At 44.9% G+C, this 270,537-nt stretch overlaps 1 protein-coding gene and 1 long non-coding RNA gene across 6 annotated transcripts; both read right to left on the bottom strand.

Annotated features, from left to right (window-relative positions):
- Window positions 1-51,261: 51,261 nt before the first annotated feature.
- On the bottom strand, window positions 51,262-259,047 carry KANK1 (KN motif and ankyrin repeat domains 1). 5 transcript variants are annotated; one of them, XM_055309578.1, is made up of 13 exons: window positions 258,987-259,047; window positions 190,190-190,317; window positions 113,869-113,988; window positions 80,590-83,232; window positions 65,518-65,715; window positions 64,764-64,872; window positions 63,438-63,680; window positions 62,023-62,110; window positions 58,315-58,534; window positions 55,595-55,737; window positions 54,954-55,154; window positions 52,925-53,023; window positions 51,262-52,324 (listed from the first exon to the last, which is right to left on the bottom strand). In XM_055309578.1, the coding sequence occupies exons 3-13, from the start codon at window positions 113,903-113,905 to the stop codon at window positions 52,262-52,264; spliced, it is 4,044 nt and encodes a 1,347-aa protein (XP_055165553.1). In that variant the 5' UTR covers window positions 113,906-113,988; window positions 190,190-190,317; window positions 258,987-259,047; the 3' UTR covers window positions 51,262-52,261. The 5 variants fall into 5 exon arrangements, with proteins under 5 accessions (XP_055165553.1, XP_055165552.1, XP_055165554.1 ...); XM_055309577.1 differs by lacking the exon at window positions 258,987-259,047 and adding an exon at window positions 222,351-222,408; XM_055309579.1 differs by lacking the exons at window positions 63,438-63,680; window positions 258,987-259,047 and adding an exon at window positions 222,351-222,410.
- A 5,040-nt stretch (window positions 259,048-264,087) lies between these two features.
- Window positions 264,088-267,187, bottom strand: LOC129500541 (uncharacterized). The gene is made up of 3 exons (XR_008662565.1): window positions 267,036-267,187; window positions 266,301-266,548; window positions 264,088-265,160 (listed from the first exon to the last, which is right to left on the bottom strand). It is a non-coding gene; the product is annotated as an uncharacterized LOC129500541 (long non-coding RNA).
- Window positions 267,188-270,537: the final 3,350 nt, after the last annotated feature.

Here is a 270,537-nt window from a genome sequence, read left to right as displayed (position 1 = left end):
GCTTTTAACATAGGTCCTGTCATTATCTCCACATTATAAATGAGGAATCTGAGGTGCATAGAGGTTAAGTGGCTTTGTGCAATCTACAAACAAGTAGCATATGAGGAGGTGGACCCGGGCTCACATTCTTGACCACGTTAAGAAAGGTCCAGCTGCTCACTTGTTGTCTCTCAGATACTGGCAGGGGGAACAAGTGGGTAGTGGGAACAGAGAGGTGGGGTGTTTCTGGGGTCCCAGGCTTATCTAGGACAAGTGTGCTACAAAAATTAATAAAATGAAACTTTATTTAAAGTGGAGATGGGGGAGGGGAGCCTGGGTGGCTCCGTGGTTGATCCTGGGGTCCTGGGATGGAGTCCCAAATCAGGCTCCCCACAGGGGCCTGCTTCTCCCTCTGTGGCTTTCATGAATAAATAAATAAAATCTTTAAAATAAAATAAATAAAATGGAGTTGAGGGAGTGCCTGGGTGACCCAGTCGGTTGAGCATCAGCTCTTGATATTGGCTCAGGTGATAATCTCAGGGTCATGAGATTGAGCCCCACATCAGACTTAGGATGCTCTCTCTCCCTCTCCCTCTGCCTCTCCCCCGTGCATGCTCTCTCTCACTCTCGCTCTAAAATAAATAGACATTTAAAAAAATAAAAATAAATTAAATTAAATATAGTTGGGAAGCCAGAAGGGAGAGCCCTGGTGCCCTACCACTTGGAGATCCCAATAGGAGGAGACAGTACCTTGCATTCCCAGCAGGAAGAAGCCCATACTTGATTAGTCCAGCAACAAGGAAGAACATTTTCTTCTTACCCAGGAACAGCCCAGCCAATGAGAGGCGTCACAACTCGGCCAATGAGGAGCCACGATGCTTGGAACTGCGAGTTTACACCAAAGGGCCTTCTGTTTATAATAGCCCGCTCCCTCGGTAGAAAGGTATTCCTTGATCTCAGACTTGCTTTACTGTTTTCCTTTCCCTCAGTTTGTGTGTGCCCTGTTGTAATTCCCTACCATTCCTAGATAAACTGCTTTTTGCTGGTAAAGTAACTGACAGTTTATTTTATTTATTTATTTTAAGATTTTGTTTATTAATCATAGAGACACAAAGAGAGAGAGGCAGAGACACAGGCAGAGGGAGAAGCCGGCTTCATGCAGGGAGCCCGATGCAGCACTCGATTCCGGGTCTGCAGGATCACACCCCAGGCTGCAGGCGGCGCTTAACCGCTGCACCACCGGGCTGCCCCTGACAGTTTATTTTTAAGGTGGGGGCTGTGAACAGTGACAGAAACTTAATTAAATTAGGGTTATTTGCACTGAGATCCCCTGAAGCCACAGCAAACAAAACAAAGGGGCAGGTAATTAACAGTTATGTGTGATGCAGACTAAAAAATGCTGTAGAAAATCAGAGGGGAAAGGAGGGGGAGATTCCGGACCATCAAGGAGTTATGACTGATGGCAGGGCAGCTGGCTTTGAGCTGGCCTTTTGGACACTCGGAAACAAGGATCATGAAGTCTACAAGGGTCTTTTCCATGTTTTTGTTTGGTCTTGTTCACCGCTGTCTCTCCACCACCTAGCCCAGGCCCTGGGATGCCCTAGGGGCTTATTAGTGTTTGTTGAATGAATGAGTGGATTTTATTTTATTTTTATTTAAAGATTTTATTTATTTATTCATGAGAGACAGAGAGAGAGAGAGAGAGAGACAGGCAGAGGGAGAAGCAGGCTCCACGCAGGGAGCCCGATGTGGGACTCGATCCCCAGACTCCAGGATCACGCCCTGGGCCAAAGGCAGGCACTAAACTGCTGAGCCACCCAAGGATCCCTGGATTTTAAAATAGGCATGTATTTTTGAATAGGTAATACAGCCTCATGGTTCAAAAGTTAAGAGATTCAAATAGCTGGAGAATGAGGGGCGCTTGGGTGACTAAGTTGTGTAAGTGTCTGATTCTTAATTTTGGGTCAAGTCAGGATTTCAGGATTGTGGGATCGAGCCGCACCTGGGGCTCCATACTAGGCAGGGAATTTGCTTGGGATTCTTTCTCTGTCTCCCTCTGCCCCTCCCCCTCACTTGCTCTCTCTAATAAATTAATGAATTTTTTATTTTTATTTTTTTTTAAGATTTTATTTATTTATTCATGACAGACACAGAGAAAGAGAGAGAGGCAGAGACACAGGCAGAGGGAGAAGCAGGCTCCATGCAGGGAGCCTGATGTGGGACTCGATCCTGGATCTCCAGGATCACACCCCAGGCCGAAGGTGGCGCCAAACCGCTGGGCCATCAGGGCTGCCCAATGAATTTTTTTAAAAAGAGCTGGAGAATGAAGTTCCTTCCTGCCACTGTCCCCAGTTACTCAATTCCCACCACACAAACAACTAGGTTTTAAACTTTTTGAGATTTCCTGTTGCTACTGTGTATGTATACAAGCAAATGCTTTGGGTGTATGTTTTTATTCTCTACTCCCTCTGCCCCACACATTTTTTTGTGCGTGTGGTAGCATAGTTTACACACTATTCTGCATATGGCTTTTGTTCACTATATGTATGTGTGTGTACATATATGTATATATGATTTATGTATTTATTTATTCATAAGAGAAAAGAGAGAGGCAGAGACACAGGCAGAGGGAGAAGCAGGCTCCCTGTGGGGAGTCCGATGTGAGACTGATCCCAGGACCTGATCATGACCTGAGCTGAAGGCAGATGCTCAACCACTGAGCCACCCAGGTGCCCCTATGGTTTTTTTTTTTTTTTTAAGTTTATTTTTAGTAATTTCTACACCCATTGTGGGACTCAAATTCAGAACCTTGAGATCAAGAGTCACATGCTGTTCTGACTGAGCCAGCCAGGCTCTCCTTGCTGTGTATCTTTTTTTTTTTTTTTTAAGGTTTTATTTATTTGAGAGAAAAAGGGAGAGAGCACAGGTGGGAAGGGGCAGAGAGAGGGGCAGAAGCAGGGTCTGACTCAGGAAGCCAGAGTCAGATCTCGATCCCAGGACCGTGAGATCATGACCTGAGCCAAAGGCAGACGCTTAACCACCTGAGCTACCCAGGTGCCCCTCACTGTATATATCTTGAGATTACTCCCTGGCCGTATGTTTTAAGGCTGTGTCCACTGTGTTGACTGCCGTACCTTATCAGTCCTCTTCCTGGACATGTCTGCCTTTTTCTTTCTTTCCTCCAGAGAAGGCCCAGCAAGGATGAATGTGTGGTATGGAGTGAGGAAAGCTTGGAATAGAGAAGTAAGATGTTTTAAGAGCTCAATGATTGGGGGGCTCAGGGTGTGATCCTGGGGTCCTGGGATCGAGTCCCACATCGGGATCCCTGCGTGGAGCCTGCTTCTCCCTCTGCCTATGTCTCTGCCTCTCTCTCTGTGCGTCTCTCATGAATAAATAAATAAAATCTTTAAAAAACAGCAACAACAAAAAAAGAGTACAAAGATCATCACCTTCCTAGATCGGCTGCACGTCGCCCACCACCGTGGTTGTGAAATCCCACCCTCAGCATCTGACAGCTCCAGGGGTGGTGACCTGGTCAAGTGAGAGGCGACAGGCTTCTGGGGGGACAAACCGGAATTCCTGTCCACATTCTGCTCCTTACGACTCGCATTCCCCTGGAGAAGTGACTAAATTCCTCCGCCTTCCATCTGAATTGGGGATAGTCACATCTCAGGCTCTGGAGCTTAAATGAAACAAGAAAACGAGGTGCGTGGGACGAAGGAGGGACCCAGTTCTGGCCATTTCTTTGTGCTGCTGTGCGGTGACCCTCCGGATTCTCTTCCTCACGTCCCCTTCGCCCCTTCATTCCACCTCCCTTGCCGAGAACAACTGGATGATCTGGAAATCTCCAACGTGGCTGAAGCTTGAAAACATTATGCTAAGTAACAGATGCCGGTCACAAAGGACCACATATTGTATGATTCCGTTGACATGGAACGTGCAGAATAGGCAGATCGATGGGTTGATGGTTTTTTGGGGCTGGGGGCAAATGGGGCATGACTGCTAGGGTGCAGGGTTTCTTTTTGGGGGAAGTGATGAAAAATGTTTTTTTTTAAGTTTTTTTTAAAATTTTTTATTTATTTATGATAGTCACAGATAGAGAGAGAGAGAGAGAGAGAGAGAGAGAGAGAGGCAGAGACATAGAGGGAGAAGCAGGCTCCATGTACCGGGAGCCCGATGTGGGATTCGATCCCGGGTCTCCAGGATCGCGCCCTGGGCCAAAGGCAGGCACTAAACCGCTGCGCCACCCAGGGATCCCTGAAAAATGTTTTAAACTTGATGAGGGTGCACAATGTCAGTGTGCCAAAACCCAGTGGGTTAACTGTACACTTTCAATGGACAGATTTTATGACTTGTGAACTATACTGCAATAAACGTGTTATTTAGGGACACCTGGGTGGCTCAGTAGTTAAATGTCTTCCTTTGGCTAAGTTCTTGATCCTGGGTCTTGGGATCGAGCCTCACATCTGGCTCCCCGCAGGGAGACTGCATCTCCCTCTGCCTGTGTCTCTGCCTGTGTGTGTCTATCCTGAATAAATAAAATCTTAAAAAATAAAATAAATGTGTTATTTAAAAATGCCCTGGAGGCATAGAAAGAATCAGGAGCAGCAGAGAGAAAGGGCTGAGCTACAGGTGCAGGTTCAGAGCAGTGATAAACACCAAGGGCTAAACTCTAGTACTGGCTCAGCCTCCAGCTGCTGGATGACCTTGGAAAAGCCCCCTCACCTCTCTGTGCTTTGTTTGCCTCCAGAAATAATAAAATGAAATAAAAAGATAGAGGTAGGAACTTAATGACCTAGGGTCTCTTTGCCACCTGAACGTCTGCAATTTGCCTCCTGCCTGGGGTGGCGGGAAGGGAGGAGAAAAGCCAGAGATACTGGCTGGGCCTCTTCCCTCCTCTCTCAGCCCTGCTCGGCACCCTGCCCTCCCCTTGAACCCTAGGTCTTTGTTCAGCTTCCCTCAACCCTGGAAGTCCATGCAAGCAGGGGAGAGAGTGAGGGCTGGGTCAGGTCAGGGTCATGAGGAGGCCCGGGCAGGAGCCACACTCGCAGATACGATTCTACTTGCTGGTAGAGATTATGGACCTTGGGAAAGAAGGAACTTGAGCAAACGAATGCAGAGAGCTAAGGCAAGCTCTCTAGGCAGAGAAATGGCTTTCCATCTATCATCAGGACAACATGGCCATCGTTAAGGTTAATTAGCATCTTTAATATATGAGCATGCCCTCTACCAGGTCAGGTGTGTGCATTTCAAAAAAAAAAAAATTGTGGTGGCAGGATCCCTGGGTGGCTCAGGGGTTTGGCACCTGTCTTTGGTTCGGGGCGTGATTCTGGAGTCCCGGAATCAAGTCCCACGTCGGGCTCCCTGCATGGAGCCTGCTTCTCCCTCTGCCTGTGTCTCTGCCTCTCTCTCCCTCTCTCTGTGTATCTCATGAATAAATAAATAAAATCTTTTTAAAAAATTGTGGTGGCATTTACATGAAACGTTAACCATTTTGTTGTGTGCAGTTCAGTGGCACAAAGTGCATTCACACCATTGCACAACCATTCCCCCCATCCATCTCCATTTTAAAAATTTTATATTGAAATAGAGCAAAAACAAAGTGCAAGAATCCTAAGGTTCCTGTCCATGAATGTTTACATTGTATATACCCAGGTAACCGCCATCCAGATGGAGATGCTCAGGCCTTAGCTACCTCTTGACCCCTCCCATCAATTATATTCTGTTTTTGCTGAATTTAACTCTTTGGAGGGAAGAAAAGTTCCTCTGCAAACAACTTAGGTGGTTTCGCAAATTGCATAGTCAGTATCTCCATGTTTCTTTCCTGAAGGGTTCAAGTCCCAGTGAACCCGGACAGGAAGGCCCTGTGCTAGGTCAGTGAACAAGTTGCTCTCCAGGAAGGCTTGCTCGCCCTCAGCCAGCTGGAATCCTGCGAGGCGCATCCAGGGGCCAGCCAGTTCAGGGAATGAGAAGTTCTCACTGGAATGTGCTCTCTCACTGCAGATGGAACAGAGGTGATATAGCTCGTTCTGCTAAACAGAATGCAGAGATTTTCTTCCCGCTGCAGGTAACTTGTTGGGTGAGGTGTCCAAACCTATGACCCATCAGCAACATTAGAATGTCTTCTTGGGGGCACCTGGGTGGCTCAGCAGTTGAGCATCTGCCTTGGGCTCAGGTCGTGATCCCGGGGTCCTGGGATCGAGTCCCTCATCGGGCTCCCCGCAGGGAGCCTGCTTCTCTCTCTGCCTGTGTCTCTAGCTCTGTGTGTCTCTCATGAATAAATTTTTTTAAAAGTCTTTAAAAAAATGTCTGCTGGTTCTGCAACTGCCTTAAAAGTAGCATAGCCCACTTTACCATTTTTTAAAATTTTTTTAAAAGTCTTTAAAAAAATGTCTGCTGGTTCTGCAACTGCCTTAAAAGTAGCATAGCCCACTTTACCATTTTGTAGCAGAAGCTGAAAGCTAAGGTTAGCACCAGCCTATGATTTTTTTCCTCCAGATTTTAAAGTTTAATTTTTTATGGTGATGCAATTGGCAGGAACATTCATTGTAGGTGTGTGCCATAAAGGTTCCAGGTTTGTATATACTACAAAATGATCACTCTGATATGTTTAGTTAATGTCCATCACCCGCACACACAGCTACACATTTTTTATTGTGATGGAAACTGAAGATCTACTCTCCTAACAACTTTCAAATATACAATACGGTGTTTTTAACTGTAGTCACCATGCTGCACATTACATCCCCAGGATTTATTCATTTTATACCTGGAAGTTTGTACCTCTGCCCACCTTCAGTGGGCATTTTTGGATTTAGTGAAACCGAGGCTGCTTGCAGGTGAAGGAAGAAGCAGAGAAGGTAGGGAATAACTCATTGGGCTAAGAAAGCAGCCCGTAGGAAACTAGGGAATACAGATGAGGAAAGAAGCTTGAAGGGCCAATCGTTGGAGGATCAAATCAATCCCAGAGAGAGAAAGAGATCACACAGCTCTGGTCAAGGAATCTGGAAGAAGGCAAAAACAAACCCCTGCCCATCTTCACCTCTAACTTTCTTACCTGCAAGCTGGCTCTGTGTGTTGTTTTACCTTTGCCAGAAGCGCTGGGAGAGCTGGTGTGTTTTACTCACCACTGTCTCTCCGGAGCCTAACATGGGGGCCTGGCATGTGGTAAACCATCAAGAAACAGTGAACAAAGGAGAAAGAACCAGCTGGGATGGCCCATTTCTTTTTTTTTTTTTTAAAGATTTATTTATTTATTCATTCATGATAGACACAGAGAGAGTCAGAGACACAGACAGAGGGAGAAGCAGGCTCCATGCCGGCAGCCAACGCGGGACTCAATCCTGGGACTCCAGGATGGTGCCCTGGGCCAAAGACAGGCACTAAACCGCTGAGCCACTCAGGCATCCCTGGATGGCCCATTTCTAAATGGAGAAAACAGCCAAGGCAGGGATAGTGGAGGCAAGGAGGAAGGGTCACCAGGGAAACTGTCCCCTGTTAAGAGTGAGCTGGACTGCTGTGGGCTTCCCAGGGTAAGCACAGGTACACGGGGCAAGAAGGAGATGACCTTAGGGGATTTTTTTTTTTTTAAAGATGGGGGAAAAATCGCACTTATGTGTGACAAGGCATGATAACTGGACTCACGCGGTGATTGCTTCACACTATATACTGAACCATTATGTTGTACACCTGAAGCTAATAGAATGTTACCTGCCAATGCTCTCTCAGTAAAAATAAATAGGAGCAAGGGAAGTAAATACTTAGAATGAATGAGGCAGAAGTGCCCTGGGAAGATGAAGAAAAAGCCTTTGCTTTAAATCGATGGGAGGGGGCAGCTGGGTGGCTCAATCTGTTGAGCTTCCGACTCCTGATTCCCACAGGGGGAGGGGTGACCTCAGCCGTGTGTGGGGCTCTGCGTGGAGTCTGCTTGAGATTCTCTCCCTCTGCCCCCGCCCCCGCACTCCATCTCTAAATAAATAAACAAAACCTTTAAACCAAAGGGAGTAGGACAAAAGAAAAATCTAAGAAAAATAAAGGGAAAGCAAGGCATATATTTAAAATTTTTAGCCTTCTTGGCAGAAGCGGGGAGCAAATGGAACCATACCCACAAGTGCTGAATTTCTTTGACGAATCAAAACCATGGAGATAGGGTTTTTAAAGTGAATGCTGTAAGCTTTTCCAGCTATAGGACAATGGATGTGATTTGGTTTTCCTAAAAGTAAATTTGGAGTTTTAGAATTTATTAAGCTTTTCTGTGTGACTTAATACATGATCAATCTGGAGGCATATTCTACAATTATTTTTGTTAATATTTTATTTATTTATTTGAGAGAGAGATAGAACAAGCAGTGGAGAGGGGCAGAGGAAAAGGAAGAAGCAGACTCCCTGCTGAGCAGAAACCCCGATGCAGGGTCTCAACCCCAGGACCCTGGGATCATGACCTGAGCCAAAGGCATAGGCTTAACTAACTGGGCCACCCAGGCACCCCTGTTCTACAGTTATTTAAAAATATTGTTGCTCTTCTAGGTATTTACCCCAAAGACACAAATGTGGTGATCCAAATGGGCACCCTTACCCCAATGTTCATAGTGGCAATGTCCACCATAGCCAAACTATGGAAAGAGCTTAGATGTCCATTGACAGGTGAATGGATAAAAAAGATGTGGTGTATGTGTGTGTGTGTGTATTACAATGGAATGTTACTCAACCATAAAAAAAAAGTCTTACCATTTGCAATGACATAGAACTAGAGGGTATTATGCTAAGTGAAATAAATTAGAGAAAGACAATTATATGATTTCACTCACATGTATAATTTAAGAAACAAAACAGAGAAGCATACGGGAAGGGAGGGAAAAATAAAACAAGACACATTCAAAGAGGGAAACAAACCATAAGAGACTTTTAACCATAGGAAACAAACTGAGGGTCGCTGGAGGGGAGGTGCATGGGGGGATTGGGTAATTGGGTGACGAGCATTAAGGAGGGTACGTGGTGTGATGAGCACTGGGTGTTCTATGCCACGGAAGAATCACTGAACTCTACCTCTGAAACTAATAATACATTCTACGTTGGGATGCCTGGGTGGCTCAGGGTGTGATTCCGGGGTCCTGGGATTGAGTCCCCGTCTGCTTTTCCCTCTGCCTATGTCTCTGCCTCTCTCTGTGTCTCTCATGAATAAATAAATAAAATATTTTTTAAAAAACCACACACACTCACAACTTAAAAATTTCCATTAATTGTTTTTTTTAACACAACTTTATTGGGGTATAATTTATAAGCCATGCAATTCACCTGTTTCCAGTGTACCACTGAGAGATTTCAAGTAAATGTGCAAGTGCTGCACTGATCATCGCAGTCCAATTTTAGAACATTTCATCACATCGAAGAAACCCCCTGTGTCCATTTGCAGTCACTCAGCCCGAGGAGCCACTAATCTACCTCTGTCTCCACAGATTTGACTTTCCTGGACAGGTCATAAACAGAATCGCATAATATGTGGCCTTTTTTATTCTGACTTTTATTGAATGCAATTACTTTTGTGGCTTATCCACACTGAATAGTATTCCACTGTTTGGAACACCACTGTATTCATACATCCGGAACATTTTGTTTATTTATTAACCAGTCAGCGGTAAACATGTGGGTTTCTTTTTTAATATTGTGAATGATCCTACAATAAACATTTACATACAAGTATTTTAAATGCATATATTTTCATTATCTCAGCTAGACCTTAGGAGTGGAATAGCTAGGTTACATGACAATTTTATATTTAACTTTTTAAAGAAAATGTCAAATTGTTTCCCAGAGGGGATCCCTGGGTGGCTCAGCGGTTTGGCGTCTGTCTTTGGCCCAGGGCACGATCCTGGGGTCCTGGGATCAAGTCCCGTGTTGGGCTCCCATTGTGGAGCCTGCTTCTCCTTCTGCCTGTGTCTCTGCCCCTCTCTCTCTCTCTTTCTCTATCATAAATAAATAAAATCTTTAAAAAAAAATTGTTTCCCAGAGTGGCTATCCTGTTTTACCTTCCCATCAGCAATGTATGAGGGGTCCAGTTTCTCTACATCTTCTCCAAAACTTAACGATTTCTGGATTTGTTATTATAACAATCCTAGTGGGTATAAAATGTATCTCATTGTGATTTTAAATTTCCATTTTCTTGCTGACAATAATGTTACACATTTTCGTATGTGCTTATTGATTATTACCATCTTTGGTGAAATAATTATTCAAATAATTTTCTCATTTTTTAATGGGGTTATTTGTCTTATTCAGTTTGAAGAATTCTTGCTCTAGGACACCCAGCTGGCTCAGTTAGTAGAGCATGTGACTCTAGATCTCAGGGTTGTGGGTTTGAGCCCCACGTTGGGAATAGAACCTGTTAAAAATAAATAATAATAATTATTATTCTGGATACAAGTCCTGTATGAAACACATGATTTGAAAATATTTTCTCCCAGTCTGCAATTTGTCTTTTCATTTTCTTAGTGGTGCCTTTGGGAGTGTAAAACTTTTGACCTTTGGCCGAGTCCGATCTATCAATTTTTTTCTTTAATGTCTTTTTTTTTTAATTTTTATTTTTATTTTAATTTATGATAGTCACAGAGACAGAGAGGCAGAGGGAGAAGCAGGCTCCATGTATCGGGAGCCCGACGTGGGATTCGATCCTGGGTCTCCAGGATCCCGCCCTGGGCCAAAGGCAGGCGCCAAGCCGCTGCGCCACCCAGGGATCCTCTTTAATGTCTTATGTTTTTGAGTGCCGTAGCTAAGAACTCTTCATCTAGCTCAAAGGAAGACCTGGTTTGTCCCGTTGTAGGATACGTTGCTTGCAAATAGGAGGTGACATTTCTAGGTATTGACGTGATTTTAGAACTCACTTCCTGAATACTTCTTGAGGTAAATATTTGAGTTCATGTCTGATGAGGAATGGTTTTTTACCTTCTTTGTTTTTGACCTTGGGCGATTTCCCTTATTTTCTGGTCAGCTGTGGATTTATAGGTATCTATAATATTTTATCCAAAATCTGTAAGTCTTTCATTGTGGGAAGTTGTTCCAATATCTGTCCTGCCTTTTATTTTTTTCTATTTTCATTTTTTTGGAAATGGGAGCCAGCCAAGAACTATGTTTTTATCCGCCTTCACATTTTCCTCAATATCCAACCCAGTACCATACAGAGGCTGGATGCTCCATTATAAATGATGGTCACAGGAGTGTCCATGCTATGGTCAAGAGAAAATATACCATCACACGAAAATAGGTTTGGGTGTCATCTTTTTTTTTTGGGGGGGGGTATCATCTTTTAATTTTGAACTGGTACAAATCCATTCTCCCAAGGGAGGTGACACATGGTGGGAGTTTTAGTGGAGAGTAGTAGGGGAGATGTGATGGAAGTGGGAGTGGTGGGATTCAAAAACATGGAGAGCCTCTCAGGAAAGCCACACCCAGGCAGGCTCCTGGGGGGACCCAGATAAGTGATGGGCGTGTCCAGAGACAGGTCACTGCCGGTCAAGGTCACTGTTGTTCACTAGAGGGACTTCTGCTAACCCCGTCCAACTTTTATGAATTTTTGTACCAAGGGCAGTTTCTTGAGTGTCATTTTTCCTCTGAGCAAGTCTCTGAAGATTTGTTAGGAAGATTAAGTGAGGCAAGAGCAGAAGTTAAGCTTTCTTTTCTAGCTTTTGTGGTTTTGTTCTAAGGATCAAGGGTCCTTCTGAGGAAAGTAGGGAGGAAAAATAAATCCCTGCTATTTCCTTTAGGTTTTGGAGAAGAGAATCTTAGAAGGGACAGGACAGGCATGTTTTTTCACTTTTACTATTTGTTGAACACCTCCCAAGTGCCAGGCTCTGTGCTGTGAACACAGCAGATGAAGAACGGGCTCCCTGGAACTTCTGTTCCAGGAGTGGAGACTGATGTTTTCCCAAGAATCACAGAAATAGATGTCTGTGTACAGACTGTGAGGAGGGTTATAAATGAATCCGCTAAAGGGTGCAGGGACAGATTGCAATCAGAGGGCTGATGCAGATGGGAGATCTAGGAGGGTTTCTTGGAGGTGGTGATTCTGTGCAGAAGATGAGCCCTAGAGGTCAGGTTGATGTGTGCAGAGGAAGGAACAGCTGGAGGAGCAGTGTGTGTACAGTTTCTCACTAGCGATAACCTCTTTGCAGAAGATACTGGGGCTTTTGCTTCATCATAATGAGACCTGACATTTGGTGGTACTTCCTAGCTTCCCGAGTGTTCTCCCAGAGCGGGACATGCTGGCATCATCACCACCTTCTTTTTAAACTTTTTAAAATGTTTTATTTTATTTATTTAATTTATTTATTCATGAGAGACACAGAGAGAGAGAGGCAGAGACACAGGCAGAGGGAGAAGCAGGCTCCCTGCGGGAAGCCTGATGAGGGACTCGATCCTATGACCCCAGGATCATGCCCTGAGCCAAAGGCAGCCGTTCAACCGCTGAGCCACCCAGGTGCCCCCATAATCACTACTTTCATGATGAAGGAGCCAAGGCTGTGCGTTGTTCTGTTCCCTGCCCAGGTCACACACTGAAGTTAGGATGGAGCTGGGGGCTGTGCTTTGGTAGTTTAAGTGCCTCATGTTGGAAAGGAAACTTTGAAAGGTCCCCAGACACAAGTGGTTTTATTTCAGGCAGCAGTCTGGCAGCTCATTTGACGCTCACCAGAAATAACTAGCCGTTTCTCGAAATAAATGGCATTTTGAATAGGACAGAGGCCTAGGAGGAAGAGGCCCTGGTTGTAGATTTAACTGTAAGTCATCATCATAAATATAACTTGTTTCATCAGGCCTGTAATAAGGTTCCTCTGGGCAGAATGAGCTAGGATGCAGCTGTGGCGGGTGTGGGTTTGAGTAATGGGTGGGAGCACCAGGCTACTGACAACACCACACATTTCTATGGAAATTACTTTTAATATTGAGTTACTACAACTTAATGGCCACGTTTTTCTAAAGACTGGCTAAATCAAAGAACACAAACTCCTTTCATCACTCATAAAATTAGAGATGGAACAGCAGAAAGGGTCAAATCCAACCCCAGTCAATGAAAAACACGGTGTCGTGCCTTTCCTTTCATTGCTAGAGATGTTTAAATATGTGCCACAAAAGGGCCAAAGGTACTGTTCCTCACCTTTGTTCATGTTCATGTTCTTTGTTCATGTTCATGATCACCCCCAAAAGAAAATACTTTAAGTTAATAAAATTATTATTTATTTATTTATTAATTATTTATTTATTTTTAAATTCTTTATTTTTTTTGAGATTTTATTTATTTATTCACGAGAGACACAGAGAGAAAGATAGAGGCAGAGACACAGGCAGAGGAAGAAGCAGGCTCCATGCAGGAGCCCGATGTGGGACTCGATCCCTGGTCTCCAGGATCACGCTCTGGACTGAAGGCGGCGCTAAACCGTTGAGCCACCAGGGCCGCCCTATTATTTATTTTTTTAAAAAAATATTTTATTTATTTGAGAGAGAGAGAGCACAAGCAGGGGGAGCACTGGGCAGAGGGAGAAGCAGACTCCCCGCTGAGCAGGGAGCCCCGTGTGGAGCTCCATACCAGGACCCTGAGATCATGACCTGAGCTGAAGCCAGACAGCCAACCGACTGAGCCACCCAGGTGCCTCTGATTTAATAAATTTAAATTAATTAAGCTTAAATAAGTTCAGTTCTATAATGTGAAATCCATAATGTGTAATTTAATTTCTTCCTGGTGAGAGAAATTAAATAAATACCGAGGAATGAGATTTTTGTCAGAGTTTTGCTTTGGAGGAACACAAGTCTTTGTACCATCTTGGAATTTTTTTGTTCCCCAAGAAATCAATCTTTACCCCTCCCCCTGTTGAGAATTCATGACCTAAAGGACAAGCATGGGAAGAAGACACAAACTGTAGAGCTACAACATCCTGTGGTCTTTAAAGGAAAACACGACATGGAATTCAAATGGTCATTGTGCTGGTTAATATTACGTGTCAACCAGGCCAGGCTACGGTGCTCACGTGTTTGGTTAAACACTTGTGTTGGGATCTCTGAGTGGCTCAGCGGGTTTAGCGCCTGCTTTCAGCCCAGGGCATGATCCTGGAGTCCTGGGATCCAGTCCCACATCGGGCTCCCTGCATGGAGCCTGCTTCTCCCTCTGCCTCTCTTGCTCTCTCTCTGTGTCTCTCGTAAATAAGTAAATAAAATCTTTAAAAAAAAAAAAAAACACTTGTGTTGATGTTGCTGGGAAAGTATTTTGTAGGTGTAATTAATATTTACAATCAGTTGACTTTAGTCCTTATTGTGGGTGGGTCTCATCCAATCAGTTGAGGGCCGTAAGAGCAAATACAGTTTTCCCTAAAAAGAAATTCTTCCCAACAGCTTCAACATAGCAATCCTGTGTAGGCATCCAGCCTGCTGGCCGGCCCTACAGATTTCTGACTCATGACCTCCACAGTAGTGTTAGCTACTTCCTTAAGGTAAATCTACTTCCCTCTCTTTTCATAGAGACATCTAGTTGTCATCTATCTAGCTATCATCTATATATCATCTATTCATCTAATCTGTCATCATCTATCTATCATCTATCATCTATCTGTAATTTTGGTTTCAAAGGAAGAAAATAAAATTGAGTTCCTCTTATGTGATCACCATTCCACTCTCACTGGACCCTCCTAACAAAGCTGTGATGTATGTATAATCACCTCCATCTCATAGATGAGAAAACTGAGACACACAAAGTTGACATAAACCTGCCTAAGGCCATGTCACTATGAATTGCCAGAACAAGATGTGAATCCAGGACTTCCTGACTTCCGAGCTCCCTGCTTTCCCTCCGAGGCCATCCCTTGCTCCCTGATCGCCAGGTAAATGGTTTCCCCTAAGCTTCCCACGGCACCGGGAGCAGGAAAGACTTTCCTAGTGGGGCCTGTAGCTGCTACTTGCACAGAACGCTTGGCCGCAGCGGGAAGTGTTGGCTTGTAGTATCGGTCTTCTGTGCATAAGAACTGTAGCAAGCACCCACTGTTGCTGTTCACCTTTTCCTACCCCGGTGGCGTGCTCTTCCCACTCTCTTGGGGCTGTTTCTTGTTGCAGCAGTTGCTTGTCCTGCACAGGGACAGGCAGCAGTCTGATGCACAGTTTCGGGTGTGAAGCTTCCTAGTGTTGGCCTTTTTTTTTTTTAATTTTTTAAAAATATTTTAATTATTTATTCATGAGAGCCACAGAGAGAAAGGCAGAGACACAGGCAGAGGGAGAAGCAGGCTCCATGCAGGGAGCCTGACGTGGGACTTGATCCCGGGACTCCAGGATCACGCCCTGGGCTGAAGGCGGCGCTAAACTGCTGAGCCACCTGGGCTGCCCACATTGGCCTTTAGACAAAGGACATGGGGAGACACAAAACCTGAACCCCCAGGACCGAATGGTGGCTTGAGCAGGTGGGCAGAATTTGAGCAGGTGGGGGACATGGAGGAGGGATGTTCAGGGTACCGACAGGAGGGGTTGGCACCCTCAGGGGGGAATGGAGAACCGAGTGAAAGCACAGTTAGCGGGGGTGCGAGGACAGGGCAATCCATCTGGGACGGTACAGCGGGAGCTGTCACCCCCTTGTCCCCAAGGGCCAAGGGCCGGGGCAGGAATAGTCGGGGCCCCCCGGGATGCCGAAGGCTTGGGGAGGGCCAGGCCCACCAGCACTCATGGGAGGGCCCAACTCTGCCTCAGATGGGGCTTAGCTGAGGGTGAGCCCTGAGCAAGCTCTCGCAGAAGACTTGATTGTCTGAAGAAGTGGGACTCACGTCCAGGGAGCATCCGTTCACATTCCTAGGCCTCTAAGGAAGGAAAGAAGGAAGGAAGTCCGATTGGGGGATTAAAGAGATTAGAGGATTTGTAGATGCTCAGAGGACAAGAAAAAACCCCGCCCTGAAACTGGGGCACGTCTAAGCAGTGCAGCCGAAATCCAGCAGGTGGCATAAACAGGCTGCTCATTTGGAGGGACTTCCATTCGTCATAGTCTATCTTGAGATTTGGGGAGTTTGTTTTTTCTTTTCCGTCCCTCCCTCCCCGCTTACATACAGAACAGAGAAAATCCTTATCAAAAGACCCACTGAACAGGGGCTCCCTGGGTGGCTCAGCAGTTTGGTGTCTGCCTTTGGCCCAGGGCGGGAGTCCCGGGATCGAGTCCTGAGTCAGGCTCCCGGTACTGCGCCTGCTTCTCCTTCTGCCTGTGTCTCCGCCTCTCTCTCTTCCTGTGTCTATCATGAATAAAAAAAAAAAATAAAAAATACAATTAAAAAAAAAGACCCATTGAACAATCCAAATACATCATTTTTCCCCCCTTTTCTCTTCTCTCTTAGCGTTTTCTGGTCAAGATTCATGGTTTCCAGACATTTCTATGTCCATCTTCCAGCTATTTTACCAAATACATACTGCCCATTTCATCAATACAGAGATTAGAAGTTTTGTATGATCTTTATTTAGCCACGTTAGATTATTTTTTAAAAATTTTTTTTTATTTATTTATGATAGGCACACAGTGAGAGAGAGAGAGAGAGAGGCAGAGACATAGGCAGAGGGAGAAGCAGGCTCCATGCACCAGGAGCCCGATGTGGGATCCCAAACTAGAATACTTTTGAGTGATTTAATGTGATCAATTTCTCTTTGAGTTAGGTCTGGTTTCCAAAAATAGATGTAAATGTTCTTACTTTCTTTGGGCTCTTTGGAATTGGTTGAGAACTCCATAGAACAGATTATGGGAACCAATTATGAATTTATCATAGTTTGGAATACGCAATAGAACTGTGCTTTTTATGTTTATGGGGGCATTTTGGAGGGTAAATAATTTCTTTTTTTCTTTTTCCATTGTAATACAGAATAATACTACAGAAAACATAAAAAATATAGAAAAGAAGGAAAAAATCACCCTTAATTACAGTACCTTTGTAGAAAGTGCTGGCAATTTGATGTACTGCCTTCCTTTTTCTTATGCATATTTTCATTTGTTCATAGAACAAATGTTACCTGACCAACTTTTATTCTGGGATCTGGGGATCTAATAGTAAATGATAAGCAGATCTCCTGATATCATAAACAAGAAAACCAGTACATGAATAAGTGAAATGAGGATAACTTTAGCTCTTTGCCAGAACTTTGGAGAAAATCAGACAAGGTGATAAGGAAACATAAGGTCTCTTCTTTGGACTAGGTACTCAAGGAAAGCCTCCCAAGGAGGTGATGCTGAGTCATACCTTGCTTTGAGGAAGAAGCTAGCATGTAAGGAGAGAGAAAAGAACATTCCAGGCAGCTAGAAGAGCATGTGGAAAGGCCCTGTGGTGCACACACACTGGATGTGTGTAACAACCATAAGAGTATAGTGTGGCTCTAGCATAGTGTGGAACCAAGACAGGTAGAGAAGATGTCAAAGAGCTAGGCAGGGGGGCCAGATCATGTAGGCCTGGGTGAGTGCATGGGATTTCATTCTGTAATCATTGTATATACATTTGTAAAAACTCATTTATCACTGTGATTTTTCCCTGAGACATTTAAAAAACATTTTTTTTTTTTTTTTTTTAGAGAGCGAGCATGTGCGCGTGGGGAGGTGGGGAGAGGGGCAGAGGGAGATGGAAAGAGAGGATTCTAAGCAGGCTCCATGCTCAATGCAGAGCACGACACAGGGCTTGATCCCATGACGCTGGGATCACAACCTGAGCCCAGATCAAGAGTTGGACCTTTGGCGGAATGAGCCACCCAGGTGCCCCATTCCTGGGACATTATTAATATACTTTTCCTTATGCCATTGCCTAGACTTCAAAACCATCATTTAAAAGCAAGACACAAAATTCCACCAAGTAGATCTTTATTAATTAACTTTGCCATTTTGCCTAGGAAAGTCATATTCTTCTAGCAAATATCCCTGTGTGGCAATATATGCTTAATCAGAAGATTACCTCCTTTTAAACAAGTTCCTTCACCATTATTGTTTCTAGCTGTTATTGATTTGGATGTTATTGCACTAGACCTTCTTGCTTCTCTTAAGAAAGTTCTTTTGTAGCTGGAGCATTTGGCTTCTTTACATTATAATGAAGTAAAGGAGAAGCAGAGTTAGATAATTCTGTCAAATTTAAGACCAAGCACAGAATGAGAGAGCAAAGTAAGAATTTCATAGCGATCAAGTCTTTCCGCTTCTCCCCTTCAGAGATCCTATCTCCCTATGAAAGGCTAGGATCAGGAACGGTATTGTCTGAGGCAGGAAAAATAACATTTCTGAAGCTAGTGAGCTTTGATCTGCACTTCTGTGCTCTGCATCGGAAGCCAAGGAAATCTAGCAGAGCTTTGCTTCAGAATAGAAGGAAGGAGTACACAGTGGTTTCTCCAGTTTGCCCGTGTTCTGTTAGGTGATTAGAACAAGGCTGCTCCAGACTTGCTGGTATTTTCACGGTTCTGGGAACATGATTGTTTTAGAGAACAATTTTATCAAGGAGCTCACTCTGTGGTTTTTAGCAATGGACGATGCAAGCATTTGCACCCTGTGAGAGACCTGAGTGCCCTGTGCATTTATGGTTAACTTGATTTTGTTGTTATTTCTGATGGTGATGGTGCCCCAGGCTGCGTAGCCGACTTGGTAGGAGTGCCAAAGACCCTGTGCATGTGTCCGATGGAGGCAAAATCCTTTGGATACCTGGGGGTCACTCACCAAATACTGGGTGCATGACACTGGCAGGACAAGGGTCTGCTTGTCTTACTTAGCAGCTGCTAACACCTACTTTAAAACATTTGGATCTTCTTTTATTATCTGACCATAAGCCTCCTGTAAAACTGTATCTGTGTTCCATTGTCTATCCAAGTTATAAATTCCCTCCTGGGCTGTTTGGGCTTAGATTTTGAATACTGGAAAAATTTTAAAGCTTATCTCAAACTCCTCATTTTTACAGATAAGGAAACAGAATTCAGAGAGATTATAGGACTCACCCAAGGTCATTTAGCTAGTTAATATTTAGAGGTTGTGTGTGTGAGTGTGCTTTTTAAAGAAATCCAACACTATTTTCTTTACTTCTAAATCAGCTTTGTCCCAAACAAAGACCAGGTTCATACTGGCAGATTTCACTGAGCCACTCAATCATTTTTCCTGGAAATAAAGCAAAGATATCTGTTGGGAGTGGAACTGGGTCCCTCAAGAACTCATGTGCTGGGGCACCTGGGTGGCTCAGTGGTTAAGCATCTGCCTTTGGCTCAGGTCATGACCCTGGAGTCCTGGGATCGAGTCCCACATCGGGCTCCCTGCATGGAGTCTGCTTCTCCCTCTGCCTGTGTCTCTGCCTCTCTCTCTCTGTGTCTCTCATGAATAGATAAATAAAATCTAAAAACAAAATAAAAACAAAAACCTTATGTATTGAATTCCTAACGTCTTTCAAAAGTTCAAATTCAAAACTTGGCCTGCTTTGGAAGTGGGGTCAGAGCAGGTGTAATTAGTCAAGTTGAGAAAAAGTGGAGCTGGAGCAGGCTGGGCCCTTAATCCAGTAAGACTGGTATGGTCATCACTGGGGGAGATCCAGACACAGACATACTCTTAGGGTGAAGGCTGCGTGAAGATGAAGGCAGAGGTCACGTTGATGAGTCTACAAAATGTGAAGATACCCCCGCAGAACACCAGAAGCTAAGGGAGAGGCCCAGGACGGATCCCTCCCTCATGGCCTCAGGAAGAACCCACCCTGCCTCTGTGTGTCCTCTCTTGATTTTGAACTTCCAGTCTCCGCAACCGTGAGACAGAAAGTCTCTGTTGCTGAAGCACCCTACTTTGCCGTCTTTTTGTTTGCAGCCTGGCGTGCTAATCCAATACCCACAGCTGCTGGTTATCTCATGAATTAGGGAGTCCAAAAATAATGTGACTTTGCTTTCGGGGAAACTTGTAAGACCCTCATTGAGTCCTCAAATACCTAATATTAATATAATGTTGTTGGAGGAAGCTGGGGACTGAATTTCAGCATCCTGGCTAATTCTTTGGATTTTTATAGGTTTTTGCATGTTCTAACCTGATTTCTATATAATACAGCACATGATAACGACTTTAAATTTTGTTCCCTTCCTTTCCTGGGAGCCCTTCCCTTGTATTTCGGGAAGAACCATAGTCTTGTTCAATTAAAATCTTTCTCTCCTGGGGCGCCTGGGTGGTTCAGGGGTTGAGCGTCTGCCTTGGGCTCAGGGTATGATTCTGGGGTCCTGGGATTGGGTCCCGCATGGGGCTCCCTGTAGGGAGCCTGCTTCTCCCTCTGCCTGTGTCTCTGCCTCTGTCTCTTGTGAATAAATAAATAAAATCTTTTAAAAAATAATTCTCTCCTAAGTTGTCATTTCCTTTAGCAAGTCCCCAACATGTCATTGCATAATCGTGTGCAGTGGCATAACAGAGGGAGATAACACGTGGACAGCAAGTGAGATGTTTCTCTCCTTTTTAGCTCTACTCACACCTGGACCAAGGACAGCATAGAACCCTGCTATGGTTCCCCAAAAGTCCTGCCAGGAGGTGACCCCAGGGGACCCCGATGCTTGGCTGGTATGACCAAATCTCTCTTAGGAGGACTCAACGTGAAAGTACAAAGTCTCAGCACAAAAGCAAGTACGGTATAACCTTTCGAAGCCTTTGTCCTATTAGAGACTATTTACCTGAGTTGGCAGGTAAAATTATGGCCAGGAGGTGAAACTATGGAGTGCAGCAAATGAAAGAATTAGTGCACTGTTCAAATTAGATTTGTCGATCAAGCAGGGAAACCTTTGCCCGCCGGGGCTGCTGAGGGCGGTCTCCCCGGTCTCCGGCCAAGGACGCCCCCACGGCCACAGAGGAGAGGATTTTTAGCACATTTCAGGGGGGCCCTTCCAGCATCCACCTGCACGCTCTGCCCTGGCACTAGCTCAGGAAGGGGTGGATTCCGGGTGGCCTCTGCCTCGAAAGCCCTCCCAGCCACCCCCTCCCACCCGGCCCTCCACCCATTTCCTCACCTTTGGGGGTTTTGCTTTGTTTCTTGGTTGTGTGTGTGTGTGTGTGTGTGTGTGTGTGTGTTTCCTGCTTGGCTCTGATAATGATTCTGCTTATCAGACCACCTCTGGTTGGGGTCCCTGGAATGCTTTTGCTTTTTCAGAAAGCAAGGAAATTACCAAGAATTATCAAAAGGCAAGTCAGAACCGTGGCATTTAGAGAACAACCATATTACTCTGCCTCGCCTGGCCTTTGGAGAGGGGAAAACAATTGAACCAGTGGCTTTGAATACTGAGCCGCTTTGCATGACTCATTAAACTGCCATTTTGAACACTTTTGCCTCGTGCTATAAGAATGACAGACTCCTAGACCAATCTATATGTTTAAATTCTTTTATATCTGGAAAGCCTCGTGGTACAAGTGCCTTCAGACGTGAGCACAAGCATCAATTGAAATACAAGACAGTCATAATAGACCTAAATTTGATAAGTCATTTGAGCGTGACCCAGGCAGCCGGGCCTCTTAAATCAGGACACACACAACTAATTGCTACTCTTTTATTTATTATCTTTAATCCCTCATTGGATACAGTTGACTTGCTACTTCCTGGGATGAGGCCACAGCAAAAGCGGTGGAGGGGTGTGGAGGGGACACTGGGGGGATGAATAATTTTAAAATTACGAACTGATTTCTTTGTTACAAACCAGGGCTCAGGCAATGTCAATTCCAGACATGTCCTTTACCCAGTGCAGCACCCTCTGAACTTGGGAAGGGCATTCATTTTTCCTTCCTTCTACCTCTGAGGAGGGGCAGAAAGCCAGGCAAGTCTAGATCCTGGAAGCCACTGGTGTCTTTCTGGCCCTCACCAAGGAATTAGCATACTTTCCCGGGATCTCCTTCTTGACACCCCAAAGGCTCACTCACACCTATATTATATTGAAAACAGGAAGCCTCTCTCCTGAGTGAACTTGCCCCTTCTACAGCTCTCTTCTAACCCACCTTCAACTTGGTTTATTCATTCCCGGTAATTTGATCAAGGCCTGCTCCTCTCAGGAGATAAGATTTTGCACCTTGAACTGTCCGATGTTTGTTTGTTTGTTTGTTTGTTTTTTTAAAGATTTATTTATTTATTCATGAGAGACAGAGAGAGAGACAGAGAGAGAGAGAGAGAGAGGCAGAGTCATAGGCAGAGGGAGAAGCAGGCTCTTCACAGGAGCCTGATGTGGGACTCGATCCTGGATTCCTGGATCGCGATCTGAGCCAAAGGCAGCTGCTCATCCGCTGAGCCACCCAGACGTCCATGTCAGATGGTTTTGAGTTGACTTAGCCTAATCAATCACCAGGATTTGATTTCCCACGCGTGGGAAAACCACTTTCCTTCCTGCTTATTTAATAGCATCCGCTTTTTCAGATGGTGTCTGAAATTCTACTGTTAGGGATGTCATCCTTTGTCTCTGTTCCCTGGTAAAACATATATTTTCGTGGGAAGCCTAACACTTCAAGCATTAGCAATCTTTTACTGTTGAGCCTGAATAAGTTCACAGACTCCCTATTTTGAGAGGAAGCCAAGTAAGGGAGAAAGGAGGGAAGTGAAAAGATAGGACGGCAGTGGTGGGGGAAGGACCACACACAGTGGGGAGATGAAGAGAATAGACAAACAACCCCTAACCTCCACTTTGGGGCTGCGAGGGCACTGATGTTAGGAGAAAAGGATTGGCAGTATTTGATACATTTATGTATTCCAAGATCCTTCTTTATTAAAAAAAAAAACCTGTTTATTCCTGATTATAAGGCATTGGTGCTTATCATAAAAAAACCTCATAAGATAGTTAAAAATAGGGATGCCTGGGTGGCTCAGCGGTTGAGCATCTGCCTTGGCTCAGGGAGTGATCCTGGGGTCCTGGGATCGAGTCCTGCATTGGGCTCCCCTAAGGGAGCCTGCTTCTCCTCTGCCTGTGTCTCTGCCTCTCTCTGTGTGTCTCTCATAAACAAATAAAATCTTTAAAAAAAAGATATGTAAAAATATAAAAATGCTCATGATCTCACAGTCTGGACATATCTAATGCTTTGCTGCAATTTTATGTGATCAATATCGTATTTTGTGTAAAGTTGTCTTTATTCCGTCTCTCTCGATTAACATTATGTTGTATTTATCTTCCCACGGTGGTTTTTCCTGCTACATAATATTCCATTGTTGATTTAACTAGTTCCCTAACACTCTTTGCTATTAAATAGGACAACAGCCAACACGTACAAAGCTTTCTCAGTCCTTTTCCAAATGGCTTACATGGGTTAACTGACCACACCTTCACAAGGGCCCAATGAGAGGTACAAGTATTATTCATATTTTAGAAACGAGGAAATGGGTACAGAGAGAGGTATCTTGTCCAAAGTCACATGCCAGCAGGGAAAGCGGAGAGTCAGGATTCAAACCCTGCTGCTTGGCCTCCAGGGCCTGGGTTCTTAGTATTTCTGCACAAGTGTGATTATATCCTTAGGTTGCCCAGAGATAAGAGCTTCCAGGTCGGGGTTTCAAGAGCATGTTCAAGGCTCTTGAAACACTGCTCAATTGCTTTCTGCAAAATTCACTCGTTTGGCAATGAGTTTCTTTTTTTCCTTTCCTTTTTTGATGTCTAAAAACAAAAGTGAAAGACAAAACCACCTGTGTTGCCTTCACTGAATGGCTCTATTTACATCTTGCCTCCCCATCCCGGGCGGGCTGCAGGAGGAGAGACAGAAAACAAAGGTTTGTCTGCGCAGGAGACCTCAAGTCCTTGAATTATGGCAGTTTCGGGCATTTCTGAAAGCACATTAAGATCGGGCGCATCCTGAGCCTTTGAGTTGCCTTGGAAATGAGGCGAATTATCAGTGTGCCTCCCTGTGGGCTGCTTTTCCAACCGCAGGCTGGGCTGGGGAGTCAATGACCGGAGTCCTCCAGCGCTCTATCTCCGGGGTACAGAGTGTGCGCTGGGCCTCGGGCATCCGAATGGCCTGGGGGGCTGGGCCTGCCGGAGCCCCAGCTAGGAGGCCCTGACTTTCACAGGGTTAGTGGCTTGTCTGCAAGCTTGATGGTTTTTTTTTTTTTAAAGATTTTTAAATTTTATTTATTCATGAGAGACACAAATAGAGAGGCAGAGACACAGGCAGAGGGAGAAGCAGGCTCCCCACAGGGAACCCATTGCCGGACTCCGATCCTGGGATCCTGGCATCTGACCCTGAGCCAAAGGCAGACCCTCAACAGTGGAGCTACCCGGGCGTCCCATAGGCTTGATGCTTTTGATAGAAAACGTTTTTAAATGTTTCTGTACAAGACTGGTTAGATAAATTATGGAATATCCGTTTAGTGGCATGGTGTGTACGAGGGAATCAGTATGTACTAACAGGGAAAGACGCCCAGAGCATGTAGTTAAGTAGAGAAAGAAAAAGAACAAATCACAGAATTGTACCCATCATTCATTCTCATTAAAGGGTATGCATAGAAAAAAAAAAACTTCCAGAAACTGAGATGTGAAGGGATTAGGATCTTCTATTTCTTATTTTTTTTTAAGATTTTATTTATTTATTCATGAGAGACACACAGAGAGGCAGAGACATAGGCAGAGGGAGAAGCAGGTTTCCTGCAGGGAGCCCGATACAAGACTCGATCCCAGGACCCCGGGATCATGCCCTGAGCTGAAGGCAAATGCCCAACCACTGAGCCACCCAGGGATCCCTATTTTTTATCTTATGTTTGTATTCATTGAATCCAAGTGAACATTCTCGAATCCAGTGAACATCCATTATTATTATTGTTGTTGTTATTTAGAGACAGAGCATGCATTAGTGAGAATAGGTGAGAGGGAGAGAGAGGGCTTTTTTTTTTTTTTGGAGAGAGAGAGAGAGACTCTTAAGCAGGCTCCATACTCAGGAGCTGGATGCACCTCTCTATCTCATGCCCTGAGATCATGACCTGAACCAAAATCAAGAGTCAGATGCTCAACAGACTGAGCTACCCAGGCACCCAAACATCTATTATTTTTAAAACTAAGTTAAAACCAATAGAGAATTGGCAGTGAGGTAGAGTACCTGGGGCATAATAATTTAAAATACACAAACATACAAACTCACATTTACAAATAGGGATAATTTATAAAGAAGAAAACGAGATCTAGTACAATCAACACAAATCTAGTACTATCAATGCACAAGTACTTATTGAGCTGGTATTTGGGTCATGGGAGTGTGTTTCCTCTCGCTGCATTTCCTTTTTTTTTTTTTTTAATTTTTATTTATTTAGGATAGTCACAGAGAGAGAGAGAGGCAGAGACACAGGCAGAGGAGAAGCAGGCTCCATGCACCGGGAGCCCGATGTGGGATTCGATCCCGGGTCTCCAGGATCGCGCCCTGGGCCAAAGGCAGGCGCCAAACCGCTGCGCCACCCAGGGATCCCTCTCGCTGCATTTCCTAAATGTTTGCTAATGTAATTGTATAACTACTCTATAATATTTATATGCTTTAAATGTAGTTGTAATGAAAGAAGAGTGAAATTGCATTAAAAGTAAACCAAAAAGGCAACTCTGCACAGGGAGAGTGTACAGGAGCAGCATGAGTGAAGCCTGGGGTCCAGATTCCTGGGTCTCCCCCAGGCTTGCTGTGTGACCTGGGGCAAGTCACTTGGCCTCTCTGGGCTTTGGATTGTTTATCTAGCCTGGGGGGGTTCTTAATCCTGACTGCGCATCAGAATCACCTGAGGAGCTCTAAGAACCAGCCCTGGCTTCTTTGGGGTGGGGCCTGGGTAGGCCCCCAGGTGATGTCGGTGGGCACATAAGGTGAGAACACCCATCAGCCTGAGTTCAGGGCAGGTCAGTTCACTGTTACCCCGAAGCCTCTTGACCCAGACCCAGAAGCGATTAGTGAGCATTTAAATAAATAAATAAATAAATAAATAAATAAATAAATAAATAAATAAATGTGATGTTTAATGTAGCTCTTGGAGAAGCAAAAGTTTGAAAGACACAATTTGGCTGGATCACCTCTTGGTTTTGAAAAGTGGTTGCTCTTTGCTCATAATAACCACTTTCTGTTGGGATTTTCACTCAGCATTTGGGTGTAAAGAGTATGCATTTTTAAAGCTGTCCAAATGCCTATTTATGCAGCAGACCATAACTCCTCTCTGGATAGGCTGCTATGCTTTATCAAATAAATGATACACATTTAAAAAACTGTCTGAAGGGGCATTTACCTGAGGGACTGTTATTGTGTTAGGATTTTTTTTTTGAGCCCTTATGGTTCATTGGGTAAATAATAACTTTTAACCAATTTTTAAATAGACGTGTCTAGCAAGATGCCATTTAATCAATCTTATCCATTCTCATACCCTTCAAAGGGGGCTCTTTTAGGCTGTTTTTATTTTAAATTTTACATTAAGATACTTTACCAAAAAATAAAAAATAAAAAGGATCAGATCTTTAAAAATGGAGCATAAAAGCAGCACCTGGGATCTGACATTTTTTCCCCCCTTTGGGTTCTTAGAACTTTATTTTTTCTTCTGTGGGGCTACTTCAGTTTCTGTCCTGAACAAATCCTCATAAAACCCTCTAAAAAATTCAAGACATGTTTGCCTTTGAGGCAACAGGTCCTAACCCTGTCCTTCAGTGAGCATTCCTGATTTGATTACTTTTGGACAAAGTGGGGAGTTTGGGACCGTTCCAGAACAAGGGGGAGTTATTTAGATATGACAGTGGATGGGAGGATGGGGTTTGTGTCAGCATGAGTCATGGCACTTCTGAAAGCAACAGAGTCAGGGAATGGAGAACTGATCTGAAAACCCCAGTGGAGGACAGCCCGGTGGCTCAGCGGTTTAGCGCCACCTTTAGCTGGGCATGATCCTGGGGACCTGGAATCGAGTCCCACATCGGGCTCCCTGCATGGAGCCTACTTCTCCCTCTGCCTGTGTCTCTGCCTCTCTCTCTCTCTCTCTCTCTCTCTCAGTCTCTGTGTGTCTCTCATGAATAAATAAAATCTATAAAAAATATTAAAAAAAATGAAGACCCCAATGGAGGTGACGGGAGGCATGGGTAGAGAATTACAAGAATGTTTAGGGCATCGGTACAGAAGCCCAACAACCTCATATGAATCACGGTTCTTAGTTGCAAGACAACAGAAGTCACTCAAGCTAGTTCACAGCAAAAGGGGTTCCCTAAAATGTATTAACTGATGCACAAGAACCCTAGGAAGGCCACACCGTCTTTGATACACATGGGAAAGTATACAAAAGAATAGTGCAGCCACCGATAGTGCACCCAGGAGAAATGGGGAATGAGATCTCAAAATAGAAGGTTTTTTTTTTTCTTTTCTCTCTTGGTTAATTCCCTTTTCAAGTACATTCTTTTGAAAATGTGCACATCGATAGACCATCTCTCTGTTTCGTAGTTTTGTATTTCTTTTTTTGTTCTTATTTTTTTAATTGGAGTTCAATTTGCCAACATAGAGCATAACACCCAGTGCTCATCCCATCAAGTGCCCCCCGCCAGTGCCCGTCACCCAGTCACCCCCACCCCCCACCCACCTCCCTTTCTACCACCCCTTGTTCGTTTCCCAGAGTCAGGAGTCTCTCATGCTCTGTCTCCCTCTCTGATATTTCCGTAGTTTTGTATTTCAAAAAGCAAAATAAACATAAAAGCAAACTATGTCCAGACCTAAATGCTCTGCACAGAGGTGGTCCGGGGCCTCTGTGGAGTTCACCTGCAATTCACTCAACTTCTCAGCACCGTTACTGTCCTTTGTCCAGTAGGGATGATGAGGGTCAGCCTCCTGGCATTTTTTTAAAAATATATTTTATTTATCCATTCATGAGAGACACAGACAGAGAGGCAAAGACACAGGCAGAAGGAGAAACAGGCTCCCTGCAGGGAGCCAGATGCAGAACTCGATCCCAGGACCCCGGGATCACACTCTGAGCCGAAAGCAAACGCTCAACCGCTGAGCCACCCAGGTGTCCCATAGCCTCCTGGGATTTTTGCAGCAATTAAATGAGCTACTACGTGTTAAATTATATAAAGCCTGGCCCAGGGCAAGTGCTCAGCTGTGAGGACCTCCTACCAGAAAGCCGGCTACCATTCTGGGCTCTGCTAAGATCTTTAACTTTAAGAGTACGAAGACCTTTTCTCTTCGAATTCCATGGCAGAAGCCAAGGCACCTGCCCAAAGGATCGGCCAGGGTAGCCTTCAGTGCTGCTTTTCTGGGTTGAGGTGGTGGCTGGCTGGCTCACCTACTTTGCCTCATTCCTTTGGGATCCTTGGTAACTACAGAGCCATCACCACTGTCTTAAGTCATCATAACACCTTCCTCCCCTCAACCTCTCCCACTCCAGCAGAATGGCTTTAAACTTGCAAATCCTGGGGTACCCGGGTGACTTAGTTAATTGAGCATCTGACTCTTGATTTGGGCTCAGGTCATGATCTCAGGGTTGTGACATCCAGCCCTACATCGGGCTCTGTGCCCTGCAGGGAATGTGCCGGAGATTCTCTCCCTCTCTCTCCCCCTCTGCTCCTCCTCCTGAGTGTGCACGCTCACTCTCTCTCTCAAATAAATAAATAAATCTTTAAAAAATTGCAAGTCCCAGGGTTGGGCGATTTAAAAAAAATACACAAGATAAAATAGAAGAACAAATTCCCATAAAACCCTCTAAAAATATTTCTGTTACACGTCTGGATTAAATAATCTATTATACATGAGTGCTCGCCTGTGGATCCTTCCCACAGGCCTCTTCCTCCAGAAAAAGCTAATTCGTGGGAGATTGGAGTTAGTGAGCTCGTGGCACCAACCACATGCCATGGAAGATACAAAGTCTAACCTTCGTGTCTTGCCCAAGAACGCACTTCACTGGTGATGTGATTGCTCTATAATCTCCACGCAGGTTCTGGGGGGTCAGCGATGGGCTGGAGACCCCAATGCTGAGCAGATAAGTGACCCAGAGCCTCCAGGCCACCAGATCTCAGCAGGTCGCCAGTCATGGGGGCCCGAGCGGTGGCCCTCCTCCCATTTTGTGCCAATACTTGTCCCCTTTCTCTTAATATTCTCTCCCATTTGCTCCAGAGCTTTATTGTATCAATGAGCTATTTTTACCCACTTTTTCTTTTCTTCTTTTTTTTTGAGTGCTTTAACTTAAACCTTTATTTGTAGTTGTTTCCTCCTCCTCTCCTCCTTCTCCTCCTCCTCCTCCTCTTCTTCTTCTTCTTCTTCTTCTTCTTCTTCTTCTTCTTCTTCTTCTTCTTCTTCTTCTTCTTCTTCTTCTTCTTCTTCTCTCTCTCCTCCTCCTCCTCCTCCTCCTCCTCCTCCTCCTCCTCCTCCTCCTCCTCCTCCTTCTTCTTCTTCTTCTTCTTCTTCTTCTTCTTCTTCTTCTTCTTCTTCTTCTTCTTCTTTTCCTCCTCCTCCTCCTCCTCCTTCTTCTCTCCTCCTTCTCCTTCTTCTTCTTCTTCTTCTTCTTCTTCTTCTTCTTCTTCTTCTTCTTCTTCTTCTTCTTCTCTCTCCTCTCCTCTTCTCTTCTTCTTCTTCTTCTTCTTCTTCTTCTTCTTCTTCTTCTTCTTCTTCTTCTTCTTCCTTCTCTTCTTCTTCTTCTTCTTCCTTTTTTCTTCTTTCTTCTTCTTCTTCTTCTTCTCTTCTTCTTCTTCTTCTTCTTCTTCCTTCTTCCTTCTTTCTTCTTTCTTCTGTTGAAGTTTCCCATATGCTGACTCACAGACCAACTTTTTTGGGAGACAGGTATAACCAGTGAAAATAAAAGGCAAAAATGTACACTCATCATTCAGCCCCTCCCGGCTACAAGGGGCTTGAGAGTGCATCCTTGCTGTGCACCCAGAATGGGAGAAAATTGGAATGCCTAGTGAATGCCACCAAAGGCCACCGCACTCTACCCACCAGCCGCCCAGCATTCAGCCTCCCTTCCTGCTGTGCACAGGATATTCTCATCCCTTTCTCATGGCCCTGGGAACCCAAGCGTCCTATCCAGTGTCAGTATCCAGTTCAAAATCTGGGATCTCACGACAGCCTGTACTTTAGTGATTGAGATGCAGTCTCATCCACTTGGGGGGGGGGCTAGCATACTGGGCTACCTGGGACCCCCCCCACCTGCCGACCCCACATGCAGCAGTGGCTTCAGGATAGGATTCATACACTCACCACTCCTTTGCAGAAGGAGAATGGGGAGCTGCACAGCATCCCTGGTGCAAGGCCTGATGCAGATGGAGGGTATGCAGACACTCCTCTGCCTCTGCAGGGAATTCTCTTTTTCGAAAGGACCCTGCCTGATTCAGCTCCCAGGGGTCATTTCCCCATCTGTGCCACCCATGGCCTGTGGCTCTGCTTGGCTTTTTGGTCACTGTCCTAAATGTCATTTGAATAGGACACGAGCAGAGGACACCCTTGGGGACGAGGAGGGGCAGCTTTCTCAGCCTTCTTGCTGCCCAAAGGTTGCTGAGGAACCAAGGGTCATTTACAAATCTCAAGCAGTCGGGGATCCCTGCTCAGTGGTTCAGTACCTGCCTTCGGCCCGGGGCATGATCCTGGAGTCCCGGGATCGAGTCCTGCGTTGGGACTGCATGGAGCCTCCTTCTTCCTCTGCCTGTGTCTCTGCCTCTCTCTCTCTCTCTCTCTCTCTCTCTTTCACTCTCTCTCTGTCTATCATGAATAAATAAATAGATAATCTTAAAAAAAATAAAAATCTCAAGCAGTCACAGTTTTAGGAGAGGCTGGTGGTTAAAAATATATATATATATTATCACCACAAGGGGATCCCTGGGTGGCGCAGCGGTTTAGCGCCTGCCTTTGGCCCAGGGCGCGATCCTGGAGACCGGGATCGAATCCCACATCGGGCTCCCGGTGCATGGAGCCTGCTTCTCCCTCTGCCTATGTCTCTGTCTCTCTCTCTCTCTCTCTCTCTCTCTGTGACTATCATAAATAAAAACAAAACAAACAAAACAAAACAAAAACGCAGTCAACTTCTTACCTGAGTCTAGTCAGCCTCTTGTGGAGGAAGCCCTACCTATGGATCTTTCTAGACATACCTGTTAGATCTGCATTAGTTATTGGTCTTCGTGCCTCCACGTCTCTGTGGGCACTTGAGCTTATCAGGTTCAGGGGGAAAGACTCATCTTCATCTCTCTCTTCAGCCATGGAAACCAGCAGCGTTCCAGAAGGTGGTTGTCCCCCTGGTGGGGTCCAGAGGAAGGCCAGTAGTAACACGGAGCAGAGCCCCTGGCTGATCCTTGATGAAAATGTAGTAGACATGAGAGATGAACATGTTGTGGGTTAAGCCACTTTTTTTTCTTTAAATTAAGAAATCTTTGAAAATTATGGTAAAATTCATACAACATGAAATTTACCATCTTAATCATTTTTAAGTGCACAGTTCAAGAGAGTTAAGTACATTTGCATTGCTGTGCACTGGTCTCCAGCACTCTTTTCGTCTTGTAAAAACTGAAAATCTGTACCTGTTAAACCAGATACCTCAGCACCTGCCCCCAACCCCTGGAAATCACCATTTTACTTCATGCACCTAGGAATTGGACTATTCTAAGTTCCTCATCTCAGCAGGATCATGCAGTATTTTTGTCTCTTTGTGACTGGTTTAATTTTGTTTATTTATTTATTCATGAGAGAGAGAGAGAGAGAGAGAGAGAGAGAGAGGCATACACAGGCAGAAGGAGAAGCAGGCTCCATGCAGGGAGCCTGAAGTGGGACTCGATCACAGAACCCTGAGATCATGACCCGAGCCAAAGGCGGACGCTCAACCGCTGAGCCACCCAGGCGTCCCAATGACTGTTTTAATTTTACTTGGCATAATGTCCTCAAGGTTCATCCGTGTTGTGTAGGTTATAGAATTTTCTTTCTTGCTTTCTTTTTAAAAGACTATTTATTTATTTATATATTTGAGAGCGAGAGGGAGAGAACATGAGCAGGGAGCAGGGCAGAGGGAGAGAGGGAAGCAGACTCCTCACTAAGCCGGGAACCCAACATGGGGCTCGATCCCAGGACCCTGAGATCATGACCTGAGCCAAAGGCAGATGCTTCACTGACTGAGCCCCCAGGCACCCCAGAATTTTCTTTCTTTTTAAGGCTGAGTAATATCCCATTGCAGGTATATATTATACTTTGTTTATCCATTCATCCACCAATAGACACATGGGTTGCTCCTCCCTCTGGCTATTGAGAATAATGCTGCCATGTGTGTGATTGTGCAAATATCTCCTTGAGACCCTGCTCTCAATTCTTTTGTGTATCCAGAAGGAGTCACTACAATTTTTCTGTTTTTTGTTTGTGTAGCGTAAGTGATCCTATCCTGTGCAGGACCCATGGATACCTGAAGATGGATTGCACTTGTATTGCCTTTTTTTTTTTTTTTAAAGGATGGGCTACATATTCTTCCTGAGTTACCCAAACTGACCTCCCCCTTGGGGGCACCTGACTCAGTCCCCAGAGAGGAGGCTTGGAGCCCCCCAAACACATACCCTCCAGTCAATCAGACCCTCCTGCCTCTGCAGAGTTCTCTTCCTCCCTCCTACTTCAGCCTTCATGCTTCATCCTTCCAGCCAAATGATTATTAACATTTATGTTTTTATCTCTAGCGCCTGGCAATGTGGTTGAAATATAACTACAATTTCTCCCTTACTATCAAGGATTTTCTGGGGCACCAGGGATGTAAATCTTAAATGAGGGTTGTTCTGGGCTCCAGGGGCATAAATATTAAAGAGGACACACTCGGTGCTGCACAGCTCCCCGGGCCCAGCCAGATGCCGCTCTCCCCGGAGGGTGACTGTGTGGACCACCTCCCTGGGCCTCCTGGCCTCTGGCGTCGGTTCGGCCGATCGGGAGCCCCGGTAGAGACTGGAGGGCGGGACGGGAGTGAGGCTGGGGTCTCCATTCCCCTGGACTGTCCTTTCCTGGCCCCGAGGGCTGCTCATGTCCCTCAAGGAGGCTCTTATCCACATGACTCTCCCCTCGTGGCTCTGCTGGCTCTGGTACCGTGGCATCCTCTGTGGTTTCCCCTTCTGCCAGCCTTTATCTTGCCAAATTGTCCCTTATGAAGTCCCTGGGGAGCATCCCAGTTTGGCAGTGGCACCTGTTTCCTACTGAGACCCTGACTGGGCCACGGCTCTGTCCTATGAGAAGACGACAGAGAGTCAGCAGTAATGCAACCTATGTCGTGATGCCAACGCTGACACAAGAAGCCGCAGGTGTTGTAGTGGGTGGGTGAGAGGCAGCGTTTAAATCAAACTGCATCTGCTGTCCCCAGAGCAAGAAGTCTGATTTGGGTATCTTAGAATTCAGTCGCTCACTACTACCACGTTCATAGCAGTGTACAAATCTAGAACAGATTCAGATTTTAAGACACTTATCATTTTGATAAAGAAAATAAAACAAGGGGCACCCGGGTGGCTCAATCGGTGAAGCATCTGCCTTTGGCTCAGGTCATGATCCTGGGGTCCTGGGTCCTGGGTCCTGCTCAGAGGGGAGTCTGCTTCTCCTCCTCTCTCTGCTCCTCCTCCCCACCCTCCCCACTGCTCACGTGCTCTCTCAAATAAATAAATCAAATCTTAAAAAAAAATCCCACAGTTTCTTCTAGAGGCTGCCCTTTGGGGCTATGGTGCTGTGTTGGAAGAAAACCTCAACTAGGATGTGGAGAACTTGGGTTCTGGCTTAGAACCCATTATTTTTGTAACATCGACTGAGAAATCTCATTTCTCTGGGTTTCCATTTTTGTATATTTGAAGAGGGATAAAAATGATACTTCCATCAGTTGATTCTTTAGAGGCAGATATAAGTCAATCCACCTCCATCTGGCTTTCTAGAGGTTCATTGTTCAGCATCTAGCAACTTTAGCCTAGACTTTCTTACCTATCACAGCAGTTTCCCTGTAAGACCTGACTTGGTTTCAGAAGGGGTCTTCCCACCTACATCCTGCTGCCACTGCTGCCTGGACCAGAGTCTTTTTTTTTTTTTTTTAATTTTTTTTTTAAATTTATATTTATTTATTTATTTATGATAGTCACAGAGAGAGAGAGAGAGGCGCAGAGACATAGGCAGAGGGAGAAGCAGGCTCCATGCACCGGGAGCCCGATGTGGGATTCGATCCCGGGTCTCCAGGATCACGCCCCGGGCCAAAGGCAGGCGCCAAACCGCTGCGCCACCCAGGGATCCCTGGACCAGAGTCTTTTGTGGTGCAGGGAACACCGCCCAGGATGTCAAACCAGTTCGCAGGGACCAGCTCCTTCCTGGTTTCCCTTTACTCTCTCAGCAGCAGGGATGGATGCAAACCCAGTGAGGCCAATCAGTTTCTTCTCTTTAGAGATTTGGAAGTGGGACTCCACGAGCTGGATTGATGGACTGACCTTCTCCCCAGGTTCGCTCAGTGAGCTGTTCTACTCATTCTTTCATTTGTTCAGGAAGCATTAACTGTTGTAGTGACTTGTGGGCACTTTAGGTTACTTCGATCTTTACAACGACTTCACAACATCACACCCATGTGGCTTTCTAGAGGTTCCATGGCGACAAGTCTGAAGGCAGGCATTCTTATTATCACCTGCGTGCTACGGGTGTAGACCCAGAAGTCTCAAAAAGGGAAAGTAACTTGCTCAGAGTCTCAGGTGTAAAGGAGGAAACCAAGAGGGAGTCTTGGGCTTGATTCTAGGGTTCCTGCACATTCCCCTGCTGGAGTGTCATGACGCTAGTTCTCCCATGACACGGGGGCGGGCTCGGTCTGCTGCTGGGTGCCCACTGCTGGTGCTGGTCCTGGGGCTGGTGCTGGTGCTGTGCTGGAGCTGGTGGTGTGCTGGTGCTGGTGCAGAGGGAGAACTCCGCCTTTCTCGGACCCGGCGGTGCTGAGGATGGTGCAGTATCCAGATGTAGACACAAGGTGGCAGAGATCCCCAGGACACACAGCTCCCTTGGCCTGGGCCCCTTATGGTTCTGGTTTCTAGATTCCTGCTTTTTACATTAAGAAAATGATATGTACAACTCTTCAGTACAGATGTAAACTATAATGTGTCATGATTTACTACAAGAAATGGAGAATTGCAGAGGGAGAAACAAATATGGAGAGAAAAAACCAACAGTAGTGACAGTTATCAGCAAAGATTCACTTAAAACTGCCTTTTTGGGGACACCTGGGGGGCTCACTGGTTGAGCGGCTACTTTTGGCTCAGGGCATGATCCCACTCCCGGGATGGAGTCCCCCATCGGGCTCCCTGCATGGAGCCTGCTTCTCCCTCTGCCTGTGTCTCTGCCGCTCTCTCAGTGTCTCTCATGAATAAATAAATTTAAACAAAATTAAAAAAAAATTTTTTTTTAGTATGGTTGTTTAGATGTCACAGTGCAAGAATTTATTATTAAGTGATATTTCAATTCCTTTTTTTTTTAATAGAAGGCAAGTGCATGTATGTCAGTGCAGAACCTGACACAGGGCTGGATTTCACAAACCTTGAGATCATGACCTGAGCCCAAATCAGGAGTCTGTCGCTTAACTGACTGAGCCATCCAGGTGCCCCTTAATTCCCACCTAATTTTTGGAAAAAATCATAGACCACTTTAAATTCTCTTTTCCTTATTTTTACTAAAAGGAAGAGTATCTTTCTTCTAATTATGGACCAGGCAGGGCATATAATCTCATTTTATAGGAAAGAAGTCTACTCACATGGTGTTTTAGTTTAGTCTTACAGTGTTTTTGAATGTTAGTACTGAGACTCGTAATCAGGTGTTTCTACGATGGCAGGCGAAAATAGACCCATTGCTCCCTATTGCCCACAGAGTGAGTGAGGTTAGGGCAAGAGGCAGATCTCGTGTCGTTGACCTAGGGAGCCCTCTTTGGACCTCACCTTTCTTGATATGAAGCACAGTATGTTAGGTGCCCTACAAGAGGAAAGAATTTTAGCCTTTTTTCCAAAGAGCATAGAACACACTTTCAGAGATGAAGACTCTCCCACTTTAGCCATAACCACGGTCTGAAGCATTCTTCTCTGTGTGCCATCATTACTGGTCATGGAAGCTTCACTAGTGACAAGATACAGCCAGAAAAGCAGGTTCCAAGAGTCCGGTCTATGAGAAATGAGGGACGACAGCTACCAGCCAGAGAACAGAAGCAAGGACTCTGTGACGCTGAACTCCCTTCATGCCCTGGAACAGAGCTGGGAAGGGAGGCCTGGGTTTCCCTTATAAAACTGGATTCATGTCTATGTTGGCCGCCTTCCCTCTAGATGAATGGATATAGAAGGGGTGCACTGTTTTGGTCCACCCTGATTGTCTACCGATGGATCTGCTGGTACGGAAAAGGCCACCCTTTACCACCCTGGTTGGGGCCATGCTTCTCCGCATGGCACAGACACATTTACTTGGTGAGGAGACCAGTGTTTGAGGCCCAGAAATGAGAAAACCTAAGGAGCCTCAGTGCTTTGTTGAACACACCAGGGGGAGAGTGTGAGTAACTTAATTTTATTAAAGTGGGTGACCTGTGTCTCTCTCTCTCTCTCTTTTTTTAAAGATTTTATTTATTTATTTATTCATGAGAGAGAGAGAGAGAGAGAGAGAGAGAGGCAGAGTCACAGGCAGAGGAAGAAGCAGGCTCCATGCGGGGAGCCCGACGTGGGACTCGATACCGGGTCTCCAGGATCACGCCCTGGGCTGAAGGTGGCGCTAAACCACTGAGCCACCCAGGCTGCCTTTTTTTTTTTTTTTTTTTTTAATGATTTTATTTATTTGTGACCTGTGTCTCTAAGGTCACAGGGACCCATGTGGTGATTGGGTTTAGCATAGTTGGAGGCTCTGGGAGGCGTGTGATGGGTTGAGTCCAAATTATGGAAGGCCAGGCTGAGGAAGACATGAAGGAACTACTGAGGGCCTCGAAACAGGGAATAGTGTAAGCTACTGAAGATGGACAAGCTGGTGGTGCAGAGACCACTTCCTGCGCTCTCCTTGCAATCCAGGAGTGAGGTGCCCTGGAGAAGGGGACAGACCCAGAGGCTGCTAAGGAAGCAGGAGCAGGGAGCTTGGTGACAACCCAGCTCAGAGGATTGGGTGAGGTGCTGCCTGGGAAGTGCTTAGTACAGGATCAGGCCATGGGAGAGAACTGGCCGACATGGGCTGCTACCCCATGGTAGCAGGGGTGGGTGGGTAGTGACAGGGGATGGGAGCCTGGAACGCAGCGTCACAACCCAGGGGAGGGTGGAACCAGACCGTCCAACACTGGGAGGGCACAGGAGTGCATGAGGGCCCCTTCCTCCTCACGCCCCACAGAGGACCCACATACAGGTTCCTCAGGCATGTCTTCTCACCACCCAGTGGCCTTCTTTCCTTTCTGCCCACCATCAGCGCAGCCTGCTGGGGACCATCCTGTGTTTGAACAGGGAAGGTCCACAGAGCAAATGTCTGCCCATCAGTCCAGCTACTGTCTGTGCTCATGGGGAGCACGGAGGACACTGTGTGTGAGCATCTGGGTGCCCTAGGGAGGAACACCAGTGACTGCAACTTGAAATGAAGAGCTACCCGACCTCAAGGAACAATGAAATGCCCCTACCCTCGGCAAAATCTGCTGGCCCTGCTGGAGTGCTTGGGGGGGTTGACCAGATGACCTTATGTGATTCCTCATCACTTGCTTCTCTGGGCATAAGAGGCTCAGTGTAAAGCAGCTATGGAGTCTCCCTGGCTTTCCTTCCAGAAGCTTCTCTCTTCCTGACCAAGTCACGTGACCTGAATGTGACCCGGGCAGGCCAGTGGGGGTGCTTGTGTGGCTCTTCTGGGGTTTGTGCGGCCCTGGCAGAGTGCTGTACTCTGCACGGCTTTCCTACGCCCACAGAGTCTGTCCTGCCCTAGCTCTGGACCCAGTCATCTGGCCTCAAGGGTGCCCACCCACAAAGACTTCTGGGTGAGAGGGGGTATCACAGAACCCCAGAGGATAGTCCTGGAGCTGCAACCTCTTCTCCTTGACTGTATCACCCAGATTTCTCTGGTATCTTTACTGCTCACAAAGAAGACATTGGCTAACGCTGGTCGAGGGGGTGTGGGGGGTGGTGTGGGCCAAGGTTGAAGAGAACAAATTCAAAATGGCTCGATACACACAACAGCAGAGCGTGTGTGCCCTCGCTTGCTGTTTCAACGATCTGCGCCACAAAGGCAAGGCTGGAAGCCAGCAAACTGGTGGCTTTCGAAGGGCACCTTGCAGACGTCTTATCACAGCTACTGCCTGTTGCTCTGTGGCAAGTGAATAAGTCCTGTCCTTACTGACGGATCAGTAAGTCCTTAGACTTGCGGCTGAAACCACCCACCACCTGGGGTGCTCAGCTGGCCGCACTGCAAGGACACACTGTTCCCCGCAGCTCAGACCTTCTAATAATACATTTTCTCGGCACTGCCCGTAAATAAGCGTCCCTGCTTGTTTTGCTGGAGACAGCGGGCTTGTCTCCTGTATTCTCCCTCCTTAGGGTGGGGGTGAGTCCCTCATCACTTGCCTTTCCACGCAGAACAGACTTGGAGAAAGCACCTGTGCTTTGGCCTTTTGTTCTAGAAAGTTCTCTCTTCCTAGTTAACAAGTCATATGACCTAAGTAGAACTGGGACATGGTTGTTGGAAGGGGTCTGCAGATCCCTGGCCCAGCCCCAATGACAGTGACTGTTGTAGGCTGGCGCCCGAGACTCAGACATATAGAATCTGAGTCATTGTACTTGGAATAGCAAAAGCATCCCTGGAATGAGACTTCTGTCTCATTCTTTAGCTGAGCAGAGTCTAGAATAATTTAGGGAACAATTTTGGGCCTGAAGGGTTTACATTTGCCGTGTAGTTCCTAGGTCATCTGGCTGGGGCAGGAGACTGTCCCATGAAACCCATGCAGAGTTCGAGGCCACAGACATTGGCTGCGAAAAAGGCAGGTGTGACTCAGCTTGTAGTCTTTCCCCTGGAATAAATTTGTCTTCCTGGGTTAACCTCAGACAAAGGGCAGCCTGATTGATTTCCTCTCTGGAATTCGAGTCTCTAACACTAGAAATGTAAACCCAGGGATCCCTGGGTGGCTCAGCGGTTTAGCGCCTGCCTTTGGCCCAGGGCGTGATCCTGGAGACCCGGGATTGAATCCCACGTCGGGCTCCTGGTGCATGGAGCCTGCTTCTCCCTCTACCTCTCTCTCTCTCTGTGTGACTATCATAGATTCAAAAAAAAAAAAAAAAAGAAAGAAACAGAAATGAGATTAATAATTGCCAATCTGGGGGTCCCTGGGTGGCTCAGCAGTTTGCACCTGCCTGCCGGGAGCCTGCTTCTCCCTCTCCTCTGTCTCTGCCTCTCTCTCTCTCTCTCTCTCTCTCTCTCTGTCTCTATCATAAATAAATAAAAATTAATCTTTAAAAAAAAAGAAATGTCTTCCTCAATTTCTTTCAGAAGTGTTCTGTAGTTTTTAGGGTATATTTTGAGAACCATTTGAATGGTAAATGGTTCTCCAACCTTTTATTTTCAGGTTGTAGGTGTCCTTCTGTCTAAAATGAGTCTCTTGTAGACAGCAAATCAGAAAAGACCCCAAACAGCCAGGGGAATTTTAAAAAAAGAAAACCATATCTGGGGGCATCACAATGCCAGATTTCAGGTTGTACTACAAAGCTGTGTTCATCAAGACAGTGTGGTACTGGCACAAAAACAGACACATAGATCAATGGAACAGAACAGAGAACCCAGAAGTGGACCCTGAACTTTATGCTCAACTAATATACGATAAAGGAGGAAAGACGATCCACTAGAAGAAAGACAGTCTCTTCAATAAATGGTGCTGGGAAAATTGGACATCCACATGCAGAAGAATGAAACTGGACCACTCTCTTGCACCATACACAAAGATAAACTCAAAATAGATGAAAGATCTAAATGTGAGACAAGATTCCATCAAAATCCCAGAGGAGAACTCAGGCAACACCCTTTTTGAACTTGGCCACAGTAACCGGAGAAGGACAAACAGTGTATGTTCTCATTCATTTGGGGAATATGAATAATAGTGAAAGGGAATATAAGGGAAGGGAGAAGAAATGTGTGAGAAATATCAGAAAGGGAGACAGAACATAAAGACTCCTAACTCTGGGAAATGAACTAGGGGTGGTGGAGGGGGAGGAGGGCGGGGGGTGGGGGCGAATGGGTGACGGGCACTGAGGGGTACACTTGACGGGATGAGCACTGGGTGTTATTCTGTATGTTGGTAAATTGAACACCAATAAAAATTAATTTATTAAAAAAAAATAAATAAAAATAAAGTAGGCATTCTAGCCAGCAAAAAAAAAAAAAAAAAAAAAAAAAGAAATGTAAACCCACTGGATGTCCTGCTTTGGTGAAGAACGTGTTTCTTTCTGCCAGACAGGCAGCATCTTGGAGTTAAGTGCGGGGATTCCGGAGCTGGGCTCCTGGGCGGCCCAGCTCTGGCACTTAATAGCTGCGTGAGGTTGGGCAAGTTACTTAACCCCTCTGCTTCTGTTTCTCTCTCTGTAAAAAGGGGAAAGTAATGGTATCCATTTAGCTGACAGGTTTGTGGTGAGGCGAAAATGAGTTAACATGGATAAAGCATCAGAACAGTGCCTGGTATACAGTTAGGTGCTATATAAGGGATTGTTATTTTTTGCTATATGTAAATGCAAAATAAGGCAGAATGTGCAATAAAGGGGTGTCAGGCTGGTAGCTTGGTGTAGTGACCATTTGGGCCCAGGAGGCAGGAGACGTGGATGCTCTAATCAGGCTTCCCATTAAGTAATGGGTGACTTGAAGCCACGCAAAAATTTAGTTGCTTCATTTTTTTTTAAGATTTACTATTATTTTTTTATGCTAAGTGAAAGAAACCAGACATGACCAGATGCGTGATTTCACTTATGTGAAGCATCCAGAATTCACAGGAAGTAGAACTGGGGCTACCCAAGGCGAGCGGGAGTGGGACGAGCTACTGCTTGATGGCCAGTTTCTTGCGGGTGAGGAGTTTCGGAGATGGACGGTGCCCACGGTTATTCAACAGTGTGCATGTACTTAATGCCGCTGAGTTACACACTCAAAAAGTGGCAAACTGCATATTATGTGTCTTTTACCAAAATGAAAAAAAAATCAAACATCAGAAGTGAAAATAAGAGAGGGAGAGACAAGCTTTGAAAGACAAAGGTACTTGCCATAAACTTTGAACTTTTATAGTCCACGAGGCCGTAACTAGGGGTTGCCAGTGGGAAAAATGAGGTGGTGACATTAGCCCAAAAGCCCTGTCCAGCCCCAGCCTGCCGCCAGGTTAACTCCCTTTCGGCACCTTCATGCCCTCTGCTTCCTTCAGGACACCCACCTGGACAGATGTTCACAGCCCCTGTGCCTCTGCCCGCTGAGCTCTCCTACCCACCCCAGGCTCCACCTGCCAACCTTCCTCAGGTGCCAGCTGCACCCCAGCTTGCTTTTACTTGTGTGTGGCCATTTGTCAACTACATCGTGATCCCCTGGGTGGGGAGGTCTGGTCTCCACTTTCTGTTGCCCCCTCCCCCCATGCCCCAGCCCAGGCCCGGACTTAGAATGAGTTGCAACAGGCGCTTGAGAGGCTTCCTCCCTGCTTCCCTGATGAGGAGCTACAACACTGGCCCGGCTGCATCACATGCTGGACTTGGGTTTTGCAAACTTCGTAGACTTCTGCTCTGCCCACTGCGACCAAGACATCCTACCTTGGGACCCAGAAGGTACACGCGTTCATGTACGTGCACACACACGGATGCAGTTCCATGAACTATTACTAACCGTTGCTATACGTAGTACAATCTCAAACTCTGGATTTATTGGATTTTTAAAAAATGATTGTAGTGACGCTGCTTTGGCAAGCCTGACTTTCTGCTGGGAAAGCACACTCAGTAGGAGAGTGTGCATGGGTGCGTCCACCACTGGCCACTAAGGGGAGCTGACAGGTCAGGATGCGCGGGGATCAGAGTGACCGGTTGGTGGCTTAGAGGAAATCAGAGAGGAAGTCTTCGCGCTGCTGGGACCTCAGGAAGCCCACGCAGGCTCCCACACCCCTTCATGCCAGCGGAGCCCATTCCGATTGAAGTTGATTTAGCTGAAGGAGCTTTAACTGGTTCACCTTTTCTTGGGGGGTAGCCGTTTAACTGTGTTGTGTGCCAGGGGTTGGATTTTTGGCTCAGTGTCCTGACCCTCTTCCTCCTGCAGGACAGAACTCCACTTCTGATTACACAACTGCCCTTGAGATGTGTGACCGCCACCTTGCCTTGAACAGCCTCATGGGGCAGGTTCTGAACCATCCTCGGGGCCTGGTACCCTCCTCCCCACCACAGCAAACGAGGCCACTTCTGCTGTCCAACCTGGTTGTGGGGAAAGTGGGGCCCCTAGAGGGGAATGGAGGTGAGAGATCCTGGCTGTGGTGATCCTGGGACCCATGGTGTCTGAAGAAGGCATCCCCATGAGCCCCCAGGCCACCGGCTGCGCCAGCCTTCCTCTGCAAGGGCCAGAAGGCCACCCCGTGACTGAGCGTTTACATAGGTCTCCTTGTCTTACTAGCTCTGCTAGTTCTCCCACAAACATGTTTCTTGTGCGTGACCAGAGTGATGATGCAGTCAGCTTGACCTTAACAGTGGAACCTGGGAACACAGGCTTCCATATTTTGAGGAGATTCAGTAAACAGTTTATATCCAGAGCAGTCAGAAAGGTTATGCTGTCCTTAGGCAGTGAGGGATAGCTTTCTTTTTGTTTTTTTTTTTTAAAGATGTATTTGTTTGAAAGAGAGAGAGTGAGAGAGCAAGCATGCAAGCAGAGGAAGGGGCAGAGTGAGAGGCTGAGAGAATCGCATTTGAAACCAGCTCCCAAACTCTTAGGACAAGTCGTGTCTTCCAGCTGCTTTTGGGCTGCCACTCTCTGCCCACTGCTGCCAGTTCACAGTCACTGGCCGCCCCGTGGCAGGTGAGTCTTGTTTGGGGCTCCCCTGCGGCGGTGCTCATGGTAGTGATGACGGCAGAAACTTTCCACGAGGTGCCTACTGTGGAAAAGCTCTGCAAACACCAGTTAGCCTCAAGGAGGGACCAGATTTACCATCTCCACCCTTTCCCACAGGTATTTACGGAGGGTAATAGAAGCACGTCTATTTAGCAACACCCAAATCCTGGCCAGAACCACGCAGGGGAAGGATCTTACAGTGAAAAATGTATTGCATTTCATGGCTCTGCCTCCTTCACTCAGTCAGAAGTCAAACATTCTGACTTGTGAAACTGCAGTTCTCACTAAGGAGGCCTGACCTGTGTCCAACTCTCCTTGAATCTGGGCTGTGACTCGTTTGGGCCAAGACCATGTCCAGGACCTGGTGGGGTGTCAGCACTGGATCTAAGGCTGGGGAAGCTGTTGTCCACTTGCTCTTCTTGCATCTTTGTCATGGCTTCGACAGCATTCTCGGGCTATTCAGCTGGAGGGTACGAGTCGCAGTGCTGCACACCTCAGCCACCTGAGCAAAGCAGCTTCAATCAGCTGACAGCCCAAAGCACGACTGGCCAAGGTCAGCAGAGCCGGAGGTGAGTGGGCTGCTCAGACATGTGAGCAATAACTGCTCCTGGCTGTAGGCCGCTGAGGCTTCGAAGGCTGTGTGTTACATACAGCTTCATTGTGGCTACAGACAACCGACATGTCCACTGATAAGTCAGATGATGATGCACCCTCTGAAGAACTAGTAGCAGCAGCTTTCACCTTCAAATAAAATGGGTCCCTACAGATGGCTCTTCACTTGCACTACCTCGAGCTGAAGACCTTTCACTGGCCTTCAATTCTACAGATGTGATCCTGGAGACCCAGGATCGAGTCCCACGTCGGGCTCCCTGCCTGGAGCCCTGCTTCTCCCTCTACCTGTGTCTCTGCCTCTCTCTCTCGGTGTCTCTCATGAATAAAAAAAAAAAAAAATCTAAAAAAAAAAAAAAAAAAAAAAGAAACCACAGCATGAGTACATCAAGAAGTAAATGTCATTCTTTATTAGGCTTCAGGTCAATGGAGATGGGAGAAGCAAAGCCAAGAAAAGTGATGCCTCCCCGTATTTGCACAACTTCAGATAGTAGGGGACAGACCTACATCTACCCAGACGGGGTGGCTGTTTGCAGCAAGAGATGTTCTTCATGTTGGCTTCTGGATAAAACTCGTCTTCACGTAGAGGTCAGCGTTATGTACAGATCATTGAAAGGGAAACCCTGTAAGACTTACTGGTAAGCAGTGGTGGTGTTTGGCTTTCCTAATTTCAATGTGGATCAGAAGCACAGATAAGAGTCTGGCAAGACAAATTCATGAACCCAAGTCCGTTGTTCTAGCCATCACAGCCTCACTGGCCTCCTGAGCTGGAGTCTCCAAACTCTTAATACATAGAAACAAATAAATAAAAGTATTCTGTCCTACTGTTTGAAATATTATGCGGACCAGAAAACACTGCAGGGTTTATATGATCAACACCAAGCTTCTGGCTATTTGGTTATATATTTGGTCATGTACCCTGACGATGATTGAATGCGGCATAGGAAGGAACTTCATTAATGTTCTTTGGTCAGCCAAGGCCTGCCATCAATCAGTGTCAGCAGGTGCACTTCCTGAAAGTGAGTCTTGTCCCTGAGATTAATTGACAGATGGGGGAGGATATAAACAAGTTGCCTATTTCCCTGTGAAACACTAATTTTTCCTTTTTTTTATAAAGATTTTATTTATTTATTCATGAGAGACACACAGGCAGAGGGAGAAGCAGGCTCCCTGCAGGGAGCCCGATACAGGACTCAATCCCACGACCCTGGGATCACGCCGGCCAAAGGCAGATGCTCAACCACTGAGCCACCCGGGTTGCCCCTCCCCTCCCTCTTCTTACTCATCTCTGACCCCAGAACTGTGGACATGCCCTATTTGTGCCTTTGGGTGGGGAAATCCCAAGTTGGTTTCTGGTCCCGTGGGTCCCAATGGCTTTCCTTCACAGATGTCCCTGTCTCTCAGACACTGGCATGAGCGCCCAGAATGACCGCCGCCCTGGCTCTGCAAAGGGAAGCCACTGTGCCTGTGCCCGATGCAGGACAGGAAGAGAAACAGGAATTTAGGGGCAGCAGCTGGGAGCACATCAACACAGCCCACCCTCTCCTTAGTGTCTCACTGGGGTTTCGGGAAGAGACGGTGATTTTTTAAGAGGATTTATGATGGGGTGCAGCCAACACAGAGGGAAACTCAGTGTGATCACATAAAGATTTCTTTCTTCCCAAGTATAAATGTGTGCCTCATTTTTCTTGCAAGACTGCTGTGATTCCAGTCAAGGCCCCTGGCTGGGTTCTAAAGCCCCATTCTGGATGAACACAGGATTTATGAACACTTGACATGTTCTACAAACTCTAGAAAGAAAGAAGGGCCAGAGGCAACAGCGCTTTTGTACGATTTTATTTTTTTTAAAAGATTTTATTTATTTATTCATGAAAGACACAGAGAGAGAGAGGCAGAGATGCAGGCAGAGGGAGAGGCAGCCTCCAGGCAGGGAGCCCGATGTGGGACTCGATCCTGAGACCGCGGATTACGCCCTGAGCTGGGGGCAGGCACTCAGCCGCTGAGCCACCCAGGCATCCCCGATTTGATTTTTAAACCAAGAAGCCAACGGTGTACAGCTCACAGGCTCACAGTGAAGTCTTGGTCGCTGGAAATTACAAACAAAGCCCACAGAGATTACTGAATACAGACCTCTGGGATGCCCATCCAACAGGCACCTGTGGTTGAGATAAGAGCATTTCCTTTTAATATTCCTCCCCTGTGGGACGCCTGGGTGGCTCAGTGGTTGAGCGTTTGCCTTTGGCTCAGGTCATGATCAGGTCCTGGGTTCGAGTTCTGCATCAGGCTCCGCACAGGGAGCCTGCTTCTCCCTCTGCCTATGTCCCTGTGTCTCTCTCTCTCTCTCTGTCTCTCATGAATAAATAAATAAATCTTAAAAAAAATACTCTTCTCCCATGAGCAGTATTCTTAATGTGAGGTCTCCAGACCAGCAGCATTGGCATCGCAGGGGAACTTGTTTCCAATGCTCGTTCTCAGGCCTTCTCTGGGATCTACTGAATCAGAAACTCTGGGCTGGGGCCCAGCAGCCTGTGCTGTCACAAGCCCTCCTCGGGACTCTCATGTGTACTCTAGTCTGAGAACTACACGTTCATGAGATACCATCAGCCCCACCAGGTACACAGGAAATGGCTTTCCTTCCCAGAGACTAGTCGTGGTGCCCTGAGGCGTCTAGGTAACAGGCTCCCTTCTCCCCTGAGCAGCGAGGACGGTAGCTACTGGCACGTTCCAGCCTCGGGAAAATAAGGAAAAGCGTTCACTGCTTTTCTGTGTTCTTGACTGAGCACACAAAGCCGGAGTCCCTGCTGCCCATAAAGTATCTGCCAAGCCATTTGGGTACAGCAGCACCCACTTCCCAAAACCAATTTCTTTTTTTTTTTAAATTAAGATTTATTTATTTATTATTACTTATTTATTATACATTTATTTTTTATTGGTGTTCAATTTGCCAACATATAGAATAACACTCAGTGCTCATCCCGTCAAGTGCCCACCTCAGTGCCCGTCAAAACCAATTTCTTTATCAGTGAAGAAAGCCTACACCACACTGGTGACACCCCCTGCTGGCGGGGGGCACGCTCTACTCTGCGAAGTCGCCAGGGGACCGGGGGAGGAAGGGGGAGCTGAGTCCATCTCAACACTCGCTTCCATGAACACCATGGCTGGAGAAGGGGACACGATGGCACGCTGACTTTTCAAGCTCCTGCCTACAATGGACACATCACTCTCACTAATGATCTGCTGCCAACGCAATCACATGCCGAAGCCTAACTTCAAAAGTAGGCAGGTAGTACCCAGAAAAAGCTCCGGGATATCTGGAAACAGACCAAATGATTACTATCCAAGGTTATGAGTGGGTCACAGCACCCCTTGGGTACACAGCTGGGTATTAACATTAAAGAAACGGTGGGACCAAGTTGTTTCTAATTTTATGTTCACTCTCATTTTATTCCTGCTCACTTTTTTTTTTCGTTTAAACTCTATGCCCAATGTGGGGATCAAACTCATGACCCAGAGATTGAGAAGATTGAGAGTTACGTGCTCTACCAACTGAGCCAGCCAGGCACTTCTGTTCCTGTTCAGCTTCAAATCTACAAAATCTATAACCTCTCCACCTAAGAGCTTTTTTGATCAAATATTTTCAAATTTAGGGGCACCTGGGTGGCTCAGTTGGTTAGACATCTGCCTTTGACTTGGGTCATATGATCCCAGGGTTCTGGGATTGAGCCCCCCATCGGGCTCTCTGCTCAGAAAGGGGTCTGTTTCTCCCTCTGCCCCTCCCTTGCTCTTGTTCTCTCCCTCAAATAGATAAAATCTAAAACTTTTTCAAATTATTTTTTTTGTGTGTGTAAGCGGGGGGAGGGGCAGAGAGAGGAAAAGAAAATCTTAAGCAGGTCCCATGTCCAGTGCAGAGCTGGACCTGGGGCTCAATCTCATGACCCTGAGATTGCTACTTGAGCAGAAATCAAGAATCAGATGCTTAACCCACTGAGCCACTCAGGGGCCCCTAAAATTTTTTTAAATTAAAAAGAAAATGAAGTTCATATACACGCAGAAAAGTGCACAAATTTTGAGGATACAGTCTGTTGAATGACCACAAAGGCAATGTAAAGAGTATAGCTACCTCAAGGGTACAAAGCAAACCATTCTAGGGGCTCACCAGCTCCTCGCAGGTTCCCCCCACTAGTGTCCCCCCCCAGTACTAATAGTCTCCTGACTCTCAGTGCTGCCCCCCAATCACTTTTACACTCATTTGTTCAACTAGTACTGGTCAGCCAGGCACTAGAACTTCTCTGTCCTGGCAGGTGGTGTTCTAGACCCAAGCACGAAAGCTGAACTTGGGGAGCTTCCTTCTGGAAGACTGGGTGTTCTGGGGGTGGTGGTGGTGACATCTCTTAAATAGGATTGAGGGACCCAGTCTAATTAGTGACTATTGTCTCTACTACCTGTTTAAGCACATCCTTTCATAGTGGAGCGGATGGATCACAGCCAGAATTTCTCTGCTGCCTGACACACGAGAAATCAATGGCCCACCCAGCTGGCACTTGGTGTTGAGCTGTCTGACAACCCTGCCCATCTGCGCTCAGGGCTCCTCCTCATCCCATACAGCCTCACCCTTTCAGGTAGTTCTAGGGCTGGGCAAACTGGATCTTTCTGGGTTGGGGGTGGTGAACATGTATAAAACTTGTTTTTGGCTGCAATACAAGACTGGCATTTGGTCTTCAGAGTATTTCTTATGTAACTTCCATTACCCGAAAACGAGGGATGTAGTTCCCACCCATTCCCGTGCCTATTAAATCATCAAAGATCTTAACAAAAAGGCAGTGGGGGCAGCTGGTTTTCTAAAATGCCAGCTCCTCCGCCAAATGTCCTCAAAATCGGACATATCCGTACCAGCACGCACCCATAGAACGTGGTATTTTGCTTTCTAGCTTCTCTGCAAAAATCCTTGCAGGGATTCAGGCCAGGAACCTCGGGGACCCCACGGCAAGTGTTGGATTCCACCCTTCAGGCTTGCAAAGCACACTGCGACTTCCCGACTTCCCGATTCCACTCCCTGGGAAAGCGCCAGTGAGTTTGGCGGGGAGGGAGTGTGAGTGTGTGCAGTCCTAGAACACCGTGGCCAACGGCTCAGCCACATCCTTTTGTGGTAATAATCTCCAGCAAAATGGACTGTAAATATATTTCTATAATCGGCTGGCTTCTAAATTACAGCCACGCTGAGTAACAACAGAGTAAACATATGATTAGTAATTTCCTTATGGCAGAGGATAGTCTGGCTAAGGCCCAGGGCCTAAAAAGAATTTTCTCCCAGTAGAAAAGAAAACAGAACACTCTATTCCAAAGCCAACACAACGGGTCACGGCCTTCTTCCTGCGCAGAAATGGTCCTGCTCCTCCAGGAAGAGGGGAAAGCAAAGATGCATGTAAGAAAGACCGCCGAGCCGTCTGGCTGCTCAGTCGCAGCCCCTCACGTCCTGGGCCACCCCTCCTCCACCGCGGCAGCCGCGGCTCCTGGCCTTCTAGAAAGGACTGCTCCAGCATTGCAGAGGTGCCACCAAACACAGAGAAACACCAGGCAGGGGCAATGCTGGCTCCTTATACAGCAAAGATCAAAGATGAGGCATCATGTTTCTGGTTTTGTTCTAGCTCTCTCCATCCCGTCTAACTTGGCTGGAAGAGAACCATGGTAGTGCCTCCTAACTCAAGAGTAAAACCATTCTCAGTGTGCACCCAAGGCCACCCTGAGAAACACCTGGGATGCTGTTCCTTGGGGTGGGGCCCACAATTGGCCCCCCATAGCTCTTATAATCGGTTCTTATGCATGCAGTGAAGGCAAAAGTTCTTACAAAAGCATCATGAAAATCAAATGCACGCTGCTTGCAGCAGGCTCCCTGCAGCCAAGAACCCATTAGGATGGGATCCTATCTGTGAGCGTTAGCACCTGTCTGCGGTATTTAATGCCACAAAGTCGGGGGTGAGACTGTCCCCCTTAGACTGCAGGCTATTTACCGGCAAGAGTCCAACACTTGGTTTATCTGGGGGACCCATCTAGACAGCACGCTCCTGGTAACTCACTCCAGCAGCAACGCACCCCCCAGCCCTGCCAACCCCTGCACAGGGTTTACATTCTTTAAGTCACAACAGAGGCAGGACGAGTTGTGTTTCACTTTCTTAATGTTAAAAATCTCAAAGTTCCCACTGCTTTATTCCTTTTGTCTGGGGGAGGATGCCGGCCTTCAGCTTCTAAATCTGCAGGGCGAGGCTGCCTGAAAAAAGAGGCTGCCACTTAAAGGCTTTGGCTTCTCCTTGCGTCAACCAGAAATCCACCTCAAGAGTCTCCAGGCCTACGCTGGCCGCACTTGGGGAGCCTTGGCCAAGTGGCCTGCCTCAAATCCCTTTATGGACACGCACCTCCAGAAACTGCAGCGAAACCAATGGGGGCGATTCAACCTAGGTTTATATAATGTGCCAAGATCCCAAGATAAAAAGCCTTCTAAGTGCCCAGAGTAGACAAGGCAGAGTAGACAAGGCATAAGCTGGCATATCCAGAAGCTAGATATGGATTGAAAGAGACCTCACTCCACGATAAAACAATCGCTCACTCTGTTACTGCAAAATTTAGTCTATGGCATCTGAAATGCAGCACAGGGATGTAGGATTCATTTTCTCGTGCACGGACAACATGAACGACTTCCTTTCTCACACAGAACAACACCCTCAAGACCTCAAACCACCTGAGATACAGCCCTGCCTACTCAAAAGGGACGTCATGCCATTTAAGGGGCAGGAAACCCAGACCTACTTTTCTTTAAACACAAACGCTCTTCTGCTTTAATTTATCATGTTATTTCAGGTCTGAAGGAGCCTCAGTAACGATGTGAATTGAAATTTAGCCCCAATCCTGTAGCTAGCGGATCTGTCCTGGGATGGACAAAGGTGCTCATGCCCCCAGGTAGCTGCAACCTCACTTTCATGGTCCAGGTCCAGCGCCCTTTCTGCCCCAGACACCCCAGCATGGGCCCCGGGTGGGGGGCATCTCTTACCGTCCCAAGTAGGCCTCAACTCCTAGCGCCACTTTTCCCAGCTCCTCTGAGTTCTTCCTCTAAAGGACGCATTCCTCCCAGCCCGTGAAACAGGCTTTCCAGGACAGACACCGTGGGGCACACCTGCTGGAAAAAAATCTGTCCTCTGTTCTCTTTCCTGAGCTCAGAAGTGGACGAACAGATGAGAGGAAAGAAAGGTGTGAGAAAAGCCTCCGTGATATTTCCCCCGGGGCACCTGGTTCTCACAAACAGCCTGGGTTAAAATTCACCACCTGTGCCCGGGCCCAAACATCTCATCTACATTTCAGCCTTCATACTTCTTCATTTTTTGTTTGAATTAATTAATTTTTTTACACTTCTTTATAACGGGATGGACTCAGCGCCCTTTAACTTTGTAAAAAAGACTGCAAGCCAGCAGCTGCACCCAAAACGAGGTGCAGAGGCCAGTGTTCCGCACCCGAGAACAGCTAACTTGCCTCCCCTCGGAGATTACCTGTCTGATGAGCTGCTTGCCAAATACGGTCTCACGCTTCTGATGTGCGATGGGCAACTGGGCAAGGGGCAGAGCTGTGTGTACAGGGTGGTGCTCTCGGGAGGGGTCCCCTCTCGGCCGAGGGCAAGGGCAGCTGGCCAGCGCTCCCCGCCCGCACCCTCCGCCGGCCTGCGTGCTGCCACCACCAGAAGTCAATGGGGCCAGGCAGGCCGCTGTCGGAGATGAAGGAGGCACAGGTGGAAGGGCTTAATGAAATTTTATTTCGAAAATATGGCAAGAGTCTAAGGCACTTCAAACATTTAAATACACGTAAGACCAAAGTAAATGTGGCTTAGTAGAAAGGAATCCATAAATACGCAGAGAACTACACTAGGTTTCCCCAGAGGCAAATACAGAGCCGGTTCCTCTAACACCATCCAACCTTTGCCATCAGACACGGATTTGGGCGATGATTAATAAAAAACACGGTAACGTAACACGTAGTACTTCATGTCTCAGTGACTATGGAATATAAAAGTCGAAAATACTGCTGTCATTTCATATAGATACCTTTCATATAAAAAGTCATGTAATACAGCCACCTAGATCAACCCCACTGAAAAGATTTCCTTTCATAAGTTTTCTGCTTTTTAGAGAGTCCCGCTTTTTGAGTTTTAAACCAGAAATCTCCCAGACCAGGCCCCAGGTGCTGAAGATCGGTCACCTCCACTGCCAAGTAATTACTTTAGAAGAGTAAATACACACACACACGTCAACAAAACCATCCTGGAATGGACTTTTCAGAGAACTTTCCAATGGAAAATTTATATTTACATCAAGTAAATATAAATACTCGTGGAACATTTTTAAATTTTAAAAACGCCGAGCCGGTGAGAAGTGGACACTTCCTGGCGGGGGCCAGGGGAGGAGGGAAGGAGGAGACGGTGCCCGCTCAGGTCAGGTTACGACATCCTACGACTGTACATAACGGAGCAGAGACTCCACAGCAACAGAGCCGGGGGGCGGGGGGCAGTAAGCACACCCAAGGCAGAGGGAAGATGGCCAGGAGGGAGGCGGTGGGGGCCGGGGGCAAGCTCCTGCTGCCTCAGCCTCCGCTGTGCAGCTCCAGGCCTCAGCCCTCCCATTCTGTTTGCTGGTGAGCTCAGGCACGATACATATACATTCAGTATCTGTCACCCCAACAGGAACATTTAGCAGCTTAATGGTGGCATGTAAATGGACGGTTATTTGTGTATCATCAGTCAAAGGAACTTCGGTGGGTGGGAGCAGGAGATGTCTTCCTTCCAAGCCTTGGGGTGCCCTAGAGACCAGGAGAGGGGGGAAAAAAAGAATGCGGGGTCAGCACATTACCTCAGGCAGTGTCCTCTGTGACCTAGGAACTCTGTCCACCACAGCTGACAGCCACCCAGGAGCCAGAGCGAGGACAGCTGGAAGGTGGGATAGAGACCCACTGGCAGTGGCCACGCTGGAGCCGGCTGGGCTCAGCAGGCGCCACATCCGACTGTCCTGGGAGGTCAAGGTCCTGCAAAGTGCAGACTCTTGGACCACAGGTCGCTGGTCACTGTCTGCCTTAGGAGAAAGCCCAGGAAAGGAGCAATATGTACTCATGGGCACACGATGTGCCATTTGGGTTCATTGTGTTCATAAACCCTTCACACGAGGGCTTTGGAGTATCTATCTCCTGGGGATAAGCAGAGGCCCAGCCCGTGCTGCGCTAACCTTTAGCACTCCCAGCCATCTGGGTATGGCAAAAATCGTGAACTCTTAAGTTCTAGGCTAAAACTTCCACTTTCAGAGTTGTCAGAAACCCCATGTCTCCTGTCAGCTCCCTGAAGGAGGGGGGACCACCCACCCGGCGGGCTCCAGCCCGTTCCCTAATGCCCCAAAGCGCAACACTGACCGGAGATGGAGCCTTGGCGAAGTTGACGTGGGCGTACAGAAGAACCGCGATGTCCTTGTGTCCAGCCTCCAGGGCTATGGAGAGTGCGGTGCTGCCATCCTTAAATGGAAAAGAACAAGCCAGGGTGGGTTTTTCAAATTTCCAGATAGCCGACAGGTGGCCCAACCAATACTCTCTAAGATCCATAAAATTTTTCATCCGCGGTTTGTGTCACAGAAGCCAGCGTGTAGGGGCAAGCCCTGTGCACCCCCAACAAATGCAGGCGGCCCTCAAGGCCCTTACCCACCTGCTCTTCCCACCAGCTGTGGGGAGCAGGAGAAGATGGGGGCAGAAACCAAAGTTTCTTTTTTTTCCTGTCTTTACAGCAAGCAGGTAATACCCCAGTGTACGTCTGGACAGCCTGCAGTTTGCCAAAGGTCTCTCAACTGTGCCCTTGGGGCAGGAACCGGCCCTCCAGCCCTAAGCACACCCATCTAACACTGCAAATAATATCTACGCATAAGCACGATGCCTGCCGCCTTGCAGAAACACATCACGTGGAAATAGGAGGGGAAACACTACACAGGGGGAAGTCAGAGCTTCCGGTGAAATAAATGCGTGGCTTCCATTAACATGCAGGCCTTCAGGCGCGTGTAGAGGAGGGCAAGGCAAAAAGCCAGCACCATTTACTTTCTGTCTGGTCTTCTGGTCACTGGCAGCAGGAAGCAATTCTTGTCCTTACAGTCCTTCCCGCCTACCTGCAATTCTCGGGGCTACTTGTCCTGGGAAGGCCAGCTGCAAGGCCTCCTCTTCCGTGAAGGGTGAGGACACAGACAATTAGCTGAGGGGACTAGCATTTCTGGAAGCCACTGTGGCTCTACCTACTTGTTACGTGTTGTTACTTACATCTACAGGCTGTTCTTTGCTGAGAGAGAGGGAAAAGCCAACAAACAAAAATCAAGAGACGTGAAACACAAAGTCCTCCTGAGGAGAGGTGAGCTGGAAGTGCTCCTCCGTTCCAGAGGATGACGGGAAAGGTGCCTGGAACCAGCGCAGCTTGCTCACTGCTGGGGATGCATTGGCCACCGTGCAAGCCTACCACCAGCCTCCCTGTCCTCGGTGCCAGTAAATGGCTGCTCTGGTTTGCACTTCCTGCTGGTTTGGGCCCAAGGGAATGTGACGTTTAGTGCAAAAAGGAGTATTTTCCTTCTAACTTTTCTACATGTTTGGAGCTGGAGGAAGCTCTGGGCGAAACCCGTGCTCCACTGAGATACACTTCCCAAAAGAACCAACCCAGCCTGACCTCTGCGACTTCTGCACTCTGAACCCTGTCACCACCCAAATGCTAGTTTCTGTGCCTTCACCTACAGATACTCCTCCCCTTTGGCCCGAAGCAGCAGATCCCCTTACAGTGTTTTCCAGGCAAGGGGTTATCTGGAACAGGGACAGCGTGGGAACCGGGAGACCAGATGGGGGCTATGATGATGGAAAAGCCAGACAGGAGTGGAGAGATGTGTTCAAAGGAGCCTGATGGTCTGCAGGGCTGAGCTGACGAGATGCTCAGGCCATTCACTCCAATGGGCCCCAGGGAAGGGCACGGCTGTCTTCATTTCGGGCGTGGGAGAGTGCTTCACTGCGCTAACCACTGGCTCTAGTCATCCAGGAACTTGGCCTGGAACAACCAGCAACCCAGATTTCCAGACGCTTTGGGGACCTAGTCCTCTCTTCTTCATGGACCTGTGAGTTGCCTACGCTAAACCTACTCTGTGCCATAAATCTGTGCATTCCCCTTCCACGTGCTGGTGCTCGGACGCACCCGTCACCCCCTTCCTGTAATGACTGTGGGGGAGGCCTGACCGTCCTGCCTTTGGCTCTAGCTAACGGAAATGCGAGCTTGTCCAGAGGAAATGCTGCCAAGCTGGGCTGGGAAGGGAGGCAGCCCGGACCACCCCACGAAATCCCCAGCGAGCATCTTGGAGGAAGGGCTCTTCTCCCTCCACCAAGGGGCCCTGGGGGGCAGACCCAGCGGAGGCCGCGGAGGCTCACTCACATTGTCCTCCAGATGGCCATTGCAGCCCGGCTGAGCCAGCAGCAGCTTGACGATCTCCACGTGGCCGTGCTCGCTGGCGCACATGAGCGCAGTGGAGCCCTCATCGTCCTGGATGTTGACGTCAGCCCCGCAGGCCAGCAGCCCCTTCACCATGTCGATCCGCCCGTGACTGACGGCCAGCATGAGGGCCGTCTGTCCTGCCTGTGGGGAGGGTTGGAGGGGGGTGCATCAGCAGCTTATATGGGGGCTGGGGTCATGGGGGCAGGAGGTGGTAGGGGGACAGCGTGATGATAGATGGAACAGAGCAGGCCAGGAGTTAACCTGGGGCTGGGTGGTGGTGGGCACGAGAAAGAGTTTCTAATTCTGAGCTCCCAGCTATGCAAGATCATAAAGTGACAAGTCAGTTTCCCTCCTGTCACTCGAGGATCTGTCTCATTATAACAAGGAGCCGGAAAGTTCAGAGGTGCTTAAAAGTCCAGCTGGGGACACATATGGACCAGGGCCACTCCGTGCCTGGTGTGCAGACACAACAGGGAGACAGTGAGGATGCAGCCATCACTGGGTAGCCGGTGGGGCTCCCGGGCCCTCAGATGCGGTCAGGGCCAGGTGTGCGCGTGGACTCAGGCAGCAGGTGCGCTCACCTGGCTGGCTTTGGCGTTCACGTCACCACAGCCGAAGAGTTCCTCCACAACATGCATGTCCTTCTGTGCTTCCACGGCAGCAAGGGCTGCCAACATGATGGGGGTGTACCCCGCCTTGTTCTGGTGATCCACGTTACACACGTCTGCAAAGACACGAGGCTCGTTGGGGAGAAGCCGCCTGGCGGCATCCCTTCTCCCGACTGACCAAAGGAATGGGGTTCATTGGAAGAGGCCAGTTGAAAGGGCTCCAAGGGCTCCAAGTCCCAGGGTGACTCAGAAGGAACTGAGAGAGATGTTTTCATACTAAAGGAAAAAAAAGGTTTTCCTGTATCCTGTGAGGCCAGAAGTTGACGTGAGAGTAAGCCTTCACGGCACCTCTTGTTCATAACTGGTGGCTGAACGGCAACAGCCCAGAGGGGGTCTGAGGGGTTTGTTCTCAGGATGGTTGCTTTGAAGAGCCCATGGTAATGGGATGTGGACATTCCTGTGTTTAGGGCATCGTGGTTTTGGAACGAAGGCCGCAGGGAGAGCTACGAATAGCAAGGATTTGTAAAGGCTTGTGTAGGGAACAGACTATGGCATCACCCACTCAGAAATCACTACTCATTCTGAGACCCAGAGTTCCCTCCTCTGACTTGCTGGGGGCCCTTGAAAGCTGAATTCCAATCCCATGACACCTAGAGCTTAGCTGTTTAGGAACTGTGGTCTGAGGGCAGACGACAGAGGCCAGCGACCAACAGACACACTGAACCAGACATTTTCTGTCTCTGTAATTCTTAAGGAGGCGTTGGGGTCTAAATAATCCTGTTTAAATTCCTTTAGCACTTTCTAAAAAAGTGGAAAAGAATGGGGAGTGCAGGGAGGAAGCTTTCCTGTGTGACCAAATATAGTTAGAATTGCTCAGGATGCCTCCATCACAAGGAGGCAAGAAGGTACCATGAAAACTTCCCCTGAACTAAAAACAAAACAAAACAAAACAAAAAAACCCAAAAGCCCCAGCATAGTAGGGACACGACGGCATTTACACACAAGTGCATGCCTTTTATTGTAGAATAGGAGAAAGAAAAAGCTGTGTGATGGAGGAGCATATGGGCAGATGAGCTCTCTGAGGCTCCTCCTTATCTGTGATGTTTGGTCCTTGACAGATGCTGTGGGCACCTGTGTTCTATGCAACCCCAGTCTCACTTCTAATGGGGAACAGTACAGGGTCCGGTTATATCCAGCCAGGTGAGTAAGCAAAGCTATCCCATGGTGGAGCTAAAATCATTTAATTTACCAAAAAACATCTTGTCCACACACATTTTTCAAGGGTAGATCACACAGTTACTTGCAAGAGCAATCTGAAATCTTGTTTTTTGGCTTTTCTGGATATTATCCACTTCTCTGTTTAAACAACAACGTGGGCTGACAGTACCAGCAGCTCTGTTTATAGTCTGGGAAGTCTAAAGGGAAGGAGGCTTGGAATTCCTCTAGGATGGAAGCAATTTTAGTCTCATGTAGCCCCATCTGTTGGGAATGAAGCAAACTTAGAAGGGGAGATAAATGTGCTTGGTGACTTCCCTGCATGAATCTGATTTCCCTGAAATGGAGTAGAAGAAATTAGAGAAAGTTGGATCAAGAAGTGGTATGGGGGGATTGGACAATTTTATTGCATAAGCTAAATCAAATGTTCACACTGTGTTCTCACTAATTAGATCGAGGTAGCATAAAAATTCTCTATCAGTCACATACTAGAAGTAAAAACACATATTTCCAAAAATAAATCAGAGGGACTTGGGGACTGTATGTATCACTGGCTGGCTACTGTATTTGAACAAAAAGTTGAGAGCTCACTACCTTCCAAGGAGACCCTTCTATGGGGCACACCCTCGCTTCGGGTCTACAACACGCAGTGGCTGGATTCTGGGATGGGATGTTCCAATTAGAAACAAGAAGTTTCGGGATCCCTGGGTGGCGCAGCGGTTTGGCGCCTGCCTTTGGCCCAGGGTCCGATCCTGGAGACCCGGGATCGAATCCCACGTCAGGCTCCCGGTGCATGGAGCCTGCTTCTTTCTCCCTCTCCCTCTGCCTGTGTCTCTGCCTCTCTCTCTCTCTCTCTCTCTCTGTGTGTGACTATCATAAAATAAAAAAAAAAAAAGAAAAGAAACAAGAAGTTTCACTGTTCTCATTCCTGTGGCTCAGATACAAGAAGAGCACTTTCCTCACTCTGTGCTGAGTCCCCAGTAATGGCATATTTTGGTGGCAATGGTCACGATTCTACTACAATCCATGCAACGGCTTTGCACGGCCCCCATCTGGGCTAACGGCACACTGCCCGCTGCAGAGTGGTGGGCCGGGGTCGTGGAGCGAGGACAGAAAGAGCAGCCCGCCAACACTGAAGCCGTGACTCTGGTCGTGTGAGCAGAGATCTGTCCCACGAGCGTGCACCTGCCCAGCCTGCGTGATGCAGCTCAGGAGGGGCCCCGAGTCCTCATCGCCGGGGATACACCTCGCCCGACTGCAGCTGGACAGCTGCAAGACGATCCCCCAAACCTCCTCCCAAAACGGGCCTGGAATCTGTGTCACCAGCTCTGTGGCGAGGTCAAGCCTGCCCCCCGTCCCCCAAAAGACTCAGGAAGGCTCTTCTTGCCACATCCTGTGGGAGAGCAACAGAGAGGGCCCCGGGGAGCGGAGCCACCAGCCTCTCGGAGGCGACTCCCGACCCGGGCCGGCCCACGCACCGGCGTCCAGGAGCAGCTTCACGATCTCGAAGTTGGAGTGGGACACGCTGTAGTGCAGGGCCGTGTTGCCGTTGCCATCGGCCATGTTGATGATGTAGCGGAGCACGTCCGGGGAAATGGCCTCAAAGGCGGCTATGTAGTCGCCCACCATGGCCGGGCTGGCCGACTTCTGGCTGGACACGCGGAACCACTCGTGCTGCAGGGTGTTCAGACAGAAGCGCTGCCAAAGACACCGCCAAGCGGCCGTTAGTCCTTCTATTTATAGACCTTCCCGGGACCCAGCCGAAAGCCCGAGAAGCGAGGCCTTTTATAGTCAGAGTGTGTGCAGTTAGAATTGGCTGTCAAAGGACAGCTAAGGAAACCCAGGGCCCCGAGAGGGCCTCAGACTCCAAACTGGAGCGTCCCTCCTAATTTTCAACCACAGACATGATCTAACTCTCTAGAAGAGGCCATATGGCACCGTTCAGGGGCTCTACCAGCCATGGTCAAATGCCGGCTCTGCTACTTTGTGAGCTGTACTCTCCTGGGGAAGATACTTACTCTCTGCCTCAGTTTACTCATCTGCAAAATGGGGGCAATAAAAATACCTTCTCCCCACAGGGCTTAGGATGGGGACAAAGAGGCAATACACATTAAAAAAAAAAAGAAAAAAAAAAACTTAGGCCTGGTTCCACTGATTACTGAGCCATTAATATTATGTAATTATGCTGGCCCTGCACATGATTTTCAGAATAATCAGGACAGAAAAAACGACTTCACTCGCACTTAATTCTGCTGCCTTCTTCCTATGCAGACCACCCTCAATTCCTTCCACATCCCTGCAGCGCTGGGCTGAAAGGCGGGCAGTACGTAGCCAGCCCAATTCTCACTCCAACCCCAAATACAAATGTTCAACCATGCAAAGGGATTAAAAAAAACGGTTCAAGACAAATTACATCTCCCATTTAGGAGTCTTCTGTATCTGATCATGAGCCCTGCATGCCCTTGCTTAGGCTGTGGACACATGAACATGGGGCTTATTTCATGAGCAATCAAGTCAAACCTGGGGCCACATGAAGTTCAATGCAGGTTGTGCATGGCCAGGGCTGGTGATGGGAAGAGCTATAATGCTCTGTCCATGAGCCCTCTTTTACACGAGTCTACCGTTCATTTGTGCTTGGCTTTTTAAAAGAAAGATGGAAAGCCTGTGTCAACAGCACCAGAACCCAGAAAGTCCCCCCTCTACAGAAAAGTTGGAGCTGGAATTGTACTGGCTTCCACATCTTTATCGTCCTGCCACTAACGATTCAGTTTCAGCCCATTCAATCATATTTTATGTCACTTGGTGAAAAGGGTCTTGGGAGGGAAAAAATTTCATCTAACGTTTTCTTTTCTTCTGCTCACATATTCAGATTTCCATTTCTGTGGAGTCCGTCCTTACATGGGAAGAAGGGAACTTGTGTCATCTGGGTGTTGAATTCTGTTCTGCTCTATATGTGGGTGGCTGTCCTGTGGTTATTGGCCACAGGATATGGCCAATATGGTTATTGGCTCTGGCCACTGTGATCATTCATTTGTCTACCACTTTCCATGGCACAATTCCTTAAGCACTTTTTCACCAAAACAGTTCAACTTATCCAAAAAGGTACTGACCACAGTGTTCACTGTTAATATACTTGGCAACCTGGGGCCAGAGAAATGGAAAAGTTCCTCCCTGAAGACCACATAACCCCGTATTTGGAGAACGGTAAAAGAAAAAATATATTGCAGCTATAATACCTAAGGTCTAGAAGAACCTGTTCTAAGTTCACATTAAATCTCGTGGGAAATATTAACACTGCTGTGACATTTCATGGTTTTGCTACCTGTGACCAAGGCATAGACAGAAATCTACTTTATACTGATGAAGTTCAACATGTACTTCTGTGTCTGCCCTCGCCCCAGGCTAGGGATTTTATGTAGTGTCTTCTTCTGTAAACATCACCACCATGTTCCTCTCTCAGCACACTGACTCAATGTCAAGACACAGCTGGCTCCGAGAAACTTAAGTTTCTACAGCAATATAAACAAATATGAGAAGAAACCATAATTTTAAAGAAGGATGTCATATGATAAGGTAATATGACACAGGATAAATAAAACAGGGACAAGTATTCGAGAGGTATGTTCTTGCCCCAGTACTAACTAGTTGCTAGTTAACGAACTCTTGACAAAACCCATAACCTTTAGGGTCTCAGTTAAAGCAGAACAGGGACGCCTGGGTGGCTCAGCAGTTGGGCGGCTGCCTTCGGCCCAGGGCGTGATCCTGGAGACCCAGGATCGAGTCCCACATTGGCTCCCTGTGTGGACCCTGCTTCTCCCTCTGTCTATGTCTCTGCTTGCCTCTCTCTCTGTGTCTCTCCTGAATAAATAAATTTTAAAAAATCTTAAAAAATAAAGCAGAACAGACCAGAACAGCGTGGCCTCACAGGCAGGTATGCTCATGTACCTCTCACACCCAGGACAGCTGTCCCAGTTCTTTCTTGTAGACTGTGTGTTGTCCATGAGGAAAACTGTGCCTTTATGGGATGAGGGAATCCCTGAAGTCCCTTCTAGTTCTAACATTTCCTAAAAAATATTTTATTTATTTCATTCATTCATATCATTCATTCATTCATTCATTCATGAGAGACACACAGAGAGAGGCAGAGACACAGGCAGAAGGAGAAGCAGGCTCTCCGAGGGGAGCCTGATGCAGGACTCGATCCCAGGACCGTGGGATCACGACCTGAGCCAAAGGCAGATGCTCAACCCAGGTGGCCCTAGTTCTAACATTTTTGTTTCATGGCTTTATAATCTGGTGAGACTCATAAATCGATTTTCTCACTAGCTGCTGATTTGTGTTATATGCCATAAAACTTCACGTTGATAAAATGTACAGATTCAAATGCCAATTCTATGTAATGTAACATGAGCATCTACGTCTTCTGAATGCACCGAGGAGAACTGCCAACCAGAGGGCTGGTCTGACCTGTAAGAGAAGCTGCACCTCAAGACTTTCACCAACACACAAGGGAGGGACATACTTGGCAATGGTGTCAGATTCACCATCTGCCACAGAAATGCTCCTGTGTCCTGTGCCTGTGTCCTGTGTACTCCCGAAGCAGCCACGGGCTTCTCTGCCGTGTGCTTCCGAGTCTGTCAAACCGGGCAAAGAGGACAAGTGCGGTGACTCCTAAGTTTAAAAATAGTGGCCGCCTGCATTCCACATGAGAACATAATATGCACTTGCATAATTGAAAGGAATGCTGACCTCGGCCCAGAGAGGTTGCTTTTAAGAAACTGTATGCTAACTTAAAAAAATAGAAAAAAAAAAAAAAGAAAATTCGGTGACTCTTCTCCTTGGATCACAAGGCTCTGTGAGTGGAAGCAGAACACGTAGAGAGCTGACCACTGAGTATGATTAGCCCTCCCTCCCAGAGGCTTCATGCCGGAGCAAAGCACAGCTTGGGGTGGGGGGGATGTCTGATGTTGGGCCCGAGGGAGATGTTCACAGTGTGAGGAGGGCAGCATGATACTTGCTCCACTTACACGAGCTAGAAGTATCTTGGTGGGGGAGGGGTGGAGGGGGTGGGGGGTTGGAAGCATGGGGGTGCCAAGAGTTCAGGGGCAGGCGAGAGACACCCTTACATTGCCATCTGCTCTGGCACTTTGCACAGACTGGGGACAAGGTCTGATGGGCCAACTCACCATATCTTTGCTGGTCAAAGCTTTGGGGTCATTTATGTTATTTTTCAGTAAGTGGCACGCAGACAACATCTTTTCACTTAATTCATACCTATAAGGGGACAAGATAAAAGAAAGAGTGTTCACGATTGGTCATCAAAGGAAAAGGCATTTGTTTTTCAAACCCTAGAACCCTTTCAAAGGCAAGAGGCCCCACGGTGTGTGGTGCTTGCTTAGAGGTCACACAGGCATCCCAAGGACTTCCAGAGCTCATCAGGCCTTTCCCTTAAGGGCAGCTTTCAGCTTTACCTGTTTGGCCTTTTTGATGTTATGGGATAACACCTGGAGGAACCTTTTCTTCTAAGTTCTTAAAAATATTTTTACCCTTAAGGTGTTGACGAGGTCAGAATGACCACGTATCCAACTATGCTGACCCAGCAAACCACACATCTGAGCTTAGAGAGTGTTTAGCCCCCCATGAAAATATGAACTTACGAATCGGATGACATGTGGTATATCAATCATAGCTCAACAAAACTGTTTAAGAAAAAAACCCTAGATGACAAGATTCTAAGCCATGTGAAAATACTTGGAAATATGAGCTAGAAACACTTACCTTGTGTTAATGCAGTTACACTTTCATTTGCAAGATTAGATAGAAATTTTCTGAAATGTTCTATTTATACTTCACACAGCGAAAAACCATCTTAAAATTTCCATCTGTTCTAGTCTCTGTTTTATAAGCATCGGTTCCACGTTTGCTAGCAGTCTTTAAAGTGTGCTACACCCCTAGGTACATGTTTCAGCCAACCAGAGTGTTTATTTGGTATCTCAGCTGCTTGTTTAGGAGACTCCCAAACCCATTCTTGGGGTGTTCCCTTTCACTCAAGGAGCCACAAGATGCAGACATGTGACTGATTATACCATGTCTGCAGTGAACGTGATCTTTGGCTGAGGCCAAAAAATGCACTCCTCTCACACACAGCGATCCCATAGTAATAGTAATGACATCTGTATCGAGACAAATGGCTGATGATAAAATCTGAAACCTGAAAGAAATGCGCCGGCCACACAATATTCTAACATGCCTTCAAGTCTAAGCGGGATTGTTCAAACACTGGAGACCATCGTGGCACAGGACAGTTCTGTGGGCGGTGGCTCTGCACGTTAAAATGAGCTAACACACAAATGTAAAGGCAACAAAGGTGACAGCTTGATTAGGCCCTTCTCTTTGGGAAATCTCAGAGTTACCTCCCTCTGCACCTGTATTTATCAGCATCGCGACACGACGGTCGTGCCTCTGCGTACGTACCCTCCTTTGGGGATGGGAGAGACCCAACCTGTAGTTACGGCTGCAAAATCTCCGAATCGGCTAATTCTCTCGCCAAAGGACATTGAAAAGTGGGAAGGGTTAGGGAGGGAAGGGAAGGGTACCACACCTCTCTCTGATTTCCACCTTCTCAGGTTCACATTCTGGAACCTGCATCTCATCTTCCGCCCCGGCGGACTTGAAACCTTCCATATTAACTGCATGCTGCCCTTCTGCCACTCCCCGGGTGTCTTCCTCCTCCTCTTCCTCCTCCTCTTCCTCAGGAGGAAACTCAATGACATCACACTCGTCATCTGACTCGGAGGAAGAGCTTTCATCCGAGCTGGAATCATCACTTGAAGTTGTCTCATACCTAGGTGGCAATTGGGAGTTCAGGAGATGCAAGGTGCGCCCAGAAAGACCCCGGGACAGAAATTCTTACGCAGGGAAAGCCGCTAACAGACTCCAGACATTTGACCGGTGGCTTTAGACTCTGCATTTAGAAGTTCAAAGGAAGGTCTATTTAAAAATCTGGTGGCTTTGAATGGGTTCTGACCTGAAAGGGGTAACATGTGTTGCCAATTGGTATCATTATACTACTTGCAGGAAAAAAGAAATACATATATATAGCATGTCTGGCTTAGTGCAGGTCAAAGGAAACTTACTTCACGAAAGCCAAGTCTGCAGTGGTTCATTTTTTCTGTTCCACTCCCCGTAAACCTCCTGGGCCACACTACCCAATTAAGCTTCAAAGATTCAGATTTAGGCCCCATGAAGTTAAATCTCAATCGTACGCTTTGCTATCAACGTTATCTCAACTAACTGCATCACTGCTTTCCTGTCCAGGCCGAGGCCGTGTCCAGATTAACAGATTAGCTGCTCTGATTCAACTGCAGGAGGGCAAACAGGCTTAACTATTTATGTGGCCCAATGAGAAGGAACAGACAGCCAATCAAACATTCTGGTTAGAAGGTAAACCACTGACGGCACAGCCAGATTATGGGTCAGGGGACAGGACCTACAATTTTGTACGTAGGCATGGAGAGCGAAGCCAAAGAACCCATTTTGAAGGAGTGGATGCCCGTCACCGGCCCGTGGAGAGATGCTCTCGCCTCTTTCTGTTGGTTTCTGAGTCTGACACGGGTAAGACCAAGCTGTCCAACACCGCAGGACACCTGCTGCCTGCGGCTTTTGTTGAAGACTACCATTTTCAGACCAGAGGCGGGAAGATGCCAACTGCTCAGCGTCACCAGGTGTCCTTTCAAGAGTGGCATATCCTTAGAGACAGCATGGAGAGGAGAAGGGAGAAGCCCAGTGCACCTTTCTGAGAGGCTCATCCGTCACCAAGATGTGGCTGCAGCCCATCCCGGGCCCCTCTGAGTGGGACGTGAGAAGACAGGAGGCCCAGGAGACAGACAGAGCACATACAGACCGCTGGTGGGCCATCTTTCCTTACCCTCCATTAATGCCGACAAACTGGAGATTCTTCTTCGCTCCATTTGAATCTCGGTTGCCATCCTTCTTCTTCATGATAGACTTGAGTGTGTTTTCACTATTTGTACATACTGTGAAAAGGGGAATCAAGCGGAGCAAAATGAACACAATTCACACCCATTCAAGTTAAGGGAGCAAGAAATCTTTTTTTCCTCACATTCACTTTTTTTTCTCATTCACGTAAATCTAGATAGATCATGGCACGTGCATATGAGAAATGTGCCCAGAATCCACTGGAAAGATGTATGCATGTAAAGAAAATAATCTGCAGTTCTTTAAATGGGAAAAACCCCCCACCATTAGTACTTCTAGACAGAACAAAAGCAGTGACAACTAGTGTTTATATCAGGCTCCACTGTTTTTAAAGTGAAGTCGTATCTCATTGAGGCCTCAAAGACCACGAAGGCACTAAAATAGGGATTATAATTGTTCTTTTCCTCCAGCTGAGATAATCTGGGGAAAAATTACGCCTGCCAGACGGCGAAGGAGTGAAATGCTATTTAAAATATTTCACAACTTACAAAATCTGAGGAGTTTACTTCAGGGGACGGCCCACTCCCTTCTGTAGCCATCTTTTTAAAAGCTATTCTAAGCCAACCTTTCTAACACTTCTCAGGTTAATGGCTCTTCCAGGTCCATCTATGAGGCACTTGGCCATGGACTGCAGCACCGGTCCCGGGATCCCCAAGCCGAGAAGGGCTGAGGGGGGAAGTTACCATAGAGGCTGGCGGCGATCTGGTCGTCCGTCAGGTTCACAGGGGACAGCGCGCTCTCCTGAGGGGGGAAGGCGTCCTGGCCGTCCAGGGGTCTCCCTTCCGTGGGCCCCACCGCCTGCTCGTGCCGCGACGCCTGACTGCTGAATGGAGCTCCTGCCGGAAGGCCTCCGCACCTACAGGTGTGTTCCAAACTACTGCCTGTCAGGAAGGAAGGTGCAGAAGCATGTGACGGAGGACCAAACAAAACGGGCTAAACAAATTTTTAAAAAATATTTTTGCAACTCCTCATTTTCTCAAGTGCTTTTCTATTTTCTTTTTTTAAATTTATTTTTAAGATTTTATTTATTTATTCATGAGAGACAGAGAGAGAGAGAGGCAGAGACACACACAGGCAGAGGGAGAAGCAGGCTCCCCTCGGGGAACCCGATGCAGGATTTGAACCCAGGACCCCAGGATCATGACCTGAGCCTAAGGGAGATGCTCAACCACCGAGCCAGCCAGGTGCCCTCTCCCTGTTTTCTTTTTTGCATATAGGGCAGTCCTATGGAAGCCACCCAAACCCCACCCCAAGGCCTTCCTGACCCTTACCCTTCCCTTTGTCTCCACATCCGGGTCTGCCCAGGCCTGTCCGTCCACTCCCTCTCTTCTCTCTGCGCCTGGTGCCCCCGCCCAGCCTGGGGAGGACCCTCAGCGTGGGATCCCGATGGCCCTCTTCTTCTACCACAGCCTCTCAAACACACAGCTGCAGAGTGATACCCCAGCCCCACAAATCCCAGTGCAATCCAGCTCCAACAAACTTGTGCAAAGCTGAAAAACATTGCTTTCTGCTCAGGAAATGCCACCCACACTACTTGGCCACATATTCTGGACCATCCACAAGCTGGCTCATCTCGTTACCTCTCCACCTTTATTTCCCACTACACCTGGGGTCCCCCTGGTGGGCAGGACTGCCTTTCTCCCCAGGAATGGGATGCTGAGGGTGGGGGTCCTTCACCTTCCTGACAGCACATCTCGGCGTTTGCTGCTCTACTGGGAACACTTCTTGCTCCCCACCTTCGTGGGGTCAAGCCCTCCATCACCCTCTCTTCTGAGCCTTCCCCAACCTAACTAAAAATGGCTTTCCTTCCCCTGCCTCTCCCAGGCCAGCTCTCAGACCCTCTTAGAGGATCTGGAAGACAAAGTGCTAGAGGACTCATGGGACTGCCTGAGACGCCCTTCTGTCTGTAGGATTGTGAGGGCACAAAACCATCCGAATCAACTTTCTCTTCTCACATCTACTAGAAGACTTTTGTGTATTTTGGGTACTTAGTACTTGTTCCCTGACTAAAGCAGAAGAATCAGATTAGTTAAGTGCATATAATTAATGTCGTAAGAATATCACGATATTTTCAATGTGGCAGACACGGAAAGATTTTTACAATATATGGCATGAGAAAAGCAGGTAATAAGATTCTACATAAGTGATCCTATTAAAAAATATAAAAAAGTTATCTGGAAGCTATGGAGATTTTAACTTGTCCCTGTATTTGACATTTTTTATTTTTTATTCATGAGAGACACACAGAGAGAGGCAGAGACATACGCAGAGGGAGAAGCAGGCTCCCTGGGGGAGCCTGTGCGGGACTTGATCCCAGGACCCCAGGATCTTGACCTGAGCCGAAGGCAGATGCTCAACCACTGGGCCAACCAGGTGTCCTGACATTTTTTTTAGAGCAAATAATAACTGTGTTCAAAATCATTTAAAAAAATCATTTTAAAAACAAAGAAAATCCTTTGACTAGCAATTTGCTTCTAGGAATTTTATCTTAAAGACATACAAAAAGATACAAAAGGATTTTCATTGTCTCCATGAGTAAAACAGTGGAAAGAGGGAGATATCACAGAATGTCAACAAGAAACTGGTGAAATAAGCTCTGGCACATTTATATAAATAAATTCTATGCAGCCAAGAAAAATGTTGATGTAGGTGGACATTTTTAGCACAGAAAGAAAAGCATAATGTGTGAGTTTTAAAAACAGGTTATTAAATTGCTTGGGGCAAATAAACCTATTTTGGCGAAATTCTATTTACATGTATATATATTAGAAAAAGTCTGGAAGGACACACAGCAAACCTGTTTAACTCTGCTTTTCTAAGGCTAAAGAATTCTAGATTGTTACAATTTTTTTCTTGTGTTGATTTCCTAAAGTATGCATTATAAATCTGTTATTAATACAAATAAATTTAAACCTACCCACAATGTCATATGGTAACAATATGATCATAATTCTTTTTTTAATGCTCTGAAATTGCTTAGCTCCTCAGAAGAAAAGAAATTTAAGTACTGATTGTATTTTGAGGCAATTAGGAAAAAAGGAACCACCATAGATTCTACAACTGTTCTCTTCAAACTCTACTGTTATGAATGGTCTGGGATATTTGCTAAAATGCAGATTCCTAAGCACCTGCTGCCATAAGACCATTCTGTACATCTCTGATGAGCCCCCAGGGGTGGGCGTTTCTGACATCCCCACCGACCTGTCCACAAGAGACTCTGATGCACGCGGCCCACTTTGGAAAGTACTAGTTAAAAACAATGACCCTCTGATTTAAAAAAGATGTGGAGGGAGGCAAAACCGTTCATAGTAAGACATTAGAAATCACCTAAATTGTTTTTTTTTTAAAGATTTTATTTATTTATTCATGAGAGACACAGAGCAAGAGAGAGGCAGAGACACAGGCAGAGGGAAGCAGGCTCCATGCAGGGAGCCTGACTTGGGACTCGATCCCAGGTCTCCAGGATAACAACCCGGGCCGAGGGCGGTGCCAAACCGCCGAGCCACCCAGGCTACCCATGTTTTTAAAAAAGATTTTATTCATTTATTCACAAGAAACACAGAAGGAGAGGCAGAGATATAGGCAGAGGGAGAAGCAGGTTCCCTGTGGGGAGCCCGATGTGGGACTTGATCCCAGGACCCGGGGATCACACCCTGAGCCAAAGGCAGATGCTCAACCACTAAGCCACCCAGGTAACCTGAGATCACCTGAATTTTAATTCATATATCCAAGCTAAGAATTCTGAACCCCAGAGAAGTGCACTGACTTCGCAGCTAGACCAGAAGCCACATTTCCTAATATGTGAGCGGGTACTGTGTCTGAGAATCAGTAGCACAAGTGGCCTTGTCCAGCTCTGTAGGCAAGGGGCCTCCCAGGTGACCCCACAAATCCACCTCCCTCCCTCGGCACACACCTGCAACACTGAATGGAGCCCTCCAGATAATATTTAGTGCTCCTGTGACCTGATGTGCTCCCCCAACAGCAAAAACAAACCTCTGAGAGTCCCTATGACTTACTCTGAGCAAAGTAAACAAAGCAGAGCATCTGCCTCTGTTCCTCCGTTCTCCAGCCCCACTCATCAATGTGGCAAAGTTACCTCCCCAAGGGCTCAGCAGTACAAATCCCCACGTACCAGCACACTTTTCCTGGAGAGACACTCTTGCTGAGCACGTTCCTATTCAAAAACCAGCGAGGACTTTTAAAATGCAAATACACCAACAGTTTTTTATTATTTTTGAAACCAGAGACATACAAAAGCAGACACCAGTATAACGAATCCCCGCGTGCCCATCATGGGCTTCAACAGCCATCAGCACTCTCCCTGGCCCCAGCCAGCCGCCTCCACCCACTCACACGGGAGTGCTGTGAACAAGAACTAGAGGGCAATGGCTCCATCCATAATTATTTTAGCATGTATTTCTCAAACAAAGAGCTCTTAAAAAATAATTATAGTGCAAAAAAAAAATCCTAATTTTTTTTTTAAAGATTACTGCATATTTGGTCAGTATTCAAATTTCTCCAAGGTCTCAGAAAAACTTTTGTCAGATATTGGAATCGGGATCCTTGTCACAGATTTCCACTGGTTGCTCTGGGTTTTAAGCTTTTGGATCTATAGATTTCTTTTTTCTTTTCCTTTTTAAAAATTTTTAAAAATATTTTATTTATTTGAGAAAGAGTGAGCTTGAGAGAGCATAAGCAGGGAGAGAGGCAGAGGGAGAGGGAGAAGCAGACTCCTCGCTGAGCAGGGAGCCCGATGTGGGGCTCGATCCCAGGACCCCTGAGATCATGACCTGAGTGGAAGGCAGATGCTTACTTAACCGACTAAGCTGCCTATGCAACCCTCTTTTTAAATTTTAAATACAGCTTTCACAAGATATTTATAAGTTTGAGGTATAATTTATATACAAGAAAATGCACAACTGTGGAATTGATGAGTTTTGGAAATGCATATACCTATGTAACCACCTTCTTCATTAAGATACAGAACATTTGGGACACCTGGGTGGCTCAGCAGTTAAGTGCCTGCCTTCAGCTCAGGGCGTGATCCTGGAGCCCTGGGATAGAGTCCCACATTGGGCTCCCCTCAGGGAGCCTATTTCTCCCTCTGCCTGTGTCTCTGCCTCTCTGTCTCTAATAAATAAATAAAATCTTAAAATTAAAAAAGATACAGAACATTGCTAACAACTCGGTAAATTCACACTGCCCCTGAGAGTCTGCCCACCTGAGGCACTGCTCCTCCTCACCAGGGCTTAGTTGTGGACTTCTTAAAGTTCTCCCATGTAGGGTCAAACCCTGAAGTGGTCATGAAGGGTCCTTCATAATGAATGCACTGCTTCCCCTCACCTGTGGGAGCTCTAATCATCAACTGTTCCTACCCTCTACGGCTTCACAGTGCTCATGTGACTTCATCACTCTCACCTGTGCCCTTGTTTTCTAGAATGTTCTGCAGGCCTGGAATTTCAGCAAACGTCACCACATGACCTTTAACTGTAATCTTTTCAAGGCTTGCCCCAATTCTACTTCCTCTATAGCCTTTCTTGGATGGTGCTGGTCCACAGGGCTCTCTTTCTCCTTCCATGTCCTGTAGCACTTAATCATCCAGGCAAAAGCAAGCCCGCCCTCTGTTTTATTGGCTTCGAGGGCATCTCCTCCAGAAGAACGTAAGCTCTGGGGGCGCCTGGGTGGCTCAGATGGTTCAGCGGCTCAGGTCAAGATCTCAGTGTCCTGGGATTGAGTCCTGCATCGGGGGGGTGGGAGTGGGACTGGGGATGGGGGTGAGTGTGGGGTCTCTGCTCAGTGGGGAGCCTGCTTTTCCCTCTACTCCTGCTCTCTCTTGCTATCTCTTTGTCTCTCAAATAAATAAAATCTTAAAAAAAAAAAAAAAAAAGAACATAAGCTCCTGGAGTCCCTTGTGCTAAGGTCTTACTTAGTTGGCTGCCTCTTCAGTGCTGAGGAATGGAAAGCCTTCCATAAGTGCCTATGTAATTTGATGCAACGTCACCAGGGTTCTGTTGAGACTAACTAGCAAGTCAAAGAACAATGTTAAACATTAAACTAGTCCTCATTCACTGGGTCCAAAGGGAATGTGGCACTTTTATTGCCAGAAAATATTTTTCAGATGGGGCTGAAACTCTAGTTGCTCTCGAATGGCCCATAAACTGTCTGAACTTGATAAGGACCCATCAAAGTTAGGACACATCAGTGACACATGCACAGCACAAGACTGGCAGATGATTGTTGTGTTCACTTCAAACACAGGAAAACCACAAGAAAACCAAAATAAAGAGGTCAACCACAAAATCCCAATGGTCTCGACCCTGGCTGTACTTTAGGATCAACAAGCCTGGGGGGTAGGGCTCTTCGAAATACAGATATGATGGACTCTCTCTGTAGGCGGGCCCAAGGGTTAGTACGCAAAAAGCTCAAGTCATTCTAAGGTGCAGCCAGAATTGGGGACCCCTGAATTAAATTAAGGAATATAAAACCTCCTGAGGGGCACCTGGCTGGCTCAGTCAGCAGTACAGCATGCAACTCTTGATCTCAAGGTCATGAGTTTGAGCCCCATGTTGAGCCCAGAGCTTACTTAATTAAAACAAACAAACTTGACTGCTGAAAAGCAGAGTTTAGACTTCCCTTTGGTTTCAATCCATCAACTTGGACCATATTAATTCTTAGGAATTACTGGAGTTTAGTTAATAGGCCTGGATCAGTAAGGGTAGAAATCTAAGACTACTAGTAAATGCTATCCCAAACGACATGGGTAAAACAGGAGTAGCCACAGAATACCTGCAGAATTCCAGCACTCTGGGCCTAGATGCTCCAAGCTCAGTCACTGCTAGGGAGCCCGGGAACAGGGGAGTGGGGACAGCGGCGCTTTGGTCTTATAACTTATCATGACCATAAATGCCAATAAAGTATGGACCTCATTTTACAAGTTGACCAGATTAGTGATAACTAAAAGAGAGTGAGTCACAGGAATCTCTGGAAAATAAGAGCACCTGGAAGCATTCGTTCTAATTCTAAAGTACACTGTAGCATTTAATATATGGATAATTATACTAGCTAAGGCAAACTATAATGAAAAATAAGTCACTTTGTCAAAGTGAAAACTTTGTGTACGTTCCTGACTTGAAAACATTTGGAATGCAACATTTAGAAATGTTAAAAGCAAACTATTTCTGTTTTTTAAAGATTTTATTTATTCAGGAGAGACAGAGAGAGAGAGAGAGAGAGAGAGAGAGAGAGAAAGGCAGAGACATAGGCAGAGGAAGAAGCGGCAGAGAAGAAGTCCTGATGTGGGACTCGATCCCAGGACCCTGGGATCATGACCTGAGCCAAAGGCAGATGCTCGACCACTAAGCCACCCAGGTGTCCCCAAAAGCAAACAATTTTTATAAGAAAAAGCCTTCAATGGAAAATAGAACTGGAAGTGTTTTTTAACAAGATCATCCTCTCCAGTTTCCTCTGTGACGCTTCTCCATCTAGAATTTGTATTAGTTCTTGGAATACAACAATGTGTATCTATACTTGTTGGAAAATGGATTTTAAAAAATGGCTTTTAAAAATTGCTCTGTTCACATATTCCAACTCTTCTTTCATGCCAACCCATACTTTTATTTCTTTTTTCAAGATTTTACTTGAACACTTGTCCTTTGTTACAAAATAGCTAAAAAAATAAAAGAGCCACACACCTTTATTCCCTTCCAGAAATAGCTTGGATTCATAAAACTACCATTACTGGCTGACACAGGAGGCCACTGGGCAACCAAATTTGGTAGAAAAGGAAAAAGTATGAATTTTCATCTTGTGCAGACAGAATTTATTCGAGAGTGAGCAAAAGAGAAAATGAGCACAAATGGGGATAGGGGCAGAGGGAGCAGCAGACTCTCCAATAAGCAGGGATCCCAACGTGGAGCTTGATCCCAGGACCCTGAGATCATGACCTGAGTCAAAGGCAGACACTTCACTGAGCCACTCCAGTGCCCCCCCAGCCAAGTGCTTCCTGAAAGCGCAACTACGAACACTGTGGCCAGCTAACTAAAGACATTTTTTTAAAAAAAGATTTTATTTATTTATGAGACACAGAGAGGAAGAGGCAGAGACACAGGCAAAGGGAGAAGTAGGCTCTATGCAGGGAGCCCGATGCAGGACTCAATCCCGTGTCTCCAGGATCACGTCCTGGGCCGAAGGCAGGTGCTAAACTGCTGAGCCACCCAGGGATCCCCTAAACACATATTTTGTCAAAACTGCAGCTTGACACTCTGGTCTGATTTTTAAGGAACATGTAGCTGGTTTGTCAAGAAGTAGACCTGAAATTTTGGATTCATTATGGCGGCCAAGCAATCACTTAGGTATTTTCCCCAAGTAAAAATAAGAATTCAAAGGAATCTGAACACATCTAGTTTTTCCAAAAAGAAAATTTCCAAAAAGAAAACGGCTTGAGCACAAATTCATGCTTTTCAGCCCACATACTGGCTTGGGGAACAGATAGGAGAGATTATTCAGGAAAGATCACCTGCTTCTTTGGTACGTACCACCTGTGGGAGAAGGTATGCCTTTGATGGAGGGCAATCGTATTCGACTCAAGGCTCAACATTCAGAAAACTCCCCAAAAGGCCAAGGGATGTGGCCACCAACACAGTCAACTTGAACGGGAGAGTTTCAAGGGTGAGAGCTGCAGTTTAATAATTTCTAGGGCCATTTTAATCTTTTCCTGGGAACATTCCAGGCAGCTGTCATGAATGTATCTAAAAGTGGGTACTTAGAAATTAAAATGCTAGAGTGAAGAATCAGGTTCTCCTGCACCACAACCCCACCTACATTTAATGACATATCATCCCAAGACGTGACCCAAAAAAGCCACACAGACAGGCTGCATTAACTAAAGTTAAGCATGGGTGTGCTTCCAAATACAGGTAAGAACTTCATCTCCTCCCTAGACCTCAGGGGGCCTGGCTGCAGCTGAACTCTTGGAGCACTTTCTATTTGCACATTATTTGGTGGCTAACACATGCTGCCACAGGTTATCGTTCATATTTCTGGTATACATGTCTTGGCTTGGATTGGTCTAACTGGATTGCAAGTTCTTCAAAGCACAGACCATGTAAGATCTTTGTTGCAGTACCACACTTTGCACAGAGCTGACAGTGAATGCGTAGCTATCAACTGATCTGAACAGAGAAGGGGACAGAGCAAAGTGTACATATCTTTACTGAGGGGCACGTGGGTCAATCCGTTAAGTGTCATGTTAGACTCTTGGTTCAGCTCAAGTCATGATCTCAGGGTCTTGAGATCAAGCTCTGTGTCTGGCTTGGCGCTCAGCCCAGAATCTGCTAGTCCCTTTCTCTCTGCTCCTGCTCTCTCTCTCATAAATAAATCTTAAAAAAAAAAATCTTTACTGAGATATGAATGACTAGCTACTTGGAGGAGGAATAAACAGTTGTGGCCCCTGTCCAATATCAACAAATTCACTATGTCCTTTATGACGGCACATCCAAGAACTCACTTCAGCTCTTAAAAACGATCCATCTCTATGCTTTAGCCAGAAACGAACGGTATGCTCTAGGATTCAGGATATTTGTCAAAGTAAACTTGCATCTCTTTCCAGAGTTGCACGTCCATGTCACCAATATCCATTTAAACCAATAAAGCAGGGCAGCCCTGGTGGCACAGCAGTTTGGCACCTCCTGCAGCCTGGGGTGTGATCCTGGAGACCCGGGATCGAGTCCCACATCGGGCTCCCTGCATGGAGCCTGCTTCTTCCTCTGCCTGTGTCTCTGCCTTTCTCTCTCTCTCTGAATAAATAAATAAATCTTAAAAAAATTATTAAACCAATAAAGCATCGGTTTTTAAGAGCAAGATTTTCTTTTTTTAAAAAGATTTTATTTATTCATGAGAGACACACACAGAGAGAGAGAGAGAGGCAGAGACACAGGCAGAGGGAGAAGCAGGCTCCATGCAGGGAGCCCGACGTGGGATTCGATCCCGAGTCTCCAGGATCATGCCCTGGGCTGAAGGCGGTGCTAAACCACTGAGCCACCCAGGCTGCCCAAGAGTAAGATTTTCAAACATGTGTCCACTGATGATTCACAAAGGTGGTGGACAGATTTTAAACCCTTGCAAAAGATTTTCCTTTGGGCGGGGGCACATTTCCCCAAGGTTTGTCCCAGATGTCCCACCCAGATCAGCAATTTCAATTTTTCAGTGTCAGCTACCTCTTTTGAGAATCTGGTGAAAATTATTCTATGTCTTCACAAAAATTGTTAGCACAAAACCGTTCATGAAGCAATGGCCCCCAGATTAAGAGGCCTTGCTCTAAGGTGGTTTATTCCAACAATTTGCCCTGTAACAGGGCCTGGGTGTGCCTACCAGGTAGTGGTGATGGTGGAGGGTGTGGGAGGGGAGGCAGAAAACCCATGAATTTTAGAAAAAAAAAACTTCTTAGATGAATCTTATGGGCAGCCTAGTAAAGAGCTACTTTTGGAGAATAATTCTGCTGAAAGGGCTCCCAGCAAGAAACGGGGAATCCAAACTTCTCATGACACAGGAGGACACGGGACCCCCGACTCGTTCTCTTTCCACCAACATTGCAAGTTCCTGAGCAGCTACTTCTGGGTCAGCAGGCCCTCCCCTCCATCACACAAGATTTCAGAAGCATTTTGTTTGGATTATAGCATGCTCTTGCAGCATGTATTTAAAAAAAATTGTAATGAAAAAACCTTCAAGTCCTAGGACAAGTAAATGGTATATTATTTAAGCTGAGAGAAAACTCACTAGAAAGAATGTTTCTAAAATGACTTTATTTTTCTGATTCTGCTTTGGCTCAGATCTCTGTCTACCAAATCACTTTCACAGTTATAGGAAGGACTTCAAGTTCATTCTATCTATCTATCTATCTATCTATCTATCTATCTATCTATCTACAAACCCAAGATAACTGAGAGTGCAAATATGGAAGCTGATCTAAAAAGCAGTTCTGAGTATAAGACATTAATTTTCTATAAATTGTGGCAGTTAAGTTACATTGTTACAGATAGTTTTGTTTGCATTTGTTCAGAGAGAGTTATGTAGTTTTAGGATAAGTGAAAGTCATTCATTTAGGATTTTTCTCTCTCCAGAGGGAAAAAGGAAAAAAAGAAAGAAAGAAATATTAATTTAGTAATTTACTCCTCAAACCAAAACAATCCAACTGATTTACAGGAAGAATAAACATTTTTTCCTAAGGTTTGTATGAGAATAGAAACTTATTTCCTTTCAACTTTTTTTTTTAAAAATATTTTATTTATTCATTCATGAGAGACAGAGAAAGAGAGAGAGAGAGAGAGAGAGAGAGAGAGAGAGAGAGAGGCAGAGACACAGGCAGAGGGAGAAGCAGGCTCCATGCAGGGAGCCCGACTCGGGACTCGATCCCAGGTCTCCAGGGTCATGCCCTGGGCTGAAGGTGGTGCTAAACCACTGAGCCACCTGGGCTGCACGCCCCCTCAACTTTGTAATTCCATAAAAGAAAATATTAAGTACAGGAAACTCATACCACGAGGAATCAAGAAGTGCTCTATGGATATATGCACCTTGATGTTTACTGCAGCATTATCAGCAATAGCCAAATCATAGAAGTGGCCCAAGGGTCCCTTGACTGATGAATGGATAAAGATGTGATATTAGAATATTATTTAGCCATAAAAAAGAATGACATCTTGCCATTTGCATGATGGAGCTAGAGAGTATAATGCTAAGTGAAATCAGTCTCAGAAACACAAATAGTGTATGATTTCACTCACATGTGGAATTTAAGAAACAAACGAACAAAGAAAATAAGAGACAGACTAAATACAGAAACCCGATGGCTATGGGGCAAGGGAGGATGGGTGAAATATTTGAAGGAAATTAAAAATACACTAAGTACTGAATAATTATAGAACTGTTGAATCACTATAGTGTGCACCTGAAATAAATATAACATTGTATGTTAATGATCCTGGAATTCAAATTTTAAAAAAGATATATTTTGGAAAAAAAGTAGAGAGCATCTTTGGTCATGTGAAAAATACATAGAAAGAATATGTATGATTCAACTTATGTTAAAAAGAGATTACATCCCTAAAATAGAGCCACATGCACACACACGTATACACCAAACACACAAGAGGTTACCCCAAGAGACCATGAGGGAGGCTTTCACTCTTTATGCTCTTCTGAACCATTAAATTGTTACAAGCACATAATCCAGTTACAATTTTAGGAAACTGAATCGGAGTGCTAGGCATTACAGTGCTACAACAAAAAACCTCTTTTGCCCATGAAAAAGGGACACTTCTTAGGGTGCTCAAGTGGCTCAGTTGGTTAAGTTTCCAACTTTTTTTCTAAAAGTACGTTGCATGCTAGGCACGCAGGACTTGAACTCAGGACCCTGAGATCAAGACCTGAGCTGAGATCAAAAGTCAGAGGCTTTGTCAACTGAGCCACACCCCAAGAGTGAAGCCTACTTTAAAAAAAATTTAAAAAGGCAATGCCCCTAAACCTCCAACCTAGAAAAATTAAGGAAAAGTCTCTGGATTGGGCACAAATACAAGTAATTCAATGTAAGCTTTGTTTCTAGCTTTTATACAGACTCTGACTCAGAACTGAAAATTTACTTACTTTGTGTTTTCCCATTTTTACCAATATTTTTCTTTATCTTGATAAAACTATTAGTGGGGGAGGCATAATAAATTGAGGGGGAAAGGTGACAGCCAGAATTATGAAGATAAACATTTAGATTAAAAACAAAAGACCATCTGTCCAATCTTTGGCAATTTGTTCTATATCTACATTTCCATTTCTGGAAGTACTAAAAACAGTAACAGCAATGACAACCAGCATTTCTTGAGCATCTACGCTCTGTACTGCAGACTATTACAAATGCTTTACTCATAATGACTCATTAAATCTTTACTTCCACCCTAGGAAGGAACAAAGACAACTTGTCCTACTGGCAGAGAGAGAATCTGAACCCAGAATGTCTGGCTTCAGAGCCCAAACCTAACTTTTAAAAACACCAGGTTCCCGAAAGTGATCATTTATATGCTCTTCTGTGACGTTAAACTCCAATTCCACATCGTTTCATTTGGGGAAGAATATGTTCATGGTCTATGTGCCTTTTGGAGTGTATTCTAGACTGTGGGAACAATATTCCATATTGTACGGAGCCACCAGTAAGCCCCAGTGCATTGTGACACACCTTCATTCTTCCCAGCTTCCAAGTGTTGAAAATCTCTACTAGATCGAGCTGCTTTAATGTTCGGTCCATATAACCACCACCAAGTAATCAAAGTTTAATGCTCTGGGTGAAGGCCCAAACCTAACTCCTTCATCATGAGAACTTTAGAATACAGGGGCGCCTGGGTGGCTCAGCCGGTGAAATGTTTGCCTTTGGCTCAGGTCATAATCTAGGGTCCTGGGGATCGAGCCTTGCATTGGTGGTGGTGGTGGGGGAGGGATCCCTGCTTAGCAGGGAGTCTGCTTCTCCCTCTAACCCATCCTCTGCATGTGCTCCCTCTCAAATAAATAAAACCATTTTTTAAAAAACTTAGAATACAAATGTGAATTGCAGAAATACTTCAAAATCATTCTTGTGTGCTCCGAGAGGAAGCTGCCACCACGACCAAATAAATGCTATTAAAAATATTTATGCAGGTCTCATAGATTTTAGCGGATTAATTAGATGTTCCTTTGCAGCATCAGATCGAAACAGCAATGTCTGGAACATCAGTGTGCCTGGAAACGGACCACAAGGTACTGCGATGCAGCCAGACGAAACCCGCTCCCTGTTCCTGATGCTCAGGGTGTCGGGCCGATGACGGCAAGGGTACAGCTAAATATTTTTGGTAGGAATGTGAAACAGAAACCCCAGTTTGGGGAGGAGGGAGGAAGCCGGCAGGAAAACGTTCTTCTAGTGGCTGATGCACTGTACCATCTGTGTCTGAGGATATTTAAGAGTTTTATTTTGACTTCATATCTGACATCATGATTTTTAAAAAGAAGTGGAAACAGATATGTTATTAGTTACTCAGGACTCTGCCTCAGTCCACATGTCATTGCAACCCTATTTATCCTAAAAATGACCCCTCTGTATGTGTGAGTGTGTGTGTGTATTTAAAGATTTTATTTATTCATGAGAGACATAGAGAGAGAGAGAGAGAGACTCAGGCAGAGGGAGAAGCAGGTTCCACAACCCCTCTGTGTATTTACTGGACTTGATTCTTTAAAAGGCAACCCCCCCCCCCAACACACACACATCAGCTCACTCATTTTTTTCATCTACGATAAGCTATCGGCTCTACAGCATGTCTACTAAAAACTAGTAACGATTCAGGTGTGGAAGTAGAAACCTGGGAAGATAGAAGAATAATCAATTTTGGTCTATTTTCACCATTACCTTTTTGACTGTAAATGGAAAGAGGGAATTTAACATTTTAGTTAGGGGTTTGGTAACCAGCCTATAGACTACACCTTTTCACATCAAATTTAATTCGGTATGCACTATACAAATCATGTGAACCACTGACATTCATTTTACCTGAGGCATTTGGTCAGAGTGGAGAATGTGTTTCTGGTAGCTTCCCAAACCTCAACAATAGTTTGGTTGTCAACAAAAGAAGCCACAGGCAACGCGCTATGAGCACCACCACCAATGACTACGAGGGCCTATCCTGAGCTCCCTGCATGTCAGTGCCCTTCGAATTCCCATTTTACAAAAGGAGTGTAGAAAAGGGGGGCTTTCCCCTCTCCAGGCCATGCTGGTTTGAGAGAGCTGGAGAGCCAGAAACAGAGCCCTGCCCTAGGATGACATGATGACCACTTAGGGACACATCATGCATAGGGAAGTCATTTTAACGAGGCCAGTGGGGAAATACTATATGCCGTAAAATCTTTCAGGGTAATTTCTCAATTAGTTTCAGTTTAAAGAAAAGGGTGGGGTGGGGGGTGAGCCCGAATCCCAATGTGTAAAGGAAGAGAGACAAAAATGTTAAGCACCTATCAAAATGAACCGTGGGAAAGGCCCCCTTCTCTGGCTCTGGAGGTCCTCATCAGAGAAGCCTTTCTGGACCACCCCATCTCTCCAGAAGCCCCCACCCTGACCATCACCACTCACCCTCCCTATAACCGGAGTTCTTTTCTTCATGGCACGTGTTACCTCCTGACATATTTCAGGTCTACTGTTCACTGCCCGTGCCTTCACTGGAATGTGAGCCCCGTGAGGACAGAAGCCTAGGCCTTATGCCTGGAACACGGCAGGAAGACAATCAGTGTTTGCTAAATTAACACATGAATTAATGGAATACCTCCCCCTTCGTCAAAGCCTTAATTAAGAATGTTTTATGCCAGAATTTTTTAGTGATCAAGTACTGGTAACTATGGTAACAAACGCAGTGGGACTTTCCCAGGCTGTCCTGGGCAAAATGAGCAAGGACCTAACGAGAAGACGTTGTAGCAAACCAGCAGGCCGGCCAACCCAAGCGTGTGCTTTTCTGCTCCTGGCCACTGTCCTCAGCCAGAGCCCAGCGACACCATCAGACAATGGGAATCAGCAGAGCTGCTTACAGGTTTCGATCCTTGGTGTTCACTCTACGCACTACCATTCTGAAGCTTCCTCCAGGGTTCCAAAAACATGGTTCCAGCAGGTAAAAAAAAAACAAAAACAAGCAAAAAACCCTACCTCCTGGAAGTACATTATCCCCACCTCTCCTCACGCCCAGGTCCCTGGGAACGCCACCTACCTGTGACTTTACCCAGACTCATTTTGGGGAAGTCAGGGTTCCTCAGTTCCTCCGTACTCGCAGACTTCATGACAGAGTTGATTGAGGACAGGGTGCTAATGAGCTGTGAGTTCAGAGAGCCAATCTGCGAGTGCGGCTCCCCAAAGGCCTCTGCCAGCTCACTGTAGTTCTCTGCCAGCAGCGTCTGCTGCTCTGCCAGCAACTTCTGGACGCGCTCAATGTAGTGATCCAAGCCGGTCATCATTCCAGGAGGAGCCTGGGGCTGGGGGCTCTCCATGAACTCGCCAACAGGTTCATCCCCAACACCTACGCTCCTCCTGCTGGCTGCCAACCCCAAGGTCAACTGGGGAGGACCACAAGCTATGGTCCTCATCTTGAGACCAACCAGATAGTTGTCGTTAATATTTATCTGCCCCACGCCCGACTCTTTGGTCTTCACAGCCGATGGCCTGTCAAACCCAGCACTGCCAGAGAGCACTGTTCCAACCCCAACGGACCGCATCTTGGCGGAGGAGTTGACATCCTTAACCCGGCCTTCTCCTATAGCCACCGTCCGCGTCTCCACCATCTGGGTGCTGGTCTGCTTGTCCAAAGTGCTGACGGAAGTGTTGGTGCAAGATTCCACAAGGGTGGCCACCTCAGTGTTGGTGGCCTGGTTCACCTGTCCCAGGACCGTGCTGGTGTGCTGGCTTGCGGTCTGAGGCACTGCCATGACAGCAGCGTCTACCTGGCTTATAGCCTCTGTGTTCACGCTGCGGGAGGTACACTCCTTGGGGGGACAAACCGTCACGTCAACAGAACAGTCTCCGCAACCAATGGACCGCACTTCTTTGAGATTCAGGTTGGTCTTGAGGAGCGAGAGGTCATTCACAGACTCCTCTGTGTTGCTCCCTGTCTCACAGACGCTGGTTTCCACGCCCACGCTCTTGTCACACATCTCCACGGATCGGCTGGTGCACTGGTCACGGACGTCCACACGTTCCTTAACGATCCAGCAATTCATGGGCAGCTCGGGCCCAGCGAGCCTACTCTCCCGGCTGGGCTGGCAGGAGATGCCCACGCTGTGTGTCTGCACCGAGGTCCCGACACACGCGTCCACCACGTCCAGGTGATGGCCTGCCATCTGGTCCCTCGTGGGCACCACGGCCTCCACCATCTTGTCGCCAACCAGCGGCTGGGCCATCACGGCCTTGTCCACCTTCTTCCTCGATCCGGCGGCCTGCAGCTCTTGCTTCAGTTTAGTCATCTCGCGGTCATGCGTGGTTTCCTTAAGTTGAACTTCCAGGCGGTAGATCTTTTCCTTCAAGGCTTCGATGGTCTGCTGCTGTAGCTCTATTTCTTTGTCGGCCTCGGTGGTCACTCCCAGCATGGCTTCAGTCACGCTGATGGCACAACTCCTCATCTCGGTGGCCGTCCCCACAGCGGCGTCCCGCCGGGACCCGGAGGCCCTGCGGTACACGACCACGCTGTCCATGGTGTCGTCGGTGCCCACAGCCACGGACCGGCCCTCGGGGGCGGGCTGGCAGCCGCTGTCCTGGATCTTCCGCTCCAGGGCCTGCATGTCGGCCGCCAGCTGCCGGAACTCCCGGATGCTCTGCGCGCTCTGCTCCACGCTCTCCATCTCCTCCTCCTCGTAGTCGATGTACAGTTCACCGCCGCCGCGCCGGGCCCTGGAGAGCTGTTCCAGCTGGGACGCGTTCCCGGCGCTGTAGGACCGCTTCCTCACACCACAGGCGTCGTTCTGGGCTGTGGCTCTCTGGTTTTTCAGCTGTGAGGCCAACTGTCTTTTCTCCTCTTGCAGGACAGAGATCTTCACCTGGAGCACGGGGATGGTGCGCACCTGCTCCTCGAGTTCCTTCAGGCGTTTCAGGGCCACGGCCATCTGCTCGCGGATGTGCTGCAGGTGCATGGGGCTCACGTTGGTCACGGGAGTGGAGATCCCTGAGCTCAGGGGGCTGTGGCGGATGGAGCTCCCCATGGAGGAGGTGGTGGCAGTAGCTGGGACATAGCCCCCATAATCCCCGTTGCCTTGGTATCCATTCTGAAGTTGGTGCATGGCAGGATTGTGGTTTCCGGAACCCAGAAAGGAGGACAACGAGCTCGTAGAGCCCATGCCTCCAAAACTGGCCAGCCTGGGCCTTCGGAACTCACCCGGCGCCACCTGCATGGTGACTCTCTCCTGTTCCAGTCTTCTCCGGGTCTCCATCAGTGTCTTGGTGACATGAAGGTTGTGCTTTGGGAGCTGTGGGGAGGGTGGTGGCAGCTGTCGACTTTCTGGGATGGTGAGAAAAGTGGGTGAGGTCTCCAGGGGGGCAGGCGGCCTTGGGACTGGAGTCGACGTCACTTGGCTTCTGGCTAGGAGGAAGTGGGGGCACTGCTTGTTGTCATCACTGTTGGAGGATGAGAGGGATTCAGTAGAAGTCCACACACCTTGCTGACTGGCCGTGGCCCGGCTTTCCGGGCATGGCACAGATGGCTTCCGCCTCTTCGGGATGTTCAGTTTTTTGATGGTGTTTCCTTTCTGTATGTCATCCACGTACTTGAGGAAATCCAAGTCTAGTTGATAACCATAGGGGGTCTCCACAAAATAAGGATCTTTCTGTTCCTTGTCATGATCTCCGTTGAGAACATCCTCTGCTTTTCCTAGGAGAGCGAGAAGAGAAGATTATAATTCCATGTGAGACGCTCAATGATTAAAAACTACTCTCTGTGTATGCTGCAGCGTGGCAAGCTAGCATGCTTTAAGAGTTGACGGACTTCTTTCTCTTCTAATCCTGGATCTACACTCTAACAGCTGGGTGAGTAAGTTAATAAAGCCCTTGGAACTTCAGTTTCTCCCTGAGTAAAAATGGCAATACAAGTATTTACCTCATAAGGTTGTTACAAGAATATAATGAGACAGTGGTTTTTAAAGAGCCAAGCGTGTATGAAGTCCTTACTAAACACTTTCTTTTTGAAAAGAATGCACTGAAAAGACTTGAAAGCATTTCAAGTAGATCATTTCTTTTGTTGTGTACAGTCCACTGAAGGAGAGAGAGCAGTCCTTAAGACGCCTATTTTAGAAAGTGAATTCTGAGGTACAAAGAAGTGAAAAGTCACGATAACGGACCAAATCGGTGCAGATCCAGGAAGCCTGGGATGTAAGTTCTTACAGCATTGCTCTTTTGCAGACTTTCTAAATAGCAAGTGCACCCCTGTACTTGAACACCTCCACAAGAGTATGATTTGCTCTGACCGCCCCCCCCCCTTCCTTGCTGAGAGATCCGGGACACAGGACAGTGAGTGATGAAGTCTAGCAGCACGGGTGCAAGAACACAGTCGGAGGGCAGACCTCAATTCTATTTAGTGTCTTCCCCTTTAAAACCACCACCGCCACCAAAACCCTGCCCCAACCAGAGAAAAAGTTTCCTCCTCTTTGTCTTCTTTGGGATAAAACATTCGCTATCCCAAGAATACCTCGTTTTGTATCTGTAGCACATCCAAGCAGATGCAAGAGAGAATGAAAATAAAAGCAAACCTATATGCCAAACACTGGATCATGTGGCATTCAGTAAATGCTACTTCTGGCTAAACTAAACATTTAGAAGAGGAAACGCAAGAACTTTTCAGGGCACAGACCTTGCTCCTGACCTGAGCTGTGCATTTCAAACTGAAAAGTGAGGCCGTTTTTGTTTGTTTAAATTGCAGGATTAAGTAATGTGTTTCCCTAGAGTCCTAATAACAAGCTCTGCATTTTTTGAGTTACGGAAAGGACCCAAAAGCAAGGAATGAAAATGCAAGCCATTTGTACCCCTGTTCCTACCCTGGGGGTAAAAACCCACCCGACTGCTGTCAAGCAATTTGGGTTGCCTGCCTGCCTGCCTGCCTGCTCTTCCCAGTCCAAATACTGCTGAGCATTTACACCTGATGGTGTGAATGCCCGAATGCTCTGAGCAAACCTTTCGCCTCCTATTCACCCTCTTTCCCCTGAAACGTTGGAAAGAAAAATACAAAAAAGACTGCCAGGTAGCAGAGTAAAAAAGGTGGTGTGTTCTTCGTGTCCTGATTTAAAACAATAATAAACTGTTCTTGCCGATCGCGTTTAGGCACTTGATTTTATTTCTGAAACGTGGAAAGAGAATTCTATTTGAACGAGGTGCTCAGCCTCAATCACTTTCTAACCTAAGTAAGGGTGAGCTGACCACGAGCAGGCACCCGGACACTTGGGGCTCATGCTAACGCAGCACGTCTTCCCTTCCTTATTTCTTTCCTTTTTAACTCCACATGGACAACACGTTCACTCAAAATATGCAGCCGGACCTGTTTCCAGGGCTGTCTGAAATTCCACAAGCAAAGAGAAGCTGCCGGCTCGGGTGTCAAGCAAAAAGCAGGCATATCTGGGACGCCTGGGTGGCTCAGTGGTTGAGGGTCTGCCTTTGGCTCAGGGTGTGACCCTCGGGGCCTGGGATCCAGTCGCATATGGATCCCCGCAGGGAGCCTGCTTCTCCCTCTGCCTGTGTCTCAGCCTCTCTCTGTCTCTCATGAACAAATAAATAAAATGTTAAAAAAGAAAGGCAGGCAGATCTGACCCACGGAGCCGGCCATTGGCGATTCTAAAATTGAGCCAAGGCTCCTGCAGCCCACAGAGGCGAGGTGGGGGTGAGGGTGAGGGGTGATGATGGGGGGGGGCCGGCTCAGTCCAGAGACCAGGCCCGCGTGCACCCACCCCCTCGGCTCACCTCTGCGCTCCTCTCCCTGCTGGGCCTACAACCCCCTCCGGGGCGCACACCGCCCCCCTCCGGGGCACACACCCTCCCTCCCCGGGCACACGCCCCTCCGGAACGCACACCTCCCACCCAGGGCGCACTCCCCCTCCTGGGCCCACACACTCCTGCTGGGTGCAACCCCCCCCTCCCGGGCGCACAGCCCCCTCCGGGACCCACACCTCCCTGCTGGGTGCACCCTCCCCTCCTGGGCGTACACCTCCCTGCTGGGCGCACACCCCTCAGGGCGCACCCCCTCCCTCCCGGGTGCAAACACCCCTGCTGGGTGTACCCCCCCACCCCGGGCACACCCCCCCCTAGGGCGCACATCCCCCCTCCGGGCACACACCTCCCTGCTGCGCGCAACACCCCCAGGGCGCCCTCCCCCTCCCGGGCGCACACCTCCCTGCTGGGGGCACCCCCCCGGATGCACCCCCTTCCTCCCGGGCGCACCCCCCCAGGGCGCACCCCCTTCCTCCCGGGCGCACCCCCCCGGGCGCACCCCCTTCCTCCCGGGCGCACCCCCTTCCTCCCGGGCGCACCCCCTTTCCTCCCGGGCGCACTCCCCCCTCCCGGGCGCACACCTCCCTGCTGGGCGCACCCCCTTCCTCCCGGGCGCACCCCCTTCCTCCCGGGCGCACCCCCTTCCTCCCGGGCGCACCCCTTTCCTCCCGGGCGCACTCCCCCCTCCCGGGCGCACACCTCCCTGCTGGGCGCACCCCCTCCTCCCGGGCGCACCCCCTTCCTCCCGGGCGCACTCCCCCCTCCCGGGCGCACACCTCCCTGCTGGGCGCACCCCCTCCTCCCGGGCGCACCCCCTTCCTCCCGGGCGCACCCCCTTCCTCCCGGGCGCACTCCCCCCTCCCGGGCGCACACCTCCCTGCTGGGCGCACCCCCTTCCTCCCGGGCGCCCGTGCGCGCCGCTCCCCGCCGGCCTGACCGCCGCCCGGAGCTCACCTACCCGGCGCCCGCTGCGCACCGCTCCCCGCCGGCCGCGCACCCCTCCCCGGGCGCCCGCTGCGCTCCCTACCGGCCCCGCCCGCTCCCCGCTCGCTCCCCGCCTCCGGGCCGCCCGCCCCTCACCGGCTGGCTCGCCGCGCGCCGCGGCCCCCGCTCGGACGCCCTCCGTGGGTCTCCACCGGTGAAGGGAGGTCCGACATCCGTGCGCGCTGCGCGGGGCCGCGGGCCGGCCCTCCCCGGGGAAGTCGCCTCCGGCTCCGGGACGCCACCCGCGGCTCTCCTACTGAGCGGAAACCGCGATCGGGGAAACGGCGCGGCCTCCGTGCGGGTGGTTGCGGACGGACCAAAGAAGCCGGCGACTTAAGGCCTGCGCGCAGAGGCTCGGCGTGGCGGCACCGGCCCCCCGCGGGAGAGCGCGGCGGCGGGCTGCGAGCTCCGCAGCGCGGGGGCCACCCAGGCAAGCGCCAGGCGCGGGCGGCGCCACGGTCCGCGCGGCTGCCCCCGGGGCCCCGCAGTCCCGCAGGTCGGCGGCGCGCGCCTTCTGGCCCCTGGCCATGGGCCAGTGACGCCAGTTCTCTCCCCACTGAGCCTCGGCCCCTGATGGAAAGGTCTTCAACCAACCTCACCTGTTCCCAGTTACAACAGTAGTCCACTCTCATATATGTAAAAAAAAAAAAAAAAAAAAAAGAAAAATCACCTACAGGCCATTGAAAGAAGGAAACATGTCACTCCTGTCTCCCCACTTAGTGGCAATATCAATATTTTGGTAAACTCCAAGATTTTTCTGTGTATTTCTTAACATGGTTATCGCACCCATGTTTCAGTAGAAAAGGTTAACTTGTTTTTATCTATTTCTCTTCAAAATGCCTTCTTTAAAAAAAGAAACAGATTGTATTTATTTATTCACGAGAGATACAGAGAGAGGGGCAGAGACACCGGCAAAGGGAGAAGCAGGCTCCCTGCGGGGATCCCAGGACCCCTCATCATGACCTGAGCCAAAGGCAGACACTCAACCACTGAGCCACCCCAGCATTCCTTCAAAATGCTTTTTTAAGATGTACCGATTGAATGTCAGGATTTAGAACACAACAGAACGCATCACATTTTTTCAGTGGAACTTAACAGGCCGGCCCATCTCTGGTTATTTCTTTAGTTCACAAAAAGGCATAGGTCATGCTGAATTATCCCACAAAATGAACTCTGGACTTGTATATCTGGAAATCAGGAAAGGTTAGAATTTAACCATGCTAAGCTGGATTATTTCCTAATGCTGCTTACGGCAGACGATCCTAAGGACTTACAACCCAAGTTTTAGCCTCCAGCAACCCGTGTTTCTCGTGGTGTCATTTTTACAATCAACTGTCCAGCGCATGTTGGGCAATTAAAGACATCCAGGGTCATTCTTTACCTCTTGCTTTCTAGTGTATCTTCACATACAGGAACACATACATGGCACTTATTAGGGGCCTGAGTGATTTCCCAATTTCTCCCCATATGTATGTCTTGTCTCTCTGTGCTTGCCTAAGTACCTGGAGAGCAACAGATTTAATTTTTTTGACAAATTTAATTTTTAAGATCTCCTTCACTGCTCCCCCTTTCCAACCACGCACATCAGTTAATAAGAGGTGGGGAACAGAGGAAACGTGTAAACATGTTTACTGAAGGGACAATGGAACATAGGTTGTGTATAAACAATTTTTAAGAACATCTTAATACTCTGTAGGCAGAAATTGCTCTGCATTAGTGTTTAAGACAATTCTCACACGAAGCTGCTTCAGTGGTTTTATCTTTAGGTTGTAGAATCCTAGAAGGTTTTTATATTATTTTTTATATTTTATGAATTTTTGACATGTAGTTATTTGTCTTTTAGAAAAATATTTATAAGAAGTTACTAGAAAACAAGAGAAAATGTATTGAAATAAACTCCAAGACAATTCATTTAGGAGGGGGATGAACAGGACAGCCATGGCAGACAGCCAGATGTTTCTCAGTACGTGTTATCTCATCTTTGAAACTAATAGGACCCCTGGTCTAGTTGGGCATATATAAAGACTACATTTCCCTAGTCTATTTTATTGTTAGTATGGCCCATATGCAGAAACCTCATAAAACAACCCCCTGGAACCTCCCTTAGAAAAGACAGGGATAGTTCTTAGGCCTCCTTTCTTCCTTGTTACTTCGTTCATCTTGCCGCCTGGAATGCAGATGTGATGACTCGAACATTTGCTGCTTTACTGGACCTTAAGTTCATACACAGAGATGGCAGAACAATGTGCTAGAAAAAATCTGGGTCTCTAAGAGCTTTGATGATCAGAGTTATTATACTATCTCTGGAAAGCCACCTCTATAGTTCTCTGTCAAAGAGATATAAACTTCTCTTTCGTTAAGCTATTTTATGTGTTGGATCTCTGTTCCTTGGAGCTACTCTGAATTCTAATGGATATAGCAATCTCTCCCCTGTGTCTCCCCTCCTGCACAAAAAATTAAGACCACATCTTGAAAAGAAGAAAAATGTTAAACGATGAACTAGGGAGATGTTACAATAAAACATTTTATTAGAGAAATTTTTATTAGTTCAAGAATAATCAGGAAAGAATAAAAACAGCAGTTTAAAAAAAATCTCTAAGTGGGTTATAAAGAGATTCTTAACTGCCTGAAACCTTTTTTTTGGGGGGGGAGGACTAACAAGGTTATGCCTGTTTATATATAGCCAAAGCTCACTAGCTGTGTCTGCAAATGGAATCCTGAAAGTAACAGCTTCCAACCAAATATTCTGGAATCAGAGGGCCGTCCCCTGGGGTTTACAAGAATTTTCTAAATGTCTGGAAATCCAGTGGTGGAGACTGCTCCTGGCACCACCTCTGCCTTCATTATATAGTATTTATTAAAAGCTTAATTGGGTGCAGAAAATGGCCCTATTCAGTGGAAAGAGTAGGAGGAAGGATTATAAGAAATAAAAGGAGGTATAGTCTAGCTGGGATATAAACGCCAAACATCCTAAACACTAATTGAGATCAGCTACAAAGGCATATTATCAACAAGAACAATATGATCGTATGTGAATAATTAATCAAAACAGAATGGAGTTAACCAAGAGCTGACTTTTTTTTTATAAAGATTTTATTTATTTATTCATGAGAATACACAGAGAGGAGAGAGAGAGAGAGGCAGAGACACAGGCAGAAGGAGAAGCAGGCTCCATGCAGGGAGCCTGACGTGGGACTCGATCCCGGGTCTCCAGGATCACACCCTGAGCTGCAGGCGGCTAAACCGCTGAGCCACCGGGGCTGCCCAAGAGCTGAGTTTTTAAGATAAGGCAAGCAATGACACAGTAAAAGGAAAGAGGGGGTGGACGGCCAAGAGCCAGGGCAGAGAGGGCTGGTACAGCCTGGGAACATATGAGTTCAGTAGAGAGGGGGATGGCTGGGTATGAGAGAGGCCACCAGACTCAGGTCCCAGACTTGGGGCATCATGTCCACTTAGAGTTCCCCTTAGGTGAATACCCAGCCCCATGCTAGAGGTTAAAAAAGCATCAATGAAGACTGGCTTGACAGTGTGTGCGGATTAGATCAAGGTAGGCAAAGAGATTAAATTCAAGGGGACCAATTAGAATGTTATAATCCTCAATTGTGAAATGAGGATGAACCAAATAAAAAATTTCTTCATTCAACTTTTAATTAATATTCATGAAGAAAAACAATCTTAGTAATAATATCCATCCATCCATCCATCCATCCATCCAATCCATCTATTGTCACTTACTATTTATCAGGCACTGTTCACACAGTGTGAACAAGAGTTGAGGTCCCCACTTTCACAAGGCTCACAGTCTAGTGGGGAGTGGGGTATATAGGAATAAAACCCCAATAAAGTACAAAGTAGAAATGAAGCAAAGAGGTAGAATCACTAGCATTTCTATTGTTGCGTCAAGATAAGCAGATGGGTCACCCCACGTGGGTACATGGCTTCCTGGGTTGACATCATCTTTGAGCTGACATACTTCCTAAACACAAATGGTCCCTGAGTCCCTCTCTTCCCTCTCTCATGACGCGCTTTGTACGGTCTGCAATTTGGAGTAACCAAACACCAAATGAGACACTAACTAGAGACAATGTCCCAAGTCCAGACCGAAATTAGAGACAACGTCCCAAGTCCAGACCAAATTCCCCTGTGTTCAGAGAGAAGCTGAAATCAACAAACTGATGGTAATTCTACTTTTTTAGATATTTACCACCTATAAAACTTAGCACTCCATGAGAGAGGCCCAATTTATGGCCTCAAGAAAAATTTAAAATCTCCTTGTAGTTCTATCTGCATTAGCAAGGTGTAATGGAGATATGGAGATCTCAAAAATAACCTTTTTGAGAGAGAGAGAAGGAGAGAATCTCAAGCAGGCTCCATGCTCAGTCCCATGTGGGACTCGATCTTGTGCCCCTGAGATCACAACCTGAGCTGAAATCGAGTCAGCTGCTCAACCGACTGAGCCACCCAGGTTCCCAACTTCATCTCTGCTTTTAAGCAAGCTGTATGCCCAATGTGTTGGGTTGAACTCAAGACCCTGAGATCAAGAGTCACACGCTCTACTGACCCAGCAAGCCAGATGCCCCCAAAATAATTTCTTTTAGATGAACAAAAAGTATTATATGATCTTACTTTCCAAACAATATTTGGTTTGAGCAGACAAAAAAATATATTCATCGGGAGCTGGGAGATTAGACTAGATGTAGTAAACTAGTCACAGTATTAACCTAGTAGTGGTGGTTCTCAAATGGGGTGGCGGGGGGGGTGATTTTTGCCTCCCTATGGGCCATATGGTAATGTCTGGACACATTTTTTTTTTCTGGACACATTTTTGGTTATCACCACTGGAAGGGTAGTGCTACTGGCATATCGTGAGTGGAGGCCAGGGCTGCTGCTGAACATCGTACAGGGCACAGGACAGTCCCACCCTCCTTGACAAAGGTTGATCCAGTCCGGGATGTCAGTAGTGTTGAGGTGGAGATGGCCTATGCTAAGGACACTGAGCAGAGTAAAAACTTCCCACAGGGCGACTGAGAATGTGGGCCATAGAAGTCACAGTTTGAAGACCCCCACTTCTCAGTGGGACCGTAACATCATGTTCCAGTGACAGGGTGAAAAATGCCACTTGTAAGAAAACACAAAAATCCTTTTCTACACATTCTACCACAGTGAGCCATTCTTTCTCGCCGCCCCCCCCCTTTTTTTTTATTTTATTTATTTGAGAGAGAGAGAGAGAGCAAGCATGAGCAGGGGGAGGGAAAGAGGGAGGAGCAGACTCCCCACTGAGCAGGGAGCCCAACGCAAGGCTCGATCCCAGGACCCCAGGATCATGACCTGAACCTAAAGCAGACGCTCAACCCCCTGAGTCACCCAGGTGCCCCTGAGCTATTCTTTAACATGAGCAAATATTAAAGGTTTCTGATCGAATATGTCCTGGTAGATTTTTAAACGGACAAGGCTTTTGCTATTATTACTTCATCTATTAGGATACAATGACTTCTCTGTTCTGGTTTCCCTGTTGCACACTCTAGGCCCAACTACTGACTGACTGACTGTACCATGAAAAATACTTACACCCATGTGCCTCAACTTCCACACTTGGTGTGTTTGTCTTCACCAGATACTCTGCTGAAAACCGAAGAACTCTGCTAATTCCCGTAACCTGCGCTGTCTCCACTCCCACGAAGCACTGAGGCTTTGCCCCAAGAGCTGAGTCAGTCCCTGAGAAGCACATAATTATCATGGATTCCCATATTTAAAAGCAGCTGAGTTGCAAGCATCCTGTTGTTGGAAGCAGTCAGAAAGGTTCCGCATTAGCTAGGGCTGAGAGGTGGGAAAGAAAACCAGCAGGATGAAAGAGGGAGGGGGGAAGAGGGGAGAGAAAGAGAGAGAAGTGCTCACAAAGTTAATTACTCAAAGTACAATAGCAACTGAGTTATTAGCAAATCCACTTTTCTGGGCTCGCACCAGTGGCAATGAGGAAACAGTAAAGTGGACTAGATCCTTCTGGACAGGTTTCACAGGAAAGTTCTCCTGATGACATTGTCAGCACTAACACTTTCAGCCCCAAGGACCTTCCCTGTTACCAAGTTTCCAAGCAACACCATCTGGTGGAGAACGCACAAGAAAAAGGAGCACGATGTGAGTGTCCCTCATTCTGCTTTTTTTTTTTTAAGATTTTATTTATTTACTCATGAGGGACACACAGAGAGAGGCAGAGACACAGGCAGAGGGAGAAGCAGGCTCCATGCAGGGAGCCTGATGCGGGACTCGATCCTGTGTCTCCAGGATCAGGCCCTGGGCTTCCAGGATCAGGCCCTGGGCTGAAGGCGGGTGGGCTAAACCGCTGAGCCACCCAGGCTGCCCCTAATTCTGCTTTAAAATAACAAAAGACAGATGAGATTTCCTCCTGTTCTTTCACTTACCAAAGAGTTACTTTTGAACCTGTTCTTTGTCCCTCCCAGTTAACAAACCCATCCATCCGTTCATGCACATCAGGAGCACCTACTAGGTGTCAGAGCCTGTTCTGTCAAGCCTGGATTCCTGTTCCCACGAACGTACCTGATGCCACCTGGATGTCGCCAGGTTGCACCGGTTTTACCCAGCTACCCACGGAAAGCTACGAGAGGAAAGAGAGCAAAGGTGCAAGCCAGAAGGGCGTGGGAAATGCCAGGCCAACTGAGCGGTCACACGCAGCCTAAGTACGATTTTATGGGCTTGGCCTGTTCACGGGGCTGGGCTGTACTGTGGTCTTGTTTCTTATCTCTGTAACTCTTTTTAACTTCTTTTGGATTCTCCCTCTAAATGTTTACGTTTCCTCTCACGGCTGATCCCATCTCTGCTTTTTTAACCTTTGCCCACAGACATTAACCCACACCCCATCTCCGCATCTTCTGCTGTCTGCCATTATCACCCCCTCTTCATGATGGCTCCAGAATCCCACACCCATAAAGGGCCTGTTGATCTAGGGAAGGTGCAATGAGTAGGCCACAAGAAGGATTTGGTCCTCTCACTCAGTAAATATTTATTAAGTACCTACTGTGCGTGCCAAATCCTGCTGGGAGCTACTAAGCCACTCAGATGTAGAACCTGTCTGGGAGAACCTGCAAAGTACAGGGGGAGACACCCGGGGGCTGCAGAAATGAAGGGCCAGTGGTGAGGAGCACCATGAAAGTCAAGTACAAGGGAGCATGCTGGACAGAGCGGTGGGGGCTGTGGGGGCCAGAGGTGGGGGGCCTCCAGGGTGCTCCGCTGTATTTGAGGAGTGCACTGGGCACCGTGCGGGGTGTGAGCTTGCACGGGAGAAGAGGACAGGAGAAGCTCTAGCTAAAGAAACTTTCACATGACAAACCTGCCAGTTTTAGAGACTGAAAGGAGGGCTCTGCCCCAAGAGAGGCAGAGAGGGGGCTGCGCCCCAGCCATGCAGAGCCGGGGAGACAGGTTTTTGGCTCTGAAGCGCACTGGGAAGGTATTGAAAGGTTCCAAGCAAGGGAACAAAATGACCAGATTTGCATTTTCTTTTCTTTTCTTTTCTTTTTTTTTTAAGATTTTATTTCTTTATTTGAGAGAGAGAGAGAGAGAGAGCAAGAGAGACAGAGTGAGCACGAACTTGGGGATGGGCAAAGGGAGAGGGAGAAACAGACTCCTTGCCGAGCAGGGAGCCGGATGTGGCGCTTGATCCCAGGACTCTGAGATCAGGACCTGAGCCAAAGGCAGATGCTTAACTGACTGAGCCCCCCAGGTGCTCCCCAGATTTGCATTATAAGAAGACTGCTCTGGCTAGATGCTGGGGTATGGATTAAAATTCCCTTTAGCATTCTCTAGTAGGTTTCCACTGATTGCTCCAAGCCCCCATGAATTTTTCTCCCAGTATCACAAATTCCTTTGCATGGAGTGAGTTTCAAAAACAATTGGATAAGTGCTAGCCATAGTGTTAAAACCACCAGAACTTAGAATTTGCATTTTGGGACGACCTGTGGCCTACTGAGAAGACTTGACAACCCTCAGCTGCTCTGGGCTGGGCTGGAGACCAGGACGGGCTCTCGGGACTCATGCTCTGGGGCTCTATCCATGACCTCATTACACTGTTAAAAAAGAAAATATTTTTCTTTAAACCAGTGGATGACTCACCACAGAGAAAAATGATAGGATTTCCTTTACTGAAGGTCATTAAAACATGATAAATCTAATCTGGGAGGGACACGTGTGGCATGGACGAGGGTCTGAGTTGGTGCTCTGAGATGCAGAGTACAAATGGGCTCGGTGCTTCAAACTCTAGGATGGGAACTGCAGGGACCGAACATGTTTGTGAAGCAAAAACACTGCCCCTGACAGCCAGCAAGCATCTCTGCACAAGACGGAAAGACAGGCAGCACGTTACTGCCACCCCTAGCGCTCCCTCCCACCCCATCCCATACTTGACCCACACCTGCCCAGGGACTGATTCAGCTAAGGGCAGAGGCTAAAGATAGAGGGTGGAGTCTGGAAGAACCTAAGCAGTACACGCTAAAAATCCAAGACTTCCACTCCCTAAACTGATCTCTGAGCAGCTCAATTTCAGGCCAGGTTGTCCCTAGCATCACCTGTCATAGTCTGTCTCTATGACAAGGATCTCTCTGCAGGTAGCCGGCACGGCATGAGGCACACACAACATCGAGAACTCAGAGAACACACACTTGCCCATTAGTTATTCTCGAACATCAGCACACATCAGATCAGCTATTTAAAGACAGTGTCAGGACACCGGGGTGGCTCAGTTGGTGAAGCGTCCGACTCTTGATTTTGGCTCAGGTAATGATCTCACGGTTGTGAGATCAAGCCCCACATGGGCTCCACGCAGTGAGTGAAGACTGCTCAAGATTTCTCCCTCTCCCCCATTGCCACTTGCTCTTGTGCTTTCTCTTAAAAAAAAAAAATACAGTGTCCATCTGGCTCAGAAACTTTCGCGTTCTCACTGTCCCAATCTGGGAAAATTTCGGCATCAAAATGTTATGATTACTGATACAGTAGATTACAACCTGGCAAATAAAACAGGGACCTCTGAGCCCATGATGTTATAATAAATAAATACACTAGATGCCAACTACTGAATAAAGGAATTATGAAAACAGAAAATCATCACATAACAACCGTTATAATAGCGGCTGGTTTGGGGGGTGTTTGAGTGGCTCAGTGGTGGAGCGTCTGCCTTCAGCCCAGGGTTTGATCCTGGAATTCCAGGATCAAGTCCCACTCCGGGCTCCCCACAGGGAACCTGCTTCTCCCTCTGCCTATATCTCTGCCTCTCTCTCTGTGTCTCTCATGAATAAATAAATAAAATCTTTAAAACAAACAAACAAACAAAAAAAACAGTGGCTGATTTGGGAAGGAATCATCATCACTGGATCCTAAAGCCGATGAGCAGAGACTTTCTCCCGACGACCCGGGTACTGCTGTGGCGTCACAACACCTTCCCATAAAGTACTGATCAATCACAAAGGGAAAAATGGGGGCTCTGTAGTGCAGGAAGCTGACAGACAAGCAGGTGGACCAGGTGGTCAAGGCTAACATCACGCCCCCTCACAGCAAGCTCTGAGAAGAGCACAGCATCGTTTCTGTGGTGTTCCTACCTAGAAGGAATGGTGAGTCTGGAAATCTTGATGGATCCTACCTGAAAGGCATCCTATAGAATAGAAGGGCCCTCCTCAAAACCATCAAGGTCAAAGCTCCTGGGAGGCTCAGTCCGCTAAGCATCTGACTCATGGTTTCAGCTCAGGTCATGATCTCAGGCCATGAGATCGAGCCTGGTGTTGGGCTCTGAGCTCAGTGGGGAATCTGCTTGAAATTCTCTCTCTCTCCCTCTCCCTCTGCCTGCCCCCCCCAACTCACTCTCTTGCACACTGTCTCTAAAATAAATAAGTAAATCTTAAAAAAAAAAAAACCCAACCCAACTATCAATGTCATGCAAGAAAGGTCAAGATCTGTTCTCTAAAGAGACATGGCCCAGGCAGGCCTCCACACACACGAAGCGAGACGAAACAAATGTCCTGAAATTTTAACCACTGGGGGATCTGAATCTGGGTGAAGGAGGTATGAGAATTTCTTTACATTTTTGTTGTTTGAAATTATTTCTTAATAAATTGTATCCATATACACATAGGTAGAGAGAATGAGAGATAGAGGTGATGGTAAGCTTCCTTTGCTTGCGCCATCAATGTCTTTAGGGGAGGAGAGCGGGGAGCCACTCCCCAGGAGCACTGCCAACCCTCTGGGTTGCTCCTATATGCAAATAATAAGGCAGCCTTTTTTTTTTTTTTTTTTTTTTTTAATCTTTATCAGGGCCTGGTGCCTCTGCTCTTCTGAATTACATACACTTTGAGGAATTTGACATTTGTTTGAGGTATCCCTGGAAACGGGAAGACCTTCTTCATTATTAATGTTGTAGATGGATATGCCAGGAGCCCCATCAGAGAGAATAAAGTCTACACGCTCCTTTCTGTGGTGCTGGAAGTCTTCGACAATTCTGCCCCAATCTGGCAGCTTCCATTTTCCTTCCCACCCAGAACCTCAGCCTACGGAACAACTTTCTAGCCCATCCACCTTCACTCATTCTATTCCTTCCACCTGCACTGCCCTTCCTGTCTGTCAGAATTAGCTGCACGGCACTGTCCTGGCCCAACCCAAACAGCCCATCCTTTGTCAAAAGCTTCACTTATCCCCAGCCTGCTCTGTCCTGTGAAGAACTGGTCACACTCTTCCCTCGGGTCTCAAACACTTTCCCTACATATCCTGATCAGCAGGCACATGTAGGTCCTTTCCCCACCAAACGGATGGTGTCTGGGGCGTAGGGGAGGGTGCGGGAACGAAATAGAATTCCTTTTTCCATCCCCAAGTGCTTGGCACATGGTACACTCAGTATGTGTTGAAATGAAAAACTGCATCAAGGCATCTACAGATTAGTAAGGGATGGCGGAGGAAGAGATGTCATGATGAAGAACAGGCATTCTGGGGCTGGGCTGCCTGGGTTTGAATTTTGGGCCTGCCACTTTCCAGCTGCTGTTGGCAAGTCAGATCCTATTTCAGCTGCATAATTGTGAAAATAACAGACCTGCTTCACAGCGTTGTTGTGGACTGCTTCGATGGATGCCTGCAGTCTGTTATTATTACTTACTATGACTGGATCACCCTCTGTTGTTTGGTGAGGTGGCCCAGATGATCCCAAATGCCTTCCCGCTATCCTGATGCTTCTCTCCCACTCCATGAAGCTAGGGATTGAGGTGTTTAGAAAATGAGTCTGCTGAAACTTTGAGGTCTACACTGGACTGTGCTTCTGGGAGTGAATGGAGGAGATGCTGACCAGGCCCCGCAGGGGTCATGCTTGTGTGCAGGGTGCACGGAACACAGAGAGCAGGTGTTGGGTAGGGGCAGATGAAGGCCTGGTCCAGCATCAGCCATGCAGGAAGGAGGTAAGATAAAACAAAAGCAGAAGTAGAGGAACATCCCTAACCTTTAAGAACCAATTATGGCCAAATTAAAACATTCTCTTCTCATAATAAGGAGACACAAATCCACATTAATTTTTCTGGCGCAAAACCACTGAGCCACCCAGGCTGCCCGCACTAATTTTTCTGAACAATCTCATGCTCTCAGCTCTACTGAAGTCCTAAGAGGAAAGCACTCTTAAACATACTGTGCAGACGTGGGCTTTGGAACCCACAGAGCAGGGGCACCTGAGAGGCTCAGTAGTTGAGCAGCTGCCTTCGGCTCCAGGTTATGATCTCGGGGTCCTGGAATCGAGTCCCGCATCAGGCTCCCCACAGGAAGCCTGCTTCTCCCTCTGCCTATGTCTCTGCCTCTCTCTCTGTGTCTCTCATGAATAAATAAATAAAATCTTAAAAAGAAAAAATAAAAGAACCATAGAGCACATCCCCATGGGAGTCTAGGTTGGCTTGCCTGAATTGGGGAAGGTGTAATTTTCATAAAGCAAGGAACAGGAGCTATAAATATTTCCCAGGTCACAGACAAGCCACAGGCAGCAGGGACCTGAAACAGCACAGGGCAGTGTGCTGCATGTGTAAAATCAGAGGGTTGGTGGGATGCTGTAACTCCTGGAAGTTTCTCTGACTATACTTCCATGGAATGTCGCAGGGCTGCGCACTACGTGATGCAGCGGAGAAAGCAGGGCATTGCACCAGGTGTCAGACCAGATGAGCACAGGCAGACCCTGGTGGTCTCATTCTCCACGCATTTCACTCTGTAGCATCCTTCCAGATGCATCACCACAACTGGCCCAGCCTAACCACCCCCAGATGCAGCTTCCTTTTGCCGTCGTCGGCTCAGGGCATGCCGGAAGAGTCCAGAAGCCGGGCTGCAGGTGAGCAGCTGGAGGGAAGCAAGTGGAAAGGGAGCGGAAGGGCTATGTCTTCATCAAAGGCACTCTGTGTTCAGGAGGCACATGACACACAGGGGCCTTGAGGCTGACACAACAGCCTTCTTCTCCAGCGCCAACTCTCAGACACAGCCACTCTCTGTCCCAAATCTGTCTGGAAGTAGCTACGGGCACTTTGGGACCTGCCTTTTACCCCTACCCCCCCCCCCCGCCCTCCCCAGGCAGTGCTTTCTCATGTTCACTCTCTCATCTGAAGAGACACTGCCGAAATACAGCCTGAATCTGTCCTGCATGCACAGAAGAAGAGAGCTAGCCTGGGGCCTACAGGCTGTTTTCCAAACTTTCTTCAAAAATAACAGGTTGCTCTAAGTGTAAATAGGAAATGTGGCAGTTCCAAGGAGAAGTCTGTGGAAAGCAGAGGAGAGGCACAAGCTGGGACAGTGAGGCAGAAAGGGCTTTTCTAACAAAGCAGCACAGGAGGGTTTTTTTGGGGGGTGGGGTAGGGTGGGATGGGAGAGAACTGAAGTAATTGTATGAATCACAGCCTGTATTTTGTTTTATGGTGTTTATATAAGAACAAGAAGTCAGCTTTAAGGCACACAGAACAGTTCCCCATGAGAAAAACAGAGCTGAAGACAAATGACCAAAAATGGATTTAGACACACACACACACACACACACACACACACACACACACACACAAAAGGGGGACATTGTGGAATTTAAAGAAACCATAAACACAAACCTTAGCATATACGTACAACATTTCACTCGCGCGACAACAACATCTCTATGTTGAAGCCAGAGCTCGAGCTGAAATGATCAGTGGACCAAAAAGTCAAGTGCTGAGTTATCCTCTCCAGCTTGTAATCAAAGCAAACACTTTATAACACACAGAGCTAGAGCTCATACTTCACCAGCACCCCTGCTCCCCAAACTTCTCGCTCGCTTTTTTTTTTTTTTTTTTTTTGCTTCTTTTGGCCTTGCTTACTCACCTCCCCAGAAACAAAGTCACTGTGATTTTCAGCCAGCAGGAAGCCAAGTCTCCAGCATACTTCCCTCATCATTAAACGGACTACACACAGCAGCAGGCAGAGAGCCCAGGAGCTGCCGCAGAGAATTTATTTATACCCATTTGGAATTTCCTGACCAACTAACAGCCTCCTGGCTGCAGGGTCTAATTCCAGCACTCCAGGCGTCAGAGAGACAGCAAAACCTACCAACCAACAGAATCGCCAGCAAGGACCTTAACAGCAACAAATAAAGAGGTGAAGACAGATCTCTCCCAGACCCCTTCTGATTTTTCCAGCACCCTATCCTCATTTTCTTTAGACACTTGAAATGCTGACCTACAAATACAGTTGCAAACCTGCCAATTCTAGGAAGGACTGAGGAAAGCGATAAAAGCTTTTTGCTTTCTCCCCTAACTTTATTCCCTCCCCCAAAGCCTCCAGGGTTGAGAAAGGCTCCCTGTTATAATCCGAGCAACAGCTCAGCAGCCTGTCTGCTTCGGGTGTGATTCAGTCCTACACTGAGCCCAGACTGGGCGAGAGGCGAGGGGTTCCTCTGCTTGCTCTAGTCTTCTTTAATGCATCGTGTGATTTGAAGGCTAAAAACACTTCTGGTTGTAAGCCACAGACCCGAGCTTGCTTGCTGCTTGTATGTATGTATGTATGTATGTATGTATGTATGTATGTATTTATTTATTTCAAATTCTCTGACACATTTTTGTCCAAATTCGATCACATGACTTTCAAGGACGCAGACTCAGGCCCCAGACAAGTGCATTCTGTTTTAGGATAACATCTTTCAGCAGCATGTGGTTTATATGTTTTAAAACATTAAGAATGATATGTTGCTCTAATGGTTTAAATACATCATCTAAAAAAGAAAGGAAGGAAGGAAAAAGAAACAGAAACAGTACTTTAAAGCACACTGTCTACTTGGCCTAAGAACACTGGATAAAAGCGACTTTAGAGGAACAAGATTTACTGAGCTCTGTCTATGGGGCAAACAAGCAAAACCCGTTCTAAACAATAAAACAGAGATTAACAAAGATTAGGGAAGACTCTCAATCGCCTGCTTTGTGAAATTCAAAAAGGGTACAGCTATGTGTGTGGAGAGAGGCAAAATTTTATAAGAATCCGCTGAATTAACCTTGTTTGACTGGTTCATTTTAGTGGCTGTACACACGGACCTCACTCCATTTACCTTCTGATTCCATTCTCCTGGTCCAGGTCTGGTGGACGGATGGTTATCTTTGGGACACACATTGTCCTGTGTGAAGCTACAAAGACTAAACTTTTTTTTTTTTTTTAAGATTTAATCTATTCATGAGAGACACACAGAGAGAGGCAGAGTCATAGGCAGAGGGAGAAGCAGGCTCCCTGCAGGGAGCCCGATGTGGGACTCGATCCCAGGACCCCGGGATCATGCCCTGAGTCGAAGGTAGATGCTCAACCACTGAGCCACCCGGATGCCCCCAAATTTACTTATTTTAAAAAGCATATAGTTTGATGAGTTTTAGTAAATGTATAGTTGTGGCATCCATCCCCACAAACCAGTTTTAGAAAAAGCTCATCATCCTAAAAATCCCCTAATGCTTGTTTTATCATTTGCTTTTCACCAAGAAAGTAAGTTTTTTCTCTGTACTTATAAGAAAACTCTGGTATTACTCAGTCATGTGATTATATTCCAAACTAGGGATTATTATCCAAAGACTTGTTCTTAAGAACTAAATGGAAGAATGCATCTGAACCTAGTTATTTCTCAATCCTGCAAAAGAGATTACTGCTGAACTTTTATTTCATAAACATTGTGTTCTGGTAAGGACACAGCTTATTCTAGAAAAAGAAAAAAAAAAGAATATAGATTCTTCCCCAAACAGCTGAAGGTAATTGTTTTGTATGTGTGCTTCCATTATTAAGGAGAGGTCTAGCAGAGAAAGTCATAGTATACAAATGACTATCTAGCTCTTTACGAAGGATGACAAAAGTCTAGAAGGAAGAAAAATTGAAGATAGGGGCTCTTTCTGCCTGGAAAGCACCAGTCACACAGGCTCTCACGGTAGGGAGAAAGACACACCTGCCTGCCTTTGCTCTCTTTATTTACGTACAAAAGCAGCATCCAAATGAGAGGTGGGAGGACTGGGTGGGTCCAATTGGGTGCAAAGTATCCGGGAAGGGTGAATCCCAGTGAGAGGGGGGAAATGGGCCAGAGGAAGCCTCCTGGGTCACCTGGCTGGCGCAGAGCTCTGAGGCTGCAGGAAGCATACCTGAGCCTGCAGCTCTGGCTCCTGCTTAACAGGATGACTGCAGCAAGACTTGTCTCGGGACGCCTGGGTGGCTCAGCGGTTGAGCACCTGCCTTAGGCCCAGGGCGTTATCCTGGAGTCCCAGGATCAAGTCCCACACTGGACTCCCCTCAGGGAGCCTGCTTCTCTCTCTGCCTGTGTCTCTACCTCTCTCTGTCTCATGAATAAATAAATAAAACCTTAAAAAAAAAAAAAGACTTGTCCTCTTGGAGGTCCTGACCCCTTGTCTAGAAAGAAAACGGACATGCAGTGAGGTAGTGAGGGTGACAGCGAGTTACATTATGGACACCTTAAAATGTACATTTCCCGACCTGGCCTCAATGTGTGGTCCTCTTCTCTGGGTTAGTGAGTGCTAGCACCCCTCTACCTCCCCAAAAGGGCACCCTGTAGCTGGGCTCTGAGGCTTGGGGCCACCGTTTGCCCCCATCTATCTCGATCACCCCCAGCATGCATGCAGTTCTTCTGGCCCACGCTGTGCTGGGCGCTTCAGACCAATGTGAACTCATCTCCCCATCCTGAGCGAAGTGTGATTACTGGCATTTTACTGAGGATGTTTCTGTGGCCACTGCTGCGTGAAGGCTACCTGGCACTGAAGGGCTGCATCCGAGGTATGCTCTCCCCCCCCTTCACCCTTGGAGGGCAGAGAAAGGTGGGGGTGGGGTGGGGAGGAGAATGAATGTGTTTTTGCTTGGATTGTTCCTTCTTTTTCTACTGCATTTCCCCTGATCTTCTCAGACAAAATCCTCCTCCTCTGCACAGACCAGCTAAGTATCAGCTCTGTCCGAAGTTGTCTCTTAGCCTTCCAGCCACCTCTTCCATCCAGGCTCTCAGAACAGCTCGTTCATCCCTCTGTTCCAATTGGTACCCACATCTCACATCCGGACAAACTTAGAGGAGCTTTGTCCTCTTCATCTCAATGAGCACTGTGTGTCCCCCCTCCCCTGCACCTCCCTGCACTGCAGGTGCCCCGGGCCTGGCAGTCAATTCAATTCCTCCCAGAGGAGCCAAACTCTGCGTGTTATTCTTTTCCTTTTAAAGAGATGTACAGGGATGCCTGGGTGGCTCAGTGGTTGAGCATCTGCCTTTGGCTCTGGTGGTGATCCCGGGGTCCTGGGATCGAGTCCTACATCAGGCTCCCTGCAGGGAGCCTGCTTCTCCCTCTGCCTGTTGTCTCTGCCTCTCTCTATGTTTGTGTCTCTCATGAATAAATACATCCTTTTTTTTTTTAAAGACACAGACTGAAATCAGGATGTTCTGTTATCACTCCCAGGGAAGGCCTGGGTTATGTCTGCAATATTTTAGCCTCCCACCCTCATTCCCTGGATCTGTAAAGAATCCAAATACTTCATTGTGCTACTTCCCTCCTGGGCCCTCAGGCTGGTGAAGGGTGTGACACCAAAGCTGGTGTCTAAGGGAACCCCAGGGAGGGGCAGCAGTGTGGGCAGGGCTCCCATCCACATCCCCAGTAGCTCCTTCTCCACCCAACCTCCACCACAGCCCAAAGGGCTGACAGGGCTCCAAGGGGATTACAGGACAGGTCCAGCAAGGGCTTCTAGCTCTTTCTTGTCCTGGTAGGTGTGTACAGTGTTGGGTTTCAGAAGAGGACTCCTCCTTTACACGCCTGGATTGGAAGGATCTGCTTTTTCTAAAATGTAAGGGGAGATTTTCCAAGCAGAGGCCACAGTCAATGAGAGGAGGGTGTGCCCAGCAGGGGTGTGAGGTTCTGGCCAGGGGCGTGAAATGATGATGAGGACACTGTGGGTGACTGGCATATCAGAAAAATCGCCAGGAAGAAATCCTCTGCCTTCGTTATACCTTACTCAACAAGGCGCATTTCCTTGAGCACATTTAAGTCTTAACACCAGAGTCACACCAAATCTCTACACATCAGCCTTTCTTTACAGCCTGGGGTGCCCCAGGATTATTACTTTCATCAAATTTGGACAAGAGACCACCTCAATATATTTTCACCTGTGTCTTGAAATTGGCATTTAAAAAGCCTGTGACAAAATGGATTGAGGCATGAAATAAGGGGATTAAAACTTCAAATTAGATGACCACAAAGACTATAAATGCTGCAAACAATAAAGGTCTATTTAATATTTATTTGTTTACAGATGATAATAATTATAATTTATTAATTATAATTTATTTAATAATTATTTACTTAATGAAATAACCGTTTATTTCCTCCCATCTAAGAGGGCACCTAGATCTGTTAAGAGACCTTCCCAGGAGAACTGTGGGAAAGAACGCAGCCAGACCAACCGGCCATACTCCCAACCTTTGAGGCCACCAACTCGGTTTCTCATCCACAGTTCCAACAGCCCGCCAAACCTGACCAGGTAACCAGCCTGGGGCAAAAAGAACTTAGTAGAGCTCCAGCTGCTCCCCCGGGCTGGGTCACTAAAGAGAAAGTGGTCATGGGAGCTAGAAAGAACCTTCCAAATGGCCTGTGACAATCGTCTTCCCTAGACAACCACATTATGCCTGGTCACCTCTCCCCGGGACCCAAGGCACTTAACAGACAATGGCATCTGAAGCCTGCCTCAGAGCATGTGATGGAGAGAAAGCAGATGTGAAGGTGAGGTAAGAGGAGGAAGCCTGGCAGTGAGCGTGTGCCACGGTTTGAAAGCCACCTGTTCATCCAGGGGAATAAGCAGGTGTACAGGCTGGGAGAAAGACGCATGGGGAGCAACAACATGAGATGGGCAAATGGCAGGGCTCAGTTCAATCGCTTAGATTCTCAGGCAGACCCTGTGCCCCCGTCTTGCTCTGGATCGGAGGCCGAGCTTCACGCCAGCACAAAGTAGGCGTGCTGCAAATACGTGCTGGCTAAACGTGGAGGCTGCTGACTCTACGCTGAGTACCGAGCAAGCCACAGTGGGCACACCGAGGGGCAGATGATGTGACTCTTGCCTCCTGAGACCTCAAACGCTTACAGACTGGTGAGGCGCGTGACTGTACCTCTGCATTAAAATACACAGCTCTCCAGGAAGAAAGAAGAGGAAGGGGTGAAGTCCCCTTGGGAGTACCTGAGAACTCGTGTTGGGACAGGTGAGAGAGGAAGCAGATCTTGAAGGATAAGAAGGGCTTACAGTAGCAGGTATGGGAAAGACATCCAGGCCGAGAGAGCAGTGCTTGGAGCAAGCCCCTCGGAAGGGAGCAGGATAGGTGGGCTGGGAACCAGCAGTGGGGATAGTGCAGAAGGCCCCATTTGCTCCAGGACTCTCTGCCCCGAGCTGGTCTCCTGCTGCCTGGAGCCCTGGAGGGCTGGGGAGGCCCACCGTGATTTTTGCAGGCACCAGGGCTGAAGAAACAGAAATAGATCATGGGTTCTGTCCAAATAAGGCCAAAAACAAAAGCCCAGAGTTAAGAGGAGTGAACAGAGATTAAAGTTTGTGAAAGCCAAAAATGTTTGGAGAGACAAAAAAAAAAAAACAAAAAAAAAAACACAAAAAACCCAGAAGAATACAAAGTTCAATGATCCTTAATCTTGCCAGCCATCCTTAACCAAAGTCATAATGAAGTGACAGGAAAAGACAGACCAACCTTCATAGGACCTTGGGGTTGGTCCCTGTCACAAAGAAAAGGGAAACAGTTGCCCTTCTGCTAAATACATTTTTTTAAAGATTTTATTTATTTATTCATGACAGACACACAGAGAGGCAGAGACACAGACAGAGGGAGAAGCAGGCTCCCTGTGGGGAGCCTGATGTGAGACTTGATCCTAGAACCCTGGGATTATGCCCTGAGCCAAAGACAGACGCTCAACCACTGAGCCACCCAGGGCCCCTGCCAAATATATTTCTGTGCAGTCATTTAAAAGTGAGCTCCTGAATGAATGAATGAATGAATGAATGAATGAACTCACTGCACTAAAGTCTTTTTACTGAGTTTTGTATCTTTCTGGTCATTCCAGAACTACATCCTGATTTCATTCAATCCAGCACTATTTGGAAAGTCTGCTTTTTCATCATCAAAGTGGCCGAAGGACAGAAAACCAAAGAATAACGCCCTGGAGGAAAAGCCCCCAGCTTTTGGCCACCCACCTCACCGCCCCTTCTGCCCCAGTTACCTTTCTGGAAGATTTTCTGTTTGGGGATTCTTCATTTAAAATCAGTATCTGTGCTAGTTTCTAGCGCCCCAGTGACACGTGAGCACCCCCTCTCAGAGAATCCACGGCGCCTGTGTGCATGGGGGACGCCTGAGAGTGTGCAAGCCCGTGTCCTGGAGGGAGCTGGTGGGAGGTAACCAACCCCAGACGCTTACGAATGTGCTGTGACCGTTTCCCCCTCCCATCTGTCCCCGGGGCGGATCTGGAAGCTGTGCAAAGCCTGGTATTGATGGAAAAACTTGGTGGCACAGGGCTTCGGTGTTTTGCAATTTTTTTTTTCCTGTAAGCTACATTGTTGGAATGGTTGGGCATGCAAACCGTTCCCTCCGCCCCTACCGGCCCGCGGACTTCCAGGTCTCCACCCTGGTGCGCTGTGACAACCGGTGTATCATCGGGCTGACTCACCACTTGCCGGGGTGGAGTCCCTGTCGTGTACATGTGCACAGAGCCGGCAGGTACTACGGCCTCCTTGCCAGCTCCCGGCAACACAGACCAGTCTTTGTCCTCCCAGCTGGAGGGGGACGCGCCAACTGGGCTGCCTCAAAAACACATCTCCCTGGTGTGTCACTGATTTGATTAATGCATCCCAGTCGGTCAATCGGGAAAGCCGGGGAAAAGGAAATAAATCAGCCGGGCTTGGTAGGTATATGGCCTGAGCTGAGGAGGATGCTGGTGGCGGAGGAAGACAGAGGATTCTTTTGGTTTTAGTTAGAAGTAAGAAGTGATGCACTTTTAAATATGGGTGTGAACACACTATGCATTTGGGCTTAGGAATTGTTAGAAATCTCGCATCTCTCTCTTTTGTATGTCGAGCCTATGGAGATGTTGCTCTCCCTTTCTTCCAGGAGACTCTTAAATGTGCCCTTGGGCCTGCTTGTCCACCGACACTTAAAATGCCTTCACCTAGTGGACAGCCGTTGCTGTTCGAAAAGGCATTCCGAAAAGTGGGCAGGGATGGGAAAATCTGACAGCGCAAGCTGAATCAATGTTTTCACAAAATTATCTGCAAAGCTGGTGGGATTTATTCACGAAGCCAAATACTGTGAGACTAGGTTCAGAAAACCACAGGCCTGTCTCTTGATTCTACCCAACAGAGATCAAGTCCAAAGTTTGAACAATCCCTCAGAGAGAAAACCTTTTCACTAAATGAGATCACGAAAAGGGACCTAAAATAAACTCAGCACTTGTTACTATTCATAGCAAATTGCTTCCATAAACCATCACTCTAAGCACCACTCTTTTTTAAATAAAGGCTCACAGGGCGAAACTCTACCAACCTCCGACCTAGCAGGGAGCAAAGTCACAGGTCACTCAAATTTGGCCTGTCACAAATAGGACAGAGTAAGAGTATACAGATTTGGGGCAGCCCGGGTGGCTCAGCGGTTTAGCGCCGCCTTCAGCCCAGGGCCCTATCCTGGAGACCCAGGATCGAGTGCCACGTCGGGCTCCCTGCATGGAGCCTGCTTCTCCCTCTGCCTCCCTCTCTCTTTTTCTGTATCTCTCATTAATAAATGAATTTTTAAAAATCTAAAAAAAAAGTATACAGATTTAACTTCGGGATTGAGAACACATCCCATCAGTCTCCCCATCTATTTATTGGCCCAGTTTTCCATCACGTTTATACTTCTGCTTTTCTATCTGCTGGTTAGAAAGGCTTTCTATTCATATTAGAGAATATTATTTAATCTTTTCCAAGAGCTGTTAAGATTAGAAATCTGGTCACAATTTAAAAACACATCCTAAAATAACTGCATACTTATTTTTAAGTTGTGAGATCACTTGTCCATACAGAACTACCAGCTGAGATGATGGTGAGATACAAATGGGCTGCAGGTTTAAAACATTTCTTGTCTTCTGGACTCACAATGAACTGCACCCCAAAGCAGAACCAGGCTTAGCCTCTAAAACATGAGCACACTTTTCCTAAATCATATGGAAATGAGTAAATTAGTTCCAGCTCATTCCAAAAATATCCAGCAGAGAAGCCGAGAGGAAAAACAGGATCGTCCAATTTTTTTTTTAACTTAGAATATCTACAAGTGTGTGAATGAATTCTATCAAATCTCATTTCCTGGATGGCTCTTCTACAAAGTTTTTATTAGAGGAGTCTACTCAATGCAATTTTTTAGGTATGTTGCCAGAGAAGAGCAAGAATTTACAACCTCTGTGAATTTAAGAATTATGCTGATATTTTTCGCAGCAGATCAAATCAAACAGCCTCATGTATAGAAGGACCCCAAAGCAGAAACTGTGAGCTACATTCATTTCCCAAGCCCACACAAACTCTTCTCAGGAACTACATAAAAGATATGAACTGGAATTATCTGGGACAGGAAGAAGGCAGACCCTTGGAAAAGAAGCTAACGAGCTATACCATAGATGGGCTCAGCTGGCCCACCCAAGTCCTTCGAGAAAGAGGGGGAATGCATAATCAGAAACAAATGCCAATACTCACGATGAGAAGTCTGCGAATGAGCAGGGCTCAGAATATTCAAATCCTGCAGCTTCAGACCGAGAGCAACAGCTCAAGGTTTTAACATCGTAGGGCATCTCCCTACTGGGTTTTTATTTCGTGTTTTTTTTCTTGTTTGTTGGCACCCACGGAGCATCTGGGCAGAAGTCTCCAAAGGAAGGGTGTATCTCTGCCCAACACCTGGGACTGGCAAGAGTCTGGATTCTACTCTTCCTACACCCAAGTAGGCTGGTACTTGCTGCCAGATAAGGCATCTTTCCTCAGCTCAACTGCAGAGTTTAATCGCCTCTCTGAAATTTGAATGATGCTTAACCCATTAGGACTCGCTCACGGTCTGGAGCAACAAAGCTTTGGAAGGCGAAGCTGGCTACTGGTTAAAACGGAAGCCTTAAGAGTGTGTAAACTAAGCAAGCCCCGACGAGGGAGGGACTCTTCAGAATGTCTCTGGGGGCTGGATGAATTCTGGGGTTCTGATTCAATCAGAAAGGCAAGACTCTGAAATCCAGGTGTGTGTAGGTGGTCTTGGCATTTTACCAGCTATGAAACTCAAATGCAACTAATAACTTAAAAAAATAACTGTCTTCTGAAACACCATTGCTATAAGAAAATAATGATTTTATTTGTAAACTTCAGTGTGAAATGAGCCTTTAATAAACAAAAAACTAAGTTTCATATAAAGTTGAAAGGCATAGTCTAATTGAAATCCGATTATTAAACATACCAAGTAAAAGGATGAAGCTGCATGATGTACTAAATACTGCTATGCTTATCAATTTGTCTCTATGAGATAATTCACTCTAAGAAGAAAATAACTTACCAACATAACCTCTATCAGGGAGGACATTTTACTCACAACTGTTTTACTTTTGGGTTTCATGTAGTTTCCTGAAATACCTACTTTCCCCTTGATCTATTTAATAAGGACTTCACAGACACCACACTTTTGTTTTTTGACATCAACGGAATGTGCCAAACAAAGGAAAAAGGCTATCTGTGTTCAATGTCTGGCTTAGCCATTAGCTATCTGGGTGAGCTGGGCAACTTGTGTTTTGTGATCTGAAAGTAGGGACAGGTGAATCATAAGGACCCCCGGTAGCGCTTCCCCCTGTTTTTATGTCAGGAAACTTTGTTGTAGCCTCAGCTCTTCTGATGCACCACTGAACACACCACTTACAGGGGAATGCAAAACACAGATAGGAACACACATTTAATCCTTTGGCAGACTTTTGCAGGACACCCTGGAAGGTCACGGATGGTACTCACAAATTAAAGCAGCCTCGGCTTCTCATCAGCTCCCCTTCTGCCTCTCGAGTAAGGCTAATGGAGACAACAGGCCTAAGACTCACCAGCACAGATACACCACCTCTGCCAGGCTGGGATTTTCTTTACAGATGGTCTCAGAAAACCCCGGGGCGGTTCCAGCCAGACCAGTCAGGGCAAACTGGTCTTGCACTTGACAAACAGCAGGCAATTCCTGCTGTTGGCTTCTCGGCTGGCCGTGGGCTCAGAGTTCTGTTTGAGAAATGCTGCTGCCCAGGAAAAATATTTACACAACTGAGTGGACTGCACAGCATGGCAGTGTTTTCTACTTGCTCGGCCAGGAGTCTGTGGCTCTGTCTGACCAGGTCTTATCAGTGGCCTTTGTACCTCATTTAAGATCAGCATGGAGACAGAACCTGGAGCCAAATAACTGACCAGAGTAACGATAAGACTTTGTGAGATGTATTATATGAATTTAAAATGACAACCAAATTTTTAACACAGTTCAATAAGTACCCTAAGTAAGAAAATATATAGCTATCTGGAAAAGATATTATAATTATATAACATATAAAAATAAAAATATAAATACAATATGTAATATATATAATATATATGCTTAAATCTGTATTATATACTATATATTATATATATAACATATATAGATGCCCTTGAAAAAAATATATATATATAGGCTGTAAAAGCAAAAATAGCAAGGGGGGAAAAAAACATGATAAACTACCAAAGGCAAATATTAGCAAAAATAAGGCTGGTGATAGTATGCATAAAAGGTTACTCCTTAATACTGATTTATTTATTCAACTGTAATACAATTCTTACCTCAAAGTCACAGTATCTGACAGGGCCTGGCACAGGGGTGCATAAACAGGTGCTTTTCAGACCAAGAACTCAGGACAGAGCTAGCAGAACAAGAGGGGCGGTAATTCCTGACATCTGACCAGCCTTACATCATAAGAAGTGTTTTTCTGGCTATTGTTTTATTTTTCCCTCACAACACTCCTGTGAAGAAGGTGGGGTAGGTATTTTATCTTCGTCTGACAAATAAACCACTTGTTATTTAGCTTCTAAAGGATCCAAAGCTCTAATTAACATTTCACAACATTAATTAGTGTTTACAGAGGTAAACAGTGCATCCAGTTTGCAACACGATTCAGAAAACCAAGAGGCAGCAGACCATCCCCCTCCCCGAAGCAGAAATACAGCTATTTTCTTCACCAACAACACCCATGTAGTTCCTAGGAAGCCACAGAAAGGGGACAATCTGTAATGCTTGTACCTCATCACATTAACAAATGACAGTAGGGGACTCTTTGTCAAACCCTGGTAAAGTGTGTGCAATTCATGAAAACAAAACTGGATCAGTCACCTGAAGTGGGATGGAGATCTTGTGGAAGATAGGCAACACAAAGACAAATGATTGACACTGACGGTGTGGACAGTGAGGAGGAAGAGGAACAGGGGACAGGTGCCCAGGTGAGGTTCCCAGGTGCAGTGAATAAGAAGAGAGGACACCCAGCTAAACTTGAATTTCGAATACCCAGTGTGTATTTTTTTAGTATAAATCCGTCCTCTATTTAATCCGGATGCTCTGTCCACAGAAACCCTCTGATTCGACTACAATGCAAGGTCCTCAAAGGTGGGAGTTTTTGCTCATTTGTTCACTGCTGGATCCCCAGCACCCAGAACCGTGCCCGATGCCCTGGAGGCACTCCATAGTACTGGCCATGTACTAGGGAAGTGTATTTCTTTTCTTTTTCTTTAAAGATTATATCCATTTATTCATGAGAGACAGAGAGAGAGAGAGGCAGAGATACAGGCAGAGGGAGAAGCAGGCTCCCTGTGGGGAGCCCTATGCGGGACTCGATCCCAGGACCCCAGGATCATGCCCTGAGCCAAAGGCAGATGCTCAACTGCTGAGCCACCCAGGTGTCCCATATTTTAAAATTTTCTAAAATGAGCATCACATATATGTATATATACACATGCATATGTGTGTGTGTGTGTGTATGTGTATAAGTGTGTATGTATAACTAAAGTAATTGCGTATGGCTGAGCCTCTCATCAGATTGCTTATGGAGGTCATGGTGACTAGAATAAATACTACTGTCCCTTGCCTGGTCCAGACACCTGTCTGCAGGAACCATTCATCTCCTGACACCCCAGCATTCACTAATCAGAGAGCATCTCCTCGCTTCCAAACTCAGTGCCCAGACCTGTTAGGCAGGGGGAAAGGTGATAGCTCGGTCATCAGACTTTAAGAACAAAGGGTACACTCTAGGACAAGTGGAGTTGAAAAGGAGCTCAGGACAAATGAGGTAGGTATCTAAACCCTTGAAGACAGGAATGTGCCAGAGAGGCCAGAGGGTCAAGGTCTGAGGGCCCCAACAGTTCCAGGCAGGCCCCCTTTCTCTGAACGTGTGAATTCAAGTGAGGGCAGGAGTGGGATGGGAGAGCATCCATCACAGGGGACTGAAACTCACCCACAACACTCAAGAAAGTTCACAATGCTTCAATTTCCTCCCTTATCAAATACTTCACTAGAGAACCAAGGAATAATTCTGACTTGATTTATTTAGGTAAGTGACTGAGTTTCTCTGCCATCACCTAGGGATGGTGGTGGTGGTAACCATATAATCTCCTAGGATTACCATAAGGATTAAGCAGGATAATGCAGGCAAGGCATCTAGGCCACCATGGTACACAGTAAGTGTGCATTAAATGTTAGCTTTTGTCATTCATATTTTCTTAGTGACAGCAGTCCTGAGCACAATCTATAAAAGTCCCTAGAAGCTGGGCAGTAGAAAGGGCAAGTGAAAGAATAAACAGAGAAAGATCGGTTGTCCCAGAATGCACAACCAAGTCTGGTTGGGTTTGGTCTGGGGCAAGCTACAGTGTTCTCACCAGAGGGGATGCTTGCAGCTGGGATTGCTGCAACAGAAAGTCACAGACAGGTTGGGTATGCACCCTTCAGAGGGCTCCTGCTGCTCCTGTCTTTACCAGAGCTTTCCAGCTTACAGGGCACTTGTAAGTCCATTTCTGGCCCTCATGTGGTCCTAACCCTCCAGGTAGATGTATTTACTGACGTTTTACAGGTGGAGAAATAGTCCTGCCCCATATTTCATGGTCAGTGCTGCAGATGGGCCTCTCATTCAGGGCAGAATGTGCTCAGACCAGGAGAGCCAGGACTGGGTTTAGCCACCACACAAGAGCTCCCACACACACAATCACTGCTGTCGCACATTCTGCTCTTTGACAGGTCACCCAAGACTGGAATATACACCTGGCATGCTATTTTGGACAGGTGGTGGTCTCCCGCCATATACCATCTCTTGAGAGGCTTTTCTATGCTTTTGTTCTATAAATTTCTCCCAAATCTTGTATAAGCAATGTTGGAGGAGATATGAAAACTACACAGGTCTCTCATGTAACCAGAGTAGAACTAAGAACAAAGTCTTTATGATTCACGATATGGCTTGTTGATTCTTCTCCGGGAAAGTGACTTCAAATACTATGCTCTTCCCTAGCCCCTCTTTCTCTTTGTGTGGCAACATGACACAAAAGCTGCCCGGGAGTGGATACTAGGAACTGGCTTGAAGCATCCGGACTCATTTCCCCTCTCGTTGCTCAATCTCTCATCAAGAAGGAAGAGAGGAGTACGCATTACACTTGGATCAGCATTCAGGATCTTACATTTATCTTTCAACACTTCAATAGAACTGACTGGGGTAATAATTTACCTAACTGATTCCTGTACATAAAGACTCTAAAGATAAAAGCAAATTCTCCAAGAGATTTAAAAACAAGAAAAAAGCACAAACCCAGCTTCAATGGATAGAAAATCTTTGAAAGCCTAGTTATCTAGGCAACTCGCTCATGTATACCCATTATTCAAAAAAGAAATTAGAAATCAGGTTGAGCAAAGGCATACACTTGCTCGTTCACACACACACACACACACACACACACACACACACACACACACACACACCACAGACCACAGAGTTACCTGAGGCACAGCCGTTAACCTTTGTGATGTGTGCCATGCTGGCTGCAATCCAATGACAGGTCCAGAAAGAAGTTAGGAGTCATGCAAATTTTATGCATCAAGTTCCCAAACGCATTCAACCTGAAACAATAAAGAGAGCCCCATCAAAGTGGATCATTTAAAAGTATGTACAACACTAAATCTTAGACATCTGTTTATAAAGATGGCTGCCAATGGAGAGAGTGGATCTGAGGGGGTGCGGGGGAGAGGCAGCCCATGAATGGTGGTGGTGGCTGCCCAGCCCTGCCACCCGGTGCTGAGAGGATCGCACACCCACAGATGTGCCTGGGGACGGGAACCCAGGGCAGGTCTACAGACCCGACAGTCTCAAGGGAGACAAAATTGGTACTCAAAGAACATGATATTTTTAGGAAGGTGGCCTTTAAACACCAATGGCCTCCTAGTGGGTTATGGCTCCATAGCCCCTCACAAACCATCATTTCCAAATGTTGGCTTAACACTTTCATTCACTCAACTGAACTTTCAGAGTAGTTGCTATTGTACCAAGCGTTCACATTTTTAAAGGATTAGTTCATGGGAACCCTTGGGAGGTATTTCAGTCTTGCAAATATAAATCTGATCTGGTCAGCTCCCCTCTTAAAAAATGTCTTCCCTCTCTCCCACTGTCCAAGCAGATAACCTTCAGGTGACATAGCATGGCACACGGTTTGGAAACATAGGGTTCATGTTGGGCACCGTATTTCTTACTTTATACGGATCTTTTATTTAAAAGTTAATTGAGGGACACCTGGGTCGCTCAGTCGGTTAACCATTCAGCTCTTGATTTCGGCTCAGGTCATGAATCTCAGGGTCGTGGGATCAAGCCCTGTATGGAGCCCTGTGCTGGGCATGGAGCCTCTTTAAGATTCTCTCTCCTTCTCCCCTCTCTAAGAAAAAAAAAAATAAATAAAAGTTAACCGAGATCACTGCCATAAGCTGTATTACAATCACGGAATTGAAAATAAAAAAGAAACGGGAACAAGAAATGAACTCTGCTCTAACCCTGATTTTTCGAAATGCCTTTTGGAAAATGCTGGCAAAGAAAGCAAACAATGGTGCAGATAGAAGTATTCCATTTCTGCTATGCCCAGATCCTAACTCTAGACCCATGAAACCCGAAGAAATTGATCTAATGAGTTCCATGTTGAGATTTCAAGCAACAGTTCAGAATCCCCAAACGACCTGACAACAACAGGAGGAATGCTAACATAACAACACATCCATATACAATGGGTTCTAATGCAGCCACTGAAATCATTTAAGAGCTTTAAATAATGTAGTAAACTACTCAGGATGCCTGGTGGCTCAGCGGTTGAGCGTCTGCCTTCGGCTCAGGGTGTGATCCCAGAGTCCTGGGATCGAGTCCCACATTGGACTCCCTGCATGGAGCCTGCTTCTCCCTCTGCCTGTGTCTCTGTCTCCCTTTCTGTGTCTCTCATGAATAAATAAATAAAATCCTTAAAAAAATGTAAAATACTCAAAGGACAGTGATAAATATTGCATTCTGTCATAAACCCAATATTGTTAAAAATGTGAAGGTATGTATTTACATTATTTACACATTTATTTAAAACCATTAGAAGTATACCAAATTGTTCGTTATGGTTGCTCCTGGGTGATGATGCCACTAGGGATGAGTTTAGCTCCTCTATTACTTTTGTATTACTTTTGTAACAGTAACTTAAAAAAAATTTAGAGACCTCTTGTTTTGGGTTTTATTTGCTTTAAAATGGACAGGAGAAAGAAAAGAGTATTTTTGAAATGCTACACAAAAGGGAAACTACCAGGCCACAGTCATGGAGATGGTAAGAGGTGAGAAATACTAGTCAATCAGAGGAAGAGATGGCTGATCCCTGTGGTCACACAGGCTGAGCATGTCTTGCTGTAGAGCCAGTGAATTTTTCTTCGCTGCCCGAATGGGTTTGCACTGGAGCTCACAGCTAACACACTGTTCCCTGGCTCGGTGGCGTCTCCAGCTCTGGTGACAACCACCAAGCCCACCCGCAGGGACCTGATTCTCGGCCTCCCACATCAGGCCTCAGGGCTCCCTGCTGGTCCCCATTTTCGGCCTGGCAGCACAGCAGGAGGACAGGACGGCTTGCTTCTTTCCATGTGGCAGTCACATGACATTCTGTCCGAAACAGGCACTGGCTCAGGTCCAGGGCACTGAGTTTGGGAAGCAGTCACCTCTGTGCAGGCAAACCTCGCTCAATCAAATGGTGGGCTTTAGGGATTAAATTAAAATAGGGACTGGGAGGGCAGGAGGAGGAGGAGGAGAGGTAGCAGGGGGATGAGGGAGCAGAGAAGAGAAGCCCAGCTTCTGAAATTCTTCAACTAATTACACTTTTAAAAGCCAACAAAAACAAGACCTAAGCAAAAACCTTGATTCCTGGCTCCCTTCTAGACCTATGTGCTAGTGCTCTTGCTTCATAATGGCTTGTAAATACCTCCACTTAAACTCTTGAGGGCAAACGGAAGGCAAGAAGAAACAGGCTGTGTGTGTTATGGGTGCGTGAAGTATGTGTCAAGGTATTCGGATGGAGATGTGCCCAGAATCTTGGGAGTCAAGCTTCATTACGCTTCGGTCCAACGTTCCTCTCCTGTTGGTGAACCTCCTTCACCTGGCAGAGGATTTTTATGCTAGATCCAAACTGGCTCTCCCACCCTCCCTCCAACTGAACAATAACCTCCAAATGAGGAGGAAGCCCCAAATGAGGAACTACAAACATGCCACTGGTATGATAACATGACACGGCTGTCGCTGGGCGTGGATCCTGGTGGCGTCTGCATAAAAACGATGGCTTTATACTGTGTATTGATTTTTCCCAGTTATTGCTCTTGCCTGACAAGTGGCCTTAAACCATGAGGACTTAGTCTTCCTAATGATATGCAGATACTTATGTCAGGGCATTATATAAACCAGAAAAGGTTTGGCCACGATCCATTCTCTGTTACAGATCAATAAACTGCTTCTTTTCTTCGCCAGAGAAGACTGCAAACAGTAAATCTTCAGTGGTACAATGGTGGCTTAGTTCTGCTCACTAAGAAAAAGCACTTCTTTGAAAGGCTTTGGGAAAATACATCAATACAGAAACTAAAGAATTTGTCTTCTCTGTTTATTTCAAGAGACTAATCTGGAGAACATTTTAGTAGTTCCCTAGTATAGTGCAGAGAATAATACAGACACTGCATGAATTTGCCCCATAAATACTTTACATCATGAGCTTACTATGGAACAAATGTGAAGAGCAGCTTGCTAAGTCTTATTCAAAGGATGCAGTTATGAAAACAAACAGATGAAACTGAGATCTGATATATAATCTAGGCTGGCACTGCCAACCACCCAAATGTCACTGCCTTGGGTAGAGTCCAGATAATGATGACGGGGACACCACGGACGACCATGCAGATGACAGCTGGCATTTATCGAGCTCTTACTACTATCAGCTATTGAGGTAGAAACAGCATCTACTCTATGGTACACCACTATTTTAAGGATCACCGACTGAGGAAGATGTTGTTCATTAAATGGCCAGAAAAATGCTCCTCAAACACTAATTATTGTAAGACATAGCTTCCTTTTAGAAGTGCTCAAAATGTGAGAAATGAGCATCTTAGAATTTGCGAAATGATGGGACATTCAAGGCGCTTTGAAAAGCACCTAACAGTTATCACCTCATTCAAACCTCACAACAACCCCATGAAGTATAAAAATTAGCTCTCCTCATTTTACAAAAAGGAAACCGTGGCATGGGGAGGTTAGAGGACACCTGGCTCAGAGAACTAGTAAGCGAGAGTGCCGAGTCCAGAGGTAAACCATCCAGCACCGGTGGTCACGTGCACTACTGCTTTAACAAGTATGAATTTACGTCCATAAATAAGAGGAGCCCCTCAAGGAGGTCACCTGAGGGATGTATCTGCTTATAGCAAGGATGCTTTGCTCAAATTCCTTTTAGACAGAAAGTTGTTTCAGAACGTTCTGGAGTATTGTTTTGGGAGCATCTTCCATCTTATTCCCTGAGATTATGTGTTTAAGAGTCTGAGGAGGGACTCCTGTGACACCCAGGAAATGTCTCAGGACATGCCTGCCACACTTTGGAGTGTGGAGACTCCACAGGACGCCAGCCAGCCTGGCTACCCACCTCGTTCCTTAGACTTTGCTCTGGATGTCATCTGGCTCCTTCAAAAAATTAAGTACCTTTTCAACCGAACATTCTCCACCCTGGAGGATAGGTGGGAGGCTCCCAGTGGGATCATAGGAATTTCAAAAATGGATAGAAGCTGGGCAGTGAAATTGGAATACGAACCCTGCTGCTCCAAGGACAACTGGGAAAGGTGAAACAACTGTTTTGACGGGCAAGGTCTAGGATGTCTTTTGCAACATGTCATAGGAATTTTTCTTTCTTTTGCTTCACAAAAGTAACAACAACAACAGTTGTACCTAAAATCTGGAAAAGACAGAATCTGAAAAAATAATCACTCATTATCTCCTTAGGCCAACGTGGCCACCATGACCACCCGAGCTGATTTCTGACTCTGTATATTTTTATCATCTTACCATGTTTTAAAGACCTATAACTCCTAGGATTCATGTCAGCCGCATTTTATTTCTACTTGGAGACGTAAACTAAACACTGTATCATCCCCACAAGTTCGCACACTAGTGCTGGAAGCAGACAGGCACAGAACCAAAGGAGAAAGCCCTAGAACAGCAGTGTACACACAGTTAACTATTCCACAGCTTGGAGCTACTACTTTGCCCCCAAAGGCTGCGAGTGGCCAAAAAAAGGTAACTATTAGAGACCACTTGGCCTCAGTCTCAAAGGATCAATGAGTGTTTTCCAGGGGGAGAAAGAGGGAAGGGCATTCTAGATGGAAGGAACAAAGTCAAAATCTTGACATGCAAAGTCAAGAGCTACATGATGAGGCACCCAGATGGCTCTGTCGTTAAAGCATGTGACTCTTGATCTCAGAGTTGTGAGTTTGAGCCTCACATTGGGTGTAGAGACTGCTTAAATAAAAATCTTAAAAAAGGGGAGGAGGGCGCCTGGGTGGTTCAGTCGGTTAAGCGTTCAACTCTTCATTTCGGCTCAGGTCATGATCTCGGGGGTTGTGGGATCGAGCCTCGCACTGGGCTCTGTGCTCAGCAGGGGAATCTGCTTGAGGGTTCTCTTACTTCTTCTGCCCCTTCTACTTTCTCTCTCTAAAATAAACGCATAAATCTAAAAAGAAAAAAGAGAAAGAAGAAAGAAAAGAAAGGAGAAAAAGAAAAAAGAAAGTGTGTGCTAAGTAGAGCTGTGGCTAGAGCACTGTCTGCTTACATGGGGGGCTTTGCTGTAAATGAAGTGAATTTCCTAAGAAAAAGAGGACCAAGGCCTGAATGCTAAAGAGAAGAGTCTACACAAGCCAGAGAGGAAACACACACACACACACACACACACACACACACACACAAATATCTTTACCCTAATGAAACGTGCAAAGCTCATTTATTTCTTCAAAGAAGTCTGTCTTTCAAACACTCATCCAAAAACCTGTCTAATTTATTATACACAATCTATTGTTGCCCAGATATTTCTGTCCAGAATTTAATTAAACGTACTTAATTAAAAGTATGTTTGAGTGCAAACTTTGGCCACAGTTCATCATCAGATTATCTTCTGGTGATTTCTAACACTGGCTCCTACCACAGAAACTATGGTGGCAGTAATGTTAACCAGCTCTTGGTTATTTTCCAACCAAATTACCTAATTATGACCCAAACCCATTTACCTTTCTCAAATACAGCAGATAATTTTCTTGGTATGGGTGGCGTAGAGGGGAAAGGAGATCTTAATTATCCATCACGATCTAAGTTGGAATCCTGGACACTAGTTTCATTTATAATATAGGAAAATGATGGGTTTTGCCCGTTAGAAAAACTATTTTTGCCATGTTTGTTCAGTTACGTTTACAACTTATTTCTTGGGGTAACATGTAAGAGGCTAGAAGAAGTTTTTCTATCACAGAAATGAGTTAAAATGAAGACACTAAAGAGAAAATATGGGAGAAGCAACAGTAAATGAATTCATTTATTCATTTATTTGTTTTTTTAAAAAAGATGTATTTATTCATGAGAGACACAGAGAGAGAGGCAGAGAGAGAGAGAGAGAAACAGGCAGAGGGAGAAGCAGACTCCATGCAGGAAACCTGATGCAGGACTCGATCCTGGGACCCCGAGATCACGCCCTAGCCAAAGACAGATGCTCAACCGCTGAGCCACCCAAGTGCCTCTCATTTATTCATTTAACAAGGAAGCCCGCAATGTGCCAGGCACAGAGGATGGACCTACAAGCAAAGGAGATGCACACCTCCCCACATGCCTCCAAATCATCTAACTAGAGATCTGTGCTTTGGGTTGAAGGATAATTGAGGTCTCACAGTATGCGTAACAGATTAGCTCTACTAAAAGCCAATTCCTTGCTCCTCTTTCCTGCCTTATGAAACTCAAACTAGGCTCTTAGAAAAACAGCCATATTCTAAGTGGTCTAAAGTATGAAGACTGACTCTCCTATCTCTACTCCATTCTCAATGATAGAATGCCTGTGCTGTTTCAGGAATTGAAAACTTTGCTGTTTCCCCAATGGGGGCACAGACCTAAGATATTGTATCGCAAAACATTCCCATGTTAAGATCTGCCTCCTTGTGTTCCTAAGTGGGCACAGGCTTGCCTAGCCCTCCCATAGACCCTCTTGGGCCATCCACGACCACTCTAGATCGTGGAAGTGCATCGGGATCTTTCTGAGAGTATGCATAAGGACAATGCTCCTAACCAACAGGTTAAAGCCACTTCAGAGCCTGCAAACACTTTCAGAGCCTGGCACTGGCGCTGTACCAGCAGGGTTGCTGGAACTCACACTGCTTCCTGAACACTTAAAGGAAAGGCTGTTGGTAAATTTTCTTTCCAGGAAATTTTCAGTGAAGAGAGTTTATCAGAACATACCAACCTAGGCTGAAAAGTAGTTGTTTTCCTCTGCGGAAAAAATGAAAGGGGAGATAAATGAAAATTAGAATTATTGAAGTTTTTTTTTTTTAAAGCTTATCACCTTTATGTTTTTTTGTTGACCTCAGGGGAAAATACTCTTATGATTCAGTAGAGGCACACAAAATAGTACGTCCTGATTTGCTCTGGTTCGTCTCTAAAGGGTTGAGGGAGAAGAGACCACAGCAGAAACCTAACTCTTTCATTTACAAGTAGGTCCTCGTTAGTGAAGTCTTGCTCTTAGCAAGCAACCCTACTGCCAGTAGCTTACAAGCTAAAATGTCAGTGCTTTTGCCTATTCAAATATTAAAGAACCCAAATGTAACAGCCATGGCTGTAAGAGAATTAGTTTATTGTAGCTTGAAAGGCTTTTGTTCATTTCCTATTTTAATTATTTAAAATGTGAAGTTCTCATTTATTTACTGCTGTAGCAGACATTTTCCCTCCAATTCCTCTGGGATTGGGTTCTTCTAGGATACTCTCTGTGATTACTCTTAAATTGATCAGTGTTATTCAATGGCAAGTTCAAGGGTACCTGGGACTGTCACTAAGGAAAAAAAGGGATCATAACACATCCTCAGGTTCTTAACCTTCAAGCAGAGGTTCTCAAAATGTGGCTCCCTGACAGCAGCATTATCACTGATCTTCTGAGAACTTAGAAATCCAAGATCTCAGGCCATCCCAGACCTACTGAATCACGAAATCTAGTAAGATTCTGTATCTTAACCAGCCCTGCAGGTGACTCTGATACAGGCCAAAGGTTCTTAAAACCACTGCCTTAAAAGATGGGTTAAATGAGAAAAAACTAAGTCCTAAGGCTTGAAGAGCCAGGAACATCAACTAATTTTAAGAAAATGATACCCAGTGATTTGCACAATGTTCCCCAAAGGGTTGACTTTTTTTGCAATTTATTTACTCAAAACATATTGGTTGGGCACTCAGCATGTAACAGGCACACTGTTAGAACTTGAGTGGTAAACACGAGAGACTCAGTTTCTGCCCTCTTGGGGCTTAGAGGCAGGAATTTCACACATATGACTCACACACAACGGCCAATTATTAACACATTGTGCTAAATGCCACAAAGGAGGAAGAAAAATAGATGTTCAGTGAAAATAACAAAGGTCAAACTTCTTAGGGTTGATGAGAATATGGAGATGTCTGGGAATGGGTGGTCCTTATAAGCATCTCTAGGGAAATGACACTGAAGGTGAGACCTGAGGGACATCAGACTGGAGGCAGGTGTGAACTGGGGGCGTGTGGGGAACAAGGCTGGAGTCCAGAAACAACCCGACACATAGATGCTCCCATAAAGTCTCCACAGAGGCATATAGAACCACCCAACAAGGGAAGGAAAATCTTTTCAAAGAGCCGTGCTACAGCAGATGGCCATGTATAGGCAATATAACAAACCTTGACCTTAATCTTTCACACCTTATACAAAAATCAATTAGAAAGGACTCATAGTCTCGAATATAAATCTTTTTTTTTTATGATAGAGAGAGAGAGAGAGAGAGAGAGAGAGGCAGAGACATAGGCAGAGGGAGAAGCAGGCCCCATGCACCAGGAGCCCGATGTGGGATTCGATCCCGGGTCTCCAGGATAGCGCCCTGGGCCAAAGGCAGGCGCCAAACCGCTGCGCCACCCAGGGTTCCCCATAGTCTCGAATATAAAACAAACAAAAACCCCATAACTTTTAGAAGGATAACGTTGAAGATCTTCAAGACCTAGCTAGGGCGTGAAGAAGAGTTTAGAGAGGAGAGATCCATAAAAGTGAAAATTGATGAAGTGATCTTCCTTAAAATTAAAATCCTTTTTTCCTATAGAAGCATGTCTAAAGGCACTGGCGCAGGAAAACCACTCTATGTGTTTGAGCAACTGAGTTTATATAAGAGAGCGGAAGATAGGGCAGCCCGGGTGGCTCAGTGGTTTAGCGCCCCCTTCAGCCCAGGACGTGATCCTAGAGACCCGGGATCGAGTCCTACATCAGGCTCCCTATATGGAGCCTGCTTCTCCCTCTGCCTATGTCTCTGCCTCTCTCTCTTGCTCTGTGTTTCTCATGCATAAATAAATAAAATCTTTAAAAAAAATAAAGAGAGAGCAAAAGAGCAGAGAGGGGAGTACAGTCTAAATCAGGACGTCTGCTGGGCTTTGCTGGACATGGGAAGGAGATGGGGGTTTATTCTGAGTGCAAAGTCACTGAGCATTTTAACACCAACAAGTAACACAAAATCAATGATCTTACTTTTAAGTATTTTGATTAGGGGAGTCCTGGGCAGCTCAGTCAGCTGAGTGTCTGACTTTTGGATTCAGTTGGGGTGGAGGTCTCAGGGCTGAGATCAAGCCCTGTGTGGAGCTTGTGATTGGCATGGGGTTGTGGAATGTGCTTGAGATTCTTTCCCTGTCCACCTCCCTCACCCACCCTCCATGCTCACACTCTCCCTAAAATAAATAAATAAAATATTTTTTTAAGGAAAAAAAAAAAGACTCACAGAGAGAGGCAGAGACCTAGGCAGAGGGAAAAGTAGGCTCCCTGTGGGGACCCCGATGTGGGACTCGATCCCAGGATCACCATCTGAGCTGAAGGCAGGTGCTCAATCACTAAGCCACCCAGGCATCCCAATCTTTTTTTTTTTTTTTTTAAGGTTCTAAAAATGGTTATAGGAAAATCTGGAACCAAAAACTGAATCCAAAGACTTACAGAGGAAGACCCTGCTTTCTGCGGTGCCCCAGCCACCTTCAAATTCAAATTGCCCTTAATACGTCATGCATACTGCTCCAAGAAAGCTTGACTATCCCTTTCGTTCACTGAAACCAATATAACTTAAGCTTTTCCCTTTTTAATAGAGGAGACTCAAAACCTTCTCTGCCTTTTTTTTTTTTTTTGTCTCACGCTTTCCTGCTGTAACAAGCACACTGCTTTCATGACTGCAAAAGTGCTGCCCATGTTCGTCGACCCATGTTAGGTGCGTAAATGCCAGGGCGCAGGCTGGGGGTGCGCATCTGTCATGGAGATGACTGCAAACACTGGGTTCCTGCCAGCGTCTCATTCCACCGAGGCATGCTTGGGATAATAGCAATAGAGGGACAGCCTAACCAATGACAGGCCACGCCCAGGAGGGAAAGTCTTGTCCCCTGGTCAGTACAGGAAGGGAAGACCCCTGGGGTCATTCCCACCAATTCCAAGTGGTCAGAGGCCACAGACACATCCTCTGAGGGCCAATTCAAATACCATCAATCACTCAACACTTTAGCCATGTTCAGTTGGGAAATGCAACAGGCCTGGGGAAGGTGACTCTGCAGCTGGGGACCCACCCTGAGATCTTGCCTCTTTCTTGTCCCATCTCTCCATTCCTTCTTCTGAAAGGCTCTGACAGCAACGTCTCAACTCTACTACACTTGGAAAAGTACCAGAGGATGGAACCTCCCAGAGAGGAGGCTTCACTCCTAACCCAGAACAAAAAGGTTGGGCTCAAGCCAGAGACGCAGGCTGAAGCCATGTCCCCAGAAGGCTGGCTCCCAGAGAGTGTGATAGAGCCAAATGCCATCTGCTCCTGACCTGGGGGCCTTGGGACTTTACTGAATATCTAGCCTCCTGGGTGTTAACACCTAGTGGGCGGGGGCTGAGGTAGTGAAGAAACAAGACCGGATCCCAAAGATCCTTCTCAGAAAGACCGCGAACACTGAGATCTAGATCTAGGGGGAAAGAAAGGTCTGTAAGCATATGTGTAGCATACCAAAGCAAAATTAACTCAGAAACATTTGTGTAGGGATCCCTGGGTGGCGCAGTGGTTTGGCGCCTGCCTTTGGCCCAGGGCGCGATCCTGGAGACCCGGGATCGAATCCCACGTCGGGCTCCCGGTGCATGGAGCCTGCTTCTCCCTCTGCCTGTGTCTCTGCCTCTCTCTCTCTCGCTGTGTGCCTATCATAAATAAATAAAAAAAAATTTAAAAAAAAAAAAAAAAAAAGAAACATTTGTGTAGAACTACAAAGGGGATAGGGAGAAGCCAAAACAAAAATTTCTAGCCATCAAGGGAAGGTAAACATTCATTCACGGCAAAATATCTATTATTTCTAAATTTAACATGTCTAGCATCTCAAGGACATTGTTTTAATTTGTTCTACACTATTTTAAAAACATATATATATATATATATATATATATATATATATATATAGAGAGAGAGAGAGAGAGAGAGACAGAGAATGTGCATGAGCTCTCTCTATATAAAAATAGAGAGGGAGAAGGGTGGAGGGCAGAGGGAGGGAGAGAATCTTAAGCAGGCTCCATGCCCAGTGTAGAGCTTCACAACCCTGAGATCATGACCTGAACCAAAATCAAGAGTCATCCGACTGAGCCACCCAGGTGTCCCAAAAATATAATTTTTTGAATATAAAAATGATGTGTTGATAGGCAGTTTCATGTGTTTGTTAACAGCTTCTAAGCTTCATGCTATTCCAAGTGTAGTGCCTCCTTCCACCCCCTACATCCCCCAAACCCCCCACTGCATGCCCAATAGCAGTGGCATCTACCTAACTCGCTGCCTTGTGGAAAAAAGCAGAATCATGGACCCCAGGACAGACCTGCTGATTCAGAACCTGCAGCCTGACAAGACGCCCAGGTGATTCGCACACACCTGAAGTGTGACTCGTCCTGGGTTAGCCCTACTTTCCCTAACAGGCTTTACACATCTCTTAACGGGCTTATCTTATATTCTGAGAGAGCCAGAGCAGTAGTTCATGACCTTGACAGATGAGGGGAGTTACTGTCCAGGCCCCAGCACAGACCAGTGAAGCTGGTGGGACCAGCTTGCCAGGTGGGACCCTGGCATCAGGAAGCTCCCCTGGGAGATTCCAATGTGCTACATTTGAGAGTCACTGGTTCCAGAAGTTCTCAATACGTGGTCCCTGGACCAGCTGCATCACCATCACCAGGGGACCCAACAGAAATGCACATTTCTTTCCTTCCTTCCCTCCCCCTACTTTTGATCTCTCTCTCTCTCTCTCTCACACACACACACACACACACACACACACACACACACACACACACACAAACTGTGACCATGCTTAAAGAAAGGGAGCCCATTAAAACCTCAAGAAATTCTCAGAAGGCAGGCATCCTGGTATCACTCTTGCACAATATACTTGGTACCTGAAATAAAAACGGTTGTAAGGATGGCCCAAAATTCACTTAAAAACTGAGGATGAAGGAATGCCTGGGTGGCTCAGTGGTTGAGCAACTGCCTTCGGCTCAGGGCCTGATTCTGGGGTCCTGGGATTGAGTTCTGCATTGGGCTCCCCACAGGGAGCCTGCTTCTCCCTCTGCCTGTGTCTCTGCCTCTCTGTCTCTCATGAATAAATAAATAATATCTTTAAAAAACAATTGAGGATGAAGCCAGGAAGGTACATTTGTAAAAACTGATGGGAGTCATTGGCTCGAAGCATACAGTGGATGAGGAGGCCATGGCCTGGAGGCGTCAGCCACGTCTACTGTTTCATGGGGCTCTGCACCGCTGGTCCAATAGCAACAGTATTTCCCCAAATCTGCGAGTACAGCATCCGGAGACTCTCCCTGGAGATTCTGGTTCCCTTAGTCTGGCATGGTGTTGAAGTTCGTTATCACAGAAGAATGGAGAACATGGTACTTTATAGGACTCTTAATCCTCATGTCACTGTTCCTCGAAGGGTGGCCCTGGACCAGTCTTGTCACCTGGGGATTTATCAGGAAGGCAGGTTCTGGGGCTCCACCCCGGGGCTTCCAGATCAGAAACTTCAGGTGGGCCTGTGGTTGTGGTGTTAACAAGTCTGGCAGAGATTCCAAAACCATGGTACTGGGCCATTTTCAAAACTCTTCCATCTTTTAAGTGGAAATGACCTCCTGTTATCCAAACACCTAGTTTTTGGTGAGAAGCACAGAGAAACACACCAGCCTCATCGTGGTGGGGGCCTTGGCTTGTGTCTTCCTTTTATGGAAGCAATGGTCTTCCAAAGAATGGGTCGGTTGAAGGAACATGCTGAAGACACTCTTCTGCGCAATCATGAATTATTCGTGTGGGTAGGAGCAGAGTTGAGTCTGAGCACACTGCCAAAACAAAAGCAGTTTTGCCAGTGTGGCAGGGTTTTAAAAATATCATGAAATTAAAAAAAAATAATAATAATAAAAATATCATGAAATTTATGGGACGCCTGGGTGGCTCAGTGCTTGAGCATCTGCCTTTGGCTCAGGTCATGATCCTGGGGTCCTGGGAGCGAGTCCTGCATCGGGTTCCCCACAGGGAGCCTGCTTCTCCCTCTGCCTGTGTCTCTGCCTCTCTCTCTCTGTGTCTCTCATGAATAAATAAGTAAAATCTTAAAAAAATAAGATTAAATAAATTAAAAACTGAAATCTTTCTTTTATTGGAAAGATCATCTCACAGCAACAGGAAACATGGAAAACACTGTCTAATGTGATGAGGTGTGTTGATGATATTCTGAATTACTGTCCTTTCTTTTCCAAACTTGTGTTGTGTCAAGAAGCATATTTACTGTAACGGTATGAACACTGGTTCGTTGTTCCCTTAATGTTCAAATGCAAGGAGACTACTTGAAAACTTGTGGAATGCAAGACCAAGAACACTGACCACACAAGGACAGGCTTCAGAGGGTTTCTGAAACTCCCCAAATTAAATGCAAAGTTGTGTGATTTTTAGCAAACACATACCTTTCAAGGGAGAGCTTTTACTGCCTTTAGTCGATACCCAAAAAAAAGGCCAGGACCCAAGGAAAGTCAAGAACCTCTGAATTTCAGCCTTTTTCCCTGGACACAAACCTGGACAGAAGGCCTCACAGTGTAATGTTCTAAGATGTGAAAGAAAATCCATTCTTTTACCTGGAAATTCTTTTCCCCTGGCCTTCAATGCTGCTTGTGAGGATGTGGGTGGGTGGGGGGGAGGTGGAGGGGGTGCTCATCTATAATAGCAGAGCCCAAGCCCAAGAGCCTGGAAACCATGTTTTAATTTCCACTCGGCCTCAAACGACCTCCAGGACTCTGGCAGAGTTACTCAAATGCTCTGGGCCTCCAGTTCTTGATGGCGAGGCTAGGACAGCCCTGTAATAACAACTCCAGGTCTGGCAAACACTCTGGGATTCTGTAATTCGGCTTGCGGCAATCCTAGGCTCCCCTGGGCCGATGTTGCCAAATAAAGTCAGACCACATGGGACGTTGGGGATGGGTCAGCAGGACACAGGTCTTGCCTCCCCAGCCCCACCATGTCTGGAAGCTCCTCCAGCCACAGTGATGACCACAGAGTATGACCACCAGGCAACGGTGAGGAGGTACTGGGAGAGCAGGGCTCTGGATTCTTTCCCAACTCAGCTCTCAGCGACGCTGCTTTTGTCCTACTCCCTTCCAAACGGAGGGATCTTTCCTCTTTCAAGGCAATAGCGGTGCATTTTCAACAATAAAGGAAAGTCTAAGAGAGAACGTGAAAGATAAGCTATAATACTACTCACTGCCATCAACATTTTGGTGGGTAGTGTCCTAATTCTCCCCTGTGCTTGTACACACACGTATACATATTCTTTCCCAAACACGTTACTTTATTTTTCTTTAGTTTCTTCTATTTATTGTTGAGTAGTATTTTTTATGTTTTTAAAAAGGTCTTATTTATTTATTTGAGAAAGAGTGAGAGCAAGAGGCATCAGAGAAGGAGACGGAGAAGCAGACTTGCCACTGAGCAGGGAGCCCGATGTAGGGCTCAATCCCAGGACCCTAAGATCATGACCTGAGCCAAAGGCAGACACCTAACCAACTGAGCCACCCAGGTGCCCCTGCGGAGTAGTAGTATTTTTTATTAATATATTAGAGTCTTTTTATCCATTTGCCTATTGATGTTTCTGGTGTGGGACAATTACGAATAAAGCTGCTACAAATACTCTCCCACAAATCTTCTTATGAACATGTGTTGTTTATTTTTATTTTTGGTTTTTTAAAGATTTTATTTATTTACTCATGACAGATACATAGAGAGAGAGGCAGAGACACAGGCAGAGACAGAAGCAGGCTCCATGCAGAGAGCCCAGCGTGGGACTCGATCCCAGGTCTCCAGGATCATGGCCTGGGCCGAAGGCAGCACTAAACCACTGAGCCACCCGGGCTGCCCCAAACATGTGTTTATACACTTAGAACACTTAGAACTGTTGGATCATGGAGAACATATATTTAACTTTTTTAAAAAAATTTATGTATTTATTCATTACAGACACAGAGAGAGAGAGGCAGAGACACAGGCAGAGGGAGAAGCAGGCTCCACGCGGGGAGCCCGACATGGGACTCGATCCAGGGTCTCTAGGATCACGCCCTGGGCTGAAGGTGGCGCTGAATCACTGAGCCACCCGGGCTGCCCTATATTTAACTTTCTAAGAAAACACCCCAACTTCTTTCCAAAGTGGCTGCGACATTTTCTATGCGCATTGCGATGTATACAAGTTCAAGCTGTTGTACCTCGTCAGCAACACTAGACACCATCTGCGGCTGTTGGCCATCGCTGTTGACGGTCTGACATGCCTCTGTCTCCCTAATGACCACTGCTACTGAGCACCCTGTGCTTAGAGGTCATCATAGACTCTCTTCTGCAACGATTCTGTGCAGACCTTTAGCTCATTTCTGAGTTATTAGTCCTTTTGTTTGAATTATAGCAATTCTTTATATATTTTGGGCAAGAGTCCTTTGTCAGGTTTGTAAGAGTTAAAGTATCACACGTACTTCCACGGCAGACTGTCGCTGTTCCATTTGTTTTCCTGATGTCGCTCTTTTAAAGAACAGAAGTTTTAAATCTCATGAAATGCAACACATCAGTTTTCTTCTTCTATAGTTAGTCCTTATGGTTGGTCTTCTGTTAAGAAATCTTGCTTCCCCTTCAGATGCGGAGACATTATTTTCTGTTTTCTTCTAGAAGCATTATGGTTTTAGTCTTTTCTATGCTTCACCTCAAATTAATTTTTATATGTGTATGAGACAGGAGTCCAGTTTAATTTCTTTCCATCTGAATAACTAATTGTCTCAGCACCATTACTGTTCATTCTTTTAACATTTATAAGAGCCATTAAAAAAAAAGATTTTATTTACTTATTTTAGAGAGATAGAGCATAAGCAGAGGGAGGGGCAGAGGGAGGGGCAGAGGAGAAGCAGATTCCCTGCTGAGCAGGGAGCCGGATGCAGGACTTGATCCCAGGGGTCTCAGGATCATGACCTGAACTGAAGGCAGATGCTTCCCACTGAGCCCCCCAGGGTGCCCCTGTAAGAATAATCTTTTGAAGACAATACCTGTATTCTCCTTATTAATAGCTGTAAAATGTTCCTTTCATACTTGGGCCATATTTTATTTGACCTTCTTTTGTTACTGAATATTTAGATTATTTCCAATTTTCTCATATTACAAATACACTGAGAACTATACTCTTACATTCAGCTTTGTGTACCTGTCCAATAATTCACTATGGATCAATTCCAAGAAATGGATTTATGACATGAAAAGACAGAGCCTGTGCATTCTGACGGATGTAATACCAGGTCACCCTGAAGAAAGGTGAAACTCTTACCAAAACCGCATGGGTGGGGGCCAATAAAACTATAATCCATGTCTATCTTTATTGCTTTTAACACAGTAAACACATCACCAAAACAATGCATTCAAAATCTCTTTGCATAAATATGTTCTTATGAAGTTTGAATTTAGTAGGGCAATTTTCATTGTTCAACATGGGATTCTCTATTTATTCTTCAGCCTTGGCTCAGTGTAATTTATATTTTATCAACTCAATTTCTGTATTATAGTATTAATGTTGTCTCTGGGGTTAAATTTATAGAAAATGTTTAATTCTCTCATCCAGAAGTCTAAGAATGATAAATCCTACAATGACTTACAGTGGCTCATTCATTACCCACTATATTATATGGAGCTTGGCATGTAACCAATTGGTCAGAACACAGATGGGAATAAATTCTAGGACGCCTGGGTGGCTCAGCAGCTGAGCGTCTGCTTTCAGCTCAGGGCATGATCCTGGGTCTGGGGACTAAGTCCCCCATCGGGCTCCTTACAGGGAGCCTGCTTCTCCCTCTGCCTGTGTCTCTGCCTCTTTCTCTGTATCTCTCATGAATAAATATATAAATAAATAAATAAGATCTTTAAAAAAAATTCTATACTTCTGTCCTGAGACTGAAGAGGTCATTGTGTCAAAAGAACACAGTTAAGTACATACATTTGGACCCTTGGTACTTTCTAGAATAGGACTTTATTTGAAAGAACTTTATTCTTTCAAAGAAGTATCTCATGCACATACATACACCCCCAAATAAGCAGATGGTTAGGAAAAATGCTGGTAAACCACAGAAGAAAGTTCTTGCTATTGCTGCCACTATGAGGCCAGGTTCCTTAGATGAGTATCATGCAAGTAGAAATTATTACAGCCAACTATGAATTCTGTAAGAATTTTTTGAAGCTATGAAACAAGGTTTTTTTAAAAGAGAGCCAAGGAGAAAATACGAAATGTACATATATTAACACACACATATTTTGGAGGTGCCCTTACAGAAATAAAACCACATACTTCAAGAAAAGACATATGAATATATTATATGTAATGCCATATGATTATAAAACTCTTGGCTGCCATGGTTTAACATGCACTCTAAAAACCACCTAAGTTTGGGATCCCTGGGTGGTGCAGTGGTTTGGCGCCTGCCTTTGGCCCAGGGCGCGATCCTGGAGACCCAGGATCGAATCCCACGTCAGGCTCCCGGTGCATGGAGCCTGCTTCTCCTTCTGCCTGTGTCTCTGCCTCTCTCTCTCTCTCTGTGACTATCACAAATAAATAAAAATTAAAAAAAAAACAAAAAACAAAAAAACCCACCTAAGTTCAAATCCTGCTTGTGTAGATGAGACTACTTCATGAAATAACAGAGGTTAGGAGCCAGAATACAATCACAGAAACTCTTAGTGGTGGTCTTGTGTCCTTCCAGGTGAAGAGAGGAAGGCACCTGACAGCTTTTTCCTATGATGGAAAGGAGCAGGAAATGGATCTTTCCTCCCTGAATTTCCCCTAATCTCCTATTTATTTTCATACCCTTCTGCACCCCCCACACTCCTTTCCTCCTAGCACTTAACTGCTATAAAAGAAGCCAGGTCCTGGAATCCCAAGTCCGTGAAATGTGTTATTTCTTTATTCTGTTCATCAGCAGGAACATTGGGCCTCTTTGTACAGGACACTGGAAGGTTCTGGGAGAGACAGAACCATAGTTAAGCCCTAACTGGACAGTTCTTCTCGTTCGAGCCTCAGCAAAGCAGTGCAGCTCCTGACATTACAGGGTCCTGCCTGGGTCACTCTAACTTGCCTGCAGCACAACAGTGACATCCAGAGTCAGAGCCAGCCGAAGCACCCCTCAGAGCTGTCAGAAGCAGTGGGAGGCCCCAGCCTAGCAGGAAGACACCAGAATCTGCATTCCCACAACTGCCCACCCTAAAGCAGAAGCACTGGTTTATCAGAGATCTTTACACCACGTTTGCATTTCTAGAAAGTCCGCTTTCTGGAGAGAGCATTAAACGGACCCATTCCATCCATTCTTCTTTATTTTCTGACCTTCTGCTTTCTCTTTGCAAGACTTAATTCATATATATTTCTTTAGGGCTCATGAGCACAGAGGCCAACCCCAGATTCCAGAACAGCTGTCGACAGAGAAAGGCAATCACACATTTGCTTTTCACCAACTCATAAGTTGCACTGAACTTTTTGCCAACTGCTCTGCTATGAAAATACTGGGACTGCAGATACTAAAATAGTACAGTGAGCAGCTCTTGACCTTTTTACAAATTCTGCATTAAGGCTGGTGGGAAGGGGCATTTTCATTGTCATACTAGGGATTGCAAGGGGACACAGCACGATATTCTCTTTAAGCTTCTGCCTCTTTCTGTCTCACCTTCTAATTTAAGGGAGGAGGAGGATGAGGTGGTGGAGATGTGGCCTCGTAGGCCGGCCCCTGTGAGAGGCCTCCTCCTTGCCCCCTACTCACCCAGGGTTACTCTATGAGAGCTGCAGGTGCGAGACCTGTTTCACTCCACTTGGCGGGTTGTCACGGTGAACAATGGTCAAAACCGAGATGGATACGGAGGCACCTGGCTGGCTCAGTCCATAGAACATTCAACTTTTGATCTCAGGGTCTTGAGTTCAAGCCCCACGCTGGGCGTAGAGCTGACTTAAAGACACAAACATGCAAAAAACCCAAGACGGATACCATCTCAATGCAAATATTCATACTGCGTGAAACCTTGGTAGGCCTTTAAGAAGGAATGTTGAGACTTCAAGCTCCAACAAGCCAAGTTAGGATGGAAACCGTCCGGGTGTCAAAGCTACCATTCTGAGTGAGCCAGGGTGTGCAAATACATGTTCTAGTCTGCACAGCTCATTTGGAAATAGGCTGCCATGTGCGCTGATCATCAGACACTCTGGACTTTAATCTGTAAGTTGCATTCCAGGATGTTACAGGACCAAACCCACTCTCTACGTCAGTTATCATAGATTTTTACAATTCCACTAATCTGCTGGCTCCAAATGTCATGTTTTTGGAAATGTCTTGAACCAAGGTGAACCATATGACTTCTGATCCAAATTGGGACACTTTGGAGAGTGCTAAAATGTTAAGTAGATGGGATGTCGGAATAACAGGCGTCAGCTAGGATGGTCCCAGGCAAACCAGGACATATCATGTCCACATCTTTAAGAACTAACAGAAAAAAGGGAGGTGGGGGGGAATACTAATACAGAGAAACACTGAGAGACTGTTGTAAAAATGTCAGAACTTAGACATAAAACAGGCATCTTATACATATCCCAGGGCCACGGGGCTCTCTGCGGTCTTACGAATGGATAGAGTAGAAATATACTATGGTCTGAGAAAGGCTGCAGTACCACATAATGTCAAACAGAGCTATGCAAGTCTCACCGTCCTCACCACTGAGCATAATGCCAATGATAGGATGTTCTAGAATGGGTGGCTCTGAATAACACAACCTCCACCATTCTCCTGGAGACTGCATCCCACATTGCTGTGCATTGTTTCCCCTCAACTCAGAACCTCAGAGCTGGATTATCTACATGGTTTCAGGACAAAAAGTCTCTCACCTTCTACTTTAAACCAAACCTGGCAACACACTCCTCCTCACTGGACCATTTTACGATGTTTTCACAAGCGTTATTGTAGCCACGCTGCAAAAGAGCTTCATAAGACATGTTCTCTCTGCGACAGATAAGGAGGCTGGGTTCACAGGAGTGAGCTCCAGTTAGCTCCTGGCCCCGGAGTCAGGGCACTGACTGGCTGGCTGGTGCTGCTCTTCTCACCGACCACCCCCCGAGCCTGACTGGGCTGTAGGCTTGGCAAGTGCAATGATCGTCCTAGTTTTCTAAGTGTCTCACACTCAGAGCCTAGGACAGCCAACGTTCAAAATTATTTTAATTAATCAAAAATTATTCTTTGAGTGAATGAATAAATTGCATAAGAAAAGGAATTGGTATGTTTCGGTTCTTGTGTCTGTGTTCTGATTTTACGACCCAGAGAAGGCAAATATTAAATACTATCTATGCGGAGTATTTTTAAAGAAATACTGAGATGATCCTATTAAAGAAACAGAAAAGAAGGGTGCCTGGGTGGCTCAGTTGGTGAAGCATCCGACTCATGATTTCAGCTCAGGTCATGATCTCAGGGTTGTAGGATCGAGCCCCGTATCGGGCTCCGCACTGGGTGTGGAGCCTGCTTGCGATTCTTGCTCTCCTTCTTCCTTTGCCCCTCCCCCTGCTAAAAAAAATAAATAAAAATAGCAAAAGAGAAAAGAAACAACTTTACTACTAGGTAGTTAACCTAGCTTATAGAAAGAGTATCCAGAAAAAAAGCATGTGAAAGCAGAAGATTGAAACGTATTAGATCAACCAGATCCTTTCATTTTGACCTCATTTCCTTGGACTTGAACAACAGCTCTGTGAAAAACACTTTCCCCAGGCTTTCCCTTCCCCATGGAAGGTCCTGGATCAGGGCTGGTATTTCATGTCTCTGCTGTAGTAAGTGTGGGCCAGAAGAAAAATGAAGGTCATTCAGCTCCTTCTTTAGTATTTGTTCTGAGTCAACAAGGAAAAAATAGCATGGAACACTTCATGGGATTACAGCGAGAGCTTTTGCTCCTACAGTTACCTTTCAGTACTAGTCCTTAGTTGATACCAGGGATTCATACAACTGTAGTAAGAGCTTTCTTTTCAAGACCATTCCCTTAAAGCCAACTGGAATGATTTAAAAAAAAAAACCCACAAAAACAAAAAACAAAAACAGTGTGGGGATTAAATACACACTGAATGGAGCAAGAGTATGTATAATAAAAACTGGACTCGTCTTCTGTAGTTTTTACTACTTTAAGATACGATCGGTGCCAAGGATCAATAGTTACAATGGATTAAGTTTCATGAAAATACAGAGAAAAACACAGAGGTATAAAAGTGACACTCCTCTTCAATTTAAGCTTCCATACTTGAGAAATAATAAAACATCCTTATGTGATAATGACATAACTACCCAGAAGTTAGGTGTCCTGCTTAGAGCACCAATGAGAATAGAAAATAATCATATACAGGGATAAATGATCACAAATAAATCCATGAACTTTGCTTATGCTGAAACCTTAAACCCAAGGCCAATTTACTTCCCTTTCACATGTGATTCTATTAAATTTGGCTGTTTGGCACTCCTTCCCCCACAGCCCAGTCAGATTACAAGTTTGGGGGATTGCTTCAGAAAGTCATGTAACTCAAAGGCAAATTCCTATAGCAAGGGAAGAGATGTTCAAAGGGTGCTTGGGTGCCTGGGTGGCTCAGTTGGTTGAGCATCAACTCCAGATTTTGGCTCAGGTCATGATCCCAGGGTCGTGAGATTAAGCCCTGCATTGGGCTCTGTGCTGGGCATGGAGCCTGCTTAAGATTCTCTCTCTTACTCTCTCTCCGCCCTTCTCCCCATCCTGCTCACATCCTGCTCCTTCTCTCTCTAAAATAAAAGCAAAAGTAAAATAAAATAAGTAAAATAAAATAAAATAAAATAAAATAAAATAAAATAAAATAAAATAAAATAAAATAAAATGCTAGGAGCACCTGGGTGGCTCAGTTGGTTGAGTATCTACCTTCAGCTCAGGTCATGATCCCAAAGTCCTGGGATTGAGCCCCAAATCAGGCTCCCTGCTTAGTGGGGAGCCTGTTTCTCCCTCTCCACCCTGCTTATGTTCTCTTTTGCTAACTGTCTCTCTCTCTCAAATAAATAAAATCTTTAAAAAAATAATGCTTGAAAAGGGTGAAACAGCCCTACAAACTGTACAATTCCCAGGGATGTTGTTATTACTATAGCACGACATAATAATTATGATTGACAATGAAAGGCCTAATTTACTAAGAAAAGCTTAAACTATGTTTAATAGATTGCTTAAGAAAGTATGTAAATATGTAATCAATTTCAGAAAGTTTTCAAACCAAAATGGTTCAAGTGAGAGAAGGATGGAGAAGACACAATTACAGGGACAAATCCCGAGCCATTTGGAAAGTTCAGCTAACCAGAACAGCTTATTCTCTGATGGAGAACTATAACCTATGCTTTACTACAATGTAATTTTTTTTTAGATTTTTATTTATTTATTTGAAAGAGAGAAAGAGAGAGAACGCCAGAGAGCACAAGCAGGGTAAGGGCCAGAGGGAAAAGCAGAAGCAGACTCCCTGCAGAGCAGGGAGCCAGATGCAGGACTCGATCCCAGGACCCCGGGATCACAACCTAAGCTGAAGGCAGATGCCTAACTGCCTGAGCCACCCAGGGACCCCTACACTTTACTTTTAAATTTAAAAAATATTTCTTGTGGTGCCTGGTGACATTCATATTTTCCAAAGGTGTGTATGACTATTAAAACAGGTGTCCTCAGCAAATGTAGAAAAACACAAAAAACAAAGTGTCAAACAATGACATTATTAGTTGACTGCCAAGCCCTGAACTGTCAGCCCCTGGGGTCTGTCTACCACCAGTGCTTCAGTCCTTATGCCAGGTTAGCCTGTCTGGGGCTCAGCACTGGGTGTTTAACAAATGGCTGTTGAAATACCTATGTAATTTTGTAGCCAAGTCAGATCATTAAGGCCAAAAATATAATTTGTGGTCAAATCATGAAATATCTCCTAAAAAAAAAACACAACAAAACTTCCTTAACCCTTTAGCTGTTTTTGTTGCAAAAAATCAATTTTCAAACATTAGAGATTCCATTTCTTAAAAATGTCACCTCTCTTATTAAGGCTTACTAAGTTAATAAGGCTTACTAAGCCTTATTAACTTAAGGCTTAGTGCTTTTTTTTTTTTTAAGATTTTATGGATTTATTCATGAGAGACACAGAGAGAGAGGCAGAGGGAGAAGTAGGCTCCCTGCAGGGAGCCCAATGTGGGACTGGATCCCAGGACCCCGTGATCACGACCTGAGCTGCTGAGCCACCCAGGCGTCCCAAGGCTTAGTTCTTAAACTCCTAAAAATATCAGTAGAATTCAATTCCTTTTTACCCAAGTTAATGGTAATTGATGCTTGTTCTCAAAACAGCAGCACCTACACAAAAATCACAGGTACTTATCACCTTGATTGAAACCACAGTGACCACATAGATTTAAAAAGATCTGTGCTTCCTTGAACTGCTTTCCCAGAAGACAATTAGCCTCTGCCAGACTTACCAGGCCAGGACCCTCTTTACTTTATTATCAACGTTAAAAAGGACTGATTTTTACCACAAACACCATAGGGAGAAGCACCAATATAACAGTGGTAAAGAACGTCACATGCTCTATATAGTGAAGCAACAAAGACTGCACTTAAATATACATTTTCCCACATGTAAAACAAATCAAAGTTAAGTCTTGTCCATTTACCTTAAAACCCCTCACTTTTAAACATAATACTCATGGGAGAAGCTCCCTAGAATGGAGACCAAAACTTTGAGCGGACTGTAAATTAAACCAAAAAAAGAGTGTACTGCAAAAAGCATCTCATTCTGCAAAGGAAGCATTTTAAAGAGTTAATACTGAAAGTTGTTTTGAAATAGCAAAAGAGCAGATCTTAAAACAAATATGGTAAAAGTTTATCATCAAAAAGATATTTTAAAGCAGTGGCTTTGAAAAGCTTATGAAAGTTACAGATTTTATCAACATAATGTTTAGATATATACACACACAGACACACACACACAGACACACAAATTTGCATGAGCTTTCAAAAGGGAGATTGAGAGGCAAGACAGTCACCCTCACCCTGAACAGATCCATGGTTCAATAGTTTGGTTTCGAAGTATAAGATCTTCCCGAATTGCGATCTAAGCAGATGCTTAAAAATGACCTTCCCTTCACACTATTTGTTTCCAAATAGGCTCTCCCTCCTTTTTAGTTTTATTTATAAAAAGGTTCATAAGATATTAAATAGGAGTCTATAAAGTAGGGAAAAGAAAGATAAATTTACTCAGGCATAAACTGCATTTAAAAAAAAAATCTAGAACAACCAGGATTACTTACCAGTGCCATCACTTCGACCCTTGCTTGTAGAGAGGAGAGGCTGCCAATTGGAGGCACAAAAATAAAACTCTCAAAATACCAAAAGGAAACACTAACTTTCTTCCATCTATAGAAGCTTACCAGATGAAAGAGAAAAAAAGCAAGGTGACAAGTACCTATTTACTTTGAAGGACAGAGAAAGAAACAAATTTGTCTTTGGAAATTCAAATAAATTTCATTTTTTTTAATAAATCTTAATTTTTAAAAAATTTTTATTTATTTATGATAGTCACAGAGAGAGAAAAGGAGAGGGGCAGAGACACAGGCAGAGGGAGAAGCAGGCTCCATGCACCGGGAGCCCGACGTGGGATTCGATCCCGGGTCTCCAGGATCGCGCCCTGGGCCAAAGGCAGGCGCCAAATTGCTGCACCACCCAGGGATCCCTCAAATAAATTTCAAATAAGAACTACCTGCCACAGGAGGTCTTGTCTTGCTTGAATTTTTCTCTTGCTTAAAGACCAGGAATCCTATCAGCTGGCCATTCATGGAAATGCAAAGCATTGCTCAGTTCTGGTGGCTGAGCAGGTCCATGAGCTCATCTTTTGGGGTACCAAACTGACAGAAGCCAGCTCATGCACTGCTGGGATTTAGCAAAAGCAAACACTTTTTCAAAACCAGACTGGCCACTCAATACCGCTCTCCTCTTTCCAGTTTTTAGTTTGCCCAGATGTATATTAATTCAGAGAGGTTGCTGGAAAAATAGTATCTGGGTTTTTTTTTTTCATTTTGTTTTGCTTTGTTTTTCAGAGAGAGAGAGAGAGAGAGAGAGAGAGAGAGAGAGAGAGAGAGAGAGCATGGCCTAAACTGGGGGTGGGAAGGGGTAGAGGGAAAAGGAGAGATTTTAAGCAGGTTCCACCCCCCAGCGCAGAGCCAGACATGGGGATCAATCTCAAGATACTGAGATCATGACCTGAGCCAAAATCAAGGGTTGGATGCTTAACTGACTGAGCCACTTAGGCTCCCTAATAATGTGTGTGTTTTTTAAGGGTAGAGAGGATAAGCAAATGGATCTTTACATGTCACCCTCAAAGAGAAAGGCTATTTATTCTCCCGCCCCCACACCCTTCTATAGCACAAATGGAGTAAACAGAGGATGCCACTGTTCCCAGCTCCGTAAGTATTGGGTCATGTGCCTTAAAAATCTTTGTAATCCCAATGCTTAGAATATCCCAAACACAGTTCCATTTACGTGTTTATGATGTTTTATGATCTTATTAGCCATTTCACAGAACAAACCCATCGCTTGGGAAGGATATAAAGGATACCAGGAAAAACGGGGGATTAGCAAGAGGGATGCTCTACTTTACTTCCAAGTGACCAAAGCAAACATGTGACAAGGTGGATTCTAACACAGGAAAAGCTTACTTAACTAACTTTCATTTATTTATCTGATAAAGACACTATACACTTACATGTCCAGACTACCTCTAGACACACCGTGCACATCTAATTGTATTAATTATCACTTCCATGGGGGACCTGGTTTCTTATAGGTGAACTTCTCACAATTGTGGGGCTTTTCCCCACACAGAGCTGTATACTTTCAGGCTTGAGGCATCACTGGTGGAAAACAGGGAATTGGTTGAGGCTATCAATATGGCCCTTGGCCACATCTATTTAAAAAAAAATGACATCAAAACCAAGCATTCCCTTTGAGAATATCATTATGGCACAAGCAGACATTCAAAAATGTTGGTGTGTGCCCTAAAAAGGAATTTCCATTCAAACACACTGCACCTGTCTGAGTAGTTAGGATGAAGGTTAGTGGCCAAGAGCCTTGTGATTCACAGAGCATAGGATTGGGGATGAGAGCTTTCAGGTTGCTAACTCGGGTGTAGAGTTATTCTAAAGTGGGGCTGCGTCCAAGGAGATGCAGGGACCTTACCTAGAGCCTGAAACAGACAGACAGACATATGCCCTCACACCCTTCAGCAAGAAGAGCCGAAGGGTGTGGCGGTGTTTGGTAAAATCATCCAAGATCAAATCTCCATATGTGAAGAAGGTGGGTACTTGGGAAACTGCTTACTGCTGAAGATAAGAATGAGAGAAAATTAAAGGGAGGTGAATATTTAAATAAAATGGAGTGGAATGCAATCTTACAGTAACATGATAGCTAGAAGAGACCTGGTATAGCTTGCTGAAGCAAAGCACTTAGCAGCAGATTTGTAGGGGAAAAGTGCATCCTAAGATTGCTTTTTTATGGGGCTCCACGAGGAACATAGAACGTCTATCGAGACATAGGTTGTTGTTGTTTTTTTTTTTACATACTATGCATTTTTGTGAAGCTTCTAAATAATTAACCTTGTTGAGGTAAATGTTTTAAAATACACAAAAATAAACATAGTCAAATCTACTTGCTCAGTCTTGAGTTAAAAGGAGCAAACTGTCCCTAAATTGCAGACGTCGTTATGTTCTTTTTTATATCGGTTCTTAGCAGTGGCACGAATTGAATGGCAGGAAGAGAATCAGTCCCTGGAGAAATCAGAAGAGGACAGTGTAATACTCACATTGATTTGGGGACCCAAGGAAGGTACAGAAGAGAATCATGAGAAACCAAGTGCTTCCCAAAAGGCAGATGTCAAACTTGACACATTTACGAAAGACAACAGAGTCAACCAAGTTTGAAAGAACAGACAATTGTACGTTTGCCCAGAGCCTGGGAATCAAGGACCAGTACATTTCTTGCCAAGAGACACTGGACACCATTCCCAGAGCTGGTGTCAACGATGTCATTTGAGCACCAATGGTCAGGAAAAACTCAGGTGAGACTCTGTTTCTAGGCTTATCCTGAACAAAACCAGCACATCCCTGACACAGCAGAGGGGCCACACTGCAGCTACCTTCTTCAAGAGAAGCAAACTTCAGGGAAAATGCAGGAGTGGAGAAAAGAGAAGTGGCTTATATGGTATACATAGGATTTCAGCCATGGAGACTTTACTGGCAGCAGGAGTGGGGTCCTCCATGAGCGAGGTCCATTCCCATTTGGTAGTGTCCTGTTTGCAACTAGCCTCAGACACAGAGAGCGTGGCTTCATCTGCAGGCCTGTGCTGTCATTTTGGACAGGCCAGGATTCCAGACATGACACAAGATACCGGTCTTCATGACACTAGTCTGCCAAAGGAATCACTGGAACAGGAAAATTCTCTGATTCCCCCTGAAAGTACTAAGTCGTGTAAGAAATTGATGAAGATCCTCAGTTACAGTGGAGGTGGAGGAAGAACCACAACAGTATACTTCTTGAATGAGCAATATCTTCCTCTGCCACTAAGGAGGGAAGGCACATAGCTAAATTAACTTGCCCCTCAATGACTGCTGTGCTCACACCTTAGCCACGATATTTGATAAGCACCCCGTGGATCTTCTGTTTCAGTTGCCCCAAGAGTTACCACTGCTACGTACATAAGGCGGGACACAAGATTCATGTGTATCTGGATGTGATGCTCGGTACTTCTGCAGCCTTTTTGCCCCCATGCAGAGCAAGTCTGAGGACCACTAGCATATGGTGAAAAACAAAGCAGAATGACAGTAAGAACCTGGGTCTTTGATGATATCACTAAACATAATGTGAAAAGATAGTCTTCGACTTATTACAGTTTGACTTAGGATTTTTCAACTTCATGGTGATGCATTCAGTAGAAACCATACTTCAAATTCTGAATTTTGATCTTTTTCTAGGCTAGCCACATGTGGTATGACACTATCTTGTGACACTGGGCAGGGGCAGCAAAGCACCTATGCAGTCAACCACACAATTATCGGGATGAACAACTGGATACACTGACACTTATCTGGACCCTACAACCATTTTGCTTTTTCACTTTCTGCACAGTATTCAATAAATTACATGAGATATTCAGTACTTCATTATAAAATGGCTTTGTGTTAGAGGATTTTGCCCAACTACAACCTATTTACTAGAGGCTAATGTAAGTATTCTGAGCACATTTAAGCTGGGCTAGGCTAAGCTATGATGTTTGGCATATTAAATGCATTTTTGAATGGTGGTATTTTCAAATTATGATGGGGGGTTTATCAGAATGTAACCCCATTTCAAGTCGAGGAAGATCTGTACACTCATTCTGGGTTGTTCCTTGATACCACATGACAGTGGTTCTCAAAGTATGGTCCCCAGATAAGCAACAGTACCATTGCTAGGAAACTTATTAGAAATGCAAATTGTCAAGCCTCATCCCAAACTTACTGAATCTGCAATCCTGGGAGTAGGGCCACCAACCCATGTTTGAGTAAGGACCCCTAGGGATTCTGATGCACTCTGAAGCTTAAGAACCAGTGCTGCAGGAAACGCCACTTACGACATCAGCTACCAGTTATCATTAGACATAATCAGATGAATGCTAGATTTTACAAAATGGGTCAAAGAGGGACCCTTCTACCCCGTTTTCTAAACAAAGGTCGTATTGCCAGAGGTGAAGAAAGGTGAAAGATAAATGAACAAATATCCAACAAGTTTTCAAACTAAAGCTTTCACATCATTACTGCATAGAGGTAATGAGAATATTTGCTAGTGTCTGAAGAAAGTAGAAGACCCACGAATGGCAGGCTTGAGAAAGAATGGGGTGGGGAGGAGGACAACTTTTCCAATGAGCCAGGCCAAGTTTTCTTCCCAATGAAAGAGAGAGTAAGGAGTTGTTGGAGTAGAAGACAGTAGAAATTGGCTGGGGGCGGGGAGGGGAGCAGGTGGGGAGAGGGAGATACACAAATGGATGGCATAAAGCAGTAACTAAATATTTCTGCAAGTTGCAAAGGTTTGCAAAGGGGGCTGGGAAAAGGCTGGTGAAGTCTGAGGTGGCCTGGGAAAGGCTCTGGGGAAAAAGGTGGCTTTGGGGGCCAAAAGGAAGGTGCACGGTCAATCTGGTGCTTACAGAACAGAATGCACAGCAAGGATGAAAGTGAACAGTAATATCCAGCATTTGGGCAAAACCACCCTGTTGATGGAAAATGGGTGAGCCTCTGTGATATCCTGAGTGCCGCGCTGAATCCTGCAGAGCAGATGGGAGATGCAGGGATGCTTATAATCCAGGTGGGGAAAAGGAGGAAGGGAAGGTAGGTAATCAGACACTAACCCATAAGAAGTCAGCACACAGCTTGCACGATCAGATGTGCTCGTGATGAGAAACCACAGAACATGGCATCAATCTGGACAAGAACCCTGAAAAGTTTGAAATTATTCTGATACTTCTCACCAAGAAGGGTTCTACATCTGGATATGCAACAGTAGTGATCTCAACCCACTTGCCCACAGAATCTCCTGGGGAACTCTTAGATCCCATTTTATAGATACAGACAGGACCCTACCCCAGACCACCTGGCCCTGAAGCTTGGATATGACACCTAGATATGCATATAGTAAAAACATTTTTTTTGAGAGAAAGACAGAGAGAGAGAGAGAGAGAATATGAGTGGTCACAATCAAGTCAGAGGGAGAGGGAAAGACAATCTCAAGCAGGTTCCATGCACAGTACAGAGTCGTACATGGGGATCAATCTCACCACCCTGAGATCATGACCTGAGCCAAAATCAAGAGTCGGCTGCTCAACCGCCTGAGTCACCCATGAGCCCCTATATATGCATATCATGAAAAAGTTCCTTCAATCATCATCATATATGGTAAAGACTAGGAACCACTGACTGAGAATATTAGAAAAACAGTGAAGACTAAGAAAATCTAAAACCTGTATGTACCATTGCAGAAGTGAGTTTATGATTCCTTAGACAAAGGACAAAAAATAAAGTGAGTGGATAAAGAGAGAATATTAACGTATTGCGAATGCCACTTGGACTTTTTCTTATTCCGCTGATATGGAATTCTTCTCTAATAATAGAAAGGGATGAATATTCTATTTTAAGGACTGGCTCTAGCCTCAAAGGGGCTTATTAGGAATAGGATGTTAAGAACATTTCCTTCAGTGGGTTGGATTAGGAACATTTTGGGGAAAGGGTTTGCACAAATAAAGTCAGGGTTTGTGGTTCTCTGGAAAGTACATTAGGAAACAGAGAAGCACAGACATTCCCCCAAGGACCTTGGAATCCAGCTGGGAGATGTGACCTTCACACAGGGGTCAGATGTGCAGAAGAGAGGGAGGGTAAAGACGGAGCAGAGGGAACGTGGGTAAGGGTTTAGGAGTGCCAAGAATCTGGAGGGGCAGAGAGGACGTCTGGTGGAGGGACGCAGACACAGCTTGGTAAAGCCACCAAGGGGAGGCCCCAATGGCAGGGAATTGGGCAGGGGGAGGAGGGTTACAACAACAGGAAGGAGGAAAGCACTGGAGTCCTGAGGGCCAACTTTCCACCTCTGTTCTGCCCAGGTTTGTTACCATAGTGACCTCATTCCCCTTGCCAGCGATAGATTTAGGAAAGGACTGGTGACTCCATTCTGGTCAGTGAGATGCAAAGAGACTTTCTGCAGGGAACTTCTGGGGAAAGATTGCCCTGATCCTGAAAAGACACACCATGCCCTGTCTGGAAGTGATGCTTCCCACTTCTGTAGCTGTCTTGCCACCACACAGAGGACACATCAGAAGACAGTGGACAGCACGGAGGAAGGACAGGAACCACCTGAGCACTGACCACTGGACCACTTAATCAAACCACTTTTATTAATCTGGAGTCTTGTAAGAGTGGCACTTGTTGGTAGTAACGTGAATGGCACAAAAACGAGTTGCAGTGCTTATTAATAGTTTGTAAAAGGTTTCATTCCCTAATTTTCTTATGGGCACTAGAAATGTCTACAAATTCAAGGGTACACAGAAAATGGTCTAGAAGCTGTAAAAACAAAACAAAACAAAAACAAAAACCATAGGTTCCTTTATTTTGCATGAAATCTCCATCTATACCAGTTATGATACATGTAATAAGCATTTATTTTCTCTACGTTCCCAATAATTATCCTCTCTCTCTAACCAGTTTTTAAAGTATTTCCCATTCAACTTTTCCTTTTGGATGAACAACGTAATAACTAAAACATTGATTCCTGTAAACTCTCCTTTTAGAACCCCAAGGTAAAAGCGCAATTATCTTTTTTTTTTAAAGACTTTATTTATTCATGAGAGACACAGAGAGAGAGAGGCAGAGACATAGGCAGAGGGAGAAGCAGGCTCCCTGTGGGGAGCCTGATGTGAGACTTGATCCCAGGACCCCGGGATCATGACCTGAGTCAAAGGCAGAGGCTCAACCACTGAGCCACACAGGTGCCCCAAAAGTGCAGTTATCTTGACAAATAGTGACATGCAGTGGAAGTGTCGTTCCAGAGATCAAAATCAGGCAGGAAATTTCAGGAATATTTTTGGTCATGAAAATCTAGGACAGCTAGCTGCCAATATCTGATGTGAAAGGAAAATATGAAATATGACTTAAATAGAAGTTCACCGACACCTTCCATAGTTTGACCGACTCCCAGTCATCTTCAAATGGAGTGCCAAATGTCACCTCGTTTTCATTCAAATTTTTCAGAGACCATTAGGAGCCAGATACACTGTTCGTCCTAGGGAAATGGGGATTAATGGTACAGCCTTTGTCCACATGGACAAAGAAATGGAAGGGAGGTTATTATGACATACTTCAATTTAACCACATGTCAAAGAGTTATCCAAAAGGCATCAGCTGAGGGAGCTAGAGAACACAGAGGGGCGGTAGATAATCCAAACTGAGATGTGGGAATGGGTTATCAGAGGGCATCGCCCCTTGAAAGCAGTCTTGAAGATGAGTGATTGGCCCTGAAGCGGAGGAAGCATAGTCTTCAAAGAAGACATGCAGCAGACATAAAGGCAAGAGCCCCCAGGATGGGGTGTGTAGGAGGGAGCTGTGGGAAACTGAGCTACGTAGGAGCTGGATGACTAAGGGCTTTGTGTACCAAGCCAAGGAGTTTGGGTTTTGTTTTGAAAGTAATGGGAGTCACTCAATGTCACATGAGCTCAGAAGCCACAGGACTGGGTATGTTTTTAGGGATTACTGCTCTGGCTGAATGAAAGAAAAAGGCCTGCTTCTCTGAGGAACAAGGGCCCTCCTTGGGAACTGTTCTATCGTGGAAGTGAACAGCAGTGATGGGGGCAGAAGGGAGGTCTGAGATGAGTGGTCTGGGATGGTTCGGCCCGAGGCTATAGTGGATGGACGTCCAAGAGAAAGGAGAAGTCTTGAATCCTGGAGTGGAATTCTGTGGAGTGGAATTGTGGTTAGGGTTGCTCAGTGGAAGCCCCAGTGATCCTGGGATGCTCGTGAGCCCATGCAGCATTTCATTTTTTGTGCAGGCCACATAATTTCCCCAGACCATTGTCTGCTGTGCGTAAACTGCACTGTGGATTTAATCTGTTTGCAACTCAACTTGTCATTTCACGCCCTTCGTCTCAAGGGCCAAGGGCTAAGAAAGTATTTGTGAGTGGGTGGGATTCAAAACATGGTATCACTGAACCAAAGCAACAACAAAAGGTCCCCATCCCTCCTAGAACTGCTTACACCAAGCCATCTGCTCCTGTCAACCACTGGCACCCTTGGCTTTGCCTTTTTGTTGGGAAATCTCCCAGTGCCAGATTTTGAACAAGCTTTCTGCAGCCTATCTCACTTCCCGTTTCTTACCTTCCACCTGAAATCTGCCAGTGCTTTCATTTTTTTTTAAGATTTTATTTATTTATTCATAAAGACAGAGAGAGAGAGAGAGGCAGAGACACAGGCAGAGGGAGAAGCAGGCTCCATGCAGGGAGCCTGATGTGGGACTCAATCCAGGGTCTCCAGGATCACGCCCTGGGCTGGGCGGTGCTAAACCGCTGCGCCACCAGGGCTGCCCCTGCCAGTGCTTTCAATGATTACCTTTTATTCTTATCATCACTCTCTTTGTTTTTTTGTTTTTAATACAAGCACTCACATTCCCAATGGACAAGCTGCTAATATATGTCAAGTGCCAAGTACAGTGCCTGACGTATAGAGGGCACTTGCTAAATAAGTCGTCGGGTGTCTATAACACTTTCCTTTCCCCAAACACTGACAGGCCATGGGCCTGAGTCCCCTCTCTACATTGTTATCCCCTCCTTTCTCTGGAGGTCAAGGGGAGTGTTCTAGCTCTAACAGGTTTGTATAGAGCCTGCCCCTACATGTCACAGTAACTGAGAACGGAGTAGCTGTCCAGCACCCCCACCACCAGGAGGGAGAACTGGGCATTTGTTATTTGTATTTGCTCCAGAGACCAATGCATTTTCTCTCAGGACACACGTTTGGTTATTTATAATTTGTCTGTCTCTGATGTGCCCTACAGGAGGCAGGAGCCACGATCAGAAAATGTCATCACTTTTCCTAGCAACGCATCCAAGCAGATGGCAAATGACTATTTTTACAGCTTGTTTCTCTACTCCGCATAGAAATATTTATTAACATTGTATTTCTGTCCTCTGGGTGCAGGCAGTAAGAAACTAAGTTAGGTAGCTGCCAGGGAGGCTGGAGGAAGGGACAGTGGATGGTGACACAGTCTGACTTTGTCTCAGCAAATAAGTGAGCCTCACTCAAGCTGGGCAGTGGGGAGTAAGGAGCCCCCACATATTCTCCAGAAGCCACACAATGCTAAACAACGCAATACCAACAGCCATCCAGAGTGCCTCTCACCACACAACACACCATGTTTCATCAAATGTGACCTGTCATCATCATCAGGTGGGCATAACTGGATGTACCACCGAGAAAGCAAAAGCACCCAGGGTTTGGTAGGGTTGTCCCCCCGCCCCACCATGAAGCTAGAGCACTGATGAGCCACAGAGAAGTAAGTTCATCACATAGAAGGGGATGTCAGGTAGGGCCTGGAACTGGGTGTGGAGGGGGGATCCCCCCTGGGGTTTGAACCATAGCCAGGATGCCTTGGATTTGCATTCTGAATTCACATCACCAGTGTGGTCCAAACATCCTTCTGCAGGGACTGTAAACCTTGGTCTCAGTCTGTAGTGTCCTTGGGTAACCAGGGGCTGCAAACTCTTGGGAAGAAGTGGACTTCAAAGGTGACAGGATGCATCTCGTTTCAGATACCTGATTGCATAAGAGTGTGTACACCTGGGAACCAAAACCCAGGAACCTCCCTCACTCTGAGGATCATCCCAGGAGTTCTTTGGAATTTGTAGCTGAGAATCCCAAAACTAGGAAGAGGGGAGACAGAAACCAATGTATCGAAAGCCAGGACTCCTCGGCTAGGAGCAGGTCCTGATGAGCAGGCTGGAGTCTGGGCTCAGTCTCTGTCTGCTGGTTTTTCTGGCTTCACGAGCCAGGAAAGAAGCTCACTCAGCTTTGACTCAAGTCAGCAAAATGCAGAAGATACCTTGGCTAGGATTACTGAGGAAATGAAACAAGTGACTGTATTTTAGAAGTGTTTTGAATACCATAAAAGCACTGTGCCCATTCAAGTTCATACTTACTACTCTATAGACAAATATTCTAAAGGTCTCCTTTACTCTTAACCAATGTTATAAAAAATTTTTTTTGATAAATTTCATATAGCAGAGTACTGTGCATAAATCAAGGACTTAATAAATTCTTATTAAGGGAATAAATACTGTTAACATGTGGCCCTGGCCCCTGTTCAGGTCTAAGTTCCTGAGGGTTAGTCACCACTCCTGCTGAAAACAGAAAAGAAAGGAAAAAATAAAACTCACTAGCCTAGGATGTGAGGTCTTTATGCTTCAGCAAGAATGCAGATCCCGCATGCTCCTCAGTCTCCCTAAAATGCACACGTTTGACAAAACCACACCACCAGTTGGGAGGATGGTAACAATTGAAAGCAGGTTCCATGAGCCAGCTCACACCGGGCCAGAGAGGAGAACAGAAGGGCAGCTTCAACACGGCAGGATTGTTCACCACTGGCAAAAGGATGACCTGTATCATTAAAAAACTTCCTTTGGGAAATAAGACCAATGTTGAGATGTCTTGGAATATCCTGGCATCTACCTGTCAAGCTTATTAACAGGGGCCAGTAGAGAAAAGGAGAACCTGCCAAAAGCACAGTTAGAATTGGGAGAGGAAAGACAGTATCAGGTGGAGAGTGAGAAATCAGAGGCCAAGACGTGGGTTTCCATTTCCAGCGTGAATGGTCCTAATTCTACGAGGCCTGTGCTTTAGGGAAACTAAAGTTTTCTGATGCTTTAGGGTGCTTCAGAAAAAGGGCCAAATTCTGAGTCTTCACATACACCGTGTCACCCTCACGGCAACATTCAGAAGACTGATCATTTCTCTTTTTTTATCACGATTTTAATTTTAAGTTATCTCCATACCCAACGTGGGGCTTGAACTCATGACCTTGGGTCCAAGAGTTGCATGCTCCACCAACTGATGCTGATTCTTGAGCATCTTACAGATGCCAGTTTTGTGGACACTCATGTTAGGTTCCCTTGCCATTTCATAATTTAGAAGTTAAGGAGTAAAAAAAGTTGAGTAGTTGGCACAAGGGCCTAAAATAAGGCCATTTTAGAGCATGGTCCATGTCTGGCAAAGGATGCCTGAAACTTTCCATTCTTTTTACTCTGAACACTTGTTCAAGTAACTATTTCAGGACATTTCTAACATGGCTATTTTAGTTAGCAAACCAGGGAAACACATTTAAACTAATTTAAGGTATTAGACAACCTCAAGTTCTGGCCTTTTCTAGACATTCTATGCAGAATCTGGGATACAGAAATATAGGACTTGGGGCACCTGGGCACCTGGGTGGCTCAGTAGCTGAGTGTCTGCCTTTGGCTTAGGTCATGATCCCGGGGGTTCTGGGATTGAGTCCCACATCAGGCTCCCCACAGGGAAGCCTGTGTCTCCCTCTCCTTCTGTGTCTCTCATGAATAAATAAAATTAAAAAAAAAAAGAAATCTAGAACTTTTAACATTGAACAACTATCAGAAGACCCAATCTACAAGTTTCCTATGGATTAAAAGAGAAAACACACACACACACACACACACACACACACACACATACACGTGTGGAAGCCTAGGCTGAGGTCAGTAAGAAGCAATTTTTCTGGGAAACTTGCAAACAAGGTTTATTTCACCTCCTCCAGACTGTCAGCCAGCATTTTTGTTGGACTCAAGTTCTTACAGATTTAAATGGTTCCTATTCAAAATCGCTGGCTTACGGCTAAATACTTAATGGTTCTTATCTAAATGTCCTACTTGATAAGGACTTAGAAAAACATACTAAAAAAAAAAAGTTTAATCAAACTTTTTCATGATGGTAGCTATCTTTTCCTCCATGAGGAAATCTGGCTCTTATCTGCAGGAATTTGCTGCCAAAAAAGAGACACCTCTGTGGGCTTCAAGGGTCTGCCCTGGACATTAACAGTCATATATATATTCAGAGAGAGAGAGAGAGAAAGAGAAGCAGAGACACAGGCAGAGGGAGAAGCAGGCTCCACACAGGAAGCCCAATGTGGGATTCGTTCCCTGGTCTCCAGAATCACACCCCAGGCTGCAGGCGGCGCTAAACCCCTGTGCCACCGGGGCTGCCCGACATTAACAGTCCTAGTTGCCACATACTCTCTGTGAGACCTTTCTGATTCTGAAGCATCTTACAGATGCCAATTTTGTGGACACTCACATTAGGTTCACTTGCCATTTCATAATTTAGAAGTTAAGGAATAAAAAAAGTTGAGTAGTTGGCACAAGGGCCTAGAGTAAGTCCATGTCCAGATTTAAGATTTAGACTAAGGACTGGAGAGATGGGCTCTCACTGGCGGTTTGGTAAGAAAGTTTTCTGTGGTTGTTATTATTTTTAAAGGAGGTTTTGGTTTGTTGTTATATTTTAATGCAACTTTTCAGATGTTTTCATGCAGCTTTCCAGGTACATACAAGATCCATTTGAAATTAATCATTTTTGCCTTTACTGTACGCTCCCATTGGATTTTTTTTTTAAGATTTTATATATTCATGAGAGACAGAGAGAGAGGAAGAGACATGGGCAGAGGGAGAAGCAGGTTCCCTGCGGGGAGCCTGATGTGGGACTGGATCCTAGGACCCTGGGATCACACCTTGAGCCCAAGGCAGGCGCTCAACCACTGAGACACCGAGGTACCCTGCTCCCATTGGATTTTTAAGCTTCTTCCAGAGCAGGGCCCATGCCTTATTTCTCTACATGTGGATCATCGTTCATGACACAGAGCGCAGTGCCCCATCACAGAGAGCTCCAGAGGGGCATGAAGCAATGAGATGCAATGATGACTAGCTTCTTTTCCCTCCAAGGGAAGTTTTACATAGAGATTGAAAACACAAGTTATCCATTTCAAATACACGTAATCAGGCTGCAGGCAGTGCTTGGCTGGCCCAAATCGCACGACCACTTCCTTATTCCCTTCTGATTTTTCATCCCTTGTAAAGTTCCATGACCCAGCAGGGCAATAAAACTCTAAGAGCAGCACATCGTATCTAGAAGCACAAAGAACAGTTGAAAACTTTTCTAATAAAAAACGAACTTCATATTAAGAAAAATGAATACATTTCAGTCTTAAAACTTAAGGCTCAGCATGTCTCTGAATATCTGCAAGATTTGCATTCTCTCTCTCTGTCATAATATGCAGTGTATGCACAGCCACCAAGGATGCAGAGCAGTGAGTCACAAATCCAAAGACCTTAGTTACATGGTTCTGAGCTGTCAGCAACAATCTATGAATTACTCAGCATCTGAACTTGTAAAAACCACTGACTTGTTTGATCTTTCTATTTATAAAGATACATTCCTTTTTTCTTCAACCTCAGAGCACTACTGAAAAAATTAATATTTCAATCCATGTGATGCTTCAAAACAAGAAATTTTACAGATTCTTTTAGTAGTATAATGTGCATGAGTGATACAATAGGCTTTTATAGCAAAGATGTTACTATCCCAAAGTAACCATTTAGAAATCCAGTAGATGGGATGCCTGGGTGGCTCAGGGGTTGAGTGTCTGCCTTTGGCTCAGGGTGTAATCCTGGGGTTTGGGATTGAGTCCCCCAATGGACTCCCCAGAGGGAGCCTGCTTCTTCCTCTGCCTCTGTGCGTCTCTCATGAATCAATAAATAAATTCTTAAAAAAAAAGTAATCCAGTAGAAGTTCAGAATTATTTTTATCTTCCCCTCTCTGCTGTTCTATACTGCTGAAATCTGTTTAAGTATACATGTATTATTCTTACCAAACTAAGAGTCCTATTTTTTAAAAAAGATTTTTATTTATTTATTCATGAGAGAGAGAGAGAGGCAGAGACACAGGCAGAGGGAGAAGCAGGTTCCATGCAGGGAGCCCAACATGGAACTTGATCCTGGGTCTCCAGGATCACACCCCAGGCTTAAGGTGGCGCCAAACCGCTGGGCCACCGGGGCTGCCCAAGTCCTATTTTTTTAAATGCAGGTTTTTCAGGACAAGAAAGAAAAATGAAGAAAAGAGTTTTTTTTTTTTTTTTTAACAAATTAAGAATCTCATGATACTGAAAAAAAAGTATGGGCAAAATCCACAGGTACACAGATTCAAACCAGGTGTGCTAAAAATGGGTGCGGGACAGAGCCTTAGTGATATGTAGGGTCCCGGGGCAGATGGGAGCTTTAAGACACCCACAGGCTTTGAGGTTGAACAGCCCAGTGGTTGCTTCTCAGAACTGTCACCAGCTGGATTGAGACTTTGCATGTGCATTAAAACTTCCCTGAGGTCTCCCAATCTGCAAAACAGTGACTAAAGGCACATTTTACAAGGTGTTAATCAAACATGGAATCATATATACAGCACTAAGTGTGAGGGGAATGTTCTGTGAACGGCAGTGGCTTGCACACAAGCAGAAACCCAGGCCCCCCTAGAGCATGGTTAACATCATGGGGTAATTGGATGTCTATCCCTCGGCCTCCTCCACAGGTGTGTAAGCTCCTGGAGGGCAAGCATTCAGACACCTAGCGTGGCTGCCAGTTCAGGAGACTCTGATCCGATAGGTCTGGGGCAAAGCCTGGGCAAGTGTATTAAAAAACAAAACAAAACCAACCAACAAACAAAAAAACCCCGAAAAACTCACCAAGGATTGTGATGATGTACAAAGTTGAGACACATTAACCTAACCCAAGATGGTCAACCCTGGCTGCTCAGAACTGAAGAGGCAAGATGGTACCCAACGAATGGGTTCCCGGTTTCACTCTGGGGAGACGGAACAATCAATAATTAGGCGAATTTTACCAGCTATGGAATCATGCAAAGCCCTGTTACGTGCTGAGTGGGAGCCACATGTGGGAAAAGACAAACACACCTAGAAAACCTCTTCCAAATATCCTTCAACTCTTCTCTTACAGGCTCTCCCTCCAAAGAGGTGAGGAGCTTCACCGTGAGCTTTAGGAGCTTTGATATGGTTACAAAGCAGAAGAACTCAGCAAGGGGGTTTTTAGCTGTAACCCACCTGTCCCATCAGGGAGAGCCTGTCACTCACTCCTGTCCTAGGTTTCTGTAGGCAGTTTTTTGGATTTGTTCTGTCTCTCTCTCTTCCCAAGAGGCTTAAGGAATAGCAGAGGTGCCCAGGACAAATGGCAGAGCATGTGGGTCTCATCCCCTGTGTCAGAACTGTATCCCCTCCACCAGCAAGGGCACAGCTTGCATGGGAAAGTCAACAGCAAGAAAGGGCAGTGCAGGAGCAAGGCAGCGAGCTGGCACAGCTGGAAAGGGGGGTGTGAGCTGCTCTCAGGGTCGGGTCTGCTCAGGAAGGAAGAGGATAACTTGTGCCCTCACTGAGAGAAAAAGAAAGAAATCTGGCTGTCTTCTGGCTGCAGGAAGGCCTGTCAGTCATGCGGAGGGAAGGCAGGAGTGATGGTGGGGCTTCGACTTCTCGTCTCTAGCTGCTTAGAACAGCTGCTCCGTGACAACTGGACAACAGAGATTTACCAGAATGAAATGATGGAGGCTTGAGGCCTTTGCATATTTTTTTTTATTATTCTATTCTATTCTATTCTATTCTATTCTATTCTATTCTATTCTTCCAGTAACGGTTCCCAAGGTCCAAAATCCCTGCGCAGACTCAGGACCTTTTCTATCATGATGACTTAAGAATTTTTACACCTGCTAAGTCAGTATTACAGGGAACCCAAACCAGACTCCAGAGCACCTTGAGGCTTTGCTGACACTTGTTTTACTATATAGTCAGCAATGCTTCATAAAGCTCAAGTTTAATGATACGACTTTGGCAGAGTGGATATAAATAGCTCGATGATTAATTTCTCTTCGATTGTGATTACTAACCATTCGGCCTGGTAAGGTGTTATCTGAGAGCTGTCCGTTGTTCGGTTAACTCTTATTAGATGAAGCTCTAAAGTAAAATTCTCAGCCACACACATCCTGGCAGTACGTACGCAGGTTGGCCCTCAAATGAGGATTTAAATAGACCAGACGGAAGACAACAAATTAGAGAATCTGACCCAAGAGGCTTACCTCTGGTAAATCAAATGGTGACTAATTTCCAATACGGAATTCAATCAGTTCAATTAGCCAACTGGTGCCCTGTATTTAGGTCAACAGCAAAACTTGTTAATGGGCTGTAGTCGCTGCAAAAAGATGTGGTACTTTTTATTCCTTCAAACCTTCCATTGCTAATTCTATCCAACTCCAATATATTTTTTTTAATTTTGTTTTGCTTTTCTTGTGGAGAATTACTTGGTGCTCTCCAGGGGCCCCTGCAATCAGGTGTCAGGTGATGGGTGGTTAAAGAGTTAATGCCCCATTCCAAGACAGGAGTGGGATGTGGTTAAGAACCCTGAGTAATACAGAGTAAGAGCATTTCAGAAGACACCAGTGCCTGCACAAAGTCCTTTGGCCTGCTCAGACCTGAACTTGGCAAGTAAGCACACAACAAAAGATGTTAAACCACCTAGATATATGTAGCGAAACAATCTTACCTGAAAGAGAGTCTCTTTAAAGTATTTAAAAAAATTTTTTTGAAACATTTTATTTATTTGAGAGAGAGATAAAGAGCAGAGAGAAACAGATTCCCCACAGGGCTCAATCCCCGGATTCTGGGATCATGACCGGAGCTGAAGGCAGATGCTTAACTGACTGAGCCACCCAGGTCCCCTAAAGTACTTTTAAATTATAGCAAATTGCTAATATTTTAATACATTTAACACGGGAATCTATTGTATATAAAACCCTAGAAAATTTCAGTAAGGGTCATTTCAGTAAGGCTCATGAGTGAGGCCATCTGTGATCTGCAGTCTGTACACACCCCATAAACCAAAGGCAGAACTACTTGTGGATGAGGAAATATTTTTATCCACTATGTCCTTAGCTGGATGCTGCTAGAAAGCTACTATGATTATAGAGTGGCTCATTTGATCCTAAAAGAATGGCAGATTTAGCTATTCTGAAGGAATGTCAGCTCTTCTGTGTGTAAATACACACTTTCAAGGCATAAAGCAACTGGGCCGAGTCAAATCTGACCATACACAAAGGATCAATTCTGTATAGCATGTGTACCTAGGAAGATGTTGTTATGCCACCAGCCCATTGCTGATGTTACAGCTGTGATATGAGCCAACCTCATTTTCTCCCACCTCACCTTCCAACCAACAAGTTAGATTAAGTATTGTGCCTCTAAGTACTGCATGGCTTGAAAAATAACATTTATAAAAACTATTCTCGGGCAGCCCGGGTGGCTCAGCAGTTTAGCGCCGCCTTCAGCCCAGGGTGTCATCCTGGAGACCCGGGATAGAGTCCCACGTCAGGCTCCCTGCATGGAGCCTGCTTCTCCCTCTGCCTGTGTCTCTGCCTCTCTCTCTATCTATGTCTTTCATGAATAAATAAATAAAATATTCTAAAAAATAAATAAAAAATAAAAACTATTCTCAGGGCAGAGGTAAGACACCCCCCCCAACCATCCACCAAGCCCCCAAATTCAAAAGTACTATAAAAATCTCCTACCCCAGGATCCCTGGGTGGCGCAGCGGTTTGGCGCCTGCCTTTGGCTCAGGGCGCGATCCTGGAGACCCGGGATTGAATCCCACGTCGGGCTCCCGGTGCATGGAGCCTGCTTCTCCCTCTGCCTATGTCTCTGCCTCTCTCTCTCTCTCTCTCTCTCTCTCTGTGACTATCATAAATAAATAAAAATTTTAAAAAAAAGAACAAATAAGCAACAAATAATTAAAAAAAAAATCTCCTACTCCTTTAGGACAAGTATTGATTCTAAAGAAAGAACTAGAGTCAGCTCTACAAGAGGACTTTTACCTGGCCTGGGTAAGTGTTCTTTTATAAACAGAGGCTTGCACTTAGGTATAGCCTTTTTTTTTTTCCTCCCAAGAGTGCTATGGATTTTTACCAGACAGTGAACCTAAGTTCAGGGAGTGTAAAATCCACATTTAAAAATGTTCTAAGTCACCATAAGTTATGTTTAGTCATGAATTCTCTATTTCTCCACTTTAACAAATTCATTTTCTGTTTTAAGGTGGCACAGTAAGTTCGTTCAAAGGATCAGAAGCAGCCCATTGTGCTTGGGATGCTAGGGTGGAGCCAATTTTGCCTCAGGACAGACATGAGCAGTTAGGAGCCAGGAGAGAAAGGCTACCTCCCCACCCAGAGTGCACAAGCTTTCCTAATGAATCAAAACCGCCCTTCCTGGATGACAAATTTGGGTGTTGTAGTTGAAGATTAAAAAAAGAAGAAGAACAAACAACAAACAAAAAAGACTGAGCAAGTTCTATCACTCATCATCATTTAAAAATTATTTCATGGATACCTGAGTGCATGAGGCAAAGAATCGGGTGCTTTGGAGTGAATATATGTATTTTTTAAAGACTGCAGTCTTTGCCTTAAAAAAAAAAAATTAGGTCCTGATAAGTATTTTGACAACAAGATCATTCCTGTTTCCTGGATTAAAAATGTGGCCTGGGACTGAGAACACACTGCTCTTCTTAAAGGAATGGCACGTTTTTACATCATAGGAGGTCTGGATCTATCCATTTTATTCTGGGGAATATTGATCTATAATCAAGGAAGCTGAATTGCATGGGTAGTGCTAGTGGAATTAAGCCTGAGGATGAGGTCTGATGTGCAGATGGATAAAAGCAGAGAGCTGGGGAGCCAAACATTTCTTTGATAACTGCCCACAATCAGCTTGGCATCCGGAGGCTGGTTCCATAAATACTGTTGACTGACAAAAGCCAGAATTCACTTCTTCCTCTGCTCTGCCCACGACCTCTTTCCATAAGGTATTCCATTTTATAAATACGTGCTGTCATCTTGACCAAGTGCTAAGGCCTAAGTGGGACCTACTCCCCAGAGCAGGGAAGGGGGAAGAGAGAAGATACAGTTCAAAGTGTGTAAACGTACATGCCAGGAACTGGCCCGTTGAGTGCTTGCTAAAAAAGATAGGCACATAGCATCAGCCTATCCGTCTGACATTGATGGTGGGAAAAATTCAGCCCAGGAAGCTTTTTTTTTTTACCAGCCCATTTTGCTTGGGCCTCTCCTAGAGCCAGCTGAAAGCAGCATAGCTGGCTCCTTACCACCATCAAGTAGCTGTAAAAAAAAAAGGTGACACTGGGCAATTCCTTCCAGGCTGGCTTCTGGCCAAGAGCAAAAGTAACTTCTCAGACTAAACAGAAATACCCACAGGAGCAACAATTGATGTTTTAGACACAATTAATATGGATATAGAATCCAAGATATTCAACATTTGTCATTCACTCATTTCTTCTTCCAGAAACTTCCCCTCCACTGACTCCATTTACCTTGTGAAGACAATAGACCTGTCTGGTTCCAAAAATAAATGTGTACCAGCAAAGCCAACAAAGTGACTGCTGTAGAATACAGATTGTTAAGCCACTGTAAAGAACTGGACACTAAGTTTAATGTTAAAGATGGCTCAGCAATATCAGACACTTTATTATACTTTATTTTATATATAATATATATATAATATACATGTTATATTAGAGTATATTCTTCATAAGAATGAAAAAAAATCAACCTAACTGATCTACCATTCACTTATGGAACTAAACTTTGAAAAAAGAAACAAAAATTGCTTTCTTAAAATACTAAGATCTTGTAGGGTAGAAACCCCATATTTTGAAATGCAGTGGTTACATTACTCTTCACTAAAATTTCCTGTCCCTTCCTAAGGAGGAATTACACATCCCCTCAATGGAATTCTGACACACGACTTGCTTCAGGCAATGGCCACGTATTATTTCCAGGAGAAAACATGAAGAGTTGGCACGAACCCTTCACCTTGCTCTCTTTTTCTCCTGCTCTAAAGAGTAACAATGATGTAGATGGAGGCTGTTCCATCAACAGATTGAGGTTAACAATGACCAGAGCTGCAGATGACCCAACACAAACATGGTGCTTAAGAGAGAAGTCAACCTTGGTTTTGAAAGCCACTGAGATTTGGGGTCATGCAGAAGAATTACTGCCTTGATTGATTTTGAATGTACTCATATGGGGCTCTTCATAGAGCTTGGCTGGATATCTAGATGACAGGAAGTACCCAGAAAATCAGTGGTGAAATTATATTTATCTGGTATCTACCAGATAAATATAAATCTAATCTTTCTTTACAGGGTATGGAAACAAGGAGCTGTTAGGTTAAGTGACAGCCTGCAGAAGTGGCAAACAAAATAAAGGTTTTGTGAATTCAAATTAAAATCCGGGTTACACAGTTGGAGTTATTTGACAGCCTTTCAAGCGTCTAGTTTAATAATCCACACAAGATCTGCCATCTTTAATCTAGTGGTTCCAGACATGAGTAAACAAACCATTAACCAGCTCCTGAGGAGTCACTGAACCAAATGCCAAAATGGCTTCACTTTGGTCCCTATGGAAATAGCTTGTACGATGGTAGTTCTAGGGATGTATCAAAGTGAAAAGCCTAGTGAACCAACAAGTCCCCAAGATACCTAAACCTTAAAATTCCATTTGGATGAGTGAACCCTTTAGCTTCAAACAGAATTTCTTAATTGAGCTTCAATGGCGGGTATGGGGCCAAGCCCATGGTTCTGTGAAGAGGTGGTGAAATAATGCTGATAGGATAGTTGCAGAAGTGCCTGCTGCTCCGTAACAAGACACACTTGGTGCTGGAAGAGCTTGCGTTGGGGTGCAGGGAATCAACTCAAGTGCAGAACTTACATTACCAGTTGGCACAGCCTTCAGAGCTTGGCATCCTGTGGACCAGAAGCAGATTCATAGTCTTCTACCTGGATTCAGCAGGTGCTGCCCCCTTCTCTCTCACTACTCAAGGACTGTTGTGAAGGTCAGGGGCCACTTGGGATCCCCTCTTCCCCTGTCTTCTGCCTTCTTCCCTTTCAATGGGAAGATATAAAATTTGCTCCTGACACCCTGGCCATAACTAATGGTGATGTACATCTGGAAGCTGGGAGTGAATGCACCGATGCAAAGACCAACTAGGGAAAGTGAAACAGGAAACATGTCCACTAATCAAGCCTTTCCCAAGAGGATATACCAAGGGCTGGCCCTTGTGCTAGGTCTCATGAGAACGTTTGGGAATCCTAAGGTCCAGGTCTTAGGTTCAGGGGGGTGTTTTTAGTTTAGTTGATGAGAAAAAAGAAAGGAAAGAAGGAAGGAAGGAAGGAAGGAAGGAAGGAAGGAAGGAAGGAAGGAAGGAAGGAAGGAAGGAAGGAAGGAAACACATTCTTCTCAGCTAGCCCAATTTACAAATGAGTACCATGTGGGTAACAAATCATCCCTCTGGGGCAGATGAAATCAGCAAGAGTGAGCAAACACAGACAAGGATACCTCTCACCCAAATAAATTCTCAGGGGAGGGAAAAAGTCTAGCAAAAAAGGGAAAAATCTATGATGTCAGATGGACCAAAATAACAAAGACTACAACTCACCCGAGTTATCTGTTTATTAACAGTTTCTGTTGAAAATGCAAAGAAAGACACTTTCATAGTTCTCAAGAAAATGATACTCAAATTCACCTGAGAGAAAAAGAAATTGATATAATTTTAAAAAGGCAAGGGGAAGCAGGGTGGAGAAGGAACTATCTGTTCAGGACATGTAGGTGAAACAGAAAGACCAGGAGTACAAAAAAGTGCATTATGAGTTATACGGAAAGTATACCAAAAAATTTTATGTGCACAATTTTATGCTATATAAAAATTGTGTTGGGGCACTCTGGGGGGCTCAGTCGGCTAAGTGTCTGACTCCTGATTCAGGTCATGATCTCAGGGTCCTGGGATTGAGCCCCACGTTGGGCTCCATGCTACTGTGGAGTCTGCTTTGGATTCTCTCTCTCCCTCTCTCTCTGCTCCTCCCACTTGTGCTCTCTCTAAAATAAATAAAATCTTTTAAAAAGAACCTTCGTACACTGTTGGTGGGAATGCAAGCTGGTGCAACCACTCTGGAAAACAGTATGGAGGTTCTTCAAAAAGTTGAAAATAGAGCTACCCTATGACCCAGCAAGTGCACTGCTAGGTATTTACCCCAAAGATACAAATGTAGTGAACCAAAGGGACACCTGCACCCCAGTGTTCATAGCAGCAATGTCCACAATAGCCAAACTATGGAAGGAGCCCAGATCTCCATCAACTGATGAATGGATAAAGAAGATGTGGAATATTACTCAGCCATCAAAATATGTTATATCTTGCCATTTGCAATGACATGGTTAGAACTGGAGGGTATTACACTGAGTGAAATAAGTCAGAGAAAGAGAATTACCATATGACCTCACTCACGTGGAATTCAAGAAACAGAAGATCATAGGGAAAGAGAGGAAAAAAATAAATGAAAACAGAGAGGGAGACAAACCATAAGAGACTTTTAATCTAGGAAACAAACTTAGGGGCGCTGGAGGGGAGGTGGGTGGGGGGATGGGGTCACTGGGTGATGGGCATTAAGGAGGGCATGTTATATGATGAGCACTGGGTGTTCTATGCAACTGATGAATCACTGACCTCTGCCTCTGAAACCAATAATACATTATATGTTAATTAACTGAATTTAAATTAAGAAAAGGGGAAGCCCCGGTGGCTCAGCAGTTTAGCACCACCTTCAGCCCAGGATGGGATCCTGGAGACTCCGGATTGAGTCCCACATCGGGCTCCCTGCGTGGAGCCTGCTTCTCCCTCTGCCTGTGTCTCTGCCTCTCTCTGTGTGTCTCTCATACATGAATAAATAAAATTTTAAAAATAAATTAATTAATTAAGAAAAGGAAAAAATCTTTTAAAAATTGCGTTTATGTACAATTGAAATGACCATCCACAAACAAATGAAAATGAGAAGTTGAAGGTGACAAGTCCGTGGTAGGGATTTTTTAAAATATAAAGTCATTGATTCACATTTTTTTTTTTAGATTTTATTTATTTATTCATGAGAGACACACAGAGAGAGGCAGAGACACAGGCAGAGGGAGAAGCAGGCTCCATGCAGGGATCCCGATGTGGGACTCGATCCCGAGTCTCCAGGATCACACCCTGGGCTGAAGGTGGCGCTAAAATGCTGAGCCACCGGGGCCGCCCGGATTCACATTTCTTAAAAGATTCTGCCCAGGGAAGTCCACAGGCCCCACAACTTCCACCCAAATCTCAAGCTGGGCAGTACCACCTCCCCTGCGTCGCCCCCTCAAGTTGGCGCGGGGAAATCTGTGGTACCGGGTGGTCACAGCGCCTGCGGGGCACTCCTGGCACTTCGTGGCCGGGGGCCAGGGATGCGGAGTGCCCTGCAACACAGGGGACAGCCCCACACGACGCGGGGCTGTCTTATTCAGAACACCTGCAGAGCTGCCCTAAATAAAATGCCCCAAGCAACAGGACAAAAAGACCAGTTCTTCTATCACTTCTCACACGCGACCCGAGACATAAGACTATATAATTCCTACCTTTCAACCAAATGCCATTAATTTTATACCATCATGATTTTAAAATTTAAAGAAATCATTAAAAAAAAAAACCACTCTGAGAAAGAATGTAATCTCCCCTCAAAGAAGGAAATGGGCCAAATTCGTTTGTTTCCTGTGTGTTCAGTGAAGATGGTTTTCCTACTTTGCTGCATTTGGAGTACTTAGGAGATTCCTGAGCCTATTCAATTCTCAAAAGGCTGTTGCTACCGCCACCTAGTGAACGCGTCCTCCTGACAGCAGCAAGCCAGAAAAGCCTTAAGAGCTCACGGGCCGCCTCTTTCTTTCTTTTTTTTTTTAAAAAAATGTTTATTTATTTACTATAGTCACACAGAGAGAGAGAGAGAGGCAGAGACACAGGCAGAGGGAGAAGCAGGCTCCATGCACCAGGAGCCCGACGTGGGATTCGATCCCGGGTCTCCAGGATCGCGCCCTGGGCCAAAGGCAGGCGCCAAACCGCTGTGCCACCCAGGGATCCCCCGCCTCTTTCTAATCGGGGAAGTGTAAGTATCCTGTTTCGGATGGCATTGAAAGTATCATTTATTTTACACCGAGAATGGGGGGAAAGTTACCGATAGGAAGTCTGTAGGCTAAGTAGTGTTCGCCTCTGTAATTACTAAAACGTTAACAATGAGCACGAACGGAGCATACAGGCCAACTTGACTTTCCCATAGAGCAGGCGCACTCTGCTGTCCCCCGGGGTCAGGGACTCGTTAGAGAGGGGCCAGCATGTTGTTGACAGCACGGCCACTGTTCCCCGTGTGGTACTTGTGCTCCTTCTGAGTCATTTCCTGAATCTTAAAGACCCTGTGAAGTGCATTTCTGGTCAGGCTCTCTGCCTTGGCTGTTACGGAGCGGGGACAGGCCGCTGGCCTGTCTCCCGCGTGTTTATGAGACACCCACAGTACGAGCCGTCCTGATCCGCATCCGCACGGCTCCCTTCCCGCTGATGTCTGATTTCACTCCGCATACCTTTTTAAGCCACCATAAACTGTGTTCTGAAACGACGGTGGGTGCATACGTGCAATCCCTCACTGTTACTGTCCTGGGTACGAGGCTGCTGCTGGGACCCCAAGCAAGTAACCACAAGCACGGGGAAGGCAAATTTCACAGGTCACGGTGATTCCTGCCTTACGTGACTCCTGGGGCTCCCTGCCCTCTTTATTTTTTTATTTTTTTATTTTATTTTATTTTTTTTATTTATTTATGATAGGCACACAGTGAGAGAGAGAGAGAGGCAGAGACACAGGCAGAGGGAGAAGCAGGCTCCATGCACTGGGAGCCCGACGTGGGATTCGTGGGTGGCGCAGCGGTTTGGTGCCTGCCTTTGGCCCAGGGTGCGATCCTGGAGACCCGGGATCGGCTCCCTGCCCTCTTGTCAACTCATTAGCAGAACTGCCGATGGTCTGAACGGAGGGCCAAACTAATGCCATCATCGGAGATATTCCTCACTTATAATTGCCCCGTTATTCGTGTACCTAAGAGGTCTTCATCTTAGGAGTTCAGGTGAAATTCCTGCAGTTCTTCAATGGAACAGACGGCCTGAGTTCCCATCCCACAAATCCACTGTGTCTCACCACATTTGTATTTTGTCCCCTTTCTAAATGGTCCATGTATTCCAAATTATGATGTTTTCTTTTTCATATGAAAGCCTTCTTCTTCTTCTTCTTCTTCTTCTTCTTCTTCTTCTTCTTCTTCTTCTTCTTCTTCTTCTTCTTTCTTTTTTATACAAAGTCTTATTCAAAGGCTGAATATAAACTGTTCTAGCTACAGGCATGAAGATAATACTAAAACCCTAAAGGCTTTCCCTTCTTTCTCAAGAAACATTCAGGATGAGCTGGCTACCTTATCACCACCTGGGCCTGTGTCATGCTTATCTAGAAGTCCTGCCTGTGTGCTGTGGAACTGCATTCCACTGGTGTTGCTTTGAGAAGAACTGCCCGTGAGAATTCACCACTGGGACATCTCAGACTTGGTATTGAAATTTCCTTTCTTATTTCTAATAATTGGCTGTTTAAAAAAAAAAAACCACACAGATCGTAAAAATTACATTCTCAATCCTCCACCCAAGAGTCACCACGCTTGGCTCTCTATTTTCTCCAAAACTGCCCAAAGCACAAAACATCATTTACCATGAGCAAAGCAGAGTATGGGAAGCGTGGTGGGTGGGTGTGCAAGGTATCAGAAGCAATATGTGTGTTCATTATGCAAATAAAAGCAGGTGTTATTTTCCAACATCCTAGTTTTCTATGGACAGCTGAGCACAAGGTTAAATGGTAAAGATGACATAATACTCAAAATTTACTGAGAAGATAAACTAATCAAAAAACTCTTGGAAATGGAATCTGAAGGTCAGAGAATCAGTATTCAAGGCTCTGAATTTGAGACTTAACTCCTATCTGATGAGATAGGCACCATCTTTTGTTAAAAGGTAAAGGGAAGGGATCCCTGGGTGGCGGTTTAGCGCCTGCCTTTGGCCCAGGGCATGGTCCTGGAGACCCAGGATCGAATCCCACGTCGGGCTCCCGGTGCATGGAGCCTGCTTCTCCCTCTGCCTGTGTCTCTGCCTCTCTCTCTCTCTGTATGACTATCATAAATAAAAATTAAAAAAAAAAAGGTAAAGGGAAGCAGAACTCCTTTAGTGGCTTCTCTGTTTGGAATTCAGCTTCTGTATAGGCTGAGAGCAGAGGACTCGGGTCTCACAGTTTTTATTCTAATTTCAGGAATCACTTGATGCCTCCACCTCTTGCCACCTGTGTCGTAGATGGAATCTGGGAGATAGGTCTAGACACCCAATTTTACAAGTTGGAAACTAAGGCACAGAATCAAGAGGATGCCAGCCCAGAAGCACGACTTAGTTCAATGACAACTTTCTGACTTACTAAAAGATCCTCTACCTGGCCTACTATTTTGCAGGTAGAAAGCAGTGGACTGGGCCCAATACTAGCAAACTGAATTCTAGGGACTGACAACTAACATCTCCAAGGGTGAGAAGGTCACCTAATTATACTCAGGCCAGAGTAGCAAGTGAGCATATACAGGACACAGAAGACACCTCCTTCTAAAGGCAAATCATTCAAAATGATTCAATAATTGTGCTCGCTTCGACAGCACATATACAAAAATGATTCAACAAAACAACCAAACAGGAGAACACCACTGTATTCTTCTTCTGGAAGCTCATGGAGGAAATTATTTCCAAAAAGCGGTCTTATATATTGGCTTCTTTCCCTTTGTCTAACTACATTTCCTAGAAAAGTGGAAAAGACCTCAAACATGATTTGTACCTAGGGGTCCAGAAGATAAAATCAAATGTTAAAGAAACTCAAGGTCATGGATGTGCAGCCAGGACTGTGTTCTTCCCTAAGCACACCTGAACTGCTTCCACCCATCCACCCCCACATCCCAGCCTCTGGTCCAGTCATCACTCCCAAGGCCTGGGATATACAATTCCTCGCTTATCTACAAGGATTCTTCAATGACCCTTATGTCCAGAAGAGCTGGGGCCTGCTGTTTCAGCCATCTCTTGATCACAGTGAAGAGGACATGAACATCATGAACACAGGAAACTGCACGTGGTCAAACCAGCAGCTACAGAAAACCAACAATGGGTAACCTCTACATCTTATCCAAAGGGGAACTGCTCGGATTCCGATTCTTAAACCAAATAAACCAGTACTTTATTTTTTAAATACACAGTACTGCCACCCCTTCTAGATCATTCCACTCACCAGAATCACCTTTTCTCATCCCACATTATCTTTGCTTATGGGCTCACCGTGGCTCACTTTGGAAAGTGGGACTCAGGTCTCATGAAGAATTTTAATTTTAAATACTTCTGTGTCATTCTAATTTATTAGGATGATCATGTACTACACTTTTTATAATTTAGAGTCTTTGATAATTATAAACTCCTTCACCAAATCAAACCATGCTCATACTTCTAACATAGTGATTTTTTGTGATTTTTATCCCGGGGAAATAAGATTTTACTGCCATGCTGTCTAAAGTATCAAGGAATTTTAACATTAGAAAGATAGATTATAGCACATTAATGTGATTCAATATTATTTATCATTATTATTGTAGAGGCTTTGTCAAACCCTGGAAAACTGTCACATCTTAAGTAAAAGTAGTATTCCAAATACACCACATAAATAAAATGAAACTAGTGGTGCCTGGCTGGCTCGGTCTGAAGGGCATGTGACTCTTGATCTCGGGGTTGTAAATTTGAGCCCCCTGCAGGATATAGAGATTGCTTAAATAAATAAAGCTTTAAAAAATAAAATAAAATGAAAACTAAAATATATAAGAGGATATAGAAGAGAAAAACATGCTTATATCAGAGTGACAAAATTTACGAGCAATTTGAAGATACTTTGATTTTCTTTAACAAAGAAATACAAAATACTTCCTAACCTGTGGTATAATGAAAATTATTTTCGCTCTGGTTGCAAACAGATACTGACTTACTTCTCCTTTATTTAGAATTAATTGTATTTATTTATTTATTGATTTATTTATTTTTTATTTAGAATTAATTGTAATGGAATTTACAAGCTTTCCTGAATTTTACTGAAGTCCATTAAAGGAAATGCAAGTACCACCAGTGGGTTAAAAGGATCAGTGTCTATTGAACGTATTTAAAATGTTCTTGAAAAAAAAATAAAATAAAATGTTCTTGAGACCACAATCTAAAGTTTACAGAACTCCCCCCAACCCACCCACCAAAGACTTACAAACACATCCGTATCACGAATAAGCCATCACCTTATCAAAGTACTTTCCAAATTAAAACATTGTTAATGGCATCATAGCAACACCACCACTATTATCAGTTTAATAACATGGTAAATTTATTCTGCTCAAAGCCAAATGCTATATGGGTAGACAGTCCTTTCTTAAAATTTTCATTTATCATTTCAGCCAACTTTCTGAAATGGTAGGAGTAAATTTTTCTTCCATCTGGGGTTTTAAGAATATCAACATTTTCAATGATCTCTCAAAGGCTCAGGTCTCAAAAGGTAGCTGGGCACGGAAAAAGGGCAGGAGGCTAGCGGTGACCCAGAAAGCTAACGAGAATCGTGAGTGTGTGCTCATGTGTTATTTCCCATGGTTCCATCCAAGAAAATGCTGTATTGGAGCGATGTGTATGAATGCATCCATTATCCCACTCAAAGTCTTAACACTGGAGCAGTTTACTCCCTTGGAGACAATCTAGACCATCAACTGGGGTGGAGGCTCTTAGGTAACTTTATGAGTTGGCTTCATCTAGGTAGCTTCTCTGGTGTGTTCAACAGCCACACCCTGAAGGCTGATAACCTTATGTGAGTAATTTGTCCTGTTTATCCCATTGTTTTGAAGAAAGATCCAATCAGCCTGGGTGATGACCGCACTGGTCCTAAAGCGGGGACCCCAGGTAAAGCCCACCTTGTCTCCAACTGTCTTGACACATGCCCCATGCACACGCCTTCACGTTGACCATTGTCATCACTTATGCTCTAAAACAATGACATTTTTCTACATATAACATTGGTCAATAGAGATTATTCTTAAAACCAAAATATTTCCTTTAGGTCTTTAAGAGAATACACAAATATTGATAAAGGAAAATTGTTTTATTACCATGTGAAGTAAATAGGACCATAGAAACTGTTCTATTACCATCAAATGTAGTCATTCATGTTACAATTTTGAAAGTTTATACTCTTCCCTTCAAAGTTTCCATGGTAGTGGGTAAGTTACGCACATAGACCCACCCCCTACAAACACAGGTTTCTACAAGGAAAAACAGAGGTTACATACACACAACCTGGTAAGAGTAGCAGGAACATGAAAGAGGGTTGCTCTGGTACTTCCTATTTCAACACTATGTCCCTTTCAGTGCATTCTCTTTGCCTAAAAATCCTTGCTACTCCTACCGTGACATTCTGCCCCAATTCAGTAAGACAGGAGAACAAGGAAAGCAAGAAGTTACAGAGGTTCTCATGGGAAGCAAACTTCTGGAAGTCTGCTTCTGGGCTGGGTGAAGACAACAGGGCTGGCCTCCTGGACTGGGGTGAGGCAGGTTTGTGCAGCTGGTCCTGGAGTAGGGTGGAAGCAGGAATCTGCACAAGACCCAACAGGCCCACTCAAGAGGTGCCCAATCGAACTGTGCTTAGTAGTCATAACCCACCTGTCTTCAAGTGGATTATGAAATGCTAAATTCAACCTTCGTGCCATTCTGAAGGACCTAGTAGCGTGCAGAGGGATTAAGGAAGGTGAAAGAGGGTGTTATTTACTAACGACCCTTCTATAGAGCCAGTTTTAAAGGACCCATGAAAATTCATAAAGTTGGAATTTACGTTGTAGCCCCAAAGCACTCCTTGGGCATCAAACACTCAAAAATAAAAATCAGCGTGAACAACCTCATCTCACCAGTTTCTTCTTAGTGTTTGGAAACAACTCAGGAGCTGGTCATATCTCGTCCAAATCCACTGGAATGTCAACACCATGGGAGTGGAGACTGTTTTTTCTTCCTGCTGTTTCCACAGCAGTGAGAAAAGTGCCAGGGCCAGAGAGGGTGCTCAATAAATACATGCTCAGTGGGTGAATACATTTTAAGACCTCACTAATACTGGTTCTCTTCTTCAGCTGCAGTGGTCATATGAAAGCAGTAACTTATTTTTGCTACTTATATTTTTAATTTTTAACAATTTTATACAACATATATACTTAAATATTCTATGTATACAATTCAAGCTGATTTGTATCAGCAGAAAGCTCCATGGTTTTTCTCCCCTTCTTTTTTTTTTTTTTTTTAGATTTATTTATTTGACAGAGAGAAAGAAATCGAGTGTGCAGGAGTGGGGGGAGAGAGAATCCCGAAGCAGACCCCCCCACCTCCACCCCTGCTAAGTGTGGAGCCCAACTCAGGGCGATCCCAGAGCCCTGAGATCATGTCCTGAGCCCAAATCAAAAGTCAGCTACCTGACCAACTGAGCCACCCAGGCACCTTCTGGTCTATTAAAGAGGAAAACATGCTCATACTAATTGGATAAAACTGGCCGGAACTGGAATCCAGTCTGTGGCAGAGCCTGCTTAACCACCACCCACTCTGATGGGAAGGGAGTCAGGACACAGGTGCATGTAATACAGAGAGACCCGCTGCTCCTCCAAATGCCATCTGGAATATGGAGATAAGTTAATCTTGTTAGCAAGATTCTCTCTTCCATCCTAGTCACAGCTTTAATCCATAATAAAATCATTCTCACCAGGTATTATTCATACACTTACAAAACCATTCTGGGCACTTACTCTTGAGTGAGCCGCTCATTTCCTCATATTCTAAGCACTAAGGGAGGGCTGGCCACTAGGGAGTCTCCTTCTCCACCCCTTCTTTTCCCTGGCACTATGCTCAGCATCACTAGAATGAAGCATCCCTTTCACTTTTTGGGTGAATCTGATGTCTCTTCTTCTTCTTTTTTTTTTTACCCTGAGAGTTTTCCTATGGCATGGAATTCACAGCCATGCATGGCCTCTTCATCTGCAGAGAACAGTATATGCATATACATACGTACAATTTTTCCCCCTAGCGTTTATGTTCTTTAATTTCCATGCCTCTGCCTAGGTTGATCATTCTGCCTACCACACAAGGTCTCCTTCTGCCTTTTGTCCCACTCTTTAAGACCCTGTGTAGACACCTCATCTTTTGGAAGTCTTCCCTGGTATCCCCTACTGGTTAGGGCTAGATGCTTCTTCCCTGGGCCTCCATTGTATCCTGTGTATAATTTCAAAGAGCATAACAGACTGTTGAGATTTTGTTTTTACTGCTGTGGTCATTTATTGTGGTTCTTTCTTCAATTAATCCATTAGTTTCCTTGAGTGATGGAGTCTTCTTTCTTTTGTTCTAGAACTGGCCCATCTAGGTACTTAGGCTGTACCCACAAAATGCTTGGTCGACACAAGAATAATTCAATGAGCTCCAGTTGCTTGTACATATGTTGGTGACTTCCTATATTTTATGCAAGGTGGCATAGTTCCCAGTGCCTGTCTTCCATCCCCTGGAAATCAGGTATTAAGACTCCCTCATATGACTAGTCTATAGAGTCACCATTGGGGAAGACCAAAAAGTGATTGGCAATTAGAAGTTATGCCTCAAGCAATATATTTACCTATAAAGCATTTCTTTGGCAACATTTTAATCATACTTATAGTATATATTCTTTCCAAAACATATTAGGACATGTTCTTATAGTGAGATATTTTTTGCGAAATGAATTTTGGCCTCTTTAGGAGATGGATCCAACACACTCCAGCCACACTACTCTGCAATTGCTCATTCCACTGCTTGGGGGTTGTTTCCTCATATTTGCCATTCTTACTACTACTCTTCAAGACCCAGAATCAAATACCCTTCTTCGAGGCAGCCTTCCTTCATCTCACTAGACAGAAAGCATCCCTTACTCTCTCACCTCCCACGGCACTCTGTATCTCAATTGTCTTTGTTTCATGTGCCACAGTATCTGACATCATGCCTGGCACATATTCAGCAGATGTGCAACAATCACCATAGCAAGAATGGCCCTTTCTATATGACCCTTAGTATTTGTCATAGAGAAAACTAGAAAAAGACTCGATATCCAACACCAGAGGCCAGCTTAGCAAGACCCATGGTACATCAGCACAATGGGATATGTTCCTAATAAAAATGACCACTATATGACTTCTGCCCATTTGTGGAAATGTTCATATAATAGTTTAGAGGGAAAAAATATACAAGCAGATGAACCATGGCTCCAATTTTAAAAATTTCTGGATACACATTGACAAGGCAATGTGAATTTAAGTAAGTTGAAATTAACATTTTTAGTTTACATTAATAGTATCATGTAACATTCATCTTTAAATTCTCCAGCATTAAATGTGCAGCCAGAAGAGCCTCACTACCTCAGAAATCATCAAACAGCATTCCCAATGACCAATGGCTGGGAATCCTTTTAATCACTTTAATGTAACATTGTTGTTTTAGTTCAAATTCCTGAAAACAGATGTAGAGAAGCTTAACTAGCAATTCCACACCTGCTTAAAACACACCCTATCTGAAACCATCAGTTTAAATCATCCAGAAAGCCTTATCCTCAAAGCTGACCTCTGTAAACCTCGGCTTATTAATGGATTCAGTAAACAGGAAGGTTAGGACAAGTCAAGGAGTGCAAACATATCAATGAAGAGAGGATGAGAACCACAAGGGGAGGTAGAGGGAAAGTGGTCTCTGTTATTCCACAAATGCCCATTATCTGAGGCCTACTCTCACCTGCCCTGCCCTGCATGGGGGAAGGAGAGCAGAATGCAATCCTCTCCCAGGAGCATGTGAGCATCTTACTGCACTGGGGCCAGGGCATCCCAATGTCTTGAAACAAGAAAATTCTAGGGATGCCTGGGTGGCTCAGTCAGTTTAGTATCTGACTCCTGATCTCAGCTCAGGTCTTGATCTCAGGGTTGTGAGTTCAAGCCCCATAGCAGGCTCCACGCTTAAAAAAGAAAAAATTAAAACAAGAAAATTCCAACGATAAGAGGTCTTCCACGTTAGAATGCATCCAACTTCAGGAAAGCCGGCTCCAGTGTGTTCTACTTATGCCAATGCCCCCCAGATTTTTAAGCATCTGCAAATAGCACATATTCGATTAGAACAACGAATTTCATTTCTCCTAAAATTTCATTTGTTGTTGTTGTTGTTTGTTTGTTTGTTTGTTTTTTGCAATTTCATTTTCTAGACACTTCTAGAAGTGTGATTTAAGAGACAAGGTGATAACAGGAGATTTCCCACCACCAACGAAAAAAACAGACCAGGACCTACTGCTTCTTACCAGTACGACCCTTTCTTCCATAGTTAGTACTGTGACAAGGTCATTCTCTGAAATATCAGCTTGAAATAAGTGCTCCTGTTACCCACCTCAGAGGCAGGCACAGTCAGCTTAAAATTCTGACAATTCGTTTTCTGGCTCCTCATCTAAGTGTTCCTCACGTGAAAGTCACATGATGACTTTACACCCAAACCCATAGCCAAATACGGTCCTTTAGAGTTCAAGTTATTTGTGATTGCCTTGTTCATAAAGTGTCCCCCATGTCTCTTTTTAGGTTAAGAAGAGAACTTGAAGACTATGGAAGCTGGAGAGCTCCTTGAAGTCCCAATCATCCATCATTCAGCAAAACCCTTTTACATCTTATGCCCAATACCTCTGGCCCCACTTTTCCAGAACCTGTAAGGCAGGTTTTTAATTACCTGCTGGAGGAAGATCCACCCTCCTGTCTCAAGACTTCCTTCTTCCATGGATGATCTCATTATGAGCCCAGTATAATCAGAGGCTCACATCTTAGAGATTCAGGAAGGATAAATGCAAGGGAGGTTGAACTTAGGGCTTTTTATTTATTCCAGATAAGTTCCCAATTGCATCATTTGCCGGGCTTCCTAAATCCAAATTCCATACAACATTGCTGGGGGCAGGGTGACCCAGGGGCATTCCCACCAAAGGTCAAGGTAGTTACAACTGCCTCATCTTCACAGTCTATATAAAGTCATGTTCACTATTTTATCCTTTCTGCCATTAAATGTAATGCTCCCAGCCCTAAAGTTTCTACTTACAGGAAAGCAAGAAAGTCTAAAAGAGAAGTCATACTTTGCTTCAAGAAAATGTATGACTGCATCATTTGGGAGCAACTACCTTTATCTCCAATATTTTGTTTAGAAACTAAAGGTATAACAATAGCTGAACCCCCAAACACCTAGCATTAAGAATCATTTAAAAAATAGGGCACCTGGGTGGCTCAGTGGTTGAGCATCTGTCTTTGGCTCTGGTGGTGATCCCAGGGTCCTGGGATGGAGTCCTGTGTGGGGCTCCCCACAGGGAACCTGCTTCTCCCTCTGCCTATGTCTCTGCTTCTTTCTGTGTGTCTCATATGAATGAATGAATGAATGAATGAATGAATGAATGAATGAATAAATAAATAAATAAATAAATATTTTTTAAAAAATGAGGCTCCTGGGTGGCTCAGTTGGTGAAGCATATGACTCTTGATCTCAGCTCAAGTCTTGATCACAGGGTTTTGAGTTTAACCCCATGTTTGGGGCTCCACGCTGGGAGCAGAACCTCTTTTAAAAAGATAATTGTTTAGAAAATACTTTGAAGTATCTCAAAAGTTTAAAAATACCTTGAGGGAAAGGTGATCCTAAAGGCATCTTCCTCTTTAGTGACATGAGGACAACCACTTTTTTTTTTTAAGGAAAAACTAAAACGTATGGTTTATTTCCTTGTGATACAAAGAAAATTAAAAGTGGTCCAAAACACCTCAGTCCATCTCCCATGTCCTCCCTGATGTGATGAGAACATACAAAATAATGGCAAGTGAGATCAGGAGTCTAGCTCAGGGTCAAGTTTTTCCACTTTGATGACGATCTCTGGAGCTAAGGCAGCAGCACCGGGGGGGCGGGGGGGGCTATATGTGATGAGCACTAACCTTCGACAAAACCCAAGCTGTTCTCTGTGTAATCTTGGATGAGTTATTTAACATTTTTTATTCTTTTTTTTTTTTTTAAGTAGGCTCCATGCCCAGTGTGGAGCACAATGAGGGGCTTGAACTCACCACTCTGAGATCAAAACCTAAGCTGAGATAGAGAGTTGGATGCTTAACCGACTGAGGCATCTCAGTGCCCCAAGTCACTTAACGTATTAGGAGGCTTCTATTGGCAAATTATCCCACACACTGTCTGGCACAGAGTGATGATTCAATAAGTGGTTAGGATTAGCATCGCTGTTAACATTTGCTGTATCTCCAGAAAAGAGATGGAATCAATAATCAGAGTAATTAGAACACTAGTTGTTTGGTGCTTTGAATATTAGCTCTGTTACCTTAGACACTAATGCATCAATGAATTGGTCCCCCAAAGTGAAGATTCTATAGGATAAGGAAGCTTTTTGCTAAGTTCAAGGGCCACTGACATGCCACCCACCTCTTCAACCATCACTTAGTGGAAAAAAAGAAAAATCAGGCATGGTACAGTGAAATTTTTTTTTTAAAGATTCATTCTATTTATTTTAGAGAGGGTGGAAAGGAGCAGAGAGAGTGGGCGAGAAGCAGACTCCCAGCTGAGTGCAGAGCCTGATGCAGGGTTCCATCCCAAGACTCTGAGATCATGGTAAGGTGAAAGTTTCAAATGAGAAAAAAGTTAAGTCCATTTATCCTTTTAATTAATAATAGGACCTGCTAATTGTTAATATAGTAGGTAAAATATTCCTCTGTCCCAGAACAAGAGAAAGGTAAAGATGATAGTAAAAAAATACCAAATGTTAGTGGGTGTCTCTCTACACAACCACAGTTACAGTCATACACTCCTAACCTTTAAATTGGATGCAAGATACATTAGCTGTTCTAGCAAATTCTTCCGGCTGAATGATCATATAATGATTAGTTACCAAAACTACTTCAAGGCCTCTTACTGCAAAGATAATTTACACATTTAGAGGTCAGAGTCAGCCAGGCATATTTTCAAAACATGACACCACCAGGCTTTAACTGACCAGCTGGGGTTTTTACCACATTGTACCTAACCTCACTCTCAAACTGAAGTATATCAAGGGTGGGAAGAATACGGAAATTTCTTACAAAATGACAAAGTCAAAAGGAAAATGTCCCTGAAAGAGATTCACCTTCTTAAATTCTGATATAAACTCACTTTTCCATCTATACTTCCAAAGAGGAACAAGAAACACTTTCTCCATATACAAGAAACAGGTGGTTAGACCCAAGAATGAGCTCTGAAATACAGCAAAAACCCTCAAGATCCTCATCGCTGCAGACAGATACACTTTGTAACTATTATAATCCTACCACCAATCACATGTAAAATGTGCCTTACCTTCATGCTTTGTTTTCACAGAAACTGGTGGTCAAAAGAGCTGAGATGTAGTAACAGAACAGGAAAAATTACAGAGGAAAAAAAGAGTCACACTGGAATCTCATCTAGGCAAGCCCTCTTCTGAAAGAACAAAAAGCAGCAAAGAAATTACACTGACTCTCCAAGAAAAAGAGACCTTCAATGCTCATAAGTAATAAAAATATTTTATCAATAGCTTGACTATAAGATTTCATAAATAAAATTATAAAGACATAACTAATTTATCAAAAGTTTTGTGCCATGTAATATCCATGCAAACATAATTTATTATAGGAATAATCAATCTGTACTTAGACATTGTATAAAACACTCTAATAGGGATATATCAGGTAGTATTTAGCTTCTATAACTAACAGAAAGACCAAGAGTTACTCTTATTACCTTAAAATATGGCATGGGCTAAAAGTGAGAGTGAAAAGTCCATGAAAGATTATTAAAGGAATGTTAGGAATGTCTGGATGCTGACACCAGCCTTTCAATGTAACAATGTTTTTTTCCACAAAAAAGTTAACCCATTCCATTTACAGTCCAGATACCTATTTGTCTACAGCTCTCTATGTGCAACTGATTTTAATGACCCACCATTACATGGTCTGATCAGAATGATTTTACACCAAAATGATTAACTGCCCAACAGAGTCAAGAGAGCAAGTTTCAGGCCTGCCACAACTGTGCTCACGGGGAACAGCTTACTTCAAAACCGATGGAAGATTTATGCAATGATAGACCAGATACGATGTACACACCCCACACAGATACTGGTTTCTCAATACCATTCTCCACCAGAAGGATCCAGCCTCCTTGAAGAAGTGATTGACTCCAGGGCTAGAGCAAGAAAACTACAAGATGGCTCTGGAAAATCTGGAGGTGTCACAAAGTCAGAAAGCCCTGGAAAAAGGATAGAACATATCAAAGGACATTGGGGCCCATCTGAAAGAACTGCCAATGGCCAAAGCTAGAGCAATGTGAGTAACAAAATCAATAATGACAGCACTGGATTAGAGCCATTAGACTAAAATAACTATCCATGAGTCCACACTGATGGATATATAAGAGGACAGCTCCTCCTTATGTAAGAATGAATAAATAAATGTATAAGAAATGAAGGAGATACCAAAAGGTTCTTAGGCCAATAGCACATCATAATTATTGTAGGCAAGACCCACAATGGATGCTAAAATCAGTGCATGGAAGCTTGAGAAGAAACAAGATCACTGAAAGACTCAAAAGATCTACCCCTGAGATATTTATTAATTACAAAGAGACTAATTTATTAATCAAAACAGCAACTTTATAGTGAAGAAACCAGGAGATACTATGTGAATTAAGCAATCACGATTAGCATCACCACCGATAAGAAAAACTGACATCAAGGAACCACTCATTGCCTCACAAGTAAATGTCAGAAGACATCAGAATACCCTCCAATTCAGGAAATCTCTTTCAACCAAAGAACTAACCAGTACTGTTTAAAGGTATTAAGATCAGGAAAAATAAGGGAAAATTAAAGAACTGTGGGAGTCTCAGGAGGCAGAACAACTCACATCAATGGGGACCCTGCACTGGATCCTAGAACAGAGAAAGGATATTCGTGGAAAACTGGAAGGGAGGCTAATAAAGGCCTGTAGTGTAGCCAGAGGTACTACAGCAATTTAAATCTGATTCTGATCATTACACGTGGTTCTGTAAGATATTAACACCGAAGGAAGCTGGGCAAAGGGTACGTGTGAACTCTGTGCTCTCCTCGCAACTTTTCCCCAAGTCTCAAATTATTTCAAAATAAAAGGTGTATAAAAAAAAAAAAAAGATTTTATGGACGCCTGGATGGCTCAGTGGTTGAGCGTCTGCCTTGGGCTCAGGGCATGATCCCAGAGTCTCCAGATTGAATCCCGCATCAGGCTCTCTGCATTGAGCCTGCTTCTCCCTCTGTCTGTGTCTCTCACTCTCCCTTTCTCTGTGTCTCTCATGAATAAATAAAATCTTTTTTTTTAATATTTTTATTTATTTATTCATGAGAGACACACAGAAAGAGGCAGAGACATAGGCAGAGGGAGAAGCGGGCTCTCTCTAGTGAGCCTGATGCAGAACTCGATCCCAGGACCCCGGGATCATGACCTGAGCTGAAGGCAGATGCTCAACCACTGAGCCACCCAGGCATCCCAAAATAAAAGATTTTTAAAAATGGATGGAAATGGAAAGCAACAGAGTTTGCTCTTATTCCTCACTTCCATTTGACTTTCTCTTCTTTGGGCCTTTTACAAAAGCATCTTCCTCTGTTTCACTTAGCCACAGGAAAAGCACAGAGAGAGATGTGAGATGTGAGACTAACACCCCCCCTCCCCCAACCAGAACATCAGGGTGACCCTCTTTCAAAATGGATGTGGTCTGCCTTCTGGGCTTTAGATCAGCTTCTCAGTTAGACTTAAACAAAAACAAAGTCTTTGCCTCCAGAATGTGTTAGCAAATTCCCAAACTGGTCTTTCTTGGACTTTGCCAGAGAAGAGAACACTGGGTATTCACAGATTCTATCGACAAGCAAAAGATCTTTAGGAATGATGGCCAGCAATGGTGTGTGTGTGTGGCGGGGGTAGATAATGAGAGACAGGTTAGGAGTGGGGTGGGGTGCACAGCAGGTAAGAGAGAGAAAAGCCCAGGAGGCACGTTTGTGCTCCTAGCTGCTTCCTCACCTAACAACATTTAGTTGGGTTAACAACACATTTAAAAACACTCTGCTCGCATAGCTCATAAACATACCCAACAGGGTTTCATTATTTACATTTTATTGAGATTATGTGTTACCACATTGCACAGAGAATAAGAAGGGCTAGACATAGCCTCATTTTCACATTTTTTTCCGAAGCATTTAACTACTCACTGTGAGGTCTTAGATAAGGGTAGGTAGTATCTATGCCCAAAATAAACAAACAAAACAAAAACACTGTCATCCACCAAAAGATATTACATGTCTATTCTTTGCCTCAGCAATTCTGCTCATGGGAAATTACCTTCAAGACACACACAAATATGTATCAAAACAGGTACAAGACTGTTAACTGTTGCATTGTTTGTAACAGAAAAAACTGAAAACACATCAAATGCTCATTAAAAGAACATTCTTCAAGTATAGTACATCTGTACAACAGGATACTCTGTAGCATTTAAAAAAGAATAATGTAAATCTAGATGTACTGACCTAGAAAGATACTCATAATCTACACTTAATTTAAAATGTAGACAAAGTATGTTATGAGTCTACCCAAAGGAAGAAGGTTTATTTGTATGTGTATGTATAGAAAATATATGCAAAGATACATATCAAACTTAACAGAAATATATGGAGGGGTAGTGGGGTTCTTACATCATTTTTTTAAGTAGGTTCCACACTCAGTGTGGAAGCCAATGTGGGCTTAAACTCATGAACCTGAGATCAAGATCTGAGCTGAGGGGAACCTGGGTGGTTCAGTGGTTGAGCGTCTGCCTTCAGCTCAGGGCATGATCCCGGGGTCCTGAGATCAAGTCTGGCATCGGGCTGCCCACAGGGAGCCTGCTTCTCCCTCTGCCCATGTCTCTGCCTTTCTCTCTGTGTCTCTCATGAATAAATAAATAAAATCTTAAAAAAAAAAAGATCTGAGCTGAGATCAAGAGTTGAATGCTTAACTGAGCCACCCAGGTGCCCCATCCTAAGGCATTTTTAAAATAACCAGTAGAGATAATTATTTTAACTTTAATTTTTAAAAATAAAAACAACACACAGGCAGTTGTGCTTCTCTACATCAGGAAGGAACAATTGGAAAAGGAAATCAAGGAGGCAGATTTGTTTACAATTGCATCCAAAGAATAAAATATCTAAGAATAAATTTAATAGAGGTGAAATACTTATACACCGAAACTATGAAACAATGCTGAACAAGATAGATGTAAAATATGGCAAGACAGCAAGTGTTCATGAACTGGACAGTCATTAGTTCTGACTAATATTGTCAAGAGAGTAATACTACCGTCTGGAGATTCAGTGCAATCTGTATCAAATTCCAACAACAGCCTCCCCCCGCCCCAGAAATAGAAAAACTGATGGTTAAATTCAGATGGAACTGGAAGGAGCTCTAAATACCCAAAGCGATACTGAAAAAGAACAAAATTGCAGGATTCACATTTCCCAATTTCAAAACTTATTACATAGCTATAGTAGTCAAAACAGTGTAAGGACAGATATACAGACTAATGGAGGAAAAAACTAAAGGTCCAAAGCATAAACCCTCACACATATGACCAATTGATTCTTTTAAAGGGTGCAAAGGCCATTCAATGGGGGAAAGAGAGTCCCTTCAACAAATGGGATGACTAACCACATGCAAGAAAATTAAGTTGGACCCCAGCCTCATACCTTATAAAAATTAATCAAAATGGATTAAGAGAGAAAAACACAAACTCAATTCTTAGAAGAAAACATAAGGATAAAATCTTCCTGACTTTGGATTAGGCAGCAATTTTTAAATATGACATCAAGAACATGAGCAACAAAAGAAAAAAAAATCACTTGAACCTCATCAAAATAAAAAACTTGTGTGTGTCAAAGAACATTACCAAGATAGCAAAAAGACAAGAATGGGAGAAAATATTTGCAAGTCATACACCTGACAAGGGTCTAGTATGTAGAATATACAAAGAACTCTTACAACTCAACAACAAAAAGACAACCCAATTTATTGTTCTTAAATATGACCTAATTTAAAAATGGGCAAAGGACTTAAGCAGACGTTTCTCTAAAGAAGATACACAAATGATTAATAAGCACATGAAAAGATGATCAATGTCATCTGTCATTAGAGACATGCAAATCAAAACCATAATGGATACAATGCCTGAGTGGCTCGGTGGTTGAGCATCTGCCTTTGGCTCAGGTCATGATCCCAGGATTCAGGATGGACTCCCCCATCGGGCTCCCTGCAGGGAGCCTGCTTCTCCCTCTGCCTGTGTCTCTGCCTCTCTCTGTCTCTCATGAATAAATAAGTAAACAAATAAATCTTAAAAAAAAAAACATAATGGAGCACTACTCCATAGTCACAGGGATGGCTACAATAAAGAAAAAAAAACAGGAAAAAACAGCATGTGTTGGCAAGGATGTGGAGAAATTGGAACCCTTATGGGAATACAAATGTAAATGGTTCAATGTCTATGGAAAACAGCTTGATAGTTTCTCAAAAAAGTTAAATAGAATTAGCATGTGACCAGCAATCTCATCTCTAGGTAAATACTTAAAAGAACTGAAAACAGGCACCCAAATACTTATACATCCATGTTCACAGCAACATCATTCACAAGAATCAAAAGGTAGAGAAAATCCAAATGTCCATCAGTAGATGAATAGGGGCACCTGGGTGGCTCAGTTGGTTAAGTGTCTGGCTTTGGCCCAGGTCATGATCACGGGGTCCTGGGATGGAGCCCCAGGTCAGACTCTGAGCAGTGAGGAGTCTGCTTCTCCCTCTCCCTCTGCCCCCTACTGGTGCTCTCTCTCTCTCAAATAAATAAATAAAAATCTAAAAACCCCCAAAAACAAAAACAAACAAAAAACCCCAGATGAATAAATTAAAAATTGTGGCATATCCATACAACAGAATACTATTCAGCCATATGCTACGGCATGGATGAGCCCTGAAAACATGCTAAATGAAAGAAGCCGAACACAAAAGATTGCATATTATACGATTCCATTTATATGACACACCCAGAATCAGTAAATTCAGAGAGACAACAAGCAGATGAATGGTTGCCAGAGGCTGAGGGAGGAGGGAATAGGGAGTTACTGCTTCATGTCCAGGGTTTCCTTTTGGGGTAATAAGGCTTTGGAAGTAGACAGAGCGGGGTAGCTATACAACACTGTGATATTCAGAATGCCACTGAATTGTTCATTTTTAAAGTATTTGCTTTTATGTTATGTGAATTTCATGTCATTGAAGACACACAATCAAAAAGAAGTAATACATGGGTAAGAGCAAAAACATTCCCCACTGAATTACCTTCCACTCGAATAGTAAGACGGTGGTACCCATGCAGATGGGCATCTTCTCCACCTGGGCAGCACTCTGGGTGGATAAGGGACTGTCACCAGGGGCAATGACACATACTCAAAACCAGTGACTGCTAATGATTAAACACGGGCCCCGGGGCAGTAAAATGATCCACTACCTGAGAAACAACCCAGAATAAGGGCTGGAGGTCACACAGCTCTCTCTCTCCAGACTTCGCCCACAGCGACCAACATCTAAAGAAATCCCACACCCTCCTTTATAGGGGCAGAAAATGAACTACGCAGGCTCCACGGCCCACATGCAGGACCCTGGGCAGGGGTATACAAGATTTACTGATCTTGTATAAAAGCTGTTTGTTACCATTTTACCAAAGCTCTAGAAATTAACATTGCCCGTATTCCCTCAGCACAAATCTCGGGGGTCATCTGTCAGGAAGCATACGCTCAACAGCAACAGGATGGCTATGCAGTGTATTTCCCGGTTCTTGATCTTTTTGTGGAGGTGAAGTGAGGGGGCAGGGGTGCTCCTGCAGAGGCATGAAGTCTCCCCTTCAGAAAGCTTTCATGGCCACAGACATTCAAATCAGGAAAAACACTGTCCTTTGAGCCACTCATTTTCTGGGTCCTATAAATTAACTCTTAAATTACTCATTCTCTCAAGTGATACCAAATAAATAAATAAAACTACATTTTATTTTCATTTTTTAAAAAGATTATTTATTTGAGAGAGAGAGAGAAAGAGAGAGAGAGAGAGAGAGAAGGAGCAGGGGAAGAAGGGCAGAGGGAGAAGCAACTCCCGATGCAGGGCTCAATACCAGGACCCGGGGATCATGACCTGAGATGAAGGCAGATGCTTAACTGATGGAGCCACCCAGGTGCCCCAAAAACTCCATTTTAATTTAAGCTATTTGCTTTGGCCATTTCAATGGGGTTACCTGGAAACAAGAGAACATCAGATCAAAAGGCAGCTATTCAAAACTCTTTCAAATCAAAATGTTTCTTGAATAAGAAACGACAACTTCAACATATGGTATCTTTACTTGTTAATTCTCTTGATGAGAATAAATAGGTCACCAAATACAAAGTGGCTAAATCAAAAGCATTTCTTTTACATTAGAGGAGGCTGGGAAAAGAGGCACAGGGAACCTCGACTCTCCATATTTTTCGTTCGATTATAAGTGTCATTATTACACATTCCTAACTGCTACTTAGAAAAACTCTAGACTCTAACAGATGAAACCTCATCTGGTATTTTTAAATATTCAAAAATATCTACACTCGTGGATCTGAGTTTAAGGAATTAAAAAAAAGGCTAATGATTTCTCTACTTCATTTCATTGGATCTTAAGACACTTTATGAAATATAGACAAACTGAAGCTTATTAGCAATTAGAGATTTTACAGTGTTTCTGCTTCACTTCAATCCTTGGCAGGGCTGGTTTCCATCACTTCCTCAAGAGTCCCTAAAATGAAAACCCTCCATTAAGGTTTAGATTTAGAGACTTACAAAGTCAAAAAGAAATCATAACTCCTACACTTTTAATCATCCATCCTCCTGGTCCATGATTTACCCCCTACTTCCCACCAGGAAATGAAGAAAGTTTTGAGGAACGAGTTATTTCCAATGTAAATCTCCAGCCAGCCTCTGTCAATCATGTTCACGTTTCTCCCCCGGGTAGCCTTCCTCCACCTCCTGCCTGGAAACTACATGACTATTTAATTGCTTTGTGACTTCACATTTTATTAAGCGGCAGAAAAACATAAAAAGCTAAAACAAGGAGATAAGCCCACGGCCGTAAATTGTCCCCTTAAGCAATGAAACTGGCCTCTCTGGTGCAATAAGGGGGAGAGGAAGCACGGTGGCAAAACCCCCCAACAAGTGCCATTCTGCAGATGGTGTGGGGTCCCCATCACTTACAGAAACCCCTCCGGGTCCCTGGACTGCAGCTCCATAGATCAGACCCCAGGCCGGTCAGCGGCATGCTTCCTGCTGCCTGTGTGAAGGACACAGCCTGTGACCCAGTCCACCCCACTGATGTCTTCTATTCTTAAGGATAAAAAAAAAAAAAAAAAAGAAAAGAAAAAAGAAAAAAGAAAGGCAGAAGGGAATGACAGAGAAAAATTCTATAACTTGACAGCACCCCAATCTGCAAGCCCCTCTCCCTAGACATCAGCCTACATGTTCTATAACCCATTGTCACTGAATGCGTACCCTCATGAACCTTCCTCACCCTGCTGGCTCCCCGCCCCACCCCAAGTCCCTGTTTCTTCCTTTGCAGTGAGATGGAGATCCTTATCAGATGATACCACATTCCTGAGTGTGCCTGAGCCCCTGCCTTCTGAAAGATTACATCCAGTGACTCACACCAGCTAAGCAGGACTTGGTGTTTAAAGGCCTGGGAAAAGATCAATTAGTAACTTCTCTAACATGCTGCCAGCTAGAAAACAAAGGCTTCAAATGTTTTTAAAGCCCACTGATGTGTACAAGAAAGTGGGTTTATGACATTGTTCAGAAAAAGCATGCAAGTATTTGCAAGGGTGGGAGAGAGAGAGAGTGTGTGTGTGTGTGTGTGTGTGTGTGTGCGCGCGCACCTGTGTGCATATGTATAGATCTAAGCATACAAAAAGCCTGATAGGACATACTACTATAAACTTAGAAGTGGTTAGTTATATTAAGGGGTGATCCAGGAGGTACAATCCACCAGTCAGGTTTTTACTGTATCCATGTTTTCTGTATCCATATTTCTTTTTAAAGATTTTATTTATTTATTCATGAGACACAGAGAGAGAGAGTCAGAGACACAAGCAGAGGGAGAAGCAGGCTCCCTGCAGAAAACCCGATGCGGGATTCGATCCCAGGACCCCGAAGGCAGATGCTCAACCACTGAGCTACCCAAGTGCCCCTTCTGTATACATATTTTATCACAATGGGTATGTCTTGTTTTTGTCACTAATTTTAATCATGAAAGGTAAAATATGGAAAAGAATAGTGACCAGTCTTTCCAAAACAAAAATTAGAATACATAGTCGGCCAAGGCATATTTGTCCCTCATCTAAATGCAAGAGGCAATTAAGGGAAAATAATTTAGTCAGTGGAATGTGGAAGTTTCAAGATTTCAGTAATTTTTTTTAAAATGGGAGACAGAACATCTAAAACAGCATTGCCTAAACTATCTAGCTGGTTCAGGAGCATTAGGTAATGAACAATGGAACATGTCTGAGAATCAGTAACACCATGTCTTCCTTCCTCTTTGGAAGACAGGACATGGGAAGTGACCCCAGGAGCATCTTTCCTGGTACTAGGTCATTATACTCATGAGGAATTGGTTGAAATCAAGGAACAGTTTCTGCATTTACTTTTTGTAAAAGGATGATGAACAAAGGAGAGACGAACAAACAAAAGAAAAAACATCAGAGTCCCAAAGGAATTTGGGTCGGAGCTCTCTTAAAAAAAAATAATAACAAAAATTGCAATGCGCTACCTCATGTGGGGGAAAAAATTCTGCATTCATATTTCAAACCAGACTTGAAATTAAGTTTCACACAGATGAAATATTTAAAAATGTGAAATAAAACCATCAAACCACAAGAATACAACGTAGGTGAATTTCAATGCAGTCTCTGATTGGATATGATGATAGTCATTCATTCTTTCGACAAATGCTCCATGCAAAGCACCAGAAACCTCGGTGTGGACAACAGTCTCAGCCCCTGCCCCTAGGGAGCCACAGGCTAGAGAAGAAAATAGAACAAAGTAAATTGATGCAAAATAATTGCATACTGGTAAGTCTCAAAGGGGACCAAAGGGGATTACAAGATCGAGAATGCCAACCAAGGCTGGACAGGACAGCATCTCTGAGAACTGAAAAATGACCAGGACAGTAAACCACTAATGTACACTTCTGTGCGTGGGGTCAATGTCTATGACCTTTGCATAAATTCACCTATTTATTCCTCCCAGCAACTCTGAGCTAAGTAAGGACTACTATGATGATGACTGTAACACTCCAGGTGAGGAAGAGGTGAGTGCATCCAAGGGGACGGAGCTGGTGAACGGAGAAGCCAGGTGAACCCAAGCAGCCTGCTCTGTGTGGGGCTCTCTCTCAGGAACTGCCTCTCTGAAGGAGACAGAGTCAGCTGCAAGTACCATGTGTGAACACAGGCGCTACTGTGTGTCCATGCGTGCATGTGTGTGTTCACATACACAAGCACATGTTCAAGAAAAAGGAACAGCACCTGCAGAGTCCCAGGGGCAGGTAAGAGGTTGGGATGGTCCATGATGGAAAGGAGGCCAGGGGTGCTGGAACACCTGGACAGAGCCTAACAAAGGTGAGGCTGGAGGGCAGGCAGAGCCAGGTCATGGTAAGGACACTGCCGTGACAGCTCAGGCTGGGGTGTGCTGAGAAAGGAGGACGCTTGAAAGAGGTCATTCCGCCATGTAAAGGGCAGGGCAGTCTGCGGCGGGGGGGAGGGGGTGTGTGGTTACAGACATTCCTGCTTCCTAGTCAGTCTATATGGGAACCACAGGGAAAAGATTTCACTACTTAAAATTAAATATTTACTTCTTTTTAAAAACACCATGCATAATTCAAAGGCAAAGGACATAAAAACTTACAATATTTTATTTTATTTTTTTAAAGATTTTATTTATTTATTCATGATAGACAGAGAGAGAGAGAGAGAGAGAGAGAGAGAGAGAGGCGCTGAAACACAGGCAGAGGGAGAAGCAGGCTCCGTGCAGGGAGCCCAACATGGGACTTGATGCCAGGTCTCCAGGATCATGCCCTGGGCTGAAGGCAGCGCTAAACTGCTGAGTCCCCCAGGCTGCCCCAGTATTTTAATAATAAAAGATATCTTGCAATAAAAACACTCTTGCAAATCAGTAACAAAAAAGCCAACGTCCCTCTAGAGATATGGGCAAAGGACATGAGCAGAGAATTCACAGGAGGAGAAATAGGAATGGTTTATAAATACATGACAAAAGTTCACTTGTCCATAAAACCAGATAGAAGTGTTTTTTATTTTTTAAATTCTACTCTACTATTAGGAAGAGTGTGGGAAAGATAGCTCTTGCATACTGTCAGTGGCATTTGTAAACTTGTTCAGATTTTTCAACTTATATCAAAAATGTATTTCTTGAATTTACATTAAAGATTATTAAGAGCAGCCTCAAACACAGCTAGGAGGATATGCATTGACATTTATGTTGTATGGTGACAGACGGTGGTGAGCACTGAGAAATGTAAATATATTGTCAAATCGGTATGTTGTATATCTGAGACTAATTTAACACTGTATGTCAATTACATTTCTTTTTTTTTAAAAGATTTTATTTATTTATTCATGAGAGACACACATACGAGAGAGAGAGAGAGAGAGGCAGAGACACAGGCAAAGGGAGTCCCCAGACTCCAGGATCACGGCAGCCAAAGGCAGGCACTAAACCACTGAACCACCCAGGGATCCCCAATTACATTTTAATAATAAGAAATAAGATTTTTTTATCTTATTTAGGCATAGTAAAACCTTTGGAAGAACATTAACAGTGGGTATTAATGGTGGTAGGATTATGCATGTTAATAAGTTTTTTTTAAATTTTTTTTATTTTATTTATTTGTGATAGGCACACAGTGAGAGAGAGAGAGAGAGAGAGAGAGAGAGAGAGAGAGGCAGAGACACAGGCAGAGGGAGAAGCAGGCTCCATGCACCGGGAGCCCAACGTGGGATTCGATCCCGGGTCTCCAGGATCGTGCCCTGGGCCAAAGGCAGGCGCCAAACTGCTGCATCACCCAGGGATCCCGGATTATGCATGTTAAATCTTTTTTTATTTATCTGCCTATCTTTAATTTTTCTACAGTCTCTCTCTCTCTCTCTCTCTCTCTCTCTATATATATATATATATATATAATTGCTTTTAATAGTAAGCAAAGAGGGCAGCCAAGGTGGCTTCAGTGGTTTAGCGCTGCTTTCAGCCCAGGGCGTGATCCTGGAGATCTGGAATTGAATTCCACGTTGGGCTCCCTGCATGGAGCCTGCTTCTCCCTCTGCCTGTGTCTCTGCCTCTCTCTCTCTGTGTGTCTCTCATGAATAAATAAATAAAATCTTTAAAAAAATAGTAAGCAAAAAAAGTATCTAGATCCTAACGTAGAAAGGCTCACCCATCTAGCAGAGACAGTCATAAACAGGAGACTCAGTGTAGACTGCAGCTGAATCAGGAAATGGTGCAGTAGAAAGGGACTTCTAGAAGCATCTATGTAGTCTAAAACCTCATTTCACAGATTAAGAAGTCATTTACTCTCTCCTCGCTTCACTTATCCAGCACCTGACAATAAGCATAGCCCTCAACAAGGTTTCTGGAACCCAAAACTGAGATCCATTGCTTGCCCATGCACTCATTAAAACATCCCGCACCACATGACAAGAGTGTGTAAATACGGCCACTTAACTTCTGAGTGACATTATCTGGGTCTTGCTTCCTCTGCCTTGAGATCTTTGGCAGCCCTTCGGATTCCCTGGTACACTTCACACATAGACTATTCTGAATAGATCCTCTTTCTCAGATCGGAAACTGCAAGCCCCCTGCTCTTAATCCTAACAAATGCTTTCTCTTTCTCCATTCAGGAGTTACGTTCAGGTCCTAAGACTTGAGCCCCCTCACATATTCCTTTCTAAGTCAAAGCATCTGAGTCTACATCCTCCATCCTTTTGTCCTTCCTTCCTCCTCCCTTCCTCTTCATTATGTCCCGAAGCACCCAGAGTAAGGGTTTGCAGTCAGAAAGCCTGAGGACACACCCAGCTCTGCCACTGACCATTTCCATGACCTTAAGTGAACAAGTCACTTCATTCCTCCTCTATAAAACGAGGTTAATAACAGCTGCTCCAGCTCCTCACAGCTGTGCTGTGAGGACCCAGGGAAGTAATGCGTGGGAAAGTGCTCTCTGAGCTCATAAAGCACCTTCACATTCTACTTACTTCACATGCCTGTTATTACTGTCTCCTCATTACCTGTGACCTGTCAGCACCCACCGAAGCAGAGACAGCTATTTGCGACCTTTAGGCTGCTCACGGTGTCAACACTAACGATACAACAATGTGAGCATGTTAGATGCTACTGTGAATTGCAAATTTGATCATAATCATATGTCATCCAAACAAGTATAACCTTTTTTTAATTTTAGGAATATGGACCTTTTTTTAAGATTATTTATTTTTGGAGAGAGAGCGAGCGAGTGCATGAGTAGGAGGGGCAGAGGGAGACTCCACGCTCAGCATGGAACCTGAAGTGGGACTCAATCTCACAACTCTGAGATCTCAACCTGAGCTGAAATCAAGATTTGGACGCTTAACAGGCACCCCTGAGCATGGACTTCTGGAAGACAGTCCTAGCCAATAATTAACTGGACACATACCAAGAGTCAGGCACTGTTCTCAAGTACCTTACATCAGCTATCACCGGGCAGCATGGTATGAGAGGTTTTAGTATTATTTCCATTGTATTGATGGGAAAATGGAGGCAGAGAATACAGCTGTGATTCAAACCCAGGCATCCAGCTCGAGGGACCATGTCCTTCTTATCCACTGTCCTACAACTCCTTTGTGACCAAGGACAGAAGTGGGGAGAGAGAAGCCAAGCATGAGATCACCGCTCTAGAGTATAGAGGTGAAAATGTGTATATGAACAAGGACACCTGGAATCTTCTGGAAAATAAACAAAACTGGAAAACAAAACTATTCAAATTGCTAAGCTACCAAAGTTGCTGAGGGCTTAGGGTCATCAGGCACTTCCATATACCACTAGTGAGAATATAAACTGGTACAACCTGTTGAGAAGACCATTAGTAGAGTGAATTGAAAGGTGAACGATACATTCCCACATTACTGCTGACTCAGCCAAGCCACTCAGAGCAGTATGCCCCGGGGAGATCATCATGGATGTGCGCAAAGGTTGCACATAAGGAGACAGGGTAGGGGAGTCATTGCATCGCCAAATACGTGAACAGTGCACACTTAAAATGATGCTATAGAAAAAGGAATAACATATTCTTAAGGAAAAGAGGTATGTGGAAAAAAGCCCATTGGTGGGGCTTTCTTATCTGACTAGTTCAAGTTCTGAGCGGGTTTACCAGCTGTGTGAGCATGGGCACATTATTTAATTTCTCTGCACCTCAGTTTTCTTATGTTTAAGTGGGGATAACAAAAGACTCACTTCACCAGCTTGTGAGAATTCATAAATTAATATATGTCAAGTGCTTGGGATAGAGCCTGGCATAAAGCAAGCGTGTGATCAGTGTTACTTGTTTGCAAATATCAGACAAGTTACCACAGTTAACACACACAGACACACATCATTACAAATATTTGTGATATAAATATTATGAGTAGTGCACCAAATTCTAACAGAGATTATCTCTAGAAGTGGAAGCAGAGACTTTTCTTTTAAATTTATTTTCTAGATTCTCTTTACTTGAATAAAGCCAGCAATATATTAATATTGAACTACCTCTACTTTTTTCAAGTGGCCTTAATAACACTCCTTTCCATCTATTAAGTTTCTCTAATATAATCCACTCTCTGCATACTGTGTTTATGGAAATAGGGTACTTTCACTGATTTAATCTGAAGAGTCATACATTTTCCCCTTTATTCTTCAGAGCCAAGCAGCTTGCTCGTATTTCATCTCATAAAAGTCTTTCCTGCCCTCCTATACATTTACAGATGGAGAGCAATCCGAAAGGCTCACTAAAGCATAAAAGGTACGGGGAAAGAGTGCATTAAGGTCCCCAGAAAGCAAAGTTAGAGGACACAGCCATGACAGCTTCAGGACAGCCATACGGAAAAAAAAGTATACCTTACCTCAATTAGGGCAGGCCGGAAAATGACTGTGATCAGTATTTCAGCTCCGTGGACAATTTCCCTCGTGTGGCCCGATGATGGAGGCCATTCAACCATTCAGCAGGCCGACCAGCACTGCGACAATCATGCTGAAAGGAAAGGAATCTTGGTGAGGGAGATGTGGTAGCGTAATAATATCCTTGCCAGGCCTGACACCTGCAGAGGAGGGGAATCAATCACTAGAGACAGCTCGGGAGCAGAGAAATCACAGTAGAGTTAAGTTGTTTTCCGTGGGGGTGGGCGAGTGGGGTGGAAGGGACGGCCCAGAATGACAGATGATGCAAACGGGGGTCTCCTTTGCTCTGGGGACAAGCTTGGATGCTCGCTCTTGGGGTATATCCCCATCCCTTCCAAGCAAGGGCTGGTTCCTCGCAGACTTTCACCTTTGCTTCCACGGCTGTTCCTGTATTTGTCAGTACGTACACAAGTCAGCTCACCAATACCACCGACTTGTAGATTCCAGAGTCAGACCGCTCCCTAAGAAGCACATGGTCTTTCTCTGAAAACAAGCTCCACAGAGGATTTTCTCTGTGCATGGAGGTTCCCTGGGATTAAAACCTTGGGATTATTTTTAAGCCACCCGCCCCCAATTCTGAGATCCATCCAGCACCACTTTCCCTTGCAATGCCCTACTGCTCTGTGCCCTGTGCTCGCTCTGGTCCACCACCATCTGGCCAAACACCGCAGGGCCCCCAGCTGCCTGCAGCAGCGGCCCAGAACCTGGTCTCTCTCAGCAGATCACTGCCCACCCGGTGTCTCTCGAAGAGCAAGTGGGCCCGTCCTCCTACTCATGTCACCAAAAGTCCTCTCTCCCCTGGGTCTTAGTTTTCTGAACTACAAAATGAAGGATGGACGAAAATGTTCTCCATCCACATTGTGCTTTGAGGTCAGATGCCCCTGCATTTAAAATCCCAGTCCAGGGATCCCTGGGTGGCCCAGCAGTTTAGCGCCTGCCTTTGGCCCAGGGCGTGATCCTGGAGTCCCGGGATCGAGTCCCACGTCGGGCTCCCTGCATGGAGCCTGCTTCTACCTCTGCCTGTGTCTCTGCCTCTCTCTCTCTCCATGAATAAATAAATAAATAAATATTAAAAATAAAATAAAATAAAATAAATAAAATAAAATAAAATAAAATAAAATAAAATCCCAGTCCAGGGACTCTGCAAAATTTAGACCAGTCACCTTTCCTCAGAGCTCAGTCTGTCGCGTGTAAAAGGCGAACAAATGTATCGACCCCTCAGGTTACTATAAAAGCAAGAACTACGAGATTGTGTGCCTGGCATACAACAGATGCTCGAGAAACAGAGTACTTCCCGCCCCACCTTATAGGACACCTACAAATCTAGACCTTTCTGGTCTTCAAGTTTCCAAATCTAGTATCCTCTTACATCTGGATCCATGGAGGTAATGATACTCTCTTCTGTTAAATTTAAGCTCCTCCACTGACTTTCAGCTGCTTCCCAAATCTGGCTATATTTTATTGTATCTTCCTAACAAATACTGTCTGTCCTAGTCAGGCTAAGCCCTACTATGTTCCAAAGAACATACCCTGAGACCCTGCTTTTGTGCCCATCACCCCCCATGCAAGAGATGGCTTTTCTTAACTCCTCTTTCAAGGCCCAGGTGAGCCTGTGTCCCTGTAACCCTCACACAGTGTCCTAACAGCACTGTCCATTGCTTTGTGTTTATTAAGCTCAGGGGCCAGCTGGAAAGGCATTATTCTAATTATTTTAAGTTTTTCACTTTAACATTGGCCACATTTCAGTGTTACAAACCCAGTATTTTTTTGGATCAGCTTTGCAAATGCTTTTGGAAATTCATATGCCTTTGTACATTGAGATAGTAAGATTTTTTATATTTTTTAATATATCTTTTAAAGATTTTATTTATTTATTCATGAGAGACAGAGAGAGATGGGGGCAGAGACACAGGCAGAGGGAGAGGCAGGTCCCATGTAGGGAGCCCGATGTGGGACTCAATCCGGGACCCTGGAATCATGCCCTGAGCCAAAGGCAGACGCTCTACTGCTGAGCCACCCAGGCGTCCCAGATTTATTTATTTATTTATTTAATTAACTCCATCATTTCCCTGAAGAAGCTCATACAGGAGCTTATTTCCTCAGCAACGAGTAAACCATACATAGGCAATCCAGGGGTCTTCTCTTCTCTTCTCCAGGAGAGGATTCTAAGTACATCCAATGCCTGTAGATTTTGTGTTAAAGAGAATGTGTTCTAATTTGGAAAACCATCTTGTGATCAAACTCTCATCAAGCAACAGGGATGACTCAGAGTGGAGAAAGAATTGGCTGCTAGACTTTTTACCTCAAGAAAGATGAGGGCTAGACTTTTACCTCAAGAAAGATGATGGCTTAGAACTTAAATGAAGGTTCTAAGGGTGCTGACAGAAGACACAGGAATGGATCAAGGGACCCAGAGAAAAAACCACCTCTGAAGGAGATACTGAGGCAGGAGAGTAACCGTGTGCTTGGAGAGGCACATGAGCCCAGAGAAATATGAGTGATGCACAGGCTGTGGATGGCAGACTAACAAGATGACACTTAACCAAACCACTAGTAAGGAGGTCTCTTCCCCTGAGGACAATTTGCAATAGTGCTGGTACAGAATACAGACTGAAGGGGATCAAGGAGACACCAGGAGGGCAAGTGCAGACAAGCAGAGACTTTGCTGTCAAGAACCGGGGTGCCCTTAGCTTGCCTAACCTAAACCAATAAAAGTACCTCCCCTTGCATATCCTCTTATTCTTTGCTTCACCATATGCACAGATCTCAGTCCCCAAATATAACTGACCACAGACCCTTCCAATCTCTGCCTCCCAACACCACCCATGTGTGCCTGGTTTTGGGTCTCTAAGAAACCTCCCAGAACTGTTCAACAGCCATATGCTGTCAACTCTCAGCTCTAAATTCTATTTCCCTGCTTCAGGTCAATGATAGTTATCCATTTATCAGAGACAGAAAAACAAAAACAAAAACCAGAGACTATAATGTGACAGGTCAAAAGGAACAAAAGTCCAGATTCAGGTCAGATACCGGATGACCACCTCTGTGTAAGCCATATAATTAATGCTAAACTGTCAAAAAGATAACTTCGGGGACACCTGGGTGCCTCAGTGGTTGAGTGTCTGCCTTTGGCTCAGGTCACGATCCCAGGGTCCTGGGATGGAGTCCCGAATCCGGCTCCCTGTAGGGGAGGGACTACTTTTCCCTCTGCCTCTGTGTGTGTGTGTGTGTCTCATGAATAAATACACAAAATCTTAAAAAAAAAAAAGTTAACTTCAAACATTTATTTTCTTTCTTCAAAATAGTGCTTTACTCTCAATTTAGAAAAATCAAATACGTACCTCTGAAACTAATAATACACTATATGTTAATTAACTGAATTATGAAATGAACTGAATCAACTGAATTTAATTTTAAAAAATTTTAAAAAGAAAAAAGAAAAATCAGGTATGAATAAATACCACTACTTTGGTATGTGTGGATGATACATTTATGAACGTAATACACAAATGTGTCTCTGTTGACCTAAAAAGAGACTCAGTAACAGAATTATTGCCAACTGTGTTCTTAGTCATGTTTCTCTCCAAAGGGTAACTCCAGTCTCTCTGCCAACAGCACACCAGGTTACCAGCTTCTGCACCATCCGTTCTTCTATCCTCTGCTTTTGTAAACTCTCTTCTCCCTCCTCTGTTATGTGTCTCTACTATTAAAGAGCCACGCTGGTCACAAGATTAAATGTTCCTGGTTAGGAACTGAGGCCACTTTATCAGCCCCTACAAACTTCACCCCATGACAGTTTACTTTCCAACATTCCAAACACCCTTAACAGCTCTTCAGCTAGTTGCACGTTAATGACGTCTGCAGTAACAGTATCCACACAAACCTATGCTTTTGTCCGGGGTTAAGAAGCACTGCTGCATAAATACTTGATGTGCAGCCTGTGCTGAAATTCTAGTTGAGGAGGCATTTACCCGTCCTCTGTCATCTGCTGGTTGCCCAAGGGGGCATAGTTTTATTAATGCTGTGAGCCAGCTTTGCCACCTGCTATACTGAGGGTTCTCGATTTAATCCTAAATATATCCCCCCCACACACACACACACACATACCTCCCAAACGTTTCTATTTTACTTTATTTTTTTTTAAAGATTTTATTTATTTATTCATGAGAGACACACAGAGAGAGGCAATGACACAGGCAGAGGGAGAAGCAGGCTCCTTGCAGGGAGTGCAATACGGGACTCGATCCTGGGACCCCAGGATCACTCCCTGAGCCAAAGGCAGATGCTCAACCACTGAGCCACCCAGGCGTCCCTATTTTATTTTTTGATGCGGTAGTTGTGCTGTGGGCCAGGCCGCAGATGACATAATAGCAAAGGATGGTGGCTGGTTAGTGAAACCGTCTGCAGCACAAAGTCTGAGGACAGAAGTGCACGGTGTGTGTGAGCCAGGTACGTGAGTCTCCCCACAGCAATATAAACAGAACGAAATCATCCACTGCCAGAGAAGGGAAGAGGAAAGCTCTCCTGATACTTTTATGAATTCACTGAAGATCTATGGAAAAAATGCCTAGGAATTTGAAGGCTAATCTTCTGGAATAAACAGGTTTCCAAACAGGCTTTGGAAACAGCCCAGCAACAAATGCCTTTTATGTACCCAGTTTGGAGCGGGTACAGCCACCCACAAATGTGGAGCCATGAGGATGAGCAGAAGGCATGTCAAAGTGGGGATCTGACCATAGGAAGCAGAGCCTACTCACCGCCTGGCTGCGGCTAGCACATCAACTCTGGGGCAGGAGGCTCCTCAGTACATTTGTCTCTCTCAACTTCTCTCATTCCTGTGGCTGGAAGGTTCTGGCATCCCTCTATCAGAGAGGCCGTGGCCAGCTTTCTTAAGGTGAAAAGGGCTTTAGAGGAAAGCAGTCACTCCCCCCCAGACGAAGAGGTTCTTGCACGAGAGCTGAGTATGACACTGAGAGCAGCAAACAGCCACACCTGCTCGCTGGCTGTGCCCTGAGACACGCAGGGGCCCCAAGGAATGGCAGGGTGCTGAGCGTGGACTCCTCCTGCGACAAAGTGACCTCCCCACTCTCAACTGTGACCCAGAAGCAGCAGGGATCAGTGTGATGAGATGACCCAGGGTGGGGGGGCTTCCGAATTCATGACGCATAGCAGGAGCCTGGAACTCTGACACGACCTTGGGATGGCGGTATGGGAAAGAGACCCAAGGTTAACCTGCCTGTTCCACAGACAGTCGAGGACAAGATACGTTGATTCAGAAAAGCACAGTATTGTTTGCCACGCTGAGTTTGTGTGGACCAAGATTCATTCCCAGTCTGAATTAACAACCAAGTGAGGAAACGAACTCACAAAGCCAAGAGGATTACTATCTAGTAACCTATGTATTTTTCGGACAGTATTAGTTCAAATTCATTGATTTCCATCAGTGGATCAGAATGTTGTTCAGAGTGAAGGATGCTGCCAGAGCAGAGATTCAGGAGGCTCTTTCATCATGTGGGCATTTACCCATGAACTTCAGCCTTGCTCTCATCGAGGCTGCTTAAAGGGTCTGCGCTGGGACACCTGGGTGGCTCAGCAACTGAGCATCTATCTGCCTTTGGCTCAGGGCATGATCCCAGGGTCCCAGGATCGATCCACATCAGGATCCTCTGTCTATGTCTCTGCCTGTCTCTCTGTGACTCTCATGAATAAATAAATAAAATCTTAAAAAAAAAAAAAGGGGGTCTGTGCTGACAGAGACAGATATCACTGGAGGCATCACCTGCTGGCAGCCACAAGGCCTCCTGGGGTGGAGTCACTCTGGAAAATTCACTGTCATCTATGATCCTGATTCCCAGTCTAGCCCAAGAAAATTCAGGTCCAACGTCCAGATTTTCTTGAAGCCAAAGATGATTCCTCCCCGAGTGTGAAGTTAATGAATAAGCCCACAGCCACGTTAATGGTATGCGTGGGGGGAATGCTGCTGTCCTCTCCACATGAATTACTCCCTTCTTTGGAATTTTCTGGCCAGCTACAGGGTCAGAGGTGACCCTCCCATACCGCCTCCCAGCACACACACGTCTCACCCAGCCGTGGCCTCACGGGGCATATAAAGACATCCGACCTGTGCTAAACAAGATGCTTCTCTAGTAGGGCTTCAAAGCGGTAGCGAAAGAGCCGCTGGCCAGGTGCCAGAAGCAAGGTGGGCCTGTGGACAGACAGAGCTGGTCTGCAGAAAGGTGGGGGGGCAGCTGGTGCCAGTCAGGACAACACTTGGTCTTACACCTTCCTTGTGCTTTGCACTTTTGATTCTAGGTTTTCTCAAGGGATCCTGGATTCTTGGGGGGGGGGGTATTTCAGTATCCTGAGAAAGCCCTCCTCAAGTCGGTTTTGATCCTCACAGCCAAAGACGCCCAAGTGAATACCATCCTTTCCCCGTTACCATGTTCTTGAGCACTGGACCAGACCAGAGAAAGCAGAACCAGGCTGGGCATGGGGGGCAGAGGAGGATTACAGGGGCTAGCTCGTGTCATCCATACTCTGAACTGGGAACATCACCAGGTCTAGGTCTTTCATCCTGTCCGTTTCAGTGTGCCTCTCCTGCCTGTCTCCCTAAATCCTGTTTTTTTCTAGGCTTGCATGCTGAATACCCTACTTTAGCTGACATTTTACACAGACACATATAGCTGAATATAGTCCATTCCTCCTCCTGTTTGTAGCTGTACATATCCTATTAAATCAAGACATAGAGGTAAAACTCTGAGATGATGTCCATGCTCTGCTCGGTGCCCACCCTAGTATAGGCTTGTCATCTTAAACATGGAATTGTTAGCATAGCTTTGGCCTACATTACAAAGATGAGTTAAACATTATACAGAAGTGGGAGAAAAGTAATCTAAAGTAGTATTAGTTTTTTTTGGTGGCTTTTTTTTTTTTTTTTGACAGAAAACAGGTAGGGTCTGGAGTAACTTCTATAAACCTCCACATACAATTTCTTGATATGGTAAAGAATAGTACAACTTGGTCATGGATATTTTCTTTGCAATCATCATACTTGATTTTTCCTTAAAAACTTGCAATGGCGGGGGGGGGGGGGGTGCGCCTGGCCGGCTCAGTGGTTGAGCATCTGGCCTTTGGTTCAGGTCATTATCCCAGGATCAAGTCCCACATTGGGCTCCTTGCAGGGAGCCTGCTTCTCCCTCTGCCTATGTCTCTGCCTCTCTGTTTTTCATGGATAAATAAATAAAATCTTTAAAAAAAAAACTTGCAATGGCCTGGTAACAATGTATGAAGCTAGCTGTTTATGACTCTATCTATTTAAAGAAAAATTGAGTCAGATATAGTGTTAAACTGCAATATTGTCCCAGGGGAAAAATTAAATATATTTAACTTAAAAATTTTTATATAGAGGGCTCAAGAAAAAAGCTTTTCTCTTTTAGGATTAATCAATCAGAAGCAAAATAGTTAACTATGTACACTAAACTACTAATAAACATAATTTTTTTACCCTCTGTGGCTTGGCAAGGGCCAAAGACAAAACAAAGGTTACACTTGAGAGATTGCACAGGGAGTAAGGGGCACTCAGTCATCCAAAGTATCCTTCCTTCCTTGATATCTAGCTTCATAAGGGAGGAAGAACATTTACAACTTAAAGCAAAGAAAACAAACGCCAAATGAATGCTTGTGTGTGTCTGTGTGTGACCAGGTCAGAAAGTGCTTTCTCTCTGATGGGGTTACCACTTGCTTGGTTCTGCCCTTTCAACTGTAAGCCCCAGGATGGAAAGTTCTGGACCCTCCGGTAAAATTTTACCCTCCCTGCAAGGAGCCTGCTTCTCTCTCTTTCTGTGTCTCTGCCTCTCTCTCTGTGTTTCTCACAAATAAATAAAATCTTTTTTAAAAAAATCCCAAACAGAAGCACCTGGGTAGCTCAGTCAGCTAGGCAGCCAACTCTTGATTTTGGCTCAGGTAATGATCATGGAGTCCTGGGATTGAGCCCTGCATTGGGCTCCACATTCAGTGGGGAGAGTGCTTCAGGATGTCTCTCTCTCTCTCTCTGCACCCCCACCCCCATCAAATAAATAAATATTTAAAAACAGAAAAACAAAGCAAAGCAAAAAAATCCAAACCCTAAACCCAGTGGTTCTCAAATCTAAAAAATCAAAAGCATCGATCTATAAAAGCACAGACTACTAGACCCGACCTAGGCTTCAGGGTCACTAGGTCTGGAATGAGGCCTGAGAATGTCCATTTCTAACAAGTTCCCAGGTGATGCTGTGCTGCTGGTGGGGCTGGTGGTGGGGCTGGTGGGACCACATTTTGAAACCATTGCCTTAAACAAGGAAGCAGACAAGGCCACGAGCTCTCTAGGATATGATACAGTCTGCGTTAGTGATATGGACTTCCATTCAACAGTTGTTAACCAAGCACTGCACCTCATGAACAGGGAATCTAAGGCTCGACGAGACAGACAGGGTCCTGGCCCCCCTCCCACATGTCTCTGAGGTAGAACCACTGTTCCAGGGAGAAGCAGCAAACTTATTAGCAGGAAGCCTCTGCATCTCAAGCACAAACCACACGCCCTGGGAGCTGGTGTGCATCCCTGAAAGGAAATTCCAATGCCCACCCATTACCAATCAAAGAATCAAAGCTGCTCTTGAGAGTGAGATTCCAACCAGATGTGATGAAGTAGCCACAAGGCGCGAGGGGCACAGTGACGGCACAGCTCACGGAGACCCAATCGTGGGAGGGGAACAGCACCCGGTGTAGCAGAGGCACGTCAGACACCAGCTCCTCCTCTACTTCCTGACCCATCCGCTCTCTGCACCTTGAAAAGTCAGCTTAGGGGGGCCTGTGAAGGGTGTCTGTGCCCAGGCTGCCCCGCTGCTCCCCGCCCTGTCTACCCTGAGATCCCGGGCAGATGGTGAATGATCACCCCAGTGACTCAGAGCATTCAGAACGACATCAACAATTATAGGAAGACTGAACCAAACCCACGCTTCTCAAACCTGGGAGTGCATCACAAGTACATGAAGGGCTTCAAAAATACAAACTGCTTGGGATGCCTGGGTGGCTCTCATGAATAAATAAATAAAATCTTAAAAGAATACAAACTGCTCGACTCCTACACCTCTTGAATTTAATTCAGTAGATCTGGGGTAAGGCCAAAAATTTTAATTTCTTTTTTTTTTTTAAGACTTTGTCTATTCATTTGAGAGACAGAGAATGTGCACAAGCAGGGGGAGGAGCAGGTGGAGAGAGAAGGAGAAGCATATTTCCCGCTGAGCAGAGAGATCTATGCAGGGCTCGATCCCAGGATCCTGGAACCATGACTTGAGCTGAAGGCAGATACTCAACCAACTAAGTCACCCAGGCACCCCAAAAATTTAAATTTCTAACAACCTCTCAGATGATGCCAATGATGCCGGTCCAAGGACCATACTTTGAGAACCACTTGTTAAGCTATTCCCTGCTATTAACTAGAACACTATCTTCTTTAATTTATTAGATGAAAGGGAAAATTCCTCTGTCAAGGACTAAGAATATGGCTTTTATCACCAACCATTTGACTGTACTTTTTCTGTGCTTTAATTTTCCATACATAAACTGAAATCACCTACCTCCAAAATACTGTAAATCTGACTAAAGATTACTACTATGTAATTTAAAAGATGTTACCAATTACCAGCTGCCACTTTGTCTTTTAAAATATTGTTGACTCCTTTAATAGAAATAATCTGTAACATTTAAGACAAGTACCCATACCCCTCATTCACCAGACAAGATGGGAGAAACTTTTATCTTTTAAGAAAGATAAAGCCTACCAAATGTCAGCTTTCCCAAAATCCAGAATAATCAAAGATGCTTTTATGAAAATAAAAGAAAAATAAAGTCAAAATTTTAAATTTAATTTACAATTAAAAATTAAATTAATTTAAATTTTAAATCTAATTTAAAATAAAAAAAACAAAAAATTAATTTAATCAAATTCTATTGTATATATAATAACAAAGCAAAAGCACATAGGTTTCAATTTGGAACATACATACTATTTTTTTTTTAAAGAGTGTGTACTTTCAACAAAGAATTACAAAATATAATGGCTTCTTCCCATTGGAGAACACAGGGTGGTACGGGTGCCTGTTTCAATATTAACAATCATATAAATGCTGGATTTCAATCTTGGAAAGTAAGAGCAGGAATCAAGGCCCATTTCCCCAGAGTGCCCCAAGTCAACTGGGTCAAGCAGTAAAGTTCTCCAAGGAAATGGTCTATCAACCTCATTAATTATCAGAGCCCAGGCTCTGGTATTTCAAGAGAGATAGCTGGCACCCTGCCCACCCACCATCCTACTGCTCCTCAGTCTTTATAGAATATTACAGGCATAGACCTCCTGTCACCTTTCCTAAGAGAGGAGTGGGTCTGAGGGGGCCTTTCAAATATTTGTAGTCCAGGGGTCAAGCGAGTCTATGTAGTGATGATCGGTGAGTCCTAACGGAGCAAAACGACTTCTTCCACAATAAGACAAATGCAGGTGACCAGCAAACATCCTGGAAGCAGAGGGCAGAGGTAGATGGGCACAGCCAACTCCTAGCTTCCTTCTCTGAGCCTCTAGTTGAAGCTAACTGCAATCACAAAGACAAGAAGTGTGCTGTTCATTTCTAGTTAACCAAGTGTAGTATTAAACATTTGCAAAGCATGCATGTGTCACCACTACCCTGTAACGTAGGGAGCCTGGCCCTGTTCCATCAGTCATTCCTGCCCCAGGGGTAATCCCAGGATTTCTAAATCAAATTTCAATCTATCTCAGGGAAGACGGCTGAGCTAGAGAACTCTGTCAACCATTTTAACATTTTCCTTAAAATGGCAAACAGAACAATGTCTGTGGCTTCTATAATCCCTGCTGCCCTTGCCACCATTCTTTCCCCACCAATAATGACTTATGTTACTTCCAGCACAAACAAAAACCTAACAGAACACACAAAGTCCTGGTTTTTAATTTATCACATAAAGCTGGAGACTGCTAACGCAGTGATTTTAATTTACTGATCTAGGCTCTCCACATTTACAAGTTCCCTTTTGTTCTTTCACTGTAAAGTCCATCCTTTGGTCATGGCATGAACTCATTGAGGACATAAAGGCAGCACCTGACCAATTACAGCAACATGCCGGCAGCATGAATTCTGCAAGTCAGATTCTTTTCCACCCTGTCAGTATCTAAAATTTATACCAGCTCAAATACTCTTCTTAAAACATGCTGGAAAAGTTAATTTCCTGTTAAATCTAACCTTTACTATGTTAGGACATATATTGTGGAAACGTTTGGTGAAACTGCAAGGAATAAAAAAGCCATTCCTGGGGCGACTGAATCAGGGCTGTTGATACAGTATGTAACTCTTGATCTCAGGGCCGTGAGTTCAAGCACACATTGGGCCCAGAGCCTACTTAAAAAGAAAAAGGCTGGGGCCTAGGTAGCCCAGTTGGTTAAGCATCCAATTCTTGATTTCGGCTTAGATCGTGATCTTGGGGTTGTGGGATCGAGCCCCATTCAGCTCAGAGTTGGCTTAAGGTTCTTTCTCTCCTTCTCCCTCTGCCCCTCTCTGTCCCATTTGTGTACTTTCTAAAATAAATAAATCTTAAAAAAAAAATAAGTAGAGCAACTCCTAAACAGATCTGCCACTTGACACAATCTCCCCTTGTACTAGCCCAACAAGAAATCAGATTTCAGAAAGCTTCTAATATAAAGATAGAAGGATGAAAATAGCCATCGTCACCTCATCAGGTAAAATGTACTAATGCAAAGAATGCATTGCTGTATTAAAAATTCTCAATTTATGATGAGGAAGACAAGAATACAATAGGGAAAGAACAGTGTCTTCAATAAACAGTGCTGGGAAAACTGGACAGCCACACACCCAAGAATGAAACTGTACCTCTATCTAACACCATACACAAAACCAACTCAAAATAGATTAGGAGTCTGAATGTGAGACCTGCAACCAGAGAACTCCTGAGGTCGGTCTTGGTGATGATTTTTTTTTTAAATCTGACCCCAAAAGCAAGAGCAATAAAAGCAAAAATAAGTTGGACTAACTCAAACTAAAAAAGCTTCTCCACAACAAAGGAGACCATCAATAAAATGAAAACCCAACCTCCTGAATGGGAGAAGATAATTGTGAATCATGTATCTGACAAGGGTTAATATCCAAATTACATATAGAACTCATACAGCTCAGAGCGCCTGGCTGGCTCAGTTGGTGGAGTGACTCTTGATCTCAGAGTTCTGAGTTCAAGCCCCATGTTTGGTGTAGAGGTTACTTAAAAAGAATCTTAAACAAAAAAAAAAAAGAACTCATACAACTTAATAGCAAACAAAACGAAAACAACCCCACCATCCGATTAAAAAATGAGCACAAACTCTGAATACTTTTCCAAAGAAAAAGGATGGCTAACAGGTACGTGAAAAGATGCTCTACAACATTAATCATCAGTGAAATGCAAACCAAAACCACAATGAGATGTTATGTCACACTTGTTAGAATGGCTAATATCAAAAAGACAAGAAGTGGGGCACCTGGCTGGCTCAGTTGGTGGAATGTTCAGCTCTTGATCTCAGGGTCATGAGTTTGAGTTCCACATTGGGTATAGAGATCACTTAAGTAAGCTTAAAAAAAAAAAAAAAGATAAGAAGTAACAAATGCTGGTGAGCATATGAAGAAAAGAGATACCTCATACACTGCTGGCGGGAATGTAAAGTGGTGCAGCCTCTTTGGAAAACAGTAAGGAGTTTCCTCAAAACCTTAAAGTGGAGCTACCATATGATCTAGCAATACCATATGATCCAGCAATTACAGTTCGGATATTTATCTGAAGAAAATGAAAACTATACTTTGAAAAGACATCTGCACTCTCATTTCCGTGCAGCATTATTGACAATAGTCAAGATATGAAAACAACCTAAATGTCCTTGATGGATGAACAAATAAACAAGATGTGACATATATGTACAGTGAAATACTACTCAGCCATAAAGGAGAATGGGATCTTGCCATCTGTGACAACATGGATAGACCTGGAAGGTATTATGCTCAGTGAGATAAGTCAAGGTGTTGAACGGTTTTTATTGATTTTAGGGGGGGATCTCTCTATTTCCTGGATCTGAATGCCTGTTTCCCTTCCCAGATTGGGAAAGTTTTCAGCTAGGATTTGTTCAAATAAGTGAGATAAGTCAAAAAGAGAAAGACAAACACCCTATGATCTCTCTTATATGTGGGATCTAAACAACAAAAAAACAAAAACAAAAAAAAGTAAAACCAAACTCATAGAGAACAGATTGGCAGTTGCAAGGGGTGGGGAAGGGGCTGAGTAAACTGTTTGTTATTGTTTAAATAAAAATTTCTATTTAATTGCTACTTGACATGTATGTCTTTTTTGATTCGTTATACAATGATTTTTTTTCACACTTCTTTCAAGTTTTTCAGTTCCAGTAAGGCAAGACATGTATGCCTTCTTAAAAGCCTAAATGTATTTTAAATCACTGTGTATTATATATACAAGCTAGAGATATCTAAGTCAGGGAAAAACAGACTTTCCAATTCCAACTTGTTTGCAAGTGAAATGACTAAAAAAAGGAAAACCCACATGTCCTCCCAGCAACCTCTTGAGTGGAACAGTGAACACACACACTCATCTAGTGTCCCTAGGCTGTTCTGACCTGGGCCCACAGATAAGATGGGAAGGGTATCACTTGGTGAGTTTAGAACTTGATTTTATGAGACAAAGAAGCTAAAGCACAAAATCTGGGTCTTTATCAAATATTTAAATTTTTCCTATAAACACTGATTTCTCCCTTCCTGATTCATCTGTGTGTGTTTCTTTTCTTTTCTTTTCTTTTTTTTTTTTTTAAGATTTACTTATTTATTCATGAGAGACACAGAGACATAGGCAGAGAGAGAAGCAGTCTTCCCACGGGGAGCCTGATGTGGTACTTGATCCCAGAACCTCGGTTTCATGACCTGAGCCGAAGGCAGACGCTCAATCACTGAGCCACCCAGGTGCCCCTAATCTGTGCTTTTTAAACAAAATTGTTTTTAGGTTTCTGATAAATTAGGAAGCACATCTCACTCTGTGTATCTAAGTTTCTCAGCTGTGACTTGCTCCAATGGCATTTCAACATTCATTTCAAAAAGCAGAATTGTGTGTCTCTAATTGTAAATTTACACAAGATTAGAAGTGCCTGGGACCGGAGAGCCAATCTTGGTCATTGTTTCCCTGCTAAAAATGTGGCCTTAAAAATATTTGATTGAAAGGAGACACCTGGCCTATTTCCTTATCTATTAAATTGAAAAAAGCAACTCTGTTCAACATGTGATCTCCCTTGCTAAATCTTAATAAGTAATGCATTCCTCAAGCTTTTTATTTTACTATTTTATTTTTCAGTGTAGGTGCTCGGAATTTTCTTGACAGTGCTCCTGCATCAGAACAAACCCACTAACACCTGTTGCCAAAGGAACAAGATGTAACTTCAGCAGGACCACGACACCCGGCAGTTGTAAAAGGTCCCTCCAGTGAAGCCTTTCTCTGGCTCTGGGATGTACGTAGCTGTATCCAGTACCACTGTTTGTCTTGGTAACAATGCCTTTTCTTGTTTAGACACATGATACCACCTGTTCACACAAATACCCTATAGTAGGGATTAGTCCTGGATAGAGCATCGCAGCTGGGTGGATGAGCACTGAGATCACCCCCAGGGGCTAGGTGGGAGACAGGCACTCATTCCCCACCACGGAGGGGACACTAGTCCCATTTAAAAGAAATAAATTTGGCAAAATGCATCCAGAGTCTTTAGTGTGTTATAGTTATTTAATACTATTTCTATAGATGTTCATATACATATACACACATACACAACTTCGTGATTTCTAACCCACTTTGCTTCTAATGACACACATTAAAGAAATAATGTTCAAAGAAATCCCACAAAGATTTAGGCACAAATATATTTATTGCCCCCCACTACTACCACAATAAAATGTCAGAAACTTAAATTACTATTAAATATTAGGTAGACGTTAAACATGTGTATGAAGCCTTATGAAGAACTAAGCCAAGGAGTCTTCAATAACTTTGTTAACATGAGAAGCAACATAGTTTAGTCTCTCTATATATCCTACACACTTACAAAAAAAGTCACATTTTAAATTGCTTAGTCTATGTGACTATTAATGCAAATTAATGGAAGCAGATGGTGTTTAAAAAAATAAGTGTCCAGCGCTCAGCTTTCATAGTAAATATGATAAAGCAGGATGCATCCAGATTTTTATCAAAAGCATTAAGAAAATCATTTCTGCCTTTTATAGTGATGAAAGTGCCTCTCACAGATAAACTTTCTGATCAGAATGCCTCCCAGAAAGGGTCTAGGTCACAGATCAAGTTTCTAGGGACCTGGGTCTTGATTTCTGTCTACACTACAGGCAGGGTGGGCGCCCTGGGTAACAGTGCAGCCAGCCAGCAAGACTCTGTGACCTCAAAACTGCCATCTCTGCTAGGAAAACAAATCTCCATATTCAGAGCATGCTAAGGACACCACATTTTCATAGTAAATAAAGTATAGGTGCAGTTTTTTAAAATTAAGTCTAAGTAAATTTTATAGAGATACACCTTTTGCAAATGTCCCTAGATAATTTACTATATATAATTATCCCAAATACCAGACATAATTTATATATTTATATCAAATATACATATATAGTATTATATACTAAAGAATTTAATAAATTCTTCAAAGTAGCAGGGCACACTCCAAGCACAGATTAAAGCCCCTCTCCCTGCTTTAAAATAAAATAGTCGGGGTGCCCAGATGGCTGTTAGTTAAGTGTGTGCCTTCGGCTCAGGTCATGATCCCATGGTCCTGGGATAGAGCCCCACATCGGGCTCCCTGCTCAGTGGGAAGTCTGTGTCTCTCTCTCCATCTGCCTCTCCCCCAGCTCATGCTCTATCTCTCTCAAATAATAAAATCTTTAAAATAATAAAATTCAGTAAAAAGTAATAAAATAAAAACCAATCAAAGAAGTTAAGTGTCTATCTCTTATTAGGGCACCTAAGTGAATAAGAAAAAGGAAAGCACTATGACATACTGAGGGATGGAAGTAAGAATGATGAATGATGTAGAGACAAGAAGTTAAGCTTTTAGAATGGACTCGACACAATGGAAGGGCGGCAGAAAGACTAGTAAAGGACACATCTAGCAGTTGCAAACAGATGGGTGTCATGCAGATTGAGGTGAGGTTTCTGCCCCAACAGCTTCCCATGTCCCCCGTGGCCCCCCACCTCCCTGCACCCTCACCCCACAGCCAGGGATGGTCCTGGTGGAGTGGCACTGGGACCACCAATCCCACCCCCAGGGGTAAGGTCTACAGGGAAACTAGTGTTCACTCACACTGCCCCGGGGTGGATATTGGTCCCATAGTCAAAAGAAATCAATCAGGCAAAATGTATCAAGGTATTTTAAAGTTATTACAGTTCTTAAAATAAATATAACTTTTGACCCTATAACGCTGCCTTTTTTTAAGATTTATTTATTTATTCATGAGAGAGAGAGAGAGAGAGAGAGAGAGAGAGGGGGGCAGAGACACAGGAGGAGGGAGAAGCAGGCTCCATGCCGGGAGTCCGACATGGGACTCGATCCCGGGACTCCAGGATCGCGCCCTAGGCCAAAGGCAGATAACATTGCTTCTAATAATACACATTAAGAAAAAGCTGTTTTGGGCTGCCCGAGTGGCTCAGTGGTTTAGCGCCGCCTTCCGCCCAGGGTGTGATCCTGGAGACCTGGGATCAAGTCCCACATTGGGCTCCCTGTATGGGGCCTGCTTCTCCCACTGCCTGTGTGTCTGCCTCTCTCTGTGTCTCTCTCATAAATAAATAAATTCTTTAAAAAAAATAAAAAGAAAAAGCTGTTTTAAACTCTCCTTTCCCAACAGATGCAGTAACATATATATTCACCACTCCACTATTATAATAGCAAAACGTCAGAAACTTACATTATTACACAGACTCGCTTCATGTTTATGAAGATTTTATTAAGATGAGGAGATGCTTGTTTTATTCAGGTAAGTGAAAACTGGGTATAAGGTTGATTCTAGAAAAATATATACAAGTGACTAGAAGGAAACCAATGTTTTAATAGTGTTTGTTCTTGGTCTCAAGACAGTCTTGGGAGACTGATTTTTAAAACCTCTGAGGCTTAGAGGCACTTGGGTGGCTCAGCTGGTTAAATATCTGATTCTTGATTTTGGCTCAAGTCATGATCTCAGGATCATAAGATTGAGACCCAGGTTGGGCTCCATGCTCAGCAGGGAATCTGCTGGAGATTCTCTCTCCCTCTGCCCCTCTCCCTGCTTGCTCTCTCTCTCTCTCTCTCTCTTTCTCTCAAATAATAAATTAAAAAAAAAACTTTGAGGCTTAAGTGTGCTGAGAATGAGTAAGATTACACATGTTGAACTGCACACCATAATACCTGGTAACATAGTTATTAAAAGAAATCTAAGTTATCATCACACACGACCACCTTCTACCTCACACCTGGCTAGTCTGTGATTTTAGTCAAATCAAAGCTTCTAAGCTCTATTTTCCTCTCCACAAAGTGGGAATAATCATGGTTCCATAGTAGTGGCATGAAGATGAAATAGAGCAAAGAATGCAGAGTGTTGAACTCAAGCATTCAATAAATGTTGATGTTCTCTCCATCTCCTGGGAAGACTGAAAATTTTGCTCCTGCTGGACAGTTCTGAGCCACTTAAAAAACTTAACTCTAGGGATGCCTGGGTGGGCTCAGTGGTTGAGCATCTGCCTTTAACTCAGGGTATGATCCCAGGATTCCGGGATCGAGTCCCACATTGGGCTTCCTGGAGGAGCCTGGTTCTCCCTTTGTCCATGTCTCTGCCTCTCTCTCTGTGTCTCTCACGAATAAATAAATAAAATCTTTTAAAAAATTAACTCTAAATTCAAGATCACTTGGCCACTTAAAGTTACAGAACACGTGCAACTGTCCATACTACAGGAATACACTCCTATGAGGTCTGATTCTGAGAAGCTCATGCATTGCTCCAGGTGGCTGCAGCTCTAGAAAGAGCCAACATCATACTCACATTCTACAAGGAAGGGACCTAGAGGGTGCTTTTCAAAAGAAAACACTCCCGTGGGTGCATCGATAGGTTTCACATTCCCAAACACCTGCTTCCTTTATATGGCCCGTCTGAACTAGGCCACACTGTTCCAGTGTTCCTCGCCGGCTTCCATCTATGCAGAAGAAATGAGCTGTGCTCTGCCCAGGGAATCTTTAAGGCCCAGTCTGCATGAGGCTGAATGGGAACAAACATGAAACCGTTCCCTGCTACTGCAAGAACTATGGGTTAAGTTTGCTAGATGCTGCTGCTACTGTGTTCTCCCTGGTGGGAATAGGACAGGAAAGGTGGACGGGTGGATGAGGAAGAGCTTTATAGAAATAAATGGTCTCCAGCTCTCTGGTTTATTTAAATCACAAGAATTTTGCTGAATATGACTAGTGATCTTTTAAGGAATGGAGGCATGCATTTGCAAAGGAAAAAAAGAGGAAGTCAGACTTTAGGGTCTCTTCTATAGCCACCAACACATATGTGGAAAGTTGGGCCACCATCCCAACCTCACCAGGCCCCGCCTCAGTGGAGCCGTCCCACCCACTCTCCTTGCTGCCTGACAGCCATGCCTGTGCCAAGTGACTTTGTCCCACTTGCCCCAGTGACCTGTGGGGGACAGAGCGGACATGCTCAGAGAAGCCAAAAATACAGTTTATCAGAGATTCACAAGAGGTGACCTGACAAGATAAGGCAAAAATGGGCAAATTGGAAGGCTGACTCTAAAGAATTTGAATGATGCACAGAGGAAGAGGAGTTAGCAGTGAGGCCATCAGCTGGACAGGGTGTTAGGAGGTGGGAGGGGAGCCATGAAAAACTGAAGCTGGGTACAAACCTAAATTATGAAGAGGCCAAAAGTAGGAAGGAGCAGAAATAAGTATACAGTGTACCCTTTTAGATATCAGCTAATGTTAATATGAAGCCATCATGGTTATTGATATTTATTTATTTATTTATTCATTCATTCATTCATTCATTCATTCATTCATGAGAGACAGACACACACAGAGGCAGAGACACAGGCAGAGCGAGAAGCAGGCTCCATGCAGGGAGCCTGACGTGGGACTCGATCCCAGGTCCCCAAGATCACGCCCTGGGCCGAAGGCGGTGCTAAACCACTGAGCCACCTGGGCTGCCCGGTTATTGATATATTTAAAAACACTTCGTTTCATCTTACTTTAGCATTGCCAAAATTACATATAAATCAGAGCATGTGTCCTCATTATAGAAACGTGCCTATGTATAATTTAGATTTAAGTGTCTCTTTTGAGGACACGTGCTTAAACTGTTTTGTATGAATGGAAATGTCTAAAAAGTTTAAAGACCTCTACCTTGACAAAGAAAGTACACAAGCCAGTAGCAAGAAGCTAGGATGCCAGAGAACAAATAAACTTTTTTTTTAATTTTTATTTGTTTATGATAGTCACACAGAGAGAGAGAGAGGCAGAGACACAGGCAGAGCGACAAGCAGGCTCCATGCACCGGGAGCCCGACGTGGGATTCGATCCCGGGTCTCCAGGATCGCGCCCTGGGCCAAAGGCAGGCGCCAAACCGCTGCGCCACCCAGGGATCCCATGCCAGAGAACAAATAAAACAGAAACTGTGTCCTCTAGGAGCTCACAGACTATGACATGTAATAGATTAAAAAAAAAAAAAGGAATCTCTGATTTTTATCAGTTTCGTGACAAATATTTGGGCAGCACCTCTGAGCAACCTGCCCTGGTCTAGGTGTTTCTATCATTTCCTAGTGATCCAACAAGCTGGCAGGGCTGAATCCAATCTGGTGGGTCAAAGTCCCTCATCCTTCTGGACCACAGACTAATCTGAGATTCTGATAGAAAAAAAAAAAAAAAAAAAAGAAGAACTTCTCCCTAGTGAAGCACATGTAAATGTAATTCTGGATTCAATTTCACTGGCACTTCTCACCTAAAACCCAACGATAAGACACTCATTCTCTACCACCTATTTGCAACTACAGGAACATATATATAATCATATAATCCTAAACTGAAATATTTTATGTTTCAACAATGCCAAGCATTTTTGAGGTTTATTCTTTGGCTTATCTTTTCAATAACATCATATTAGTAGTGGCAACGAGAGAAGTCCCACCAGAAAATCAAACAGCACGTTTATTCTCGAACACAATGCATGGAACTGACACAGACAGACTATCACTCCAGTTATACAATGGCTATTGAGAGTTCTCAGTTAATGGAACATTCACAGTTTAAGTCTCAACACAATGCACAAAGAACAGAAATATAGACAAAGTTGCCGTATTAGGGATGTGGATAACAGAATTAGCTTCCTGGCAACAGAAACAGCAGTGAGGGCTATATATAAACAAAAAATTATTTTCTATTATTAATGGTCAGAAAATAAAGTTTGACTAAACATTTCATCAGTTTGTCCTAAGTGACTTTATGCAGCAGAACTATGGTCTGCAGGCTTGCTTCGTCTTTTTTCTTAACCAGAGAAAGTACTTGATGTGATCTCTTTTCCATGTGCCAATGGCTACCAGCCAAGGGGTTCTGCACCCCAGCAGAACCTCTCACTGGCTGATTTCTACAGTGATTTTGATGAGAAATCTGCATTACTTTCCCTACAGACTCTAAGACTGAAACCAGACACCTCTAGATAAAACCACCACCAGGTCATATATAAAAACTTTTGTGCCCTTTGTGAAGGGATCTTAGACTGCTGTCCAACATACAACTCATTGCCAAAATCCCCTCTGCACATCTCTGACTTGGGGGTAATCCAAATTCTTGAACACATCCAGTTCTATTGGTAAGGCCATTTGGCAGAAAGTACCCAAAGTCCTAAAAAGAAGAACGGGTTGGGGGGGAAAGGTTAACTTTGAGCAAGCTATTCTATTTCTGAGAATTTGTCCTAAGGAAAGAACTTGACACACAGTGATGGGAATATCTCAAGGAAATCCATCACAGTGCTGTTGCTTATGATACTAAGAAACTGCAAACTACCAAAATGAGTGTCAGTGAGAGATAGTTTTAATTAAAGGTGTATTTGGGGCACCTGGGGGAGCTCAGTTAAACATTTGCCTTCAGCTCAGGTCATGATCTTGGGACCCTGGGATTGAGCCCCACATCAGGCTCCCTGCTCAGCGCGGAGCCTGCTTCTCCCTCTCCCTCTGCCTCTCCCCTCTGCTCATGCACTCTCTAATAATTTTTTTTTAAAAAAGGGCGTATTCATATAATGGGATGCTATGCAGCCATTAGAAAGAATAATATAGATATAGAAATAAAACATGAAATGATGTATATGCTGCACTTGGTGGAGGAAAACAATTACTAATAAGTGTATACAAGATCTCTATTTTCTTTGTGAACACACAGAAAAAAACCTTGATCATCGACAGAGAAGAGAATGCTCTTACATCTATCTCAAAGTTCCAGTTCTGAGAAGTTAGTCTGCTCTCCTTTTCCATCCCACAGCCTTTCAACTATTCCTGGTAGGACATAGTTTCTAGGCCACTTTCCACCCTGGTTGCCCTCTTAAAATGTAGAGCTCAGAATTGCAAGCAGGCCCTCAGAGGCTGCCTGACCAGTGCAGGAAACAAAGGCATGATTATCTCCTTTGTTCTGAATACTGTGTCATTAATGCTGTTGGAGATGGCCAACCATGTCAAACGGTTGGCTAAAACTTTGAATCTTTTTAACAAGAGCTGCTATTGACGCAGGTCTCTCCATTCCACAACACACAATTTTTTCCCTATAACCAGGGATAAGGAAGTTGCATTCAGTGGAGTTTAATTGTATACTTGTTCATGTTGATTGTTTTTGACTTTTAGAAACCCTTTTCTATCCTGATTTCTGACATCCTAACAAGTGGGACAGACACAAATGGGATCCACCTTTCTTTATCAAAGACCACTTTCTCAAGCCAGGACACCATGTCCTGGGAGGGCTACCAAAGTATCTTATGACAACTTAAAACATTTTTATATTAAAACAAATATGAATGTTAAAAATTAAAGTACAAAGTGGGTTTATCTTTGTGCAAAAACATGTAACTTTAAAGATACAAGGTGCCTCGTTACAGCTTCCAACCTACCCTACACTTCTGCCTACGACCGACCCTGTACCTTCCACCCCTTTACATCTTTCCCTACTAAGCATAAACTCTCCTTTTCTCAAATACTACTGTGGTGGGAAAATAAGAATAGCACTGACAAGGCAGTGAATTGCAGAAAGTCAAATGGCTAATCAACCTGCAATATATCTATGTATCTTATTATAATCAAGTCTGTATTTTCCCAACTTACCCATAAAAGGATCTGAAGAAACTCAAATATCTCATTTTATTCTGGTAGCCCCTAACAACGATATTACTGAAACTCTTTCTTCAATAACTAACTGATTGAAAGAAAGAAAGAAAGAAAGAAAGAAAGAAGAAAAGAAAAAAGAAAAAAAAGAAAGGAAAAGAGAAAAGAAAAGAAAGAAAATGAGGTTAGTTTAGGAAAGGCTTCTCTTTAGGAAACCCATTCTACTTTCTGAAACCACTGGGCCTCTTTCCCAGGTAATCCCAAACTATCCCTTCTTGCCTCCATTCTGTTCCAAGATCATTTCACACCTATTCTTTTGAAGGCACTCAGCTGAAGTCAATGGGAGATGAAACCATGAGTAAGGCAGAAGCTTATCTTCAGGGAGGTAAAGAGATCACACACACACACACACACACACACACACACACACACACATGACTCCAATGCAAGGTAAAAATGCTCCAAGAAAGGGGTGCCTGGGTGGCTCAGCTGGTTAACTGTCCAACTCTTGGTTTCAGCTCAGTCATGATTTCAGGGTCATGAGACCCAACCTTGTGTCAGGCTCTGCGCTCTGCAGGGAGTCTGCTCTCTGCCTCTCCCTGTTCCTCCTGCTTGTGCTCTCTCTCTAAAATGAATAAATAAATCTTTTTTAAAAAATGCTTTAAGGGGCAGCCCGGGTGGCTCAACGGTTTAGCGCCACCTTCAGCCCAGGGTGTGATCCTGAAGACCCGGGATCGAGTGCCATGTCAGGCTCCCTGCATGGAGCCTGCTTCTCCCTCTACCTGTGTCTCTGCCTCTCTGTGTGTGTGTCTCTCATGAATAAATAAATAAAATCTTTTATTTTAAAAAAATGCTTTAAGAAAGTTCCAGACCAGGGGAGCACTAGCCTGCAGGAAAAAAGAGTTCTAACCTAGTGAGACCACAATACACATGAAGAACAGGTATAAAGGTAAGAATGGGGCCCTCTACAGAGCCACAGAGTCAACCTGAGAAAGCTCTATTGCTAAGGGAATCACTTTTAAAGAGCTTCTGCACCATACCTGGAAAAAAATCTTTCATTTCTCATTTTCTTTTTCAGAAAATTAAAATGTTTTCCATTTCTAAAGAACATCCGCCTCTCTCTTTGCTCTTGTTGACCTTCCTCCTGTCCTCCAAGATTGCCAACATAAGTCTACAAATCAGAAAATATTACGCCCTTACACTTTTGACAGCATTTTTAAGTTTACAAAGCATTTTCAAGTAGATTATTTCTGGCAGGACTTTTTAAGTGTCCTAGATATGACGAAATTGGGCCTCGAGACTCAAATTCAATGGAAGTATCCCTGCATTTGGTCACGTCCATCTACATTTGTTTCACTCTTTCCAATTAAAAGTCATCATCCTTGGCTTTCCTAAGCTCAAGCAGAAAACGAAAGTGAATAACAGTATTAAGTCTGTCATTAAAAACTTCAATGTGCAGAAAAATTAAACGGATGAGCACTGCAAGAAATTTGACATGGATCCCTGTGACTTTTAGAGTTTAGAATAAATCAGTAAGACCATAAGAACAGACCAGACACTTTACAAGAAAGTGGACAAATCTGTGGCAAAAATATCCAATGCCAATGGATAAATTACCCCCAAAAAAAGGCTTGCAAAAAAGGAGTAGATCCTCATTACTCATGGTCTCCATATTTGCAACATGGCCTGCTCGGTGAAATCTCTGACCCCTCAAATCAATACCTGATGGTCACTCATGGGCTTGTGCAGTGCAGTGAAGTATCTGAGTCACTCTATGCATGTGCTCCCAGTTGAGGCCAAACAGGGCAATACTCCGCCTTCTTGTTTTGGCTCTCCTATGGTAAACAAGTGTCCATTTCACAATCACTTAGTGCCATGGGTTTTGCATTTTTGTGCTTTGGGATGATCATTCAGTTTTTTGACATGGTCCCCGAGTGCAGTGTTGGAGTGCTAAGGTCCCCGGGTGCGACAGGGCTGTGACTTGCCCTGCGGAGAGACACTGTGTGCTAGGTCAGCCTCGCTCATGCCTGAGTTACGGTGCAGTTGGCCCTGAGCTCAGTGTTTATGGATCAACAATATGTCTTTAAAACAGAAACACATTGAGGCACCTGGGTGGCTCAGCAGTTAGGTGTCTGCCTTTTGGCTCAGGTCATGATCCCAGAGTCCTGGGATCGAGTCCTGCATTGGGCTCCCTGCATGAAGCCTGCTTTTCCCTCTGCCTATGTCTCTGCCTCTCTCTCTGTGTGTTTCTCATGAATAAATAAATGAAATCTTGGGGGAAAAGAAAAATAGAAATGCATTTAAACATTTAAAACAAGGCTACGTATTGGAACTGTTGATGGAAGTGTTAATGACCAAAGCTCATAGGAACCTAAGCTCCTCTTTCTCTCCTTAGGAGCAATAGTTTAATATATACTGATTCTGTGCTCACAGCACTTTACAGAACATAAATCTCATATATAATTGGCATCGACTTTATAACAATTTTTTGCGGGGGGGGTAGTTTCCCTCTCAATTTTTCCATATTTCTCATTATTTCCTAGAATGAGCAGTTTTGCTACTATATGTCCCCTGTGATATTATAGAAACCTCCTCCCCCAACCGGAGCCCTAGGTCTATTTTTTTTCTTACTGTATCCTCTGCCTGAAAGAGAACACTGTTTTTTAATTTAACCACCTGCCATTACCAAACCCTAACAAAATTAATAATTGTCTTATCACTGAGAACTCAGTCCATATTAAAATTTTTGTGATGGTCTCAAAAGTGTCTTTTTTGCAGATGGTTTGTTCAAATAAGAATCCCAATGAGGTCTCACACTGCATCTCACTTGCTGGGACCGTTCGGAGGCTACAACACAGGGATGAGTCCTAAATGAGTTTGGAACAAGAGAAAAGGCATTCATACGACTGAAAGAATTAAGGCAGAAGCCCAGTCCATGAAAATGGACAAAATAAACAGAAATGGTACAGTGCCGGAAAGTCAAAACCAGGGCAAGAGCCAGAGATAAGGCACCAACAGTCTAAGAGCTAAAGTTGAGTAAGGAGAGTAATTGGATAAATTATTGAATTATCTTAATGGAACAAGGACATTAGATTTTAAAATCCCACTTTAGATCAACAGAGTAATGGAAGACCAGCTATTAAAAAGGAAAAACCGTACAGTCACTGTATCTGATTCGTTTCACTTCCCAAACCTTAGTTTTGCAAGCATGTTTTTACATCGTGGCACCCTAATAATTACACTATTAGTTCAAAAAGATCCGGGATAGAAATTTTATTTTATTTCACAGGGACTAAAATAAGTAAAACAACATATAAGGTAGTGACACTGGTACAACTGATTATTCTCTAGCTCCTGGATTCTTTTTTTTTTTTAATTTTTTTTATTGGAGGTCAATTTGCCAACATATAGCATAACACCCAGTACCTCCTGGATTCTTATCCAGATCACTCCACAAATTCAGAATGTTTACTTTATTTATTTATTTATTTATTTATTTATTTATTTATTTATTTAATTTATTTATTTTGCAAAAAGAAAATGAATATAGTCATGCAACTTATCAGGATGACAGCTACCATTACAGATCATTTACCAAGCTGGGCACTCCACAACCACATGAGGTCGATAATATAATTAGATCTAAGAGATGCGGAAACTGTGACTCCATGGTTAAATGGTACTGGTAGGGTCACATCTCCTAACTGACAGCAGCAGGACTCTAAAACCAGCCTGGACAACCAAGTCCGGAGCATAAGACTCAAGCCACCCTCAATCAGAGGAGAGCACAAGAAACCAAGGTTCCCAAATGTTTCGCCAGCAACCTCTGAACACACACCACTTCTCTCTGCACAGCAGACACAGACACACATACAGAAACAAGGGAATCTTGTACATGAGCAATACGTTCATTAATTTAAAAATAAGAAAATTAAGCAAGACAAACTAAATAACAAATTGTAACAAGAAGTGTTGGCAAAGATGCAAAGAATCAAGGAACCTGCGTGCACTGTAGGCATGAACTGGTGCAGACAGTATGGGCGCTCCTCAAAACATTAAAAATAAAATTACCATACGATCCAGTAATCCCACTACTGGGTATTTGCCCAAAGAATACAAAAGCACTAATATGAAGAGCTATATGCACCCCATGTTTATTGCAGCATTATTTATTTATTACAACAGTCAAATTATGGAAGCAGCCCAACTGTTCACCAACAGATGAATGGATAAAGCAGCGGTGTGTGTATACATAGTCCATTATAATGGAATATTACTCTGCCATAAAAAAGAATAAAATCTTGGGGTGCCTGGGTGGCTCAGTCAGTTAAGCATCTGCCTTTGGCTCAGGTCATGATCCCAGTATCCTGGGATCGAGCCCCTGCATCGGGCTCCCTCCTTCTCCCTTTCCCTCTGCCCCCCTGCTCATGTGCTCTCACTCTCTCTCTCAAATAAATAAATTAATTAAATCTTAAAAAAAGAATAAGATCTTGCCACTTGCAACCACATGAATGGAACTAGAGAGCATAATGCTAAGTGAAATAAATCAGAGAAAGACAACCATATGATTTCACTCAAATGTGGAATTTAAGAAATTAAACTAAGCAAGAAAAAAAGAGGCAAACCAAAAAATAGACTCTTAACTATAGAGAACAATCTGATGGTTACCAGAGGGGAGGTGTGTGGGAAGACAGATGAAATAGGTGACAGGGATTAAGGACTGTACCTGTGTCCTCTGGAAATGCTAAATCACTATTTTATACACATGAAACTAATAGAACACTGTACGTTAACTATACTGGGGTTTTAAAAAATTCTAATAGGTCTCAGATTTTTTTTTGAGTGTTCATTATCAGAACTGCCTCCAAAATTTTCTCTCCTCCCTAAAATAAGATTTTCTAAAATGCCTTCATATTTAGTCACAATTTTGTTTTTCCCCACTTGAATTAAAACAAGACAAACTCTAGAGAAGGAAGAAATAAGAACTATAACTTAGCACCCCCTCCCATCAACTTTGCAATATTTTAATTAGAGGAGTAGGACTTAAAAAATAGTTGTCTTTAGCACAGCTCTGAAAAAGTTTAATGATTACTTTAAATATGATCAATGGTGCTTGTCTACATGAAAATTAATGATGTATTATAACATTGTGAAGGTTAAAAGATTTTGTTTTGCTTCTTTTCTTAGAAGAAAGGTTGCCAGCATCTTTATCACCACTAAAAGGTCATTTCTGCATTCCAAAGGAATTTTTTTCTAATTGTATTTTGAGAAACAGATTTTCAAAGACATTTATGCACCAGGAGCCCACAGATCGTCTTAAATCAAATACTTCATATTCCAGTACAAGTCTGGACACATCAAATCTGAAAGAATTTCTTCAGGCTTACAAAACCAGCCTATGTGATTGAATTTCCAGCCAAATAGGAATCTTAAACTTTTCAGTTACTGTAAGGAGAGAAGGAAAAAGCCAGCAACACTTCTGGCGCTGAAACATCTCACCCAGGGGCACCCGGGTGGTTGAGCGTCTGCATTCAGGGTCCTGGGATGGAGTACCACATCGGGCTCCCCACAGGGAGCCTGCTTCTCCCTCTGCCTCTGTCTTTGCCTCTCTCTCATGAAAAAGAAAAGAAAAGAAAAGAAAAAAAGAAAAGATCCCCCCCCCCCCCCCCGTCCTTGTAAAGACCATCAGCATAATCTAGGAAGTAGAATATTTTACCTATTGGGTTTCCAAATCCTCATTTACATTTATTCATTTGACTCCTCTAATTTAACAGGATAGGCAATTATGGCAAACATCCAGCAGAGGAGTTTCACCCTTGTATCTAAGTCCCATGCCACCATGTGGGAGGGGGAGGAGAGGCAGGTGACCCCCGTCTTCCCAACAGCGAGGATGTTACTGTGTTTCGGGTTGTGGATGTGGTGTGAGGCCGGACAATGACTCGCAGGGACTAGCTACGGGCTCATCTAACTTCATTAGCACCTATTACTGTCCCCATACTAGTGATCCTCAGCCCGCGGTGCACAGGCCAGCCACAGCACCCAGAAAATTGTCAGAAATGTACATTCTCAGACCAATCCCTGAATCACAAAGTCTGGGAGCAGGGCCCCGTGATCTATAGTTTAAATACAGCCCCCGTGGGATTCAGAGGAAGATGACAATTGGAGAATCACTGCAATAAATGATCTTTGGCTCAGTGGTTGAGCATCTGCCTTCAGCTCAGGGCATGATCCTGGGGTCCTGGGATCGAGTCCCGCGTCGGGTTCCCCGCAGGGAGCCTGCTTCTCCCTCTCTCTCATGAACAAATGAAATCTTAAAAAAAAAAAATTAAGTGGTCATTCATTGAGACTGCCATTATATTTGAGTTCAATTTCCATGAAACCCTGAAGAACAGTTTGCTGGTCTTCAAGTATTCCTACTGGAAGTAGAGGCAAACACACAGGGAAGCTTGGGACGTACAAAAGTTTTGTGCAAGAGGGTGACTAAGGAGACCGTGAGCCCTCCACGCTCCTTCCTCTTCTCCGGGGTCCTCACAACAGCTGGTAGGAAAGGTCGCTACCCCAACTCCGGCTTCCCTGACCCGCCAGGTGACTCTGGTTGCCAGCGTCTGAGGAGACTCCCAGCACCCGCCTGCAGCGCACCCGACCCGAGGGCCAGAAGTGCACGGGCCCGAAGCGCAGGGACCCGAGCGAGCCTGAGCTCACATCCCAGCTCTGCCACGTTTAGGCCTCAGTTTCCCCACATGTGCAACAAGACGTACAGTACAGCCTTCTCCGCAGGGCCACCGTCAGAGCGAGTTAAAGCCCACCGCCCCGCACAAAGCGGCCCTCCGTGCCAGGCAGCCGTTTTCTTCCGACCTACCAGAACTCTGCGATTTTAAATACCCAAGCCTCTGGAAGAGAAAGGCTGCACACGCCTAAACCACCTTCTCTACAAAAGCGCCTGATTAATGGTTTTTTAAAATAAAGGTGACAAAAACCACAACCACATTCATTCCTGACGAAGGATCACATGATACAAAAAGAGCTCACCCTGCGCCGGAAGCAGTGTACACAGGGTCTAACCGCAACACCTTGATCAAGAGAAAACATTTCAAAATATTTTCTTTAGACATCCCTAAGCTGTTACGGGGGAAAAGCCAAGGCGCCGTACGGACTTGCGCAGGTTAGTCAAGAATGTGATTGGATGAATTAAAGACATTACAGCCTGGCAAGGCTCAAGCAGGCAGCAGGCGGGATTCCAAGTTTCTGCTGGCTGACTCCGTAATGAGTCCTCCCCCTCTTTTTCTGCAGCGGGTAACTTAATAGCCAATCCCATTTAATATTCTAATTAAAAGATCAATAAGCCATAAGGAAAGAAACCTTCCACTTAAGAATGTTTTAAACACGTTGGGGGTTGACATGAATATCATTAATGAATATTGTTTAACGAACACTCAGGAGACGATAACTTTAATCTTCACAGAGACTTGGGTTTGAGTCCTGACTTAGCCATTTCATGGGCCAACCAGCCTTGGGCAAGTCCCTGAGCTTCATAATTGATCTACCTGCTTTTACTTTTGTCCTCATCTTGTCCATTCTACACACCAGTCACAGAATCTGAATCTGTTCTCAAGCAGGCTGAAGACCCTTCCTACCTCAGGGCCTTTGCACATGCTGTTTCTCTCCCACCTCACCCCCAGAGCAACAGAGAGCTGACTTCATACTTGAAATCCTAGGAATCATTCTTATAAAACCCAACAGCCTCATATACCAAAATGGGCATAAGTAGCATCATGGGAAACAACTCTGTCTCCATGCAGTCAATCTAGATGAAAGAGGGAAGAAGCAAATTCATCTGTTTTCCCTTCGCTCCCACGGTTGCCTTTGCTCTTCCCACCTCATCTTTTCACCCCTACTGCAACTGAGAAAAGCCTGAGAGAGGGAGAGATGTTTCCTAACTTTGGCTGTTCCCAGCCAGACCGGTGGTAGTAATAATTAGTCATGAACTGTCATTCCCCTTCATGCCCACCTCCATCTCAGCTGTCCTCCTCGGCCCCTCATCTCTCCTCCTGCTTTCCCTTCGTCTCCCAAGACGGGAGACACAGCAACACAGAGGCAGGAGGGCTAGACCTCAGGACCCCTAGAGCTACGTGATCTTGGAGAAACTGCTGCACAGGTGGCAGGAAATTCATCTGGAGCCCAGGAAAAGGAGGAGAGGAGTCTGATCCTGTCCAGAGACAGGCTGTTCAGGAGGAGGATGAAAAAACAATGGGATAAAACAGAGTGATTACAGAGCTTTCTCCCCGACTGCTGGGCCTTTAAGCCCTGCCACCCACAACCCAAAGACCCAGAGCTGAGAGCCGGCAATGTTCACAGGTAGCCAGGCATGGCCTCTCACTCCTCAGAGGATCTAATCTGATAAAGGAGTCCAGGTTCTTTTGGGTCCGTGATGTTTTAAGATGACTTATCTGTTCCTGCTGCTGCTGGACCTGGAGGATTACCCGGCTGAGTATCTGCAGTCAAGCTTCTGTCTTAATGCGGGAGGAGTGGTGGACAGCACCGTGTTATTAAAGAACGAGTGGAGTTTTGTAATCGACTTTCATAAAACCCCAAGATGAGAAGTTCTCTTTTAGAATTACCGATACCTAAAAAGGTACTAAAAATTAAGACCTCATGGGGGGGGGGGGGGGACTTACCACAGGTTAAGTCTGTAAATTTATTCCACCTACAATGTGACTTTTTTTTCCCCTCCAATTTGGAACTTGTTTTCTTTTCTTTTATTTCTTTTCTTTTCTTTTCAAGATTTTATTTATTTATTCATGAAAGACACACAGAGAGGCAGAGACTTAGGCAGAGGGAGAAGCAGAGGGGAGCCAGATACGGAGCTCCATCTCAGGATCCAGGAATCACAACCTGAGCGGATGGCAGACGCTCGACCACTGAACCACCCAGGTGTCCCTGGAGCTTGTTTTCTGACTCTCTGCATCCAATCCAGTGCTGTTGAGACTGCTGACATTCCAGACATGCCCATATAGAAAGTCCTCACCCCAGAGTGATGTGGAAAAGACCCAAGCCCACCGAGAAGGTCTTCCCTGGGGAACATTCTGACCCCAGGACTGTGTGTACAATCCCCTAACCCTAATTAAGGATCATTTTCCCCCTCTAGAAGCTATCAAAAGATTAAAGCTGTCCCAGGAAGAACCACGCTCACTTCCTCCGGACAGACAATAGGCAGCCACCTGCTTGGGCTTTATTCACCAGCTTCGGAGTTCCTATGTCATGGAGTCACTGCCGTTCATACACCCCAGAGGACAAGGAGGAGAGAGAAACAAAGGAGCCAGGTGGCTCGGGCAGAGAGAAGAGTGGGGTGGCTTCTCTCCCACACCCCCACACTGCAGCCCGGGGCTCGCTGCTGCCCATCTCAAGCTGTGCGCAGACAGCTGTGTCAGCCACAACAGGAAAAGGAAGGAAAAATTGTCCTTCCTAAGAATTGCCTGGCTTTCTATTCTAAGGGAACAAAACCTGGTAAACACGAAACACAGCCTGTCTTGAAACACCACTGAGGCGTGTTAGTTGGTAACTCCTTTACCAGTTAGGTTTGATCTGCCATCAACAACTCCTTGGCAAGTAGGGCAGAGTCTGGGGTGGGGGGGTGTAACAGGCCTGAGGTCATACCTACGGCAGGAAGTCAGGGGACAGAGCTTCACAGGAGGGTCCGGATGGGGTACTCTCCACTCTCTCTATTGGAAGGCTCTGGAAAAATAGGCCCAGAAGAAGAACTGTCAAAGTGTGTGTGAAGAAGAAATAAAGTCATAGAGAAGAAAAGTTGAAAATTCATCATATATGCTTTATTTGCCTCCATTTCCTGTGGAGTAAGTGGAAAAAGAAAATAAACTTCTTTGAAATTAGTGATGATATTAAAATGAAAAGAGGGTATAGGATTTCATCTATAATTTCATGCAGTATCTAGTTCTTGAACCAGACTTTAAAATTCCTGCTCTTTATATATTTATGTCTATTTTCCCCCTCCATAATTATTGCATAAATAAAACATGTTAAAATTCTAGTCAGAGGAGCATCTGGGTGGCTCAGCAGTTGAGGATCTGCCTTTGGTTCAGGGTGTGATCCCAGGGTCCTGGGATCGAGTGCCGCATCGGGTTCCCCACACGGAGCCTGCTTCTCCCTCTGTGTCTCTACCTCTCTCTGTGTATCTTTCATGAATAAATAAATAAACAAGATCTTTAAAAAAAATCCTGATCACAAAAAATTTCCACTAAATTAGTCTAATTCCAAAAAAAATAAAAAAATCCCTTTACCACGGTTAACACTTCAGGATATGCAAACGCAGATATGTAAATACTTGGTGAGTTGTGAGAGGACCTTTGTTTATAAAAATTTCTTTGTACCTACTAGGTTGTTTTTTTTTTTCACACAAGTCGTGAATATCTCTTTGTTGAAATAAACACAGATTTGTTTGCATTCTCTTTGCAAACATTCTTGCAAATATCCCTGCTATTTACTGCTAAAGCAGTCCTAGAAAGCAAACGGGGCATCTACGCACGCTGCCAGAGATCAACAGCCTAGAAGAACCAAGTTTGCCTGCTGCAATCATGGAATCAGGAACCCTCCCTACACCACGAACAGGCCTTTAGAAAGCCCTCCTGAGTTTGTAACTCAAGTAACCCTAACAAAGGAGTCTGGATCCTTCCCTAAAGAATCACCTGCTGGTAGCCTGAAGGAAGAAAAACCTCCACTCATCATTTCCACAGAGGGTCTGCAATATGGTTTAGAAGGACGACTGATGTTACACAAGGGTAGGGATTCTCCTAATCACTCTCTCTCAGTTATTTAGCCATAGAAGATAGCCTTTCCTCAAAGGAATTACCATCCAGGATTTTTAGCACATGTTGCAAAAGGAACCAGCCAAACCAAACGACAAATAGTCTTCCCCCTTCCCCCTTGCACAGCACGGGCTGGTCCGCCAGGGAAAATGAAAAGCTCTAGTGTGTTTCATTACCGTTTTGTGGGGTTGTAGACGGAGTTAGGACTTTACAAATACCCCAAAGCCATGCTTGTGTCATCTGTCTTGTGGTATTCAGTGTGCAGGAAGAGAAGTCTTATCAGCCCTATCTATTTATTTATAGGAAAGACAATTTATTTGGAAGGGGCCTGAAATCCATCTCTACATCCAGCAATTAATTCAGAAAGGACCCACCCATGACCAAGGCTCATCGCGCAGTCCACGTGGCCGGAGGCTCATTACTGTCGCCACCAATTTAAAATTAAGACCCTTCTCGCGCTCAGCCCACGAAGTCTCACTGCTTTGAGCACTCTGCTGAAACTTCACATTAGGCCTGTTTTCATTTTGCTCAGGGGCTTCAGGTTTACCCACTGTGGCAGGGTAAAATTATTTCTGAAAACGGAAAAGACCGCTGGGCTCTTCGAACTCACCCAGGACTCTCCTCGGCCGGTCTGTTTTAACAGATTTTCATCAGGTGTCTGCCCAGTGACAGGATGTTGCGGCACGTTTTCCTGTGCATTGGACCCAGGACGCCGCCAGCCTCATGTGAGGGACTCGCAAGACTCAGCAAGCCCCTGCAGTGTGCAGAGCACAGGTTATCCAAGGAGCAGCTGCAATCTGAGAAGGCTGGAAAGGGACAGAGACAGGGAGCCGCCCATTCCTTCCTCTCCTCCCCCTGCCCCAACTGTTCCAACCACGACTGACCTGGGAACACAGTTTTGACGTTGCTGATAATGACCTGATCTGTTTCCCCAACGCTGGGGGGGCTGCTGCAACCCTAGCTGGTGAGAACCGTCCATGCTCTGTGCTTCCCAAAGCCAGGAGCGAGCCTTGCTTCCCAAGCCAAGAACACTTCCCGTCTCTCCCTCCAAGCCTGCCGGTCGAGGGGCCCCGCATCCAAGTCTTATCGCCCCGACAATGAACTGCGGGCTACGTTAGATGCGCCAGAGTGACAGCCGTCTCCCCGCTGCCAGAACAGGTTTCCCGCACCAAACGGTAGCAACACACAGATGCCTTACAAGGTGCTCAGAAATCAGGACGCACCAGTACCTTGCATCATAGTACTGGGGCGGGGTGGTGGGGTGCGGGTGTGGAAATGCCTGCAGGAGACAAGCTACAACCCGATAAGGAAGGTGACATGGCCGAGATGAGGAGACAAGAGGAGGGCAGCCACAGATGAGGCTGGGGCACAGGCCAGGAGGACTCTGCTCCCCGGTTCACACCTTCAGGTCCTGCCCTCCCACGCCCTCCACTTCACATGCAAACATCCTGAAATGGAAAGGTTCACCTCCACCGAGGTCTCTCAACCTTTGTTCAACCAACGTTTCGGGCTGGATGTGTCTGTGACATGGGGGCTGTGCACCGCAGGGGGTTCGGCGGCACCCCGGGCTTCCACCCACCAGAGGCCCATAGTGCCCACCCGCTTGGTTCGGTCTGTAACAAGCAATAAATGTCGTCGCAGATGGCCAAATATCCCCTCCTGAGCAGAACTGTTCCCCACTGGGAACTGTTGACCACCCGAAGCCACGGCACGTCGGGGTTCAGTGTGCACACCAGACAACGGCGCTGGCTAAGGGGGGGCGTGTGGCAGCGGCACCATCACCCACGGTCCAGGGACCGTGTCCACTCCCAGGGGGCTCACCTTGTTTCTAATGCCCTCAAAGGCCAGCAGGAGCCCTGCCTCACACGTGAGTCCATTCCTGTGGCTGCGTGGGATGGGATGCCGGAAACCATGCCCTTCTGCAGGTTTCCTCGAACCCCTTGGGACCCACATCCTCAGGCTCCTTTGCAGGGTGCTCTGCAGGGGCTGGCCCTAAGCCCCCTCCTCCCACCCTGGGCCTCCACCCCCAACTGGGTGATCTTGTTCCTTCACAGCTTCAGGGATCATCTGCATGGGGCGGGGAAGCTCTGCACAACCTGACCCATGGTACACACTCTCTTTTCTGAACTTGACATGCACAATTCCCACTGACACTTCCCTCTGATGTCCTGCAGACCCTACAACTCCACTTGCCCCGAACTGGGCTCATCTCCCTACGCCACACCCACCCCACACCCTCCTGGAGTCCTCCCACTTCATAGCAAGCAGCTGGGCCCCCCAGGAGCCTGGCATCACACCTCTTTCACCTCACAGAGTTCCTTCTTCCACACCTCCACACCGCCCACCTCTCTCTGGCCCCGTGGCCCCAGCCCAGGCTAGGTTTCCTTTACCCAGTGCTGCTACAGGTGCCCTGCTCCTACCCCCAGGCTAGAGGGCGTTTCCCAATCTAGGCTTCTAGTTACAGAACTCACCCGGCTTAAAACTCAATGATTTCCCACCACCCTTGAGATCAAGTTTAAAATTCCTTTTGTTTTTAAAGATTTTATTTATTTATTCATGAGAGACACACAGAGAGAGGCAGAGACACAGGCAGAGGGAGAAGCAGGTTCCCTGTGGGGAGCCCAATGTGGGACTCGATCCCAAGACCCTGGGATCACACCCTGAGCCGAAGGCGCTCAACCCCTGAGCCATCCAGGCATCCCAAGTTTAAAATTTCTTAACATGGCTAACCAGGCCCTTTAGGACCTTACCCCTACTCCATGCACTTCCCCGACCCTCCTACCCAACTCTACCCTCCAAGTCAAAATCGAACTCAACTCTTGGGCTGTGAACAAAGGATGCTTTCCCACCTCTGTCTGGAACAGCCAGCCCCTTCCAAATGGACGTCACCTGGCTAACTGCACCTCATACAATAAGACTTCACAGAGTGAACCTCCCGGCCCCCCGCCCCACTGTTCCAGTACTCTGCGATCCTAGCAGAATGTACTTCCCTCCCCCTGGGGGAGCATTTAACTCTGCAGCCAAACATGCCAGATCTCCCCGCCACCACCTATCAGCTTCTGTCTGGCTCATTCCTCCGCACGGTGCTGGCAGGTCCGCTGCTCACTGCTAACCTCCAACCTGCGATGGCTCATCCTCATGAGTGAATACCAGGGCCGGGAGCCATGGCGATGGCCAAACATACACATGGTGTGGAACTAGCCTCAAGGAAAACATCCAGGCAGGGAAACGACATAACACGAAGAGTTATATGCACTCAACAGTATGTCTCCAGACGGAAGGTAGGAAAGGGGCCACCTGGGAAAATAATGGATGTTAGGAGATGCAGAAGGGGACAATTATCAGGACCAAGTGGAGACAGTCTGGAACCTCCTGCAAGACAAGGACTAGGACTCAGGTTCTGAAAGTGGTGAGGGGCAAATCAATGGGCATAGAAATTAGCCAGAGAGGGGTTCCGGGGGCTCAGTCGGTTAAGCATCTGCCTTCAGCTTGGGTCATGATCCCAGGGTTCTCCGCGTCAGGCTTCCTGCTCTGTGGGGACCTGCTTCCCCCTCGCCCTCTGTCAAATATATGAATAAAATCTTTAAAAAAAAAAAAAAAAGAAATTAACCAGAAAGAGGTCAAATTTTGCAACAATTAACCTCTTTTGTAATCAGTTGAGTTTATCAGGTTTTTTCAAGTGAAAACATCCTTTGTGCCCCCCACCCCAAAGCACTCTTGTGGTGTGAGAACCATGGGTCACAGGGTAGGCCGACTCTCCGCCTTAAAAGCACAAGTAGCAACAAATCCAAGGCTTGAGGTTCTTCAAACATCAGTCTTCTCACAACAGACATAATTGGACAGAAATACTAATGAACAGAGTGAAAAGTTGACTTGTTACCTGCCCTCACGCTTTGGTTACACGATATTGAAAAACTGGAAAAATTTCAACCAATAACCTTTACGGGTATCATTTGTGAAGGACATACTGTACCAGGCGTCTTGAAATATGCTTTTGCTTAATTCTTACAGCCAGCCTCTGAGGGGAGTATTATTATGTCCGCTTCACAGGTGGGAAACAAGTTCTCAATGGACAGGAGAATTCTCCGTCAAATCTGACCCCTAACCCTTTGTTCTACGTCTTCTCAACCAAGTAACTGACCGAGGAACAGCGCCCAGCTGCTGTAGCCCACCTGTTTGAAGGGACTTCGGCAGGTATCTATAATTAAGGCAGGAATGTTCCAACTTGAACCAGTTGCTGTCATTTTCCTTTTAAAATTAGCTCTGGCCTGAGGCAAAACATGCCTCTTAAGTACTTCAGATTGTCAATCGTGGAGAAACCTTTACTAAAAAGCTGCAAGTTCTTTCTTTCTCCTTCCTGGATGGTTGAGAAAAAAGAATCCCAGAATGCTTACGACCTCTGCCACTCCTTTATATGCAACTTGTTACCCAAAAAAGGGGGTCCTAGGCCCCTTGGACTTTGTGCACAGTCTCCTGATCAGTTATCTGGGAAAAGAAGCCATTGACTCTGCGCTCATTACACATCAAATATTTTCCAACAGTGTCTTTCTTAAATACAGTCGTATCCTAAGTTGGGTGCGGTGATCACCTCTACTTTACCTCTACTTTACATGTTAGTGAGCAGAAGCTGAGAGGAATCCAAAGTCTGTGCTCCTTCCACTCTGGAGACCATGCTGACTCGGCCACAGTCAGCCTGGCAGGCTGTCATCCCTGCAAGAGCTCTGCTCCAAGACCAAAAAAGACAAAGATCTTAACAAGGATGGAGGGCACTAAGGGTAAGATGAGAAAATAAAAGGAGCAGCCCTGCAAAGAAATTAGATCTATGTGCAGTGTTAAAAACTCAGCAAAAGGAGCACCTGGGTGGCTCAGTGGTTGAGCATCTGCCTTTGGCTCAGGTCATGATCCTGAGGTCCTGGGATCGAGTCCCACATCGGGCTCCCTGCAGGGAGCCTGCTTCTCCCTCTGCCTGTGTCTCTGCGTCTATCTCTCATGAATACATAAAATCTCTTTAAAAAAAAAAACACCACAGCTAAATAAGTGGAAAATAGAAGACCGTCCCCCTATAGGTCTCTCAGCCTCGGCACTAGTGACTGGCTGGATAACTACTGGTTTGGGGGCTGCCCTGTGTACTGGGTGGTGTTTAGCAGCATCCCTGGCCTCAAATCACCCAATGCTGGGAGCACCCCTCCCCTGAATCGTGACAATCAAAAATATCCCCAGACACTGCCAAATGCCACCTAAGGGGCAAAATCACCACCCTCCCCTGCCACCACCAAAGCCCCTTGAGAAATACTGCTCTAAAAGAGGTGCCAAAATACATAGTAACAACTGGTCATTTCAGGGCCTTATCTTCACGAGGCACACATTTTCCAAAGTTCTTTTTCTACATGCTAAGGTGTAAATCAGCCAAATGCAAAAATCATCTTAAAAGAAGAAAAGGGGCAGCCCCGGTGGTGCAGCGGTTTAGCGCCGCCTGCAGGCCAGGGCGTGATCCTGGAGACCCGGGATGGAGTCCCACATCAGGCTCTCTGTATGGAGCCTGCTTCTCCCCCTGCCTGTGTCTCTGCCTCTCTCTTTCTCTGTTTCTATGAATAAATAAGTAAAATCTTAAAAAAAAAGAAGAAGAAGAAGAAAAGAGTGCCCTCAAAAATTATTCATTCATCAGGACATTAGCGGCATTTAAGAGATAGTGTTTACATTCCCCCAGACCTGTGGTTTGTCGAGAAATTAATTTATCCCATCCAGGCTTTGATCTTCAGGCAAATTATTTCCCGAGACAAGATTTAACTTGTGACGGACCCTACAGGCTAACCAGCTGTCAGAGCGGAACTGGCATCAAATTCCAGGTGGCAAGGGGAGAGGGTGCTTCCCGACCCTGCAGAGGGACTGTACGCAGTAACACAACCCAATGCCACCAAGGGGTCTGATTTTCCCATGAAACTGCGATACAGCTTGGCTTTGTGTTCAAAAGAGAAAGAGCTTTTTAAGAGGTGGGTCAGTTTTATGTACCAGCACTAGTATTTCTGTGACGGAAGGTTTTTGTTGTTCTTGTTTTTATTTCTTAATTTCACAGCAAAGAGAGTCACACCCAAGTAATCTCTTTGCTTTTTTTTTTTTTTTAAAGATTTCATTTATTTATTCATGAGAGACAGAGAAAGCGACAGGCAGAGACATAAGCAGAGGGAGAAGCAGGCTCCCTGGGGGGAGCCTGATATGGGGCTCAATCCCAGGACCCCAGGATCACGACCTGAGCCAAAGCCAGACACTCAACCATTGAGACACCCAGGCATCCCGATCTCCTTGCTTCTATGGCTGGTTTTCACTTAAGAGGAAAGGAGGAAGCTTCTAGTCTTCCAAGCTCTTATTCGTCTTGCACCTGTTCTGCAAGGTATATGCTGCCAGCCAGATGGAACAGATGAGCCCTGAATAAAACACTTGTTGTATCAGCATCTGCATGCTTAGCCTATAAGAATGCTGACTGCAAGTGAAGACTAAAGAGTTAATTTTACTAAGTATTCATACCTTATTTTGTGCAGTACACAGAATAAAGCACCCCTACAACCCCACCAAAGATAGCCAAGTCTTAATTCCCAAACCTAAGTATCTTATCAATGAGGTCATTGAAGATGTGCCTCAAGTTAAGGACCCGTGAGCTGAGGGGTCGCTTTTGTTATCCTGGTGGGTCCAATGTAATCATGAGTCCTTGAGAGCAGAGTTCTCTGGCTGTGAGAAGTCTTCAGAGAGACAGAAATGGGGCAACAGAAACAGTAGCTGGAGAAATCTGAAGTGTGAAAGGGATTCAATTCACCATTGGTGGCTTTGAAGATGGAGATAAAGGGTCCTGAGCCAAGAAAGGGGGTGGGGGGCTCTAGAAGTTGGGACAACGAGGAAACAGATTCTCTCCCAGAACCAGCCCTTCCCACCCCTTGATTTGATTCCAACGCATCCTATGCTGACCTTCTAACCTACAGAACACTAAGATAACATATTTGTGTTGCTCTCGGCCTTAAATCTGAGGGCTCTGTCATGGCAGGGATGGAAAACTAATATAGTTTTTGGTGGCTGGAAGTGGGCTGCTGTTGTAACAAAAACCAAGAATCGTGGCAGTGGCTTTGGAACTGGGTGGTGGGTGAGCCTGCCGGAATTTTGCGGAGCACTGTGGAGAAAGTCCAGACAACCTTGAGCATACCTGTGAGGAGACACAGGGACAGTAAGGAGAGCTAGGGAGACGCTCAGAAGGAAGTGAAGGCCATGGAGGAGGAACCCCAGATTGCCATCGAGACACTCACGTTGTCAAGAGCAAAGGAAATCACAAGGACTACCAGTCTAGCATCTGCTGCTTGCTGTGGACTGAGAAAGAGCAGTCCCCAAGGGGTAGAAGGCACCTGAACATCAGAGGGGTGATCCCGCTGTCCTGCCAGGTGACCTGGGGTTAGACAACCCATGGGAGCCACACTTGGGGATGACCACAGCACCCACCTCGCAGTAGATGAGATTAATGAGGTCACGTGAGCAGAGCTCTCGTCCAGTGCCTAGGATGGGACAGGCACTCAAAAATTCTTGTATCCGAGCTTAGAAAGAAGCTTGGCTAGAGAGGAAGGCATCCTCTCTAGCATGGGATAGAAAGCATGGGATAAGTCTTCCCTAGGGAGGACTGAGGATCCATGCATAAAAGAAGGGAGGAGAGGCAAACCTGCATGTGCAGGAAGCCAGTGCCACATAAATCAAAGGCAAGATTCGGGAACTCAAGGCAGAGAAAGACAAAAAGGGGACCGAACTGTTTCTCTGGGTGACTCTATTACTGGAAATGTGCCAACTGCAGCCTGAGAACACTGGGCAGAGATACTGTGCCCCTCTCGGTGCCAACTTGGACAGGAAGTGATGCGGCTGGGTCCCACGGTCGAGAAGCCAGCGGGAGGGGGTGACGGGGGGCATCCTCAAAGAAAGACATCATTTTTAATTCTCCAGCTAGGCTTCCTACCTCAGCCTCCCCCTCGCCCCTGCCTCCCACCCATCTCCATCCATGAAATTATAATATACAATGAGCATGAGAAAGACCATGATTGTTCTGACAGGGGCCCAGCAGAACAAAAATTTTGCAGACGCTCCTAGAATTTTGTACGTAGGAGGAGTGACAGGTATTGTCCTATTGGAACAATATATATATTTTTTTAAGTTTTGGTGCTTTCCTAAAGTTTCTGGGAGAAGACATCCCAAGGAAAGAAAAGAAAGTCACCAAAAGCATTTGAATATCCCTTCTGTCTTTTTTTGCATCTGTGCCCTCAACTATAAATTACCCAGGATTCGCAGTCGAGAGTTAAATGCCAGCCAGCAGGGTAATGCATAACTAAGAGCAAGAAAAAGGCACCTTAGAAATGATGAAGATAAAGCCAAGCAGCAAGGAATGACACCAGTCTCCCCTAGTAGGTTGGTAAGATAGGTGTCTGCCCACACAGTCCTCCTTTTCTGCCTAAGAGTCACTTTCTTTCTTTGAAGAAAACCTCCCAGCACCTGCAGAGAAGACACCACTCTTCCGTTTCTGTCTGCTGGCAGTAAAATGCCCAGCCTCCCGGGCAGTGTGATGAAGGCACGCATGTTTATGAGCCAAGCACATGTACCCACTGAACACAATGATGCTTTCAAAAAAAGAACAAGTTTCAAAAGTTCTGCCAACAATCCCATTGTTTTGGATTCACAAACTGGAAACGCATACATTTCTGCACTACATTTTCTGAATTTTGTCAAGTTGGGTAGATCTAAAGGCCCATTCTTCACACTCCCACGGTTTGTCACTCAGTGCCCTTTCCAAGTAAACCCAGAAAGGCAGTTATTGGAGCAGATGCATTATCTGGGTGGGCACAACAACAGGACTGGATCTTATCTCTGCCCACCCCCACCTTTCTCTGCTCCTCAAGCTGCAAACCTCTGCTCACCCTGGGGATTAAAAAAAAAAAAAGCAGCAGAGTAAAGAGCTAGATGATTTACCCTCTCCTCCTTATCTCAACCCAAATCTCTAGAATCTGGGAGTGTCAGCAGGTGAACCTCCAGATCCTCCTGAAAGGAGGATGTGCCTAGTGATTTGGTTTTGCTTTTCATAAACATGAGAAGGAGGAGAATGGCTCGGAGACAGTAAGATAATGAATCTAGCTACTGAAAACAAATTCCAGTCTACTGCTTGAAGAGGAAAACACCAAGATGGGTGGGAGGTGTTCAAAGCTCCCAGGGACCTCTGCATCTGCATCGCCCGCTCCCATCAAGAGCTAGCAATGCTGCCCCAGTTTTGACCAAGCTGGAAGAACCAGCCTCTCTTATCTGGTACTTGTCACCAAGGTGATCTGGACACCAGAACATAATCTGGTAAAAATGATTAAAAAAAAAAAAAGATTCACAATTCAAATAAGTCAAATAGTTCAGGACTGGGAGATCTTAACAGTGTTTTTTGGAGGATAAAAATACACATGTATGAGACATACACCTCTTCTGAAGGCATAAGAGCTTTCCTAGGTTAAGTACTCGGACTGTGCCAGACACTTAAAATACATTGTGCATTATTTGATCAATTCCTTACAAAGAACCAGTAGCTCAGTGTTCATTCTTCACTTGAGGAAACCCAGGCTTAAAAATGTTCAACGACATGCCCAAAGTCACAAGTTGGTAGACCTCAACTCTGAACCCAAACTTAGGCTCAGACCCTAATGCCTATGATACACGGTGCTCAGCAAGAGAACTCCAAGAACAGCAAGGACTCCTCCAAACCGCCCCGGGGGCCCAGCAAATTTTACTGACAAAATTAATGATTATCTCCCTTTTCAACCACCTTTGTTCCTGCAGGTGAAAACCTCACACACCCAGCTTTGCCTCTGTCTGACAAGACGTCACAATAACTCCCTGGCGCTACTTCTAAGCAATGCACATATTCCAGAATGCCTTCCTCTTGAAAGCGTCACCTCTGCGTGACAAGACTCCGATTCCCAAACTGCCCTGACCCGCAACTGCATGGCACCTGGTGCATCACCTTCTGGGTGTTACCCAGCCTCCGACCACAGCCACCTGCCACCTTCCACCTACAGCTGTGTGTACACGGTTTATTATCCCACAACGGCTATTGCTCCTCCTGGCTGAGAGAGAAGAAAAACACAGTTGATTGAGGTGCTGCCGTTGGGAAGGAAATCTCTCAAGTACTCCAGAAATCTGGAAGTCCCTCTCTTCGTAAGAAGCTCGGGTGGTTTTACCCAACTTTCCAGAACGAGTGAAGACTGACTGTATTTTAGTCCCAAGCTTAACCAGCAAATTGTAGACACAAACCACACAGCCTAGTGAAGATTCTCTAATAAGAAATGTGACAACTGTAGATCCCAACATTCAAAAAAATTATAAAGTAGAACGGTGGTTGTCAGGGACCAGGAAGAAGGGGAAATGGGGAGTTAGTGTTTAATAGGGACAGAGTTTCTACCTGGGAAGATGGACAGTGATGATGGCTACGCAGCAATGTGAATGAACTTAATGCCACTGAAACGTACTAAACGTGGCTAAAATGGGAAAATATCAGCAAAACTTATCTTGCCATTCAAGTGAGTGCGTCCTTTGGAAAACTCTTGCTTACAAAGGGAAAGGAGGCCACAGCACCTCCCAAAGCAAATCACTGCGACATCCTGGCACTACATGGAAGAATTTAAACGTGAGTTAAATTTTTTCAGAGCTCCTGAAGAAAAAAAAAAAAAGATGAATGCTCTTGAGTTAGTTTCTACTCTGCATATACTCTATGTCTAGGTGAAGCCAAAGTTCTCTTTGAGTCCCCTGAGGAAAGGACTGACCACAGCGTCTTAGAGCAGCCCGCTCATTCATGTCTGGGTCTCTTGCAAAATTCACATGTTGAAGCCTTAACCCCTAACGTGATGGAATCTGGAGGTGAGGCCTTTGGGAGGTGACAGGGTTGAGGGGAGGTCATGAGGGATCAGTGCTCCCAGAAGAAGAAGTAGAGTGACCAGAGCCCTTGGTCTCTCCACCACATAAGGACACAGCAAGAAGCACCAGCCAGGAAGCAAAGTCACTCTCCCCGGAACCCAACCATGCAGCACTTCCATCTTGCACTTCAGCCTTCAGGACTGTGAGAAATACGTGGTTGTTAAGCCACCTGGGCTGGGGTATTTTATTATAGCAGCCCAAGCTAAGACAGGTCTCCTCTGCATTATATCTGCACTTGCACTCACATCCAGTTAATGGTTCCAACTCCTTGCCATCGGGAGAAAAACAGTTCCTAAAATGACTCACCCGTACACCTGTACTGTGGGCACCACAGCTAAGGTGGGCATCCACACGAGTTCTCTTCTCTTTCTTGGTGTCACAATACAATATGGCAGCAGCCTGGCTCCTACAGACACACACTGAGAAGTGACAACTGTTTCTTCCACTCTCAGAGGCTTTTCAGAGTAACACTGAGGAGATGTCGAAAGGCTGTCATGACTCAGAATGAAATGGTCTCTGGTTCACTGCAATCTCTTTTTTTTTTTTTTTTTCATCTCAAATGAAGGTTTTGCACTAGGAAAACCACCAAAGCTGCTGCATCCCCAGCTGATTACTGATACTGGATTTTCAACACCTGAGAATGAACTAAATTGCATCTCAAATGACTCAGAGTCCCCACCATCAAGCCTCTCACCCAACCCTCCAACTTAAGAGTTTTGCTTTGTGATTGCTGACCTATTTAATCATGTTTTTCTTCCCTCAAGACTAAATGCTCTGACTTGTAAACCAATCTTGATCCCAAAAGTGAATAATTAAGTACTTTTTACCTGTTTTGGTATCTTGTTTCCCCCCACTGGAAAAAACCAAAAATAGTAAGCTTAACATTTGCAAACCCTAAACTGTACTAACATAGGTCAGTTACTCCTGAGTGACATAAAATGCTGATTGGTCTCCTTTAAATTTTCCACAATTCACCTTTAAGTGTCACTGCAAAATTGGCAGTTAATATCCACATCAACAATAAAATAAAACAAAATAAAAACCTGATCCTCCCTAATATCAAAACAGATTAGAAAACCCTTAATAATGAGAAGTGTCACAATTAAAACATGAATAGCAAGGATGATCAACAGAAAAGTCAAGAAATGGACACACTAGCATGTGGGATTTAATATATGATAAAGGTGGCATTTCTGACCAAAGAAGTAAATGGATTATTAAGTAAATGGCTGGGAAAACTAGTAGCCATCTGTGTTATAAACTAGTAGGGATCCCTACATTGCAAAATAAATTCAAGATGGGTGAATAATATAAATCTAAAAACTGAAGGCAAAGAAGTAACAAAAGCAGCCCTGGACAATTAAAAAATAATAACTTTAGGGTAGGGAAGGCCTTTTACTCTTTATGGTATTAAATTCAAAAGCGTTAAAATAGGCAGCTGATAAAACTGTTCTACCTGGAGAAAGGCAATATAATCCAAGCCAAAAGACAAACGGCAAACTAGGAACATCTCCAACTCTCATCACACATAAGGGGTTCATTTCTCTTGTACATAAAGTGACACAAATTGATAACTAACAGCTCAATAGCAAAGGATAGAACAGTTCACAGGAAGGTAAATACAAAGGGCTCCTATGGGCTCATGAAAGGATGCTCAACCTCCTAAGCGAAATGCAAATTAAAACCACATGAGATACTGTTATTCACTTATCAGATTGGCAAAGATGAACAAGTTTCATAACATAACACATTGGCAAGGATGTGAACAGACAGGTATTTCGTACCTTGCTAGTGAGAGTAAATATATTAGCACATTAGCACAGTTTCTATGAAAGACATTTGGGGCAATATCTACTCCAAGTACAAATGCCATGTATCCTTTTACACAGTGATTCTGTATTTAGGATTTGATCATATGTGAACAAAATAATATATGTGCAAAGTTATCTCTTGCAGGATTGTCGCAAATAGCAAAATCAAAAGGAAACCAATTTGACAAAATACAGAGTATTTGTAATAAGAAAATACTATGCTGCTCTGTTTAAAACTATAAAAATGTAAGAAAAACTCTATCTGGAGGAATTTTAAGATGTTTGGTTATATAAAAAGAGTAAGGTGCATAATAATATGTAAAAGTATGTTATTTGGGATTTTAAAGGGGGGAGAGAATATGACAACATATACACACACTTTTTTTTATTTAGTGTTTTTTAACTTATGAGTATCATCAGAAGCAAGAACCCTGATTTCTGAAGAGGGAATATGATGGCTAGTGGGAGGAATTGGGAGACTTTTCATTCTACCCTTCTATATCATCTAAATTTAAGCCATTTGTTATCCATTTGAAGATTGTCTTTTAATTCCACAAAATGGTTATAAGTAACGCTGACAAAATTTACCAGAAAATTGAATAAGAAGATAAAGACCTAGAAAACAGAACAGAAAAAGAAAGAGGATTGCTTCAGAAGGACCAAATATTTGAAAATGGAATTTAATCAATAGAAAAGAGGGAAAGCTATCAAAGATAATTAAATAAATTTTCCAATAACTAAAAAATATAAGTCACTAGGTTGGGAAGCCCACAGAGAGGCAAAAAAAAAAAAAAAAGTCAATGAAAACAGGCCAATAATGTATCTGGGACAAAGAAAAGACCTAAAAGCTTTTGAAGAGAACAAGGGGTAAAGGTTCCAGCTTTCATATAAAGATGGAATTTTAGGGAGCAATCTTTTGAAAGATCTCAGAGAAAAGAATTTCTAAGCTAGGACTGTATACCTAGCTCAACTATCAAGTGTGGGTCGGGGCAGAGACAACTTAGACATGCCAAATCTAAAGAAACATCTCTTCCATGAAACCTTTCTCAGAAGCTATTGGCCAATGCCCTCTACCAAGATAAGAGACCAAAAGAGACAAGGAAAGAGGATACCACAGGATCCAAGAAGGAAAAACACAAGGCATCTCTGGGTTGATGGGAACACTTCATTAGGACTTTTAAGAGCAATGGATCGGATAGCTACCCTCTGGTCTTCAAACATAAAGAGAAGGTTAGTCTTCCATTTGAGGGTAAATCAGTGAGAAGTGCATACAGCTAAAAAACAATTATTAACTCTGGGTAAGAACAAGCTGTATGAGGAAGGAAATGTTCCAATGACACATCTCAGTTGTGAATCATTTTCATAGTAATAATAATAATATAAACATTATACATTAATTAAACAAAAATTGTATTCAGATGATTTAAGAGTATTGGAAGAAATTATAAGAACTACAGTCTCATCTTCCACAGTACGAAGACAGTAAATAATATCTAGAATAGGCCTATCCAACTGAATATCCAAAAATAACATAACAAAATAAACATCTAATTTTTATTTTAAAATGACTAGGATGGAAAAATAAAACAAAAATTCCTAGTGCTTTTGTGTTCTCTGACACCCGATTTTTGTGAGAGGTGGAAACAGGGAGATATGTGGATCTGTACAAAGAATTTAAGGAAAAACAACTTGAACAAGAAACAAAACTAATTTGTCAGAGCCAATGGCTCTAGGTAATAGGATTTTTTAAAACATTTTATTTAAATTCAATTAATTGACATATAATGTATCACTGGTTTCAGAGGTACAGGTCAGTGATTTATCACAAACTAAAACTACAGCTCCTTCAAGTACCAAATTCAATTTGTTTAAAAACTAGGTGTGTGGTTTCCAAAGAGTTACTGGGCAATCTCCAATCTGGTTCTAATGATGACAGTGGCCATGGGAGCAGGGAAATTGGCACATCCCTTGAGGCTCACTATCCTAGAGCACAGTGCCCACATCACCACATGCCTGCTTAAATAAGAGGACAACACTTACTGGAGTCATTAACTCAAATTTGGCCAACTCAGAAGTAGGAAATTCTGCAGATTTTCATAAGCATCTATGTGACAGAACTTGCTAAAACTGTCCAAATTAAGAAGATATTTCTCCAAAGATTTTAAGCCAAGGTGAAGTTCCAGAAAGACTTTTAAGCTATGGCTTTGTTTATTCCACAAAACTGCCCCCATCTGGAAAGCATGCACTAGGACATCTGTTCTTATGTGTCCCAACTGAACAGCCTGCCATTAATTCAATCCTCTGGGTTTTGACCAACAACTTATTTTGTTGAACGGTGGCAAGAAATTCTTCAAAGGATCTTCTGTCAGAAATTAGTATCCTTGGGTCTAAAGAAGCAGAGTTTGCAGTTGACAGTAGCTTACAAGTATATTAATACTTGTACGTGTGCAATTCAATCAAATAAAAGCTTTTGGAGAGGTAGCATATGAAAATCACTGTTTCAGAGGACTCATCAAACCTGTAAGCTGCACACTCCCTAAAACAACGACACTGATTTAGCTGAGGTTCAAAAGAAAGCCAGCTATAAGCAAATATCTTCTATAAACTACCTCTCCTTTGCAGAATGGATTTGAATTCTTACACACCATTTATGCCCAAAGGTTACTTTGAAGGGTCTAATGATAAAAGACATAGTTATTGTCAAAAAATGAAAAGAACTCCCAGACAACTTTTTATCAAGTGAAGGCTGGGGAGAGGGCAAAGGAGAAGAGGGGTTGTATTATTTTACCAACATAGTGAAGTAGAGCTGAGCATCAGACTTAGCTCCTGGCCTCCTAGTAGCCAGAGCAAAAAGGGAAATATGATGAATTATGCAACTTTCATAACTGGAGAAAAAATTAAAAGTCCCCGTTTATCAGGGAAAGAGATTTTTTTTTTTCTTAACATGAACTGACACATACAGCTTCCCTATAGGAGGGACTGAACGGGACAGTGAACCCTTTTTAGTAGCTCATCCAACAACAAATATCTATTAAGCACCTTCTGTGTTGTTTCCAGGCTCTGTTCTAAGAGTTTGGTATATGTGAGCCAACAAACCAGATAGAGAGCCCTACCTGGGGGAAGGCCATATTCTGCCCAGGTAGAAAGACAATAAACCACAAACATAATAGTAAGTTCCATGATGAGGGAGGGCTCGGTCAGGGGGCTAGGGGTAGTGAGAGGATGACGATTTCAATTCTGAATCCACAGTCAAGGTACAGGACAGTGACATGGGAGCAAGCACCCAGCATGAGCAGACATGGGGATGAGAACATCGGAGGTAGAGGAAGCAGCCAGTGCACAGGCCCTAAGGGGAAGCACAGAGGCAAATTTGAGGAAGACCAAGGAGGCCTGGGCTGTTGAGCAAGGGTGAGGGGTGAGTACAGGAGAGGAAGGTGGACAGTACCAAGGGACTCGCTCAAAAGAGTCCCAGAGTTCACTGTAAAAACTTTTATGAAAACAGGAAGCAAAAAGGGGGTTTGAGCAAAGTCCCATCATCTGACCTTTGTTTTTAAAGAGCCACTATTGGGGCTCCTGGGTGGCTCAGTTGGTGAAGTGTCTGCCTTTGGCTTGGGTCATGATCTCAGGGTCCTGGGATCGAGCCCCAGGTCAGGCTCCCTGCTCAGTGGTCGTCTGCTTCTCCCTCTCCCACTGCTCCTCTTCCTGCTCATGCTCTCTCTCAAATAAATTAATAAAATATATTTTTAAAATTTTTAAGAAAATAAAGAACAACTGTTGAGAATAGATCTCAAGGACAGAAACAGGGAGACCAGTTACAAGGCTCTTGTAGTAATCCAGGCGAGAGAGGATGGTGGAAATGGAGAGGAGGAAGATTCTAGATAAATTCCTAAGGGAGAGTCAGCGGGATTTGCTAATGGACTGAAGTGTGAGAGAAAAGAGAGTGAAGATAAACACACAGTTTTAGGGTTTTGCCATCAATGGAAACAGGAGAAGCTGTGGGAAAAACAAGTTTGAAGATAAACCAGAAATTGTTTTGGCCACATGAGGTGGCCACAGAACACAACTGGGTGGAAATATGAGGAGGTAGGTAGTTGGGCATATAGGCATGGAGTTGGGGAAGAAGTCAGAGCTGGAGAAATAAATGTGAAATTGACCAGAATATTAATAGCACCTGAAGCCATGAGACTGGATGACATCACCAAGGGAATGAGAGTCTACAGAAAAGAACAGATCAAGGACTGAGCCCCCTTGGGCCCTCCAAAAATCAAGGAGATGAAGAACCAGTAACGGAAAGTGAGAAGGAGTGGCCAGTGAGCTAGGAGGAGAACCAGCAAGCGTACAAAATTTGTAACATGAACATGCTTTATGTTGTCCATCAATAACAGCGAAGGGCGTCTCGTCAAAGTTCAGGGAAAGTGCTTCTTGGAGAAGCTACGGCACAGCTAGCCAGGTATTTAGCTTCTGGCCCATTCTGGCTCGACTACCAGGAGCTGTCAGCACCGAGGGAGGCAGTGAAGGGAAAGCCAGAGCAGGTCACAGGCTGGTGGTCATGAGAACACGGACAGGCACACGCTCCTAGCCCAAGGAGCTTCCCAGGGCCTGCAGAGCGACCTGGGTCAGATGCCAAAGCAGCTCATCGCAAAACACCAACCGCAAACCCAGCGTTAGTGTGCAGTGCCTTCCCGGCTGTTCCTGCCCACGGGCCACTGCCTGCTGCCAGTTTAACCCCACTGTCAGTCCTGGGCTTGCGCGGCACACCCCACGGCCCACCACGAGCCCCTTCCTCGTTAGCGAAAGGGCCAGGAAAGAGTCACTTGCTAGAGTCTCGGTACAAGAGCCAGAGACCCCAGCAAGCCGCGGGCATACACACCTGTTTGTGAGAACAGTGACAAAGGGCCCAGAAAGGGGATTTCTTTGTCTCTCCTTCGCTCTCTGTGCACACTTCATATACATTTAAGGGCCCTCTTAACATGCCTGAATGCACCCAGTAGGCACACTCTATGTATTTATATCCAACCTTGTTCTGGAAAGGGCTTCAGGCAACTTTCAAAATGAGACTGAACGATCCTTAAAGTTTAAAAATGTAAAAAAAATGTAAAATGCAGTACAAGGGAAAGTAGAATGGAATAGTAAATAAGGTGTAAATTAGGAAAAATGGCAATCACGAAACTGTGCATGGTTGTTTAATAGCAGGATTACATTTGGTCAACACAGTAAGAAAATCAAGGTCTCTGATGAGATTCGTATCGTTCAATAAATCAACATCATCTAATCTGGGGGCCCAGGGCAACTTTCCTACTGCTTCTTCATAAAAGAGCTACTGAAAGACACGAATGAGATGGATGTGTTAAGAGTTTCCCATGGCCATCCTTGAACTACTTCCTATCCCTCAATAATGCAAGCTAAGGACCTAACACATGGCAATTCAAAAAGAAATCAGAAAGGAAAACCGGCATCAAAGGTACCCAATGTTTTGATGGAAATGGTGTGCAAAATCCTTTAGAATTTCACAAATGGACGCTATTTCTCAAAAACAAGTTTTCATTAATACTTGGGGCTGATTAAGTGTTACCCATCAAGGGTTGGTCCACTTACCTTAGAAGCCAACCAATTATAGTTAATAATACTGGGTTATTTGAAAGTTGCAGAGTGATCTCAAAAGTTCTCATCACATCAACAGACACACAAAAAGCTGCTCGACATCACACATCATCAGGGAAATGCAAATCAAAACCACGAGATATCACTTCATACCTGTCAGAATGGCTAAATAAACAACACAAGAAACAACAGTGTTGTGGAGGATGTGGAGAAAAAGGAACCATTGTGCACTGTTGGTGGGAATGCAAACTGCTGCATTCACTCTGGAAACCAGTATGGAGGTCCCCCAGAAAGTTAAAAACAGAAATGCCCTATGACCCAGACTACTGGGTATTTACCCAAAGTATACAAAAACACTAATTCAAAAGGCTACAAGCACCCCTATGTATACGGCAGCATTATTTACAATAGCCAAAATTATGGAAGCAGCCCAAGTGTCCATCCACAGATGAATGGATAATGAAAATAGGTATATACATACAATGGAATATTACTCAGCCCCTCAAAAGAATGGAATCTTGCCATTTACAACAACATGGATGACTCTAGAGAGTATAATGCTAAGTGAAATCAGTCATAGACAAATACCACATGATTTCACTCATATATAGAATTTAAGAAATACACAAAGGAAAAGAAAAAGAGAGACAAATCAAGGAACAGACTCTTAACTACAGAGAACAGACAGATGGTTACCTAGAGGGGACATGGATGGAGGGCTGGGGAAATAGGTGAAGGGGATTAAAGAGTATATTTATCATGATGAGCTCTGATGTACAGAATTGCTGAATCACTATATTGTTCACCTGAAATTATTCTAACAGTGTTTATTAGCTAATTGGAAATAAAATGAAAAACTTTAATAAAAAAGTTCTTATTACACGGAAAAAAAATTGTAATTGTGTGGTGATGGATGTTAACGATCATTCTGCAAAATATATAATATTGAATCATTATATTATACAGCTAAAGTTAATATAATGTTCATATCAATTATATCTCATGGTTGTTTTTGTAAAAAAAAAAATTCAACCAATCAGAAGAAGTCTCAGCATTCTTAACAAAAATTACAGAAACTAGGGGCACCTGGGTGACTTAACTGGTTAAGCAACTGACTCTTGATTTTGACTCAGGTTGTGATATCAGGGTTGTGAGATTAAGCCCTGCATGGAGCTCTGTGCTTAGTGGGACGTCTGCTTGAGATTCTCTGCCCCCCCAAATAAATAAATATTTAAAAAAAAATAATAACCAGAATTATTTGCAAGACTCTTGCCTAAAGAGATGGCCCCCACTCCACAAAAGGCTCTGGGGGCAAAACTCTAAGCATGGCCACGTTTCCCTGCCTGCCTCCCAAAAAGGGTTCTGAATCTCCCCAACATGCAGATGAGAGAATAACCACTCAAAGCATTCAAGTTTTATACCTCACAGCATGTACAATTGCAATTTGCCATCTTTTTTCAAAGGGTTCTGATTTTGTCCTTTGTCAACACTAAGACAGAAATTCCCCAGTAAGGATATTGACAATAGCTGAGCAATTTCACTTAAAAAAAAAAAAAAATACCAGGACAGATTCACTAAGCCCTAATAAATTTCAGTTTTCTCCAAAAGGCTCATTTCTATTCTTCTTTTTACAGTGTCATCTGCCATCGATTGGCTGCCAAAGCCATATTACTTCAGGCAATTAAACCAAAGACAATTGGCCAATAAGATGGCAATAATACACAGAAAATCAAGATATAAAAGTCAAGAGAGTAAAAAGAGTAACTTCCTGTTGAAATTCAGATGCAGACCCTTAAGAAACAGTGAGTGGAAAGTTACCAAATTGTGAGCACAGCTCTCCAACTCATAAAAGATTAATCAGTCCTGTATAAAAACTAGACTCTGTTTTCCATATGTAGGCAGATTTCTGAAGCAGAACTTTTTCAAAACAAACCCCGAAATACAGATGTAATCAGTTCTAAACACTGTTTCTGAATCAGCATACAGGCCATTAAACCTCTCAGAATTAAAGACAGTTTTCCATTGTAGATTATGTTGTTGTTTCAATTATCTGCTGCAGTCCCTGTAAAAGGATTATACTCCCCATTGTCATGTGACTTACAGTGTCTCCAGATGGAAGAATTAACTACACCAACCTCGCTGTTGGTAGGCTTCGCCATGTGACTTGCCATAGCCAAGTGAATGTGAGAAGTGACTTATAAACAGAAGCATTAATAGCCAAGAATGGATTGGTCATTCTCTTTCTCATCCTCTACTATGTCCCAGAGTGGGGTGGCTCGTGGAACCCAGATCTGGAGCTAGAATACTGAAGGCCTTTGGAGCAGAGCCACAGCTATCACGTAATGAGTTAATGATCAATGGAATAATTAATATGTAGAATGAATATGTAATATTCATATGTATATGGATATGTAATGAATGTAGAAAGACATGCAGGTCTTACCGCCAATGAATTCCCATGCTAATCAATTGCATAACATATATGATAAACTGAAAATAATGTCTTTTTTCCAATTAAAGTTTTTACCTTATAAATATGTGCTTTAAAAAGAGAGGGGAAACTTAGGTTACTTGTTTGACCTTTAGAAGGCTTTGTTGAGAACAATGGTAGGTTCAAAGAAGATAAGGTTCAACAGCTCAGCCTTCCATAGGCATGTAATTAATCTCTAACTGATGGGGGGATAAAACAAGAATCAAGGTTATAAACTTAACCGGCATACCAGTCTCCCAGCAAAACAAGGAAATGTAATTACCTGGGATTTTATGAGATGTAGAATTCAATTCCAGAAAAGTCCAGGTTTATTTTAGCTTTTTACTGTTAGCCTCTGCCTGGAAATCTTACCAATATGAGTAAGATCTGATGGTGCAAATGGTTTTTTAAATGAGCAACTAAAACATAAGGATGAAAATCAAGATCTCGCAAACTTTTTTCTAGAAGCCAAAGGAAAACAATGCTTAAAGACCCTTCTCATAGCTACTCTGATGAATATATACAGCAATTCATTTAAAAATTTCATTGCTAGAGGAAAAATTCAGCACATCTCCTGCAAATTTGTGGTGGGGTTTGGCAAGCTGGATGCCCAAAGAAATTCAGAACCCTTACTAGGAAGGACTAAGCTGACCCAGGAGAGTGGGAGAGAGAGAATGCAACATACTCTGTCTTGGGAAGTCCTAAATCTGGGGATCATGGTTCCCACCATTATGGTTACCCAGTCCACAATAGTTATCAGGAAGGCTGTTTGCATTGCCAAGTTCAAATCAAGTTAGGAACACTATTTCCTACCATTGGAGAGAAAGTTGTATCCAGAAGGTGTGAATCTTCATGCACTTGGGAAACTACTCCATAATCCCCAAATGATACAAGATAATAGGTCCCTCTGTAAGGCTAGATTGTGGAAGATCTTGGTAGAGATCAGCAGGGGGCGGGAGGAGAGAGCTAGAGCAGTTTGGCTGGAGAAGGGTGTTGTGATGAGCAAGGGCTGGGTTGCCATTTTCTTACTCAAGCAGACAGAAGAAGATATTCTGTCGAGGAAAGCCAGAGTATGGTACAAATGCTAGAGACAAGATACTATGCGTGACCAAGAGGAATCAACTTCAGGTCCTAACTCTCAGGGGGACTGGCTGGGCTATTACGTTCTGGGGTTTCACTGGGTTCCTCCCGACCAACTCCTTCTTGTTGATGCTTGGTTTGCCTCCGCCAGTTTAAATGAGTGTCTCTTTTTACACAGCCGATAAGCCCAACTGGTTTCTTATGAATCTTGGCTTATTTAGTTTTAAAGGCTTGATCTTATTAAACTTTTAAAATTAAGGAAGACACACACAGTAAAAGTATAAATCTTAAATATTTAATCATGAGGAATTCTTACAAATGAACATATTCATGACACCAGCAACTAGGTCAAAGATAGAGAACATCATGAGGATCCCAGAAGCCCCCTATGTCCTTTCCCAGTCAATAGACCCCTCACCCCAGGCCCCTTGCCCTATTCTTCTATTCACCAGTGATTATTTTTACCTCTTTTTGAGCTTCATATAAAATAAATCATACAAGGGGCTCAGTGGTTGAGTATCTGCCTTGGGCTCAGGTAGAGACGTAGGGTCCTGGGATGGAGTCCAGCATCAGGCACCCTGCAGGGAGCCTGCTTCTCCCTCTGCCTATGTCTCTGCCTCTCTCTGTGTCTCTAATGAATAAATAAATAAAATCTTCAAAAAAAATCATAAAATATGTAAACTTTGGCTTCTTTTACTTAATATCTATATTACTCAATAAAATGTGTCTCAGTATTCATGATGTTGTTCTGAGCAGCAGTACTGTTCTTTTTTATTGCTGTAAAATATTTCATGCATAACCTTGACACAATTTCTTTTATCCATTCATGGGCATTTGGACAGTTTCTCTTATGTGTCTATCATTGTTATGAGCATTCTTGCAAACACTTCTGTTGTACATACACACTCATTCCTGTTGGGCATATGTATCTAGGATTTTAAGTCATAGGACATGTATTTGTTCAGCTTTATAATAAAGTCCAAAGTGATCAAACCAATTCATACTTCCACTAGCAGTGAATGAGAGTTTAAGCTTTTCCTGTCTCTATTAATACTTGGTTATCAGGGTTTGTTTTTTAAATCTGAGCCATTTGAATATGTGTTCACATTTTATAATAGTTTTAATGTGCATTTTCCCAATGATTGATGATACTGAATGCCCTTCTCACTTCTAAAATTAGGTTTTGTTGGGATGCCTAGGTGGCTCCGTGGTTAAGCATCTTTTGGCTCAGCACATGATCCGCGATCAGGGTCCCTGCAGGGAGCCTGCTTCTCCCTCTGCCTAGGCCTCTGCCTCTCTCTGTGTGTCTCTCATGAATAAATAAATCTTTTTTTAAAATTAGGTTTTGCGGGGATCCCTGGGTGGCCCAGCGGTTTAGCGCCTGCCTTTGGCCCAGGGCACGATCCTGGAGTCCCGGGATTGAGTTCCGCGTCGGGCTCCTGGCATGGAGCCTGCTTCTCCCTCTGCCTGTGTCTCTACCTCTCTCTCTCTCTCTCTCTCTCTCTCTCTCTCTATGTCTATCATGAATAAATAAATAAAATCTTTTTAAAAAATAGGTTTTGCTTTTCCTGTTGATTTGTAGTTGTTCCCGACACATTCTGGATAAGCTGCTTATTGGATATATGACAAATATCTTCTACTTTGTGACTTGCCTTTCCACTCTTAATTTATACAGCTAAATCAAAGTTCTTAATTTTAATGAACACGAGAAAAGGCAAAATAATACATGTTGCTGTGAAAAAAAAAGACCCAATCCTCTGGGTATATATATATATATATATATATATATATATATACACTCATTGATTTAAGAAACGTAGTTAACTGAATGGGACCCAGCTTTTGCTCAGGCCTTGGACTATAAATACAAAGTTACTCTCCTCAATTCCTTCAAAGTTTCAGATACAATGAATCATTGATTTAAAAACCAGTTATGTGCCCACAGTTTATCAAGTATATTTAGAAACGTTATTATAAATGATGAATGGCTTGCACACCAGCCCTTAAAAGTCCCAAAACACACTTCCAGCACAGCCCCGCACAACCAGCATTTGTATGGAGGTGCTTCCTTGGAAGAGATGTGCAGAGCACCAATGTGGGGTCCCAAGAATGTAGCTCAACTCCCCCCATCCCAGGGCCTCCAGAGATGAGTACCCCAACCTCAATAACCAACAGCAATTACCAGGAATCCCATCATCCCACACAATCACTGAGCCTTCCTGGCTGGGATAGCAGGCGAGTGATCCAGATTTCAACAAAGTTCCGGCAAGGCTCACACACCCATGACCTCACTGATCACCTCGGCTCCTTGGTCCCAGACCTCTCCTTACGTCCACGTTACAGGCAGAGACAGATGACCTTGCTCACCCAAAACTGTGGAAGACCTTGCAGAGAGGGGATATGGGTGGTGGCACTTCTCAGAGTCGGGGTCCCTGAGCCTGTCTCGGCCCTTTTACTTGATCCCAGGGTGCTTTCATCCACTGTGTGCTGCCTGGGACAGCAGAACTTTCTCTGCTCCTCTGGCCCTTAGCAAACAGGACAGCTCTTTTAAGACGTTCTTTTAGGGAGTTTCACAGTTAGGAAACACCGTATCTTAGACTTTCCTTCCTTTATATTTCCTTCCTACCTTCTCCACCCTGCTTCCCCACCACCATCCCCCAACACCCACCCAACACCCACCTAAACACCATGGCAAAATGATATTGTTTCTTTCCAGACACAAGGAGGCAAAGGAAATATACTCCTGATGGGAAGTGTAAGAGTTGAGACTCTCGAGCCCAGGCTCCTGACCACTGCCTGTATTGAATCAGATCCTTTCAATCTGGCCAGCCCAAAAATAAAGGTAAAGAGGGCACCTGGGTGGCTCAATGGCTGAGCACCTGCCTTCAGCTCAAGTCTTGATCCTAGGGTCCTGGAATCGAGTCCTGCTTTGGGCTCCCCACAGGGAGCCTGCTTCTCCCTCTGCCTATGTCTCTGTGTCTCTCATGAATAAATAAATAAAATCTTAAAAATAAATAAAAATGAAGGTAAAGAAACAGGGAAGAAAGTAGGGACGAAAAAGCTGCTCTGGGCCACGGAGGGAGAAGAAAAGAGATGTTGAGAACAAAGCAGTTTCCATGGATTCAGCTGCCCTCTATCCAGCCTGGAACCCAGGCTAGAAGAGACACCTGTGGGTCACAGCTCAAAGTCAGGCCAAATCGGATAAACAGGTAAGCCTGGTTATTCGGTCAAACTGGATGTGAGGCCAGAGACTCATGACACCTCTTCCTTGAAAGAGGAAGTTCCTATGAAAATGATTCCAAAACTATATAAATGTCAAGCCCTTAAGCAGTATTTCCTCCTCTTGCTGGCAAAGCTGGGAGCTTTGGGACAGGTGATGGGACAGGAAAGAAGGACATTTTTCCCCCACTGTAGTAAAGCTACTGTAATGCAATGGCTCTGGGCTGGCTAAGAGTCCTCAAGGCCTTCTTACTTATTCCTGACATCGAGGGGGGAGCTGCTGGCATGCCCCTCCCGGCCGTGGGCAGCACCAAACCCAGACACAGCAGCACTGTCTCTGAGTGAAGTGAGAGAGCCTCTTCTCTGCAAGGTGGGAGACAGCTTTATGAGCACACGGGATTTCATTAAAGGAAAACAAAGTCCTTCCAATTAGGCTCTCCTGGCTTCCCTGGTTACCCAAACAGTAGCCTTTTGTTTCTAGAGGCTGGCTAAAATAAACCTAAGAACCAACAAAAAGAGATCATTCTGCTTCTCTATTAACCTGAAAATTGATTAAAACTCTCCTGAGGGTGCCTGGGTGGCTCAGTCAGTGGAGGGTCTGACTCTTGGTTTTGGCTTAGGTCGTGATCTTAGGGTTGCGGAATCGAGGCCCGTGACCAGCTCCAGGCTGAGTGTGGAATCTCTTTGGGGTTCTCTCTCTCCCTCTCCCTCTGCTCTTCCCCCCTGTTTGCTCTCTCTAAGATAAATAAATAAAATTTTTTAAAAATAAAAAATAGGGATGCCTGGGTGGCTCAGTGGTTGAGCACCTGCCTTTGGCACAAGTCGTGATCCCAGGGTCTTGAGATCGAGTCCTGTGTCAGCCTCTCCCCACCCCCGGGAGGCTACTTCTCCCTCTGCTAATATCTCTGCCTCTGTCTGTGTCTCTCATGAATAAATAAAATCTTAAAAACAAAAAACAAACCAAAAAAACCCATAGCAGAACACAAGTGCATATGACTTCGTGAAAGGATTAGTCTTGAATTCCCTCAACTTAAAAAAAAAAAATCTACTTTTTAAACAACATACAAAAACTCCCATAGCAGTAAACTATTTTAATTGCTTCTAGTTGTTACTGAAACCCTGCCTGGGCTAAGAAAATTTGAGTTGTTTCAATCATTTCCCTCCCACCCTCCTCTCCTTGATGGAGATCCTGCAAACTCCCTCCCCCCGCTTCCTGAACTATAACTCTGAAAGGAGGTCAAAGGGTGGGGGTCTCTGGAGGCAGAGAAGTCTCATTCTGCTCTTAAGGTCAGAAGCCTGTGTTTTCTAAAGACCCTACAAGCTATGCCACACAGGGCTGAATCTTGCCACCAACGAGTCAAAGAGTCCCTACAAAAGCCTTAAAGGCCCTGAAGATAAACAGTGCCTGTCCCTTGATCAGCAACACCCCTAGTGATATTCAAAGGAGGAGAGGATGTTTGCACTAAGTCTGAAGCTGGGCTGCCTTCCTTGAGAGGCATACAATCCTCAAAAAGAAACAATTGAGAAGATAAAATAGGCAGCTTCAAGTAAAAGATAAAGGATGAAATTTCAAAAGGCCAAGAGGAAAAACATCAAAACAAATTTCAAGCACATCAAATCACATATTAAGTATCATCAAAACGACTCATTCCATTTTCTAAAAAATGGAAATTGCCACTGAACCAACACAATATCCAAAGTGTCCCCGTGTGGACAATCTCCTTCTTTTCTGCCTTTAAGAAATGATGCGTCATGAGTTCAAATTTTCTGTTGTGCTACCTTGTGGAAATTTAATTCCTGGCCATCTACAGAGCATGACTTAGACAAATTCTCCTATAAAAATGTCATAGTATATGCCAAAAATCAGCAAATCGACTTAACAAGTCAGGGAAGTTCAAAGGATAAGATGGCATAAGCAAAATTTCAGCCTTCAAATATACTGAAAGCCTCTCAGGACCAGCAGAGTTTATTCATAATGTTTTGTTGACTTTTATTAATAGTAAATCTCTTGACGTGCATCTCCTACCAAATTAAAAGAGAAAATCCCATGAGAACTGAATTTTATGACATAGAGAAACAAAAAAGCTAGACTAGTTAAAAAGCTGACATGAAATCTTTAGATGAATTCTTTAACGGTCTAATCTTTTCTATTTCACTATGCCATAACATGAGAAGAATATGAGCCCTTTTTTTTTTTGGAGTCTGGGGAATTCAAGAATATATAATTACCCAACTCGTTAGAATAAGACAACGGAGAATAACAAGCATTCGAGTGAGAACTCACACAGCACTGCTGGGAAGATAGATGAATACAGCTGCTACAGAGATCTCTACCACAACAGAACTGTGTGCAGCCAAATCTGGCAACTTCGTTTCTGGATGTGCACCCAACATAACTGTCTACATATGTTCACCAGGACACATGCACAGACTTGTTCGTGACAGCACTGTTCATGCTGGTCGCAAACTGGGAACAACCCAATGTAAGTCTCCAGGACGATGGATAAACAGTGGTATGTTCACACTGCAGAACACAATCAAAAAATGCAAAGAACACTCCATTGCCACATAAGATCACATGGATCAATCCTACAAATACAACATGGAGAAGAAGCCAGACACAAAAGGGTACACACTCTGCGATTCCACATATTAAAGTCTAAACACTGACAAAACTGACCTGTGGTATTAGATGGACAGCCCAGAGGCGTGATACAAAGATGATCAGCTTGGGTCCATGGCTCTATTTGGGGGAAGGGAGATGAGCAAGCATTTGGCAGAAAAATGACTTGTAGCATCACCTAATAGGGACAGTCACCACCCCTAAAAAGGGCTACTCCTAAGGAGTTGTTTTGATAGGAAAGAGCTGTTGAGGAGGAAGAGGAGAGAAGGAAAAAGGGTCAGGAGGAAGACAGAAGGAGAATGAGAGGGGATCCCTGGGTGGCGCAGCGGTTTAGCGCCTGCCTTTGGCCCGGGGCGCGATCCTGGAGACCCGGGATCGAATCCCACATCGGGCTCCCGGTGCATGGAGCCTGCTTCTCCCTCTGCCTGTGTCTCTGCCTCTCTCTCTCTTCTCTCTCTCTCTGTGTGTGTGACTATCATAAATAAATAAAAATTTAAAAAAATTTAAAAAAAAAAGAGAGAGAATGAGAAAGACGGAGGATGGATTCAGCTTGATTTCTACCTTTGCTCTCATTATTTTTTCATATTTTCCCCAAGGTCAACAGGTGAACTAGTCAGAAAGACCAACAGAAATCTGAATAAATTTAGTCCAAAACGTAATGAAGATACCAACATATTTACATTCTTACCTCTAATCAAGTCAAAAATTATATACAAAGGAGTTTTATCTGCAATATACAACAATGTAAACCAACAAGAATAGAGGCTCTTGTGTGCTTCTCAGGGGATCAGATAATTATAAAAAGGGATTAGTATGTCTTCTGAGCGTTAAACTAAGCCCCGCTGCTCAATTCCATTAACTAATTAAAAAAAAAAAAAAAAAAAAAAACCTTCCAACAGGGTTCCTGACACTGAAATATATAACTGTTTCCAATTACCTGATTGCTCCTGTAATGAAAAAAGCATGAGGATACGTAGTTCTGATAGGTTCTTCTGGTGTATGTTATCCATACACAAATACACAACTCAACAGTGTATCTGTTTTAAGATTCTTCATCAGTGAGAAAGCATTCATACTTGAAACATAAAGCTCAAGGAAGAAAAAAGGCAAACAGGTATCAGAGTTTAAAAGCCAAAGAGAAAATAAGAACCACTGGATTATGTCACCTGCTGTGCGCATCAGGGGACATGCTCGCAAGCAATTCACACATCTAGTGACTGGAGTGTTTTAATAAGAGCCTCTCTGTTAGGCCTCCTCGTAGACAGTTTTGTTCTTTTCCACTGCTTGAACATACATGCACACACTAAACAAACCTCATTTCTCCATGGCCTTGTCAAGTATGGAATGCTTTATTTAAAATTATACAGGTAATTGAAAAAAGAGAACAAAAAATAACAAGATAAAAATAATGGGATATCTAATAAAACTGGGGAGAAGAAGAGAAAAGAGGCAGGGGTAATATTAATTCCCTTTCTTCCTTACTGGAGAATGAATGGAAACTGCCAAGTTTGTTGAAATCACGGATACACTGTGGCAGTTTAAGAAGGCTGCAAACGTGCAGACACTCTTCCCATCAAGTGGCAGGTCTGTGTCCCCTGGAGTTGGAGCAGACTTTGTGATGGACCCAATCATTAGAGTTTGAGGAAAGGAAAGTCATGTAACCTCTGAGGCTAGGTCATAAAAGGCCAGGAAGCCTCCAACTGGTTCTCTGGAGGTATTCTAGCTCAAGTTAATTGTATCTGTCCATCTGTAGAGTATCTGAGGACGAGATTAACATTTAAGTCAGTGACCACTGGGTTAAGCAGACTGTTCTCCATAACACAGGTGGGCCTCATCCAATCAGTTGATGGTCTGGATAGGACAAAAAGATCAGCATCCCCGAGCAGGACAGAATTCTCCAGCAGACTGTCTTTGGTCTTCACCTGCACTACTGGCTCTCCTGGGTCTCCACTCTGCTGGCTCACATTGCAGATTTTGGACTCACCAGCCTCCATAATCATGTGAGCCAACTACTTAACATACCTCTTTTTTCTATAAACATGCACACACCCTACTTGTTCTGTTGCTCCAAAGAACCCTGATTAACGCATGAAGGGAGCTGGGGGCCTTATGAGCAGACTTGAGTACAGATGGAAGTTGCCATGTGTAATAGACACTCTGGTCAGCAGTCAACCCTGAGCCCCATCTCCCAGCCATCCCTGCCAAGGCACGAGGCATGGCAGCAAAGCCTCCTTGGACCCTCCAGGCCAGCCCATTCACCAGGTGGTTGCTACACAGAGATTGCACCACCACAAGGACACTCAGCCAAGCCATGCCCCAATCCCCGAGCCATGGAATCCATAACACTAAGAAAGAATTGCTTAAGCCACTAAGGTTTGAGGTCATTGCTCAATGACATCCACCAAAAGAACATACAACAACAGTAACAACAACAACAACAACAGAGAGTTAACACCCCATAAGAGACTATAGCTGAGCAGGGATCAGAGAGAAGTGACGAGGTTTTTGTTTTCATTTTAAATGCTTGTTGTTGGCACTATTTTCTATACAAATATTACTTCAAAAATTTAAACGATTAAAAATTAAAGAAACAACAGTGGACATATTCAGCATTAATGGTGTACCAGGTAGTCTTTGAAGTGCTCTCTATGGTTTTTGTTTTCTTTTTAAAGATTTATTTATTACAGAGAGAGTGCGCACACAGGAGGGTCAAGGGAGGGGAAGAGAATCCAAGCAGACTCTACACAGAGCGTGGAGCCTGACACGGGCCTTGATCCCAACACCCTGAGATCATGACTTGAGCTAAAATCAAGAATTGAATACTCAACTAACTGAGCCACCCCAGTGACCCTCTAGCATTTTAACTCCCTTAATCCTCAGGTAATTCCATGAGGGGAGTGCTTTTGTCATCCTCGTTTTATGAACAGGGAACAGAACCACAGAGAGGTTCAGTAACTGTGCTAAAAGTCACACAGCAAGCAACACAACCTATACTCACATCAGCCAATCTGGCCCCAGAGCAACATGTCCACAAAGATAACCAGGTTAGCCTGGCAGTAGGAAGCCACTAGACAAAGAGTATAATCTCAAGCTGCCAGTCACCTGAGTCTCCAAAGAGGTGACTGACCAAACTATTACATCAAGCCCTACCAGAAGCCTTTACATTTTCAAAAGCTATGCCCTAAAATGCAATGCCCTTTGCTCTAATCTCCACCTGCCTACATTTTCCAAGGCCCGATCTCCTTAAATATCACACAAACCTCTCAGCATTAATTTTTCCACCCTTTACATTTCCAGAATGGGCCATTAATAGCAAGTATTTCCATCCTTCTGCCTCCTACTATAATTCTCTATCTCCCCACTTGCTACGAACTCTGTGAGGATCTCTGGATTTCCTCACCAGGGTCTTGCATAGAAGTAGGAAAGTATTTATTATTTTCTAAAGGTAAGCTGATATTGGCTTATTCCACAGGCACGTTTAGGGAAATTTTTGCTGCATTTTATTTGAAAGAGTGAGTTTAGAGCCACATAACCAGGCAATGCAGAAGCCCACTGCATGGTAATCTTTGGCAAGTATTCATAATCGAACCCCATGATGCTGACTTGAAAGTAAAAAAGTTTTCTCCCCAAAAGCTCTAATTATTTTTTTTTTGCCTTCATGTTAGTTCACCAATTTTCACTATATTTCAGAAAAAGAATAAGATTGGCATCATTCCCACTGTCCAGAATGGGCTGTGTACTGTTCATCTCCCTTCCTCAGATAACTCAGTGGTATTTTCTTCGGAGATATCTTCTCCCCACCAATTTCTAAGGATCCCTTAAAGCTCAGCTCAAGTCTTACATTTCAGAGAAGCCGATCCTAACCATCCCGGCAAGAAAGACCTCTTTTGATTCAGAACTCACAGAAGCAGTCAATATCTGGGAAGTGAACTAAACACTCCTTTGTCACATGTAAGGATTCTGCCTAGATGCTACTTTTAATTTTTGTACATAATTTCTGGACAACCAGCTACTTAATGGATGATTCCTCTTATACCCCCTAAAACTCCTAGCTTAGTACCTTTGCAAAAAAGCATAATATAAAGAAAAATCACATGACTGGCAAATGAAGTTACAATAGTCCCATTTACACTATTTAAAAAGGGGGTATCAGGGTCAACTTCACTGTTACTTCGAGAGTTACATTTTAAGCCAATTAGACACCTTTTTTGCAGGTAACATATTAGCCACTTAAAGGTTACTTTAAACAATTCTGTACTAGATTCAAGGACAGCTGGGTTCTGCAGGTAGTAGTTTAACCACATGGACCTAGAGCCATAAAAACGAGAGTCTCTAGTTTATGAAATGACCCAAACAAGAGGGGGGGCGGAAACTATATGCACAGATGGTTTTTGTAGCAATATGTACAACTCCAAAAAATTAACACTCATTGCCGGTTGTGTGTGGGGGCTTATTTAAATGGAAGCCTGTCCACGGGATTGTGGATGTGTGCAGGAATTTGAAAGTCACAGAGACTGAGCAATATTAAGACATACTGTTAAGAGAAACAAAATACCAAATTGACTATTATGACTTCATAAAAACAGGACCAGAGGTGGAAAAGCACCCAAAGTGAACACAACTGAAATAATCTGCTAGAATGGGGCAAATATGGGTCACCTTTTGCCCATCTGTGAAACTCTTGGTAGATTTACTGCTTTGGCAGTTTATTTTTATTTTTTAAAGGTTTTATTTATTTAATCGAGAGAGAGAGAGACAGAGGCAGAGACACAGAGGGAGAAGCAGGCTCCATGCAGGGAGCCCGACGTGGGACTCGATCCCGGGTCTCCAGGATCATGCCCTGGGCTGAAGGCGGCGCTAAACCGCTGAGCCACCCGGGCTGCCCTGCTTTGGCAGTTTAAAACAGGACAGAACTCTCACATCCTGCTTGAAGAAGTATTAACCATACAAGCGCTTTGGGATGTTTCGCATGATCTTCTAAACTGAAGAGTCTAGAACTCAGCATTTCTACTCTTATGCATATACCCTAAGCAAATGTGTACAAGTGTATCAAGACATGTGCTACAATGTTCACAGCCACTCTACTGGCCATAGTCAAAATTCGGCAACCACCCACACGCCCATCAACCCTAGAACAGATAGATAATTTGGGGCATAGTCACACAATGAAACTTTGCACAGTAAAGATAATGACTGAATTAGAGCCATGTGCAACACTGCTAAGTCTCACCAAATCACTTTGGTGAGAAAGAAGCCAGATTGAAAAACAAAGGAACAAACAAGAAACATACTAGATTATACCACACACATAGAACATGAACAAAATTGATCTATGCTGGGACACTGGTTACCATGGGAAGAAAAGTGATGGGAAAAGAGCAGGAGTCTTCTGCAGTCTGGCAACATTCTGTGTCTTTATCTCAGTGCGAGTTATAACTTTACGTTCACTGTGAAAATTCATCACACTGTACACTTACGACTGGTATGTATGCTATAGTTTAACAATTACTTAAAACAAAAAACAGATGGCATAAGCTAAGCCACCCATGCGACAGAGGCATAAAATGTCCCACAACATTTGAAACCAACTTGGCTTCTCTGATTGCAGGGCCAAAGAGAAGTGTAAAGATGGTTGTGTCATTTGGGCTGCTTCAACTCTGCTCACCACTGATTTTTTTTTTTTTAAACATGCACAAATAATCCAACAGCTGCCTGAGTGATGTGTCTGTAATTTCTCCCTGAGATCCCCCTTGCTGCTTCTGAACCTGTTTGCCCTACAGACAGGCCTCTGCTCCCACAAGCAATTGCCTGTGTCAGCCTTGCTCCTATGTCCTCCCCAATTCCTTGAATTTCCTCAGCTACACCCTCCCCCCTCCTCCCCCTCCTCCCAGGACTAAGGAGGCTAATGCAAGAACACATCAGCTCCTGGCACTATTTGTGAGCAAATGCTGACATTCACAAAACGAACCTAGGTCTTGACTGTATCGATTCTAGTGGCCATTTGCCTGTGGTTTCTTTTCTTTGGGCCAGTTTGGATGATTTAAAACAAAATTATTTTTAAAACCTTGCTCCTTTTTGCTCTATCATTTTTCCCACTGAAACACACACACACACACACACACACACATACACAGAACAGAACTCTCTTTTTCTGAGGTGGAACCTCCACTAGAGGGGTTTGTGAACCTCACAAAGTGCCCCAAAGCACCCCTGTGCCCCCCCCCACCTGGGGGATAAAATGCGTCCCTCATGGAAGTGCCTCTTTAGGAGACCATCACTCTGCCACTGGCCCCTTCTCCTGCATCCTTAGACACTAATCTCACCACAGGACAGTCCCTACTTAAATTTTCTTCCACCGCCTCATCGGCAGCACCTTCCCTCAAATCCATTAACTAAAAAGGGTCTGAAGTTAATAATCTCTCAATTTCTAATTCAATCTGGGAAAAACCACACCGTAAGATGAAGGAAGGAGGCTGCGGGAGGGTGAAATGAGGAATTACTGCTAATGGGGATGGGGTTCCTTTGGGAGGGTGACGAAAATGTTCTGGAATCAGTGACGACCGAGTAACTTCGTGAATACACTAAACACCACGGACTTGAACACTTTAAAAGGGTACATTTTAGGGCATGTTTATTACACCTGAGTCTTTAAAATAAGTACAACGCGGGAGTGCCCCACTTTCTGGAAGTGAAAGTTGGATGAAAGGAACAATTAGCAGATGAGCAGCTAAGCATCACCTAAGAAATCAAGTTGGCTAAAACCACGAATTGGAAAACGAGGAAGCAGGTTCTGATTCCCTCCAACTCGGATGCCGGGCAGCGAGGCCGGCGAGAAACCGCACAACCGCGCGCGGGTGGGCCGCCCCGCCTTGTGGGTCCCGGGCCGTCGCCCTGGTACGTTTCACTAATTAATAGGAGAGACGAAGCTCGCGGGGACGAGGTGCAGCCGCCCGCACTGGGGGACGCCCCGGAGGGTTCCCGTCGCGCCTCACCCCGGTGCGGAGCGGCTCCCGCGGACTCGCAGGACCCCCGCGAGGAGCCGCCTCCGGAAGCTCCCCGGGGGCCCAGGGGCAGCGCGGAGGGCGCCAGCGGCGGCGGCGGCCCGGGGCGCGGGACCCCGCGAGTGCGCCCAGGTGGCGCGGGACAGGGGACGTCGGGGACCCGGCGCGCTCCAGGGCGCTCGCAGCCTCCGCGGGCCTGACGCCGCCTGGCCCGGGGCGCGCCCCCGCCCTCCCTCCCCCTCCCTCCCGCCGACCCCGCCGACCCCGCCGACCCCGCCGACCCCGCCGACCGCGGCCGGAGCCAGCGCCGAGTCGGCGCAGGGCGGGCGAGCGAGGCCACCTGCCGCTCCGGGCCGCAGGGATCAAGGGGCCGCCCGCCGGGGCGCGCGCGGAGCGGAGCCGGAGCGCCCCCCGGAGCCGCCTCGGGGAGCGTCCGCACCGGGTCCCGGGCAGGACAGGCCCCCAGGGCGCCCAGGCGCCCCCCGCCCGCACTTTCCGCGGCCCGGCGGCTGCAGGGGCCCAAGCAACCCCTGGGACCGCGACCCCGGGCCCGCCCCGAGGCCGCCGGGGGCGGGGGCGGGGGGCAGGCGAGCGCGAGCCCGCGGGGTGCCCTGGCCCCCGGCGCGCGCCGAGTCCGCCTGCCCGCGCCCACCCCGCCGGGCACGGGGCACGGGGCGCAGCGCGGCGCCGCCTCACTCACCTCCGGGCGCGCTCCCCGACCTGCGGCTCCGCGCCCGCCGGGCTCCCGGACCTCGGCGGAGGGGGCGGGGCGCGGGGGGCGGGGCGCGGGGGGCGGAGCCGGCGCCGGCGAGCAAGCGCCAGAATTAAACCCCGAAACGGGCTGCGGCTCTCGGGCCCCTCCGCCCCCGCGAGGGCGAACCAGTCGGGGGAGGCCGGCCAGCCGCGCTCGCCCGGGGAGGGGCGGGGGGGGCGGGGGGGGCGGGAGGGAGGGAGGGACCCCCCTCCCCAGGCGGCTCCGGAGACCTCCGGGGGCCCCCGCGCGGCGCCGCGCTCCTTTGTACCCCGGGACCCGGCCGGCGGGCTGGCCCCAGTGCGCCTGCGCGCCGCCCCAACCCGCCAGGCCCGCGAGGCACCTTCGCGCACCTCCGCCCCCGCCCCCGCCCGCCCCCGGAGCGCCCGGCAGGGGAGCGCCCTCCGCGTGTGCCCGCTCCTCCCCCGTGGGAGGGCCGACATGCACCCCCCCGCCCCCCGGGAAACTCGACTCGGTCGCCGCCGATCGTCCCGGCCCGGAGGGACCGCGGCTAATATCCCCGCCCGCCTGCAGCGCGGCTCACTGCCCCCACCCCCCACCCCTCCGCTGGGGAACTGCAGCGCTGGGGTCGCTTGTGGCCCCAGGTGGTCTCGCAGGGCCCTCGCTTCTGGCAGGTGCCCGAGCAGGACCGTCCCCGGGGTGGCCAGGGACCTCCCGCCGCCTTTGCCAGGGCCCGCTCGGCCGCAGGACGGGGGGGGGGGGGGGGGGGGGCGGGGAGCAGAGTCCAGAAGCGAGCACGTGCTGGGGGACCCCGGGGCGGGGGAGGCGCAGTGCCCGCCTCGCGAGCCGAGAGCCAACTAGGAAGTGAGGCTCAGATTCAGAGCAGTCGCAGCTGGGAGAGAGAGAGGGACAGAGAGAGATGTGAGTGCAGATTGGGAGACGGTGGCTTGAGTCCTCTTTCAAATGAAAATGGTTTGAATAAACCGGACAGAAGAACCAACTTTATAAAACCAAGTGTTACTGAGACAGACACAACAACAACAAAAACCACCACCAATTACAAAAAACCATTAATGCCAGCTCTCGGGTGGGTCACCGGTTTTCTTGAGGGCATTAGGGCCCCCACCCCCACCCCCACCTCTCCAGCAGAGCACACACCAGCAAGGCCCCGTACACTGGGCACAGTTATTTTGCAAGTAGGTTAAAGTGAAGAGTCATCAAACCTCAAAAAGTGAAATGCTCGTCCTTGGGAGGAAGAAGCTGTGAAATCAGTGCTGCTCCGTTCAGCACTGTGTTGCTGTGTTCAGGCAAAGCCCGCCTGCTAATTCCTGAACCGGTGGCCCTGACTGTTAAAAGGACAGGCAACAAGCAGCTCAAAGATACATGGGACATTATATGGTCTCATTCATTTGGGGAATATAAAGAATAGTGAGAGGGAATAAAGGGGAAAGGAGAAAAAATGAGTGGGAAATATCAGAAAGGGAGACAACATGAAAGACTCCTAACTCTGGGAAACGAACTAGGGGTGGTGGAAGGGGAGGAGGGTGGGGTGTGGGGGTGACTGGGTGGCGGGCACTGAGGTGGGCACTTGACGGGATGAGCACTGGGTGTTATTCCGTATGTTGGTAAATTGAACACCAATAAAAAATAAATTTATTAAAAAAAAGATACGTGGGGTGGGGGGGACAAGGAAAGCGCATCAGTCCTTTTGCAGCTCATGGGAGAGGGGGGCAGTGAGCAAACTCCTCCTTCTGGGCCTGTTTCTTCATCCGTAGAATAGGGCGTATGGGTTTAGTAGATCTCTACCCTCTCTCTGCCCCATGTGCACAGTTCTGTGAAAAGAATTTTTATCCCCCAGGTGATTAGGAGTAAGAGGGAGAATGGTTTTGGGGGGCTCCTGCATGCACACAGTGCTCTCCATCCTGTGTTTTTTCTTTCATTATATTTAGTCAGTGAGTATTTATTCCACAGGCCCCGAAACCGAATCGGTCAAAAGTAAGGCAGACTCTGAATTTTTTTTTTTTTTGGTGGATTTGTATTTGAAAATTTCCTTCATTTTTAGTCCTTTTTTCTGCTGAGATGCAATTCACACACCATAAAATTGACTCTTAAAGTTTACAGTTTGGTGGTTTGGAATATACTCATAGTCCTGTAACCACTGTCACTCCCTAATTCCAGAACACTTTGATCAATTCCAACAAGGAACCCCACACCCATCAGTAGTCACTCCTCAGTTGTCCCCACAATGAGCCCCGGGCAACCACTCATCTGCCCTGTCTCTAGGAATTTGCCTTTACTGAACATCTCACGTAAGTGGAAACATACAATATGAAGGCTTTGTGTCTGGCCTCTTAAACTGAACGTGGTATTTTGCAGAGTTCATCCACACTGTAGCTTGTATCAGTACTCCGTTTTATAGCTGAATAATATTCCCTTGTATTGATAAAACCACATCTTTGTTTTTCCATTCATCCTCTGGTGGACATTGTGGATTGTTTCGACTTTTTGGCTCTATGCTGCCCTATGCTGCTATGAACGACTATGTACCAGTTTCTGTGGAAGAATGATTTCATTTCTCTTGGGTCTATATCCAGGGGTAGAATTTCTTGCCCATATGGTAACTCTATGATTAACTTTTCAAGGAATTGAAAAACTTTTCCAAAGTGATCATACTATCTTACCTTCCCATTATGACAGTTCTGATTTCTCCAAACCCTTGCCCATGGTCACTGTCATCTATCTTTTTCATTATATATATTCTAGTGGATGTGAGGTGGTATCTCGTGGTTTTAATTCATGTTTCCCTAATGACCAATGATGCTGAGTATCTTTTCATATCCTTTTTTTGGCCATCCATATATCCGCTGTGGAGAAATGTCAGTTCTGATCCTTTGTCCATTTTTACACTGGATTATGTGTCTTTGTATTGTTGAGTTGTAAAGGGTCTTCTATCTGATAAGGAATACTAGTCCTTTATCTGGTATATGATTGGTAAATATATTCTTCCATTCTGTGGATTGTCTTTTCACTTTTTTGATAATGCCCTTTGAAGCACAGACATTTTTTATTTGATAGTTATGCTTTCATGCTCTAGCATACACTAACAATGTTATTAGTTAAAACTTAGTAGTTTTTCAGACTATAAAAGTAATGCATGCCCATTATTAGGAAAAAAAAAACTTTGGGAAAATATGAAACGGATAAATTAGGAATAACAATCATTTATGGCTCTATCACCTAGATACAGTTACTTCAGATTGTGGCATATTTCTAACAGGCCCGTTTTAAACACACATTATTTATTTGCTATCACCCCATGACGTCATGTGGCCCTGTACCCTACACTTGGGGTCATAATGAGAACTGTCTCCCCATGTTTAGAACATTCTCCTCACTCTCCTTTTCCATCAAAACCAATGTCTCCTGTGCCCATTCCCTCAGGATTCAGTTAAGCTATCTGGTATATTAATAATAAACACTACCAGGAGTTATACAGGCTTTGCAGTAAAAGGGCATCTGCCCTGGTTCTGAGGTATATACCCTGTCAGACCATTGGCATGGTGGACCTTCATGTCATGCAATTGGTCTTCTGCCGTATATAGGGACTTGTGTGCAAGTAGCGGCAGCCAACTCTTTTACCTCCGTACCACTCAAGCTTTTTGTCTGTGAAATGGAAATAATATCAACCTCACATCACCATAAGGATCAAACCCCCCAGAATGAGTTGGACCAGAATGGGCCTTGGGTATGCCGCAGGTAGGAATATGGCGCCCTGAAGGTCCCAGGCATTCAAGCCAAATGAGGTGCATGGCAGCAAAGAGATAAATCAGGAAAGAGCAAGGAAGACCGCTGGGCCAAGAGGTCACCAAAGTAACACTAGTCCTTTGGGACAGGTAGAATTGAGAATCCTTTCTCATTCTCTTCTTTATTTCATTTTTTTAAAAGATTTTATTTATTTATTCATGAGAGACACAGAGAGAGAGAGAGAGAAGAGAGAGACACACAGAGACAGAGACAGAGAGGCAGAGACACAGGCCAGGGGAGAAGTAGGCTCCATGCAGGGAGCCCGACGTGAGACTCGATCCCGGGTCTCCAGGATCACTCCCTGGGCCAAAGGAGGCGCTAAACCGCTGAGCCACCCGGACTGCCCTCATTGACACTTTTCTTTAAGTTTTTGTCATTCTTAAATATTTTAGAGATATTTGATATTTAGAGATATTTCCTCAAACACTTTTAGGGAAAGTGTTTTGTCTGTTTTATGTCCCATTATTAAAGAGAAGTCATAGTGGCAAGAATGTGTGTGTGCATGTGTGCATGTGATGGAGTGTGTATGTGCAAACATGGACACAAGTGAGTCTCCCTCAAAGAAAAGGTAAATGGGGTGAGGGGGGTGTATTGCACAGTTGAGACCACTGGATTCACCGTCTGTATGGATCCTTTTCCAAGGCCAACCTTGGAGGTTCTAGATTTTATTAAGGGAAGCTATATGTCTCTCCCCTTTGCTCAGTTCCTACTACCACTAAAGAGTCTTCTTGCTGAAGAACATTTATTAATATTACAAAACCCTAGTCCATGACTCACAGTCTGGAACACTTACCTATTGCCAGTGGTTCTTTGTAGTCCTCTGTTCCAAAACAGCACTCCCACCTCCCTTGCTGGAGGAAGCTAAAATAGAGAAGCAGAAGGGAATGGCCCATAGAACCAGCTCTGCTTCTTTCTATGTTTCAAAGCTCACAACCCAGACTTCACTAGTTTGCCAGTTAGTTATAAGCATTATGAAACCGAGGAAATGATTGTAAAATACTCTAGTTGCTGTGTCAGAAAACATGGAATTATTATCTAAATCTAGAAAGAAAAGAAGTTATGGCAGCCTACAACATGATAGCCCCACATTCTGGTTCCTGGAAATTACTGCCTGAAAGGTAATGAACACATTGATTCATTTGCTTTATTTGGCAAAGTCAGTTAGGGTTTAGTCGGCACTAAGCTGAAACCCTGGATGAACAAGTTTTCTCTACTGCAGAAGGACATAACCCCAAGTTCAGAAAAATTTGAGCTAAGGGTAATCTTTATTCATAATAATCATCTTCATTACATTCTTGTTACTAATATAAAATATTTATAGAGTAATCAAAAGGCACATGACATTCTCATAGGTTTCTAACTAGAGAGATTATGTGTACAAGCCTTTCCCTGCAGACCCACTATATTTAGGACATTTACTTATTTAACAAATATTTCCTGGAGGCCTACTGTGCCCAAAGCACTGGGTTAAGTTTTATTTATTTTTTTGAGATTGTATTTATTGTTCATGAGAGATACAGAGAGAGGCAGAGACGTAGGCAGAGGGAGAAGCAGGCTCCCTGGAGAGAGCCTGATGCAGGACTCGATCCAAGGACCCCAGTATCATGCCCTGAGCCAAAAGCAGATGCTCAACCACTGAACCACCCAGGCGTCCCCAGAGTTAAGCTTTGCAAAGGCACAAAGATGAAGAAACAGAAGAAAGTACCTGTAGTTTGGAGGAGTTAACACATGTACAAACTTCCCTGTAATATAAAAAACTTTGGCTTGAAAGAGGTATAAAGTATCATCATGAATTTAATTTCAGTAATTGGTAACACTTACTGAGAGCCTCATTGTCTTGCAAGGCAGGCATGATGATTATTCACATAGCAGAAATGAAGACAGGGAGGTTCAAGTAGCCACAGGAAGCCAGTGCTAAGTGGTGGAGGCAGGATTCGAACCCAGGTTGCAAAGGCACAGAGTCAGAATTCACCACTCTGGTCGCTTTCAGCTAGTACACCGTGTGCACTGCATTGGACGTGTCTTGTGTTGTTGTTCGTATTTGTTTCAATCATAATAGTGATACCTTGCACTGAGTCATTGTCACTGAAACACTGTCTCCTTTGGGAAGGAAATCCTGCCCTGATGACTTTTTGACCTTGACCTCAGCACCGTTCTCTAACCCGGGAGTTTTCAACCAACCAAGTGGTCTCTTGAGCCTGGCTGCTGTTTCATCAAACAGACTTTTAATAGCAGATGAAAATGAAGGTCCTCTGAGTGCAGCTGAACAGGGAGCGGCATCTTCCATGGGTGCTAGGGTGACTGAGAGGATGGAAGGAGGCTGCCCCACATTCAAGTGAGGATTAGCACAGCTGAAACCTAATAAGGAGCACCAATGTCAAGACAACCTCATTCTTGTTGCTAAAGAAGTGCTAACCTTCCCCCCAGTGGCAGGGCTGCCTCTAGTTCAATAGATGGATGACCGTGAACCTGATGCGGTGTTAGAGGTGACCGTGTTTACTGTTCCTTGATAGGGTAAGCACAGCTCCCTATATCATATATTATCTTTTTTAAGGTGAAAGACGGCTTGCAGACCTGGTGGTCCTCCGAACCTCGTCGGGAAGGCTGGGAAAGTCAAACGATGGGCACCAGAACCAACCACGCTGGGGAAATGGTGCTCCCTGCTTGGAGGATCTGGTTACGTCAGAACCTTTCAATGAATGCCACATTCAAGAGACCCGGGATGTGTAACGTGGTGATGCATTTCAACAAAGAGGGGCGTAATCAACTTTTTCCTTCCAGCCACAATGGTGGAATCTGACAAAGCACAGTTGGAGGGGAGGAGAACACTGAGACAGGAGGCAGACATGCAGAGTTGGGAGGTCAATGGCTTTGGTTCAGGGACACCCTCCCTGAAATTCTGCTTTGAGACTGGAGCCAAGGCAAGGATTTTTTTCTCCCCAAGGTTTTATTGTTTATTGTCTTTCCTGTATTTCTCCAGGAAGCACACAGAATTCTAGAAAGCCATTGTCATTATTATCTTACCAGTGACATTCACCCAGATCCTTTGTACTCACGGTCTTAGGTCAGCCTAGAGGGCAGCTCTGTTACCTACCCTGTGCGAGAGTTCGGGTTCCATACCTGGGTAGTCTGGGTGCCTCAGGAGGACTCGGCCCCTCTGTGTTGTCCATCTTTCAAGTACCTCAGGGCAGGGACTTAGTCCATGGGACTCTCAGGACACTGGCCAGCTCATGGACACTACTTTTTTTTATGGGCATACTTTTGTTGTGCCAGTTATTTGGAAAACTGAAAATAACTCAAATGTCTTATAATCAGGAACGTCTGAGATGATGTGACATAGCAATAATGAAGAATGCTACAGAGCAAGTAAAGAATCTAAGAATGTTGCAATCTCTTGGTACATATGAAATGACTCTGAGGGAGGAATCAAACAATACATTGATATATATATATATATATATATATATGGCTTGAGACAACAAGTATTGATCATCTCACCCAGTGTCCGTGGTTCAGGAATCTAGGAGCTGCTTTGGTGGATGTTTCTGGCTCAGGAGCTCTCAGGATGTGGCCATCAAAATATCAGTGAGGGCTGCTGTCATCTGAAGGTTGACCATGCCCATTGGATCCACTTCCAAAAAGGCTCTGACTCACATGGTCCTTGGCAAAAGGACTCAGTTCCTTGTCATGTAGACCCCTCCATAGGGGGTGCCTCTCCATTGGGCTGCTCATGACAGGACAGCTGGCTTCCCCCAGAGAAAGTGATGATTAAGAGAGAGAGAGAAAGGGAGAAAGATCAAGATCATAGTGTCAATGCCTTTTTAATCTTAAAAAATGACGTGGCATCACTTCTGCCATATTTATGGTCACATAGACCAACCCTGATACAATATGGGAGGGGACCATACAGGGGTCTGAATCCTCAGACACGAGATCATGAGAGATAATCTCAGAGGTTGGCTCAAAGGCCATTGTTGCTCAAAAGCATGTTTTAGTTATTCAATATACGTTTTGAATATACATCAAAATAGGTATTCCAGAAGACCCAATTCTCCTGATTATACTTTTCAAGAAATAACAATGGTATCTATTTAGTACTTCCTGGGTGCCAAGCGCTGTATCCAGATTTTACATGGACCTTCTCTACAACCCTCACAGCTTAAAAGGAGGCACTTTGAGTGATCTCATTTCACACATTTCAGAGCCAGAACCCAAAGCACAGAGGTTAAGTACCTTGCCCCAGGTCAAGGAAGCCAGAACAGGAACTCAAGTCTATTGATTAAAGCACATCTATCTTCACCAAGCTGTGCTGATTCCCCTGGTCACAGTTTTGTGAGGTAAATCTCAAACCTAACGATGCTTTACAAGTTAAGAGCCATCATTCCAAGTGGGTAGTTGAGGATGACCCTGCAAACACAGAGTGAATAAACTAAGACTCAAGTTCACAGTTAGGTTCATGGGATATCTCATCATGATTAAGACAGTAACAGCGACTGGGTCTTCTCTCTTCCTATGGTCTTCCCTCTCTCTACTCTAGCTACACTGGTCTCCCCACTGCTCTTGGAACACTTCTGGCATGCCCCTGCCTTGTATCTTTTATGTCTGATGTTTGTCTTCTCATCCCCGAGATCAGTATGGCTCCTTTTATCACCTTCTTTTCCCAAATGCCACCTTGCCAGCAAGGCCCACTGTTACTGTGCTACTTAAAATGACCACTCCAAAAATGAAAGTATCCTGGATGTCCATTGACATATGAATGAATAAAGAAGAAGTGATAGATATAGATATATAGATAATGGAGTATTACTCAGCCATAAAAAAGAATGCAATCTTGCCATCTGCAATGATATAGGTAGAACTAGAGGATATTATGCTAAGTGAAATGAGTCAATTAGAGAAAGAGAAATATCATATGATTTCACTAAAGTGGAATTTAGGAAACAAAATAGATGAACATAGGGTAAGGGAGGGGAAAATAAGATGAGATCAGAGAGGAATACAAACCATAAGAGACCCTGAACTCTAGCAAACAAACTGAGTCTTGCTGGAGGGGTGGTGGGTGGGGACATGGGGTAACTAGGGGCTGGGCATTAAGGAGAGCACTTGATATAATGAGCACTCAGTGTTATAAGCAACTGATAAATCACTAAACTCTACCTCTAAAATTAATAACACACTCTATGTTAATTGATTTTAAATTTTAAAAAAGAAGAGAAAAAAAATGACCACTCCACATTCCTTACTCCCACCTTCCCTCCCCTATGATCCTTTCCGATAGAGTTCATCACCATCCATGTCCTACAAAATTCATTTATTTAGGACGCTTATCTTTTTCTCCCTATTCCCAGGATATAGTCTCCACCAAGGCAAGGCTCTAGGTCTGTCTTGTTCACTGACCCCTACTTTGTTCAGTGAGTATCCCTAGCACTTAGGGACGGTCTTTGTACACAATATATACCCAACATTAACCATGTGTTTCTAGAGAGTTGTTTCCTCTCATTAAACATTTTACACCTGTTGCCACGTGTATTCATGCTTCAACCAGAGGAGATGTATCAGATATTTTTAGAAACAGCAAACACTATGGAAACAGAAGATGCTCTTAACTTAGAAGAGAGATAAACCAGGTCACCACTCCAATAGTGGCCTATCCCTCTGTCAAGTGACCGTATGAAACGTGAATGTTTACTTTTGACGTTAGAAAAAGTCAGTGAAGAAATGACATTTCATAATGATTGAAATGAAAGAACTTCCTTCCTTTATTTCTTCTGGGTAATCTATTAACTTTGAGTATGTTTTGTTTCCCCAGACATAGAGGCATTGTTTGACAGAAGGTCACCATTCAGTCTGACTTGGCTCAGGTCTACCTAGAACTATTAACTAAAATCTTGGTCACCTCAGAATGCCAGTTTACTAACTGACAATATATTCAACGAAGGTCTTGGTGATATTTTTTTTTCTTCAAACCAACTGCACATATCAGCTATAGGAGTATAGATCCCTGCTAAGTGCTAGTCATCATACCAAATGATCTCAAATACTTTCAGCAACCCTACGGGAAGCACACTGCGGTTATGAAGCCAGGTGAAGTTCAGCAATCTGTTAAGATTACACAACCAAGGGAACCCTGGGTGGCGCAGCAGTTTAGCGCCTGCCTTTGGCCCAGGGCGCGATCCTGGAGACCCGGGATCGAATCCCACATCGGGCTCCCGGTGCATGGAGCCTGCTTCTCCCTCTGCCTATGTCTCTGCCTCTCTCTCTCTCTCTCTCTCTCTCTCTCTCTCTCTCTCTCTCTCTCCCCCTCTGTCTCTGTGTGTGACTATCATAAATAAATAAAAATTAAAAAAAAAAGATTACACAACCAAGGCAGAGACTCATACCAAGATTATCTGTCTGATTCTGAAATCTGGGTCATATTCAGGGTTCCACTCTCTGGCCCTAACCATCAGCCTAAGCACTGGCCTGATGTGGTTATCTTTCTAGGAGGCGCAATGACTTACTACTGTGTGCTACTCATGTGCACTTGAAAAAATGTCATTCTTCATCTGAAATTCAGACTTCATTGGGTGTGAATGTTTTGTGTTTTTATTTGCTGAACCTGGCAACTCTGCAGGGAAGGAATCTTGGGGGTTGTTGAGCTTAGCAGTTGTCGGCCAGGAGTGCTTGGCAAAATGATCCACAGGGCTTTTCAAAACACAGGCACAGGTTCTACCTCATACTACATGAGGATTCTGGAGTGCACCCAGACCTGTGAATTTTCATAAATTTTTATTCATTCATCAAAAAATTATTGAGTACCTACCTTGTTCTGAAGGTGCTTTTCTATGTCTTGGAAACGCAAACAAGAAAAAAAAACAAATGTACTACCTTTGTGGATCTTCCCCGGGGGGACATTAAAAACTCATCCCAGTGGGGAGGTTGGGGGGCGTCATCAGTTGAGCATCTGACTCTTGATTTTGGCTCAGGTCATGATCTCGGGTTGTGGGATCAAGCCCCCACACTGGGCTCCATGCTCAGCGGGGAGTCGGCTTGGGTTCCTCATCCCTCCCCCTTTCTGTGGGTGCACTCTCTATGTAAAATAAATAAATCTTTTTAAAAAAAATCTCATCCCAGTTATAAAACAATGGGATCAAGCACCCCGGTTTTATAGATGGGGGAACGGAAGCCCACAAGGGTGCCACCATGGCTCAAGATCAGGGACAGATCTTGAGGGTCTGAGAAAGGAAAAGAGATCAAGTCTCTGAACTCCCAGTTCAGCATTTTTTTTATAATATCTCTCCATATTTCCCAGAACACTCCCCTTTTTTTTAGTATTCCATTGTTCCTTAAATTACCAGCTTTGATTTGCAAAATACAGTCCCAGAAGCCTTGTCATTCTTAGGATCATACACGTAATACGACTTGAGGCTCTCCCTGTAACATAACGCCACGATGAGAGATGTCAACACGCGCATGCAGTAATAGAGAATCGCGACCCCAGACACAGGGACCATCATTCCTGGCACTGGACTCTGCAGAGTATGTGTGCAGCATTCATCATGTATGTCGACCCATGCTTCTCCCAACAGTCCTGGGAACGGGGTGGGAAAGATGTCACCGTAATTGCCCTTACCATTGAGGGAGCGGCGATGAGTGTCTATACCCAAGGTCAAGTGACTTGTCAGAGGCAGAAACAGGGCTCAAGACCAGCTTTTTGTCTCTCCAGGTAAATAAAATAATCTGAGGGTAAATGAAG

Source organism: Nyctereutes procyonoides, unplaced genomic scaffold, assembly GCF_905146905.1.
Source record: "Nyctereutes procyonoides isolate TBG_1078 unplaced genomic scaffold, NYPRO_anot_genome, whole genome shotgun sequence".
NCBI classification, from domain to species: domain Eukaryota; kingdom Metazoa; phylum Chordata; class Mammalia; order Carnivora; family Canidae; genus Nyctereutes; species Nyctereutes procyonoides.
The sequence above is the reverse complement of the archived record's forward strand: the minus strand, read 5'-3'. Positions and strand labels throughout refer to the sequence as shown.

Bases quoted from the DNA above. Each gene is read 5' to 3' on its own strand.
- KANK1 (XM_055309578.1), bottom strand. From the start codon at position 113,905: ATGGCACACATCACAAAGGTTAACGGCTGTGCCTCAG. The intron at 58,535-62,022 runs GTGAGTTGGCCC...TGTCTTTGGCAG, and splicing joins CTTTGACCAGCAAAGATATG to CGCTTCTGTCTGAACACCCT. The intron at 52,325-52,924 runs GTCAGTGTTGCG...CCTGGTCTCTAG, and splicing joins TCGCCAAGGCTCCATCTCCG to GGCACCCCAAGGCTTGGAAG.